This window comes from Dermacentor silvarum, chromosome 1 (genome assembly GCF_013339745.2).
Source record: "Dermacentor silvarum isolate Dsil-2018 chromosome 1, BIME_Dsil_1.4, whole genome shotgun sequence".
Taxonomy (NCBI): domain Eukaryota; kingdom Metazoa; phylum Arthropoda; class Arachnida; order Ixodida; family Ixodidae; genus Dermacentor; species Dermacentor silvarum.
Window position 1 is genome coordinate 150,376,511 of NC_051154.1, and position 288,358 is coordinate 150,664,868.

At 46.8% G+C, this 288,358-nt stretch overlaps 3 protein-coding genes across 3 annotated transcripts in view; 1 reads left to right on the top strand and 2 right to left on the bottom strand.

The window, feature by feature from the left end:
* Positions 1–9,394: 9,394 nt before the first annotated feature.
* LOC125942704 (neprilysin-1-like) lies at positions 9,395–12,453 on the bottom strand. Its single transcript, XM_049660980.1, has one exon. The coding sequence runs from the start codon at positions 12,350–12,352 to the stop codon at positions 9,605–9,607; it is 2,748 nt and encodes a 915-aa protein (XP_049516937.1). The 5' UTR covers positions 12,353–12,453; the 3' UTR covers positions 9,395–9,604.
* Positions 12,454–43,428: 30,975 nt separating this feature from the next.
* On the top strand, positions 43,429–168,346 carry LOC119436232 (neutral ceramidase). Its single transcript, XM_037703026.2, has 18 exons — positions 43,429–43,828; positions 91,333–91,476; positions 117,140–117,319; positions 119,471–119,598; positions 135,932–136,009; positions 136,787–136,904; positions 140,181–140,303; positions 141,881–141,967; positions 144,760–144,864; positions 146,593–146,674; positions 149,246–149,358; positions 150,827–150,921; positions 152,110–152,149; positions 154,341–154,433; positions 155,980–156,219; positions 156,471–156,524; positions 156,724–156,812; positions 161,058–168,346. Exons 1-18 carry the CDS (start codon positions 43,703–43,705, stop codon positions 161,236–161,238), a joined length of 2,076 nt encoding a protein of 691 aa, XP_037558954.1. The 5' UTR covers positions 43,429–43,702; the 3' UTR covers positions 161,239–168,346.
* Positions 168,347–188,530: 20,184 nt separating this feature from the next.
* The window catches only part of LOC119436233 (tyrosine kinase receptor Cad96Ca), a 100,504-nt gene continuing 676 nt past the window's right edge, over positions 188,531–288,358 (bottom strand). Inside the window, exons 2-13 of the mRNA XM_037703027.2 lie at positions 236,998–237,078; positions 210,419–210,570; positions 198,956–199,006; positions 197,559–197,795; positions 196,563–196,766; positions 195,226–195,351; positions 193,903–194,056; positions 193,072–193,182; positions 192,148–192,329; positions 191,184–191,306; positions 190,913–191,024; positions 188,531–190,814 (exon numbers count right to left, since the gene is read on the bottom strand). Coding sequence (XP_037558955.1) covers positions 190,543–190,814; positions 190,913–191,024; positions 191,184–191,306; positions 192,148–192,329; positions 193,072–193,182; positions 193,903–194,056; positions 195,226–195,351; positions 196,563–196,766; positions 197,559–197,795; positions 198,956–199,006; positions 210,419–210,570; positions 236,998–237,078 — 1,805 coding nt within the window. The 3' untranslated portion in view covers positions 188,531–190,542. The remainder of the gene's footprint in view (positions 190,815–190,912; positions 191,025–191,183; positions 191,307–192,147; positions 192,330–193,071; positions 193,183–193,902; positions 194,057–195,225; positions 195,352–196,562; positions 196,767–197,558; positions 197,796–198,955; positions 199,007–210,418; positions 210,571–236,997; positions 237,079–288,358) is intronic.

Below are 288,358 nucleotides of genomic sequence, written 5' to 3' on the forward strand. Positions count from 1 at the left end.
GCCGCTAGCAAAAATGCGCGCGGCGTTGGTGACATGTTTATGAAGAACGTGCCAACCTTTGCCGTACACCCTATGGCGGTGTACCGTAGGGACCATAAGGCCATGGTTCCTGTGGTCACTAAATAAATGAAAACCACCGGATCATATATGTTTCTCATTATTTAATAGTTCAAATAACAAATTACACCATCACATCTTAATAGTCATAATTGGAAATACATAATTCCTACCATAGTACAGCTTCGCTGGGTTTCCATCTCCACCCCAGTGGAAGGGCTAACAGTTTGCTTGCTTGCTTGCTTGCCTTCAAAAGTGGCTCGTACCCACTATGGGGGATTGGCCAAGAATCGGGTGATTGAAAGAAAACAATTATCGGAGTCTAATAAGGATCACTTTTGAAAATTTTTGAATAACGAAAGGAATTTATTCATATAAAATTTAAGAATTTAGCAAGGAAATCGTCCTGATTCAATTATGTACCCCACAACAGCTGCACTAACATCCTTATGACAATGTCCGAGAGAAGAGGCACCAAAAGATAGAATATTGGGTATCGTAATATTTAATCCAGCACTGTCAATTTTTTTTCTAAAGCATGTTTTCTTAATGAGGAAAGACTGGGCATGACAGGAAGAAGTGTTCTATTGTTTCGTCTTCACCACAGTATGAGCACAAGGAGGAGGGCGCCAGACCAGATCGATGCAGATAAAAGTTTAATGTAGGAATGCGACATCTGAATTTGGTAAAGAGGACTTCAAGTTTTCTATTACGGCAGAATTTTCTGTTCCGAGGAAATAGGAGGTGTCGATAATCAGTTCGATTTGTTAATGGCAGGTTCCAGGAGTCTTGCATGACTGCCCGTCTCCTGAACCTATAGCCGCGGTTATGTAAGCTGATACAGGAAGAATCGGAAGGATTGTACCACTAAGGGCAGCTCTCGCTAAGCTGTCAGCTAATTCATTGACAACTAATCCTTTGTGATCAGGCACCCATACCAATCTAATTAGTGTTAAGTCAGAAGATATAAGACATTGAAATGTACGCGAAACTTGTGAGCGACTATTTGCAGTGAGGGCTGAACATAATGACAAAGAATCCGTTACGATTACAACTTCCGAGAAGTTGATGAGTGCACTTTTCGTAGAGCCAATGTAACCGCCAGAAACTCATCTAGAAATAGTGGTATATTTATTTATTTTATTTGAACATACTGCTAGCCTCACATTTGAGGCTGTTGCAGGAAAGGGGCAGGATACATATTCAAGGGAACACGGTTTAGGTAGGCGCGGACGTAGATAAGTTTAAGTGAACAGCGAAGTAAAATATGCACTCAATATTCATTATACAAATGCTATAAAACGAGGGGGGAAAGTAGTAAACGCCGTGTTGGAAGGTTAGTACAAAAAGGAAGAACGAAGAAAGAAAATGTAGTCATGAACAGCAATATATATATATATATATATATATACATACATATACACACTTATACACACACATATATATATACACATACATACCCACATATATATCAGGGCAGAAAACAAGACACTGCGAAGTGATTCAAAATGCCATTGTACGACACAGCGCGCCTACGTGCATATAGTAGCTAGAAAGCATTGTTTGTTAACTTGGTGATAAAGGTTTGCAGTGATGTGCAGGTGACAACGTCATCAGGCAACAGATTCCATTCACGGATTGCCTGTGGAAAAAATGAGTACCTGAATGTGTCGTTGTGAAATCTGTATTCTGTTAAGTGCTTGGTGTGTTTTGTTCGAGAACTACGTGTATCTGTCTGCTGTAAGTAGTCACTCGCATTGATTTTCATGCTACCATTAAGAAGAAGGAAAAGAAACTTAAGACGAAGTAGTCGGGCTCGGTTTTGTATAGTGGGAAGCTCAGCTTGCCTTAATAGTTCTGTAGGGGAGTCAAGATGGCGATACTTATTAAAAATAAATCTAATCGCTTTCCTTTGTACGCTCTCCAATTTTGCTATGTACTGTTTACGGAAGGGAAACCAACATACTATTCCATAATCCAGTATAGAGCGAACTAGTGACAGGTATGCTAAGCGTTTAGTTTCTATGGATGCGGATCTAAGCGACCGTTTTAACGAGTATAGAACTGCCAGTGCTTTATTAACAACATATGTTACCTGCTTGCCCCATTTAAGATCTGATGAAATTATGACGCCTAAATATTTATAGTCTTCTACTTTCTTCAACATCTGTCCTTGTAAATAATACGGGTAGTTCATGGGCGCTCTTTTATTCGTTACTGTCATATAAACTGTTTTTTCTGTGTTGATCACCATCTGCCACGTTTGGCACCATTGCGTTATATTTTCAAGTGCACTGTTTAAAGTTATCTGGTCTTCACGACAGGTTATTTCCTTGTAGATAACGCAGTCATCTGCAAACATTCTTACTGTGGCGTTAGTATTAATGTGTAAATCATTGATAAAAAATAGTCTGGAAGTCTTAAGGAGTAAATATAGTCTGGAAGTCTTAAGGAGAACGACCAGTCGAAAGCGGCAGAGAAAATTCATATTCCAGATTTTTCTTCTGATTGCGAGGCATCTGTCGCTATGACGGCTTCTATTTTTAACTCCAATAAGTGATTTTCTAATATCCCATTTAATATATTGTAAGAAAGGAGTTTTGCGTTGTTTGGATATATTTTTTTAATACTGCGCGCTACCGCGACTTCTTCTTTACTGCGCCTTGATAAAAACGCTCATGCATATTCGCATTGTCCTCTTCTTCATCGGAGTACAGGTGCGGCAATATATATATATAGATTATTGCAATCGTAATTATGGGGACATTCGCTATGAGGTTCTGAATAAAGTCCATAAAAGTGAGAGCACGTCTCCTCTTCTAGCCTGGCCATTGCTGCGCATGGCGCGGCCGTTACTTCAATTGGCAATTACTTCCTATCTTGGAATTAATTTGTGGCGGGTGCAAAGATTCAATAGCCGAGATGGCTGGTGCCTTCACGTGAGCAGCGTTCTCGCGCGCCTAGTGTTGGAGGTCGCGTAATCTCAGGTTTCGGAGAGGCGTTAAGGGCAGTACGAAGCGTTCGCTCGCCGCTGCTGCCGCTCTTCATCACGCCAGCGTTGTGACAGCGAGTGTCCGTTACGTCATCGAGTGAGACCTGTTAATGTTTGCCTGTGCGCGCATGACGGCATGATTGTTAATTTAATTAGTAAGCGAATGTTTACTGCAGTTTATACGGCCGATAAAACTACGACCACTTCGTGTAGTTGTCTAGTACTTTGCTATCACCATCAATGCTTCGCCTTTCGGGCGAAACCTCGGCATCTCCAGCACAGATGCACGGTAGTCGTAACAATTGCGCCCCAGGCGCGCGCCTCGAGAGGGGGATTAGAACATCCTTGAGAATTTACCGCATGCAAGCCTGCGCGTTGAGACGCTTGGCGCTTTTTCCGAACGCTGATAGGTTCCCGTCGATCTCATCTCGGGCGCCACCGAGATGATCATGATCATTATTTAATTGCCTCCCCTTTAACATAGTCACCTAGCCTGCTTGATTAATTCAGGTATGCTATACGTGTTTTTTATCTAGCATTTTTGTATACATTTCATTAATTTTTTCCCCTCAATATCTACATTGTACCTCTACCTATGAATAAAAGATAAAATAAGGTCTTATCAATCTCTTCCCTGCTTTTTTTCCACCAATACATTAAACATCTCTTCTTATCTCGACTGCTGACCGGTTGATGTTTCTGTCCACTTTAAACCCAAGCGCTTCTGGAAGGTGTATGTTGCCTACTGTTCTCACTGGGTGAATCTCTTCACATTCCATTGGGATGTTGAGTGGTTTCCGGATCTTTGCTGCAGCATGCATATGCCTTATCTAATTCCGAATATTTGCTCCGGTATGTTTTGGTCCTTAGGCAACCGGCTGGAGCCTCAAATAGCAAGGCACTGTCCTTTGTGTTATCGTGCAGATTTTCCCTTCTTTCTACTCATTCTTGTAAGTATCCATGGTCCTTCTTTTGCATCCAATTCACTGTCTCTATTTCTCTCACTTTCTTTCTGGTGACTCCTGGTTGCCTATTTACAGTTTGAGTTATCTTGTACTTGGTTGCCAACTTTCTTGACCTCTTCCTCCATTCTGTGCCCAAGTTTTTCAGGTACAGATACTTGTGCATTTTAGCCGCCCATTTATTTTCATCCATGTTCTTAAGTCTTTAAGAAAGACTTAGGAACAGAGCGAAATTAGTTTTTAAGAAAAACTAATTTTGCTCTGTGCTTCTCTGACTTCAAAAGAGGCCCAACCAATGTCACCTTGCACTGCATCATTTGTGGTTTTACCATGGGCTCCCAAAGACAACCGGCCTACCAATCTTTGGTTAACTTCCAACCCCGACGAGATATCCGATTTTAAGCATAGAATGGCATTAGCGAACGTTAGCGCTGGCACCATCACTCCTTTCCAGATTTCACGCACCACCTCATACTTATTGTGGCGGCCCCTGTAGGAGCTGGGAGTCGTGGTCTCGGAGTCCGATATCCCACAAAGGGTCGCTCTCTAGCCTACGCCGCCGGTGCGTCTCGTAACGGGTAGCCAGCCTACGCTACCGGGGCGTCACACGGAGGCTAAGCGGGCCCACGCCGTCGTCCGAGCAGGCTTGAGGAGGGTTATTTCTTTCGTCAAGAGTACGAGGTCGGGCATATCCAAAGGGGTAGCTGGCCCATGCCGTCGTTCGCCTCATCCACGCTGGAGACGTTGTCGAAGGGAGGAACAGGTCCTCATCGAGAACGAAGAGTACTGGGTTTATTTACAATATTTACATGATAAGTGGAGAATGTTACGTCTCATCAGTCTAGCATGACTGGACCGAATCACACCAGAGAGCAGCAAAAGTCCGCTTAAAAGCCTTCTGCCCCCCCCCCCCCCCCCCCTAGATCCCTAGGCCAGGGAAAGCTGCGGCCCCACCTTCCTCCAATCGGAGCGTGGAGAGTCACCGAAGGGTCCGCCTTGAGGGCGAGGGTGTGCATAATCTCCCGGTGCCTTTGTTCCCTGAACACATTCGGAGAAGTGCATGCCCTCGGACACACACTGTTCACTCCCCCACAAAAAGGAGGGGACGCTCGTACACAGGCGGCTTCGCGCTTTCATCTGGCGCGTCTGGGTTCCCGGGATGGGCCAGCCATCGACGGGTTTGTCGGGAGAACGGCCTTGGCGGCTAGCGGGTCTGTCGAGCGGCCGGGAGAAAGCGTCGTAGAAGCGGTCCTTTTCCAAGAGTTTCTTGCTCCTAGCGTCGCGTCGGCGTCCGGGTGACATCTAGTAACCACGTATTCTTTGAAACGTGTCTAGGCATGGTGTCGCCACTGATCTTTTCCGTAGGACATTTTTCAGCTTCCCGAAGCGACTCGTCGCCGGCAAGCAGGAGATGTTTCAAGTTCGCAGCCCCCGCTGGTCGATCGTTAACGTAGCCCCAAAGAAAAAAAGTTGAGCGGAGAAAGATCAGGGGATCTCGGCGGCCAAAACATCGCTCCTGCACGCCCGATCCACTGTCGTGGAAAACGTGTGTCCAACCAGCTCTTTGCCGTTGTGGAGAAATGTCGTGGTGCTCTGTCGTGCTGGAACCACACTTGGCGCAGGTCATTCAGGGAAAGATTGGACACAAAGTCGTCGATGACAACATATATTTTTTCCGTGTACATCTTTCCGTTCAAGTTGTCCTCAAAAAAGGTCGGCGTTTCGCCCGAAAGGCGAAGCATCAATTGCGACAGCAAATTTGTAGAGAGCTATACGGAGTAACGATAGTAGTTTTATCGGCGGTATAAGCTTGGACACATTCGCTTACTAACTGAATTAACAAGCATGGTATCAGCGGGCAGAAGCAAACATGAATAGATCCCACTCGAAGACCGCACCCAGCCGCTGTCAAAACGCTGGCGTGAGCAAGCGCGCCAGCAGCAGCGAGCGAAGGTTCGTGCGGTCTATCGCTTCAACGGAAACTGAGCGGCGAAAGCACAGCGCATACAAAGGTAGGAGTTGTGTTGCAGATCGCTTTCATGATACGGTGCGCGCGACCACCCGCCGACACGTAAAGTACAAGTACGCAGTTGCTCGCAGAACAGAAGCCGCACCCCTCCTTCCCGCGCTGCCTTCCCGCTTTCCTCCTTTCACCTGCGAGATTCCAGTTCCCCTTGCGCCCGGTCGCAAGATGCGCATTTGGTGCTGCAGCACAACGTCGCCCCCCTCCCTCCCTCCTTCCCATCCTCCCACGAACTTTCGCGCAACGGAAGACGTCGCGTTTGTCTCCGCCGTGCGTTCGCTCCCCGTGAAAGCGCGCGTCCCTCGCGTGTTTTTTATTGCGATAGCAATTATATGGACACTTCAACCGGATTTCTGCCGTCGGCGTCGCCGTCGTCGTCGTCGTCGCCGTCGCCGTGAGGTTCCGTATAGATAAAATCTTCACCGCGCGCCGTATGCCTGAGCGGAAGCGTGCTGGGACGCGCGCTATCACGGAGAGCGAACGCACTCAATCTCCCACGCGCAAGCAACGAAGCGGGAAGCCAGCGCCGGAGGGAGCGGGGGGGGGGGGGGGGGGCACTTCTACTGTGCCAACAACCGCGCTCGTCGCTCGACCGCACGGTCTCTTATCTCTCCCACGCGCAAGCAAGGAAGCGGGAAGCCAGCGCCGGAGGGAGCGGGGGGGGGGGGGGGGCGCACTTTTCCTTTGCCAACAACCGCGCTCGTCGCTCGCCGCACCGTCTCTTATCTCCACACGGCTCTGACCGTTATGCACTGTGCGTTCGCCGCTCAGTTTCTGTTGAAGCGATAGACCGCACGTACCTTCGCCCGCTGCTGCGGCGTATATATGTGCTTGCTGCCAGCGTTTTGACAGTCGTTGTCTGCAGTCATTCAGTGTGATCTATTCATGTTTGTTTGTGCGCGCTCACACCACGCTTGTTCATTCAGTTAGTAATAGTCGGGCCACATTTTCCAACGCACGCTACACATGTAATGCTGCCCGGATCGGCAGTGCAGCTCTACAGGTGTGTCCCTTCGCACGCGCGCTGCCCACGGGAAGCGCTTCTCATCAACACCACCGTTTCACACGCGCCTTCTCGTGGTCATCGAGTCTCTCTTCATGTCGGTCTACTTACGCCGCAGCACACCTGCTTACTTAATCAGCTCATGTTTACTACAATTCATATTGCTACCAAAGCCGCTCACCTTACTTCGTATGACATTGCTGTGTTGCTATCGCATTCATTGCTTCGCCCTTAGGGCGAAACTGTGACATTTTTTTCGCGCGCACATACAACATACAGCACACGGCGACGATTTTATCGCCCTTGGACTTTATACGGAACCTCACGGCGACGATGACGACGCCGACGGCAGAAATCCGCTTGGAGTGTCCATCTAATAGCTATCGCAATAAAAAGTAAGGTCCAATGATCATGTCCCCCAATATGCCACACTGCACATTCACACTCCAGCGAACTTGATGCTTGTGCTGCCGCACCCAGTGTGGATCTTCTTGTGACCAATAATGCGCGTTGTGAATATTCACAGTGCCATTGCGGCAAAACCGAGCTTCATGTCTACAAATTATTCTGTGTAAGAAGTCCTTTTCTTCAATTTTGATCAGGACCCAATTGCAGAAGCCAACCCGCCTTTTAAAGTCCGCCTCACTTAGGTTCTGGTGAAGGTAAACATGATAGGGATGGAACTTGTGCTTTCTTAGCAGATTTGCGACTGTTCCAACGCTGCGACCGCACCGATTGACAATCTGTCGGATGATGAGTTATGGCATCTACGTTACATACGCGACAACGTCGATTTCAAAGTCTTCATCGACGAATGTCTTCCTGGTCTGTCTCGGATGATGGACTGACCCTGTTGTGCGAAAGCGCCGAAACACGTTTGTGAAGGTAGACCTAGTTGGAAGGGGACGGTGTGGGTGGCGAGCCGCGTACAGATGCATTGCCAATGAAGCGTTACCATTAATCTCCGCCATTGCAAGTAACACGTCTATTTTTTTCTTCGGTAGAATACCTCGTCCCACCAGAAACAGCCATATTAGCACGAACGGACTCCACGTGGATATTCTTGGTTATCCTTCCGTAAAGAGGCGCCGCTATTCCAGAAGCACTATATATAGTAGACGACAGTGAAGCTAACGCGTTCACCAGATGATGACCCGATGCGATCTCTAGTAATAGAAAAATGTGCCGAAAATGATCTCCTGTTATCGCGTTTACAGGATCATGCATACTGCGTACGGCACACCGCGCTGTCATATCTTGATTTCGCCCGCCGAGAGGAGAAGGGGAACAGTTATCATCTTTGCCTATGCCTCTGCCCTGTTGTCAGACTAAACGCCGCACGCAACAGCAGTGTCACATCAGGGTGGAGCTTTGCGCCGATCCTCAATCTCTTGCATGCGTAATCATGCGTACCACAACTAAAATTTGGAGTCGGATATCTCGGAGCACAGACATGCTAGAAGAATTTTTCCAAGTGAAACTGTGTAGAAAGACGACTGCCTCTAACTTTTGAATACAAACATGCCGGCCCACTTACTGTAGTCAATAAAAAGTTAATTATTCTATTTCAGTTAATTCGGCTGCTGATAGCAATAATTGTAATCTCACTTTGTGTCCCCCTGGCAACATAACTTATTTGCACAGGTGGCCTTCGCGTGCCTCCCAGTGCCTAATTAAAAAAAAACCATAAAACTTAATTTTGAACACCTGGTAATATAATGTTTAGACATGAGGCCCAATAAGTGCTACTATATATATATATATATATATATATATATATATATATATATATATATATATATATGTCTAAAAATGGGGCATAATATGTGCTACTGACTAACTATGTGCTAATGTGCTAACTTTCCACATGTCAGCGGGATCTTGTAGACAACACTTTTGGAACATTTGCGGTATATATATTGCGGTGTGTGCCGTGTTGCATCCAACTTTCTTTCCTGCAGGCACAGAGAAAAACTAGCCTTACACTGCTCTACAATCTTTAGATTGTGTGAAACATCATGCAAATATTGCATGACCTGAACGTTTTTTTGTTTTTGTTCTGTGTGCCTTCTGCCACGCCTGTCCGCTGCCTACGTTCTTTAACCTAATTTCCTCGCCAGAGAGTCTGCCACAATATATATATATATATATATATATATATATATATAGAGAGAGAGAGAGAGAGAGAAGTTCAGATGGTTTGCGAATGTGCGCACGCGTAAAGCCTACAAGTATGAGTACTTATCATGATAGTTTAATTCAGCAACTAACATCACAACATCACAGTGGTCGTGAACATAAAACACTTTATTGAGCGAAAAGAAGTTTCTTAACAAATTGTGCTGATAGAACAGTTCATTGCCCGACTCGTTTTAACATGTTTGCGCCATGTGGTGAAGCGCTGCACCACACACAACAACACACGTGCGCTTCTATCATAGTGTTTTCCACAGCACGAAGCAATCGACTAGCTCTGGCTGCACTAACGTATGTAGCCTTCGTGTAAGAAGCCGCAAACTTTCTGCTTGAAAGATAACGTACATCAACGACAAATTGAAGTCGCATACTCAGGATCTCATGGGAGCACTTTGCTTAGCGGCCGCAACCCAAGCCGTACACTTATCCAACGGACCCATCTTCGACGTGGGTCGGCAGCCATAGACCTCGTGAAACATAAGTGAGCCTCGAAGAGGGATGTTCACAAGGCGTGCCTCGTCTTCGAGCACTTCCTCGCGAAGGCCGCTGGTACAGAAGCAGACAGCGTAGTAAATAAAAAACAGGTGGTCCGCCGTAAAGTCCTCAGCACCTGGCAAACGAACATCACGAACCCCCCCGGATGCCGAGGCTGCGCTAGCGAGGTGAAGGTTGCCTTGGTAGAGTTCTTGGATGATTTTCAGCGCCGTGTGGTCCTCCAGAAGCGACAGAGACATTGATGCTGGAACATGGGCTTGCTCTTGCAGGCATAGCTGTGCGCGACGGAGAGACGTTTTTGCTGAAGAGGACCAGAAGCTGCGGGTCAATATTTCGCGGTTAAAGAATGACGAGACACCTTCGAAAAGCATTCTCAGTAGGCATCGAGCCGTACGGTGACCTTGGCGCGGTAATTGTAAGTAGCCTACTTCGTCAACTCCATAAAGACTCCAGTTGGCTAGTAAGACAGGAATGTACACAGTCTTTAGCTGGAGATCGTACCAACAATCAGTCTCAAAGGGCGAAGCTCGCCAAAATTCTTTTGAGCTACGACGAAGTGTCGAGGTTTGTACCATTTCGTTTACTTCAGAGAGCCACTTTAAGAAACTACCCCGGTTAGTAAACAAGGGGAGCTTTGCCACGTAAGCGGACACTTTTGACATGTCGCTAAGCCAATGAGGTAGGCCTACAAGGAAACGAACGTCAGACAGAATTCTCTTCGCCAACACGCGAGTTTGGCCGTCCAAGAAGATGAGAGATTCCACGTGCGTAATTACTTGCTTAAGCACGTTGTCGAGGACGCCCCGGATCGTGGTGTCTTCTGTTCTCACTACCTGATGACTAGCATACAGGAACAAGTCTGGTAGTGCTTGTGCGGCTGCCCGGACGCAAAGCCTCCATCGCTGCACGTGGCGGACTGGCCGGTTGAAAAGCTGAGCAGACACAGCCCATTCCAAATCGGGGTCAGACATGGAGACGAAAACAGAAGACCTCACGAGCACGTGCACGCAAAGAAAATTGAGGACGACGTGAACGTCTGTCTTGCGTAACAGATCAACCAGTGCTCTTGAAAAATTTGGAGAAAGGAGCATGACATCGCGATCTCCTTCATCAGGAGGGAGCTGCAAGTCACCTAAAACTTCAAGCAGGTACGTCTGGAGTTCGATCTCGTCCTTAAGTTTTACGACCCGATGCAAACGTTCATCTCTGCGCTGCGACTCCCCAGAAGCGATTGCTGCATCAAGCTGTTGTGTAAACGCGACCACTTCCATAGCGTAGGATGAGGGCACAAAGCGCTTGCCGAGAGCGTTCATGGATGCTTGCATAATTCTTCTATAGGCGGTTGCTGTTTTTTCAGGGCCCACGATCAACGGTTCGGGAACTTCCACAGTTATTATGTCTCTATCAGGCTCAAAAGGATGCAAGGCGACTCCAAGTCGAAGTAGTGCAGATGTGCCCGTCAGAAGAAAGACCTTGGCGGCGGTCTTCCATGGCGAAATGCTGCTACGCACAGGTGGAGTAAAAGGAAAGCCTTCGAGGTCAGCGGCCGCTAGTAAATCAAGAACAGGGTCAACATTTGTCCCGTTCGCGCCATCCATACAAGCGGTCATTACTCGCTTCAGCGGCGAAAGGACGTCAGAATCTTGAACGCTGGGAGGCAGCGGTGACGCAAGGACGTGGTAGATGTCACTTTCGAGCTTCACGACCAGCTCGTCATCAGGGCTAGTGGAGCCATTAATGCCTTTCCAGCGACTGCAGACAAACTTGTAGAAGTCGTCGCACGGGTCCATGTCTTTGGAGATCAGAGCGCCTATGTAAGCGCCGTCTTTTTGACATGTCTCTGTAGAACATACGTCATACAGTGGCTCTCGTACTACCTGTTCTGGAGCGTCCATAGGATGCTTTGGCGACGTTACCGTGGACGCCGGCGGCACAGAGACAGGAAACCCATGCTCGATGAGCAAGGGAAATCCAGAGCTTGATTTTACTGCTCCTGGGTAGAAGGCAATCGCCAGTGCGGCAGCTCCGGTGACAGCCACCAGAATGATGGCATGGAAAACGAGCAGTTCTTTCTTAAGTTGTTGAGAGTTGCTGTATCCTCTTGTAAGGTCACCGGAGACTGTCGTTTCAAGAAGGCTGTTGTCACTGACCGTCGACACGGGCGTTTCCTTTGCAGATGAGTCAACGCAAGCTAGTGTGACGATCTTCTCCGCACCTTGCTGTGCGTCTATGTCGTACACCAAATTCTCCACATCGCGTTCTAAGGAATTGCTGGCTTCGGCTGTAGTGCTCCATGAAGGCCCCGCTACCTTGGGAGAAAAAATGTGGCATTGTTCATTTTCCTTCAGCTTGTATTGCGACGACATAAAACCGATGTCTGTGACTCGACAGTCCGAAGACCTGCTCCGTGGTCGCCGAGCGTTGAAAGGTTGTGGCTTGGATGGTTTGCCGTCGGTCGTGCCGTTGCCGGCTGTTGTTGGAATCCGTGGAAGTGAGATTCCGCAATCTGGGTCAGTCAATGGCATGTCGTCCACAGTGCACTGTGCAATGATCCGATTCTTGGCGGGCTTTTTCGCGCTGTTTTCGTCACTACTAACACAAGCGGGCACGATGCCGGCACCCATGCTCTTTATAGTTGTTCTTGTTGGTTCCAATAGCCTGCAATATCAACAGAAGTAAATGGCTCACTTAGTGCTGCGTAGATAACGATTCGCTTCAACTTTACAGATATTTACATGTATTAGCTTGTAACAATTTGCTCTTGCAATTCGTAATTGTAAAGGCAATTCTTAATTACGAATAGCACTCGAGCACATATGAGAGAGCTATACCACAAAAACGCAATGAACCTGTTCAGAATTCTGCCTAGCGGTTATATCTACAACTGTCGCACTGACATACATTCTGCTGAGAGAGCACCTGTTTGAATGCATTTTGTTCGTCCCATTTGGAAGCAGAAAAAAAAGAGCAGCCACTATATCTCATTTTCTTGAAGAATTAAAAAAATTATAGCTGAAAGAGTTCATGTCGCAAAAACGGCTTCAAGTGGATTAAAAAAAGTGAAAAATATATCCGCGCATAGCAATCTCGTATACTTTTCGCTTAGAAACTTATCAGGAAATCTAGTTGCACCTGCGGCTCAACATCTGTAAAAAATAATAAAAACCCATGCTATGAACACGTGGGAAAAGACCGTCGGACGATGAGACATCCTTTTAGTCTTTAATGCGTCATTGTCACTTGATCTCTCCGGCGTTGATCTTGTGGCCGCGGACGGACAAGACCTGATGTTCTGCGTGCTGCCTCTGAATCTGTCACGCTGTGCGAAAAGTCGTGTTTACTTTCCTGAGAAGGAATAAAAATGGAAAAGTGTGTATCGATAAACTTTGTTTGCATTCAATCAAGATTTCTTTCTTGAACGCTTCGTTGTAGGGACAAGGTATGTACTTGTACACATGGAAGGCAAATAGAAGTCCATACGTTCGAAACGTGGCGGTTCATGGACATTAGCCCTATCTTTGTGACTGGAAGAGACTTCCCATGTAACAAAACCTAGTGTGACGTCACGTAAGCAAAAAAAAAAATACACGCGCTGCATGTGTGCTACTAGGGTACCAAGCAGGTAATCAATATATTGGGTCAGTGCATACAACCATGTCGTTTTATTCCTTTTATTGCGATAGCAATTATATGGCCACTCCAAAACAGATTTCTGCCGTCGGCGTCGCCGTCGTCATCGCCGTCGCCGTGAGGTTCCGTATGACGTCAATGGAGATGAAATCGTCGCCGCGCGCCGCCGAACGCTGTATGTGAGAGTGAAAGGGCGCGAGGGACGCGCGCTTTCACGGGGGGTGAGCCCACGGCGGAGAACAAACGCGCGTTCTGCGCCGTGCTCCCTTAAGGGCTGCAGAAGTAGGCGTCTCTTTCCTTCTTTACAATCACCATATATGTAGAGCAAACGCGCCTTCTTCCGACGCGCGAAAGGTCGTGGGGGGGGGGGGGGAGAGGGAAGGGAGGCGACGTTTACCTGCGGCACCAAGTGCCTATTTATATCAGAGGCTCCGGCAACAGTCACCAACGCCGCACGCATTTTGTGCGAACGCGGGCAAAACGCCGACGGCGTCGACAACAGTTCTGCGTGTTGCCGGTACTGCTGCATGTCCAAGTTAATACAGCTGATAACGCTACTATCATTACTCCGCATAGCTCTCTACAAATTTGCTATCGCAATTGATGCTTCGCCTTTCAGGTGAAACTGCGACAACTTTTTTTAGGTTAGCGTTAACAATAGTAATTCCTACATGAAAAATTGACTAATATTCCGTGTATAAGCAAAGTTCAGTTGCCTGGTCGTGACTGATTATTCTCTCTTAGGCTTTGGATCACGCAGTGTCAAATAAACAAGGACAGCACCTACTCTTGTGCAATTGAAGTAAGGGATTCTTAGCGGCACCCGCCGCGACAGCTCAGTATAGTTACGGCGTCGCGCTGCTGAGCACGAGGTCCTGGTTCTATCCCGGCCGTGGTGGCCGCCTTCCAATGAGAGCTAAATGCAAAAGCGCTTGTATACCGCGCTTCGGGTGCACGTTCAAGAACTTCAGGTGGTCAAAATTAATCGTTTAACCCCCCCCCCCTCCACACACACACACACACACACACACTAAGTCGTCACTCATAACCCACTGTGGAGTTTCAGGACGGTCAACCCCACAATTGAAATTGAAATTTTTAGCCGCAATGGCTACAAGGCAACTTTTCAGCGTCCACATAGGCGATGTTATTGCTGAAAGGACAGCCCGCAAACTGGTCGAAAGGTTTCGGTGTGGAACTCCGACATTAATGACTCCCCGCACTGCGGTCGTCCAGTGCACTTTGATGAGTACCGGTTGAAGTCATCACCTGGAACCTCGTCAATGCATTAGAGAATTGGCCGAGGAGATAGACAAGTCGTGGGCGCAGCATATACTTAGCAATTACCAGAAATGGTCAGATTTGTGCCAATTGGGGTTCTCAATGCTCACCGGGCGACTTAGCAGCTTGCCGTTTGCGGACTACGCGTAACAAAATGGAATTTCGTAGAAATAAAGTACGCGTAGGGAGGAACATGATGAAAAAACTAGGTATATGATGCTGCTGGTGCCAAAGCAAATTTATAAAATGTCGTAGGAGCCATTTCTCGCGATCGTTTCGCTGGACTTACCTCTACATTAATCTAGAGACAATTTTGCGAAACTGAGACACCTGCTTTTTGAACTCCGGCAGCCCCTCTTGCAAATTAAATGTTGCAAATACTTCCCAGTTCCACGTTTTATCATGCATGACGATAAAAGTGACAGTACTCGTCCATCTCCAGCGCATCCCGTTTCCCGCAAGCCATTGCTGGCACCGGGATCCGGTCATTAATTACATGGGTCTCGTCTGGACGTGTTTCTCGCAGCGTCGCCTTGATAACAGACGGTGTAGAACGTGTGGGACGTGTTACAATTCTCCGTTTGCGCGTTAAGCTGAGCCTTTCAGCTAAGCAATATCGAAGCGAAAGCCCACACCGGAAGTGCTTGCGGCAAGATACGGCAAGGTTGCTTCGTAAACAATGGTTGTAGTGCGCAGTTCAAACATTACCAAGCGATATTTATTAGCATCAATGCGAAAACGTCGCACCCACTGCACAACGGCGTGTTTAAGGTTAAATTAATGGTAATGAGAATTAGGTTAACTTAGATTGAGCTCCAGGTCTCGCGCAGATTGAGGGTATTCACTTTGCAATATATGCAGATGATGTAACAACCTGGAGTGCTGAAGGTAATATGGGACAAACAGAGACCAAACTCCAGGAAAGCCTTTATGTGGTGGAAACCATACTTGAGGGTATGGGTCTGAACTGCTCTGCTAAAAAATCAGAACTATTGGTACGCATGGTAGCATGGTATTGGTACGCATGGTAGCAGTAAGCATGGGCGCAAGCCGAACGGATATAACCCAGAGGAAGAACCCCGCATTGACATATACGCCAAAAATAGAGAACCAATCAGGCAGGTGGAGACTATTAGACTGCTAGGACTTCTCCTGGAAGCGAATAGATCTAATCGCAGGATGATACAACATATCTCTAAGAAGTCAGAAGAAGTCATTAGGCTTCTGCGTAGAATTACCAACAAGCATAAGGGGCTAGGAGAAGACAGTGCCATAAGATTGCTACATGCATTCGCCTTTTGCCACTTCTCGTACGTGGCAGGCATGCTACAATGGACACAGGCTGATAAGAACAAGCTAAACGCTTTAATCAGACGGCTTATAAAGGTTGCACTAGGACTTCCCATCAACACGGCCAATGATAGATTATTGCGCCTAGGGCTGCATAACACACTAGAAGAGATAGCTGAGGCTGAACAGGTGGCCCACCAGGAGAGACTAATGAGGACACGACCTGGGAGGGCGCTACTTGAAGAAATAGGTGTAGAAAGTAACAACCAAACCAACAAAGGAGAATTATTAACAGAATTGCAAGAGGGACTACGAGAAAAAATTAAGACGACCCCGTTCTCTAGGAACATGCACCCGACACATAACCTCGAGAGACGGAAGGCAAGGGCCAAGGCACCCCTTCAATACATAGATCAACATAAGCAGCAGGCAATGTTCGTTGACGCTGCCTGGGTTAAAAATAAGGAGGCGTATACCTCCGTTGTTGTAGACACTCGGGGTAACATACGGGATGCCATCGCCGTCTATACCAAGGACCCAACAGCAGCAGAACAAGTAGCCATCACCTTAGCCATCCGGGCAAATTGGTGGACACATATTTACAGCGACTCTAGAACAGCCATACGCAACTTTACTAACGGATATATGACACGGATAGCAACCAGGTTACTAGACAAGGTCAACAGTGAGACGATCGAAATCCGCGGGTTTCCTGCACATCTGGGGGTGGTGGACGGAACTCGGAGAAACCTCAATGGGGTGGCAAATGAAGCAGCACGAGGACTTTCTAGCCGTGCTCTTCAAGACCGAGCAACTTACATTTCACCCGGGGGACACAGGGATCGATTATTAACATATAGCGAAATCACGAAGCATTATTATTTAAGCAAACGGGAATACCCAATGCCACACGGTAAGCTTTGCAGAGCTCAAGCGGTCACATTACGTTTGCTACAGACAAGGACATACCCAAGTCCATATTTTATTAACAGGGTCTATCCGGAGAGGGAATTGTAATAAGTGCAATGACATCATTACTCTTGACCACATGCTTTGGCAGTGCCCCCGCGGTCTTCACAGACTGTGACAAGGAACAAGAATGGTGGCGGCAAATGCTACACAGTGAATCACTCTCTGTCCAATTACGGGCAGTCCAGAAAGCCCGAGATGTGGCTGAAGGGCTCGGCCTGACAGTTCCAACGTGGGAGCGGCCCACGGCAACCTATAGGGTTGACCTTCAGGACTCAATAAAGTTCTTCATACCATACCATACCATACCATACCATACCATACTGCACAAGCGGCGTATTTAAGGTTAAATTAATGGTAATGAGAATTAGGTTAACCTAGATTGAGCTATTTCTAGAATTGCAAGTAAGTCAGCGATATACCTTGAGGGCAGCCTTGACAAGGTTAAAACTACCGCACTCGTTTCCAGTGAAGTCACCAATTTATTTTTCCCTCAGCTTTGACATATCGTTGCCGCGCGTTGCTGCGCCTCCATATCACTCCAAATATTTAGATCGCTATGAGAGTCAGTGATCTATTCGCAGCAGACTGGCCATGGGTGCCTGTACCCGCCGCTGCCAGAAATAAAGCAAAAATTAGGCCAACTCTCCGAGTGATTAAAGCGACTACAGCGCAGAAGCAAACGACGAATAATACGGACAGACACAAGCGCTGTCTGTTCCGTCTTGTGTTCACGCTCAGCGCCTGTTTCTGAACTGCAGTCGCTTTCACTATGGATTGCCAACTAGCCCGTTCTTATACCTTTTGCTCAGACTGCTGTTGCGTCGTGTGCACATGCTTTTCCCCGCCTGTATAGGAATGTTGACTTCCCGTCTTATAAAAGAACAACGTTACGATGCTTGTGCCCAGGTCATATCGTGATGCTTCTGTATGCCTGCTATATAGTTCAGAGCTCTGTGAGCGACGTATGCAGTATCCGATGCATTATAGCGTCCTTCTCTTAGCCCCGCAACGTTTCGATAACGAGCATCGTCTACATCTTGGGGTGCAACAAAGACACGGACAAGAACTAAAGAGGTGACGGGACAGGCACTGAACTCCCAGCTCAGAAGTTTATTGAAATGAAAACTCATTTATAAACACAGCATCGTCTAGTTTTTTAACCATACGATGTTAGGATCGTCTTAGGTCGTTTGTGATTGATGTGGGCTGGCATTAACATTATCTTCCTTATGTAGCCATCCATGTGTGACAAAAAGAAACCACCCTGAAGTGTGCACTCGATGAAGTGAAGAACTTCTTACGCTGATAGAGTGAGTCGTTGAGAGCTGGGTTGGGGGGTGACACTGACAGGTTCTGCGGATTTGGCACTAATTCTAATAGGTAAGGTACTACTGGGCTTTAAATTACGATGTAAGTGGAAATTATGCCACGAAAGATCACAATTTGGCGGAGACGGCGCAGAGTGTTTATTCTTTTCCTTGAAATATTAACTACAAGACATGGACCTCTCGATGTACACACCGCCTTGCTGTTGTAAAGTCTGTTACAACAGCAATGAGTAATGTTACGTCTCACCTTTCTGGCAGAGGAACGCATTTGACGGGCAAACTCGACGGGCGAACCTTGCGAGGCTTGACCGCCGTTATCGCTGCACCCTTTGCAGCTGCGTTCACGCCAACGGCAGTGAGTCTTTCAACAGGAAACGCGTAACGGGGCTTGTTCTCAACGCTGCCGAAAGTACCTTCCTTCGCTGGAGAGCCGCAGATGTCCTCGTCTATAACTTGCGCTCGCTCCTCGATTGCACAGAAGTTGCTAGGAGGGGCGTCGTCATGCGAGCCCCACGGTTGGATGACCACAGTGCTGGGATGAGCGTCCATGTGAACCCTCGGCTTGCTACGTCTGTCTCTCGCTGTGGAGGAGGCTTCGCACACATCTTCACTCCTGGCTGCCGGACGGAGCTTTCTCCTTAGCGGCTTCGGTGGCTTCGGTGGCCTGGGCGCAACGATAAAGTTTTAACACGGCACATACCTCTAAAGCAGTGTAATCTAACCACACAGAGCGCACACGACCGTGTATTTCAATAGGCGCCTTAGTAAAAAAAAAAAAAATTGTAGCAATGAAAGGAGAAGGGCCAAAGAGAGAAATATAAGAAAAAAATAAGAAGTGAGTGGTAATGATGTATGTCGATCATGCCTCCGCCCCTTCCTTGTTTGTATAGGCTTGCTCAAGAACATGCAAAATAAGGTTGACGCTATAGTAATGAAGGGGTTATTAGAGCCAGTGTTGTCATTTTAGCGATTTTGTCGCTAGATGTAGACTTTTTCGTCTGCTCAGTGACAAATTTTTTCTATTTAATTCTTTATTAAACCCATGGGTCCTAATGCTGTCGTGCTGCAATTTCGCTAAATACGTTCGATTGGTTGTCGTGCTCAAGCGTAGCAGTAAATTATCAAAACTTGCTGTAAAAATTTTAGAAAGATTTAGATCAACGATAGAAGGGCGTACATATCGGAGTGGCTGGGCTTGTTTACGCGAATTTTAACGTGATAGCGTTAAGGGCCCAGTGTCGCAGAAAATCAGGCGTCGGCGTCGGCACCGGCGTGGATGTCGGTGTCCGTGGCGGAAAAAATTATCCCCAACCACCCCGACCGCGCAGGCCCTCCGCGTGGAGCAAGATGTTAGCGAAGGAGAAAATCCTCCCGAACCAACCCGACCGCGCATGCCCTCCATGTGGTGCAGGGTTTTGGTAAACTAAACTAAATTTCTCACAGTGAAATACGTCAGAAAAACGGTAAAGTACGACTTAACCACATCCTACATACATGGTGGCGTCGGATTGTAATTTGAATGTACGAGAAAACATAATTCTGTTACGAGGAAACTCAAACACAAACCCCTTTTCCAGCATTTCTACCACACGAACACGGAGCGCTCGAGTAATTTACTTGCGAAAATGCTATCCAGATGGCGCTCGCATCCTCGGCAGGTCAAATTGGGACTTCGCTTGCCTAATGCGTTTGGGACATGCGCGCGCGTCGGGGCAATAGCAAACAATTAATAAAATAATAAATAAAGGTGCTAGGGCATTCACATTTGAATATAAGAAGACTTATATTGCCCCTGGAAAAACGTCTTCCAGCAATGCGTTTCTGTTTAAAAGTGAAGCCACTTTAAGGGGATCGGTGTAAGCTTGGTCTTTGTAAGCTGGCTTTCCCACGTTCTCTGTTGCGGTGAAACTCACTGAAACAAAAATGCGATGCGAACGGGGCCTGATAACCCTATCGCGTTCCACTCCTAAAAGCGAAGCTTAAGCGGCCTCTAATTTTTTAAACGCCCCGCTTCCGTTCCTCACTGCTTTTTAATTATGGGGTTTTACGTGCCAAAACCCCGATCTGATTATGAGGCACGCCGTAGTGGGGGACTCCGGAAATTTGAACCACCTGGGGTTCTTTAACATGCACCTAAATTTAAGTACACGGGTGTTTTTCGCATTTAGCCCCCATCGAAATGCGGCCGCCGTGGCCGGGATTCGATTCCGCAACCTCGTGCTCACTCACTGCTTCTGGACGAATCGATAGCGCACAGAGTTTTCAGGAGGACCTAGGCGCGGCGACGTATAGTATCTAACATGTATAAAGGTCACGTAGTTACCATCGTCCCGTTACAATGCGCAAACGCGTGTCGCAGAATTCAGTGTTCCTTTTATCCCAAATCCCTTTTCCAGCATTTCTACCACACCAACACGGAGCGCTCGGGTAATTTACTTGCGAAAATGCTATCCAGATGGCGCTCGCATCCTCGGCAGGTCAAATTGGGACTTCGCCTGCCTAATGCGTTTTGGACACGCGCGCGCGTGTCCAATATATATATATATATATATATATATATATATATATATATACATATGAAAGAGAAGAAAGGGGACCAAGGGGCCCGATTTTTATTAATCATATCATAAGAAGCCAACAAACAATGGCACCAAGGACAACACCAAGGACCACACGCATGTAGCAATATATCACCATAATCATCATCATCAGCCTATATTTATGTCCACTGCAGGACGAAGGCCTCTCCCTGCAGATCGCCAATTACCCCTGTCTTGCGCTAGCTGATTCCAAGTTGCGCCTGCAAATTTCCTAACTTCATCACCCGACCTAGATTTCTGCCATCCTCGACTGCGCTTCCCTTCTCTTGCAATCCATTCTGTAACTCTAATGGTCCACCGGTTATCTATCCTACGCATTACATGTCCTGCGTAGGATGGATAACCGGTGGACCATTAGAGTTCCGGGAAATGCTGGGGATGACTTGGCAGTGCTTAGCCCAGCCTAAATACGTGATCAATACCAATTAATAGCTAATCGATAATCGACCAATAATTAATCACCTCCGGGATATGCTGGCGATGACTTGGTAGTGCTTAGCCTAGCCCAAAAGCCAGGACTAGCTATAGGTGCCCAACAGCTCCGCTGTCTCTTTAGCATTGCGCCTCCAGTGCAAGCTACGCTATTTTTTATTATTTTAAATTTATGGTTTTCTTTTCAAACTTTTCGATCTCATGCTATCCGATTTTGCATTTTGGTATGATCACGCTACTCACGACACGTGTGCTCAGCGTTATAGTTTCTGGGCAACTTTATCTTAGCGTCTTCACAAAGGCGGACTGTTCAATGTAAACAGGTACTATCGTTTTAATCATTGTAGCTATGATGCTTGTTTATGTTTCATTATCGATAACAGAGCCAATATAAGCGGCCTCCCTTGTAACACATTGCTTACTCTGACGAAGGCCTTGCCACGGCCGAAGCGTTAGTGAGGATGCTTTTTCGTACAATGCGAAGCACTCCTTTACTTATAGTAGGTGATAACAAAAGGATTAGAAGGCTATGTGTACGCTGATCATGAGAACGAAATTTACAGAAGAATAAAAATGGGTTGGAGTGCATACGGCAGGCATTGCCAAATCCTGGCTGGGAGCTTACCACTGTCATTGAAAAAAAAAAGTGTGAAAAAAAGTTTTTTTAAACAAGTAAAAAAAAACTTAATTAGTGATTTTTTAATTAGTAGATAATAAATTTTAATTTTTTGGGAAAGTAATGTCCGCCTCTTCGAGTAGACCAGCTCATGGACTAGAATTCTGCTATCTGCCATAGGCAATTTTTAAACATTATTGAAAGTGTTCGCTGAAACACCCGGTATATATATATATATATATATATATATATATATATATATATATATATATTCCAAATCGGATGTCTGAATGCGACTTCCGCGATTACAGGTGCAGAGAGTGTCGGCTACGCGACCGCGGTCACGTTTATTTGCGCACAAAGAGGCGAAGTAGCCTAAGTGTGCTGCTTGTCCAGGCCGCTGACTCTGCAGTTTTGCAAGACTTCATGCAAAACGCTTTCTTTTCTTCGACTTCTTGAATGGCGAATGTGGCTCCTTGCGCATAACCATCGTGCTTTCGGAACGTGTATATCATATTTATCATAGGACTGGACAAGCCAGCTTTTTGTTTTGTGCTCGCTGCTTTTGCATTATGTGGTTCTCACCATGCAGCACGCTAGGGTTGGACATGTGGGGCGCCGCCATGAGCCGGTGACAGACGACGGCCACAAAATGGAAAACGATCAAGGGACACCGGAAGAACGCATTTGCCTCTCGGAAAAGGCTTCTGCACCACAGGGTTTTGGAAAGGGCCTCTGTCCCTAGTCCGACCCAAGCACGTTATCTATGTATTCTGAGAATGATGGTCAGTAGATATTTTCTGTACTTCAAGGAGGTTCGCTTCGCGATGCGACTTGGCCGAGTTTCCTTACATGCTTGCCGAGTGCGAGTTTTGATTGTCTTTGCGTACCTGCGCGGGTAGATCAAGATACACCATAGAAGTGTTGGTAGCAGGGGCGTGTACATGTGAAATGTGCTGTACTGCAGGTGACATGTTAATGTTGATTTTAGGGGCACGCACTCCCGCAGCGTCGTCAGGTTCGTTTTCCATGTCTAGTGGACGATGTGTCCACCATATCGGGTTCCTTATTTGGCTCGACGGATGCAGATTGATTGTGGACCAGGTTCGCGCGAAGGGAGGATCGCGGTGTGCCTGGTCATCGACAGGTAGATCAACTAGTTCCTTGCGTCTTTTTTTTACTTTAGTGCAGAATATGTGTGGGTCGAATTATCCTGGGAGCGAGGCGGACGACATATCTGGTGCAAGCTGGTGAGCCTTCTCATTACAAAGCAAGGTTAAGATGGTTCCAGCAGGTGAAAAAAATCATTAGCCCTTCTCCTGTCGAGATAATGGGGAAGCGAAGCTTGTCGTGTGTTTGACCTTCGTGGTGATTTTCTTTCTTTCTCTCTCTCATTGTTTCTCTTTCTCTCTCTTTATTTATTCCTCTCTCACTATTTTCGTTCTTTTTTTATTTTCTTTCTTTCTTTTTTGCCCCTGGTATGTGCCAGTGAGCTTGGACCTTTTCTGCACTATCGCCAGGACCGGCCCACTTTTCAGCGTGACACAGCCACCACTACCGCCACCGACACTGGTGAACCTATAAAGCTTCGCTTAAGTAAAAGGATGGAGACGGGACAAAGCTAGTCTCACAGCTAAGATTTTAAATGAAAAAATGAGACATCCAACCAGTCGTAGAAATTGCTACAAAGGAAACCCATGCGGGTTCCTCGAAAGAAAAGCCTCGCAGTTGAAGAAAAATTCGTCCTGGTCGGGGACTCGAACCCGGGACCACCGCCTTTCTGGGGCAGCCGCTCTACCATCTGAGCTAACCAGGCGGCTAGTAAACGGCAAAGCGAAGTCGAATTTATCAACAACTCGAAGCAAAGGCAAGTGTTTGACGTAATAGTTCAGCAGAAACCCGCTAGGTGGAGAGAAGTAATTAAATGGCAAAATGAGACATATACCCAATCGTAACAATTGCTACAAAGGAAACACATACTGGTTCCTCGAAAGAAAAGCCTCGCAGTTGAAGACTTTAATATGAAAAACAATCCCACGGATCACTGCCGCGCATACGCAGAAAAAAAAGTACAGAACAAAAACTGGGACATTAAAAATGTCGCAGTTTCGCCCGAAAGGCGAAGCATCGATTGCGATAGCAAATTAGTAGAGTAGGGATAGTGGTTTTATCGGCTGCATAAACTTGGACACATTCGCTTACTAACTGAATTAACAATCGTGGTGTCAGCGCGTACAAGCAAACATGAATATATCACACTAAATGACCGCAGACAACGACAGTCAAAACGCCGCAGCGGGCGAAGGCTCACGCGGTCTATCGCTTCAACGGAAACTGAGCGGCGAATGCACAGCGCATACAAAGGTCAGAGCCGTGCGGAGATAAGAGACGGTGCGGGCGACCGCCAACGCAGGGCAAGTTGTGCAGAGGAGAAGTTGTTGGCAGAGGAGAAGCTGCCCCCCTTCCCCCTCCCCCCCTCCTTCCCGCGCTGCCTTCCCGCTTTGTTGCATTCGCGCGGGAGATTGAGTGGCAAGATACGCCTTTGGTGCCGGAGCACAGCGGCACCCCGCCACCCCGCCTCCCTCCCTCACATACCCCCACGGCCTTTCGCGCGACGGCCGCGTTTGCATTTCCGCCGTGCGTTCGCTCTCCGTGATAGCGCGCGGGGGAGTTCGCCCTCCGTGATAGAACGCGTCCCCCGCGCGCTTTCGCTGGCGCATACGGCGCGCGGCGACGATTTTATCGCCCTTGGAATCTATACGGAACCTCACGGTGACGACGACGGCGACGGCGACGCCTACGGCAGAAATCCGGTTGGAGTGTCCATCTAATTGCTATCGCAATAATAAGTAACGAAGCTAGCACGTGCTTAACTTCGTATCCTTTAGTGTTTCGTTCAAGTATTCCAACTCTTTATCAGTAAGTTGACCGGACGGTTCACTTACGCACAAGTCTGTGTCCAATTTACTAATCTGAAAAGCTTCGCATAACTCGCTTTCCAGTCTAGTTCGCTCCCTACCCACCATCGATACATGCGAAAAGTCAGGGCTGCATCCACACTTCTTGCAATGAAGGGACATGTTTCCTCCTGTACCCGTTGGAAGCAGATTCTGGTGCTTACGCGCAGCCGCTCATTGATACAGCCACCAGTTTGGTGAACATAGCAACGGCCTCATGATAAGCAAATCATATAAACCACCGACGAAGCGCATTTTCTGAAAGCAGTGGCGTGCTTCTTACCAAAACCACTATTCGCTTCTTTCTTTTCCTGTGAAATGCGTTTGTACAACGTGGCTAGCTTATACGGCGCGGAGAGAACCGGTGTTATGCCATTCCTCGTCGCCACGCGCTTTTGGTTGTGAGACAGGCCATGTAAATATGGCATCACCTCAGCCTAATGCTCTGCTTTTGAGTTTAAGTGGTTTCCGCTTCCTTCGCACATTCCTTTTTCTTCATTTTTACGAACAACGTTTCGGCAACAGCCGACAACAGTGAGAACGGGGACCTGGCAAAATATAAGCTGGCTACCTGCGCATCAAAAGTGCCCTGCATGGAGTGGACGCAGCTCTTATTCAAGGCATTCGTGAAGCACAAAGAAACTATATGCCTCGTTTCACAGGCTTCGGATGGGAGCATTCGTAGGGAAGGAGCTCTTTTTTTAGACCTTTGGGAGTAACTCCAGCATACATGCCTATCATCTTGAAATGTTAAAAGCAGATCCAGAAATCTAACAGGCTTATCTTCGCAAGATCCTGCGATGAAGTTTCAAAGCAAGTTAAAATCTTTCCTACAATATTTTTTGTTTATTACTCGGATGGAGCATTAAAAGCCCTAAAATATCATCGACATATTTATAAAAACATGTACAATGCTTTTTCCTGCTACATTTCAAGTACACTGCGGTCAAACTTGGATAAAAAAATATGGCACAATACCGGAGCAACACTATCACCGATACAGCTATCATTCTTCTGAATGAAGAGTCCATTGTTAAGGATACGACAGTGTTTTTCGGTAGTCAAAACGTAGGAAGTCCCCTAAAAGAATCCACTGACAAACAGCAAGATTTGATAAAGAGGAACCTTCCATTTTTCAATGAGCTCGCGGACTGTCACAAACAGGTCTGAAAAAGCCTGTAAAACCAGCTTCAGACTGCCGAGAGCAGTTTTTTTCTCGAAAAGAGCTGAAAAGAGAAATTGGTCTTTTTGGAAGTACAAAGGATCTTTGTTTTCCCAAACTTTGTTTCCCGCGATGTCTGTCGATAGTGAGGACTTTTATTCAATCGCTCATTCAGATCTGTTTGTAGCAGTCCGCGAACTTATTGAAAAGAAGGATGAGGTTGCTTTTATTTATCTTACTGTTTGTCAGTGGACTCTGTTACGGAACTTCCTACGTTCTACCTATCAAAAACTGTCGTATCCTTTATAACCCTTTATTGCCGAGTGTTGCCTACAGGCAACATAACAGAAAAAAATATTTTCTTGCTGAGCTTCGGTATCGAGTAGGAAATTTCTGGCTAAGTGTATGTAGCCAGCACTGAATGACAGGAAGCAAGGGTAATTTGTTAGTTAAGAGCTAAGAACACAGGACGAGGATAAAGAAGTTTCGCACGCGACTTGCCTTCTTTTCAAAGCTCGGTCAGAAGAGACAGACCGATGCAAACCTCCGGCTGCAGTGCTGTCACAGAATTGACGTAAAGTAAATCAAATGTACACCTATGGCTCACATATGATGAGCGCTGTCTGTGAAAATCCCCCCCCCCCCCCCCCAAAAAAAAAAAAAAAACAATACGGATAGGTGGCTTGACGTGAAGCCTACGTCGTTTTCTACCTGGAGTTTCCCCCTAATTGCTGAAAAAGATTCCGCAAAATATTTTTTACTTTTCGTTGAATATTTTCGCTTTGTTTTGAGCTTTTAGATACAAAGTAAAATAAAAGAAGCCCGCAAAACAAAAAAGAGCCGCGTGACTAGTCGAGCGGCACTTTTCGCGGGCTTTCGCGGGCTTTCGCGGGCTTCTCAGGCTTAGAAAAAACTTTTATGCAGCACGTATTGAACGACAGAAAGCTGGACCAGGAATTTTTCAGGATGGTCTACAATTTCCTCGTTGACAATTTTGCTCTGAATATAATATTTGAGAAGTTATTTAATTAATAATAACTAATTACGTAATTACGCGAAATACAAAAAATCTGACTTGCTCCAAGCGACGGCAAACAGCATTACCTTGGTTCTGGTCAGCTACGTGGCCACTCGCATATTTTCAAATTTTTGCACAAGTTACGTGGGGCACCCTGTATACCATGTGTTTCTGCGAAGACTGAGAAGCCTGTGGCAGATAGCACAATTCTAGTCATTGTTCTGGTCTACTCGAAAAGGCAGACATTACTTGCACGAGAAATCCAAACGCATAATCAAATGATGAAAGATTCCGTAATTAACTTTAACTAATTATCTTATGGCACATGGTGCAATGTATAAATTATAGCCGGGATGTTCGCGAGGCAAACTAAATTGGAACCTCGGGATGACTGAAGTATTGAGATATTAATTCCAGAACTTTGGGAAGAAACACATTGGCGGTTCAGCAATTTTTGTGCTTCAGTGCATAAAACGGTGTTTCGTTAAAAAAGTAAGTGGAACGACAGTGCATGCATGTTTACCGCAAGTTTGAGGACGCATATCTCGAAAATGATGCCATCCACAGAATTCATTTTACGTGGATCCGCCTTGCAGTCCCATCGGCTACAATTTCTAATTTGGAATATAAGCCGTAAGGTAACTAGTAAAAGTAATTAATCATTTTTAGTTAGTCAATTATGTATTTCGATTTCTCGTACGTGTAATGTCGGCCTTTTCCAGCAGACCAGCTCAAGGACTAAAATCACGCTATCTGCCATAAGCAATTAGAAACAAAAAATTGAGGTCTTCGCAGAAACACCTCGTACATGCCCATAGTCGGCCGACGTCGGCGCCTGATTAAAGATGCGCTAGAAAGATGATACGTCACGAACTGCTCACGTAAACCCGGTGGCGAGCAACCTTCCGTCTTCGCGTTCAGACGCACCTTGTTGTCGGGGCTACCGTCGGAGCCTCGGTGCCTCCGCGACGCTTCGGGATGGCGGTGGGGGGTTCTTCCTTGATAGAGGCCAAGGCCTTTCGTGCCCTCGGCTCGGGCACCCTTTTCAGCTCGACGTGGATGCCCTGCGACATCTCGGCATGCTCCTCGTCAGTATAGGGCACGTTATCGTCCATGGCTCGGCCCCACTGGTTTGCTGGAAGCCGGCTGCGAGGTTGCTCTGTCGGGACTGCGTCGCGCCACTTCGGCTGGCCTCGCTTTCAACCTTGGACAGCAGTGGCGCGGCAGCCGCAGCCTTGAAACTCAAGAGGTTCTTGGTACAGTGTTATTCGGAGAAATATTCTTCAACTGATGGTTCGCTGTGTTGTAGAACACCAGCCAAAACACTTCAAGGGTTAGAGCTATCCATGGGGGAAGCGCGTGATCCCACGAGGCTTGTGCGAATGCAGTTAATGTTATCTTTTTCTTCCACGCACCAAAGACGAAGAAACACGTCCGTAGTCGCGGGCTTTTTAAATGTTTTCGTGAATCTGTTACTAAACCCGTCGCACGTTTTTTGAGGACGTTCAAAAAATAAAAACATTTCTTTCAGTTCGTTTTAGAACAATACAAGAGTCAGGCATTCGAGAGCCATACTGTTTGCATCCCTTACAAGTGGCACCCTACAGGCGACCTTTGGTGCAGCAGGGAGAGATTCACTCGTATCGCGACGTGTATTAACCAACTAGTTCTACGAGCATTCAGTTATAACGAAAGCGTACGTGAATCAAGGTACTGGCGCTATGCTTGCGTATTAAATGAGCTCCTCTATAGTGTTCCTAAGATGTGTTTAACCGTGCCTACGTGAATGTAGACACAGTTAGGTTAGGCACTCTTGCGATGGGGCGATCGCAATTAGGTTCACTGGGCAATTGAAATCAGGCGAAGAAGTAAATGAAAAAAAATATTTGGGTTAATTTGTAGTTATTCGTTTTCTCAGCTGAAAACACTGCATGCACCAACTACTGCATTTAATTTGACTTGCCTTCAAACTGTTGAGGGGGGAGGGGGGCATGAAACAACGTCTCACACCTTGCGAGACTATACTCGAATCACAAGCATGAATTAACTGTATATAATTTTCCAGGAAACCAGACCAACTTCCCGCGAGAAATGGGCCTGGAGACAAAATTGTTCCGACTATAGTGACTAGTCCTCCCACCTGCCCTTCATAAGGAGATACTGGGCCCGATCTCGGCTAGTACCGACAAGACCATGCCTAAGGATACGAGCCGCGTTCCCATCGGAACAGCCAGGATCGTATTATCTTGTTGGTTCCTGCAAGGCGTTCAATGGCGCCAAACTGTAGTTGAACCTCAGCTAGCGAAAGAGGGTGCTAAGAATCGTGTCCAAATATAAAATAAACAAATAAAGACGTTTCAATCAAAGAATCTAGATGTAGATTTAGATCCTTGAGAAATCAACCCTCCTGTTGTCATCGTGAGTCGCACTTCCTTTTCGTTGTCGAGAACCGAGCATCAGTAGCCTGGACGTCGCCTTCACTCGACGCTCAAATTATCCGCCGTGTGTGCAGCTCGAACTGTGAACACTGCCAAGTGTCTGAGACTCTGCAACATGTGTTGCCACTGCAGAAGACACGGGATTCTACGTTGGCAGGCACTGGAAGGCAACCATTGTCGGAACGTTCTATTCTGGCCGCAATGTGTGACAAAAAGCAGCAGAAACAGCTACAAGGGCTGCTATGGGCTATTTGCAGAGCACAGGACTAGACTCGACATCTTAATGAAACCACTATGCTACGTGGTTATTGTATATACACATCCCCTTCTTCCTGTCCTTATCATCATCTTTCATCACTGTATCTCCCCTTTCCTTTAATTTGCTCCTGTGCAGAGTAGCAGGCTGGAACATACTAGCTCAGGCCGACCACTCAGTTTTTTTTGTTCTTAATCTTAGAATATGCTTGTAGCAAAACGTGCATCAGTAATTATTTTCAGTGTAGCGTTTATTAGCTCTCAATAAAAAAATAAAAAACTGACTAATCGAGCAATTTTTCGTTAATGCGCGGCCGGCTTTCTCGGGGGCTATTAGAGCCAGGACAATGAAACTCGCTTATGACGTAGATGAGTGCTTCTCGATCTGCGGAACGAAATTAATATTCACAGCGAGCGTGGATCTTACAAATCTCAAATAAATAATTATTCCCATCCAAAATATGGGCCCCATGCACGCCATGCATGGTGGTGGTGGTTCTCAACTATGGCAAGTACCCACTGCGGTGGATGGCGAACAATGGGGAGGCCGGAGGAAACTTCCAAGACTAACAAGTAGTCGAGATAGAGAGAGAGAAACCAAAGATGGAAGATGCCAAAAGCAAGAATAATGCCTAATTGAGAAGTCGAACTCAGTCAAAACTAACAATGAATGAGAAGAAGTGGAACCGAGGGTCCCGATCCCTGCCAGTCATATGGTTTAAACTAAGAAGGTTATAAAACTAACTAAGATGTGTTAAATAATGAAAGATAAAGGGTCACTTTATTTGAAAAGTCGAATAATAAATAAATTGAAATGATGTTGCCAGTGAATACAGAAGGAAAAGAAGGAAACAAATAAATAAATAAATTAACAGGGTGACTGGCTGAAATACTTACGGCCCCTGCATTTATTTATTTCCTTTACAGGATGTATCGCGTGTGCGCTGGTTCTTTGCTTTCGCCGTTCCTGCTGTCCGGTCTTATGATAGGTATTACATTCAACGCTCAAGTTGATTATGGATAGGTTGTCACGAACTTAATGTCAAAATCGGAAACGCAACTTACGCCAGCGTCGAAAAAGCCCTGTATCGTGGTGCGCCGTCACCTTAATTATAGTGCAGTCCATAGTTACCCAGAGGTGCCCTAAATATCACAATGAAGCGCCTAGCTTCTGCGTCTTGGAAACTAATTACTTCTACATGTCCTTTACGTATTATATATATATATTGTCGCGGGTATAAACTAATTCCAATATGTATTTGTGCTTCAGATGGGGCCATCGGGAAGGGCATAATAGGGCTTAAGCCGAGAGACGTGTCCGACGTCGGGTGATGTGGAATTGGTTGGCACGACGGATTTCACTGGGATGATCTCATAGGTGACATTGGCCACTTGACGTAGAACGCGGTAAGGACCTTTGTGGCGCGGAAGGAGCTTCTCGGAGAGCTCCACTCGTCGGCAAGGGGACCAAAGTAGTACGAGAGAGCCTGGTGCAAAGTATGTGTCACGATGGCGGCAATTGTAAGCGTGCTTTTGAGTTTCCTGCGATGCCAACAAACGAGTACGGGCAAGCTGGCGCGCATGGTCAGCGTGAGCGATGGCGTCACGGGCATACTCGGTCCGTGAATTCCGTACCAAGGGGAGCGAAGCGTCCAATGGTAATACAGGGTCACGACCGAAGAGCAAGTAAAAGGTGGAATACCCGGCAGTAGCGTGGCGTGACAAATTATAGGCGAACGTGACATAGGTTAGCGCAATATCCCAGTCCTTGTGGTCGGGTGAGACATATTTCGATAGCATATGTCAGTGATGGTCCGATTAAGTCGCTCAGTAAGGCCGTTGGTCTGGGGATGATAGGAGGTAGCGAGTTTGTGCTTGGTAGAACAGGAGCGTAGGATATCGGCGATGACTTGGGAGAGGAAAGTGCGGCCACGGTCGGTAAGGAGCTGTCGCGGGGCGCCATGGACTAAAATGATATCCCGGAGTAGGAAATCGGCGGCGTTAGTCGCGCAGCTCGTGGGAAGCGCTCGGGTGATGGCGTAGCGCGTCGCGTAATCAGAAGCCACAGCGATCCACCTGTTGCCGGAGCTGGACTCAGGGAAAGTGCCAAGGAGATCCAAACCCACGCGGAAGAATGGCTCAGTTGGAATCTCGATCGGCTGTAAGTACCCGGCCGGAAGCATTGCTGGCTTTTTCTATGTTGGCAGGACTTGCAAGCAGCTATGTATCGCCGTACGGAGCGCGCGAGGCCGGGCCTGCAGAAGCGGTGGCGCACGTGGTCGAAAGTGCGAGCAACCCCAAGGTGCCCGGCAGTAGGTTCATCATGAAGCTCCTGAAGTACGGTTAAGTGGAGGTGTTGGGGAACGACAAATAAAAGGGGAGGACCGTCAGGGTGAAAAGTGTGGCGGTATACAATATCCCATCGTTGAGGACGAACCACCGTAATGATGGATCAGTGGGAGCAGATTCCAATCGGTCAATGAGGGTCCTCAAGGTAGCGTCATGGCGTTGCTCATGGGTCATGTCCAAAAGCTGGGAAATGGAAAGAACACTTGCCGAAGCATCCGTGTCGGCGTTGGCGGGCGTGTGTACAGGGTAACGGGACAAGCAGTCAGCGTCATTGTGTATGCGACCAGACTTATACACCACAGAATAAGAATACTCCTGTAGCCACAAAGCCCATTGTCCAAGCCTCCCTGTGGGATCTTTTAAGGAGGAAAGCGAACGGAGGGCGTGGTGGTCCGTTACAATAGAAAAGGGCCTGCCGTATAAATAGGGGCGAATGTTTGGCCCACACAAGTGCCAAACATTCGCGCTCGGTAATAGAGTAATTCCGCTCCGCAGGTGACAAAAGACGGCTAGCGTATGCGATAACACGTTTACGGCCGTGCTCAACTTGTGCCAAGACGGCAGCGATGCCGTGGTCACTGGCATCGGTGCGCACTTCTGTAGGGACTGACGTATCGAAGTGTCTTAGAATCGGCGGGGTGGGGAGTATGGTGGTAAGGCGAGAAAAGGCGGCGGCCTGGGAGTCTCCCCATGAAAACGGCACACTTTTCTTCAGAAGATCTGTCAGAGGGCGTGCTATGGTGGCAAAATCTTTAACAAAGCGATGGAAGTAAGAGCAAAGGCCCACGAAACTTCGAACATCTTTTTCGGTCTGTGGTACAGGAAACTCTTTCACGGCGCGAATTTTCTCCGGGACGGGTCGGATGCCAGAAGCATTGAAGACATGTCCAAGCACTGTAATTTCACGGTGGCCGAAGTTGCATTTCTTCGAGTTGAGCTGAAGACCGGCCTTGCGAAAAACAGCAAGTTCAGCTGAAAGGCGCTCAAGGTGTATGTTGAATGTGGGCGAGAACACAATAACATCATCTAGGCAGCCGAGGCAAGTCGACCACTTGAATCCTTGGAGTAATGAGTCCATCATACGCTCAAAGGTAGCCGGAGGATTGCAGAGCCCAAAAGGCATAACTTTGAAGTGGTAAAGGCCATCAGGCGTTATAAAGGCGGTCTTTTCACGATCGAGATCATCCACAACGATTTGCCAATATCCGGACCGTAGGTCGATGGATGAAAAATACTGTGCCCCGTACAAGCAATCAAGGGCGTCATCATTAAGAGGTAGTGGGTAGACGTCTTTCTTCGTGATACGGTTGAGGTGCCGGTAGTCGACGCAGAATCTCCATGTGCCGTCCTTCTTTTTGACTAGCACAACAGGTGACGCCCAGGGACTTGACGATGGCTCAATGATGTCTTTTGCGAGCATCTTGTCTACTTCCGTTTTGATGACTTGGCGCTCCGAAGCTGAAGCTCGGTAGGGTTACCGATGGATGGGAGGATTATCGCCTGTATGTATACGGTGTTGGACAAATGACGTCTGGCCTAAGGGACGGTTGTTCAGGTCGAATACGAGTATGTCCTTGAACGAAGCAATAAACTGCGGAGCTGTTTGGCTCGACAGGTGTGAGACTCGGGGTGATCATTTTCTTAATGTCGTGGTCAGTACAATTGGTAGACCGGAAAGGTTCACAGGACTTGTCGACGGCAAAAGTTTCAACGCAGTGAACTTCTAAAGCAGTGATCGTAACCAGGGTCATATCTTTAGGCAGAATTTGCTTTGTGAGCCCGAAATTCACCACAGGGAGATAGGTGCGATTGTCTGTGACTCTCAGTATTGTATGCGGCACTGTAACGTTGTGGCTGAGAACGATGGCAGTTATAGGAGCGGAGATGTAATCACCATCGGGAACTGGCATAGATGGCGCCATTTCGATGTATGTCAAGGCCTGTGGTGGAACGGGAACAAAATCAGTCGGTCTCAGGCGAATTTCGTGAGGTGTTGTAGGATCGCCAGCAGAGGCAGGTCAAGACGCACAGTACTTGAGGAACAATCGATGAGCGCTGAATGGGCAGAGAGGAAGTCGAGCCTTAGTATGAGGTCATGGGGGCATTGGTCAAGCACAGTGAAAAGGACGACAGTATGGCGGCCGGAAATACTCACACGTGCAGTACACAGTCCGACCACGGTCACCGTGCTGCCGTCGGCGATTCGTACGACCCGAGTAACGGCAGGCGTAACGATTTTGCTTAAATGACGGCGAAAGCGGCTGGTTATAATCTATATGTGCGCTTCGGTATCTATAAGTGCTGTGACGGGTGTGCCATCAACGTGGGCGTCCAGAAGGTTACGTTTCGTAAACAGCGTCAAAGGAGGATTTTTCGGTGAATTCGACATTGCAGCACTACCCCGAGGTGCCGCATTGCCTAGTTTTCCGGCTGGGATGGTCCTGGGTAGGTCAGCGAGGGCGAGCGGTGAATCTGGGGCGGACGTGGCTGGCGACGTTGGGGCGAGGGCGAGCGAGTGTAGCGGCGAGGAGAGGTAGCGGCGTCGGAAGCGTCGTAGAAGCGACGGGGTGAAGAACTGCGGGGCGAACTTAAATTCCAGAAGTGTTTCGAGGCGGGGACGTACGGCCAACGGCTACGACAGTGACGGGAAACGTGACTGATTCGGCCGCAGCAGAAACAGATCGGCCTGTCATCAGGTGTACGCCAGTCCGGTGGATTCCGGGCACTTTAGGGATAACGGGCACTGTAGGGTGGACTGCGATAGGACCGAGGCATAGGATCAGGGCCGGTGTCAGGACGACTCAAGGAGCAGGCGCTGGGGAGACCCATATTAGCGATTTCCTGGCGAACCACGGACTGGATCAGCGATATCGTCTCAGCAGTGTTGGTCCAAGACGTCAGTTGAGGCGAGACAAGAAACGCTGCTTCGAGTTCGCGGCGCACAATGCGGGTCACGTTTTCACTTGGTGGTGGCAAGCTAGATTGGTCGGTTGGGTCCGTGAAAGAAGAGGTCGCTGCAGTATTTGGAAGCCACGTAAACTTATTATGTATAAGGCGGCTCTTCGCCTGCTCGAAACGGCGGCATTCCTTCATGATGGCGTCGACAGTAGATAGGTTTCTAAAGACCAGAAGGTTGAATGCGTCGTCCGCGATACCTTTGATAATGTGCCCAACCTTGTCCGCCTCTGGCATGGACGTGTCGATTTTATGACAGAGGGCGAGGACGTCCTGAATGTAGGAGACATACGACTCGGTAGCAGTTTGGGCACGCGTGGCGAGTTGTTGCTTGGCGGCTAACTGTCGACCGGTCGGATTGTTAAAAACGTCGGACAGCTTCTCTTTAAACAACTCCCAGCTGGTGAGCTCTTCTTTGTGTGTATAATACCACGTTCGCGGTGTTCCGTCGAGGTAGAACACGACATTGGCCAGCATTATGGTCGGATCCCACCTGCTCACCTTGCTGGCGTCGTTCATACATCTTCAACCATTCTTCTACGTCAACACCATTGAGGCTGTTGAACTTGCCGGGGTCTTGCGGCTGAGGTAGAGCAACGTACTGGGTCTGCGTAGTCGGCGATGTAGCTACAGACGTGGTGCCTGCCACTGGATGCATGTTCCCAGGCTGGGTGAGACGTCCGCTGCGGAGCTCCGTGGCGAAGACGCGTACCCCGCACCTCTCACCAAAATGTCACGGGTATAAACTATTAACAAGATATATTTACAGGAGATAGATAGACAGCAGCTGAGAACACAGAGATATGATGATGATGATGATGTCCTCAACACATGGCTCGTACCCACTTCGGGGGATTGGCCAAGAATTGAACACCTGAACTTTTAGATATGCATTCTGAAACTACAGTTAATGTGCAATTTAGTAATCAGAACAACAGACAGATTAATTTTCCTGAACTGCATAATTTATAAACACAGAGAGGCTGTTGCCACTTCGTCCTCTTCTCCGTCGTCGACATGGTCTGCTTTCCTCACCGTAACAATATATATATATATATATATATATATATACTGTCATCTACATCGTGACGACAGTGAGTGTATATTACTACACGCGGGTTGTATTTGGTCATTTGAACGCGGGCGCCATCACTCCAGCACAGAGGAGGAAGAACGAACTGGGCTCGAGCTGTGAATCCAACCAGGCAGCGCTGGAATCGCTGCTGTAAATATAATTTGTAAATAGTTTCTCGTTTAATTGACTCGTCCTTCGCGTAACATTGCGGTGGAGGTGGAACGTTCTCCGTCCTCGGCACGGAGCTCCGAAGCGGCCGCACCGTCGTCTTCTCAGCCATGACTTCCGATGGAAACACCCCGTCGCCACATTCACCTGCGGCGCCAACCAGAACGTACGTTACGGTTCCCAGTCTCTCTGATACTGGGACATTCTCCGCCCAAAATGGCGATGACGTCGACGACTGGCTCAGCATGTATGAGCGTGTTAGCCAAAGCCATCACTGGCACCCTACCATCATGCTTGCCAATGTGATCTTTTATCTGGACGGGACACCGCGTGTCTGGTTTCACACCCATGAGGCCGAGCTCTCCAGCTGGGACATTTTCAAAGAAAGGCTTTGCGACCTATTTGGCAACCCTTCAGGTCGCCAACAGGCTGCGCGAAAAGAGCTTGCCACCCGTATCCAGGTGTCGACCGAATCGTATGTCTCCTACATACAGGAAGTGCTCGCAATTTGCCGGAAAGTCGACGAGCACATGACCGAGGTTGACAAGGTGGCCCACATACTAAAGGGAATCGCGGACGACGCCTTCCATTTGCTCGTCTATAACGATGTTTCTAGTGTCGTCGCCATCGTCAAAGAATGCCGCCGCTTCGAGGTAGCTAAAAGCCGCCGCGTCGTCCCACAGTTTTCCCGGCTCCCAAACACACCTGCCACGTCCTCTTGCTTCGATCTTACCGCCACACGACCATTTCAAGAGAACGTCACGCATATCGTTCGACGAGAGCTTGAAGTGGCGAATCCGGCCTTACTTTACCCACGACCACTTGACGGTACCTTTCATCAAGCGCCCCCAACCATTTCCGTTATTCAAGCAGAATTGTGCGGCAAGAAATTGCAAACCTTGGTATCCCTACCGCCTGCCCTGTCTCCCGACCTGATTCGGGATCCATTCCCATGGCCACAACCTGCAATGAGCAGTATTTGGCAAACTGAATGGCAAACCCACTTGGAAAGCGGAATGGCAAACCCCAGACGACAAACCGATATGCTTCCGCGGCCACCGAGTTGGTCATGTATCCCGCCACTGCCGCACCCCCTGGATGTCGTCATACTGGAGCTCATTCCCTGCTCCTCGCCCATACGCGCCGACGCTCACCGTTATTCACCTCGCCGTCCGTACCCTACATCTGATGCCCCTGACAGCCGCTCCTCCGTGCGATCGCCGTCGCCTCAACGCCGTCGCTCTCCGTCACCCCAACCTCACCGCTTTTCCTCGCCAACACGCCGGACGGAAAACTAGACCATGCAGCTTTAGGAGGTAGTGCTACATCACGTTCGTCCTGTCCAAATCCTCCGTTGACAGCTCCTCACGAACACGAACCTAATTGAAGTAGACGTAGATGGTGGCCCGTTGACGGCATTAATTGATACTGGAGCCGAAGTGTCCATAATGAGCGCTAACCTATGTCGTCGCCTCAAAAAAGTTCTTACACCAGCCACCACTCGAGCCATGCGCGTCGCCGATGGCGCCACTGTGGCCGTCAGTGTATATTCACTGCTCGAATCGTAATTGCTGGCCGCCAAGTTCCAGTCCTGTTCACCGTGCTAACCAGTTGCTCTCATGACCTAATCTTCGGGCTCGACTTTCTGACGACGCATTTTGCCCTCATCGACTGTTCCGCGGGTACGCTGGCCTCAAGCTTCCTCTTCTTTCAGACATTCGTCCCGAACAACCGAACACCATCTGCACTATGGCGCTTGTTCGCTTACCTCCAAAAGCCCTAACCTTCGTCGAATTGGCCTCAACGGCAACCATGCCTGATGGCGACTATGTCGTCGCACCTATTATCGAAGTCCTCCTGGCGCGCGACATTCCTGTGCCACACTCCGTCGTAACCCTTGCCGCTAATCGGATGTGCCTCCCCGTTATCAGTTTTGTCTTGACGAAGCAAGTGTTACCTGAAGGCATAGCGGTGGCCTCGCTCCGGTCAGTGACAGACGACCACGTCACGGCTTTTCCAGCCACGCGTCTCCAGGTCCTCCTGATTACCCGCAGGGTGCCATGAACCTCGACGGCACATTACGTCCCATGGTCGCTCCGGACCTCGCACCTGCTCAAGCAGCCGCCCTATATCGTCTTTTGCTTGCCTACCGCGCCATATTTGACACTGACAATCGACCACTGGGTCAGACGTCCCTTGTTAAGCATCGGATAAACACTCGTGATGCTGTTCCCATTCACCGCCGACCGTATCGTGTGTCCACGGCAGAGTGGCGTGTTATTCAGCGGGAAGTAAACAAGATGCTCGCCAAAGGCATTATTGAGCCCTCGTCGAGCCCTTGGGCGTCGCCAGTCGTGCTCGTCAAAAAGAAAGATGGCACGTGGCGTTTCTGCGTTGATTACCGCCACCTAAACCGAATCACTAAAAATTACGTTTACCCTTTACCACGAATCGACGACGCTCTTGATTGTCTTCACGGTGCCAAATACTTTTCGTCCATATACCGTCGATCTGGTTATTGGCAGATTTCCATAGATGATCAAGAGCAAGAAAAGACAACTTTCGTCACTCCAGATGTCCTCTACCAATTCAAGGTTAAGCCGTTCGGTCTGAGCATTGCCCCCGCCACGTTCAAACGGATGATGGACTCTCTGCTTCAAGGTTTCAAATGGTAAGCTTGCCTTTGTTACCTCGATGACGTCCTTGTGTTTTCTCCTACATTTGAGACGCACCTTGAGCGCGTCGCAGCTATCCTTGACGTATTCCGCAAGGCTGGGCTCCAATTAAACTAATCGAAGTGCCACTTCGGGCGCCGACAGATTACAGTGCTCGGCCATCTCGTCGATACTTTCGGCGTACAACCCGACCTGAAGAAGGTTCAAGCAGTAACTACTTTTCCTGTACCTCAGTCTGTCAAGGACGTCCGGAGTTTTGTGGGGCTCTGTCCTTATTTCAGACGGTTCGTGAAAGATTTCGCAGCAATCGCTCGACCGCTCACTGAACTTCTGAAGAAATACGTGCTTTTTGCGTGGGATTCCCCTCAGGCTGCCGCGTTTTCACGCCTTTTCACGATTCTCACCAATCCACCTGTCGTGGCCCACTTTGACCCGCCCGCACCTACAGAGGTCCGAACCGATGCCAGTGGTTATGGGAACGGAGCCGTCTTAACGCAACGCAAACATGGACACGACGCTAGCCGGCTCCTGACAACTGCAGAGCGCAACTATTCGATTACCGAGTGCGAATGTCTTGCTCCCGTCTGGGCTGTTTCAAAATTCCGCCCACATTTATATGGCAAGCCCTTCTCAGTAATCACAGACCATCATGCGCTCTGTTGGCTTTCTTCGCTCAAGGAGCCTACTGGCCGTTTCGGTCGTTTGGCCCTCCGACTACAATATACCTACATAGTGACTTACAAGTCGGGACGCCAACACCAGGACGCAGACTGCCTCTCTCGCTACCCAGTCGAAGACCTGACCGCTACGTCTGACACTGATAGCGACGCCTGCGTTCTCACTGTTTTCCCACTGCTCCATGTCGCCGACGAGCAGCGCCGTGACCAGTCCTTGCGTATCATCATTGACCGCCTGGAATCGTCACTTGCTGACAGTTCCCGCGCGTTCGTCGGCGCTGGGGAGGAGGAGAGAAATGTCAGTGGTGGCGTGGGAGGGCGTTGAGGGCAAGCGTGGTGGCGGCGCTGGGGAGAAGGAGAGAAATGTCAGCGGCGGCGCCCGTAGAAGGTTCTGGAAACGGCGGCAGCGCGCTCGCGCGCCTTATATACGTCGCCGCGTGGGCGCAGAGCTTCATTCCACATCTTTATGGGTCCAACTAGGTTTTCGCCTTCACATTCTTAGAAAGCTCTAAGCATCCCCCGTAATTTTTCTCCTGTGTCCAAGCGTTCGTTTCAAGACACTGAAGCCAGCAAAGGCAAATATGCATAAAAAAACGCATAACTACGCTCTTTGATTTACGGGTTTTCTTTTGCTTAAGTCCCCGCGAATGTATATAAAAACCAGAAAGACAAGTTACCGTTCTCCATTTTGAATTTCCCTTCTCTTCTGTCGTAATAATGTGGAGACCTCTGTGTCTTGTGCTAAACAGCTTCAGTCGTCATCGACCTTCACAGAGTTGAATGGCTTATGATTTTTTTTTTTGCTTCACGTGAGTTCTAGCCAGATTTACACCAAGAACTTCATACCATGTTGTTGCGTAATCTATATGCGACATATATATTGTATCGTGCATTTCTACAAAAATGAAGGAACTACCCAGCCCGTACCTCAAATGTGAGACGATTCTTTGTCAATTAAATATAACGAAGCGAGGTCCACTCATTACCTCTCGAATTTGCCCTGCGTGGATCGTCAGCGAACTCAAGGATTGCCAGGAAGCAAACAGTGCTCAAACGCAGCAGTAATTTTTTGTTATACGTTGTTTTATTTCCGTGTTGCTTTCATTATTCGTGATAAACAGTAGTAAAATATTAAACTGTTAAGCTGTGCACTTTTAATTTTTAGGAGTTGAGCGTTGTGTCCGACTTATTCAAAGGAGTAACTCTCCCCGCGCTCTTCCACTCATCAATTCTTGGGGAGGAGTACGCAGCTTTCAGTTTCACAATTGATAAAGTGTTTCCGCAACCAACCTGCTTAATGAAAAAGATATCTCTTGCTGAAGTGTTCATATATAAATAATAACAACTAACAACTAAACTAAGAACTACGCATAGGCAACTTTTATAACTGTACCGCTCATTCAGTAGCGCACCCAGGATCTCTGCCGAGGGGGGGGGGGGGGTTGACAGTTTGCCAATACCATCTAAACAGCACTAATTTCGATTTCTTCACGGGAAATTGTCAAAAAATGCGCGTTTTGCGAATGTGCAGACGATTCCGCGTCTTACATCTATAGTTGCAGTACTCAAATGCGTAAAGAAAGAAAAGGGGTTAAACAAAAAAAAAAAAGGGGGGGGGGGGTTAAGTCGGCCTCAAGGGGGGGGGGGGGTTACAACCCCCGAATCACCCTCCGTCGGTGCGCCATTGCGCTCATTGTGATCACAGTTACACGTTGACAACATACAGTACAAGCGTACCGTTCGTACGCTATAATTTTTGCATTATAACTTAGCACTGTTTTATTGTCGTACAATAAGCATAGGAGGCTCAAACCCACCCGATCAGTTTGAGTGGGCGTTCTCGGGGAGCGGGCGAAGCCTCGAGCCGCAACGGCGCAGTTTGGGAGCGTGACGTAAGCGGCCAACGCCAGCGTGCGTGCCTTACCATCGCGTGGTAAACAAAACTTAAAGAAACGGGAGCAGATGCGCGCCTTGTGTGAAAGGATGATGTCCCGTGGGAAACAAAACATGAAGCAAAATACGCTGGCTCGCGCTCTCGGCTACTACGCCACATTGTTCTTCTTGTAGGTGGCGTCGTGAGTCCTCATACGCAGGTGATTCGCATATCGTAAACAACCAGCGTAGCGGTTGGCGCGTTGGAGCGGAAGCGTTACCCCTCCAAAGCAAACGAAGGTGTCTCAGTCGAACACAAAGAAGCTTCGGAAATCAAGATGTCCCAAAAGAATTTCCAAAACGGACCCGTGCTTACTCACCTATAACGTATCGGCAAGAGATCATCCCAAATTTTATTATCAGAAACAATACAAACTTAGATATATCATCAGGCACAGGCGCCAAGCACATGGCTGGGTTTGGCAACGTCCTCTTCCTATAAGTTCGGAGAAACCGAATACGGCCCCAGCTTCGCTATAGGTGTTGCACTAGCCGTATAAGAGGCGGGTTTATCGTGAACAGAAACGGTGAATTTCGGTAAATAAGAAAGATTACTATCATCATCATCATCATTGACACAAGCTGACCCCCCCCCCCCCCCCGCCCCTTCAGAAAAAACCCGGATCCGCCCCTGATTGCCCGTGGCCGCCTTCTGAACTACCAAGAGAGTCAAAGGCGTTTGTACGACCGGCGACACCAAGACGTGCACTTCCCGCCTGGTTCTTTGGTGCTTCTGTGGTCTCCGTCGCGTCAGGTCGGCCTGTAAGAAAAACTGCTGTCTCGCTACACAGGCCCATACCGAGTGCTTCGTGCCGTGACTCGACTCCCGTCACCTACGAAATCGCCCCTGACGCCTTATCTGCTTCCCAGTCCAGTGATATCGTGCACGTTACACGACTGAAGAAGTATCACCCTCCCAGTGATGACATTTAGACGCTCCGAGACGTCGCTTCTGCCGCCGGGGGATTATTTGGACGTTTGAAGGAGGCGCGCGGGCGCCATCACTCGAGCAAAGAGGAGGAAGAACGAACTGGGCTCGCGCTGTGAATCCAACCGGTCATGTTTTGAGGCAACAACAACAACAACCGGTCAGCGCTGCAACCGCTGCTGTAAATATAATCTGCAAATAGTTTCTCGTTTAATTGACTCGTCCTTCGCGTAACAATATGCTCGCAAGCTCTCTGTTGATCCCATCAGACGCCATTGTACACTTCGACACCAACGACAGAACGCTTCAGGTGCTCAAATTGGCAAAGCTTTTCGTTCGTAAGTGTTCTTTGCCGCTGGACGGGCGCCTTCGTTAATCATATGTTCAGCATTTTCTCTCAGGAACAAGTCTATCGTAAGAGCTTTTTGTGAATACAGCCCCTGTTTTCCAGCCCACCCCAGACTTGCATTGCGCGCAACGCGCGCAATGCTACAAAGTTTAGGGGCATAGGCCTCTGAGCGTGACGTGCTGTAGTGCCAGATGCACGTAGATCGGGGTGTCTCCGTTCAGCCGCACGGCATGTCGAAGCTTCAGACGTGTAATGCTCAACCTCGAAATCTGGACGCTCAATTATCCGCACGAGACATATATTTATGTTATACACTACAGCACTACAGCAATCAATTAGCAGTGAATGTCTGCTGTATAAAACTATTCTCTGTCGCAGTAGCGATCCACGTGAGTCGAAACGCATGACCAGAGAAAAACAAAAGAAATGGATATGACAGGGGACCTACAATGTATGTGTGGCCCAAATGCTTGAAAGGCTTCAGTTGACCCTCTTATCAGAGAGTAAGGCAGCCGTCGGGCGGTCCATTGTTTCCCACGGGCTGATATCGAGGTCCCATGGAGAGGCTTGTCACAAGTCAAGCTGCGCTTTATGACTCCGCCGCCGAGCGCTCGCTCAAAGAAGCCCGGTCGCGGGAGGGATCGCGCGCGCTGCGGCTGTTTGCGTGGCAGCCGCCAGGGGACGCCACAGCCGGCGGCGTCACTCGTATCGTTCCATAAAAATTACCCTTTCCGCGAAACCCGCCTGGCGGGAACGAAGACCTCGTCCGGCGGGCGCGGGAGGGCTGCTCACTTTTAAATTCGTCGTGTAACCTGGATCGCGAGCCTCGCCGCTGCCAGCCGCGCCGCTGCCTCCGCTGGAGCACGCCGTGGGGATCAGACACCGCCATGTGGAACTACGTCTTCCTCTGTCTTCTCTTCCTCGTCCGGATCATCGGAGGCTTGGACCGCGAGGAGTACGAATTCGGCTTTGGCATCGCAGACATCACCGGTCCGGCGGCTGAAATTGGCATGGTAAGCACGCGACGTCGCCGCTTGCTCAAGGCGTCGCGACGCGCAAGAGTCGAGTAGTATACCCAGCGGTTGCGCCCACGGAACCCCGTGCACAGCCAGAAGCGTAGCATGAACTTCGCCTCATAATGGTGTTTTGTTTACGGTCGGACGCGAACCTTCGCCGTGAGCGGCCTCGTCTTCCCTTTCGTTGGAGGTTTCCTGTAAGAGTTCCGTTATGCACTCTGCTCGGAGAGCGCTCAGCTGGCCCGCGCCTTGTAGCACCACATCGATGTGACGACGCTGTTTTGTCCGCTTGCCTTTTATTTCCGTGCTTCCTCTGCGTGACCTTATCCTTTCGCGACAGCGTAAGTGAGCGCTCTGCCTGCAGCCTGGTTGTAGGCCGCTTCCTCCCTTACGCTCTCGCAAGAGTCCAGCAGCGCCTTTGTAGCGTGCGGGACGACGCACGTAGCCACGGGGCACATGTGCGTGTACGGCTCAGGACTTGTGCTTTGACAAAACGTTCGACAAGCCTACACATTGTCTCGGTTATCCGCAATAATCTATCCTACATTAGCAAATGCACTGAGCCCACTGTGTTATTTTGTACTATTATGGGGTTTTACGTGCCAAAACCACGATCTGATTATGAGGCACGCCGTGGTGTCCGGTCTCGGACGGTTATACAACTGACCTGCACGACAGCGAGCTAAACAATCGTTTATTCAAGAAAACACAGTTAAGTCTGCTCTGAAACATGCAGTTCTGCATTCGGTAATTTCCTCAAAATTTGTACGCGAACCTGTTCACTTGTGCATGTGGCACGTTCTGTCGGCCTGGTGAGAAAACAGTTTGTGCATCTCCTGCATTCGACACACAGACTGTTGCGTCGTATACCTCGATCCTCACATTCAGGACAAGTGTGTATACGGCATGGAACAAGCTTCTGGCCAGCCGCCACCCCGCGCATCATTGAGGCCTTTCGGCCTTGTTGGTGAGGGATTGACACTCGCGAAAGAAGCTGGCACGTGCGAGGCGCCTTCGACTCGGCTCTGCTCTTATTTTTTGCGCTATGGCGATCAGAGATTGTGAACGCGGCAGTTGCGTGGACCATTCCAGCACGTGCCGCCCGCTGACTGAACGCTATCGGTTCCAACATCTTTCGATGGCTCCAGGAGCTTGCGGTCCTCTTCTAACCGGCTGGCTTTCAACGAAAGAGGAAATGCCTCGCGTTATATATTTTGAATGGTACAGAGAAGGTTTATTCAAACGGCGCGCGCACTTTCCTTCGCGCCTTAATCTCTGGCCGCGCGGGAGGAAATGGAGCATGCGAACAGGCGCCTAATTCGACGGGGGACCAGCGAAAGGAGTAATGTGGTGCCGGGCCGTAATCACACGCGGCCCGAGTGACGCTCTCAGTTTTGTCGGGCGCGAGGAAGAGGCCGCGCATAATCCGATCCGTCTCGGCGCCGCTGCCGACGACTCCGCGCGCGGCTGAGGCGTAAGCAGGAAAAAAGGCGCCGGCGCAGCAGTTTCATAAACTTGGGACCGCGGCGAAGGGTGCCTATTTTTGGGGGAGGCAAGACTTGCCTAATTCTTGTTTGCTCCTTTAGCGATGATTGCCTTTGTTTGCATGCTTTGCAGCGGCGCCCTTCCTGGAAGGAAGTGCTTCCTATGGCCGCCCGTTACAGGGATCGTGAACGGCCGCGTGATAAAAGACCCCGCGAACGCTGCTCTGCTGTGCCAGCCTCTATAGACGGCGTGTAGTACAGCGGACGGCAGCGGGGGCACGACGCGGAAAAGGAGGCACGCGCAACTTTCGTCCGGGATGCGTACAGGGTTTGAGGGGCGGAGCATCCCCTTGACCAATTTTTGTTGTTGTCTCGGTTTCTCGGCCGCGGCGGCCTTTCCATGCGCGCAACATACAAGCTGAAAGAAGGGTTACTCCCTATATTCTTCGCGGATCATGCAGACCATGAAGAGGCAGCGGTGACAAACCGAGGACACGCGCGAAAAACGTTGCCACTTGTGCAATTTTACTTCGCCTTTCCGAATATATTCTAAACTTGTGTCGAACTTATTATACATCGCCTTCGTGACAGCATTCGAAGGGACGCATATGATACGCGCACCGCACCTTGCTGTTTGGTTGGAGAAAGCGTTTCAAGTGCCAGATTCGAACCAGACGTGACGCGAAGTCCCATGAGAGCTATAAGAGAAGTCCATCTTCGAAGGAAATGGCCGGGCCTGTACTTGTACTCTTTCAGCAAAAAATAAAAATCATAAACTAGATGCGCCATGTATCATATCGCATGGGGAATGCGATGTGATACATGGTGGAAAATACGGGATGGCCTTAGCGGTAAGCACCATGACAGAAGAGACGGGCTAGGCGATCCTGTGTGCAAAACGATGTTGAGGTGATATAGGCACCGTGTTGTCTTGTACCTATCTGCCTCATGTGACCGTTATTTGCATGGACAATCACAAATAAGTTAAATGCAGCTATTGGAGGAAGCGAAATTAATAGCGAACCTAAAGGCGCCCGAATACAGAGGCAGTAGTCCCGTAAATATAATAAAGTATTGTTTGCTTTTCAAACGGATCCTGATAGCAGGCATCGAAAGGGAGAAGAAGGTGCGCCAATTTTTAATTTGGTATATTCTTCCTGAAACCTCGGCAAGCGCTGCGAAGAGCGTCCCGACTTAGTGTCCGTGGGCAACGATGTTACAGCAGGAGGGTTAAAAGCGAATGTTAACACAGTAGTGTTACTACTAAAATGAAATTGTCATTTAGGTTTCACTGTATTTTTCAACTTCAAAATTCAATTAATTCTTGTTAAAATTTTAGTGACCTCCAGTCGATATCCAGCGTGCATAGGCGGCGACAATAAGCCGCCCATGAAGCGCGCGCGCACGCGCGCACGCACGCATATACATACATACATACATACATACATACATACATACATACATACATACATACATACATACATACATACACACATACATACATACATACATACATACACACATACATACATACATACACACATACACACACATACATACATACATACATACATACATACATACTACATACATACATGCATACATACATACATACACACATACATACATACATACACACACACATACACACACACATACACATACATACATACACACATACACACACATACATACATACATACATACATACATACACACATACATACATACATACATACATACATACATACATACATACATACATACATACATACATACATACATACATACATACATACATACATACATACATGGGCCATTCCACGCCAAATTAACCAGCGTTTTTTCGAACATCACAGATATAGCTGAAATAAATTGCACATGTTTGTTGCTCTTCAAAACTCGTTCTCCACGTTTACTTTTTTGAGTGCCAAAATTTTGTACCATTTTGGCGACACCGTATTTTTCCTGCCCAGCTGAGCTAGAAGGCCATCAATCAACATTTTTTTTTCAAATGCACATTGCGCGATTCAGTCATTAAAATGGTGCGTATGGCAAGACAGGGAAGTGATGTGGCTGCCAGAATAGCCAATATTTCAAATATTTGAACACTTCGAGTGCTTTCGGCACCGGCAAAAGCTAGGAAAATTGCAACGTATGAATTTTATTATCGGTACGCAGGAAAATCCAGAACGCACAAATTAAATATATAATGGTAGCCTGGCTGACGTAGTATAGCCGAAAAATATTTGAAGCTTTGGATGTTCAGCCGATCGCTTAAAAAAAAAACTGAATTTATAATTTTCTGTAAAAAGCTTCGTGTTCGAGGTACAAACATTAGCTTTTGTTTGGTCGGCCTGCAAATATACGTGATACATCATTAGATAGCTCTCCATGTATGCTATACATGTGAGAAGTAACAAAAAGGTATTAGTTCTTAAACGCGAGAAAAAAATAATTTTTTTTTTTGAATTTTTGTGTCAGCACCGGCTTTTCTGCGACGTGCGCCCAAGCTTGCCTGCCTGGGATGTAGGCGAAAGAGCTGGATTCGTCTGCAACGCAGCTGACAGACAAACGGTGTCATGGTCAGCGTTTTATTGCCAAGAGACGCACGCTCAAACGCATTGCGGCTTGGGCTTGGTGTGTGCCAGGTGAACCATACAGCTATTGCATATGGAATATCACGACGTGTTAAATTCGTCAGGGATTTCTGCAGAGCAGAGTTAAAGGTTACGTTTCGTGCTTTTTATGAAAAGAAATATTTGCACTTATGCAGCCAGAAAGAACGCTGATATCGTTCACGCAAAGCATTCTAGAATACATGTGCTGAAATACAGTGCGACATATCAACATGCATTGCGACGTGCAGTGCAGTGCGACATAGGGGGAGCAGGACACTCCCTGGAACTCAGATTGTCATAAAACGATGCAAATAGAAAACACCTTCATAAATACAAATGAAAGCCTGCACGAGCGTGAACAAATTCTTGTGGTGTTGCGTGTTAGCGCTGTTCGACATCCTGAACATGCTCGGCTATAAAAATCATACGTGCCCTGTTCAGGCTGATGTGCTCCAGACGTGGTTGACTTCCAACTTCCACATTCACAGAAAGAAAAACAAAATATAAGTTGAGGCTGCGGCGCTTGACGTCGCTTGTCTTCGTATTGATAAAAAAAAAAAGCCAGTCACAATTTCTTGAACAGTTTTTTAGACCCATTTTATTAACAGTCTCTCCTTGCTAGGCGGCAAGGCTTCATATATATTTATGCTGTCAGCGCGATCCACGTGCGAACATAAGAAAAGAATACTATTTCGAGTTTAAAAAAATACCTTTTTTGTAACTTCTCACACACATAGCAGACACGTAGGGCTATGTAATGATATATTACAGATATTTTGTAGGCCGACTACCAAAGCAACTTTTCGGACCTTGAACACGAAGCTTTTTGCAAGAAAGTTGGAACTTTACAGGTTCTTTTTTTTTTAAGGTGATAGGCTCAACCTTCAAAGCTTCAAATATTTTTCGGCTATACTGTCAGCCGGGCTACCATTCTATATTTAATTTGTGCCTTCAGGGTTTTCCTGCTTTGCAAGAAAAAAAAAATTGCAATTTTACTCACTTTTGCCGGTGCCAAAAGCACTCGAAGTGTTCAAATATTTAAAAAAGTGGCTTTTTTGGCAGTCGGACCACTTCATTGTCTTGCCATACACATCATCTGAATGTCTGGATCATACAACATGGCTTTTGAAAAATAAATGTTGATTGGTGCCTTGTAGCTTAGCTGAGAAAGAACAATAAATTTTCCCCAAATGCTAGTTTTGCGAACCGCATACAGACTGACCTTGACGAGTCCAGGTATATCGTATACTGTCGCAGTATTCGAGGTCAGTCTGGCTTGGTTTCTGTGTGTACGAGACAAGCGCGGCGTTTTGACTAGCGTGTGCGAATGCGATAACTCGCGCATTGTATGTAGCCGAGGATAAGACAACTACAGAAGCACAGCGATGATAGCTTTCGCGTATCTGAAACCTTCCATGGCTGAAATTTTCTCACGCGCTAGCGGTGAACATAGTTCGGATGGAAGCTAAAATATATTTATTCATACCAACTTCAGCCATATGCATTGTTAAACGGCCTCCTCCTCCTTCCCCCCTCTCCCCCCCCACCTCCTTTCATTCATGACAGGGGCTATTCTTCACGAGAAAGCAAGAAGTTAATCGAAATAATTATTTCGCTAAACAATGGTCTTGTATTTCTCATGTTACGTAACCTTTGGGCCATTCTTTGAAGCACTTATTTAGCCTGAATTGGGAATTTACTACTTGCATAGAAAATGTGCGTGTAAAGGAAAAAATCGGTTGCGTTTGAGCAGCTGATTTCTATGATGAACATTTCGCCGCGACATTTGTATAACAAAAGAAGGTTTTCTATGAATAAGGCGGACCGAGGAGCCTCGAAATTTTAGTCAAGCAACAACCATATAGAAATCATCATTCCCTGAAGTCAAATAAAATAGGGTAGAATGAACTATTTATTTAAATCAACTGTCTAATCAATTTGAGATGGCAGTTAGGATTTTTTTTTGTTTTTCAAAAAATAATCGCAATGTTAAAAAAAGTTTAATAAAGGCAAAGGGAAATGAAAGAAGGGACAAAATTGCCACCGGAGGGAACCGAAAAGCCTCCTTTAATACACATACTGCGCAGTATACCAAGTGCGCTATATACGGCGACCTGCTGGCCCGCCGTCCGCTTTCTTGGGCATTTATCTACGTGTATAACCTAGCCCTGGGAGTAGTTAGTCAGGGCCACTTGCGGACCGTAGCGGAAGATGTGACACATCCATTAAACCGTGGGTGTAACAGCGTAGAACGTGATCGTAAGAGCAGGCAACGAGCCAACAATGCCTGACATGATACCCGAGGACATCAAGGCTGCTATAGTCGAGACCCTGCTGAGGGGTGTATTAAACCAGTGCTTAGGGGGCTAGATATTTTAGTCAAGTAACAAATGAAATTTGGTAGTCCTAAGCTTTGCACAGCCAAAGTTGGGGGACGCAAACCGCCGGTCGTACGAAAGAACGCCAAAAAGGTATACAAAAGAACGCAAGCAGGGTCGTGGAGCTTAGGGTACTGCAAGGACACTTGGGTGTGCAATTTCTACAACTCCCTATTACCTTTTGCAGATTAACGTTAAAAAGCAACCGACTAGTTACGAGAGACGCCGTAGTTTAGGTCGTCGGACTATAATTTCGGGCACCTTGGATTATTTAATGTGCACCCAAAGCGCAAACATATATCTCTGAGCATTTTCCGGGGACTGCCCGAGAGCGTCCTCGCTATGATGTGCTTCTTGGCGCCACTGTTGGGGGGTCAAGCAGCGCTTCAAAAATATCACACGCAGAAAATATGTTGGGTTCACATCGAGTGAGTTTGCCAGCCATTTTTGAGCATATCGATGAAGTTGCGCGTGCTCGCGCGACACCTCTTCTGGAACGACTTGAGCTGGCGCGGCTGATCTGAACTTCTCGTCGAAGTGGAGTTATGACGAGAAGAGTGGGCAGTACTATAGCGTGGCCAGTGCTTGTGCTTGCGTTGACTACGGTCCCATAAAATAAGGGATTAAAAACGAGGCGACCGCGTCCCACGTCTGCTACCCAAATCCAAACCATGACTGGGGTCAGGTGGGTAGTCCCACGGCATCAACCGAATGGCCGTGTCGGCAAACTGTGACGTCGCAGCAAGTTCACGGCAGTTCTGGGAATGGCAGTGAAGTTGACAAATCAGTTCCGCGGAAGCAGTGACGCTCAGTCGCGAAATTTTTGTTTCTTACGAAGGCTGTATACCCACGTGCTCTCCGCAACAAACAACGGACATTTCTCCCGTCCTGCTTTTTTTTGTGTCCTTGTAAGGCCGTACCTTTTTCTTGGACTTTGTGCGACCTGGCTTTATTTGTGGCGCTATATGTCTGCGGTCGTCGCCGAGCCCTTCAACTCTCATGTAGAGACAAAGAAATTTCCTAACTAATTGGCGCAGTGATGGCAGTGATTACGGAGCACCATGTAATCTCAATACTCCCTCTGGAACCTGCCTCAGTTGAGAAGACGTTTGTGCACTGGTCGTCGGATCCGGAATTGCTAAAGTCACTTTAACGCAATGAATCGCGGATGTATTTTGGTGCGCATGAAGGCACCACCGTGATATGACTGTCGTATGCAACATTCAGAAACTGCATTCCCCCAGCCACTCGTTACAAATTTTATCCAATTTTCATTTTTTGTAGAGTTCCGTAGGGGCCTAATCAGTTTTGCCCCACCCGCACGAGATCGTCGGTTCCATTCCCGGTTGCACTACGGTCGGGTTGGAATCGCAATGTAAAAACGCTGGCGTGCCGAGATTTCTGTGTAAAGAATCCCAGGTGGTCAAAATTATTCTGGAGCTTTCACTATGCCGCCTCTGGCAGCCCCAACGTTCCGTTTGGCCGATAAACCTCCCGAGTCGAATTTTTTTCTGTCGTGGCATCTTTATAATAATAAAGAAGTATTGCACACCTTGAGAGGAAGCTTTAGCTCGGGCCCAACTCCGATGCCGCCTATATTCAAATACACGTAAAACGCAGAAATGCTTTTCTGAGGTATTCACCGGGCCCATTTTAATGAAATGTGTTGCTTTTGAGAGAGAAAGTTAAATTCTAGTGGCTGTTGGAAGCGGAATTTCGATTTACGGCCGGAATATTTTAAAAGGATCTTTCAAAAACTGGTAAAAGTTTGAAAAAAAAAATTGAAGCACGAAGTTTACAAATTCGTAGCTCTCCACCAAGAACAGCTATCGCATGCCTGTAAACTGAAACCGGTAGAGCATGTAACGCGAACAAATTTTATGTGTCAATTTATATCGTACGTGAATTTGTTACATTGTTTACAAGGATTTTGCAAAATGTCTACTCACATATTAGTGGTCTATTTGAGAGCCATGTATTATTTTGTCCGCTCTAGATTTACTGTTTTGTTAGGTGCAGTTTACAGAATTGTGATGTCCTTTTTCATTGCTGAGTTAGAGTTGTCAACTAGATAAATTCTTTTTCTGAAAATTTGCCATTTTTGCCAATTTTTAATAAGAAATGACCATCTAAATCGAAACCAACGGTCACTAGATTTTAACTCTTTTTTTTGTATGCAACACTCCTCATCAAATTTGGTGCACTTGGTTGCCGAGAAAAACGATTTCTCCTTTCCCATGAATTTGGATACAAGCCTCCGAGCTAAAGCTTCCTCTTAATGTCTGCTGAAATGGTGCAACTCTTCTGATTGTTGTACGGAATTACAGCTGCCCAAAGGCGCACTTGGCTCAAACGAACAAATGAAGCATGTGCGCAGGGAAAAAAAAAAAAAAATCCTACATATAGTCCTCAACACATGGCTTAAATCACTTTGCAGGCAAATACGACTCTCATCGACATGAGAATCGGCTCATAAGTGCACACATGACAGGTTCTTCAGCTAGAGATAACATTGCGAGGCTTTAAAATAATGTAAATGAAACTTCATCAGGCACATATGTTTAACCTGCTTTTGCTCTCCGAGCTAGCCGCGTGACTTCACCGGAAGGGTTGTCACGAACACGCACACAAAGCGCCGACGCTATCAGCACGCGGAGAGCCTCACGGCCTGCTGATGCCGACCGCTGGCCTTCGGCAACCGCGACACGCTATCGGACAGCGGAAACAGCTGAGCTGCCGCCCCAGCCAATAATGTCGCGCATACATGTTCCGGAAGTTCGCGGCATGTCTTGTGCTAGCGGGGAACCGGAAGAAACAATTTCTTGTAAGGAGCCCGGTCTGCTAGGCAGGCTCGAGCGTGGCCAGCGTAACTGCCGAGGGCCACTTTGCTCGGGATCGATACGTATGGCTCGTCGTGCCCGAGAAACCGTTATTCGGCCCAGCTCACGTATTGGAAAACGTGTTTGTCCAGTTCGGGAACTGCCAATAGTAGATGATTTGACAGTATATGCAGGTTGCGCGAATTGACTGCCTTTTTCGGCGTTGCACTGTGGGTAAATTTTTCTTTGGGTTTTGTTGAACTTCTCCGGCGTTGCCTGTGGTTCAGGCTAGAATTCAGTTTCTCGGCGTTCTCGCTGTTTAATGGTTATTCAATGCCCGGATGCTCGCGTCTGGGTCCTCTATGAAGAGCGCTTTATTGTTGCTTTAGCTCGGAGAAGTGTGTTACCGGTATAGGGCGAAGGAAAATATGAAAAAAATTTCTGCAGGTGATTTCTTGGCATTAACGTCTTAAGTTTCAATCGCTATCGAACTATTGTAGCGCCGGCTCAATTCCTCGGTCAACATCTGGTGGGGCATCTGTCTGAACGTGGGCGTTCTCTCTCCCGCAGTAAGGTTGGTAATATCGATGAATGATTAATCGACTGATTGTATCCCGCAAAACGATTAATATTCATCGATGTCCACCTTTTATTTAATCGACTTAATCGAGTAGGCCAGTTCGATTAATCGTCTTCGAGAGTTCTATAGGAGTGGCGAAAAATTTTGAAATCGTTCTGGAATGGCGGCGCACGAGAAGTGACTGTGCGGCTGTGGTAGAGCGACTGTCGACAATTTTTTCCGGGTCCCGAGTGATGCCTAGCCGAGCGCTTCCCATCTCGTCTCCCATACCACATACGCTACCTGGCCGCCCGATTTAAGCCAGAGGCTTAAAATGTTCTCGCAATTCAAGGCATACTATGCAACTGAGTCGTTGATCGTCGTGCCACTCCCAGTCCACTAAATGCGTGGCACAGCATGCGCGCGGGGTTCGTGCTGGGTTATTTCCTCATGTCTCATCTTTGGCTCTTGCCCGTGACATGCGAGAGATGCTATGCAACTTATTTAACTTTGAGGGAGTGAACGCCACTATATCTAAATCTTGAAACACGAATGCCATATCTGTGCGTGCTTCATTTTTTAACGAAACCTTGGAGTTAATATACTGTGGTCTGTAACACAGCCTTCGATTATAATTATATAATATTCGCAGTTCATGCAACAACAAATTCCACTTGCGAGAAATATAGGCGTATCTACCGGGGGGGGGGGGGGGGGCAAAGTATGCCATTTGCCCCCCTCCCCCCCACTTTTGAAAGCGGCCACTTTCGGCTACACGCTGGAAAGTCCTACAAAACTACAGCTGAAGCAAAATTTTCTGTCATAATATAGTGACCACCTAAGTAATGCTTTTCTTTACTACGTATCCTCTGCTTGGGCAGCGAGGATTGTCTTTTGTGCCTCCTCGTGACGCGCTGTAGCGGGCGACGCTCGCATTGCGCAGAAATCCTGGCGCTGGACAGTTCCCGCCGTAATAAATTTCCGCTTGCGCTACTTGCATCACGCCCAGTTTTTTGGGACCGCCTAACCATATTTGAAAAAAAAAATAAAAACAATCGGCTTGCTATATTTAACCTGCGGGCGAGGTCTAGATAAAGTATTATGATCAACCGCGCCCAACGATTGGTGTGCCTTACTGCATGAAATCGTTGGATTACCAAATGCTGGAAGTATTGAATCTCCGTCCAAAGATAGTCTACGTAGCGTTCCAGTCTAAATATATTATCACCATCAAAAATGTAATCAACCCGCCGTGGTTGCTCAGTGGCTATGGTGTTGCGCTGCTGAGCACGAGGTCGCGGGATCGGATCCCGGCCACGGCGGCCGCATTTCGATGGGGGCGAAATGCGAAAACACCCGTGTACTTAGATTTAGGTGCACGTTAAAGAACCCCAGGTGGTCCAAATTTCCGGAGTCCCCCACTACGGCGTGCCTCATAATCAGAACTGGTTTTGGCACGTAAAACCCCATAATTTAATTTAAAAATGTAATCAAACCACTTACAGGTATAAGTGCCAAATTTCATTGTGTAATCACGACTTATCATATATATCTTCGTGAAAATGACCTTTGTCGAACGCGCAGAGCCATTTCAATGCCAACAGAACACTGAACTGAATTTTTTCTAAAGCCCTGTGTGACTTCTGATTTTATCGCTTTCATTTTCAGGCCGTTTCTAATTAAAGCTACACTATTACTTGTTTCCTGGCAGGAGCAAGAACAGCAGATATTTCATATTTTGAAGAAATGAAGGCCACCTTTTGGTGACGTGTACCGAAAACTTGAACTGTGTATAGGTTGCTTATGTGCTCGAAAAACAGTTACTGAATACTAGCTTTCTCCCAATTTTTGTGCTTTATACACGGCTTTAGTTGTGATATGGCAGCTTTCAGCTTTGCTTTCCATTGTGCCGACATAGCTGTTGGTTACAGCATATTTACATTTCGTGGAAAGGGGAGAGGTTTCATGGTAAGTGTGATGTGCGACAAAATGTTTACGTTCCTGGTGTAGTTATAAGCGTTCCAAATAATTACTGAGCCGTCGTTTTCTCCCACTATTTTCATGCATCATAAGGCGTACTCCTAGTTGGTTTCAGCGATGTCCTCGGTGAACTGTAAGTTAAGTGTAAGTAAACTTCAAAGACAGAAGTGTAATTATCATATTGCAGTAAATTACTCAAGCAAGCGATGCGGAGCTTTATGAATGTATTTCGCGAACAAACGAGAATTTTTACCGCTGCCATAGGAGAATTTGTGAACTCGACCGATATCAAATCTAGCGGAAATTGCGTGGGAGGGAGAACATCATGAAATTTTCTGGGGAAGTTGTGTGTTGATGAATCACTGGCTTTTAAAAAATTTCCAACAAGAAGTGCTCCAAAGCATTACATGGGGACAAGGTTTCAAACGGAGCAGTCATATACGGGCAACTTTTTAAAGCACGGGATATAATTACAGGAAACTGAAACATTTAGTGCAACTGTTCGAAAAAAAAAAAAAAACACAGCTTTGCTGGGAATCGGGTTGTAATGCTCCAAGGACGCACACATCTGCTGTCTTTTTTTTTTTTTAGTATTGAGAGTAATTTATGTTGATTGTACTTCATTCTGTATAACCTCGACAATACTATTACCTTAAGTAGCGCTACATTTGTGGTGTAGACTTAAACACCAAGTAAAATTCTTTTTTTTTAATTAGTGAAATTGTCTGCAACAAATGTGAATTTTTTTTATGTGCGCTGTGCGCTCCTGCACACTCATTGCCATTTGTCCCTGCATCACATATACAGATTAGAGTGTCAAGAAAAAATGCTAATTCAATAATTTTTCGGGCCCCCATGGTTCACTATGCGGAATTGAGAAATAGCTCCATGTCTGCTAAATATAAAAATGTGTGACAGATGCACGTCCAGGCTTTTTCACTTATTGCAATAGTAATTATATATATATATATATATATATATATATATATATATATATATATATATATAAAGAGAGAGAGAGAGAGATAGTCGTATCGTCTGCCAAGATCGTAGCTGCGAAAAAAAAAATGTCGCACTTTCGCCCGAAAGGCGAAGCATCGATTGCGTTAGCAGAGAGCTATTCGGATTAGGGATGGTAGTTTTATCGGCTGCATAAACTTGGACACATCCGCTTTCTAACTGAATTGACAAGCGTGGTGTCATCGCGCACAAGCAAACATGAATAGATCACACTGAATGACCGCAGACGACCGTCAAAACGCTGGCAGCAAGCGCAGCCGCCGCAGCGTGCGAAGAATCGTGCGGTCTGTCGCTTCAACGGAAACTGAGCGGCGAATGCACAGCGCATATAAAGGTCAGAGCCCTGTGGAGAAACGAGACGGTGCGGGCGACCGCCACCACAGCCAGTGCAAGCGTATTTGTTGGCAGAGTAGAAGCTGCTCCCCGCCCCCCCCCCCCTCCCTCCGCGCTGCCTTCCCGCTTTTTTGCTGTCGCGTGGGAGATTGCGTTGCCAGTTCCCCTTGCGCACGGTTGCAAGATACGCATTTGGTGCCGTAGCACAGCGTCGCCCCGCCTCCCTCCCCCCATACGGTCGCGACGGTCGCGTTTGCTTTCCGCCGTGCGTTCGCTCTCCGTGACAGCGCGCGTCCCCCGCGCGCTTTCACTCGTGCATACGGCGCGCGGCGACGATTTTATCGCCCTTGGAATCTATACGGAACCTCACGGCGACGGCGACGACGACGGCAGAAATCCGGTTGAAGTGTCCATATAATTGCTATCGCAATAATATATTTTACGGCTCAATGTGCTACTGAAACTGCGATAGGTGCGACGTTCAATCTGTACACAGACGCGATGCCGATGAGGCATTTCAACAGGCGTATAGTTGTAGTCTACGAACAGCGGAGACACGCTCTAGTGCATTTTATTTTCGAAGGTATGTATGTAGTACATGCGCTGCGGCTCGCGACGGTGTAATAAGCACTGGCTTTCGCAAATCATGTTCGGCGATGTCGTAAATACTCGAAAGCGTCACGCGATGAAGCACAACAGTGCCGTAGCCTCACCCTGAGCTGGGAGGAAAGGTCTTGCAGAGACCGCCTCGGTGCTAAACAAGGGAACGTGGTTATCGTAACGAACGCGCGACCGGTTTATTCTTAACACCGAGCCAGACGATGCGAATCTTTCCTGGGTCTAGCGTAACAAACGGGTATATAGCTGCAGCGCGCACAGCCGAACCCAGAAACATTCCTAACCAGACGGGCGGTCAGTAATCGGCGTTTCTTTTGTGCATCGACCAAGCACCGTTCGAATCGGGCACAGCGAGAAAATGAAATTCTGCCGGCGCGCGTTTCATCTGTCGAGCGGCGGAAGTGTTTATTACATACCTTTGAACGCGTTGTTGCCTTGCGCAACGAAGGCGTTTAAGTAAGCCTTATTATGTGCCCCGGAACTAGCTCATCGGCAAAATCAGAAAAAAAAGAGAAAGATTGGCTGACTGGCGAGCAGCTCCCGCTCTCTACTGCTTTTCCTTTTTGCACCATTGAACACAAGAGCGCTTGGCCCACGTGGCTTGGACTGATACCCACGCACAATGCCTTCAACTATCGCCTAAAATGGTGAGGGATGTGCAGCTTGCCTCGAAGCATGTTTGCCGAAGTATTTCCGGCAATGCAGAGAGCAAGGTCCTGTCTATACTTCCAACGTATATTGGGACGCCACGTGGTGTCGATATATACGTAGGCAGATTTTTAACCTCAAGCTACTTCTAACACTTCGGACCGAACTCACCTATTTTTAAATTTTTTTTTTTATAAGAGCTGTTTGCCCTTGCCAGGCCAGGCGCATTCGTTGATCGCTATCACGATTGGCCGGGGTTTCCCCTTACGAACCGTTGTAACTCACAGCTTTGCGAATACGTCCCGGAACACCTCTTTTCATAATGTGCCAGGTGGACTTTTATTACCCATACCTCATAATGAGCGCGAACGAAAGGCAGGAAATTGCACATCTCAGCGTTGACGGCGCGCACGGTTTAACAGGATGAGGCCTGTAGAGCTGCAGCTGTGCGCACTTGCGGTGCGTCAAATTTGGTGCGTCAGTTTTCTTTCCAACACGGGCATGCGTGCAAGCACGTACTCGCCATAACCTGTTGAACAGACACGCGTCAGTCGCGTCCGTGTCCACTCGAATGTTGGCACTGCCAAGCCGGCACGGCTTTCAAGCTCCGTGGCGAGTCGTGTAACTCGGGTTAATGGTTACCTGGAGGGGGAGAAAATGAAAGAAAAAACAAGTGGAATAGCGTCGAAACACGCACGAAACGCACGCTATGCTGCTTAGGTCAAGGTGTGAGAGTGGCACGCGGCAGCAACGAGGACGGATTGTTGCACTTGGTTAAGCGCGCTGACAGCGGCCGACGGACGCATGCTTCCGGCGGGACCTCCAACCGAAGAGCTAACAGGCTCCGAATGTCACACAAGAAGATGAAGGAGGCGGGATCGAATCCTGGCCACGGCGGCCGCATTTCGATGGGCGCGAAACGCAGATAACACCCGTGTACTTAGATTTAGGTGCACCTTAAAGAACCCCAGGTAGTCCAAATTCATCCGGAGTCCCCCACTGCGGCGTGCCTCATAATGAGATGGTGGTTTTGGCACGTAAAACCCCATAATTTATTAACATGAAGGAGGTTCCATGAAATGCGAGATCTTTAGTGACACTTTTGTCACCTTATGGCTGTTCGTAGGGGGACATCCGGGCATTTTGATGTTTCGTGATCTCCGAACACAGCTGGCTCTATTGCCCCTTATAATCGCGACTCGAGAACGTCGGCGGATTGCCCCTCACTCGGTTGCGACCAGCCTATTTTGCGTGGAATGCGGTACATTAAGCTCTGCATGTGCGTTAAGCTCTAATGCAGCACAGCTCGTGCCAAGAGGCTGAAAAATTCCGTCCGTGTCCGTTGTGCATTGCGGATATTCTTGGTCATTAGTGAAAAGTACCACGGAATCCTGAGCCGAAAATGGGCCAACGGAGCCAAATTCTCTCTTGAAGACATTAGACGACATAAAGGACTTTCTAAGCGTTAGACACAGACTTACACGTGGCTTCCGCCGGCTTTATCGCGGTGACCATGTCGGAGGACTATTAGCACAGTAAAGAGCTATGCCTTTATCTACGCAGCACACCCATATTAACGCTTCTGCGATTGTATTGCTGAGCACGAGGTCGTGTATCCGCATTCCGAAAGTGGGAACGCCTGTGGACCGGTTGGTACTTTGGTGCAACGCAAAACACCCCGGGGGGCATAGAAACAAAGAAGGAACAAACCGAGCCTTCCTATGCGGTGTTCCTCGTAACCCACAATTCAACGTTGTGGTGCAAAGCCCCACGAATTAATATTACTTTTGCTGCGGATTTTATGAAAGGTGATCTAGCATGTCGTCCGTGGCGGCACGTTGAATGCACTTGTTCCTTGCTTTACTGCACCAAAAATATGTTTAACTGTATTTCAGTTCAGAAAAAAAAAATATGGGTCCGCTTGTCCTTAGATATTACTGAAGGACGGGAATTTGATCCCATTTGATATACCTTACGGACAGAAGCGTCACTGGTCGGAGTGGCATCTCCTAAACAGTTCGCGCATGCTTTGCCCCTCTTGAGGAAACTGCGTGCAACAGTTCGTGCGTTTGAGCGACGCGAAGCAGGCCATGTGGCAAACCCCGCGCCACTTGCGAGCACGGCCAGATAGCGGTCACGAGCGCAAAGCTCGGCCAGGGTTGTAGCGCGGCTGCTCGACGAAGGCGCTCTCGTTAACCGGCGCGCGTGTAATGCAGTATCACGGTGGCAGGGACACAAATGCCGTTCCGAGAGAAAATAGGATTCACACACGAGGCACTAGGCGCATAACAGGCTAAAACGACACACAGAACAGCCTTGGACGCGCGTGCGCTGCCAGTCGTATCATGGCGCTGCGTCATATATGCCAGTGTACGTGATCCCTTGACATGGTTTGAATAGATGACGTCTGCATGCAGCAAAATGCGCTCGACTCGGCGTTTGATTTTATAGGGCACCTTCTGTGTGTACACCTTTTTAAGAGCGCGCCTTGTTATGTAGTCCCGTTTTGGGTCTATACAATCACGTAGCGCAGGAGGTGCATGGAGCATCCCCAAGGAGCGCGAGGAAATCGCTGGCGTTTTGTCTTTGCCCACACAATCGAGGCACGCACTACCCGGCGGTGTCCGAGTGGGCTCGTGTGTGTGTTTGTATTTACTCGCCGGCTACACGGAGGTCAGGACTTATTTTGCGACGAGTTTGCGGCATCCCCGACTGGTTTCGCTAAGTGCACTCGTAGTACGCGTGCATTTGCGTCCCTTCACCAAATAACTCACAGGCTAAGTTGATAATTCACTGCGAATCCTAGGGTCGACCTGAAAGAGTTACCTGAATCTGCGAGCGTACTTTCAGTTTTCTCAGATCTGTATCTGCCAGCAGGAAGCAGAATGCTCCGTGCCAAATCGCAGCGCTTGCGTGCTACAGATTCCAGAAATGGGGCCTGACTTCCGCGGTCTACCTTTCTACAGTTATAGTCATTGTAATGTCGCTGCTGTTGTCGTTCTGGCTGCCTGAGCTCCAATGGAGTGACTCTCAGAACGAGTTCCGTCAGTGACAACGAATGCACGGGCGACGCAAGACGAGGACAGTTTGGCTCCGATACCTACTGAATTTGCAGCGCTTGCGGGTGGCAGCCATCTTTTGCCGGAGACTTTACGAGAGCAGGCGGAACGAACGGCCGCGATAATGCTAAGCCTGTTTATCTGGCAAGCTTGCCGCCGGCGCTCTTGCTTGCCGTTGCTTTGTCGTCAGCTGACCCGCAGACACTGCGCGGACCGCGCCGACGAATGGTCACCGGGGTCGAGATTAAGTGTGCTTGCTCTAAATACGCTTGCGAGAGCAAAAAGAAAAAAAAAAGGATGAGGAACTAATAAGTGGCTTACAGCTACATGCTAAAGTCACACTCGTCTTCAGCATGCGAAAGCGACGGAGATCTCATTTGTGCTTGCGACCAAGTCCGCGTCCTGACGGGGAGCCAAGTAAGGTCAAATAAAATCCCGCCCGTTAAAGTGTATGAAGAAGCAGCTCCAGATCGACCATTCAAGTTCACCATTAGTAATCAACGTGCTCTCGTATGCATATATGTCACCTCGAAGCCGTATGCGTAGCTATATAACAACACGTGGGAACATTCCCGCATTTTTTTTTTTTTTTTTTAGTCCGAGAAGTTTTGCGTAAACTTGTTTTTTCATAGTAAAGGATGAAGTTAGTGTCGCAGTACATAAATGAGTTTATGGACCTTTAGGGGGGTTGTGTGGATAAAAAGAAAATGCTACCGTATGGAAAGAATGTTCTGATTGAAGGTTAGGTTAGCACTCCTAATCCGGATTGACTAAATTTTTATATTTGGCATAAACATTACCCCGCTGGACGTAACTTGCGAAGCCAACGCGGATGCACAGCATCAATGCTAATTTTAGAATAAACATATTTTAACAACGAATACATTAGCTATTTCTCGGCTACGTAATACTGCGAGTGAAGGACGAAAAAAAAAATAAAGTAAGTCCACCCATCTGGGAGGCAAATACGATCTTTTATACCTTTGTAAGGTTCTCTCTCTCTTTCTTTTTTTTTTCTGCTGTCCGGGATCATTGTAGTGTGCATGATTGGAAAGCCGTCGAGCACTACCAGCAAGCAGACCTACAGTGTGTTTCACTTAATTTGAGCCAAACCTTAAATATAGGCGAATGCTACGTAGCTGGACAGAACCAAGGTAATTTTGTTTGCTGTCGCTTGGAGATTGCCGCGCGACTGGCCGCTCGAGGCACTTTGCCTGTATTCGCGGGCTTCTTTCATGCTCGGAAAAACACTTTTATGTACCGCGTGTTGAGCAAAAGAAAGCTGTATCGGGAGTTTTTCATGTTGCTCTACAATTTTCTCATTGACACTTTTCTTGTAATTATAGTAATTGAGAAGTTGATTAATTAAGACTGATTATGTAATTAGTCAAAATGCAAGAACTAATCTGAGTATCTCCAAGCGACAGCAAACAATGACTTTGAACGGTTGCCTCTACGCGCGGTGTACACGTGAGAGTCTGGGTCGGCAGTTCGAGAAGCACCTTTCACCGGCGGCTGTGCGTATCAGCACTCTATACGACGGAAGCAGTCGTTTGTCATGCCACATCGTTCGACCTTACCGACGCAATAAAGGAAAACGCTTGCTGCCCCCACAGTGGCTGCAGTCCTATATCGGCGACAATTCTGCGAAACTCCAATTGTCACATGCCCCGCGCAACCCTGGCAAGCGAAAGCCGTTTTTCACCGCCGGCATTTTTCGACCAACTGTCGAGAAGCATTTTTTTTCTACTGCTGATTCGGTGTTCGCTGGATGAATGAAAGTCAGTCTTCCATAAAGAATATTCGCGGCGAGAGCACGACTTGCGCATCCTGTGCTACGGTGCACAGTCCTATCATGGGCGGGGAGAGGATGTGCAGTGCGGTCTATTGTTAAAGAGAGCACATCAGTGTAGAACACGGGCGAATTTTTCCCTCTGGCACGAGTACAATCGACTGGCTTTGCAGCAGATGACTTGTGGTCGGTGGCGCTGGCACCTTTCTACACACCTGTACAGTGCATTGACACAGCTTCAGCCAGTACTTGGAGCGCCAGCAAAAGTAAAGCCGCACGTTAGTGTGCGCAAAAAAACAACAGACCGCGCGTATATATATATATATATATATATATATATATATATATATATATATATATATATATATATATATATATATATATATATATATTCAAAATTCGCCACCAACCAAGGACTCGTTCTTACTCCGCCCTTTCTTCGTGCATGGATCCGGTGAACCATGTTCAATGGTTGACGTCTGAAACTTGTATTCCGTGAGAATGTTTTGTTCTCGGTTATCATTATAAATTCCGGCTGACGCTCACGAATTGACTATTATACCGTAAATGGGACTGACCTCATTGTTTAGTATAACTGTCTACGTATTTAGTAGATACGTGAAGGCGACTTAGTAAAAAGCATACTTTTAATGATAAACCTGGCTCATGTGGCTCGGCTGAACGCTTTGCTATTTTACCCTCCCGTGGTGGCGTAGTGCATACGGCGTTGAGCTGCTAAGCCCGAGGGCGCGGTATCAAATCCCGGCTACGGCGGCCGCATCTCGATAGGGGTGAAATACAAAAATGCCTGTGTACCGCGCATTGGGTACACGTTGAAGAACCCTGGGTGCGTGCCTCATAATCATATCGTGGTTTTGGCATGTAAAACCTCAGCACTTAATTTTGTAGATATCTATTTTGGCGCGTCTGCTAGCTTTCCCTGACATTCGGTTTCGCCATCAAGATTACTCTGTGCATAGAATTTAGCTGCAACACCGAAAATCGCTGGTCTGCCTCTCCTGTGTCCGACGACGAAAGCCCCGGGTAAAAGTTGCCGTAACTCGGGCTGCGTGACTCAGTGGCAGATTGTAAACGCAGTCTTTGTCTTTGCCAGTGACGTCTCGCTTTCAAGCATGCGGTGTTTACGTACTGTTTCGTAAGCGATCCTACGTCACTTGCCCATGAAAGGCTTTGACATGCAGGCGACAGTACGAGCGTACGCCGCATGTAGCCAGGTGCGCGTGTTAGCACAGACATGCACTGAAAGTATAGCTGCAGTCAAAAAAATTGCAAGCGAATATAGACTGAACGGCGCCCCACGGGGGGACTCTGAATATATTCTGTGAACGTAGCTGCGTATCATTATGTCGCAAGATGGCTGGGATAATAATTAACTGGACTTTTGCGTAGGATGTATATTAAGCTGCGGCTGGTGATAGTGTAGCGAGAGCTTTTCTGCTCAGACCGCCTTCTGCTCCTCACGCGAAAGAAGGTCGGTCTTCGTTGAATATTAACTCCACAATATAACAATGCAGCCATGCGCACGTCCTAGATACCACCGCATAATTAACGCGGACGGAAGTATAGCTCTTCTCAGCATTCCTCGCGAACACAGAGAGAAAGCGTACGCTGCAGCTCGGTCTAATCCCGCAGTGGAGTTGATACTTTATTGGAGCTTTCGGTGCTGCAGGAGGTTCACAAAACCGCGACATATAGGTGTAAGCGAAAGAAACACCGGTGCCGTCACACCACTGCTGTTGCTGTCCACTGAGGCTTTTCCTAAACACGCACGCTTCGAGAGGCGCCTGCCTGGCAGTCAGTCGGCGTTGGAAGGTGTGCAGCCAAGGAGGAAAAGCCGTCTACCTTCCCTTTCGTAACTCGAGGAAAGGCGCCGTGCGAAACTTGCTGGACGGCGGCATGCGGCGACGCTTTCCGAGCTGTTCGCGCCACACAACAGTCTAAAGAAAGAAATGAAAGGGAAATAGAAAGAAAGGCAACACACTGTTGTATATGTGCTTCAAATGACGTAAGTCGTGCGCGTTTTCGTTTCATATTCACTTCTCTCTTTCTCTCTCTCTATTTTTTTCCCTTTTTCTGCGGTGATGCAACCGACGGTGAATCGTGCTTTGGCCTGCTCGCAGGTGGCCAGTGTTATTTTATTTGTATATTTTTTCATCGTTCTGAACCTTAGCTCACTGGTCTAACTGAGGTCACGAAGGCGTTTAGTCAATCCTTTGTAGACGTCTCTTCGATGATTTTCCCTGTTCTTACGAGTCAAGATGACTCAGATAAAATGCGCCTTTGTAGGCCGTGCTGCTTTCAGTGTCTTGAGTAATTTTCTTTGTCGAATTCCTTCTCAGTTCTTTGCTTTTTCCACCGCTTTGGCGAGCACCCGCGCGCCAATGTTCGAGGGTGTGAGGCCCATGGCACGTGTTATGAACCGCACACACAGAATAACAGAAAAAAAAGTTACGCAAGTTCTACTAAGTTGGATTATAACCGAAAAGGGGCCGTTTTCAGCTTTCGGTGACGATATGGTAATTGAAAAGCGAGGGACAAAGCTTGAGATGCACTATAATACGGATATCGCAACTATACAATGTCCAACGTTTATTATCACATTGATAATAGCACCCTTAGTTTCTTTTCTTTTTTCCTTCTTTTCCATTTTTTTTCGCACGAAATTGTCACGTATTTCACGTATAACTAAGCGAAAGCTCGTAAATTAAATTTTCTTCCCCTTTCAGTTGCTTCACGTCTAACGTAACCCTTACTCATGCTTCGTATTGCAGTTGAGTCGTCACTGCTTTGCAGTGCTTGGTCACGTTCAGTCTGTCGCTTCTTACGGTAGGTACACTTGCATATCCTCATGACACTACCAGTACCCAGCCTCATTTGTCGTTTTTCTTACAATTAGATGAATTTCTCACTAATAAAAAAAGTAAAGAAGCCGAGGCAATTAATTAAACGGACTCTAAATGTATTGCAGGCGTTGTGTTACCAACGACGAGCAAGATTGTTACATATATATAGCACAGTGGCGTACCCAGAAATTTTGTTCCCGGGGGGGGGGGGGGGGGGGGTGAGGGAGGCTCAGCTTGCAGCGCGGCCTCATCCTTACAGAATTTGTCGAGGGATCAAATATATGAATAATAACTGCATTGCCATTGCCAATGCCATTGTATATTAGATGCTGCAAACGAATTATTGAACGCTACGCACTGTCATGACAAGTAAAATATGTATTTTTTCATAAAAGAATATATTCCTATGTCCCAAAAATTGTGGCTGAAATAAGTGATATCAATGCTTACGTGTTTTCGTGTATATTTAATCAGTAAAGCACATATCGCGCGAACTTTAAACCTATATCAGTTCGAAACCAGCAAAGCAGTGCATGCAGCTGATATGAAAAGCGTAAAGGCCATGAAATTAACAAGTTGAGGAGAAATACTTTGATGAATCTATGTCATTCATGAACCTTGTTTGTACATATGCAACGGCCAATGATGCTGTCATTCGTTGCAATGGATTGCGCAGGATCAGCTCTTACCGGTCGTGTGTTGGGAGTAATTGCACTGAAATTATAGTCGGAACAGTGAGTACATATAAAAAGCAGGCGTTCTGCAAAATATACATTAGAAATGCGATGATAGAATGCAATATACAAATGCGAAGGTACAACTTGATAAAGGGGAAAGAAAGTGTCGCTGGAAACAAAGTTCACTGCTTGTATACACAAAATCTTGCAACAAGATATTTAAATATACGTATAAGTCACCAATAAATCTACGTATCTAAGCAAACTTCACTGTATATGATGCGTCAAACAAGACAAATAAACATGTTGCGCAGTCACGGATAGTAAACTGAACGCATAGAAAGACAGACGATCCAGGCAAGAACAAAACTATGATCGCAGAAATCGTGATATGTACTTGGACCATCCTGCTCTATATGGGTAGAATAGTAGAGGAAGATGCCGAAATCAGTATTAAAATGTGTATTTTAGCTGCCTGCACAGCGGCAACAATTATTCTGCACCCAAAATTAAAGAAGGTTATTGCTTCGTTTAAAAAAAGAAGTAAAATCAGGCAGCTAAAAAGGAAAGAAAAGGACAAACGAAAGCCACACATGATGCGGCAAGTTGAACTACCCAATATCCGAGTGTGTTTGTTGGGAAACGCTGCGTGAGCCGAGCTTTCAATGAGCAAGGTTGGTAAAAATCGGCTATTAATGTCCTCGTAATTTTCGTATTCGCATGATAATTTTAATCATGATGATAACTATAACAATAAACGGAGAAAATTTCTGCGGTTTTAAAAGCTAATGAACAGTCATCCGTTTTCATAATTACGAGCTTATGGACCTGAAGGAACACAGCTTTTTAGTGACATAGATTTTTGCGGCATCGCTATCCAAAGTACAAACTTCACTCGGCGGAGAAGTTTAGCGAAGCGGTCAATGACTTCGCTCACGTTGATGCCTACGTTTCTGTGGGCGTATAGAAGCGCCAGCCTAACCATGCGTTCCTCAGACATTGTAGAGCGCAAGTAGTTTTTTTAGTAATCTCATGTTTGAAAATATTATCTCTGCGCTGGCAGTGGTCACTGGAAGGGCGACTACAATCTTCAGCAGTTTGTACACATTTACATACAACCTGCTGTCGCAATGAGAGAGGGCATCTATTTCAGTGCTAAAACCTAAAAACATTTCTTCGATGTCATTGGCATCCTTGTTTAGGTACCTTGGACAAACAGTAATCTGCTCGATTCCAGCAATATACGTCGTTTCGTCAGCAAGTACGGAGAAGCAGCCTGCAGTGTTTACTTTTGCATCTAGCATTTCTGTGATAATTTCACCTCCACAAATTTCTATAATTTGGTTTTGTACATCTGGGCTTAAATACGAGGCATTACTGGGGCAACTTTCCAAATGGTTCTTCAGATATGTATCTCCACAATGAGCTTGCATGCGAAGATCGCGCTCTGAAAATACCAGTATTTTCAGCGGGGGCTTTGCTTAAATCCATAGGACCACTGTCGCTATGGCCACGGAGAGCTTGACCTTGTCGCCCCCCAAAAAGAACTGTCTCAATAATAGACCGTTAACTTTCTTCTGTTTTCTCTTATTTTACTTTGCATGCCCTGATCCAGCTGATTGATCACATTGGGCGCGCTTCCCGAAAATGTTTGGAGAAAATTATCAGCTACAAGCTGACAGTCATGGTGATATTTAGTATTTTCCTGTGTGTGGAAGATTGCGAACGCGTGCTTCCATTTCTGGAACGGCTTGAACACGAGGGCTCGCCAGTGCGCGCATGTTGGCCCAAGTTTAAAGGAAAATTAAACTCATAAAGTTCCAGTCTTTTGAAAATCGAAAGCATGCCTTTGGAAATGTCAGTGCACCTTTCGAGTCAAGAGTTTGTGAGAACTTTTTACCCATAAAGTTTCGGAATTAAAATCTATGCGCTCCGTAGATTCCGCGACCGCTGCGAGATGCCGCGACGCGCCCGCTCGCTATCGAAAAGCCCTTGAAACTTTGTGCTCGGATGGGGCTCCTTGCGTTATGTGACTTCAGGCGCATGGGCGTTGCCACGAAATCCAGCCCGAGTTCGCAATGTTCGTTCCGAAATGTCTTTTCGAGCATGAAAATGACATTGTAGATAAAATCCAGAATGGTTCCCGGCGCTGGTGGTTGTTTTGGTCGGTGGTGCATGACAGCACAAAAAAATTTCGGGGGGGGGGGGGGCTGAAGCCCTATCAGCTCCCCCCCCCCCCCTCTCTGGCTACGCCCCTGGTATAGCGGAAGAAAAAAAAATGATGTCACGTAAAAAATTACCACACACACAAAAAAAGAACCTCAAAATTGTTTCTTTTTAAAGATAAGAATTGAAAGCGCATGCCAGAATTTTGAGAAACAGGATCCGACAACGCTGAAGACGCTTTATGGAAGTGGCATGATGCACCGTAGGGCTCGGTTTCGGGGTTTCTGCAGCATGTATCCGCCTCTATGAATCTGAAGAGAGTGACGAACAGTGTCCGCTCTGAAACTCAGAGGCTTTGGAATAGTCGAAAGCTTTACAAGGGCTCGAGTAGGTGGCTCGACAGCAGTTCTGGTTGCGTGCGCAGTGGCTTCGAAACTTTTGATGACGACTCTACGTTGTACACGATCCGAATTGATATAAGTATACGCGCAGTGGATTTGCGCGTGAAATTTTTTCCACCCACTTACAGGCCGCTTAGTTTCCTATCTTGCTGTCTGTAAACGAAATGCCCAAAACGAACGAGAGATACCATAAAGTCAATCTTCGCGTCAAGTTACTGGCTCACTAATTTGCCTTAGAAAAGAAATAAATAAGAAAGAATGAAAAAGTAGGAATTACAAACCACGCACGAATGCCCTCTTTTTTCCCCCGTCATGGTCGTTATAACAGAAGCTGCATTCGTGCTCTCCCGCTCGAGCGAATCGCGTTACCCTTAAGTGTGCATACAAGATATAGGTGAAGCGGTGGTGCTCAAGTGCCAATCCAGCTATCTCAAAGAGTGACCGTTGTGTCGTCCGTTAGTCACCGCGGTCATGACCCAAAATTTTCTCGACAGCCAGGACCGACGTCCGATTCGGGGCATAAATACGCGCGAATCGCTCAGGTTGCGCGGGCATTTTGTTTTGTATAGATTGTTGTTGGCGAGCAGAGGCACGCGCATGGATTGACAGCCTTTTCTATCGCATTCTATACGCATCTCACATCGCTGGCTCACTCGTCTGCATGGCTGCTTGCTTAACCTTACTTCTATTAGGCATTCTTTGACCTCATTTGAAACATGGCCATACCACGTTGGCTGCGCTATTCAACCAAGTTTCAGTAGGCGCGCTGCGCTTTGTCGTCTTCGTCGTCTTAGCTCGCATTCTTTGCAGTGGTGTATTTCAGGGGACCCTTACCCCACAGATGCGTATTGAAGTAGGAAGCGTCGAATTGCGCGTGTTGAACCCTCTTTTCTTTTCCGTAATATTTGCAGAAGAAACCAGTACAGAAAGTCCTGCGAACAAAGGAGAAACCTTGCGCTGTTATACTACTATCTTGCATACCTGCCGCGGTGGCTCAGTCAGCTAAGGCGTTGCGCTCCTGAGTACGAGATCGCGGGATCGAATTCCGGCCGCGGCGGCCGCAGTTTGATGGAGGCGAAATCTGAAAACACCCGCGTGCTTGCGTTGTAGTGCACGTTAAAGAACCCCAGGCGGTCAAAATTAATCCGGAGCCCTCCACTACGGCGTGCCTCATAATCAGAACTGGTTTTGGCACGTAAAACCCCAGAAAGAAGGACGATCTTGCACCCGTGTTTCTGAACTCGGGGTGCACTTCAGGTGGTCAAAAGAATGGGAGGTTAGCCGCGATATAAGGACTCCTATTTTTCAACCTGGCGTTGCATTCGAGCGAAAGCACACGACGGCGTCCCAAACCGCGAACCCGGCGCGCTTGTTTTCTTCGGTGTTCGGGCGGCCTGTCCGTCAGCGCGGCCAGCCGCATGTGAGCGACGCTCCAGGCCCAGCTTATCTGGGACAGCTTGTTCCGAATCACTTTCTTCTTCGTCGTCGCCGCTCAGCGGCGGCTTCCTGCTCCCCGCTGTAGTGCCACGGGACCCTTGTCGCTTCTTTCTCCTCTTCTCTGCTCGGGCGGCTCCTGTGCTCTTGGCATTTGCTTTCCGGGCGCGCTCCGCTGCCCTCTTTCCTCCGGCGCACTGTTGGGAAATGAAACGGCCGTAAAGAGAATAAGAATCGGGCTCGTATATCTGCACTGATCTGACGCCTTGGAATGCACGACGCGAGCGCCCCAGCTGCACGTGCCGACTTGTGCACGGCGCGTGGCGGAAGGGCTCGATGCCACGTTGGCACCGGACACGCCGAGGCGAAGGAAGCGTTATGTACCGCTGCTCTACCGCGCGATGGATGCATTTCTGGCTGCGCGTTTTTGTTTCTCGTTTGAACTAGCACGCTAAATGCGCGTCTGCTGAAATACTGCAGGCCCTGTTTTTTTTTCTAGGTAATTTGATGCTCTGTGCTGCCACTCTTGATGCTGCACGTGAAATCATGGTTGCTCCCTAACTGTTGTAGCCTCTGCTTTAATTACTGTTGGTACTAGTAAGGGGCATAAATGCTGCCGCCAACTATACTGCCAGGTCCGGCGCGGTGCGGGGCGTATATGCCAGACTCACCGTGAAAGGCAAAACGCCTGCCAGTTTCCACGCTGCGCAACATGAAAGTCGCTGCTAAACTCTTAGTGAGATAGGAACCAGTTACGGCATAAGGGTATCGGAATATGATTTGTTCGAGTCATATGAATTCGGCAATCGTCTCGCGTCTTGTTTGGAGATGTGCAAACTTAAGATTTTCAGAAATGCGTAGACGTCACTTCCCAAATCAAACCAACTATCAGCCTTTACTTTCGCTGCATCCATGCGACTCTTGGAAAAGGCGACGTTAGCGACGGTGGACTTCCTAGTGACGCCAGTTTCTGTTGCAAGTTGATCGCGGTCAGCCTAATTTTCAGCGACATATAAAGAAATCAAATACAAATAACCACGGCCTATACATGCACAGGTGACATAAATTTACATTTTCAATGTATGTGTTGTCTGTGCGAAATATTGTCATCGCGAAACGGTGTCAGTAAGAAGTGCGGACAGCTCGACCCTTGCCTGGAAGACTTCCGACTATTATATACGTGCAGAGATGTACAGTTGACAACTCAATTGTGTTTCACGTTAAGAACTTACGAAGTGGCTGCGTTGCGGTCTGCTGCACCGCAGTATACGGCCAGCTTCTAAGGGCATGTCGAGTAGCCTTTGTAAAGTTTGTCTTACACTGTGTAAAAGCATTGATGGGTGTGGCGTGTTCTTGTCGTTTTTTTTTTTTCGGGTCGCCATTACTACGCCTCGCCATTTGGCTCTTCTTTTACCACATGGATCAACGCGAAAGGAAGTCTGTATGAAATGAGATCCTTAACCTCCCCGCCGCGATGCCGATGAAGCGGTGCTTGTGAGCTAACCCGTCGTGTTTACTAAACGCGCCATTCGCAGAAAGTGTTAGGCAAGGTCTTATTGACCATGGCTTCGAGAGTACCCGCTTTGCTCAGTGGCTGGAGTTTTGCATCTTTACGGAGGAAAAAAAATATATGGTGCTACTTGGTGTGTGGCTTCGGGTGTTGTTTTAACATGGTGAACGTCTTGCAATGCGAAAAGACGAGGTACAAGACAGGAAGGCGACGCACACGCCCGTGCGTGTCGCCTTTTTGTCTATAGTCCCTCGTCTCTTCGCGCTGCAAGACGTTTACCATCACACAAAACCAACTAGCCCACAAAAAATCCTAATGAGACTTGTTTTAACACCTTTATACGAGTGAAAGCGTCGCACAGAAGGGCTGCCCCGTTTGGCGTATAGACAGTTTGGTTCAAAGGTACCGAGACGTGCTCCCTATAGGGCTGCAGAAAATAACGCCTCTTCCTCTCCATAATTATTCCATAAGATCGTTGCTGTGAAAGAACATACGAGTAATAAGGCCCGTCCCAGTGCCTTCTTGTTCACATGCGTTCGTTAATTGTTCGTACTTCACGGAAAAGATGCAGAACCAATTAGACCCAACAGCCACGTTGACGAGACGGAGCTTTTGTGTCAATACGTCAGAGAAGTTCCGGACTCATAAGCTTTTATTCCAATAGCAATTATATGGACACTCCAAGCGCATTTCTGCCGTTGTCGTCGCCGTGAGGTTCCGTATAAAGTACAACGGCGATAAAATCGTCGCCGCGCGCAGTATACGCTGTGTGTGCGCGAGTGAAAACGCACTAGGGTGAGCCTGTAATCGCGGCTCAATGTAGCGCAATCGACGGAGGAAGGCAGGCCGGAAGCGCGCTCTTTCGCGCGCGAGGCATAGGGGCGAGGTGACGGAGAGGGAGAGGCAGGGAGGGTGCGTTCTGCTCCGTCGGCTGCTGCTCACAGCGCGGCCGCGCGGGCGGCGTATCTTGAATGCGATCTGCAATGTGGGCGAATTGCGCACCCGCGCGGCCCTCATCTTCACAGCGATCTGCGATGGGGACAAAGTGCATTCGCTGAGTGCCGGCAGCTTCGTATGCGCTGTGCTTTCGACGTTTGGTTCGCGTTGAAGCGAGACGAGATACAGCGCGAAAGTCAATTTGCCCGCTGCTGCTGCATGGCGCGCTTTTTCACTCCGGCGTTTTCACAGCGAGTTGCCGCTGTCATTGAGCGAGATATGTTCATGTTTACCTGTGCGCGCGTGACACCGTGCTTGTCTATTTAGTTAGTAAGCGAATGTTTACAACTTTGTACGGTCCATTAAACTACTCTCCTTGCTTCGTATAGCTCTCTACTAATTTGCTATCGCAATCGATGCTTCGCCTTTCGGACGAAACTGTTTATTTAGGCTGATGTCTAAAACCACGGTGAACTTTTCGGAAAGTAAACACCAGAACAACGCACACATTGTACAATGTGCTCAACAGAGATACTGCATGGTTGACCTGTTGATTACGACTTCCCGTTAGCTTTGACTAAAATGATTTAGAACACGCGCAATGACGTGGAAGTGGAAACGTCATTTTGTGGGCAAATTATTGTTAGACAGGTTTCAACGGATCGTAAACATGATCGTAAACATGTTATTTAAATCACATTAGTTGCGCATTTGATGGAACCGTGTCATAACTACAGGTATCCAAGACATAACACCAGCGCTTCCAGAGGCCGCCAGTGTTGACTGGCGCGGTTACCATCGGGAGAGTGCCATTTTATTCGCAAAACTATACTATACTCACACTGTTAACGAACTGGAAAAGTCCCGATGCACAGAATACGCTCTCCCAGCAGCACAAGATACATAAATGGTTGTATATGCTTTGCTGCTGAGAACCTCTTTGAAGTTGGCCGTGCGAAGTTTGAACTATAGAACCATATCGAAGTCAAAATTTTAACGTGAATAACGATATTCGAATGAACCGCTTTATGAATTGGAACGTTCAAGCAGTTTTATCGAATTCAAACACTCAGCTTCTTGTAACGTGCAGACCCACCGTGGTTGCTTAGTGGATATATGGTGTTGCGTTGCTGAGCACGAGGTCGCGTGATCAAATCCCGGCCATGGCGGCCGCATTTCGATGGGGGCGAAATGCAAAAACACCTGTGTACTTAGATTTAGCTGCGCCTTAAAGAACCCCGGGTGGTCAAAATTAATCTGGAGTCTCCCAACTACGGCGTGCCTCATAATCAGATCGTGGTTTTGGCACGTAAAACCCCATAATTTAATTTTTTTTGTAACGCACATCTGAAAAAAAAAAAATGCCGGCCCCAAATTTTATGACGAATGTTCTAATCGCCTGTCTTTTTTGTCTTTTTTTCATCATTTGTTCGCACGAAGCCGCGCCCTTGCTATCACCGGGATCAGCCATTCGGCGGTGTAGATGTCAAGGAATGAATAGAATGGAAGGATAACACTCATTACGAAGTCCGGCCTCTGTTGTCATAAACTCTACTAGAAGTATTGGTATAAGCCTATTCAAGTTAGTAGAGCTGTGACTCAGCGCTTTTGATAGCAGGAGACAGAATTCTCTCTTAAAATTAACATGAGTTCGTATGTTCTATTCCGGCGCGTGGCGTGTAATGTTTCGCCGTGTCCCTGCTCAGTTCGCCGATTGGTCGCACACTGCGATTCATTCACTGATTGCGTCATAGCGGAATAGGTTTCATATTAATCACGGTCTGTCGTGCTTTGATGAAGTGGTCATGTCTTGAACTTTGGTGTTTGCACGCGAATTCGCTCAAGAGATACGCCATGAGAGCTGAGGGTTGGGAAAGTTGGTGATGTCGCATCTCGGTGTAAACAGCGCAAACGTACCACGCAGCAGAACAGAACGGCACTGCCTCGCAATCGTACAGGATGGCGCAAATGAATTGCACATTGTTCCCCCTGAGAGTATCTTTTCTGTAGGTGATAGCTGTCGCACAATATATTGCTCTGCGTTCGGTTGCGATATAAAGATCGATGTAAATTTACGCTGTTTCCACACATAAAAGATAAGTCGTCAGTTGGACTCGTTGGAGTGCCGCAGCGGGACAGAGGCGCGAATGGAGACTACGCAATCGCTCGACCTTATCTTCGTGTGAATCGTGCAGCCTTAACCCTGATTTTGGCGCTGTCCGGATGCCAAAGTTAGAACGAGCCCTCCGCCGCGAAAAACGGCCTCTCCTCCACTGCTTTCAGCTTGGCCGATAGCGACTGCAAGTAGCGTCGAAGAAAACGGCGACAGCCCAGTAACAAAACAGCATGCACGAAAAATAAACTCATGCTCCGTGACTGTTCGCTCGACTTGACCGCGGCGTGGCGCCGCACGGAGAGAACGTTCGAGTGGCGACCGCCATCGATCAGACGCGAACGCGCGTGGTTGCCTCGGCCTGGCTCAGCCGAGTGTGGGCGGACATGTGTGAAGAGGCGGGGTCGACCTCCAGCCGTTGGCGGTCCCGGTGACTCCGTGCCACCGTTAAGCACCGGTAGTAGAAACGAGGGTGGCTCGCGAGGCTCGGTCGGGCCGAACGACGAGAGTCGTGCGTCTGCCGGCGGCCGTGATTGCCGAGCCGGCCGTCTGTCAGGGCCGGAGTCGCCTCGGAGCGGGAAGGAGTGAACCCGGCGGATTCCGGAAGAGTGCGTGAAGTTGGGGAAAGGCCACTTCCTCGAGATAGGAAGTGTCGCCCAGAGGCGGCCTCCGGGCGCGGAACTGCATGGCGGCCACGAGGAATTGGGAGCGGGTCTCCGCTGCGCTCCTCTCCATGTGGCGAAGCACGGAGACAATTACGCTTCCAACGCCGGAAGCGTTCCACCTTGCCAGGTCGCCTTTCCAAATGCGGGCCCGCCTCGCGACCTCGGTGCCCTTCGATCATTGCGGCCGGTGCACGAACAGCGCAGCTGCCACGCACGACTTCTGGGATTTTTTTTTTTTTTTTTTTTCATCGTCCCTCCACCTTGGCTTCTGCGAGTTTTCTTTTGCAGCCGGCTCCAAACGTCCGCTCCAAATGTTTCGAGAGGACCTTTGGAGCGAACGCAATAAAATTTGGAGGGGATGTTCCGCACGTCAAGGGTGATGGGCGCATAGGATAATTCGGCTGGTTGTGGAAAATTGATAAATTGCTGTTGATTGCGCTGTAGAACTTCGTAGGATTGTCAACAGTGTGCCTTTTTCGAACTGTGCTATACTCACTTGGTAAAAACAATGTTTTTCACGGGAGGTACGTACATGCATGCTGACAAAATTTCAAAGCTGCAGGTGCATCGGGGACGGCGTAGGAAGTTTCCAAAAATTCGTCGAAGCCTTTAAGACGCTCCCTGGAGCAGTCTTAAATCTTGAATTGCTGCTGTAAGCAGACGGCTCAACATAACCGGTTTGAAACTTTGCGCACGTATACGGGATCCCCTCTACGCTTAGCATCAACCGTGGCAATTATCTGTTCAATTGAGTGCTTTAATCGTAAGCCGTCGTGCGTTCAATTAACCTCGCCATTTCCGGCGCAGCAACTGTGACGGCGTGGAGCGCACAGGCGCTGAGGAGTCGGGTGCCCGAGTGCTAGTAGGTACTCTAACGAGAAGAATGCACGAACACTGAAGGATCTCTACTGGAACTTTTTTGGTAAGAAAGCGCGCCTGATGCCGTGACCTCTTTGTTTCGAACTCTGCTTCGTTGGAACTTGTGTTGGGATTGTGCAAAGTCACATGAATCTGCTGGTTTAATAAATAAATAAATAATTCATTCATTCATTAATTAGTATTACCTTCACTCAGGCGCCCCAATCAACTTGGATGAGCTGTGCCTCGTGGAGTCTGTGATTACATTTTATCTGCTGTATGTTCATTTCAGCGTGTATCACTATGGCAGCCAAATGCGGCTCAGAACGGGAAGTCGTGACGTGCGGTCAGTGCATGAAATCATGAGCGGGTGGAAGAAACGAGAACGTACACCCGACACGATAAACGTGCCAGTACGGCTCGTGCGAAACCCGAACTAAAGCGGAACACCACGAGCAAAGCAGCGCCTAAAGCAACCAAAAGTGGAACAACTTGTAACAAGCAGTGCCGAGCCGAGGCATCTGAAATACTGCCGAGACGGGCACACGCAATCTGCCTTCCCTGCAGGCGCAAAAGAGAGAGTGCGTATTCGTGCTCATTTGGAATGCGCGATCGAAACCGTCTGTGATAGCGGCAAGCTACGTTTGACCCTGTCACATTGACGTTTGCTCAAAACACACTCGCCGCCGTGGCTCAGCGGCTATGGCGTTGCGCTGCATGAGCACGAGGTCGCGGGTTCGATGGCCGGTCGCAGCGCCCGCCTTTCAATGGAAGCGACGCGTGTGTACTTTGAAGAACCCCTGGTGGTCAAAATTAAGCCCGAGGCCTCCACTATGGCGTTTCTCACAGCCCAAGTGTTGCTTTGGGACGTTAAACCCCACAAATCAATCAGTCAAACAAGCAAGCATTCGGGCAAATGGTAAACTTGAGAAAGACTTGAATTTTGTGCTCTGAAAACGACAGGTGTATACGACGAATCGTTGGGACCTGCATGGCGTAATATCTGTCCCAATCACGGGAACTTAGATGCAGCGTACTGGTATTTTTACTCGACTGAGATTGTGAAGGAAATCAGTCGCAGTGGTAGAAGAATACCACTTCAGACGGCGAAGTCTAGTCGCCACCTAGAAATTCCGAGCCACCTTGCGCAAATACTGTCCTATTGTTCGGCCACTTGTAGCCGATAACATACTGAATGGCATAATGGGGTGGGAAAAGTAGATTAACAGCCGGGCATTCTTGTTATCTTATGTTCAAACTAACTTCCATTGTTCTCGTGGAATTCAGTATGTATGTGTAATAACCGCATTTAGGTTTAAAACGGTAGTTCTAGCGCCGAAAGGACAATAAACCTCTACAGAAACGATCCTTACGCTTGTCGCGTGTGTGGCGCTGTCAAAAAAGCGCACAAGGTTATCCTTGCTTGGAAATCTTTCGATGTGTCAAATAACAAATCTGCAAACTGTCCGCGGGTTCATGTAAGCGCCCCATGTCACGCGGGGGAGGAGGGAGGAATGACGGAAGGAGAGGAGAGGGCGTTTGCACGCGTTGATAGAAACTGGGAGTACTTTATGCGTACAGTAATATTGCTTGGAAGACTTTTCACGCTCTGGAAGAGCACTGTTGGTAACGAGTTTTTTTTTTTTTTTTTAAATTCATAATGCCTTACGGGTTCATTGAAGGGCATTCAGGTAAGGGGGTAAGAGTTTCTACAGAACAGAAAAATGTTAGCATCAGAGATACTGTATATATATATATATATATATATATATATATATATATATATATATATATACTGATCGCTTACGCGAACCATTACTCCGATGCGCGTCGCAGGACGCGTTTGCTATTCGTGTCTTGGAGGGCGCTCGGTACTAGTATCTCAGATGTCGCTGTTCACGTTATCTATATATATATATATATATATATATATATATATATATATATATATATATATATATATATAGTTCGCGTGAGCGGTCATCCCGCCTTTTTCATGCTTGGAAGTTATTGTACACATTGCCTGTAAATCACGCGTACTCACAAAAAAATCAGGTGTAGCGCACAACCGTCAAGCGTACACTCCGATGACTCCGGGGTCATTAAATGTTGCGTAAAGGTTGCACTGTTCGTCATGAGTAGTGGTTCTCCAGTAGGCACCAATATACGCCAGTGCGATTTAATATGTATTTACGAGTGGCTCGTTTGCCAAACCAGCGCGGCTTTCATTTGATAAAACTTGAGCAATCTCTTACGACAGACTCTGATGGTTCCGGGCATATCGACCTAGTTGAGAGCCCATAAATGATATCGCTGTAAAACTATGATGGACAGAAAGACACACTATGTGTGACAACCAGATCTGCCAAAGCATCTTTAAACTGGTAGGTACGTCGCATAAATTGTGTATATGCTAAATCTGAAGGCTGGACGGTGCCTATATATGCCCATATAAATACTTGCTACCTCACATCACCACAGTGGTCGCTTTGGTTTTCGAATAAAATTTTGCCTAAATGGAACATAAATGCCTTTTCGGCTATTATTTACTGACAAGGTGGGCAAAATTACTCTGTTTCACACGTGACCTTTAAATCCAGGGCAGCTAACACGTACTAAGTTTGAAACGTATGTCACGGCGCTATATATAGGAAAATAGAAGGCATGCAGCCCCGATCCGCATACGTTTATGAATGCTCACTTCTGTCTTTACACAGTTTATACACAGTTGATAACGGAAGTCTTCCGTAGCCTTTCAATGTAAACAGCGAAGGGGCGGATGCATCATTTTGCTGTTTACTTCAATTAAGCTACGAGCAACAAGAGTCTAGCAAGGAGTCGCATGACAACACGACTTCTCTTAGATATCCACAGATACAAGATGGCACTCTATGGGGCCGTAACAATATCACGCAGCAACCTGCCGAAGTGTAGTTGGCAGAGAGCTTGCAAAACTCGCTGCCGTCTCTGATAAACGCAAAGAGATTAACCAACTGGCCGACATAGGTGTAACAAGCCGTGCCTACCATTACGCACTCGAATAAATTTTCACGACTGCTACTTTTTCAGGAGAAGTTCAAAATGCATACGTTGGTGCCCAGTTACATCGCTTGGAAAAACGGGGCAATATGCGCCTTCAGGGACCACGCGCACGTGTTGGCGCCCACGACACGCAACGTTTCCTTTCGCACTCCGCAAATGGCGCTGCACTTGAATGTGTGAGCACCTGCGCGAGGCTACGACTTCTGATTGAGCTCGCTCGAGGAAAACTGTGAAAGTTGCGAGGCACAGTGCTACACTTTCTGACAACTTCCCAGCACCGCAGCAAGAAAAAGGAGATGCGTGTATGAACATTCTAAAATCAGCACTTTTTTCTTTTAGGCGAGGGCACGGCCGGGCTGTCGGCAGCGTCCGTTGTGACCACGCTCACGAACATGTGCTCAAAACAGGGTCAAAACAAGTGCGCAATTGATCAAAACCGGTTCAAAATAAACTGACATGATTCAGAATAATTTAAAAGACAGGAATAATAAAGCATTAAGCGCATTAATTAGCAGAAACTCGTTAAAATTGGTTCCGAAACGACAGACGAGTACCAGCGCAGCGCGAGAGGGCGCCACCACCCCACAAGTCTTCGATTGCTCCTCCCTCCAGCGCTGCTCCTGCACCGGCGCATCACTGCTTCGCACTTCCCCAGGTTTCACGTTAGTGGAGCTGCATGCATTAGCGCTGGATTTGAACTACTACACAAGCGCAGGATTTGAGCAGAATTGGTGCTACATTAAGCGCTTTATATGAGCAGGATTTGAGCTGGATTGGAACTGCATTTGAACTACATTCTGCAAGTGCATGGAGTTGCCACAAATCGTCCGACCACAGCCGAAGCAAACGGTTGCGCGCTGCAACCGTTTCGTGCGAGTTTCGCGCAACGCGCCGTTTCGCTTTTCTCTCGTCCGTCTGCTGAGGACATCGAGCCTAATGTTTTTCTGTGCACCGTTTAGTAACAAGCAGGCGTTCAGAAATAATCCACCCCCCTCATATTTTTGTCCTAACTTGTCATTTCGAGTACTTCTGAGCAGGCGATGGGCGATGGCACGGCAAGCGAAGTTTAATTTTGTCACTCAATTGTGTCGCATCATCAGTCAATCGACCGCATTTTGATGGGGGCGAAATACAAAAACGCTCGTGTGCTTAGATTAAGGTGCACGTAAAACAAACCCCCGGTGGTCAAAATTATTCCGGAATCCCCCACTGCAGTGTGCTTCATAATCATATGGGCGTTTTGGCACATGAAACCCTTGAATTTAATTAATTTAAAATTAATTAGTGTCAAATTAAGGTTAATTGGGATGGTTGGCGAGATTGTCTCAGAGGCCGCGGTTTATCTAAACCAACTGTTGCAATCACCGCCACGTGGCGCTAAAACCCATCGCGCACTCGTGTACAGTCTAGGTGACTATTTATCACTGCCCCGTTTCAAAGGGGATGCCATTAAATCATCATCATACTTATCACGTACTGTCACGCATGGGAGCCAATCTCAAGTCGGCCTGCGCTCCCTGGTGGAGGCAAGCGACAGCCTCGGTCGCTTGTCGCAATTGCTGCCGGTATGCGTACGCAGAAAATGGGATTCACGCGACCTTTATTTGTGATTGCAGGAAATAGGCGCCAAACGACACGGACACAAGGAAGGGTATACAGTACACGCAATGCGCCACTTACAACTGCTCTATTGAAGGACGGCGGAACTTACAGGCAATAGTTCCTTTCGTGCGCTATACTGTGCATTTCCATACAGGAACCGCAATTATTTCAATGAGAATGATATTAATGCCACGCTTACTCATTGCTCTCCAAGAGCTTGGCAAGTCATACGTACAAAAGGAAGTATTGCCTACACAAATAGGTCCTGCTAGTCCTTGCCGTCCTTCAATAAATCAGTTGTAAGTGGCGCATTGTGTGCACTGTATACCATTACTTGTGTCCGTCTAGTGTCGCGTCTATTTCCTGCAATCACGATAAACCAACTTGCTCATGCATATATCTTTATTTGCGCGTTTTCGCGATGGTTGCTGTTCCCCCTTATCGAGGAAAGCATGCGCGCAGTTTTGTTTGGGCGTAAGTTGCTAAAACAGCTCAGTAAGTGCGAACGACGCAGAAAAAAGGCGTGAAATTTTATGGCATGCAAGGCAAGCGGCATGACGAACAGATGAGTGGCGATCACAGCGTTCTGCAGAATCCAGGGCAGTATTTGCTCTCGTATTTGCGATTACGATAGAGTTAATGCACTGTGCCAGAACGTAGTACCCTCTCAGCTGCATGGAACTTTACAAAACTGCAAAGTGGAGCCGTTTACTTAGCTCCCCGCAATATAGTTGAAGCACTATTTCTGCGTCTTATTAGTCAGTCGCATTGGACATGTGCGCTGGAAATCATGCTCTGAAAAAAAAAATATCAGGAACGGCTTCTTTGTATTTGCGTTTACTCTTGAAAGGCGTTTCACACGATTTTCATGTGTATTCTGTTACGTTTGTGGCGGGATGGCATGAGAAGTGACAATCATTTACTATTTTATAAGGGTGACTTCCCTCCTGAGCATTTTAGCACGGCAGCTACAGTTACGATGTATTTGCTTAGAGCGTCGGCCGCTGCATCTTAGTTTTAAGCATGACATGCTTTTAGCTCCCGTTGTTGGCGACCTTCAAGAGACCTTTAGCCAGAATACAGAGCCGTTATCCGGGCACTCAAGACGAGAATGGGGCGAGAACGAAACGAGAACACCCGGGCATCGTTGCGATAGTAAAACGAGATCATCCGGGCAACCAGTCAAAACTTAAGAGAATGCGGTCTCTGGGCCCCATCCCTTTGGAAAGGACCGCATTACATACGCTGGCTACTGAATAAACAAGTTACAAAAAAATTCTGCCTCCATTCCACCCTGTGAAAGCGGATGTACAGCGAAGGTGTTGCCGACGTTACACAAGCGGCACCACCACAAGGCGTCGCACGGTCGATATCAATGTAGCGTCCACGACCGCGTTCGCGCCCTTTCCGTTGGTGCTTCGACGCCGCGGTGCACGTTCGCGGCGTCCATACGCTTGCGCGTAACCCGCAGTCACGAAGTGAACGTCACTGTAATTTTTTTAACAGTCTTGCCCTGATGTCGATTACGGTCGCTGCACACTCTGCGCGACCGATGCAACGGACAGAGCGCCCACTCATCAAGGACAGATGAAAAGAAAAGTTTATTTTCGAGAAACCAAAGCGAACACAGGGGACTCGCACATTGCTGAGAGTCTAACGCTGGTGTTAAGGTAGTACACTGGGAGGACTACTCTGCGTTCCTACAATCAAAACTATTACACACTTATACAACCGGAATAGCTGCACGCAAACAGTTCACAAAGAGACAACGGGTGTTGTTCACACCCACAACAAAAGGTGGCCGCTGTTCGGCCCCTTAGCACAAACAAATTAGAACACTTCCACATCAGGAAAGGCCACAGAAAGTCTAACCTTGCCATCCACCAGAGATACAAATGGGCAGGACCAGTGCCGCAGGAACTCAACTTCGCCGTGTGTAACCAATCTCCAGGAAGCTTAGTAAATCCTCCTAAGTGAGCCAGCAAAGGCCATTGTAGCCGCAGGCGTCGGCGACCGCCAACCGCCCTGCAACAGGTTTCGCCAAAGGACATATTCCCCGGCGGCGAGGACGAGCCATCCGTAGGCGCCTCGGGGACATCAGCCCCTAGTGTAATACTGGGCCACGCCTACACTTGGCATGCATCGATGCACGAGACGCCAGAAGGTTGTGGCTACCACAGAACTTGCGACAGCGTATGGCGCTGTCTGTGTTTCCGCAGTTGGGGCACCTCGCGTGCTGGACCATCCCCCAGCGCTGTAGGCGTTCTAGTGTAGGCAGAATTCTTCATGCCCTTTCCCACTGCATATCCGCTACTTTGTTGGGGAGCCTAGTTGACGTTAACTCCAACCATGGAAACTGTCGGTGGCGGGCTATTCAAGGTGGACCGGGCGGATACGAGCATTTCGCAGAGCCGCGCCGGTGCAACATCTCTTGGCTCTACCTCGGGGTCGATGGCGCTGAGTTCCCGGAAGAGCGAGATGACTGTCCTGTAATACTGTGGCGTGTCTTCAGCACTCGGGTACAGATTACCTAACGCTCGGAGGACTAGTACCCTCCGAAGTGGACCTAGGAAATACATGGCGAGCGGCCTTGCGGCTGCTCCTGTGTCATCTAGGATTGTCATTAGTGCCTTAAGGCCAAGCAGTAGCGCCATTGTTTCGATACAGGGCAGGCTGAAGCTCCCGAGGTGCCTTGGTAATTGTAGGGCGTCCCTCTGCAGACGCACTGTGCCGCCATCCCAGAAGAAAGAGAAAATGGCGTGGCTGAGGGCCTGCAGCACATGGTCTCGGAGGAAGTGCGACACGAGCAACATAAAAGAAATGCGCCAGAAAAATACACTTAACAAGATAGGCTTTCTCTGCAAAAGAGAATTTGCAGAGTCTTGCCTTCTGAGTAGCATTCTTAACCTCTTGGACGAGCGGTTCCCATACATCCGGTGCGACGCCAGATCGATCGAACTCTACTCCCAGAAGCTTAATCTTTCCTACTACTTTAAGGTTGTGTGGCATGCCCGGTCTAAGCTGGTCGCGAAGAGCTCAAGCACAGCTTTTGGCCATGTTCAGTTTCGCCCCCTATATGCTTCCATACTCGTCGAAGCGCCTCAGCACTTGAAGCAAACTGTATGGGTCTCTGATAAACACGGTCACGGCATCGGTATGCGCAGGAACCGTTATTGCCGATTTGCTCGGGAGCGGAAGGCCGCGCACTTTCGGATCAGTGCATATCTATCGAATTAAGGGGTCTATGCACAAGACAAAAAGCATCGGGCTTAATGCGCATTCCTGTCGGACGCCCCTACTTAGTCTTATCGTTCCCTTTGCCACTCCGTTTAAGACCAAGGTGCTCGACATGTCCCGGTATATTTCCCGGAACAAATCGATAACTTCTGGTTCAAAGGCATACATGAGCAGTACCCCAAAAAGGTACTCGTGTCTGACTGTAAAAGGCGAGCTCTTGGTCCAATGACACGCACAAACCTGGCACCTTCGTATGTTCAGTATAAGCTAAAATATCGCGGGTTAGCGAAAACGCACTGAAGACGTTCCTGCCGACAACCGAACCGGTTTGCTCACAGCAAATTACATCGGGCCAGTATTGCTTCAGCCTCTTCACTAATACTGTGGCGAATACTTTGTAATCCGAGTTCAACACCGTGATCGGACGCCAAGAAGCAGGGTGGCGGCGATCTTTACCGTCTTTGGGAAGTAGAATGAGCCTGCCCTGGTGCAAAGGACTTCGGGAGCACTGAAGTTTTCAAAATTTTGTTGAGAGTCGCTACCAAACCTGGGCCTAACTCGCGCCAAAATTCTTTGTAGAATTCGGTTGGTAGACCATCGTGACCGGGAGCCGATCCAACTTTCATCGCTCCTAGCACAGAGTGCACCCGAATGCCCACTTCTGCAAGTGTAGTGGCCATTAGGAGGTCTTCGCTAACAGAAATTGGTAACTGCGGAACCTTCGGACAGAAAGTCTCTAATGTCCTTCCTAGTAAGCCTGGGTCAGGTGTGTGGCTTTCTGAAAAGAGGTTTGAGAAGTAATCGAAGAATACTCTCTCGGGATGTCAGAAGCGTTTTCAGGGACGGAACCATCCGGTAGGAACACGGATGTCACGAATCTACCTGTTTCGTCCTGTGCGTGCCGCGAGCTCAACAACCATGTCAATTCTTGTCCGTCTCGAAGTATGGTGTTCTGCTCGTACGAATTACATTTCTGAGTTGATCTCAGCCGCAGACGATCATACCTAGCCCGCAGTGTATCGCGAAATTCTCTTGTGGTTGGGGTCAAGGGGACACCAGCGTTTACTATGCCGATTCTTCTAAGCGTTTCATTTAGCTCGCATGCAAGCCTTACCTTGATATGCCGGCCTGCTTCTCTAGCCAAATGTTGCCGCACTGAGTCGTCCCACTCCAGAGCGGGGTCGTTACTGTTTGCCAGTGTACTAGAAATCTTTGCTCGAAGGATGACCTTCGCTTCTAGGTACATCAGTACTGCCCGATCTAACCTCCAGTGACGCTTGCCTTGAAACGGGGGTCTCGCAGGCTCATAGAAGCATTATAGGGTAATGATCCGAAATCTGACCCGCGTCCGCGGGAAAGGAACCAACTGTGACCGCTGCTACGGCATGTACACACGTGAGCAAAAGTATACGGACCAGGGATCGCGCGAGAAAGACGATTTTTCCAACTGCCTGCGAATGAAACTTGAATTTGAGGACTACAGTCCAAACTTAGCATTGCGAACTTTCCAGGGTACTCGTAAATTTCAGTTTATGCGTGTTAATTACGAAAAAATTCAGTTTTTTTCGGCGACCCCGTGGTGCGTATACTTTTGCTCACGGGTGTACCTTGCACATTTAAGGTAAGTATATTAGCCATGTCGAAACATGAAAAAAAAAAAAAGCTGGGTGAAAGCCAAAGCAAAGTTTACAACCCCGTCGGCAAACGACGGGACAGAGAACGTCCGCTACGGGGCCGAGGTATCGGACCCAGACGGGCCCGCGGCGCGCGACTGCTTAGTCGCCGGTTGCTTACTAGAAATCGCCGAGTCATCCGCACTCGAAGACGTTGAAAGAAGAGGTCGTTTCAAGTCCGGTTTATCAACTAACATGTCGTCGCTCAGTCCCAGAAGGTCGGAAATCTGGCTCACGGGGTTGCGTAGACTGGGGTCCCGGCATTGCGCAACGAGGGACTTTGGGCTCAGTGGCATCGGGCCCGCCTGCGCGCCAGGCGCTTCGGCGGGGGGCTTTCTTTTCCTAGTATCCAGGGTTTGCATCCTGTGTCCGCGTCCAGCGGGCCCGCGGGTTTGTTTCGCGTCCGGGCCTTCGGGTGGCATAGTAGCTGCTTTCGAGTAGGAAGGCGCCCGCGGCCTGTTCTCGTACTTAGTCGCTGGGACGTCTGTACCTTCCGCATCACCTGAAGTATCCTGGCTCACGCTGGACTGCGACGCCGAATCCGGGGTTGAAATGCTATCCTCCGCTGTGAAACTTGGTGCTGAACCGTCGGGACCAGGGCCGGTATTTTGTAGCGATGCCTTATGACTTATTCTATACTAGTCTTATCATCCACCGCTCACGGCCGGCTGATCCCGTTGTTAACGCGAGCGGACCGTCGCTCTGACCACTGACAAAGCGCGATAAGCGCGAAAAGGCATTAGCACAGGAAAGGCATCGCTACAAAATACCGGCCCTGGGCCGCGATTTTTTCAATTTCCCAAAGTGCATCACAAAATTTGTAAGGTACGACTTACAGACAACCTGCAGACATAATAGCATCGTATTGTCACGTAGTAGTGACGCTGAAGAAAACAGTCGTAAAAGTGTGTACGACGAAACTGGTTGTTTATTGGGCGAACCTGTGCCCACAAAAGCAAGGTACACTCAAAGCACAACGATAGCGGCGAACAGTCGGCGATCGTCGAAAATCTGATCAGCGGCGCGACGCGTCGGCTTTTATACCTGAGTCATCGAAGGTTCCAGATTAATCCCTGATGCCCGCGTGTCTTCCAGAAAGTTCTAGACAATTCGCGTCGGTCACACAATCAGATAACATAAGCGTCGCTGAAAACAGGCAACGAAAAGAAGCATCGATTAACGTTCTAGAAACTTCCGATACAGGCGCGTCCTGCGCCGAGCGATAACGTTTAACATTTGTTAGCCGGTGGAAAGCGGCCACCGGTGAAAGATAAACATGTATACGTGTCAGTATTGTAATTTGAACATACGAGAAAACATAATTCTATTACGCGGAAACGGAAAATTACACTAGCTCTGGAAACGAAAATTTTTCTTTGTTGACGCGACGGTGTACACACACGTACGCATAACATTTGCCGGGGTAGCCATATACAGCTTCGCTGTAAAATATACATACATACAAACACACACACACATATATATATATATATATATATATATATATATATTGCTTTCGGTTTCTTCCTATGTTTGTTCACAATATCACTCAAGCTGTAAAATGCTGTAACTTCTAGTACGCTGAAGTTTAATTGGTCATTTCCAATAGCGACGTTCAAAAGGCACATAAAGTACACTTGATTCGACTTGTATCGACTTTTCAACTTATGGTGATGAGACAAGGTTGGCTGTGCTCTTTTTAACGCCAGCGGTCTGTGAGTTCCGCGGCGCGGGTTTTTGCGCCGCCTCCTTCGCGAGATGGCGCCACACTGCGTGACCAAGCCGGCAGCGTCTGGCGAGCCGCGGATGGTTGTTTGGCCGAGACGAGACTTGCAACGAGGTTCAGTTCAAAACTGGTTCATTTCGGCTCAGTAAGCTTTCAGGCCTGCCTCGCGGCACCAATCTGCTTTGCCGGTAGCCATTTCATGCTCACATCTACTCTCGGTTACGGGAGAGCCAGCATTTTTTTTTTGTTCTGTTACATTGTTGCGTTTCGCTTGGCGTCCCACTCCCCTCGTTTTTCGCCCCTTTCTTTCGGGCGGTTATCAAAGCTACGTAGGAATGACCCCTGTGGGATTTCTTCCAAGGCCGTTATAATGCAATCTTGGCGGTAACGTGGGCGGAGCTCCGCTCGGACCACGTTATAATAACGGCAACACAAGACAGAGAAATGCACAAGACAGGCGCTGTCCTGTTTATTTCTCTGTCTTGTGTTGCCGTTATTTTTGCGCTGCTTTTACCACTACGATTGGTACGTCAAGTTCTAGGAAAAATAAATTATGTTCGCGAAAACGATTCGCCGTCCTCTCTGAACTTTCCGATGGTGAAAGGACGCCAGAGGGCCACTTGCTTCAAGCAAGTGCCCGAAGCAGGCGAAATCGGCAACAACAAATTTGCTGCTAAAGTCACTGTGATCTAAAAACAGCGCGTTGCTTGTGAGCAGGCCTCTACTGTTATATAAGTTGGCTGCTACTTTTCGAGTGCTGGGTCTAATGGTAAAATATTGTTAAGAAAGTGCGTATGTATCCATCAAAACGCTTGTGCTCAGAGCAAGCTTAACGAAAAAAGAAAAAAACAATCCGTGCATATTAGAGGTATCAAGCGTAGGTTACGTGATATGTTTAGCGTTGCCGGGTTAAAGAGGGATGGCAAGATATATGCACGTGCGGTATAGAGAAGCTTCTATAAAAGTCCGTACGTTCAGAACATAGCGGTTAAATGACATTGACTCACTCTGTGGGACGCGATACTTCCGCAGGAACTCACATGTAGAAGAAAAAGAAAAAAAAGTGAACGACACCATACTTATGTGCTGTTTGGTAGAAGCGATGCAATCATATACACATCTGCATACGCACGCATGCTATCATTTTCCGAGAAATCATTTAATTAAATTCTTGGGTTTTGCGTGGCCAAACTGCGATCTGATTATGAGACACACCGTAGTGGGGGACTTCGGATTAACTTTAACCACCTGGGGTTCTTTAACGCGCACCTGATGCACGGTACACGGGCGTTTTCGCATTTTGCCTCCATTGAAATGCGGCCATTGAAATTTGATCCCGCGACCTCTAGCTTAGCAGCGCAACGCCGTAGCCATGCACTAAGCCACGACGGCGGGTATCGAAAAAGAAATGTCTGTCTATAGTAAGCAGGATTGAACCACGAGCCTTTTAATCACGAGACTAACAGTAAACTTGCTAAGTTATGGTAGCGTTTGTGGGTACTTGGTGTCTCACAGAAGCCAACCACCTCGAGTTCGCGCTTAGCGGGCCACAGGGTCGCGTCAGCCGTCGCCTCCAGCACCGCTCGCGCGCGAGCTCAGGCCGCAAGGGGCTACCGAGCGACGCACGCAAAAAAACACAGTAATGCCATCAGATAGCGGAAACCGTTTATTGAATCCGTCGGCACCAGCACTGCACAAACGCCCGCGCGGCGGGGAACCAAAGGGGTTCCGCACCAGGGCGAAAATGCAGAAACGGGCGCCTATAGCACGTCGCTGCGAGAGCGCAGGCTCAAGCTGGGACAAGTCCCGGCGGCTATGCTACTTGCTCTGGCGATAACCAATGGGTCAACTCGCGAGAGCTCGGGCAATCTCCTTCGGCTTGGGCTTTCGGCAAGTGCCGCTCGGCGTGGTACGACCTCGCTCAAGCACTAGGCACCGCTCGTCGGCTTAGCGTCAAGAAAGGATCAGCACAAAGTGCGCGCTCCCCGCACGGGCAAAGGCACCGTGCGCGAGCTCAAGTCCTAGTCACAAAGGTGTCGGCGGACGTGAGGAAAGCATGTAACGTACCTTGCGCCAGTCCCGAAGATAAGAGAGCCACGCTCAGCTACTCGCGACCGAGCGCGGGCCCACAGTGACGTCAGCGCCGCATGTGGAGCGCCTCCGCTGGAACCGGTTGGGAGCGGGCGGGTATGGCGAGGGACGGCAGAACAGGTGAAGCCCGCGCAATGGCGCCGGCGCCTCCTTCAATCCTCACACGTTTCAGTCGCTAAGATAACACTCATCAGGAGCAACAATGTTCATAATCGCTAAATCAACTGATTGTTGCCGCTCACGTATGCAGCCTGTGGCTGTCCCATATTTTAGCCTGTTTCTTTGGCAAAGATTCTCGGAAGGTGCATAATAAATTCGACGCAGTCCCACAAAAATATCCTGCCGAAAAAGACACACGTCACAAGTGCGCGCCTCTTTTCACAATGCCGCAGTGACAGCGCTAACCGTCATGCATGGGAAGAGAATAAAGAGAGCTCTTAGATAGAACGCTAATACATTAACCACAAAAATGGCATGAAAATCGCGCTTACTCGTAGTCTTAGACGAACTTTGCGGTTTTTCTAATGCGCTATGGCGTATAATGTTTATGCTGCAGGCTCCTGCTTGTGCTTGATGTGTGCGCTGACGCAATGTATCGCGTCTAGTGCAGCGATACTTGCTTACATTAATTTCTCACTTTTATACCACGGTATTAATACTCGAGGACACTCTGGGGAAACCTAAACAAGCTGATTGAGCTTTGTTGATTTCCAAACAAGAAATTTTTATGTGAACAAGGGACGTGTGTTTTTTTAATCTCGCCAGAGGATAGGGCATACTGTCTTGGTGTCCCATAGATGTAAATGCATGTACAGGGTCGTCCACTCTTAGTACGAACACGGCGCCGCGTGGTCGCGCTCCGCGGAGCGCCAGCGCACATGGCGCGGCCGCGCATCGAAGCTAAGCGGCGCAGGCGCACAGGGGCTTGGAGGCGGTGCTTCGTGTCGTCTGCTAAACTGCGCGTCTGCTAAAGTGTCTGCTCTAGCAGACAACAGGCGGCACAAACACGGCTCGCTCGCGCGCTTTAGCAGACGACACGAAGCCCCGCCTCCAAGCCCCTGTGCGCTTGCGCCGCTTAGCTTCGATGCGCGGCCACTCGGCGCCGTGTTCGTACTAAGAGTGGACGACCCTGTACATTCACCGATGTAACAAACCTCCGCTTACACGCATTCTATTCTGTCATGTGCTGCTGCAGTTGGGCTACGCCAAAACTGGACAGTCTTCAGCCGGCATCCACTTCCGTGTGTACAGCAGGGCGTTCATCATAAAACATGGCGAGTCCAGGGTAGTCATCGTGAACGTCGACTCCGGCATGATTGGCGACATCGTCAAAATGGAGGTGAGTGCGCACTTGTGGAATTGTTCAATACATTTGTGCCTTGCATGCCAAGTCACTGCGTTCTACTGTTTTTGCTGCAGTGTATTGCTCAAAAACCTGTGCCTAGCTGCAGACGTACACCCCACTTGGTCACGTGATGCTGTCATATTAAAGTGGTTTCCTTACCGCAGTGACCTTCAATACGAAGTTCACTCTTGAAATCACAGTATACATACGCGCAAGCTAAAAACGTTCCACGAGGAGGGCTTGTTAACGGAAGGGGAAGTGAAGATGGCTCGTGTTTTACTGTCGCACACACTGACATAGCGGCGACATCCATGCCGGGCAAACGTTTCTTGTACTTGTCTTAAGCTGTAAAAAAAATATATCACGCGCAGGCTTAACATAATCATACAGCTAATCACACGATTGTTACATTAAGGATAGTTGTACGCGGGCCTGAGTCGACGGTCAGCCAAATAACCACCCACCACTAACCTTCCACCTGCCGTTCGATGCTACCACAATTGCTCATTTTAACACTGACTCGTTCAAGCTGTGTTGAGGTACTGCAACCCTGGGCCGGTATTTTGTAGCGATGCCTTTAATATCATAATGCCTTTTCGCGCTTATCGCGCTTTGTCAGTGGTCAGAGCGTCGGTCCGCTCGCGTTATCAACGTTGATATCGTGAGCGGACCGTCGCTCTGACCACTGACAAGGCGCGATAAGCGCGAAAAGGCATTATTACTTTAAAGGCATCGCTACAAAATAGCGGCCCTGGGCCGCGATTTTGTAGCGATGCCTTATGACTTATTTTACGCTCGTCTTATCATCCACCGCTCACGGCCGGCTGATCCCGTTGATAACGCGAGCGGACCGTCGCTCTGACCACTGACAAAGCGCGATAAGCGCAAAAAGGCATTATTACTGGAAAGGCATCGCTACAAAATACTGGCCCTGAAGTCGGCCAAGAGTGTGACGTGATTCTTCCTGCAAGACAGGACTCTTTGTACCTTAATGCGTGTATCACGTGGCGCGTCCGTGATAACTTTGTTGGTGATAAGGAAACTACAGGAGCATCACACCTTACCACATGAGTGGTAAGGTACTATTATGGCATCTGTCGGATAGTCAACGCTTATTTTGTTGAGTCTACACATACGTGAGCGAACGTACTGGTCCACATGTCTGTCAACGTAAACCTCTTGATCAGTTGGTCATATATGCATCGTGAAGGCTAACAACACTGCCGTTAAGGAATTGCACGGAACGCTCCTCCTGCTTTGTAGCTAAACTATAGTGACTTGGTATCGGCATTGTTACGGAGCCTGTGCGCATTTTTCTTTCCTACCGCACTTTGCATCGTAGTAGGAAGTATTTTTTTTTTTAAGTAAATTAGGTCTGCTTGGGAGTAGGGCGCTCGGTCTAAATGAAGCTAAACTAATTAATTAAATTATGGGGTTTTACGTCTCAGAACCACGATGTGATTATGTGGCACGTCGTCCTGGGGGACTACGTATTAATTTTGACCACCTGGTGTTCTTTAACGTGCCCCTAAAGCTAAGTGCACGGGCGTTGTTGCATTTCGCCCTATGGAATTGCGGTCGCCGGTGCCTAAGCATCGAACCCGCGACCTCGAGCTCAGCAGCGCAACTGCCATAGCCACTGAGCCAGCGCGGCTGGTCTGAACGAACTTTTTGGCGCCTTTAAGGAAAAAAATCCGCAAAGCCGCTGAGGTTTACTCGTGGGTAGCCAAAGCAAAGTATATACGTCACGTAAGTACTCTGGCGTTCATTTTCAGTAATGGCGATATTCAGAAACACCGGCTGCACCAACAAAGTAGTGAGCTGTTGTAAGCGCGTAACTGGGAAGTACTACGCGTCTGGACGGGCCATATGCTGCCACAGAAACGCTTTCATTAGCTTTCGTTATTGCAACTGCTATTAGATGACAGTAACTGTTTTTCGTGGAAGCCTTACGTGCGACTGCAGCGGCACAGAGTAGGCGTACCAGCGGCGCGGGGTGGTTGTGAAACGAGTGCACTTGAGCACGTCGTATGTGCTGCCGGCCTTTAAGTGAAGCGTAAAAATGGTTAGCAGCCAAGGCGGCCGCCGCCTTACTGGCGAGCGCTTTGTTTTTAAGCAGTTGGTAATCCTTTTTCAACACTTGCAAACCCAAGGGGCAGCAGTTCTGCCACCACTTCGTTGTTGGGAGTAAAGTACCTTCGGGATCTTTTTCGTTGGATAGTGGAAATGCTCTTAGACGAACTGCAATGTGACTTTGGCACAAAGGCATCTCGGAGAATGCAGTGTTGCTAGCAAAGACGCTTTTTCTTTAGCAGCTCAAATGTATACGCAGCTCTCAGCTGTGCGAATTGAAGGAGAGCTGGAGATTAAATGAGCGCCAACTTTTATGCAATACGCGCTTGAATAAGTACTCCGCGAATTATAGCTCCTTGATTCCACAATTGTGTCCTCCTTTTGTTATTGCAGGTTGTATTTTGTAATTTCTTAGGCGCAAGAATTCTCGAGCCATTGTCATTTTCACAGATGGTGTTATGCACGTTTTATGCGCACGGCATCATATAACGCCTGCCGCTTCGATTTTTTTTTTTTTTAAGTTGTGGTAGCTGTAAAGCAGCGCTTTACGGAATTTGGTGCTTCTGGCGTGCTGGCTTTGCCAAATTCAAACGTACCGTATCTGTATAATGCTTGTGATTGCCTCCTTCGCGAAGATGTATCCGTCTGTGTGTGTTCATCACGTAGGGGGGGGGGGGGGGGGGGGAATTTGAGCTTGGCATAACTCACGTGAAAATTTCATCTGATGTCACTTTAGCTGATCCTATAGTTATCACCTAATCTATGATTTTTCTTTGATTTTTAGTGCGCTTAAGGAGCCTTTTAATACCCAGTCACACGAGGCCACATTATATCGCGATCCAGCTCGATCCGCATCGAATTTCTCGTTCGCGATTGGCTCCCTTCCTCAGCGTGCGCAAAGGAGCCAATCGTGCTCGGGGAATTTGATCTCGATTTGGCACGATCGCTCCGTGTGACACCGGTACAAAATACGTTCGGCACGCCGGGCATGCAAGCGTGCTACCGCGTAGCGCTCCGCGCCTGGAACGCTGCCTCTCCGCAGCTTTATGGTGCCGATGTATACGGGAAACGTTGGTCGGCTGCAGAAAGAGCTCGACCGGGGGACGATCGGCAGTATGACGCACGCAGGCGTATGACGTCAGTAGCCACGGCCACGTGAGAGCAACCACGGAATTAAGAGAAAACAACCACGGCTACCGATTATCGGGAGAGGCGCCTCTTCGACTCGATCAAGCTCCAAAATTGCGAAATTGGAAAATATATTGCGCAACTGCGAGAAGCTCGAGGCGTACCTATGTGCGACCATTATATATATATATATATATATATATATATATATAGAGAGAGAGAGAGAGAGAGAGAAAGAGTAGGTTTTTCCCTTTGGCTGCGTCCTGCTGCTCAGCAACGAAGGTCAGGCCGTGCAACGGACATCGTGAGAGCAAATTTGTAGCGATTCACAAAACGACACTACGCAGACGCAGCCAGAGGCTCCACTTGTGTTAGCTTACAGCACCCGAACTCACGAGCCTGGTAGCATGATGTATTTTTTACGTCCCGAAACTATAAGTTGAGCTGTTATGCATACCGTATAAAGTGGAGGGCTCTGGATTACCTTCGGCCACTTTGGCTCTTAACGTGTTCTGAAATCTCGGCACGCGGGCGTTATCACGTTCAAACTCATCGCAACGCGGCCTCCACAGCCAGTAATTGAACTCGTGACCTCGTGCTCAGACTAGCTGAATATATTTGCTTCAGAGCTATTGTAAAAGGAAATGAGAGAGCAGGTATCGTGAGGTACGTGAACGTGCGGCTCACCCGGTGCGTCTAACAACTTATCGTCTCGTGCGTATGTTCACACGATACAGCAATGCACGCCAATCGTTTAAAAACTGAATCATGCGAAAAAAAAAGAAATTGGGTCGTTTGCTTATAGCAGCGATTATAAAACTTAATGGAATGCTCCAAGGAAAGTTTTAAAGCCGGCGACGGTAACTTATTAACTTCCTACAGGGTCGACAATAAACGTACAACTGTAACGTTTCTATAGCCTGTTTGTCCTGACGCAGATTTTATTTATATGAGGTTTCGTTTTGACATGCCTACTAGTTCTCAAATGGCAAACAAACGTTTCAGTAACCGGGCGAGCGTCTAAATGAACAGCAATTAGAACAGTTTCAATAATTTCCTACGGCGAACTCAGAGCACCTATAACTTTGACTTTTCTCCTACATGTTTATACCAAGAAAAAATTTATTTCGATCTAGTTTGATAAGCCCAATGTTTTTCAGACGACGTACCTCTGTTGAATACCCGACACAACGTGCCTAATTACGTCACGCACACCAATCACTTTGATGACGCATCATCTATGACATCTCCAACATTCTATCCGAAGTTTCACTGCGCTGTAGCGTCTGTGGTTCCCTCAATGAATTTTCATCAGCTCTAAATCTGAGGCGGGTGAATGGAGCGTACGCTTTTGTACGGATATATTCTTCACTGCATCTGTTATGGGTGTTATGTGTCACGACCATGACTGCAAGAAAGCTAGAATTAAGCGAGGTAGGCTTAAAGTTATCGTGTCGACGAATAGGCCAACTAGAGGCACATCTATCACCAGGGCTGATAAAAGCTCATGATATCGTCCTTCTGGCTGACAATAGAAACGATCTTGGTGAGTATTTGGTGAGTGAGTGATGAGTAGAGTTGGTGAGTATTTGGAGAGAGGAGGCACATCTCATTAGGCTTACGATTTTGTGCGGAGAAGTCCGGTGTTATGGCACAGGTATAATGATGAAAAGCAGCGCAATTATGGCGCAGTGATTGGAATGTACAGCCTCCCGCATTTTTAGCTCTATCGCGAGAGAACACTATAATATGGTCGTCCGTCGTCCTGAAGGGAACATCGCATTAGACGACTCTTGCACAGGAGAGTGCTCAGTGCACTTGAGAGTACTTCTGCCGGTCTCGCTGATTATCGCCGCTTAAAGGCGCTAAAAAGACGCGTGATGGGCCATAGCCTCCTCGATAGTTATCGAGGAGGCTATGGATGGGCGCTCGCGCGAAATAGCTAAAAATGCGGGAGGCTGTACCTGTGATAACGAGGTACAAATACCTTGGTCTCTGGTTAAATGAAAGGAAAGCTACATGCAGGATCAGAGGGAGAAAGGAAAGAGGCAGGAAATGAAAATGCTGCAGTAATGAAGCGTAGGACAATTTGGGGTAACTGTAAATAGGATGTAATTCGCGAAACGTGAGATGGCGCAATGATACACCGGGAATAGCGTCTGCAAAATGCCGTAATTTTGGGATCAGGCACCAATAATATATCCTCGAAATTAAGGATAGGGCTGCTTGAATGACAGCACATGAAAAATGAAGCAATCCAAGGTGAAAGGGGGGGGGGGGGATCAACACATGAAACCTAAGAGGCAAAAATGAAGCTTCAGTATGAATAACAGCTGAGAAAAATGGAGAAGCATTGGCGGCGAGAGTTACTAGCATTGTTGCGGTGCAGATAATAGGGAAGGAGATTAACAGGTGGCTTGCAAGTAAATACAAGGCGGAGCACTAAATAATTTATTTACGCTGAAACAGAATGAGGTTCCCAGAGGGCTTACTGGAGACCTATAGTGCAAGGCAAACAGATATTAGAGCTTTATACAGGACGCCTAAAAATGCCTTTTGACAACTTAAATGGGAGCGCTTCGCTTTTTGAGGCTTGGGGACAAAATTCTAAAATTCTGCTCGAAAAAATTTGACAATGTTGGAAACATTTATCGCTGTTTGGCAGTGTTTTCTTTCCAATGTAATCCATTGCCATCACCCGTAACGTCGAGGCTTAAAGCGGACAGGCCTTCTCTCATTTAAAAGGTTCACAGCGAAACAGCGCTCACTCAAAACGAATGACAGATGCGGCGGCGGTGCGGTTTCGTTGACCCTCGGATAAACACTCACTGGGACTCGCGTTTGCCGACACGTCTTATAATATGCGGCGATAACCAGCGAAGTCGGGCTTTCACCCCTCACCGGAGGAAAATTCCGTCATTCGCCTCGAGACGAGGGTAGCGCGCTTGTTTTTTTGATGAGCCTATACACCTCTTACGACCCAGGATCTCTCAGTGTATAGCTTTCTCCATCCCACCCTCTCCGTTCGCCCCCTTTCCCCGCTTTCTTCGCACGCTCTTCGGCTGCCGCTACGGCCGGCTTGTTTTCACGCAAGGTCAGTCACACGCTTACTTCGGCGGGGCCGCCATAATCGTATACGTGCACCCACGGTAGACGCGAATGCCGCGCAAACCGCGTTCGCAGTTACCGAGTGAATCGTTCCGCGTGTAGTCGTACGTCGACCGCGAACTTCAGGGTAACGTAAACAGCGCTGACTCCGCAAATGGTGCCAACCTTGTGACCTCAATAGCTCGGCTGAGAACGGTTTCAGCAGGGGTTTTTAATTTGCCACGGGTCAACTTCCTTGGCAATTATGTGACCTGACAAGGGCATTATGCGGGCTGCGCGGCGTTGTACTCACTGAATGAGCTTCAATAAAAACGAGCGCTCGTATTGCACTAAATATTATGTGACATTTTTTTCTTCGGTAATGGATGCATCGACATACGCAGCAGTGCTTCATCGAGTGTCATTTATGCTGTTTCTGTTATTTGTTTAGTGTAGTTCGTGAAGCTTAGTAATCAAAGCAGGAAGCTGAAATCATTGAACAAGACATGATAGATTGGCTGTTTCTCTCTCTTAACATCCTGAAACTGTGCCTGTGCTGTTAATTCCACCATACTATGATAAGTAAAGGGGCCCGATTGACGTTTACCACAGTGGCTTCTTTTAAATGAAAAATGTTTATTATTGTAATTGTTGTACATTTCGCAATTTTTCTGGTCGCAGCGTCTTTGAGAAATTGCGCCACCCTTTGAATGCAACCGCCGCGACCGGGAATCAATTTCACAACTGCGTGTTCACCTTCATGACATTGTAGTCACTGAGCTTGCATTCGCAGTCTTATACGGGGCCTTAAAAGTTAAACTATCGGTGATTTTAATAAAGAGGTTGCATGTGCTAGCTACGCAAATGCTGCTTGCACAAATGGTTTATGCGCTTTGCCGAACACAACCTTCGCCAGTCACGTATTGTCAATAAATAGACAAGTAACAAAGATTTGTTTTGTCTTTTTTAATTACGCTAATATGGCATACGCTTATATTAGCTACTAGAAGATGACGCCATGTTGTTTGATACTTCTAGAGCACTTCTGTTGCGAGATATTCATAATTATGCATAATAAAGTTTGATACCTTCTACGCCAATTTCGCATATTCGGAGGCGGCCGTCTCGACACAAAAACGACGTAGCTGATTCCATATAGCACGTCCATCTAGAAGCCGGGCCGAGCTAGTAACAGCTGCGCTCCTGCTCTTGACTGGCAGTTTGACACTAAAATTCCGAAGTTTTAGTCTTATTCATCGTTTTTTTTTTACTTTTTTTTTACACAGCGCTAAAATAATGGAGTTTAACAACACAATCCGCTCCACGTGGATCTGATATGAACATTCCGTGTGTGACATTGCGCGTAACTATATATGCTTCAGTTCAAGGTACCCAGGGCGCAAAACAAGCGGTGCAAAAGGGGGGACGAGGTTGATCAGGGACTTACAGCTAACGTAATCGGTAAGACACGGCGAATATGCGGCCAGTTGTCAAACGCATACCGACATGTCAAAGAAAACGTAAAAAAAAAATTTGGATGACGCTTAAGCTTCGCCTTTAAGAGTGGAACGTGATAGCATTCAAATATCCCTGACTGTTTGTCAGGCTTCCCGGCAATTGCAGCTTTCTTTTTTCTGCACCTTCGCCTCGGCGCGCCGCTGCCGACGCTGCCGAGGAGGTGAGCGCCATCTGGATGATGTTTTTGCAAGGAACACCGACCGGGGCGCGCCGCTGTATGAATGGTAGTAATGCTGGAAACGGGGGTTTGTGTTTTCAGTTTACGCGTTACAGAATAATGTTTTCTCGTATATTCAAATTACAATCCGACGCTATCATACCTGTAGGTTTTGGTTAAGTTGTACTTTACGATTTTCGGACGCATTTCACTCTGAGAAATTGTATTAGTTCACCTGTGCCTCTGCGCCACGCGGAGGGCCTGCGTGGTGGAGGTGGTTCGGTATGATTTTCTTGGCCGCGTACGCCGACACCGAGACCGACGCCGACGTCGACGCCGGATTTTCTGCGACACGGAACCCTTAACGTTATCGCGTTGAAATACACCGTGACAAAACGTTATCGAATCGCAGCAATATCAATAGATTCAAAAACAGAAATAATCCGTCCGTACTGCATTTTTCTTTCAGGCTTTTTAAAATTTTTCTATTATTAATATCATTCTTTAGTAAGGCCCATGAGCCTTATATATATGGCTCATGGGTCGAAAAATCCGACAACCGTCCGGCGTTATTGCACCAAAATTCAAGTGACGTCTCAGACACATTAAATAACATGATAAGTGATTAGAGGTGATACGTTTAAATGTGAATTATGTGTTTTAAGTGTCAAATGTGAATATAAGGTAAATTACAAGAATGTAAAGGTGAATTAAGTGAGGTAATGCAGTTAATGGTATGATAAGTGATTAGAGGCTTCAATTTCAGTTTAATATTCATACAAGATACATTGTTGGTAGTTAGTAGTATACAGGTGAGGGTCCCAAAGTCAAACTACTGCTGAGGTGATATGTTTAAATATGAAGGAAGTATTTTATGTGTTAAATATGAGTCTAAGGTAAATTACGTGAATCAAAATGTGAATTAAGTGAAGTAAAGTGCATTAAGGTGAATCAAATGTGAATTTACGCGAATCTAAGGTGTAAGAAGTGAATCAAATGTGAATTATGTGTCTACCTTGTTTACCGCGACCAGGCATGCGGTGTCTACGTGCATAACCGGTTAGGCGCGTCATGGAAAAATACCCGTGCGATGACATCGAGCCTGAAAACTTGGAGTACGCTTAAGCTTCGTCTTTAAGAGTGGAACACGACAGCGTTCTTAGACGCTGTTGACGCCGACACCGACACTGTATCTTCTGCGACATGGGGCCCCATCAAAATTTAGAAAGGCTCGGTTTTCAAAATTCCCCTCAATGTTGCCTAGAACCAAAGTACAACAAAACACCATCAGAATTGGAGGACGCTTAAGCTTCGCCTTTAAGAGTGGAACGCTGATAGCATTCAAAGATCCCCGACTGCTTATCAGGCTTTTTTCTCGTATATTCAAATTACAATCCGACGCTATCACGTCTGTAGGTTGTGGTTAAGTCGTACTTTGCAATTTTTCTGACAGATTTTACTTTCAGAAATTCATTTTTTTTTTCATTAACGCCTTGCGCCACGCGAAAGGCCCGCCCAGTCGGGGTGGTTCGGAATGATTTGGTTCGGCATGATTATTTCCGCCAGACGCCCATGCTTACGCCGACGACCACACCGATGCCGGATTTTCTGCGACACGAGGCCCTTAACCCTATATCGCGTTAAAACGCGGCGCGGAGGCGCCGCGCTTCAGTCTGTCTTGTCCTACGGAACGCGCTGTGTCGCGTGATGGAAAGTACGTCTTCGGAAGGTGAACTACCTAAACCTACAGCGAAAAAACAAAGAAAAAAAGTAAGGAGAACACAAATGATAGGAAGTAACAACGCAATCGAATCAGAATGTCAAAGTAATTTAATGAATGTCTCGTGAGCGCGCAGGCTTTCGCCTTCATCCTCTTTAGCGCATGCCAAAGTGACTCAACTTTTTACTGGAAGCGTGACAGAAGGATGGGTGCTGGTAGGGACGTGCCTTGCTTCATAAAAAAGATATCCTGGGACCGCATTCTCGTAACGATTCTTTTCCTTGATTTTATTATTTTCTTATCATATGTGTCACGCTATTATTTTCATACCATCTGATCCCGGTGGGTTACATTATTACAGCGAAGCTGTTAAGGGCTCAGTCTCCGATGGTCGTGTCCGCGTGTAGAAAAAAACTCTCATTGGCCGTATGCTGTATGTGCGAATGAAAGCGCGCGAGGGAAGCGAACGCACGGCGGAGAGCAAACGCGACTTCTTCCGTCGCGCGAAAGGCCGTGAGGAGGCGGGAGGTAGGGAGGGAGGGAGGGGAGGCGACGTTTAGCTGCGGCACCAAATGCGTATCTTGCGACCGTACGTTTTCTTTCGCATTTTTAATATTTCAGTCTGAGAAGATTTAATATAAAGGGCATGCGCTGCCGGTGTTTTGTTTCATGACATTTGTTTATGGGCTGTCATTCTCAAAATTCTGAGGAGCTGTATAAACTTGGACACGTAGCAGCACCAGCAACGCGCAGAACTGTTGTCGACGGCGGCTGCGCGTTTTTCCCGCGTTCGCACCGAACACGTGCGGCGTTGGTGACGTATTTATGAAGAACGTGCCAACCTTTGCCCTGCACCCTATGGCGGTGTACCGTAGCGACCATAAGGCCATGGTCCCTGTGGTCAATAAATAAATGAAAACCACCAGATCATATATATTTCTCATTCTTTATTAGTTCAAATGACCAATTACACCATCACATCTTAAGAGTCATATAATAGGAAATAGATAATTCCCACCATAGTACAGCTTCGCTGGTCTTCCGTCTCCACCCCAGTGGAAGGGCTGACAGTTTTTTTTGAGTTAATCAATGTTGCGCAGCTATGATGTATGCTATGAAGTGCATCAACATTATGCCTGTTGACGCACTACTTTTACTATTACTGTGTTATTTTGTTTAGCTTGATATGTTACCCTTTTTTATGTTGTTAATTAACCAATATTATGTGCAATGTAATAGCAATTAACGCCTCGCCAAATGCGCAGTGATTTGTTTCAAAATCTTGTTTTTTGTATCATCGTCAACTGTATTGTAGGAGATCCGATTCCCCGACAGGTTCATCCGCCATTTTTTTAATTATTTATTGTTTAAAATTATATGGGTTCCAATTCGGAACTTTGCGTGAGGAGCAAGGGGGAGGGTTACAGAAGTATTCAGAGTTCGTTTTGGTACACTAAAAACTAAAAATACAACTACAGAACGGGCAAGATAATCATTATACAGTAGTTTGCAATGAAATTTAGTACAAATCACAGTGTTAGAAGAGTTCGCACAACATTAGCAAGTGTGCGCACATAATTTTTGCAGTAGCCAAAATATTAATGACTGTCCGTGAAATAATGCCATCTACGTATAATGTAAGAAGACATGTTATCTAAAAACATAAAGGAACACGACATATTTCATCGCACTTATTGGTGAGAACAATGTTAACAACTAATGCCACTTTTCAGGAATTAGTGTCGTGGGTTCTTAATAGCTACAAGAGAACACTATAGCTAGAGATGCTCCGAAGGTTTCCGGATCGCGAGTGTAACCACGTTTTCTGGGCGGCTTTTCCGCAACTTAATGGCACCAGGCAAGGCTGAAAAGATAAAAGCTTGCGTTTGACCTTCTTTGAAGAAAGAAAATAAACTTGAATAAATTTTGATTTAGTGTACAACCCGCCGCGGTGGTTCAATTTGCTAAGGCGTTGCGCTGCTGAGCACGAGGTCGCGGAATCGAATCCCGGCCCCGGCGGCCGCTTTTCGATGGAGGCGAAATGCAAAAACGCCCGTGTGCTTGCGTTTTAGTGCACGTAAAAAACCCCAGGTGGTCGAAATTAATCCGGTGCCCTCCACTACGGTGTGCCTCATAATCAGAGCTGGTTTTGGCACGTAAAACCCCAGGAAGATTTAGTGTACAGCAAGTCATGTCGCGTTTTTTTTTTTCATAAAAAGATTTCAATTATCGGCTTGAACTATACATGCACAAGTTTATTATTGACGGCAGAAATTACGATGAAGAAACTTCGGCAGGACCTACTTCACAATGACCTACTTCACAACACAAACACACAAAATATTGCCACCGTCGAAACGAGTTACGTATGAGGCGTATACTGCAGCGCGACTCCTCTTTCGCGCTTCCTTAAAGGGACACTAAAGCAAAAGAATAAATCAACTTGGACTGATAAATCATTCTTCGAAAACTCTGCCGTCGTTAATTACGCTGCAATAGGCCAACTATTAGAATAGAAAATGAAGCTCAAAGCTACTTTTTTTAAATTTGTGTCGCTGCCATCTAGTGTCGCTGCCGAGAAGTTCGCGCCAGGCCTCCGAGACGAGAAGCGTGGTGCGCGTGCGAACGCCGAGAATGGTTCCCTCGCTTGCCGCACACCCAGTGGCGCATACACAGTGACCCAATTTGGCGAGAGCTTCATTGAAGAGCGGGACACACCTACTGGCATAATACACAGTAACCTAAGTTGGCGTCTCTGAAGAGCACTCTCATTGAAGAGCAGCATAGACCGATTGAACCAGTGCTTCAAGTCGGTGTCAAAGAGTTTCAATGAACAGCGGTACATACCCAGTCCCGCATCCACAGTGAGCCATGTCGGCGGGAAAGAGGTTCGTTGAAGCGCGGGACATATATGCACATTACCACATGTTGAGTGGCTCAAGTTGGTCTGACGGTTGATTTCGAACCTTGTTCCCTCTGCACAGCAGCCCGATGGTCTAATCATTTGACCATGGACTACACAGTGACCCAAGTTAACGGGAAAACGGTTAGTTACAAACAACCATAGATAGATAGATAGATAGATAGATAGATAGATAGATAGATAGATAGATAGATAGATAGATAGATAGATAGATAGATAGATAGATAGATAGCCCCCGGAAAGTCCGGGAAGTACCCTAGGAATGCTAACGCATTAACAAATATTACTTCACTATTGCTGACGAAGCAAGGCGCATTGAACATCCCGTCAAACATGGTAGTCATTTTAGCAAACTGGCCGTGCAAGCAGAGGGTACCATATTGGGTAAGCAGAGGGTTCAGTTGACACGCAGCACAGTTTTAGTGTCTTTTACTTTTTTGTCGCTGCTATAGGCAGAGCTGGCAAAATAAATTGTCATCATTGAAGGGGTTCAAGTAGGTTGATCATGATGATGAGGCCAATCATTTTTATGCGATGAGCACCAGTTGTAAGCCACCCTCGCTTTTTCACACCTGTCAGTGTTAGGCGGAGTTTCATTCCACGAACAAACACCAGCCCTACCAAATTTCTTTGATGCATAATTCGATCGAGCTCTAATTCTTGAGAAGCGGAGCGTCTACCTTGTCGAGGGGTGACGCTTTGGTCAAGTCGGTGGAGTGGAAGAAGTGCTTCTAGTCGAGGATCGTTTGAGAATACGGGGGATAAGTGTCCCTCTATGCGGCGCTCTAGCATTGATTGTCCTTGGCACAAAAGGAAAACGAGCACGTCTGAGCAGCAGTTCAAAATGAAACACACGAACCAGTTTGACGTTTCTCCTCTCCCCTACCTTCCTGGCACGTTCTCTCCCTCACCATAAAAGAAATACGCAAGGCGGGGGGGGGGGGGGGGAGGAGGCGACGGGAGGCTATTATATATTTGATGCGGTTATTGGACACTCCGCTATGAGTGATGACAAATGCGATGGCAGGCACGTATTATTATTATTATTATTATTATTATTATTATTATTATTATTATTATTATTATTATTATTATTATTATTATTGGTGCTAATTTTGAGGTCGCATACCAGATTATCATAATAATAATATCTTTTCATAACACAGTTCACGTGAAGGACCACAGAACACCATTTCTCAGAAATTATTCGGTGGATGTTACCTTTTGTGCGTCTTCAAAGACATTTTGGCCAGTTAAAGGAAAGATTAAACTAATTGTTTAATTGTTTAAGGCGAGTGTTATCGCGAGCTGGAGATTTGCAAGCTACAGAGGACGCAGACACAAACGATGAGTGGTGAGATCACCTTAAAAATTTCCTAAACAGTTTGCTGTAACGTCAAACATTTTCGCAGCATCTCCTTAATGCACAAATTAGTTGCTTTCTAAAAAGAAGCAAAGATTCCGTAACGAAGACTGAACATCTGCGCACAAAGGGCCAATGGCAGGAACGCGTAAACCCCGATGCATCGTGACGTCAGAGAGACGCCCTCTTTACCAAGGTCGGGGCTTGCCATTCAAATAGGAAAGATTTGCCTTCAGTTTCTCCGTCAGTAGTGAAACCCATTTTCTTTTTAAGAAATGCCAGAGAGAATATTGAATGAATGATCCTCCAGCCTGAACTGATTTAGCGTTGTCTTTAACGTTCCTTTAGGGAGCCCCATCGAGGTCATGCCTAAAACGGAGCCCTCTCCCAAATCGTGTCTCTCAAAGTCTCTGCGAGCTTTGGGCCCGAAAGCCCCGCGGATGTTTAGTGGCGTGTTGTGGTGTCACAGGTGGCTTCGTTGCGTCGTGTGCAGCTTGTAGACAGCTGCACATTGGAATATTGCATAGCGCCTGGAAACCCTCAAGCAGCAAGCACATATGGCACGCATTTCCGGCGTGGCGTCGCCCGGCATCGGCGTGTTCCCTTTTACGCTGCCGCACTTTAATACTGCACAAATGTGTTCTGTGGGGTTGAAGCGTAAACTTCATGTCGCGTGCTTCAGTCGTGATAATAATGATTTGTTATAGCGTGGCGTGAAAAATAGGCGCCAATGCCGATCGACACTATTCTGGAAACATGTGTACGAAATAAATTCTATATGATTTACAGTTTACTCACCGATTGCTAAATTGCGAGAGAAGACGGGGGCAGACGGCCTGAAGCTCCATGGCTATGAGAGACACACTGGCTAAGTCGCGCCTACTCTACTCGCGCGACCAGAGAGAGAGAGAGAGAAAATAACTTGTAGGTAATCAAGTCTTTACTCTCATTTCCAAAACTCATTCGCAGGTTGATTGAAACCAACGTCTGTTATGAATTTCTTTCTTGTCCAGTTTAGATGACCGATTTAGGAAACCTTTAGTGATGAACATATTAATTTAGAAGCGTGAATTGCTGAGCTAGTTGGTTCATGTTCTAATTCTAAAGCTTGGTTATCGCTGGTTTTTTTCGCTTTAGAATAATAATTTGGACCGGGAAAAATACCGCTGAGAAGCAGAAAAGTAATTTTGCGTATTCGAAATAAAACGAGCGATTTTGAGGCCGTAGTGATAAAGATGTTGGCGTTTGGAGTACGGCTGAAAATGGTGCCGCCTGCATCATAGCGCAAGTGTACTTTCGAATCGCTAACCGGCCTCATTAGGGCCAAATATTCTGGCGAATTTCGCTTCTGAATTTGACTCTTAGTTCTTGTAGCCAGATATAAGCCTCGTACTTTAACTACAGTTTACGCAAGAATACGTGTAAACGCCTCGTGCGAAGAAACGATATTTGTTGACGAAGCTCACTCTTTCGGAGCTGATCGTTTAACCGCGAGAAGGGTGGGCTCTTGTAAGCAAATTTGCCGTCGGCCTCTGTAGCGGAAAGGAAGCCAACTGCAAAGGAAGCCTTCCTCTGTGTTCTCGTTCTCGCACGTATCGCCGAGACCTCGGCTAAGTTGCAGGGATGAGTATTCGCGACGCAGCTGTGTGTACCACGCACGTTGTAGGCTGAGGGCGGGCAGGCTGTATACAGCATCGTAAATCCGACGCTGGAAGCATTGTTAGAATGCAGCGACGGTTAACCCTGCACTATTAGAAAAAGGGTCCCGTGAGTTACTAACCAGAGTCTATCTGCTTGTCACAAAGCTAGCTAAGATTCTAGTAAGGGCAGTAACGGCGCCCGTAGCTGCATTTACTACGCAAAGGGGAGTGTGCATACTACTAGCACAGGTGTTTACGAACCATAGAGTGTAAGGGCACCGTTGTATAGCGGCATATGCTACCCAATTAAGTTATATCATAAAAAGCCAACAAACAATGACACCAAGGACAACATAGGGGAAATTACTTGTACTTACTAATTGAATAAAGAAATGATAAATTAATGGAAAATGAAAATGGATGAAAAAACAACTGTCCGCAGGTGGGGAACGATCCCACGTCTTCGCATTACGCGTGCGATGCTCTCACCATTGAGCTACCGCGGAGCGGTTTTCCCATCCACTTTCTGGGGTATTTATGTTTTACAACTAGAACTAACCCTGGGAGTGTTAGCCAGAGCCACCACTCACAAACCTCGGGGCGGATGTGGAACATCCTTTCTGCCGCAGGCGTCACGAGCACGTGATCTTTTTGGGTGATGGCAACTGGTCAATAAACCCACATATGCTACCTGAAGGCATCAATGTTGCCGGATTCGAGACCCTCGTTATGCAATGAACGAGAAGAAAGGGAACCGAGGGGCCCGATTTTTATTCCGGCCCGATTACTTGTACTTACTAATTGAATTAAAGAAATGATAAATTAATGGAAAGGGAAAATGGATGAAAAATAACTGTCCATTTTCATTTTCCATTAATTTATCATTTCTTTAATTCAATCAGTAAGTACAAGCAATTTTCTCTATGTTGTCCTTGGTGTCATTGTTTGTTGGCTTCTTATGATATGATTAATAAAAATCGGGCCCCTCGGTTCCCTTTCTTCTCGTTCATTACATAACGAGGGCTCGAATCCGGCAACATTGACGCCTTCAGGTAGCATATGTGGGTTTATTGACCAGTTGCCACCACCCAAAAAGATCACGTGCTCGTGACGCCTGCGGCAGAAAGGATGTTCCACATCCGCCCCGAGGTTTGTGAGTGGTGGCTCTGGCTAACACTTCCAGGGTTAGTTCTAGTTGTAAAACATAAATACCCCAGAAAGTGGATGGGAAAACCGCTCCGCGGTAGCTCAATGGTGAGAGCATCGCACGCGTAATGCGAAGACGTGGGTTCGTTCCCCACCTGTGGACAGTTGTTTTTTCATCCATTTTCATTTTCCGTTAATTTATCATTTCTTTAATTCAATTAGTAAATACATGTAATTTCCCCAATTAAGTTAGTGATGCATATGTTGTCTACAAGCGGGGCTTCCATTGCCAAATAACAATTAGGTCGCTTCTGTTCTAAACGTGTAATATAACACGTATGCGAAAAAGCGAGGCCCGCATTGACACACAGTCTAGTTATATTTATAACACCATCAAATAATGGAACGTAAGAGTCACGACGGGAACATTGTGTTGTGTGTAATAAACTGCATTGTACAAAAATGAACAAACAACAAAGGGGAACAGCGCATCACACAATGCAGTGATCGGGATGCTATACGCGACATGTTTCTAATAATTACCTTATAAATATATATAGCAGTAACATTTAGCAGCGCAAGTTGTACGCATGGGTACCTACGTATTTAGATAAATAAACAAAATTAGGAACCTATATTTGCATAGCGTACAGTCTGCACATATCTGCGCCCCCCCCCCCCCCCCCCACAACGGAGCACATAACTATTAATCCAACATAATGATAGACACTATAGCTTATCTAAACATCCCATTAAAACCACCACTACACAGCATAATAGACCACGGGAGAGACGAGGTACCTTTTACTACCCGGTCGGTGAAGCCTAGTAATTACTCAGTAGAGTCAGCACTTACTAAGTCTGAATTATTGAAGGCAGTAAACAGCTTGTAAAGAGGTAACGGGTGGTAAATTTAGTAACTGCCCCTGTTACTATCTTTTTAATTAACTTTTTTTTCCTTAAAAGCGTACACGTGGCACATTGCCGCAAATCCGCTTAACAGGTGTATACAGAGTATTGCAAAGCTTATGCAAGCGCTGTGCCATCGAATTGCACTTTTTGCTTCGATTGCACGTGTGCACGCTAGTCTAGACGCTGACGCAATCAACTTATGAATATATAAAAAGCGAGTTCCCATAAGTTCAAACTGACATCATCGCATTTCCAACATGTTAGATTGGTCAGGTCTTCATTTGGACATACGACGGGCCTTCAGAAGAGCGCTTGAAAGGAATAAAGCTACTAGGGAAACAAAAATAATTTCGTATGATTACATAATTCACGCAATTTTCAAATGCTTTAATTGGAAATATGATTGCCCGTATTGTGCACTCAATGAAATATATAATATTATTGTTCATAACAGATAGCGATTGTTTTGCTTTGAACTGTTTAATGCTGACTTGCTTTGTATCTCCTAGGCTAATTGACCTTGAATTGGTCCAGACGCTAGCCACTTATCTCTTGCCCCCTGCAGCTACTTGCGCTGTGGATATTGCTGTAAGCTCAATAAATAAATAAATAAATAAATAAATAAATAAATAAATAAATAAATAAATAAATAAATAAATAAATAAATAAATAAATAAATAAATAAATAAATAAATAAATAAATAAATTCTAAGCTTAATCCTGGACAGTTGCCAACTTGTCGAATTACCATCCTTCAGCGCTGTCGAATGTAGTGACATCCTCTGAGTTACTACTGGTGCGATGATCACAAGAACGCAACATTGATGCGCCGGAATGAGAAGCTGCGCACTTTCTAAAATTATTTTTGAGTTGGTGAAGGGCGAAGGTCATGTCCGTGTTCTCCAGTAGGTAGGCACTTCATCGCACGCGAAGTTGGCCCGTAAATGACAATTTCACCGCAGAAATGAAATCGAAACCAATTCTGAAAGCCTTTTTGCTGGACTGACAACTCGATGACATTACTTGCCCGAGAAATGCTTTCCACATAATGAAATCGGGGATCAACGTTATCGATCACTAGTGACCGATCCAAATAGGCGTTGTAACACATTAATTAAAGAGAACACTCAGCGCGTCACCAGGCCTACATGAACTTTGCAGAGAGAGAACACAACGAGCTAGCAGGGGACATGTGGAGGACGGAAGAGAGTGAAATACAAAGAGAGAATCGTTACCAAAATATTACGTTGTAACGCTAGCATTTGGGCTAACTGGCATGAGTCCATTACGAGTTAAAAGTGGCGTGGCGGACGAGGACGAGCGAAGACAGCATCAGACCCATTCCTGCAACTAAACATGGATTTGAAAGAAATACTTGTTGTATATGCATACAGTATTGATAGCAACCACTAAAACAAAGCCAGAGAGAACTACTCCGCAGTGGTAAATGTCAGCAAAAGAAAACACAAAAGGAAATTCAAGAAAAAAAAATCACTGCACTGCGAGATAATTAATGTCATTGATGCATGTGTCAGTCTATTTTTAAAAATAAAAAATGCTTCTATCGGTTCTTGGTCCTCAATATAATTGTATCGCCAATTGTTCTATCAATAATACAGGTCCACCTTTACAACACTTTCAGTGAACGGCGCAGATGAACCTTAAAATCAGCGCGTAAATTGTTTTCATGCTCTCTTACCCATATGATTAAATAGCGCCCCGTCTCGCCAATGTAAACATATCCGCAACTCGTGGAGAGCTAGCTGGTAGACGATGCGACTTGCACATGACACAACATTTTAAACAATGCTTGAAGGAGCGTTCTTTATTTGAGGAACTCCTAGTTGACAGTTGTCCAGTTTTTACTGCTGAAGCGGTTTTTGTTGAGGCCTTCCTCAGGCTACAGTTGCACGGATGGAACGGAAATTCGTTATCGCCTGACATAGTGGCACCTGCCCTGCCCAGGCCTGTCCGGTTCAGGCCGAATGGGTGGCTGTTTCTACCCCGTTTTTCCTTTCATGGGAAATGAATGATGTGTAGACTTTCGCTACGCTTTGTGTCTGCTTGGCGTCATCTCGGTGGTTTCCTTGAGAAAGGTTCTCGATGTAGGGATGAGGGCGTAGCTTATGGTCACACAGAGGCAGTTCGCCATGTCACTGTAGCTAAAACTGCAATGAAACGTTGGCGCCATCTGTCACTGCTACTGCAAAACACTGCGAAACACGCCGTGCGGTGACAGTTGGCGCTACCGTTCTGTTGCAGAGAAATCGGCATCTTTTGAGCCGTGTCGCCGACATGGCTTCCTTCAGACAGCATACCCTATAGCGTATATGGTCTCCTCGCTTGTGGATCAGCTCTCGAACGCGTCAATTTGGTTTTATTATTATTTTATGACTCCTGAACGCATCCCACATGTCGGAGCTTCTTGTGACTAAACTTCACTTTATGCTTCAGTGGTGTGTGGGACAACCCTGCATGTTCCGTCAGGAGCGATGGCTGCACCGACGGCAGATAATTATTAGAAGATCGCGTAGCTTTTGCGGTAGCCTACTTTGGTTCAGAAATCAAATATGTAGTCCTAATTTTTTTTTTATAATGACAGCAGATAGACATTTTTGTGCAAGCGTGCGTGTGCGCTATAAACCATTTGTACATCGTAACGGAAACCTTATTTTCTACAACACGTGACAATTTGTGAAAATTCTGAATTACTGCGATATTTCTTTTTTTTTTGTTAAGCCCTTTGCGACACTACTTCACTTTTTACAAGCTTCATAAGCCTCTCAGAAGCAGCGCTCAATATGTTAGAATGAAAGCGGGATGCCAACAGGCTATAGAAGAAAGCTTTCTCGAATGGCATGCCTGCAAGTTTTTTAGTTTTTTTTTATTAAGAACAGACCGAACATAAGACAAGGCGACCGCCTTCTTTAGTATTGAGCACGCTGAACTGAAATTCAACAAGTCTTTAATGATTCAGGGCAGCATACCCATTAAATACTACATTAGTCTCGAACATTACTTGCAGCTGGAAAAATTGCAAATGGCCATTTTTTGGCAATTCAAAAATGAAAGAAAAGCCTGAACTGCCTGCCCTAAAAACTTTCAGAATGTCGACTGGATGCCTTCGTGAGTTTAATTAACGGCAAAAACCAAGCAATGATCTACGTATCCAAACATATGCTTCTGCAAGCTATTGAGGTTGTTTTTCTAAGAAAGAGTCAGATTGAATTATGTAAATATCGCACAGAGTGGGCGCAACTTTATACCCGTTAGAGGCACTGCATCGCTCCCATTATCCTATGCAAAAATTGACAAAAAAAAAGGCACGACAACAATTTAAGAAACTCTTCGACGCTAGTATCCGAGCTAGTGTAGAAGCTCATTTCATAATTACATACCCGAATACGAAGCTTCATTAAATGGATTTTCATGCCGCAGAGAATAATACAGGTCTTCCCTGTCGATGGTAAATTCAAAGCTATCTCCTTATTTTTCTGTGGGAGTGAACTAGTTATCGCTTCGACTGACAGGAGAAGGCACGTTTCGCGAGTTGTTCAAACATACTTTAAAATCGACAGCTTTTGTTAGCTCGTTGCTCAGTCTCGTGTTGTTGTCGCCGTCCGCAGACATCCTCTCTCATCTCTCAGACCTCCTCCACTCTCCTCCCTCATTGGCGGAAGCGCACGCGTCATCTTGTGCACTTCCATCCATTAGAGAGGACAGTTCGTTCACATGATGCAATGCTCGGTTTCCTCCGCGAATCAAGGGCGGTGGAACAAACCAATTGCGCCTGCAGTATTGTGGAAGCTTTTTCGCGCCGTAGCCTAGCCTCACCTTTCCCTTCGTGAGGCGGTGGCGGCGCGGACGTTCGCAACCGCGTTGCTGCGGCGAACAGCAGCGCGCCCGGCTTCTGCAGTGTATGCTTAGAAAGCCGGCGAACACGCGAGCATTGGATAGGAGCGTAGTACTAAAGGCTAGAAGGCTATAAAACATCCTTTACACTGAATTGTCTTGCAGGAAGCAGGACCTTCAGAGCCCGAGGCGATCCGGCGAGCTCGAGAACGGGTGCGAAGACGCCTAGCCCGCACCGCAGCTAATGCTTAAACATTCGCGTTGCACACTCGTAACCGTCGTGTAATGTTTTTGCAAGGTGCAAAAACCGCTTTAGCAGAGTTCCTTTCTCTAAGTGCATGCTAGAGCAGAAGCAGAATAAATTTGTGGAGGCGTGGTGCAAGCTCTGAAACTTACGGAAAACAATTACACATTGTTGAAGCTACGATTTACAATGTCCCGTTAATTTACACACTGTTACTGTATAGCATGGCGTTGGCGTGGAGCAGAGGTAGAACACCCGGCTTCTAATCTGGAGGTCGTAAGTTCGAATGCTCCTCCAGTCCACTACATTTTCAAGCATGGAGTGCCGCCTGACACCGGCAAAAAATATATTACCTAGAGCTAGTGGGGTACACTAATCCAGGTGCAACCAAATTAGGAAGGCCCACTAAGCTTCAACAAAGTCACTCCCTCACCAGATCAACAATTGGCCTCCCTGGTGCAGTATTCGGCCGCTACCTCCATAATGACTCCAACAATTTACCCATGACCCTGAGTCCCGAGCGGCTGCGGAGCACCTGACCAAGGCGGCGGTCAGACCTGCTACGCGGCAGAGGGTGCTAAGAATCTCTGGGTCCGGACAGGCCGCAAATGGAAACAGAACCTGGCAACGTTCAACACGGGCACCCTATCGAGTGAGGCTATAGCTTAGCAGCGCTATTTGAAGAATTATCAGGTATTGCCTGGGATATTATTGGTCTTAGTGAGGTGAGTAGAACTGGTGAGGCTTATACAGTGCTGACTAACGGCAACGTCCTCTGCTACAGAGGTCTTCCAGATAGGAGAGAATTCGGAGTAGGATTTCTAGTTCATAAGGACATAGAGGGCAACATTGATGAATTCTACAGCATTAATGAGAGGGTAGCAGTCGTTGTAATAAAGCTGAATAGGAGGTATAGAATGAAGGTAGTACAAACCTACGCCCCAACCTCCAGTGATGATGAAACCTCCGAAGATGAAAAAATAGAACAGTTTTATGAAGATGTTGAATTAGCAATGAGCAAGGTGCAAACTCAGTATACTTTAGTCATGGGCGACTTCAATGCAAAAATGGGGGGAAAAGCAGGCTGGTGAGCAAGCAATCGGAAACTACAGCATCGGTTCCAGGAACACTATAGGAGAGATGTTGGTAGAATTCGCGGAAAGGTATAGGCTCCGAATAATGAATACTTTCTTCAGAAAGCGCAACAACAGGAAGTGGACCTGGAAAAGCCCTAATGGAGAAACAAGGAATGAAATAGATTTCATACTCTCTGCCAATCCCAACATAGTGCAGGATGTGTAAGTGTTAGGTAAAGGGCAGTGACCATAGGTTGGTGCGATCTAGGATTTCTCTCAATTTGAAGAGAGAAAGAATAAAATTAGTCAAGAAGAAACAGGCCAACCTAGACGCAGTAATGGTAAAAGCAGATCAATTCAGGCTGGTGCTCGCAAACAAATATGCAACTTTCGAACAGGAAGATGAAGACAACATAGAGGTAATGAATGAAACCCTGACTAGGTTGATCTCAGAAGCAGCAATTGAAGTGGGAGGTAAGGCACCAAGGCAACCAGTAGGTAAGCTCTCCCAAGAAACAAAGGACCTAATAAAGTAACGGCAAAACATGAAAGTGTCAAACTCGAGAGATCAGATATAATTCACTGAACTGTCGAAACTGATCAACAAAAAGAAAGTAAGGGATATCCGAAATTATAACGTGTAAAAGATTGAGGAAGCAGTAAAATATGGACACAGCATGAAATCAGTGAGAAGAAAACTTGGCATAGGACAAGGCAAAATGTATGCACTTCAGGATAAGCAGGGTAATATCATCAGCAATTTAGATGACATAGTAAAAGCAGCGGAAGCATTATATACTGACCTGTACAGTTCCCGGAGCAGCCAAGCTACTTTCATTCGACGTAGTGATGAACAGGATGCAGAGGCTCCTTCTATAACTAGCGAGGAAGTTAGAAGGGCCTTGAAAGACATGACCAGAGTAAAATCTGCTGGAGAAGATGGAATAACAGTCGATTTAATTAAAAATGGAGGAGATATCATGCTTGAAAAGCTTGCGGCCCTTTATACGCAATGCCTCACGACTTCAAGTGTACAAGAAAACTGGAAGAACGCCAACATTATACATTATACTTCTCTATATGGTTTTCATATATTATGAAAAAGCAATTGATTCAGTAGAGATACCAGCAGTCATAGAGGCATTGCGTAATCAGGGAGTACAAGAGGCATATGTGAATATCTTGCCAAATATCTACTAAGATTGCACAGCAACTTGGTTCTCCACAAGAAAAGTATAAAGTTAGCTATGGAGAAATTGGTCAGGCAAGGAGACACAATCTCTTCAATGCTATTCACTGCATGCTTAGAAGAAGTATTCAAGCTCTTAGACTGGGAAGGCTTAGGAGTGAGGATCAACGGCGAATATCTCAGCAACCTTCGGTTTGCAGATGACATTGTCCTATTCAGCAACAATGGGGACGAATTACAGCAAATAGTTGAGGACCTTAACCGAGAAAGTGTAAGAGTGGGGTTGAAGAACTCAGGATCACCAGTCAGCCTCTAGAGTCTGTAAAGGAGTAGCTTTAGCTAGATCAATTACTCACAGGGGACCCTGATCATGAGAGAAATTTACAGAAGAATAAAATTGGGTTTGAATGCATACGGCAGGCATTACCAAATCCTGAATGGGAGCTTACCCCTGTCGTTGAAAAGAAATTTGTTCAATCATTGCATTCTACCGGTGCTCACATATGGGGCAGAATCTTGGAGGTTAACAAAGAAACTCGAGAACAAGTTAAGAACTGCACAAAGAGCGTTAGAACGAAAAATGTTAGGCCTAACTTTAAGAGACAGGAAGAGAGTGGTGTGGATCAGAGAACAAACGGGGATAGCCGATATTCTGGTTGACGTTAAGCGGAAAAAATGGAGCTGGGCAGGCCATGTAATGCGTAGGATGGATAACCGGTGGATCATTACAATTACAGGATGGATACCAAGAAGGGAAGCGCAGTCGAGGACGGCAGAAAACTAGGTGGTGTGATGAAGTTAGCAAATTTGCAGGCGCAAATCGTACTCAGCTAGCGCAAGACAGGGGTAATTGGAGATCGCTGGCAGAGGCCTTTGTCCTGCAGTGGACATAAATATAGGCTGATGATGACTCTATAGCAAACGTTGTCTATCTGAGCTGTCAAGCGACGACGACACTTCCCTGAACCTACTGTGTGCTCAAGATGGGGTCGTGCTGGAAAACGACTCCAGCATGCAACATACATTCGTGAAACACGCACTCTTTCAAGAGTTTCTAAGCCGTTGCGCGCATGAGCCGACCTGGGTCAGGTTATCTACTGGAACCCTGTAGAATCCGTTGCTTCAAGCCCCTTAATTTTAGAAGAATAAATCTTGACACTCTCCTGAAGTTCGGCATACCAGGCTTACAAAGAATGCGTTTGGCTTCGCAGCTTTTGACAAAAAAAAATTGAAAAAAAAAGAAAAAAGAAAAGAAAAAAAAAGGAACGCTATATTTACAATATCGGTTTAAAAATTTCACGATGTGAGGAGTGAAGGCAGGGACGTTGGCCCTTCAAAATCGTCTGCTCGTATAGCCATCAGAAAACCGCGTTCGTTGCCTTCTACACCCCACCACCCACATGTGGGCCATGCTTAAACGCTCTAGTTGGCAGCCTGGCTATTTCGCTAGCGCTTAAATTTCTTTACATTTATTGAATGAATATTATTCATTAGATCACCGTTGCTTCGCACATGAGTGCCATATGTACATTGTTCACGAAAGCGCGCGCACTAACACACAGCAGTGCAAGTGTATAATCTTTTTCTTGCTGTAGAGTAATAAGCTGAACTGACATCGTCGTCTTGCAGGTGGTGAAGCGTCTGCAGGACAAGTACGGCTCGTCGCTCTATAGCGAGGAGAACATTCTGCTGACGGCCACGCACACGCACGCGTCGGTGGGCGGCTTCATGCAGTACCTGCTCTATAACATCCACACCCAGGGCTTCATCCGCCAGGTGGCTGACGTACAAATCGACGGCATATGCAGGGTGCGTCTCGTACAAACGCTGGAAAACCAGCACAATCTTTTCTATGCATCTTGTATGTTTTCTTGCCTATACATCCTCTATATATTTCTGTATATTCACCTTCCTTCTCTATTAGTGATAAAAACCTTGTCCCTGTGGTAAAACTACGCATTCCAAGGAGATATGATAGTTACCTCGCATTGCGTTCTTCTTCCGAACTGTCGGACCGGACTGATGCGAGGGACATCGCTCAATCAGATGCTTTAATTCAACACAATATAAAAGCATGGACGAGGTGCTTGTACGTGGACGAGGCCGACAGGTTGTTACCTTTATTTCTTTGAAATGTACGACTTGCTGAAAACGTGGCTTATAGCCTAGAAATAATTCAACATGGACAAGATGTCTTTTTTTTTCTTTTTTCTTTTTTTTTATTGGGCATCAACTTTCTCAGCCAGGAGTTGGTGCCGACGAAAAATGTCAGCCTGTCCATCTTCTGGCCAGCCGAGAATACTTTGAGAATTACTATTTTCGGCTGATCCATTTTTCCCCCTGTAGCACGTGCTCACTAATAAGCAATGTATTTGGGTATGCCACAGTAAGACAAAATGGACTTTCATAAAAAAACAAAAAACTTGGAGGACGCTTAAGCTTCCCCTTTAAGAGTTGAACGCAATAGCGTTATCGGGCCCCGTTCGCATCGCATTTTTTTAGTAGGCTTCACTGCAACAGAGAACGTGGGAAAGCCAGCTTACAAAGACCAAGCTTACGCCGATCCCCTATAAGTCGGCTTCACTTTTAAATTGAAATGCATTGCTGGGAAGTCGTTTTTTCAGGGGCAATATAAGTCGTCTTATATTAAAATATGAAGGCCGTAGGACCTTTTTTATTATTTCATTAATTGTTTGCTATTACCCCGATGCGAGCGCGTGTCCAAAACGCATTAGGCAGGCCAAGTCCCAATTTGACCTGCCAAGGATGCGAGCGCCATCTGGATAAGATTTTCGCAAGTAGCCTACCCGAACGCGCCGCTGTTGGTATGGTAGAAATGTTGGAAAAGGGGTTTATGTTTGAGTTTCATCGTAACAGAATTATGGTTTCTCGTACATTCAAATTACAGTCCGACGCCACCATGTCTGTAAGTTGTGGTTAAGTTGTACTTTGACATTTTTCTGACAGATTTCACTGTGAGAAATTGAATTTTTGTTCACTAACACCTGGCACCACGCGGAGGGCCTGCGCGGTCGGGGTGGTTCGGGATGATTTTCCCCTGCGCTAACACCTTACGCCACGCTGAGGGCCTGCGGGGTCGTTGTCGTTCGGGATGATTTTCTCCGCCGCGGACGTCGACATCCACGCCGACGCCGGCGCCGGATTTTCTGCGACACGGGGCCCTTAACGCTATGCGTTAAAAACTAAGGATAAGTGGACCCGTGAACAGAAAGAACTTCATGCGCTAGAGTGGTTCTACTAAGAGGCGCCGGCCGAAAGAAAACCTTCGTGCATTTGGCCCCAATGTTACGCAAACTCCCTACAAATACTGGGTGGGCTACCATGCAGAGAACCTAGGCAGAATGTGCGTGAACCGGCGAGTACTCGCGAGTCGGTAGCGCTGCGACAGAATTGCACTGTGCACTTGCTACTTAGCGTGGAAGCTTGGGCGTGTTGGTGATTCATTGAAAAAAAAAACACAGCGCAAAAAAGACAGGGACACGAGAGAGCAACACGCACACAGCGCTGACTTGCAACAGTTTTGCACTTGCTAGTTTATTCAAAACTTGTCAAATGGAATTTGAACGAAAGTCTACTCAACCTAATGACACTGACACAATGAGAACGAACTCATTTCCGTCAGTGGCCACAGGTCGATGTCGAGAAGAACAGTTGCATGTAGAGGACTAAAGATTAACTAATGACAGCTGCGAGCGCCACAAGCGGCTCCAGACAGGTAATCCTCATTACTTACTCAAGGGCCAGCCAGATAGCTGTGCCCGTCCACCCGCAGCACGAATCAATGTAGGGCGCTCGGGCTCAGGCGGGCATCGTGCTGTAAAGCAAGACAGCGTATAAAGATGCAATATTCAGAAGCTGGTAGCCGAATACTTGACGCATGCAACCTCGCGTATACTGTGACCCCGACCGTACAGCGAACGACATGACACGTCCTCGCAGAGTATCGACCAAGCACACGAGAGCCTTCGGAGGGGCTACATCTACTGGAGCGAAGGCGAGCTCCTGCACGCCAACATCAACCGCAGTCCTCACGCCTACGACGCAAACCCACCCGAGGAGAGGGCCAAGTAAGTAGATGCGTTGTTTTTTGGCACACTCGAGGACTTAGGGCATGTGCAGTGCTTTATTTATTATTATTATTATTATTATTATTATTATTATTATTATTATTATTATTATTATTATTATTATTATTATTATTATTATTATTATTATTATTATTTTAAGTATGTTCTTTTTTTCTGTTTCAATAAAAAGCGCCAGAACGTTAGGTTACCGTGCAAAAGGTTATCGAAATCGTAGAAATTTGGGGCGGTATTGCGCAGGGAAAAGCGATTTGCGAGGAAATTATACGGTGGTCGATTAGAATGTTGGGGATCATAAAAAAATTGAAAAGTAGGGATGTTTGAATCGGGAAAATATTGAATCGAACCCAATATGTATATTTGAGAAAAACGCCCCGCGAATGTCGAATCGACCATCGAATATTTTCTCATTTCTACACTAAAAAAGTGGTTACGTGCTCGCGGAGTCCGATATGGTGAAAAAAAAAGAAAAAAAAAACTCACCGACGATTACGATACTTCCTAATGCGAAATTTGAGCGCAGCTGTATACTTGTTTTCAGTTCGCGATAAATTCGCTGGCGCGGAAAATCTATCTCGTATGGCACGTTTCAAACGGAGCGAAGTGTGGCGCGACTGCCTCGCTAATCGGGAGGACATCGCGAGAGGCGGCGCGTGGGTAACGCGTGGCCGCGATTCACAGCAGCCGCCGCCGACAGACCTCCGCTCATGCAGTGCTTTGTTTCCATATATGGTATCGTTGGACGCGCTCGCCGCATACCACCGGTGAACAGACGATGGCGCGCTACTCTGGCGCCATCTCGTAGCGGTCGTCGCCCATCTTGCGCGGCACTATGCTTTTCTGCTCACGCTTTCGCCATACCCTCTTCCTCCGCTTTCCGCCTTGCGCTCTCTTCGCTCCGCGTTCGCTCTTTCATTCTTCGCTGTGGTCGTTCGCTCCGTTACGACGAGGGACAACGCCGACTCCGACGCTCAACGCAGGAACGGGCGCCTAGGAGCTGCGCTTAAAAAAAAGGTTTTTAGGTTATCTCATTCGCGCATGTAATTCCATTTGCATCGTCACGTCTGATTAACTGACAGTCTTGCAAATTAGAAACAATGAATTTCATTTATCGGTTGTGCCATGACAACAGCAGTGATTAAACAGGGGAACAGAACGTCACCATATGCACGACCAATGGTGTGTTCTTTGAAGGAGAAAAGTCTAATACTACAGCATCCCAAATTGTTTTAAAGAGATGCAAAGATATGGTGAGATTAGTCAAATAACAATTCGATTTGCCCAAATCGAGACAACCCGTATGCTAACTCGTATACGAGGTCTGTTAGAAATGTATCCGACCTTATTTATTTTTTTTTGCAAACACCTGATGGATAAGAAACAAGCGCGCTTGCATCAGCCGACCTTGAACCTTCGTGCGCATGCGCGAATTTTCTCCCGCCTGCCGATAGCGTCAGTCGCTGGGACGCAACGTTTAAGTGAGGTATATATAGTGCGCATTGCTCTCGTCGGTTTGTTTTATTGCAAGTAAAATGACGGAGCGACTGGAGTAGTGCTACTGCATCAAATTTTGCCAGAAACTGGGTGACAGCCAAGTGGAAACCATTCGGAAAATTCAGACGGCTTTCTGTGACGATGCTATGGGCAGCACACAGATTAAGGAGTGGTACAACCGATTTAAAGACGGCCGCACATCGGTGGAGAGCGAGCCACGCTTCGGTCGGCCATCAACATGCCGAAATAAACAGGTCATTGCCGAAGTGAACGCTGTGGTGATGCGGGACCACAGTGTGACTATCCGAGAAATTGCGGGAGAGGTGGGCATCAGCACGTTTTCTGCACATTCCATTATCACCGAAGATTTGGCCATGAAGAAAGTTGCGGCAAAATTCGTGCCGAAGCTGCTCACGGTGGTGCAAAAGCAACTTCGTGTTGAAGTCTCACAGGACATGCTGGATTCCACAAACAGTGACCCCGACTTCATGAACATCATAATCACTGGTGATGAGTCTTGGGTGTACGGGTACGACCCGGAAACCAAATCCCAGTCGTCACAGTGGAATCATTCCACGTCACCAAGACCAAAGAAGGCCCGCCAAGTGCGCAGCAACGTCAAAATGATGCTGACTGCTTTCTTTGACTCCCGCGGTTTGGTACACCACGAGTACGCACCACAGGGTCAAACAATCACCAAAGAGTACTGCAGGGATGTCCTCCGTCGCATACGTGATGCTGTGCGGTGCAAGAGACCGGAATTGTGGTCAACAGGAAATTGGCGCATCCATCACGACAATGCTCCTGCACATTCCTCGCACTTGATTCAGACTTTTTTGGTGAAAAACCAGACTCCTGTAGCTCAACAGGCTCCTTACTCTTCTGATATGGCCCCCTGCGACTTCTCGCATGTTTCCCAAAATCAAGAGGCCATTGAAAGGAGCGCGATTTCAGACAAGAGAGGACATTATGGCTGCAACGACAGCTGAGCTAAACTCCATTCCGAAAGAGGCCTGCACGGAATGCTTCCAACAATGGCAGCACCGCTGGGAGAAGTGTGTGGAGTCCCAAGGAGACTACTTTGAGGGTGATAAGGTTTCCAATGCTCCAGTTATGCCAGCTTTTTTTTCTTCGGCCAAAGGTCGGATACTTTTCTAACAGACCTCGTATAGTGCGCCTAAAGGGAGGCATTCTTATTTTACAAGTGGAAATTATTTAGCACAAGATGTCTGCCCCGTACATCCGCGGCTGTCATACAGCGGAATCCTTCGGAACAGTTTACACTTGCTTCAATTTCTCTCCCTCAAAACTTAATAAGACTTCTTATCTCTTATATTCGAAGAGAAATGAATATCCTGCGGTTTCACTTAGTAAAATATCGAATCCAATACGAATCGAATAGAATCGAATAGCAAGGACTATTCGATTCGTATGCGAAATTTTTGAATTTTCGCACACCCCTATTCGGAAGCTTCTTGTTCAGCTGTTCGCCACAGCGAGTCTCGAGGCGACTAAAAAAAGTTGTCACTCAGTTTAAAAATAGAAAGTTTTATATTTGCGTGATACGGGATACGTTACCGTGATACGTGATACGTTAGACCCGGCCATTATGCCGTGCATGATACATTCTTCTTCTTTCTGGGGTTTTACGTGCCAAAACCAGTTCTGATTATGAGGCACGCCGCAGTGGAGGGCTCCGGAATAATTTTGACCACCTGGGGTTCTTTAACGTGCACTACAACGCAAGCACACGGGCGTTTTTGCATTTCGCCTCCATCGAAATGCGGCCGCCGCGGCCGGGATTCGATCCCGCGATCTCGTGCTCAGCAGCGCAACGCCTTAGCTGACTGAGCCACCTCGGCGGGTGTGCATGATACATGGCCCCAGGCTTATATCTATATGTTTGCGTGTAATACTTGACTGTTACGTGCTTACACACCTGTATCACCGGCTTTTTAAATACAAAACGCCTCTAATATTTGCCTCTCAACCTAGCACATGGGTCTTAATACATAAAAGTGTTCTTATATGGAAGATAACGTGCGTTATGGCTTAACACGAACAGTGTTTTGATTTTTAAAAAAGTTCGACGTGTCTTCTTTATGTCTGGGTTTTACGCATATCGCATGAGGTGAAGTTTAGCCTTTGTGCGGCGTGCTTCGTTCTCGTCATGCACCTTTTTAGCGCTAGTTGAAAATATCTCAATCCTAGAACTGGTATTTCTCCGCAGCAACCGCGGCTTGCCTGCAGCAGAATCATTCAGAGCCATCGCCATGTGTATCGGGCGTTCTCCCTGTAGTGCTGCAATTCCTTATATTCGAACAGAAATGAATATTCGACAACTTCGAACAGTGAATTCTAGAATCCAATACGAATCAAACAGCAAATTATGTTCGAACCGTATTCTAAATCTTGAATATTGGCACACCGCTGTAGCAAGTGAGCACTGCATTTTGTTTACCAGTGCAAGATGACCAGTAAATGTTGCTTTATCTAACTGACGCGACAGCAGTTCCGGCAGGGCCTTAAGCCGAACTCGCAGAAAAAGCAACAAACACGTGCGAAAACACAAGCTGTGTGGCTTATGGCGCATTCCATCGGCAGAACATGAGCGGAGGCAGCAGAGTATAGTACCGCAGTGAGAGTGCGACTGCTTGCTTCCCCATTTCAAGCGTCCCATGGGCACCGAGAGCATGTGCGAGGGCGAAGGTGTGTCACGTGACCAGATTTTTTATGTTCCCAGCATCCTCTGCGGCCACGCGAACTTCGCTTCTCAGCCGCCATTGCTGCCGCACACTGAACCAAAATGACGGAAACACAACAAACATAAAAAGGATATCACGCGTTTGGCGTCACTGCACTTAATTCCTCCACACTCCACTTTCGCGCGGGAGTAGCCCGAACTGCTCTCGACTGCTCTCGGGGCCAACAAACTGCTCCTGTTCTGCCATCGGATCACAGCGCTTCTGATCCTGTTCGCTCATTGGAACGCAACTTATCGTGAGAAGCACTTGGGGACGCTTTTGGGTGCTCCTGTTCGCCCAATGGAATCCGCCATTAGATGTGCGATTACTCTGTTGCCTGTGCCTCCTTGCGTCTTTCACGTAGTATATAGGAAGGCTTTGCGCTATTCGTGCGAAATACAACGTTGCGGGAAAGCATATTTCCATGTCACTGCAATCAGCGCATTTCATTACTAGAAAGTCGGTCCAAACCACTCATACAGTAAAGGCGCCGCTATACACAATTTGAATACGAATATCTGACCTTCCTCGTTGAAAACTTCTATAGCGGATTTTTTGCGGATTTGAATTTTTACAGAAATATAGCTGGTATAATGAAGTATTTCGCTCTAACGCAATTTCAACAGTGTTTTGCAGTGCTTGTATTTGACATGTGCATTGTGTTCAGGTGACTGTTAGTAACAATATCTATTGTAAAACAAGTTTGCATTTTTCAGAAGCTAGTCAATTAGCTCTTTGCCGTCGACATAAACGAGTGTGTCCGCCTTTCTTACATTTTCGGCGTCGTTGCGATGATTATTTATGCTTGCGGGCATCCAACAATGCCTGCTTGCTCTATCTGGTCTTCATCTTCTTTGAAAATCTTCATTACTAATTATCAGTGACCAAAAAAAAGGCTTAAAATAATTTTGAACATTGTTTAGCAATGTGGTAAGAATGCGTTGTAGTGTCTGTCTTGGCTGTATGTGTTGCGATGAAATGACTTCATGCACCTTTTCTGGGGCAGTATCAATTGTAAAACAGGGTGCATTATACAAAAAACTAATTAACAAGCGCTTGTATTTGTGGCGTCAACATTTACTCTTACAAGCCTTAAGCATGCCTATTTACTTTATCTGACTTTCCTCGTTGAATGCTGTTTTGAATGCTGTTTTGGCGGAATTTTAGAGCACTGTCTTGCAGGCCATTTCACATAACAGTAAAACTAACAACAAAAAAACAAGTCACAAAGCCACATGGAAAGATCACCGGTAGCTTAAGGAAGGTTCAAAATAAAAAAAAATATTTGAAACACACGAATAAACGTACTTCTCGCGAGCTCTATACCGCGGCACTCCGTACGACGAACATCTTGCTGTCTACACCGGCACCTTAGGTAATACCATGGACCTAAGGTGCCTAAGCTGGTAAAGGTGGCGATTGTTTCCATTTATCGCATCCGCAGAAAATACGGATGTCAATAGCAACTTATAAACGTCTAACTACGTGTGCCAGTAAGAGAGATTAGCTTCTGCTTGGTGCCGGCGATTTATGTAGATGTTGCAGCGATGCGCCACACACACGCACATACACACACGCGTATATATATATATATATATATATATATATATATATATATATATATATATGGCGTGTTTTTTTAGACAATGCAGCATTTTTTATATCGATTATGGCAGATAGCATAATTCTAGCCCTCAAGCTGGATGACTAAAAAAGGCGAACATTATTTGCACGAAAAATCGAAATGCATAATCGACTTATCTATAAGAATTCACGAATTAACTTGGAAATTAAATACATTATGGCACATGTCGCAATTTACGAATTGTAGCCGGTGAGTTCGCAAGGCGTGCACACTTGAACGAATTTTCAAGATGACACCAGTTTCAAGATATTCATTCCCAAAGTGTTCGACGAAATACATGAACCTTGCAGTTACTTTTGCGCTTCAATGAATAAAACGTCGCTTTGTTAAAAAAAAGTAAGTCGAAGAAGAGTGCGTCTTTACCGCAACTTCGATGGTGCATATCTCGAAACCCGTTGCATCCTCAGAATTCGTTCCAAGGGCATATGCCTTGTAAGCTCACCGGCTACAATTAGCAAATTGCAATGTGCCGTAAGGTAATTAGTTAGAAACGTAATTAGCGATTTTTTGTTAATTAGTCGATCAGCCATTTCAATTTATTATGCAAGTAATGTCGGCCGCTTCGAGCAATCTAGCTGAAGGACTACAAGCGATTATTAAGAATTCTGCATAGTTAAAAAAAGAAAAACTCCCCGTATATCCCGTCGTACAGACGCCGTCTGGAAGTTGTGCTGTGCAGGATTGTCTCGGATGTTGTAGTGCCAGTTGCGTATTCTTTCTCTCAAGCTGATTGGCCGTTGTGCTAGATTTGGCTGCCGCCAGTGTTTTCCTTAAGCCAGATCGCTTAGGCGAATGACGCGGTATAGTTTCCTGCAATCAGCGTCTCTAAAAGCAAGACCAGCAACAATATCATCTTGCTCCTCCTTCACTGGGCCGCCATTTTCATCGGCAGGCACCGTTTGGGTTCGGACTGCGCATATACGTGACGCCACGCTTTTGTTTCCCCATGCGGGCCTTTTGTTGCTTCGAAACATGTTGTTCGTGCTTGCATTTACAGCTGCAAATACGACACGCGCAAGTGCTTGAAGACAACTTCTGTGCCACTTTCTAAAATAGCGGCGAGATTTCTGACCGGATATCATGCACCACGGACAAAGCCAGTAGATGTATTATGCCACTCGGAAGTACAGCTGCAGCGAAAAAAGATTAGCACAAGCGACCGATGACCGGAGCAGGGACATTGCGGTACGCGGCGCTCTTGTTCCCGTGCACATTGGTATCTAAAGTGCCACATGATTCATGTTTCAATGTAGCACGCCTTGCACTCTTGTTTTAGGCGTGCTATAGAGAACAACAGCGTCGCGTACCGCAATTTATCTGCTCGAGTGATCGATCACTTGTGCTAATCTTTTTCCGCTGCAGCTGCAGCGGAAAAATTCACGCCTATGTACTCGTTATCAAAACATGGCACCGTGCTGTACTCTTTCAGGTGGGCGTTCTGCTGATCAGCTTACAAACTGATATTACGTGCGTACATACTTACGTACTGATATCTACATTCCAGCTGTCCGGCGTTCCATCCTGAATGTCATCAAGCTGTCTGACTGTTGCACTTTTCCTAGAAGCGCGCAAGCTTTCTCATCAAGGTCAATTCACTTTGATCTCATCAGCTGCGTATCTTTAGCAGTTGCTTATTGGTGAGGACGGGTGATGTGGCGAAATGTGATATGTGGCTGGCCATTGTGTTACAAACTGAAACAATAGGTGATTGCTGGGAGCAACAACCGAAACCTCAGTGGAACTTGAGGTTTCGGTTGGCTTCAACTTTTTGGAAAGAAAAAAAATTAATAATCACCGGACAAGGTACAGTTATAAGACCTATGGTGTTCAGTCATCAGAGGTCTGACGACCAAACACTGTAGCTCTTAACATTGTATCTTTCATTGCGTTTTGTAAATGTTTTTTTTCTTTGAACAGCTTGGCTAACGTTAGCTGAGACACCCTATTTATTTATTTATTTATTTATTTATTTATTTATTTATTTATTTATTTATTTATTTATTTATTTATTTATTTATTTATTTATTTATTTATTTTGGTGCGCGAGAGCCAGTGAATTCACTCTCGCTCTTTCAATAATTCCAACTGGTCTGCTTAAACATGTGAACCAGCCCGAAGGCGCGGAATCGCACCCCAGCCGCAGCGGCCGCATTTCGATGGGGGTGAAATGCAGAAACCCGAGTGTGCCGTGCACTGGGTGCACATTAAAGAACCCCAGGTGGTCGAAACTAACACGGAGTCCCCCAATATACGGCGTGCCTCATAATCAAATTGTGGTTCTGACACGTAAAATCCCAGAATTTAATTTTTTTAACTCGTGAACCAAGGTCGATTCACATAGGTCGCGAAGTTTCGAGCGAAAAGCGGTTCAGAACGAATTGTCACCGACATCAGCAAGGGTGGTTATGGGAGCAGCGATTGAGGCGTGACTATGTTTGGAGGGAATAAACATTGGGAAAGAAAAACGCGTTTTATAAATGAAGAGAGACACAGTTAGATTCATTCAACGAAAATAAGTTCCTAATCAATTGTATATACGGAGGACGAGAAAAGAAGATACAATTCTGTTTTACTTGATCACTATCAATAAATACCTTCTTTCAGCGCCCACCGTAAGAGCGCCCACCGACAGCAGCGGGCGTTGAAGCCGCTATCACTTGCAATGCAATGCAGCTCTTGAAGTGCAGAAAGGCGCGTTTGAAAGTTCACCTGTTATAATACGTCCCCCTCACATGTTATGTTGTTTTGCTTGTCGAAGTTTTTCTTAATTTGGTGGCGCAGGTAGTTTCATTGTTTCTCAACCTGTTCAGTCAAAAGAAGCGAGTTGCGACTGCCAGACAAGGTCGATCTAAATGGTCGCGAAGCTTCGGACGAAAAGCGGTTCAGAACGAATTGTCACCGACGTCAGCAAGTGTGGTTATGGGAGCAGCGATTGAAGCGCGACTATGTTGGGAGGTAACAAACATCGGGAAAGAAAAAAGCGTTTTTTAATTAAAGCGAGACTAGTTAGATTCATTCGACGAAAATAAAATTCCTAATCAATTTTATATACGCACGGCGAGTAAAGAAGACAACTCTATTTTACTTGATCATCATCAATAAATAGCTTTTTTCAGCGCCCACCGTAAGAGCGCCCATCGATAGCGGCGGGCGTTGACGCCGCTATCACTTGCAATGCAATGCAGCTCTTGGAAGTGGACAGAAAGGCGCGCTCGTAAAGTTCACGCCCCCCTCACATGTTGTGTTGCTTTGCTTGTCGACGTTTGTCTCAATTTGGTGACGCGGGTAGTTTCATTGTTTCTTAACCTGTTCAGTCAAAAGTAGTGAGTTGCGACCGCCAGATAATTGTTTAATTTAGTTGTTTTCGTGCGACAGCGCTGGCCGACAGACTTGGCGTCCGACGAAAGAACGAGCACTCTACGCGCAAAGCGTTCGTCGGCCTCCAAAGAAAGTTTGTTCTGTGCTGGGATACGATTTCGACACCCGTACGGCTGACCTTTTCCTGCATCGCTTTCCGCGCTGAAAGCTCGCAACGCCCATCAAGTTGTATGGCGGGGCATTTGAATATACAGCTGTTGTGGCAGACCTCAGAAACAAATTTCTTGCCTTTGAGAACGAAATGTCGTCACTTCTGTTTTTGACGGATATGACGTCATACTATTTTTTTTCCACCGGAAGTGTTCCGTCCTCACACAAATGGCACTAAGCCCCATGAACCGCCAATGAACTGCCATGTTTTGAACGTATGGACTTCTATGGAAGCTTCGCTACCAGGTATATCTACCTTGCGTGAACCGCGTTTTCTCGTTCTTTTTTTTTTTTTCTTTTCTTGAGAGCAAAAAAAGCAGTAAAGTAAGGTCTGCGCTTTCAGTGAGATGCGCTGTATCGGTCTCTGGACGCTGCCGCCAAAAGCATGCACGTCCAAACGCAGTGACCGACAACGGTAGATCGACAAAGCATTGACCGCACCTTCCAGCGCGAATATTAGCCTCTGGTAGCGCGAGGGCTATTCGAGTGGCGAAGCTCCGCTCCGTTCTTTTATTCACTTAGTTTTTGCCCTTTTTTTCCTCGCTTAACGTCTGCAGAGCTCCTTTACCTAGTAATCACGAATGAGATCAAGGCACGCAAGGAGAAAGAAGGTTAATGAAAGTTGTCGCGGAACCGTTGGCCTACTTTTTATCTATTCGCGTAACTAAAGATAAATGGTCGACGGGCATGCATGCATGTATGTATGTATGTATGTATGTATGTATGTATGTATGTATGTATGTATGTATGTATGTATGTATGTATGTATGTATGTATGTATGTATGCATGTATATATGTATGCATGTATGTATGTATGCATGCATGTATGTATGTATGTATGTATGCATGTATGTATGTATGTGTGTGTGTGTGTACGTGTGTGTGTGTGTGTGTACGTGTGTGCGTGCGTGCGTGCGTGCGTGTGTGTGTGTGTGTGTGTGTGTGTGTGTGTGTGGGTGGGTGGGTGCGTGGGTGCGTGCGTGCGTGCGTGCGTGTGTGTGTGTGTGTGTGTGTGTGTGTGTGTGTGTGTGTGTGCGTGCGTGGCGTGCGTGTGTGCGTGTGTGTGTGTGTGTGTGTGTGTGTGTGTGTGTGTGTGTGTGTGTGTGTGTGTGTGTGTGTGTGTGGGTGTGTGTGTGTGTGTGTGTGGTGTGTGTGTGTGTGTGTGTGTGTGTGTGTGTGTGGTGTGTGTGTGTGTGTGTGTGTGTGTGTGGTGTGTGTGTGTGTGTGTGTGTGTGTGTGGTGTGTGTGGTGTGTGTGTGGTGTGTGTGTGTGTGTGTGTGTGTGTGTGTGTGTGTGTGTGTGTGTGTGTGTGTGTGTGTGTGTGTGTGTGTGTGTGTGTGTGTGTGTGTGTGTGTGTGTGTGTGTGTGTGTGTGTGGTGTGTGTGTGTGTGTGTGTGTGTGTGTGGTGTGTGGTGTGTAAGGCCGAAACGTCGAAATAGGAAGACGTTTTCGTATGTGGGGGCGCTGTCCTTTTCTAGAGCTTCGTTCCAGAAGGGTGTTGTTCTCTAGAACACAGAGGAATACCAAGTATTATAAGGGGAAATCTGCGTGTACCATTAGGGCCGGTATAAGGATTTCTTTCGCTCGATTTCTATTGCTTTCTGACAACCGGCTTTTCTCGGTGATAAAGTCGGCGGAATTGCGCTCGGACCACTTATAGGAATAGTATTGGAATAGAATCGTTACAATATTCCGGCCCAATGTGGCTCGAGAGTGTTACAACTCCGCGACGCACGTGCTCTAAAGTGTCGAGATCGATTCATGCGCAGAAAATTACTTCAGAAATTTACATCATTGTGAACGTTAAACGCCTAGAAGCGCCAAAGAAACGTTACAATGCTAGCATGCAACAAAATAGAACAAGCTTGGTACATTAAAAGAAGCAGTAATGTGATTTATTTGTGACGCCGTTCCAAATTGTAGTAAAATTCGTGTAATAATAATTCCTACCGTCTCTGAATAACTGTAGCGCTACATTTCAGTGTAGTTTTCTTAGTACTAAACTGAAAGGCAAAATATTGCCATCCACTCGACTGTCATCCACTCGACAAAAAAAAATGCCTTTGTGTGCTTTTTTCAGGCTCGGAATAAACTTTTATGTAGCACGTATAGAGAAACAGAAAGATGGATCGGTAATTTTTCATGATGGCCTACAATTTTCTGATTGACAATCTTGCTCTGAGTATAATATTTCGGAAGTTAATTATTTATAACAAATAATTATGTAATTAGGCGAAATACAACAAATAGTCTGACTTGCTCCAACCTACGGCAAACAGTATTACCTTGGTTCTGTCCAGCTACGTGGCACTCATATATTTTTAAATCCTGGCACCAGTTACGGGGGGCACCCTGTATATGAAGGAAACTAAAACTGAAGGTGAAGAAAGACTTGTGGAAAGGAACTGTTATTCTTTCTTTTTTTATTTTTTTAAAGTTGACATTTGAAGCTGACGGTATCGAAATCCATAGTCTCCGCATAATGCGTGCGGTGCCCCACCTACGAAGCTGCGGCGACGGCCGTCCTTCTGCCCGCTACATTATTCGCTACTTTATGCATACATGTATGTATATATCTTGTCTTGGGAGTGTTTTCACACCACCGGTGGCGATAATGATTGCGAAGGGCGAGTATTCATGCAAAGACATGGATACTTCGATTGTAGACTGAAAATGTAACTGTATAAATTGAGTAATTGACTAATAGGGGGCTTAAAAGGGCAACCCTTGCGTGTTTTTTAGAACTATGGATGTTAACAAAATTTCTATTACGTGTTCTCTTTGGCACTATGATCATGTCTAGCAAACGGCTCGACTGCAAATTGCTTAGTTTCACTTAAAATAAGCTGGGAAGGTTGTCATGTCATACGTGCTTCCGACTCTTGCAAGCTAATGTGTGAGTTTTTTCCTGATTGTGTTTTCTGAAGTCAGCCCCTGCTATAGCAGACGATGGGGACCGAGTTGCTGGAGCTTCACAAGTAGTCGTTTTGCGCTAATGCTTGTCGTGACAAGGACCATTCTTCGGCCTGTATAGGCATTAAAGTGCACATACCTTTTAATGGAATAGCGCATGATATTGAGAGACCTCTTTGATTCTCCTAAATTTCATATATTTGAACTTTATGGAAGCTTTTGTGCTCGCAAAGCTAAACTATGGCATTTGAAGGAGGACGTTGTGCCGACGCTCTTCGCGTTCGGCCAGGGTAGTCTCTGACGTCATAACAAGGTGGCTGTACCCAAGCTATCCAGTTCAGTTTTGGTCTCGATACTTTTTTTTTATTGTTATCTTAATTTTTTTCCAAGTTTGCAAGCGAATCGACCCACCGTATAGGTGACACAAAAATATATGTAATTAGAAAAAAAAAACATTTGTTTTAACATGATAAAAATACGCCGGAGTTGCCCTTTAACGCCAAAACAACACAGGGGCCGTGAGAGCTATTGCAGCTTTTAGAAATAATTTTGACCCCTTAGAAATGTTTAATTCGCATCTTAATATAAGCAAACGAGCGTGACTGCTATTCCAGTCCTACAGAAATGCGGTCACCATTTCCGGGGATCGAAACCACGACCTCGTGCTAAGCGGCCAACCGCTAGTCACTGAGCCACTGCGGCGAGCCGCTTTGCAAATGCACCGGAGAACTGAATAAACAGTGTGGGCAAAAATAAACAAGTACCAGGGGCGGAAAAAAAACGCCCGCAAACAAAAGTTACGAGCACCGGGGTTGCCATCTACAAGGCGCGGCAAAAGCGTCTAATTTTACCATCCGAGACCTGCTGTAAACATGTCTGCTGCTGGCTCTGCTGGCTGTTGCTATGCAGTCGCAAAAGCCTGGAGCATGCGTGAGGGACCGGTACGCACGTGGTGCTGCTCCACCAATATCCTTAATTAGGTCCAGCGTGTGAACCAGTGCGTATAAAGAGCGCATCTTCTGTTGAGACTTTCAAATACGTTTCTTTTTTGTTATCGCATATGGCAGCGTGACCACGTTTCCTTCGGCGAGACGCGGGATCGTCTCACGTACACGCTGCAATCCAGCAGTACTCGGCAAGAGTACTCGGCGCGCTCACGAGGGCGCGGGCTAAAATGGACCCACGTGTCTGTCCGAGTTACGGCAGCTCCGAAACGCCCGTGTTCACCGCCGTTTTCCTCGTGTAACTTTTGTGAAGTTTTCGTTTTGTTGCGGCAAAATGTATTCTTTTACGTCATTAAAAACTCCCACCATCACCGATTTCCTCGTTACAGGCAGAGCGCGTTCGGGAGAGCACCGGCAAAAGTGAGATAAGAAAGGGGCGCTGTAACCCGTCATACGCCGAGCATTACCATGAATGCCGGGCCAGTCCTGCAAGGCATTGGAGGCGCTGCATGTGCTGCACCAATAAATTCGGGGGTTTTGCGCGCCGAAACCACGATGTGATTATCAGGCACGTCGTAGTGGGGGCACTCCTAATTTATTCTGACCAGCTGGGGTTATTTAACGTGCATCGAATGCACGGTAGACGCAAGCTCGATCCAAATAGGTCGCGAAGCTTCGGGCGAAAAGTGGTTCAGAACAAATTGTCACCGACATCAGCAAGGGTGGTTATGGGAGCAGTGATTGAAGCGCGACTATGGTTGGAGAGAACAAACATTAGAAAAGAACAAAGCGTTTTTTTAATTAAAGCGAGACACAGTTAGATAAATTCAACGAAAATAAAATTCCTAATCAATTTTATATATGCACGGCGAGTAAAGAAGAGAACTTTATTTTACTTGATCATTATCAATAAATACCTTTTTTTAAGCGCCCACCGTTGACGCCCGCTTATCGGTGGGCGTCAACGCCCACCGATAGCGGCGGGCGTTGACGCCGCTATCACTTGCAATGCAATGCAGATCTTGAAGTGTGCAGAAAGGCGCTTTTGAAAGTTCACCTGTTACAATACGCCCCCCTCACATGTTATGTTGTTTTGCTTGTCGAAGTTTGTCTGAATTTAGTGACGCAGGTAGTTTCATTGTTTCTTAACCTGTTCAGTCAAAAGAAGCGAGTTGCGACCGCCAGATACTTGTTTACTGTAGTTGTTTTCGTGCGATGCGATAGCGCTGGCCTACGGGCTTGGCCTCCGAAGAAAGGACACGAGCCCTCTACGCCCAAAGGGTTCGTCGGCCTCCAAAGAAAGTATGTTCTGTGCAAGAATGCTATTTCGACACCCGTACGGCTGACCTTTTCCTGCATCGCTTTGCGCGCTGAAAGCTCGGAACGCCCATCAAGTCGAATGGTGGGGCATCTGAATATACAGCTCTAATGGCAGGCCTCCGAAAACAAATTTCGCGCCTTTGAGAACAAAATGACGTCACTTCTGTTTTCAACGGATATGACGTCACATTATTTTTTCTTCCGCCGGAAGACTTCCCTCCCCACACAGATGGTGCTAAGCCCCACGAACCGGCGATGACCCGCCATGTTTTGAACGTGTGGGCTTCTATGGAAGCTTCGCTACCAGGTATATTTACCTTGGTAGACGGGCGTGTTTGTGTATTTCTGAAATGCGGAAGCCTTGGCCGGGATTTCATCTCGCGACCTCGTGCTCAGCAGCGCAACGTCACAGCCACTAAGCCACCACGGTGCGCCATACAGGCTTCCTACAATGACTAGAAGAAATCCCTCTCATCATTGGCAGGTTTCTGTGGTCTGCCAACCTGGCTTCGTACGGCGACTTTAATTTTTACAGGCCATTTTAACGATGCATGAACGCACTAATTAAGAGGCGTCGAGCGAGGCTGCGAAGAAGCTGAACAGCCAAACATTTCCAAGATGCCCGTATCTATGAACTGAGACCAACCAAGTGTTTTTGCTTAAACATTAAGAACTTTCTACGAACGGCGAGTATTATTCTTACGGCACTTTCACACTTGAAGAGGAGTGACGACGACGAATGAGTGCGCTCGAAATGCGCGAACCTTGTAAAGCATATCGCTGTCACTTCTTCACGCACTGAGGTCGAGAAGTCTGAATATCTTCTCTTCATGATTACAGCGCGCCAATTGTGCCGGAACTCAGACCGCTGCTATTTTTTCCGTCGAAAGAAATAGGCTGAAATGTTAGTTGGATATATAGCGTCTTAAAGTTTTTTTTAAGCCCGTTTCGCGCGGCACATCAAGAGCCGTGCTGCGCATGCGCAAGGATCAGTGATGTCACACGGCTTGCGCACCGGAGCCGGCACCTCTCGCGCACTCCGCCGCCGCCGCGCGCGACTCACCGCCGCCGGTCTGCGCATTCCAGAGGATGTGACGTCGTAGCCGTGGTAGACGCACTGGCGCCGGCGCGCGCTCGCTGTGCAGTCGCCGTCTGACACTGCGCTGGAGCCGCTGCGCTTCTGACTGGCGTTTGCCAGTGTGGTATAGCCATGGAGAAGGAGAGCGCAAATGCTGCTCAACAGCGCAGAAGAACGGAGAAGCTTGACTCATCGGATCCCGAAGTAGTTGCCTGACAATTAGCGGTTGAGCGTAGGAGGAATGAACAGAAGAAGGCTATATACATGTGCCACATAATACGTATACCGCGTGTGTGTCATTGGAGCAGCAGTAAGCATGACAATCAAGCTAATCCTTGACAATCTAGACAACCAGGAAAGCTGAACCATTGCTAACGCTACGTATATCCTGGCATAGCCAAACTAAGCCACTGCAACTTTTTTTTGTTTTTTTTTGTCAAGCGATCTTGTTTACTATAGCATAAAAATATTTGCATGAAATGACTGCTTGCAACTCGCAAGCGTAGATTTTAGCTTCGCGTATAATTTGACATCGCTAAACGCGTGGTTGCAGAAGTAAGTTGCATAGATGTTTTCTCTCTGCCTCTCTAGCGCAGTCTTTTTGGCATAGATGACATCAGCCGCATCACAATGCTTCTTGCGTCGCAGGTACAAGAACAACACGGACACGAAGATGCTGCTTCTCAAGTTCACAGATCTCCAGAACAACCCAGTAGCGATGATAAAGTAAGGAGTTACCATGTTTGCGTCAGTTGCTTTTGTCGCTGTATTAGGGGGCGCCGACTGAAAAATAAGAAAATCAGGCACTAAACCTACTTGTGCAACTTCGGTCAAATAATTTGTAGTCATATTTTTTAATCGAGTGTTTTCTAGGTACGTCACAAATTTTGTTGGAGGAAGAGAAAGCCTATCCTTCTTAGCGTGCTTTCTTAAAAAAACTAAACAAAAGTTGAAGCAGCGTAGCAGCACAAGAAAACAGGTACGTTGGTAAACGTGCAGTTGTAATTCCGAAGCCAGCATGTTACTTAATGCAATAACTGCAGCAATGTTAATCCTTCGTGTTTGGCGATATATTTCGCTCGCTTTTATCGGTTCCTGCTGTACTGGGAATCGCGCCGGATAAGGAAAATAAACTGGGAAAATAAGTTGTTACACTCATTGTAAATTAAGCCTTCAGAAAAAGCATTAGTGTCGCCAATTAACCCGTGTGTAGGCTTTGAGGATTGCGTGGTCTGACATCACTGCGGATGGCATAACATCTGGAAGCAAATCAGTGACTATCTAAGACATCTAGGTCAAAACGTGGGATCACGAAACACTATCTTGCGCGTAATTTTAGCGTAGATATCAAACAAGGAACAATGCTGCAGTTGGGGCTAGTTGGTCTTGCGTCGTTGACAATCTATATCTTGAGTTGTAAGGTTTCGTTAGGATATTTTTTGACACGGCTTGTCAAAATTCCAGGGCTATTGCAAATGTCTTACAGGGCACGATTTGTTTCAGTTGGTTCGCCGTTCACCCTACCAGCATGAACAACAGTAACCTACTTATCAGCGGTGACAACAAGGGATACGCTGAGCTCATGTTCGAATACACGATGAACAAGAATCTTCCCGGAAAGGTAGGTTGTGAAGAAATAGCCTGTCATTAACTGTAGCTCGAAACTCAGGCGCTTTTTGGTTCGCAGAGGACAACTCATGAAATGGTTGAGAAAAAAAACTCACATTATTCAGTTGTTGTCAAATGCTTATTTAAAAAAAATGCAGTCACGTATTTCTTGTCGGTTTAGCAGCACTCACGAAAATTATATGTATGTGACGCCTGCGGTAGCGAAATGCGAAAACACCCGTTTACTTAGATTTAGGTGCACGTTAAAGAACCCCAGGTGGTCCAAATTATTCCGGAGTCCCTCACTACCTGCGTGCCTCAAGATCAGATCGTGGTTTTGGCACTTCAAATCCATGTTTTTGTTTGTCGATAGGATGTTCAACATGTACTGCCATGGCCGTGAGTGGTGGCGCTGGCTAGCACTCCCAGGGTTATTTCTAGTCATCATCATCATCATCAGCCTATATTTATGTCCACTGCAGGACGAAGGTATCTCCCTGCGATCTCCAAGTACCCCTGTCTTGCGCTAGCTGATTATAATTTGCGCCTGCAAATTTCCTAACTTCATCACCCCACCTAGTTTTCTGCCGTCCTCGACTGCGCTTCCCTTCTCTTGGTATCCATTTTGTAACTCTAATGGTCCACCGGTTATCCATCCTATACGCATTAAATGGCCCGCCCAGCTCCATTTTTCCCGCTTAATGTCAACTAAAATATCGGCTATCCCCGGTTGTTCTCTGAACCACACCGCTCTTTTCCCGTCTCTTAACGTTAGGCCTAACATTTTTCGGTCCATCGCTCTTTCTGCCGTCCTTAACTTGTTCTTGAGCTTCTTTGTTAACCTCCAAGTTTCTGCCCCATATGCTAGCACCGGTATAATGCAATGATTGTACAGTTTTCTTTTCAACGACAGTGGTAATTAGGCCAGTCAGGATTTGGCAATACCTGCTGTATGCATTCCAACCCAATTTTATTCTTCTGTAAATTTCTTTCTCATGATCAGGGTCCCTGTGAGTAATTGACCTAGATAAACGTACTCCTTTACATACTCTAGAGGCTGGCTGGCGATCCCGAATTCTTGTTCCCTTGCCAGGCTATTGAATATTACCTTTCTTTTCTGTATACTAATCTTCAACCCCACGCTTACACTTTCTCGGTTAAGGTCCTCAATCATTTGCTGCAATTCGTCCCCATTGTTGCTGAGTAGGACAATATGTCATCTGCAAACCGAAGGTTGCTGAGATATTCGCCGTTGATCCTCACTCCTAAGCCTTCCCAGTCTAAGAGGTTGAACACTTCTTCTAAGCATGCAGTGAATAGCATTGGAGAGATTGTGTCTTCTTGCCTGACCCCTTTCTTGATAGGCAACTTTTGACTTTTCTTGTGGAGAACCAAGGTTGCTGTGCAATTCTTGTAGATATTTGCCAATACATTCACGTATGCATCCTGTACTCCTTGGTTACGTAATGCCTCTATGACTGCTGGTATCTCTACTGAATCAAATGCTTTTTCATAATCTATGAAAGCCATATATAGAGGTTCGAGCAGCTGGCAAAGTCGCGAGATCGATTCCCGGATGCAGTGGCTGCTTTCCGAATAGGGACGGTATTCAAAAGCGCTCGTGTACCGTGCATTGGGTCCACTTCAAATAACACCAGGTGTTCAGAATGAATGCACATCCTTCCTCTACTGCGTCCCTCAAATCCCACTGTTCAGTTTTGGGGCATTAAACGTCATGATTTTTTAAAACTCTGAGCATCGGTTATCAAGCTAGTGGGCGCGCGGGAGTGGCACGTGTGATCATAAATAGATATTGCTCTGACAAGTCGAGCGCAACGATTTGTAGGCAAAACGCACTTGACAAAAGGAAGCCCGCAGGTTTTTCAGCGAAGGCGATCTATGTTTATTAAAATTTAAAAAATTAACTTCTGTGGTTTTATGTACCAAAACCACAATTTTATTATGAGGCACGCTGTAGTCGGGGACTCCGGAATAATTTAGACCACCTGGGGTTCTTTGACGTGCGCCAAAACATAAGTACACGAGCGCTTTCGCATTCCGCCCCTCTCGGAACGCGGCCGCCGCGGCCGGGATCGCAATCGCGACGTCGAGCTGAGCAGCGCAACGCCATAGCCAATATGCTACCGCGGCGGCTTATGTTCATCCATGTTGTAAAGAGATTGAAGGAATAAACCTGAGGCTATGATATTTATGAGGCTTCAGATTTGACGCATGGGTGTCCGAAATATTGCATTTTTATTTTTTTGTACAGTGGACTTCGTGATTACTGGTCCGCGAGTGTCTCATCAAAACTTGCGCGAAATTCGTGGCTGAAAAGTTTATAGCGAACATGACCGGAATGAGTTATTCTGTGACTTACAGCATCTGGTGGTACCATTACGCTCTTTTAACAGTCGCGTCGCAATCGTGAGAGAAAGTTTGGGTCACAGTCAAGTGGAGGCACAGAGTAACGGACATCGACCACGGAAATGAAAGTTTAAGAGAAAGAAACGATGTTTCGGCTCCCGTACCGAAACGTCGTTTCTTTCTTTTAAACGTTAATTTTTGTGCTCGGTATCCGTTACTCTGTGCCGTGATCATTCTCGACCAGACGAGTTTTTGGGAAACCCTCGATTTCACCGTCACGGATGGGATGAACGTTTTGTCACAACCATTCGAGAAAATGTTTCGCACTTGCTGCTATGGTTAAGCTGCTGCTCCTAGAAAAAAAAAAAAAAACCGCGGCTCCAGTGACTCTTTAATTCTCTTAACTCAGTTACTGCGAGCTGACACACGCACGCGCGCACGCACACACACACATACGCACGCGCGCGCACGCTAAGCAGCATTACTTGTGCAGAAAATGTGAGCGCACAGTCACCCGCCCGTACTTGAAAGCCCCTTAACTCTCCAAGCTGCAAGAAACTCTTGCAATGATTAAGAAAGTCGTCCCGTCGGCCACATTCAGCCAATTTCCTATAGCTTTAACTGCCATTCCAGAGTCACATGTTCGAGGGTAGCGTGGTTTTTCGTACTTTGTTTTAGTTTTTTCTCTTTTTTTGTTCAGGAGCAATCCATGGCCGATCCTAGCTTTAGCGTTTCTCACCCTTTCATGAGCCGCGCTGCCCACCGTAAGCCCAGTGCTTCGCTAGTTGCCCTTTTGGAACCGAAATGCGTTTTTAAAGTGCTTTCGATGTCCTGGAAGTTTTTATTTAGGCGTTGGATGGGGTTAGGCCAAGTATTCACTTGTATATGTGTGCACTGTGAACGACGGGTGCTGGGTTCGCAGGGTCCGTTCATCGCTGCATTTGCCCAATCCAACGAGGGCGACGTGTCCCCGAACCTGAAAGGGCCACGTTGCATCGACACGGGCCTGCCCTGCGATTTCGAGAAATCTACTTGCAACGGCCGGGTGAGGCTTGACGCCTTTTTTCCCTGTTCTAGCTAGAACGCATCATGGGTAGTCAAAATTTGAACGTGCAATACTGAAAAGAAATAATTAGATAATGCTTACTAAGAAACAAACAAACAGAATTGGTACATTTGTGCCAGCGTATTGACTAAGTAACTTCAGGTAGGAACGATAGTGCTAGTAATTCAACTAGATCAAAATCCTAGTGTAACTGTTGCTATGAGAACCACAGCCCAATGAACACGCCGGTTAAGATGCGAGCAAGACGGTTCAGCTGTGGGGGACTAAATAAAAGTAAAAATTAAGAACAATCAACTTGATATAATGAGCTAGCATTTCGCGCTCAGATTGAACACATGTGCGTCAAAAGTGTTATGCGAACACGCCATCACTTAATTTTCACTAGTGCAAAGAACGTGTTTATACGATCACAATATAGCCATGCTACGTAGATGGAGGGACTCGCAACAAGCAACAAGCAACAAGAAGGCGACGAGTGGCACAAGACACAGCTCGTCTAACGGGACATCACGACACTGTCGGTGTCTTTGTAATAATCATAGTTGGCGGCCGGAGCTCCGATCGGAACGGTTAACACTTAAGTGCTCTGCTCTAATGGCCGGACCATCCGTACAAAGTGGTCTATTATGCTGCAAACACTTGTGCCAGCTGGCAAGCGACACCTTAGTGTTAATTTAGCATCGTTGATAGTTATAGGCTGGTATAAATAAAGCAGCAGCGTGTCTAACATCATGCGGCACGATTCAGCTGTTTGTCACATCCGTCAATACTGTCCCTATGCCCTCTAGTGTCGTTGCTTCTCTCCACAGCAACGAAGAGTAATGATGTGAATCACTCCCTGCCGGTCTCGTGTGGTAATAATCACTCAGAAGTTTAGCAACCAAAAGAGTTTGTAAATATATGCACTCACTAGCAACCATGAAACTTATCTTCAAGGCGTTTCTGTTAACAGAAAAAGGTGGTTCTAGCATAGCGAAAATTACCCGAAGCCCGGTGACGTAATGTAACTTCTGATCATTTGTGCGCACACGAAGGGGTCGTAACCTTTATTTATCGTAGACATTATTGGTGTCATTGAGCTACAGCGTTCGTGACACAGGTGGCCTCATTTTGAGCCGATAGAACAAGACAACATTTAATTATGACATATACGTGCAGGCTGTTTCACATGTGCTTGTGTTGAAGTCTTACATTTTAGAGAAGACATTTTTAAATGTTGACAACGGGCGCTTTGATGGTTCGTTAAACGGCGCCGTGACATCGTGTGCACAATGAATTTAACTTGTCGATCACAGTAGGCATACAGTCCTAATCGTGTTTCTCCATAAGCCTGCGATGCTTCGCGTACTGAAGCGCGTGAGCAACTTGTTCTTGTATAGCACAAGTCTAACTAACTTTCATTGCTGGCCCCTTCTCACTGTTACTTTAAGCAATAGGTACTGATGTCGACCAAAGAAAGCAACGTTTCTGGACATTGCATTTTTCTTGGCCATGTGCCGCTGCAGGCACATTTTATCTAATTATGCATATCTTTTCTTCTTCTTTTTAAATTTCAGACTGAGAAATGCATCGCTTTTGGTCCCGGTAAAGACATGTTTGAAAGCACAAAGATTCTGGGTGAACGGCAGCTCCAAAAGGCATTGGTAAGTCGCAGCGACGAAATCATGTCGTTCTCGGTGTACTCGTTCGTTGCCGTTGCAGTGGCAAAACGATGTTGGCTTCTCAAACAACTTTTCACTCTATCGTGCGTAGGGGATAAGGCTAAACTTCAGTAATAAGGCTTCAGTAATAATAATAATAATGAGGCTTCAGTAATAATAAGGCTTCAGTAATAAACTGAAGTCCTCTTCTGCGTTGCCACTAACATGCTTTCGCTGCATTTTCTCATATTTAACAACAGAAACGTGACCTTGTCAGCCCTATGTTCTGATTTAATAGTCTATCAGTATTTCGAAACTCAGTATTCTGTCACCTAGCCCACAAAAAAAAAAAAAAAAAACACAATGAGCGTCATTTAGGTATCAAAACTAAATGACGCTCATTTATGAGTCATTTTCTGAGCGCTCCATTTACCCTTCTGGACTTTGACAACGAACATGCAAAGCAAGATGGTTTGCATGTTCTAGCGAGCAGAACCTCACCGTTCGTAATACTGGCGACCATGCAGGGTTTCCGTTATTTTGTACGTTACTCCGATCTTGGAGAAATATTTCCTTTTTACGCAACAACCTGTTGTGAGTGGCGAGCTCTGTTTAGATGTTTAGTTTCCATATCCCCACCCCGCACTTAAGCCTGTCATGATAATTTGGTATTTTGCTATTTGACTGGTGTGTTGCATGTGCACGTCATGAAATTTACTTGCACGGGCTCTCGGTGCTGTACATTGTAACGCATGCAGCCAGGCATCACAGCTCACTATTAGGAAGTTCGAAATTTATTCCATTCTTTTTACAAGAAAAAGAAAGAAGCCTTGTGAAAAAAAGCGGACTTATATTGACTTGACTGGTATTTGAGCTCACTAAGTAAGGTTGACTAGCAGTGCGATGTATATATAACATAGCATAAATAGTTGCATGAAATGCATACAAAACGCCCACGTATAAGCGTTATTGGATTCTCACAAAAACAAGAAAACGAAGTGTGTGCGCATACTTAAGCTCTCACTTGCACAAAATAAGCACAAAACATTCACATAATCTGCTTTACTATTTGTTGACAAAGTGCCATCGGTTCGACACCATTTCCCCGCTTCCTCATCGCCAGCCTAATTATGTCCCCTGAAGGGCAAAAGCCATCTCAGATATTTCGAATTATTCGTCTTGCGTCAAGCAACCTAACTAATCGCCACAAGTATGCGGTCAGCAACCCTAGCCAAATCTTAGCCGTACTTCACTTTATGCTACAGCATGAATTGGAGTGATTCTTAATACAAGAAGTTCTAGCGAGCCTCAATATTTGGAATGTTTTTTGCACACGCACATCGTCTTAGGCAGCGCCTTCCTAGAAGAAGCTTAAGTTGTAGCGTAACCGTAATCGCCGTTCGTCATCATGCTACGTCATCATCGCTGATCTCCTCGCGTGGCTCAGAGCGCGACCGACGAAAGAAGACTAGCTGAACTCTCACTGATTGGGCTAGACGCCGCAGCCGCCCCCCGGCTCGGTCGTTCCTTACATGCCCCTTAACTAACATAGGTGCTGCTATGATGCGACACAATGTGCTCTATTTTTCTATCGTGCGGCTGATAGGAAACGCATATGGACGTCATGGACGCAGACACCCACATTGGTGCTTACAGTCTACGAGAAAATGAACCTTTCTTGATTCTTAAATGCTTGGAGGAAACGAAAGAGACACGAAGCTTCTGTACTGCAGCAGTCTCATGCGCAATATTCTCGCGCCCCAACTCACAGTACTTCTACCCGCGCGTGCCTTTCGCAGTACAGTGTTAGCAATGACACCGACCGTCGAGCTCACATTGAAAGGCCGTCGATATCGAACTTAACCTGCTTTCGCGCAAAAGATCTGTCAGTTGTGCCCAGCAGGCGTTCACTATGTCGCGCGCAGATCATCCGGGGCAGCGCTAAGCTAGGGCATAGAAGTCTTCCAGTTTGAAGCTTTTCGTTAACGTAAACTGCAAGAAATACGGGGCGAACAGATTAGGCGGAAGGCACCAGAACTGATGTCGTCTGTCTTGCCTTTTCGTTCCGTATCTCGCACTGTTAATTCATTTCCGTGGTCACGAAATTAGCTAGCCTAAAATGATGCTAGATCAAAGAACGAGACTAGTTCGTGTGACATCATGAAACACACACTAAGAGGAAGGAGAGTTTGTGTGTACTTCCTCTTATTGTGTTTTTGACGGCCTATTTATGACGATAGTCTACCTGTAAGCACACCCTGCCTAGTGTATCTTCTTGTGATAGTCTAGTACTGTTTTCATCGCACCGATAAAACCATACATTCCAATTAGCGCTTCGCTAGTGCACACGAGGAAAACTTGCTCACCAGGGGCGAAATTCACAAACCTTTTTGTTCGCAAGTGCTTTTTGCCATTGGCTGACCGGCTTCGCTAAAAATATATCATCGCAATGGACTAGCAGCTGCTCTTACGAATTGTTATAGCGTTGGAACGTTTTTATGGCCAGGCACAGTATCTTTCAACTTTCACTCCAACTACCTTTCGTCCCCCCCCCCCCTCCACACACACAAGTACACCGCAGCTTCTTTTCATGGAGACTGCCTCTGGCAGCCGTGGAGTGCGTACACTGCGCCGACTTGGCGCCGTCGTCGGCGCCGACTTCCTGGCGCCGCGTTGTGGGCGCGCGCAGCACCGGTCAGCGCGCCCGCCTCGTTCTGTCGGCTACGCGCTGGTGTCGGGCGAAGTGCGGCCGAAATTGACGGCCGCCTGACAGCGCGACGTTTCCCGATTTGCAGGACCTGTTCCACTCGGCCTCACGAAAGCTCTCCGGCACGGTTGGATTCGCGTACCAGAGGGCGAACATGGGGAAGTACGAAGTCGGCGACAACGAAGCGGATCCGGTAAACGCAAACGCCCTGCCCTCTTTCTTTGATTTCCTTTTTATGCGTCTTTCTTATCATGTTATAAGCGTCCACGAGAGCAGAACGATCGAGTTCGAATATATTGTGATTTTATTTTCTGTTTGTGTCTGTGCTTATCTGCAGCAAATATTTTCAACAGAGCAGGAAAAAGTTATGTTGAAGCTCGCGTCATGTCCAACTATGTACGTTTATAAGAAATCGTACTCTATCGGAGCCCCTTAGAAGTGGTTGTGACGTTCGTAATGAAGAAAAAATGCCATTCAGGGCCCGAATTCACAAAAGCTTCTTACGTTAGAATTGTTCGTAAGATAGAATTTCAACCAATCCGGATGCAAGACATTATCTACGGCAGCCGGCCAATGGCAAAGAGCACTTACAAAAGAAAAACTTTGTTAATCTGGCCCCAGGTTCAACAAAAAGTCAGGATCAGAATGATTAGCAGTGCGACCTTCATACGAAAACGAAGCTGTTGGAGCTCGTTGCAATACAGCTCGGGTGGACCTTTGACATGAAGGTTGAAGATGACATTTTTTCCGCCCGCTAGATTAAAAAAAAAATCTTTGCATGTATTACGCAAATGGTGCTAACATTCAATGTTTACAGATCAAAATAAATGCCGAGTTATGTGCACTACTTATATACGGCTCTTCGCACTTTGCCCCAGCATAGGAAGGGCAAAACTGCCTGGTTTTCGTTGAGTATATTTTGATCGCATCCATACATGCAGATACCTTTAGAGGAGACTTGGATATTGTTGCAGATGCTATGTCCTGTCCAACCCTATTTGGCGCATAAAACGCTTATATTTTTTCTTGAAGCGTTTTTCGCGCACACGAAGCCTACACATTGTAAAAGTAAGGGAGAAAAGAGAACCCTTAATGGACAGCAAGCATTGCAAGCTGTCTTTAAATTGCTTATAAGTTGCCAAAGAATAATGCTTTCTACTTCGAGGATCACCAGAAGAAAATTTAGTCACTGGCAACTATTAAAGTTCAGGGGCCGAATTCACAAAGTTCTTAAGGGCCCTTTGCCATTGGCCAACCGCCTTCGCTAATAATATGTGCAGCATTCGGATTGGCTGGAATTTGCTCTTGCGGACAATTCTAGCGTAATATCTTTTTTTAGGAATACGGGCCCAGTTCTGTCTGTCCTTCGAACAATGAATATTGAGATTGTGAGGCTCTTAACCACTAACCCTTTCGGAAGCACTACGGTAAAAAAAACCATGTTCATTTCATTATCGAGTTTTGTTTTTTCGCAGGTTGCTTCCAAGTTAAAATATTGTATGAATTACTCCCGGCGACAGCTTCACTTGAATGTGGATAACCCCTGCTAATGAAACTCCAGTACGCTTCAGGTGATGTGTTCTAGTGCAATACATCACACCCAGATCATTTTCCGATCCCGTATGCGCTAGTACGGTTTGGAACGGTCGTTCGCCATATCGAGGTACGCCCCTTACTACGTTGTATGATTTCGTTAATTCTCAAGAAGGCTTGCTGCAGATTTCAAGACTTTGAAACCGGTATGCACTTCTTTTGAGTGTAAGCCTGCACTTATCAAGTTAATCTGCTGGGTGGCGGTGCTACAATGTAGCGCCTGCAGCAGTGAGCGATAATTAGTCAGTATTTAAACTCAACTGTCAAAGCCTAGAATGTTAGTGAAGTTCTCAATGCGTGCAGCCGGTCATTTATTGGACGCTTTCAGATCACAACATGTACTGCAGCGTTGGGCTACAGCTTTGCAGCAGGAACGACTGACGGACCGGGCCAGTTTGACTTCACGCAGTGTGAGTAAGGTTTTTCGTGGTTTTTAATCGAGTATATAGTCGACACTGCTGCCAGGAGCGCTCCAGCTCCTGGCATGAAGAAAGAGCGATATTGTAGCATCCGCGTTGTTCAAGGTACCGGGATGAATGCTATGTGGCTGCCCGGTGAATGTGACTGCTGCTGCTGCTGCTGCTGCTGCTACTGCTGCTGCTCTCAAGCACTCCCCCCACCCCCTCGCACTCTCTCTCCCCCTTTTACTCTCACCGAGCAGCGACGCAAAACATTTCGTGCGCTGTTCGAGTGATATAGGCAATAGTTTAGTAGACGTCAGTTGGCGTGGCACTTCGTGGTGTGCTTTCTGAGACACGCAGGAAAAATTTCTGATGATACGTTGAACAGAAGTAATGTGGCTTATGGTATGCGTACGGCGTATTCTTTTACAGTGTTCGGAAATTCGCTAGTTTTACGGCTTACTACTATACGGCGCCTTACACTATTAAACGAAAAAGAAGAGCAGAAATCGTGCCTAAATACTAATACGGAGAAACGAATTCAATGCAGCGACATCTTTATGGTGCAGCAGGCATCTACACTTACTATTTCGGTGACCATGCCATGCTGCCAAGAAGGTTCAAGGTATATGTATGGCGGCGTACAGGTTACCAATGTTACGGAATAGCTTCAGGTAAAATAGAGGAAGAGAGAATAGTCACGCGGTTGGGGTTGTAAGGAACGCTTCATTTGCAGTTTTTGGCATGAATTGGTATGTGCATGATTTTCTCTATTGAATGCTTTTGGGATTTCATCGGATTTATGCGAAAACGCACAACCCTGCTTATGACGTATAGGCCTAAGAGTGTGATGTGACTGTTTGTGACGTTGTGATTATTAGTTTCAAATTTGTTACCGCCGCTATACTTTCTCTACGAGGGACATCACAGATTTAATTAGGACGTGAATGTCAAGGCGACAAAATTGTACAATGTCTTAACTCGTTTAGCAAGCGGAGTGGTCAGGCGAAAATTAAATTAAGTTATTTCAGAGCTAATACGTGTACATAGGACATGTGAGGGCCACTTGCATGTCCTATATGCACATAACGTTAATTGGAGATGGCGTGACCAGCAGCTTACGCGCGCACGATCAAGCGATTGCACTTATTCGTGGCTTCGACTTTTGACGACCTATAGGATATGGCTCAAGCGAAAGGGCAAGGAGCGATCCAGCAGTGTAGATGTGAAATTTAGTGTCAAAGACCGGGGCGCTTAAGAAATCCCATGCTTGTGGTGTCCTGCATGCAGACACCTATTAGCAGCTGCAGTCGGGCTGAACTTGTTGCTTTCTTCACTTGCCCCATGCACTACGCCGCCCTGGTGCATAGGCGTCAGTGCTTGTTTGACTCCGGAAGTCTGCAACCATTCAGACATTTCCTGCTTCCGCGGACGACCAATGGCGGAAAGCGAGATAACGTCGGGTCAAGAAGGGTCCGCACCCAAACTCTCCGAAACGTTTTCCCCGTCCGTGGCTGGCCTCTTATAGACCCCTATCGCTGTGTCGTCGAGTGCTAACTCCAGCATAGATGCATCCGGGTACGCGAAAGAATCGCCCTTTGGCAGCATGCCACACAAATTCGTGCTGGCGTGCTGAACCGCTCTAGAGAGTCCGGTAGTTCTGACTGAGATGATCTTAACACCTTTCAAATTCATTTTTATTTGTGTTTCAAAGTTTGCTGCAATATCTTGTGGTGTATCTAAAGGCAATCAACTTGCCTCACGACAACACTCATGGGTATGTATACATTGCTGCCGCAACGCGACATGGGAGCAAACCTTTTCCAAAGTATGTTGTCTTGGATGCCGTCTGACCCATGGCAGCATTAGCAGATACTGAAGGAGAACCAGAAATAGCACAAGTTTTAGTAGTATAAATATATTTTTTATATTACCACACAATATAATCACGTCATCGCATATAATTTCATTCGTATTTGCAAATTGTACGCTTAGATGAACAAGAAAGTGGCTAGATAAAGAAAAAAAACGAAGGCTTTACTTCTCTGAATGACAAATATTTGTTTCCTTGAGATGCTAATGTGGCCCGTTGTAGAGGTTATTTAATAAATTAGGTATTTGTTTTCTAGCACCAGCAATTGTATCACGCGTTATTGAGCATCATACATATATTTGAAATCAGGATCAAGGAATAGAAAAATCTAACAATCGAGGCTTGCTTACAGTGTTTCAGCTCGCAGTAGTGTTGTGGGCATGTGCAGACATGCCCCTAAGCGTAAGGAAGTGTGACAACGTTTAGCCATTGGGATGCCGGGTCAATTTGATTGAAAACCGTAATGACTTTCACAATTCCTCTGTATCCTTTGGTTATAATTTTTGAAAATGAAAATTAGGAGGAAACAACGCTTGTTTACAGGGAGTAGACGATATCGTCGCAAATAAAACGTGCAGTCGAAAAAATAAGGAACTTCTTCGACCACATGGTCCAGATCTCATGATGGCGAACCTTGAACCACACGATTATTTTTTATAGTGAGCATAAACTGCTTGCCCTATGAGTGATTCGGGACTCTAATGCAGCAACGACGAAATCCACGCCGTTCTGGAATTTCGTTCGTGACTTCATCGCGGCGCCGTCGAAGGAGGCCATCAAATGCCATCATCCGAAGCCCATCTTGCTCCCCGTTGGCGAGGTAAGTGCGTGAGCTTCTTACAGCCGTCTGCTGTCGTGTTACCGTAAGAGCTTACGTTGTATTTTCCGTGAATGTTGTGCCGTTCGTAGAGGTATTAGGTTGTCTCAAGACCAGTACACAAGCAGCGCCAGCGCGGTAGCCGTTCAGTACCCTGATTGCGAGAGTATACCTGCCACTTGCATCAGAAATAGTGCGCTATGTTCACCAATGGCTTCGAAACGCTGCTCCCGTGGTGCTAATTTTATGCCGTAGGTGTATAAAGTGTTTCAGGTAGGCAGTGCATCTAATAAAAAGAGAAAATACATTTGCTCTTTGAAGCGTAGCCACTGTATTGTATTTGTATTTCTTGTGTATTGTATTTCTTGTACTTCATGAAGTGCAAATGTCTTTTTAGCGTCCAACGCACTTGAGCAGAGTTGCTTGCACCCTTCTTTATCAACGTTTAGGATAACTGTCGTAGTGGCAACTGTTATCTAAGTTTTGCTAACGTGTGAAAGCTTTTAGCTTCGCTCGACATTCTTTAAACTGGTGGGGCATGTACACGTTTAGTACTGCGTGTAATATGATCGCATGGACAGACTGCTAGTGACCTCAATGCGGAAGCCATTATGATACACCACTCGCAGTATTGCGAAAGCATTATATACCCTATGACGCGGAAAATCCGGCGAGTGTCCGGCGTTAACATCCGATGGTACCGAAACCCACGTTACCAACTGTTGACGTCACGTTCCCGGCGCTGGACCTGCTGCGGCTCGTACTGTGAAGTCCCACGGTGAACCGCCATGGCGTCGGACGGACGCCGTGGTCCCCAACCAAAAAATTGCTTTGCCCATTTCGAAAATTGAGTTGACCTACGTTCAAAACCAACCGGGCCCACTCCCAAATTGACTTGGCCCACCCCCCAAATTGCCTTTACCCAATTCGAAAATTTAGTTGACCTACGTTCAAAACCGACCTGGCTCACTCCCAAAATTGACTTTCCCACCCCCAAAATTTGGGTACCCCACCCTCAGAATTGACTTTGGCCAATTCGAGTACATGACCAAGTGAAACGCATCGCGCGGAAGAGTCAGATTGCTTTCGCATTCAATGCACGTAAGGAGACTTAAGTTCCTCTGCAACTTTTACGGTTCTGGCCAAACAGCTACACCGCTAATCTTTATGAAGTATAGTATTCGTAAAATTTCGCTCTACTCACGTAATACGCCAAATAATGTCCACCACACTAGTCTAACAATTGAGGGATCAGCCTGTATCGGCACAACAAACTTAAGATTTTTTCAGTTGTCTTTAAGAACTTGCCTTGAGGTGGATGGCGGCAGATAATTTGCTGTTGCAGTTTACTGGTATTTTGTAATGAGACCGAATCAATACATCTAATCTTCAACAACACTTTCACGTAGAAAGTGATTTGGTTCAAATTCGTCTCATCTCAACTATCTATTTGTTTCTCTTCCATCTTCAGATGAACTTTCCATACCCTTGGGTTGCCAGCATCGTTCCTACTCAAATTCTGAAAGTCGGCCAGCTGTATATTATTGCGGCTCCTGGAGAGTTCACGTAAGTATTTCTCAAGTACGCCCAAAACGTTGTTTTCTTTAACTGGGCTGCATGCGTGCACAGAAAAGCAAATGTGGTGTCTTAGTTACGTTTGTATTTTTAAACGCGTGAGTTTCGGTAGTACTTAGGACGCTAACTGAAGATTTCGTTCGAAATGTCACTTTTACGAGCTTTCTGAAAGTTTGAATTTGTCTTTAGTAATTCTGAATACATTAGCCATCATCGCGAAAGTGCCTTCTAAACCATTGAAAATCACACTAATTGTCGGCATGTGGCTCTACGATCGGCTTGGCAAAAGCTATCCGTGATAACACCCTATATTCCAGCGCGTGAGAACTTTCCACAAAACTGCTTATATATCATTGCTGTGTAGCAAGTGTAGTGTTTAAAGTGTTATTCCTGTACTTGTTAAATGTCATTGAAGCAAGTAGCATGGGACATGTACTAACATGTGCTAATGTCCTTTCAAGTTATCATACCCAAGAGAAGTAACGGAAGTAGAATTTTCAATATAAGGCATGTTTTCTTATGGAAGATTTCTCCCATTTATTTTCCTCTAATTGTTTTGAGCCCTTTACCCCATGTTCAGCACAACGATAACTGCTCAGAGAAAGGGGTCTCTATTAACGAAAAATATGAAGAGCCAAACCTGATTGCTATCCAAGAATTCGCTTAGCATGCTTTGGGGGGTGGTTATTTGTGGCACTATGCTGCACTGTGTGTTATGGGTGGCGCTCTCCTTACAACCGTGTCTTATCTGTACGCGGGAGCCAAGCACTACTGCGAGCGCCACTTCCTCAAGGAGCCGTTCGGTACCCGCGCAGCATCTCAAACGACAGCGTCTGCGTCTTCGACCAGAGAGGCAGCGTCTCAACGACAGCATCTCAAAATGCTAGCTGTCATGAGTGAAGAATGCGAGAACGCTCCCCTTGCAACCGGTACCACGGCACGGTGGTACCGCACCACCGCGCGGAATTTACCGCTGTGTTAGCTGCACTATCTTCGGGATCTGCCCACGAAAACGGTTAGACAGTCACTCGAAATCGCGGTTAGTTCCCAAAGAATGCAAGACGCATTAAAAAGCTCAAAACAGGGAAACCCGTTAGCCTTTATATATACGTTTGTTGGCTAGCATGCGTTCACAAACTTTTGTGCCGACTATTCATGATAATTTTTTTTTACATGCAGCACCATGTCTGGCAGACGACTTCGCGCTACTGTCGAAAGGGTAAGCGGTTGTTTGCACGCCATTGTTTTTCGCGTGGTACGTCCTTCATTTGTTGTTGCAACGACTGAAACAAACTAAGCATTTGTTGCGGTGAGAAAGGCGGCTTTGCGTGCCTCCCTTCCAAAACCGTAAGCAGAATGGACAACACCCCAGTTCGTCCTTCACAGTGTTTCAGTCCGTCAAGATATTTCGGCCTCGCCGTGGCATCAGCATGCGCGTTATCCCGTGATTGAAAGTGAAAGCCAACAATGATGGGCCTGTTTGAAAGGTAGAACGGGGCATGTTCACTGGCTGTCCGTTTGAAAGAAAATCAACGAGACGAAGCACGGCTGCTCATCACTAACTGGCTATCGCGGACTCGCAGGCTTCTTATATGTACTGCACGGAGCCTGGTCGAGCGTGTTGACAATTGACGAAGGGAGGGGCATGTCGACGTTCGGCAAAAGAGCCTATTTAGCATCTAGCTGAGCGATCACACGACTCGTTTGGTATTGTGTAAATTTACGATGACTATAGAAAACACAACTATCCATGCATCCCATCCCAAGCGGTGACTCAGTGGCTATACAACGTTCATCTACTGAGCACGAGTTCGCGGGTTTCAGTCCCGGCCGCAGCGGCGGCATTCTTATTGGGGCGCAATGCAAAACTGCTCGTGGACTGACCTTGGGTTCACGCTAAAAAACCCCATGCGGTCAAAATTATTCCGGCAGTCTCACCGCTCTCCCTCTCTTTTCCTCCTGCTACTGCGTGTCTCGTAGCCATAGTGTGGCTCTGAGACGTAAAACTCTCTATATGCATTTTTTACCATGCATGCAGCTTACCTGAGAAGTTCGAATTCATGAATCATAAATTAGGAGTAAAGTAATCTATTATTATTATTATTATTATTATTATTATTATTATTATTATTATTATTATTATTATTATTATTATTATTATTATTATTATTATTATTATTATTATTATTATTTCATTTTAAACCGGGACGCCGAGGTTGCGGATGTATAAGCACAATCTGGTTTTGCGATGGTGTATGTAGTGCACACACAAACCTCCAGAACATTGATTAGTTAGCCTTCGATAGAGTCCTTGCATGTTCATGTTCCTTTTTATTTATTTGCATGTCTGTGTCACGGTAAATATGTCTTCCGCATGTAAGCAGCCTGCTTAACGTGATCAGCTGTTGTTTTGTGCATAAGAAAGCAGAAAGCTCATGCATATTTGTCCTTGTTCCGCGCAAGACTGCGCTCGTGACGGAAACATCGTGCTGGAGTACTTGTTTGGGAATCTGGAAGATAGCTACTGAAAATACTCAGTTGACTTCTAAGTAACCGACACCGTAGGCGGGGGCAACCATGTCTGATTGGTTAATGTGTAGCGTGCAGCCCTATACCGTCGTGTGGTCACGGGTTGGGATGAGGGAAGTGTGTACGGTACAAGGGGAGTGGTCAACGAGACCTGCTCCGTCACGAAGCCGGAGCAGGTCTCGTTCTTTGAAGACTCTGGTGTGGTTGGAGACACGGACGCGTGCAGCACCTGCTCGCCTTGTTTAAGTACATACTGCACAGTGATGACCGGGCTCCGATCCGTCTGAATGTGCAGTCTGCAGTCCTAGTATTTTGACACTGTTGGGCTGGGGTCATGTCGGTGCACCGCCGCTATCCCCGCAGTCTGACAAGCACGCCGGCTGCAGTTTAAAACGATAGCACAAACACACGTGCGTGCCCACTCTGACGGCGCGTATAAAAGCTGGCGGTTTTAAAATTACTTCTCGACTTCGACAAACACTGTCTCTGCGGCGGCACAGCCCGCAACGCAGTACAAGCAGGTATGCTCAATGGAGACAAGCGCGGAGAGAATGACCACGTAAAAACACAGACGCTTTTCTCTCGCGGCGAGGGCGTGTGAAGAAACCTGCGATAGAACCGAACGTTGGACTGGTGAAGTAATAAAATACGTCCTTGGTGTTTGCAGTTGAATCGCGTAATATATGTTTTAATGCCAACCATGTTTAATTATTAAACTATTTAGTGATATAATAACGTGTTGCCGACACGCAGAGATGGGCAACATGTGTGACTGCATTCGGCTCCGTAGCTTTCGCAGCATTGCCAAGAAAAGTTGCCGCTGAGCATTATATGGTTCCCCCATCTGGTTTTCTAAAATGCATTTTCGCATGCTTACATAGGTCGTGAAGATGAAGGACCCCGATGCCATGGTCGTCCTGGCCGGTCTCTCCAACACGTACACGCATTACGTGGCCACGTACGAGGAGTACCAGGTGCGTTGTCATGTCTGGAGACCGAACTCTACAACAACAGCGTGCGGACTTAACCTGGAAGGACCGACAAAAATGCAGATTGTTTTTAAAACCACTGTCCTCAATGTTTCGTCAAGGTGTCGTCACTGCTTTAGATGGACCTGCTCTCAGCTGTACTTCTCTTCTTCATTAGATATTAGTCAGAAGAATTGAGACTTGAAATACGCTTGGCGCTTTCAAAATAATAGATACATACTAAGATACCTTTGATAATCAAAGACTGTCTTGCTTTGTTTGTTGTTGTTGTTTCGGTCACTATCAGCTTGGAATAAGAATCTCCCCATAGATGTTTGGATGACGACGTTGTTGCACTAGACGTCCAGCTCTTGCGGTCAGGCGACGATAACGTCCCTCGAAAACCACCCTCTGCTCCGATAGTGATAATAGAATAATAATAAATGTAGTGTGAAATTGAGAAAGCAAGCTGTTTTTTTTTCACCGGTAACTGTAGGTTGCTTTTCCTCTTGTCACTAATGTTTGCAATGAAGACTTGCTTTAATTTTATAGAAAATAGGGGCTCTTCAACCGCCGGCGTGGGCGCGCCGACAGCTCAACAAAGCGGTAGCAGTGTTCATAACATTGCCTCTAGAAGTAGCAGCGCAATTCACGTACAAACACAAAAACTACAATTTTCAAGGTGCGTATAGGTTGGTCCAATATGAAAGAATGCACCCCTGTCCAGTACCTATACTCCTTATTTAGGTTTCTTGTTGAAGTATGTTTCTCAATGTATACTTTCTTAATTTTAGGCCAAATATACGACAACTGGCGGTTTTAAATGCAAATCAGGGCCTGTATTCACAAAAGTTCTTATGCTAGAACTGTTCGTAAGAGCAGATTCCAACCGATCGTGATGTCGGACATATTATTAGCGAAAGCGGCAGACGAATGTAAAACGGCACATACTAACGAAAAGCTTTGTCTATTCGACCCCAGGTCCTTGCTTTAATACTGTAGTTCGCTGTGCATCATTAAGGGTGCCAAGACTCGATTAATTGCATTAATGAACTCTACGAGGGAGGAGACTTCGCTATGAGACTGTCTATACATAAGACAAATAATACCTTGTTTCCCAGTTGCCGTCCGTGGCTATAACTGTCCATGACTCTCCATTAGGTTTCAGCTTTTCCACGATCAGGTGTCGGCTACACCAGTGTGAAGCCGACACCTCGATTGTAGCAAATGGAGGCATATGGGCCATATTTTGGGGGCTGTGTTGCTCAACTTTATCGATGAAGAAGGCACGTAATGCTGCGCTTGAGTCTTGATGGTAGCTACAGGCGTACAAGAAAAGACAGCCAGTGTTGTGGAACTTGCTGCTCTGTACAATGCAGAAGATGGTTCTTCCAAAGCGTGGCCGTAGCTATAGTCGGACCGGTCTCTAAACTGAAGTTACAACGTTTCTTTGGATGTCAAAAGTTTTCGTAATGGCACTTTTTTTGCACCTGTTGTTGGTGATGCGTTTGTTATGACAGTCATCTCTTACACAGTGACGTACTTATTGCAGGTACAGCGCTACGAGGGAGCGTCCACGCTATACGGGCCGCATACTTTGCTGGCCTACCAAAAGCAATTCGAAGGTCTGGCTGTGAGCCTGACGACCAACACGAGCCGACCTATTGGGCCTCCTCTGCCTAACCTGCTCTCTAAGCAGGTGTCTTTCAAGACAGGCGTCGTCTTCGACGGTGCCCCGCTGGGAAAAGTGTTTGGCCAGGTGCTGTCCGACGCCAAGGCTGCTTACAACAGGGTCAGTTCTCGCGCACTAGTTCTTGCACAAACCTCCACTACACCGTCATTCATACCCATGCGTAGCTTTAAGTCGGTAAGATGAAGACTTAGAACTTAGTGCCTGTTGTCATTTCGATCACTTGTGTAAACATTATTAAATAAAATGCTTAACAACAGTGAAAAGAAAAAAAAACACTTTTGTGTGGTGATGCTTTAGCGTCACTAATAGTAGAAAAGTCGGCCTTGAACAACTCTTTTAACTGCTTTCAGGGAGAACGAGTCTTTGTGACGTTTGTGTCTGGTCATCCAAGAAACAACTTGATGGTGAGAACAATCTTCTTACGTTACGACTGTGTGGCTACGATTTAACGACTTTCCACTTTCACTGTAAATATTAAACGTCTAAGTATGCACACAATTGACGTGAATTGCAATATAGTTGCGTGCAGTTTTCACTTTGATGTTTCTTGAAAACTAGGTGTCTACTGCCTAGACAAACACGCCATTGTAATAATTCTTCCAGCTGGAGAGCACGTACCTGACCGTGGAAAAGCTGAACCCTGATGGAGAGTCATGGACAGTTATAGCCACGGACGGCAACTGGGAAACAAGGTATTATTTGATTGATTATTTAATTCAAAGCCTTCTTCGCCTGACATTTTGCGTTAGGTCGGCGGGTATATAGTGTGGGGACTCACACATGCTCTTGGGACAAAGGAACGACAACACAGTATAGTGCAAACAATCAAAATGGCATTTATTGCACCTTTCATACACTAATACATACTAGCCGAATTGCTACCAATAGAACATTCACATGGGCGCGCGACAAATCAAGTAAGTCCGACTCACCGCGACCCGATAGCGAGCGAATACGTTCGCCCCATGCTATGACACCATCGCCTAGTCGTTCACGTGTACGGTCACGCGAACGGTGGCGCGCTCGAACGATCCGTGTTCGTCCATGCATACCGGTGTCCTGCTCTTAGCCTCGCGCGACGGTCGCGCGAAGCGGGCCGGCGCACGCGCAGGCGTTCGTGCGTGTTGGCCGCCGATCCCCAGCCAAAGAGAGAGCGCATTCGAGCTTTTTCTCCCAAGTTACCCCGCCGTTCGGTGGCGTTAGCATCGCGACACTCGCGCCATCTCTCGCAATGCGCCGCAACCACCACGACCGCCGTCGGCACTTAGCTACGCGGTGAAGCCGGATTACAGGAGACGCGCGAGAGTCGCGCATCCCCACATCCCTCCAACCTTAAATCACTATACATACTTTGGCGAAACATGTCACACGGTCTATCAACGCGCGCGTCGCGAACAAAAGTTAGTACAGGCGACAGTGGCCGCGCCGAGGAAATGTCCACACGTTTTCCACAACATGCGAGCCGACATTGTCTCTGGGGTGCACCGCTGGCGTCCGTTGGTCACAGCATCAGCTCTGCAGATTCGATGGCACGACTCCAGCACAGTACTCCGGAAACGGCGACGCAGAAGTCGGCACGAGCAAGCGTCGCTTGCGCCGACGCGCCCTGATGGCGAGAGCCGCTGGTGATTGCCGGCTCTTTTCCCAGCCGCCGAGGGTAGCGAGCCGGACACAGGCGGCCGCTGAAATCGCTGCGCCGAACTGGCCACAGGCATCTGCATTGCCAGGGGTGGCTCGTCTCGTTCGTAGGCCGGGGCAGCAGCGCAGACGATGTGCAGGTGACAGCAAACCAGGGGTGACTCCGCTCACGCTGCGTACACTCAACGCACTCGACAAGCACTAAAGTAGTGCAAGGGAGAGGAATTCTGCATACGCATCGCCCACGTGGTACGATGTTCAATTCGGCTAGCGAAATTTCGGACGGCATTTCAGATGCTAAGTTCACGTGAACAAAGCTTGCTCTCTTGAGTCGAACGAGTAATTTCAATTCGTGCGAGGCGAACTAATGAGGGAAGCAATCTGCGACACCTCAACACCACGGTCCACCAGGTTCTGTCCTTCAACGTGCGACAGGCGGCTTTGTAAAGCCTTAGGCCTAATGCGTCGCTACAATGACAACAACCGGCATCCCCCCCCCCCCAAAAAAAAAAAAACATCACCCAAAATGGGCACAACTGGCAGCCGCGAGGAGACGTTAGCTATGTGAGGTGGTCCTACCCCGCTCGGTGCACACAGCATCCGAGTTGACGGCGCCCACCGTCCCAGACGGTGTCGGAGCGCCCGGTGCCAGGCCGCAATACCAGTCAGCCCGTAGCGGCACCCGTGGCCCGCGGCCACCCGGCTCCCTGAGCCTCGACTTCCGAAGTCAAAGATATAGAAGAAGCTATTTACATAAGAAATTCGGACCACCCACGAGGCTTCCGTACTCACTCGCTTCAGGCTTGCCAATGTTCCGCGGGCGCTAGGCCTCGCTCTCCCAGGATGCAGACCACGTGGCTCTCGTGTTGACGAGTGTACTTCAAAACACTCGCGAAAAGGCTTAGCATGTTGAAAAGTTCAAACACGCTACAGCAACCGTCGCCTCGCTCAAAAAAGCACACCGCCGACACTAGCGATCAAAATCCACGCTAGGACTACGCTTCGGTTGACACATCTCGAACCGAGCAAAACTGTTAAATTATCGTCCGATGCCCCAAGAGGCCCCACGTTGGGCGCCAGATGTGTGGACTCACACATGCTCTTGGGACAAAGGAACGACAACACAGTATAGTGCAGACAATCAAAAGGGCATTTATTGCACCTTTCATACACTAATACATACTAGCCGAATTGCTACCTATAGAGCATTCACATGGGCGCGCGACAAATCAAGTAAGTCCGACTCACCGCGACCCGATAGCGAGCGAATACGTTCGCCCCATGCTATGACACCATCGCCTAGTCGTTCACGTGTACGGTCACGCGAACGGTGGCGCGCTCTAACGATCCGTGTTCGTCCATACCGGTGTCCTGCTCTTAGCCTCGCGCGACGGTCGCGCGAAGCGGGCCGGCGCACGCGCGAAGCGTTCGTGCGTGTTGGCCGCCGATCCCCAGCCAAAGAGAGAGCGCATTCGACCTTTTTTTTCCCAAGTTACCCCGCCGTTCGGTGGCGTTAGCATCGCGACACTCGCGCTATCTCTCGCAATGCGCCGCAACCACCACGACCGCCGTCGGCACTTAGCTACGCGGTGAAGCCGGATTACAGGAGACGCGCGAGAGTCGCGCATCCCCACAATAGGTTCCTGTCTTGCCTTGTTTGGGGCATCGTCACAGCAGAAATCAAGTGTGTGATGGTGGTATTGAACCAGGGTCATCCAGTGCAGCAACCATAGGTTATATTAACTCTATGAGACTATCTACTCATTGGGCAACATACGCTCCCCCCCCCCCCCCCCATCCGTGTCTTGAGAGAATAATAACCTTACCACTCTCCTTCCCTCGTTTCAAGCTAGCGCTTTGAGGCGATAGTCGCATAGAAATTATTTCCTTGTAAAAGCGAGAGCGTGCCAGTTTCGCCAATTTTTGCAGTGCTGACGTGGTCCCCGGGACCCGTACTTCAGTCCTTAATACAAAAATAGCCAAAATATAGCCATGAAGCCAACTTGGAATTTTCGACGCCAAGCCGCGTAAAAAGTAGCCCAATTTGGCTATTAATAGCCCAATCTGGCAACCCTACCTTTTTCTCCCAAGTTACCCCGCCCCTCGTGGCAGTTCAGCTCGCGCCCTTAAAATGATTTGTGACATCGGCCCAATTCGTATCGGAACAAGTTGCAACGTTCCTTGCCGTTGTCATCGCTCACGCGCTCGCATCACAGTCATAACTGCTCGCATTAGGCGGATACGTTGCGCCATCTGGTAACACTTTGCCGAACTCCAGACGTAACCGGCCTAGATAGCCAGCTATATGCAAAATAATACGCATAACATTAATTGCCACAGTGCGCGGAATCTGCATAATTTTTGTTTTTGACAGTTAAATACTGGGGAATTAAGGCAGTGTTGCTATATACTTAGCATAAAGAAGATAACAAATCGATTGATTTACACATTTGTGTTTGCACAATACTAAATGCACAATACCAGTAGCGCACCCAGAATCTCTGCCAGGGGGGGTTGACAGTTTGCCAATACCATCTAAACAGCACTAATTTCGATTTCTTCACGGGAAATTGTCAAAAAATGCGCTTTTTGCGAGTGTGCAGACGATTGCGCGTCTTACATCTTAGTTGCAGCACTCAAATGCCTAAGGAAAGAAAAGGGGTTAAACAAAAGGGGGGGTTAAGTCGGCCTCAGGGGGGGGGGGTTACAACCCCCGAATCCCCCCCCCCCCCCCGTCGGTGCGCCACTGCACAATACTAAATACTTCATACATCACATCATCACATTCAACCTTTGATGTGGGTACTTGAATTAAAATCTTTCCCATGCTATAGCTGGAACGTTGCTTTTGGAAAGCGACCTTTCCAGCGCTAATTGATAGGACAATGAAACCGCGCATATGACGTCAACAGGCGCCAGCTCCCAAGTGAAGCGGTTTGAAGTCGGCGTTTGTGTACGTCGTATATGTGGGCCTCTGTCGCGCTCATTTTTCATGCTGCAACTCGATTTTCAAAAACTTCATGAAGGTTGAGCAGACAAGCTCTTCACAAGTGAAATGTATTGTTCTTAAGTATAATGATTTTTTTTCGTGACTGCTTTGAGTGCCGAAGCTTATCTTTAAAGTCAGCGCATGACATTTTTGTGATATATTTTGGCAGTGCAGAACCCCGCAGAAACGATCTGCGTGTGTAAAAAATGAAAAACCGTTGGTTCCTTAGGACACCAGGAAAAAACCTGCTTACGTATATATCAATGCGCGCAGAAACATTACTGACATTGTACTGTCTCTGCAACTGCAGGTTCTACTGGCGCCGCACTTCGGCCATCCTGGGGCACAGCGAGGCGACAGTTATGTGGGAAATCCCGCAAGATGCGGCACCTGGTGTTTACAGGATCCGGCACTTCGGTCACAGCAAGAACATTTTGCAGGTGGTTACCCCTTACGAGGGCAGCAGTAGTCGTTTCAAAGTGAACCCCTAGCATCCGGCCAGGAAGAAGCGGAAAAACAGTTGCGCAGGAAGTCGTCGCGGTGCCGCTCCTTGTACACAAAATTGCTCAATTGAAGCGCGACGCCGCCGACTGTCCCGGTCCCTGCGCAACTCTTTCTGCTCAGCGCCTTCGGAGCGCATTCCTGCCCGCCTACTGAATATCAAATGCTGCAAGCATTACTTGTCATCCTTCGACGTCGGTGGCCCACGGTCTTCGACATCGAACCACAGACGGAAGCCGCCGGAGTTCACTGGTGTGAGCAGCGCTCATTCGTCGTCGTGGGATCAAGCACTCATCGAGCCTACGGCTGCAAAAACTGAGGAGAAGCAACTTGACTCCGCCTCGCGCAAAGGATCGCAATATGCTCGCAATGCTGCTCAAATGAACTCATCTGACAGTGTCATCCATCACACGTACCATCACTCGCCAAGTGACAATAATGGTGGGCAATTATCATCGTCTTCCGATCACTTTCCACATCATTCATCGCAGAAGAATAGTCATCGCAAGGTTGCCTCGCCGTCTATGAATAATGGGAATAATTATGGTAATGGTGGCACTGCGGGAGGCCGCGCACCAAGTGTCAGCGGCAAAAAGCAAAAGTACACTTTCACGTCCGGGGAAGCACCTGCTACAGTACCTTGGGGCGTGTCAAGCGGCTACCACACGCGTCCCTCTATTCGGTTCAGTGCTCGGCACCAGCTTCCCTCACCTGCGGAGCGTCGCCAAGTCTTGTCCGCTCTGATTAAGCACCCGCTTCACATATTCAGCTATCGCGATCGGAAGCTGCCGTTTCATCTGCGAAACCGCCACCGTGTTGCCTCAAACATCCAAGACACTCTTCGCGCCTTGTCCTCGACCCGTCACCATTGGACAGATCGGGACGACGTGAGGCTGGACTTCTCCGCTTCAGAGCGCAGACGCTCCATCGTCCGACTTCCCGCCTCTCAAAGAGCAGTGGCCATGGGACGAGAAGTGCTGGCACGGCGTCTAGCGCATGGGCGTTTGCCAGCAACGCTTGACAAACTCCGAATGTTTCATAGGATTCAGGGTATATCACTTTCTCTCGCAGACGGCCAGCGCCCATGAACCACGGTAAAAAGTAATGGACCGCGGTTTTTCGAAGCTACGGCCGGGAAGCTTCGAAAACGTCAAAGCGGCTGTATTGCATGTGATTTTTTTTCTGAGCCACCTTGCATCGCTAGTTATCTGGTCACGGTACAAAGGCTGGAACGAGATGATCTATAGTATGCTGCCAAATATATTATTTTTATTTTTGCCATTTTCTTCCGCAAATAGAGTTTAGCTCTTACCTAAGGTGTGAGGATTACCATGGCTCGTGTAAGGTCGCCTTGAAGCCCCATCGTTATTCTTGATTTAGAGAGTAACTTCGAGCGGAATGAGAGAGAGGGTAAGAAACGTGTTAGAGCTAGCGAGAGCTCTCTGTCCACGAGAGTGATCTAATGAGCGCTCTCCGTTCGCTTGTATGTATTTTTTTCCGTGCAGGTAGCTCAAGCTTACCTCACCTTACCGTATACTGACATTTTCATGTAAGAAGCCGCTTGATGCTTTGCTTTTCACCACAGCCTCAATTTTAGGTTGATCTCGCTTTTGGACAAATGCAACTTTTCTGGCATTATTATTTCACTTGTATAGTAGCAGGTAGAATAATTCAAAGCGGGATGTTTCCATGCACGCTCACGCTTTTGGCTTTTTTTTTCTGTACAACTTAAAGCGAACTGAAGTTAAGTATTCTGCATGACACCCCTGACAACTAAAGTCCTTTGAAGTAAACCACTTTACGTTAAACCACTTTCCACTTTCCTTGTGAAAATGAGTTCCGCCGCTGACGCGCGGTACAGCGCAGCAAAACGCATGGCGCTACTTTTTAAACTGAAACTGACAAAACGTTAAAAAAATTGTGTATCTAGTCAGTGCAAAGTAAATAGAAAAATGGGTTAACTAATTTTAGTCTTCTCACAGCATTATGACAGTTTTAAGGTTAGCCTCGCCTACGGCCCGGAACTGCCAATGCAACCATACGAATCATGCTCCCCCATGTATGCCGAATGCGGACGAAGCCTATAGCGTGACGAAGCTGCCAACGTCCAATATGACTCGACGGTGGCGATAATAATTGTGGCAACAGCTATGACTGTTTGAGAGCATCACTGTAGTAAAAATTCACTGCTAGACGAATTGCTTCACTGATAAGCATAAAATGTTTTTTTTTTTTCAAGCACTAAAACAATAAATAAGGCACCATTTCTCACGACGTTACACCCTTAAGCCCATAAATGAGTTCGTATATCTCCCTTTCCGCAAGGGGCCTTTACAAAGAAGGACATACTCATTTGTAGTGTGTCACCCTGCGTTAACGCCTGTCCAGTAGATGTTCCCTAGTTCAAAGGCCTTTGGCGGGCTCTTGTGTCAGGAGTATGAGTTGTCATTCGGTTCTGACTTCCTACTGACTTACTTTTGTTTATAATGTGACGGAGAAGTACTGGCTCCTATTGTGAAAGGTGGTCGTGAAGTTTATTCGCTAAATCATGGTAGAGTTTTACTTAATCATCTGAATGTTGCTAAACTTTAACAAGAATTAGCAGTTAATATCTAATCTTTTACATGACAAGCTCAGTACTTAACAAAGGCAGTTCTTGGCATGGAAGACGAGTGAATAAATTGTGAGTTGTGCTTATACCGTTCTCTTCCTGACGCCATGCTATGATTCCTGCTTTAACGATGGGTCGACTACCGTTTGCATTCCTACTTGCCATTATAATGTGCCATTGGTTGCACTGCCATCTAACGCCACGTAGCTTTTTTTTTTTTTCGTGACTTGATGAACTGACGCCGATATTGATACGTTTGCAATAGGCATTGATCACGTGTTAGCGGAAAATCTAACGGCTTTAAATTTAACGTTATTTTAAAACTCGCAGCTTACAGCAGGGTGACTCGGGATTATGAGAAAGATATGGCTAAGATTCCACGCTTCTCCGGCGTATGCAATCATTGCCGTTCGTTATATAAAACATGCGTTGTATGTGTAATCATATGCAGACCTGTATGGTCTCGATATGAGACTGGCAGTATTGTAAATAAATAAATAAAAATTCCACTTGGTACGACCATTGGTAATCCTTAAATTACTTCACGTGAGTCAAAGTATAAACAGATATCTTCGAAAATTATAGATATGATTAATTCATTTTTATACTATGATACCTGAAAAGATGTCACCGAATATTTTTTGCTTCAGTGTCACGTATATAGAAGCGGAGAAAAGTAAAATTTACTTTTAGTCGAAAGTCCTTGTAGTGTGTGACAAAAGCGTTGTGTGCCAAAGGCACATTGTTGTCCCCCGCACCCCGTGTTCTTATTATCCTTAAAGATTACTTGCAACACGGGTTTTGTCAGCAATTGTCGTTACGGCTATTTTAAGGGTGAAAAATAAACTTACGTACGCGCTAGCCCTAACTTAACCAGGTGCACCGGGGTCATAACGGTGGTATACCACCGATATGAACACGTATACGTGGTGGTTATTGCAAAACTGATGTGGGGAAACCCACTGGGCTCGAAACCCACTATGTCTGTGATTGTGTTTGTGTGCAATCTTCGTTGCCGATCTGCTTCTATCAGCCCAAGAAAACATTAGTAAGGATCGAATATCTTTGGGAAACAAAAAAAGTTATTTCTAATCGGTTTATTTTTTGTTTAAACGCTCTGCGTCCTTACTATTAATTGTGCATACGCGCTAACGTATACAATGCGCAATAGGCGTTCGGAAAAGGACCTTGAAACATTTATCTCCTCTGGGGTAACGTGCAAAATGATGTTAACATGCCGGCAGTGAGCAATAGTACATTGGGTCTAGTGCTTATTCTGCGAACACGAAAGAAGCGGAGCGAACGATGTCCGCCTGCCATTTAATTTGGCATGGACACTATGGGTATACAATGGCAAACAGACGCATGCTACTGTGATTCTCGTAAGATTAATCTCCAACGCTTGTTTGAAACAGGTGGACGCAAGCGGTACAAACGTATGTATGCATACGCGCAGTTGGGCATTTATATGATAGTGTATCATGATCTGGCAAAAAACAGCAACAAAAGACGTACCTTTATTACTGAAAGCGCGATGATGATGGCAGAAGCGAAGTTTCCTATGTCGGGTCATAAGTATACAGGGTGTGTTATGCGAGAGGTGTTTTATAGCCCACTGCAACAGCACGATATATCATCGCTAACGACGACATTGTAAAAAGTTAAAGTTGGTGTCTGTTGTTTTAGAAATGCAAGCGATTGCTGGAGGTCGTGCTGGCATAAAAAAGAAGAAAAAAACGAAATAACGCGCGCGCCGACGGGGCCTACTTAGGCAACAATCGAAGCTCCTGCAAAGTGCTTCCTTGTGTTGTTTTTTTGTTCGCTTCGCCAGTGATAGGCTTGCAAGGACTGCTTTCATTATGTTCGGTTGACAAGGGATAAAGCTCACTTCATAAAATGTCGTAATGCAGCTAGGTAACAAAGCTAATAACACCTCTTTCAACATCGCTGTGGTCCTTTCTTCTCGGACCTGTGATGCAGACGGTTCCTTGGCTCCCGCCTCAGGTCAGTGATGAATGGACGGACCTTCCAGTTCAGTAAAATTCTCTGCGGGAGCGTATCGTGTTTCTTATACAGAACCCTTTACTTTATCTTTATTTCTCTCAGTGCATTACGATTTAATTTATAACAAGAAACGAATTACTGTCAATGAGATCTCGCGAAATCTTATCCGAAACTGTCGCATAGATGCAACTAATTAGTCTTTTGTAAAATACAGCCGAGATTTGTTTTATATATATATATATATACTGTAAGTACCTTTGTTGTACTCGCTAGGCGAATTTCGCCTTTGCAACGCTCCATTCTTGTAATGTCGACGTTCAAGGCAGTGCTGCATTTAGGATTCTAAGTATTCATCCAGCAGTTTCTCTAATGGATAACCCAATAACTAGGATGAGTCAGCTAAAGCTTTATTGCCAAACTTACGTCAAATGTTGGGATTGAAGAGTTTGGGCAATCATTATCCAAGACCAGCGCTATTGCAACATAAAAGAAGGAGCCCGTGTTCCTAGGCCTTGAATGCCAAAACCCATTCGAGTTCCCCTGACAATGCAATTTAGAGGACATAGTTCACTATGCGACTTTCGCCCTACCACCCCCCCCCCCTCCCCTATTTAACGTGACCGCTGCTGCGTTTGTGTCATCGTACTCCTAATGGTACCCTGAGTTCACATTGCACATGTGCATGGAAAGGCCGCAGCGACCTCTGTTTACATGATGCTGAGCAAGTGCTTATGTAACAACGGTGACAGATATGCGTGAAGTTTAACATCTGGCTGATCTTCACTATATGTGCACCGTACTTAAACCTTGCGGGCAGCCCGCCGGTACATTGTAATCAGTTCAGGTGCTCGGGATGGTACGGCGTCGCGCGCCAGTATTCACACGTCGGCATTTCCTTGTCGCATCGATGCTGAAACATTTCTGCACCATATGTTTTAGTGATATTGGTCGATAGGCGATATTGAAGTGTGTTCTCTGTATGACAATTTTGTGAAATGGGCTCGTTTCCTAACTACGGCCTTGAACACTGTAATAGACGCATATGATGCAAAGCAAGCGAGAGAAAGTTGACGCATTCAAGCTAATTATCACACTTGCACTGTACTTAATGTTTATTACTAATGTCCGCCTAACCAATAACAGTTCCACTGCGGTGACGATGAAATTTTCGCAGCCGCTAAGTATTCAAGAATGTATCTGCATTTGCTAAATGTTCACCTTTACGAAAGCTTCAAAATGAGTGAGAGCGCGGCTAGAAAGCTTTGTTTCCTGAGACAGTTGGGTCTCGAGAATAAACTGAGCATCGACCGATGCGTTGACAAAAGAAGCTTCAAGGATAAGTGTATAATTAGGTTCAAGTATTGTCTGTGTACACATACTCTGAACAATAGTTACTTGTAAATATATGTGCATCGAAGCTTCCTTCTTGAAAGTCTAAAGTAATCATTGCAAGAACAAAGTATAGGACTAGTTTCAGTTGTTTCTGTGTTGCCGTATGTATAACCAAAGCATATGTGCTAACTGCTTTCGCAGTAAACACTGTGAGCTAAGTCTAGCTCTTCTGGGTATGCTGGCGCTACTGTGCTGATGGTTCAGTAGTGTGCTTGTATATTTTTGATGAATTGTGCATATATTTCTGACCGTGCAAGGGTGCCGGCTTTTACATTCGAGCAGTTTATATTTTCTTGGCTTTGTAATCTGTGCTGTGCGCAGGAAAAGGAAAAAGCCACTGTTATTTTTGTTTTCAAATAAAAGAACAAAAAAAGGAAACATGCCTGCTACAATCTGGTCATCAGTGGGCGTGTTTTTCCTTGATGTGTGTCGTTTTTTTTTTTCTTTGAGCGGCCGTATTCAGTATCCGGATCTTCCTGGTGCGTGAGCTCGCTTCCTGGTCCGGTTAATGCCACGAAGAGTTTTTCTGCACGGTACAGCAAACACTTTCAGGTGACATGTGTCGCCTCTGAGTACTTACAACGTCCTAGTTGAGCTTCGAGCGTAGCACCCATCCTTTGTCACCGGCCGTGAAGAAACGGCAGAACATTCAGCGCTACACTTGTTGTGCCTGTGTATCTCTTATGAGGAGTTTTACTTTCGTGCAAGAAAGCGTTGATTTCGCATATCTGAACGTGTGTACGTGTATAAGTATCTGCTATGCAAGTTAACATTGCGGGGCGTATACTGTTGCTCATTACTCGGAAAGCAACACTTGTACCTGCTTATTATATTGTGTCGATGCACTGTGAATCAATTGCTATGTTTCTGTCGCGAATTACCGCTCTGTTATGGCTGTTCATGAGGTGTGACCCACGCATGTTAGCGTAAACATGTGGACCCTGTGATCCCTAATGAGTGAACTGAAGTGTATATGTTCAATTGTTAGAGGCGGATATTGCGTGTGTGTTTAACCGACCGCTTATTTCTATCGAATTTTTTAAAGGGAGCCTGGTATCAATAAAGCATATATTTTGTTTTTGTTATAACTGTGTTGCGTTGCATGCTTGTATTATTATAACTTGTCGAAATCGTATACCGACGCCGCTTAGGGCGAGAACGATTTCAACAACCGCATCAAGCGTGAAGTGCTCCAATAGACGTGTGTCTCAGTGTGTTATTTTGCATCAAGGTGAAAGCAAGAAGCTCCTCGTTTCGCAACGGGCGTCATTGTTGAAGATCGTAGGCATAGGTTCAACACGAACCAAGACGACGCAGCCTCTGCGACAGCTAACTATCCGTGCACTTTCGGAACAACTATATATACGAGTGGTCTGAATGACGTCAAATGGGTTACTTTTGGAAATTCTGAAGCCATCGTAAGCATAAAATGCCTCGTTTGTTGCGTCGCGAGCACGCGTACAGCTGACCGCACAAGTTTTCGACGCACGAAATTGGCGACCAAGTTACATTTTCTTGCGACTTCGTCGCACAGCCTGAAGTTTATAGGTAAGCAGTGTGGTAGTTGAGCGAGGAAGTATCCACTACATCTTTCGAGTTGCGAATGGGTGCATTGGTTGCGAAGAAATTTCGCTTTTTCTTGAATACCATGCTCCGAAAAAGTTTACAGTTGAGTGTATCTATACTTCCCATTATCCGCAGCATGTTCAACAGCACTCGGATAGGTGTGGGTGCAGAACTTGTCGCAAACAGAAATCCCGCAGATGATCGCTTCCCACGTCGCTATATTGAGCTTCAGCGTAACCTACTCCTTGACTCGCCATGCTGCGCCGCATGAGTGTCACGACCGTGCCGTGTAGATCAAAGTCCCAGCAGCGCTGTGCAAACGCTGTGTTCTTATAGTGCACTGTCGTATTAAAAGTAGTTTCCAGTGAACCAAACATAAAGGTACCCAAGTAGCTTACGTTTTGTTCAAGATTACACGTACACAAAGCAGTTCAGTTCAGTTTTTAATTCCTTTAGGGACATATTTCTAAGGGTATTACGTAGGGGGTCTATCTGGGCTTCACATGCAGTCTTTATGGAGAGTCCTGGTTAGCTTGTCAGACACAGATATCGCTAACACATTTAGTGAAAATGTCCCAGGCAGCACACCAGCAATGGTCCAATGCATGGTCCAATTCTCGCAGAAATTGGTACCAGTCTTTAACCAATGCTGGCATATTGGCAAAGTGCAACCCAATCCAAGGCTGGCCCTGAGTTGAAACCAAGATAGGCCGAATAATATGCCAATGCAGCAGCCATTGTTTTCCTAGCGTAGTACCAGCGATGAGCCATTTCGTTGCCATTATTAATGCCAGCTTTCGGCCACTCCCCCTTGCATGACGAATCTCGTAAATATGCTGGCTGTAGACATTGCAGCCATTACCGCGAGCGTTTTGCTAGTGGCATTTTTTAGAGCAATTGTCCCCATATTGGCTATATCAATTGTCGCTAGGAAAACGCTATATAAATATATTAGGTCAAGAATCAGAAGTCCTCTACACATGCAAATAATCATAAAAGAATACTGAAAGACAATTTTATAACTGTTTATTTACAAATAAATAAGCACAAACAGGCATTTTCCGTCGACCTAAATGGGTGACGCTGGGTTGTGTTAAAACAGTTTATTTGCAAACAAGTGCCAAATAGCCATCTCTCGTGAAGCTAGGTGGATGACGGTGGATTAGGCAGAGCCCTGAGGATAGGAATTAGGCAAGGTGCCGTGGACGGTGAGCTGGCCAGGGCTTTCAGGGCAGGGAGCTGACGTGGGTAGGCTGGTTGGCCAGCGCTCGGAATACGGCGGGCTGGTCAGGCCCCTGAGAACCGCAATAATGCAGTGGTCTCATTGCATTTGCTGCCACCTCCCACAAGGACTTCCCCCTTATTTGGAGAGATGCTTGCGCTGGAAAATAAAAACATATTATCAGAGATTACGGAATGACAAATGTATGTGGCAATGTTTTCTTGTGGGCAAATCACCATACTGCAAGAATAGAATTGAAGCTAAGCATTTCGACACAATTACCTGTCTGGTTAGGAAAATAATTAGGACTTTGAGAGTGACTCCAACCAAATAAGATAATTTATTATCATGATGTTTCGGGGTCCATTCGGCTCCTTCTTCAGGGGGTATTCTTCGGAGCTGGCTGTGTGTAGCTTTTAAAAAATATCCTTTGTAAAAAAAGGAGGGGGGGGGGGGAGAGAGCGGACGGTGGGGAGACACTTGATAGGGCACCTTTTCTTGACAGACGGGTGGGGTGGCGTCGGAGTTGCTGGCGGGGATGACTGATGCGGGGGGCGCTTGACCCCCGGGAATGCCGTAGAAGGGGGGTAACTGAAGTTTGAGCAGAGAGTTCGAAGGAGTTAGTAAATTTTACGGCAAAAAATTGAGGCAACATTATTTAATATTCCAACATATATGACATCTTTCGTAGAAGATGTTAGGAGAAAAGCTTTACAACAAACAAAATACTCAGGATCCGTCCGTCTTGTTTACACCCCACACATAGTCAACGTAGCACTTCAAAATTAAAGAAGTGCAACAAAACTTATTACAGCATAAAATGCCTAGTTTCTAATAGTTTAGATACAATGCGGCCTTCGTGCAAAATTTTACATGTGAAATTCGACAAGTTACGTCAGGAAGCACTACCTAAAATAGGAATTTATAGCACGGAAAGAAAAAAAAAATACTGCCGCGTTCGCTTGCGGGAAATGACACTTACCGAGAACAGTGAGAACAAGCCCAGTTCCTCGGATTGACTAGCAGGATCAGGCAGCAGCCGTAGCATGATAAAATCAAAGTCCTGGAATTTGGGTGAAATTTACGAACAGGGATTAACACATGTTCTACGCTGGGCACTGTTCAAAGGCTGTTAATAAAATAAGTTAGGCAATTACAGGCACTCTACATTAGTGAGGGCTGTTTCAGTAGAATATATATCGCGTGATAATGCTTCGGTTGGCAGCAGTTTATAGCATTCATCGTAATACAGTATAAAAGAATTATCAATCTAGCTCACAGCGCTTCTGTTCAGTAAACGTTGATTGATATACACTATAAATGTATCATCGCCTAAATTCACGTGGGAAAAAAATAAATAAAACAAGATAGCACATTTAAATTATTCTTATGGCTCTGCGCTCACTTACTGCGATAGCAGCATTTTGTAGCAGTGAGGACCACCATTTTATATATATATATATATATATATATATATATATATATATATATATATAGATGTAGAGCCTTGGAGTTACTGGCACACCACCATTTTACTTTCAATTGTCAGCTTTTTCCTGAAATAATTGCGTTCCCCCACTACGGGGAGCTCGACAACGGTCTAACAGTTTAATGAAAATGTATTCGTGTAAATAAATGGCATTGGAAAATATATAATCACATGTGAAATGTAATCATTACACATAAATAGCTGTTTTAAATTTTTAGTCAACCTAAATTTATAATCCACACATCACTGCCCCAAGATTATAGCAGGCAAACGCAACATAACATTGTAATCGCCATGACACACCGTGCTCCAAGGCCAGTCCCAAATCGACAAATCGATGCAGTGCAGAGCAACGTTAAGGAAGCAACAAAGCTATAATAAATGGTAAAACTTCAACAGTAATATGCACACAAATCGTGGAATTAAAGTGCCAAGAAAAAGCGCTTAGGTAGCCGGACATAATTTTTAAGGCAACATGTAGTATCCTGAAATTTACTTCATTGAAACAATCTGGCTTGTAAAACACACAACTCAATGCGCCATTTCCTAATTTACTCCATCTAGCACCTTATAAAATTAGCAGCATGCGCAAAATAAATGCACTCACCGCTGTAAGATCCACGTTCCTGCGTTTCCGAGTTCATTCCAAATCGAAGACTGTTGCCGCCAGCGTCGACTTTTTTTTCTTGTTTCATTAGTTGTAATACTCGCAAAACTCCGCTTCAACTTTGCTGCATATTTTAAGATGTAGGCCTTGCAGTAGGAATGACGACCGCAAGCGAGCATTTTTTCATGATACCAGTGCGCTGACAAGTACGGGCAAGTCTGCAAGCAGTCACGCCACCCGTCAGTATGCGAGCTATGCATAGAAGGAAAGGGTACGAGGAAAGTTGTCGCAGTTTCACCTGAAAGGTGAAGCATCAATTGCGATAGCAAATTTGTAGAGAGCTATACAGAGTAATGATGTTAGCTTTATCAGCTGTATAAACTTGGACATGCAGCAGCACCGGCAACGCGCAGAACTGTTGTCGACGCCGTCGGCGTTTTGCCCGCGTTCGCTCAAAATGCGTGCGGCGTTGGTGACTGTTGCCGGAGCCTCTGATATAAATAGGCACTTGGTGCCGCAGCTAAACGTCGCCTCCCTTCCCTCCCCCTAACCCCCCTTCCCACGGCCTCTCGCGCATCGGAAGAAGGCGCGTTTGCTCTACATATATGGTGATTGTAAAGGAGGAAAGAGACGCCTACTTTTGCAGCCCTTAAGGAAGCACGGCGCAGAACGCGCGTTTGTTCTCCGCCGTGCGTTCACTCCCCGTGAAAGAGCGCGTCCCTCGCGCCCTTTCACTCGCACATACAGCGTTCAGCGGCGCGCGGTCACGATTTCATCTCCATTGACGTCATACGGAACCTCACGGCGACGGCGACGGCGACGCCGACGGCAGAAATCTGCTTTTGAGTGTCCATATAATTGCTATCGCAATAAAAGGGTGAATGAAGAAAGCGCCGTAAACACCACACTATCCCCCTCATGACGTAGACACACCACGAACTTCGGGCGGCAGCGACGGAGGGAGACAAGGGGGACAATAGGTCCAATAATTCCAGCCTCAATGAACGGCAGTGCTAATATTGTTTACTGCATGTGCAAAGAGGGCCAGCGTTGGATCCCTAAAAGAATAGTCCAGCCAATATTCGATCCACGCTGTTAATCTTAGGCCATGATTCGGCCAGGAATCAGAACGGCACAGCCCATATTGGAACCACGCTGTTAACCTTAGGCCATCATTCGGCCAGGAAGTGCCAATAGGTATCGAACGTTGGTCCGAGCTGACGTGCCGCCTGGGGTGTTAACTAGTCTTCTAGTCTTGGTAAAGCAATTTTCCTAATTGATTTCTTCCATCACGTTGTAATCTCGTTCAAGTTTCTATGTATCACTCATTGTGTGCAATCCTGTCAAAGACACTTGAAGGCATACATTAACAGTGAGAGAAGTGGTAATTGCGGAAAGTCGAGGACCTCCGGCCGAGCCGCACAACGGCGAAGGGGTGGGGAGGCCGTCAGTGGTTTATACAAACACCCCCTCCCAGAGGGCGTCTTCACTCTTGGTGCCTGAAAACACCCCAACACCACTACCTCAAGAAATTTTTTTTTCCACATCGACACCCCCTATACCCCCAAGCTCTTGTCCTCCGAAATCGTGAATACCATCCCATTAAAGGCAACGAAGTAGTTAATCTCCAACATTTTCGCTTTTAAGTTTATTAACGGCACTTATACGTAATCTGAACACAGAAACTACGTCAGGTATTGCAGATACACCCGCTGGTGCTACAAAACTATTGCTTTGTACGGTCTGAGGTAAAGATTGCCAATGATTTTCTTTAAGGGTCTTGTAAAAAACTGCGCCTGCAGCGAGCCTGCATCTGCCTCCTTCTGTGAGAGGGACTGCCTACATTAAAGCCGAGAATTCATATGGTGATTGCTACAAAGGCCCCCCTAAAGACGAAATTCCGGCACGTCCCGAGCTGTACTCCCGAGCACTTGACTAGGAAGAGCAGCATCTGCTTCTGGACCCGCATCCTGCTCCCAGCCACCGCGGCAGGCACCGCTTCCTGCGACTTCGCAGACATCAGAGGTGGCACCCACTGCAGATCACCAAATCATGTCTATTCTACTTTACCAAACGTGTTCTGCTGAGCAGTATGAATGCTCCGTAGGGTAGGGGACACAAAGTGCATCGCAAGTAGTCGAGAGCCGTTCACTCTATTACAGGCGTTTTATGAGTAGGACAAATTATTGCACCAATGTAACGCGGCGAAAGCGGCTGAAAATTAGAACAAAAGCCCGTGCCCTCCTCTTCCAGGAGGTGCCATTAGTCCCGCCAACGATCTGACGTCACAAACGTGGTGCTTCAGCGTCACACACAGGGCGTCTGCAGCGCAGAAATAGCCGGAGAAAAATATAAAGTCACGTAGGATTATCCGATAACTCATAACTACTGCTTGCAGTTATGTTTTTATTGAACAATGTAATTACTTATAGATGCGGGTTCGATTTGCCATAAACTTCGTTTCTTTAAAACAGTGCTTATTGCAGTTTTAGCCCTTATTCATAATTAATTATACAATTAACAATAAAAAACAGAAAACCGTTAACTCCCTCTGTGCTTTCCTTGGATTCATTACCTGCTTATTTCCTACAGCCGTTGCTAAAAATTGAGAGCCTCGGATCCCCCAGGTCTCCTGGCTCAAGATGACAACAAATGAAATGTGGCTTCTTTTTATGCATGATCGCTTCATGTATAACCAAACTATGATGGACACATTATTATTTCGTTGAACGGGCAACTTCGTTGTAAATCTTTCGTTGTATTGGCGCTCAAAGTACATGCAAAGGAGTGTCGCGAGGCCAAGCTTATCTATTTGTTATGCGGGTCACTTCGAAATAATGATGTGCGTCGAAAAGGTAGTCCACAGCGTGCACTAGCATCACGGCAATCGTGCGTGCGTGTCCTCGCTAAAAAGCGTTCGACAAAGCTGGCTTCTCCACAATAAGATTACTTATGGGGTGAAGCCGCGATGTAAGTGAAGCATATCCATACCCAGCGTGTTACATCTTTTTTCACCAGCAGTACCTACGTCTGATTGTAATCGAGACCGTGACCATGAAAACAGCAAGTTACACTATAGGTGAATAATAAACAAACAAAAGATCAACATCTGGAATGAGTTCTGCAAATACTAGCAATACATTGGCCTACCTGGGCGTAAAAAGATGGATGGAAAGATGGATGAAAAAAGCTGTATTATTGAAGTTTATAGCACGCTGGCCTATTATGTAAGGGAAAAGGCAAATCACACTCAGGAGTATCATTGGCCTTAGTTCGTGATGACTTGTGAATATGAGCTCTCTGAAGGCGTCATGGCGCAAAATGCAATCATATCGCAGGCATCCTGCTGTGTAAACTACACCTGCCTACACAAATTTCCCCGCATATATTTAAAGTACTAAAGTGAAGCCAAATGACAGTTCTTATCGGAATCTTTAGACAGCCTACCAATATTTGGAGAGACAGTAAAAAAAAAACTATTTCTGCGAAGGATCCGATCGTATGCGATAATCCTATATTCTTGAGTATGTATACGTTGCCGGCTCGTAACACAGGAGCTGCACGCAGTATTTTAATTTACGTTTTGCCTGGACCATATATGTATACAGCAGAAGACTGTTAGAATTTGTGGGTGATCTCACCAGAAATTATGTAAGTACCTACTAATCTAGAACTTGCAGGCAATCTTGATTTACCATTAAACATTTTTCTTCAATTCTCAAGTGCAGTCGGATTTGTGAAATCATACTGTGTATCTGGGGGGGGTTATCAAATGAATTAAGGGGTGGTTGTTGTCTAGCGTCAGCGCTAGGCGGCAGACTTGATTTTCAAGAGGTAAAAACGGGTTGCTCTTAGCTCGGACGCAAAAACGCCGCTAGCAAACTTTGCATCAGTGTCGCTGCGCCAACGTTTACGCTGCGGTGAATCAGGACCCGTATTCACAAAGCTATTCAGTCGTGAGTCCTCTTTGCCCTGGGTCGTACGCCTTCGGACAACCCACGATGAAGATTGGCTAGAACATTCCCTTGCGAACAATTCTAGCATAAGAGGTTTTCGTGAATACTGATCTTGTTTTCTTAAAACTGGGCAAGGCGTAAGTATAAACTCACTCAAATATCTCTGTGTTCATTTCGACGCGTTAATTTTGGTAGAAAATTTGAAATCTAACAGTTACTAAAACTTTGTTAATCACAAATGTGCACTCATTTAGCGGCGCTTATCTCGAAACCGGCGCGTTTTTCTTGATTTCGTGGAAACTGATGTGACCTTGCCACAGAGTGGCTTCATTTTCGCAATAGGAACTTGTTCTCGAGTGACATAGTGAAAAGTTAATGCATTCAGTCGCATTTCGATGGGGGCGAAATGCGAAAACACCCGTGTACTTAGATTTAGGTGCACGTTAAAGAACCCCAGGTGGTCCAAATTTCCGGAGTCCCCCACTACGGCGTGCCTCATAATCAGAACTGGTTTTGGCACGTAAAACCCCATAATTTAATTTTTTTTAATCCATGCATTCAGATTAAGTGTTATCCAGTTAAACACTCTGGCTTCCCGAGCAAGCAATGTCTGGCGCATCAATTAATTGAGTTAAGGAACACCACCGCTTGTCTGAAGTTATTAAAAAAAAATATGGGGGGTTTTACGGGCCAAAACCACGATCCGATTATCTGGCACGCTGTAGTCGAGGACTCCGGAATAATTTGAACCGCCTGTGGTTCTTTAACGTGAACCTAAGTCTAAGTACACGCGCGTTTTCGCATTTCCCCTCCATCGAAATGCGGCCGCCGTGGCCGGGATATCAAGTTATTTTGTCAAAAACGAAATTCGTATGTTTGCCTTTTTTAACAATAACCGTAGTGCGAATAAATTGACTCGCTTTCCCGGCCATGCGAAAGTGGGTGTTCAGCGATGCTGTTGAAAACCACCAGTACAACTGTTTAGAGGGGTGTGCCATGCTTTATGGCTTTAGAGTAATGGTAATAATGCTATTTCAGAGTAATGGTGGTTATGGAAGTAATGGTAATTTTGACAGCACGCCACCGCCTATAGTGCTGCAACAACATTGAAATCAGTTGCTTGGCTGATTACTTTATATACGAAAAACTAGAAACGTCACTCCCCACGTCGCAAGCTGCCGTCGCCGCGGCAGCTTGCGCAACTATAATCTTTACCGGGAAAAGTATGCGGGGAGCGCTACGTGCTTCGCATTGTTACCAGGAGCGCCTTATCATCAATTATCTGGTTCGCATGCATGTTTCGAGTTTGTTTTTTTATTGAAACGTATGTTGCTCGGTATGTTGTATGCGTGATTCCAAATAATGCATGCACTGTTCACTTCACTTTGCTGAGTGCTTGTAGCCTCTACCTTACGGGGATAAGAGCCATTGCTCTGCCCTGCACAGCCACCGGGATCGGCCCACCATTATTTTTTGTCGACGTTATGCCACGAAGAAATCCCGGGATCCTAGCCATAGACAGCTTCGCTGTAAAAAAAAATGCAGGTCCGACGTACTATGGGGTCAATGTTCTGCGAAAGATATTGCAGGCAGCTAGCTATCCAGCATTGTTTGGGGTCCTCCAAAGCGTTACCAGATGCCCCAATGTTCTTACAGCGAAGCTGTATATGGCTAGTATCCTGGCGATTTTTTTTTTTTTTCACTTTTCGCGTCCGTCGACAGAAAACTATCATCCTTAAAGACTCATACCCCCGTAAGCAAGAAAAAAATCTAATGGCTCATAGCGCCGTAAGGTAGAGGCTACAAGCACTCAGCAAAGTGAAGCGAACGGTGCATGCATTCTTTGGAATCACGCATACAACATACAGAACAGCATGGGGAAAACTATCATCATCAATGGCTCACACCCCCTTAAGTGGTGGCTCATACCCCGTAAGACAGAGGCTACAATCACTCAGCAAAGTGAATCGAACAGTGCATACATTCGGAATAACGCATACAATATAAAACACAGCATACGTTTGAACAAAGAACAAGCGCAAAACAAGCATCCGAACCACATAATTGATGATAAGGCTCTCGTGATAGTAATGCGAAGCACGTATCGCTCCCCGCATACACTTCCCGGTAAAGATTACTGTTGCGCAAGCGGCCGCGGCGACGCCAGCTTGCGACGTGAGTTGTGACGTCCCTAGCTTTTCGTATATGAAAATATCCAGCCTAGCAACTAACTTCAACGTTGTTGCAGCACCGCTATGGGTGGCGGCGTGCAGTCAAAATTACCATTGCTCCCATTCCGGTCATTATACTCTGAAATAGCACTACTACCATTACTCGAAAGCCATGAAGCATTTTGCCTGCACCCCTCAGCAGTTGTAGTGGTGGTTTTCAACAGCTCCGCAGGACATACACTTTCGCAGGGCCGGGATGGCGAATACGCCATGCAGTTGTGTGACGCGAGCATGTGCGCGACGACAGTAGAAAGAAGACGACGACGACAAAGTTAGTATGGCGGCGATAGCATCCACCACCTGCGGTTATCGTTTCTCGTATTCCTATATAGCATAGGGGACGTTGATTGGTATGTTTACTATTTCAAGGAACCATACCAATTAACTTCCCCTGCGCTTTCTCTGGCTTCATCGTCTGTTTCTTCATATTGTTGTGGACCGATACTTGTCAGCAAATGTAGGAAAAGCTTTGTGGCACATTATGCTAGTTGTTGCAGTTGTTGCATTAGTTACTAAAATAAGACTATAAGAAATTTCCTATGTCAGTGTGGTGATGTTCTTAATTATTTCGCCGAATTCACACTCCGATTGGCGTCTAGGTAGCGTCGAGTTCTACGTCTGGTGTTTCTATGGTAGCAGACAGCAACAACGAAGGAGGGTTCTTGAAAGAAGTATGGTATTTTACTGGCCAGAACCACGATCTGATTATGCGGCACGCTGTAGTGGGGGACTCCGGAGTAATTTGTACCACCTGGGGTTCTTTAACGTGCACCTAAATCTAAGTACACGGGTGTTTTCGCAGTTTGCCCCCATCAAAATGCGGCCGCCGTGGCCGTGATTCGATCCCGCGACCTCGTGCTTAGCAGCCCAACACCATGCATATATGGTGTTGAGCAAGAACCCTCCTGACCCGCCTTGGTTGCTTAGTGGCTATAGCCACAATGCAACCACGGCCGGTAAGGAGGGTCTTTTCTTTCGGTCCCCTTCTGAATATTTTGCTTAATTTTCCCACGTTTTTCGTCAGCTCTACTAAATAAATTTAATAAAAATCTAGCAGCATATGTGACAAACTTTTACCCACGTTCAAGTAACAATCAAGAACTCTTTTATGGTGTATAATTTTTCCACCAGCTTTCAAAAAGCTGCGACGGAACTTTATGCGTCATTGGCAGACATTTGAGCTCAGGGTGGTACAATGAAGCACACTACAGTTAGCTCTTTCTTGACCTCGCACCATTTTATCTGACAGACTATACTGTCATTGTTCAAAAAGCCATAGCGTTTTTTTTTTTTTTTTACAGCTCCTACCAGCCTCCTTTCAGAAGCCTTGAAAACAATAACCTCACTGTTAGCGCCGCAGAATCCCCGATCTTAAATAGGCCCATCAATACGCTCATCATTGATCTTGAATACGTTTCACTGCATCTAATCCTGAAATTAAATGATACCCCGTCCTTGCGTCCCATTCGCTAACATTCACGCTCGCTTTATAAAGCTTGCCAAGTTTGTGCTAGTTCACACTCACCCCCTCCTCACAACACTGCTTGCTCAAGGAATTAAAAAAGAAGAAACTCGGCGTGGAAGGAGTGGGCAGGGGTGAATCTCTCGCGCAATGGGTAGCCATCCATTTGCCACAGCGCGTATAACGACGGCGCCACCGCATCTTCGCGACGTCACGCACCGCCGCAGGGCCCTGGGAGCCACGCTCTCTTCTCACGAGGCACGCCCGCGGCGTCAACATGTCTTCTACCCAAATCGATGCGCGCAAGACCAGCGCGATAAACAAGAGAACCCGCGATGTGTATGCAATGCACTGTTTAAAGGTGAAGGTGCCCCCGCATTGCTAATAATAAAAAAAAAAGGGGGGGGGGGGGGGGTTCAGGTAATGGAAATCAGGCGCCACTCGAAGATTTATTCCCTACTGGAATTCTAAAGCCTGTGCAATTTTGTTGGTTGAATACTTATCGTACACAGGAATGTCCTTACGCTACGTTCTTCACCGAATAGCAGCGACCCTCCAGGCAATGTGCAGCTGTCTCGCGCCAATTACAAATCTGCTAGTTCCGGCACCGCTTTCTGTACAACCTTTCTGCAGACGAAAATACTTTTTAAAAAAGCAACACAGAATAACTTCGCCTTTAGAACTCAATATCTGATTCGAGTAAAGGTGCTGCCGGCTTTCGCTAAGTGCTTATACTGAACCTAGTCTAGTAACGTTGGTATATAAGAACCTAAAGGTGCTCCATGACACCTCTCGCCAGCGCAAGCTTCCTCTATGCTTCATCCGGATCGTCAAATAACCGCGCGTAAAAAAAAAAGACAAGGGACAAACGTAGTAGAGACACAGCGTCGTGTATGTCTCTTCCATGTTCGTCCCTTGTTTTTTTTTACACGCATTAATTTGATGATCATGAATAACCAACTAGCCCGCATTTCAGCTCTAGTGAAGTTCCTCATCCCGCATTGTCTTCCTCTTGTCGCGCGGCATCGACCAAACTCTTACGAACATATCCAATGCCAGCGAAATTGGACTTCCCACGCTTAAACGTGATACGTTCTATAGAAATCGAAGCTTTGTCTGCCCTCTATAATTTTGGAGTCTGCAGGCTACTTCAGCTGATTTTAGAAATCGCCAGATGGTTGTTCCCACACACACGTAGAGAGTACCGCACCTTAGAAACTGGCTGCGCGGATCGCTTTTAGTAATGGTATACTCTGCAGATTTATTTTCTCTTCGACATATTATGAAAGGGTATGTCTAAGGCTGTGCGTGTCTCGCACTTGTATTTAGAATACGGCAGCATATGAGTTTCATTTAGTGCGTGGAAGTACTTATAAATAAGCGCGAATGTTCTTGTAGTCTTGAACGCGTAATTTGCGCATTAATTTGTGCGTTAATAACGGATGTATAGAATACGAACAGACAGTTCATGGCGTTTGTGCCGCATATGATATTTCAATGACCATTTATTTAGGGTCATCCTGAAGTTGGAGGATTATAGCGTTGTAAACCTAGACGTATAATGTTTTGTTCGGTTTTTTTTTTTAGTATAGTAAGCTGAAGGTCGTAAGTCCGAATCCTCCTCCAGTCTACTACATTTTCAGGCATAGAATGGTGCCTGACACCGGCAAAAAAAATCGCCTAGAGCTAGTGGGGCTATACTAGTCAAGGTGCAACCAAATTAGGAAGGCCCACTACGCTTCAAATAAAGTCACTCCCTCACCAGAACAGGAAATGACCTCCCTGGTACAGTATTCGGCCGCTACCTCCATAATGACTCCGACAATTTACCCATGGCCCTCAGTCCCGAGCGGCTGCGGAGCACCTGACCAAGGCGGCGGTCAGACCTGCTACGCGGCAGAGGGTGCTGAGAATCTCTGGGTCCGGGCAGGCCGCCAATGGAAACTGAACCTGGCAACGTTGAGCACGCGCACCCTATCAAGTGAGGCTAGCTTAGCAGGGCTATTTGAAGAATTATCAGGTATTGCCTGGGATATTATTGGTCTTAGTGAGATGAGTAGAACTGGTGAGGCTTATACAGTGCTGACTAACGGCAACTTCCTCTGCTACAGAGGTCTTCCAGATAGGAGAGAATTCGGAGTAGGATTTGTAGTCCATAAGGACATAGAGGGCAACATTGATGAATTCTACAGCATTAATGAGAGGGTAGCAGTCGTCGTAATAAAGCTGAATAGGAGGTATAGAATAAAGGTTGTACAAGCATACGCCCCAACCTCCAGTCAGGAGGATGAAGAAATAGAACAGTATTGTTAAGATGTTGAATTCGCACTGAGAAAGGTGCAAACTCAGTATACTGTAGTCATGGGCGACTTCAATGCAAAAGTGGGGAAAAAGCAGGCTGGCGAGCAAGCAATTCGCAACTACAGCATCGATTCTAGGAATGCTAGAGGAGAGATGTTGGTAGAATTCGCGGAAAGGAGTAGGCTCCGAATAATGAATACCTTCTTCAGGAAGCGCAGCAACAGGAAGTGGACCTGGAAAATCCCTAATGGAGAAACAAGGAATGAAATAGATTTCATGCTCTCTGCCGAACCCAGCATAGTGCCGGATATAGAAGTGTTAGGTAGGGTAAAGTGCAGTGACCATAGGTTAGTGAGGTCTAGGACTTCTCTTAATTTGAAGAGAGAAAGAATAAAGTTAGTCATGAAGAAACAGACCAACCTAGACGCAGTAAGGATTTATAGGGCCTTTTTCTGACGCTGATAGCAAGCGCTTGCGTGGCTCAGTGGTAAAGTATCCGACTCCCACGCAGCGGGCCTGGTCTCGATCCCGGCGGAGAGTGGGTACTTTTTTTCGCATTTCCGGCGATAGCGGTTACGGGGCGGCGGCGACATCATCGCGACCAGAAACGGCTATTGGAATGAGACCATAACAGTTACGCTGTAAAATAAAATTAGTCAAGAAGGAACAGGCCAACCTAGACCCCGTAAGGGTAAAAGCAGACCAATTCAGGCTGGTGCTCGCCAACAAATATGCAGCTTTAGAACAGAAAGATAAAGATAGGATAGAGGTAATGAATGAAACCGTAACTAGGTTGATCTCAGAAGCAGCAATTGAAGTGGGAGGTAAAGCACCAAGACAACCAGTAGGTTAGCTCTCCCAAGGAGCAAAGGACCTAATAAATTAGAAACGGCAAAACATGAAAGTATCAAACTCGAGAGGTCAGATATAATTCGCTGAACTGTTGAAACTGATCAACAAAAAGAAAGTAAGTGATTTCCGAAATTATAACGTGGAAAAGGTTGAGGAGCAGTAAAATATGGACGCAGCATGAAATCAGTGAGAAGAGAACTTGGCATAGGACAAGGCAAGATGTATGCACTGAAAGATAAGCATGGTCATATCATCAGCAATTTCGATGACATAGTAAAAGCAGCGGAAGAATTCTATACTGACCTATACAGTACCGAGAGCAGCCAAGCTTCTTGCATTTGAAATAGTGATGAACGGGATACAAAGGGCTCCTTCTTAACTAGCGATGAAGTTAGAATGGCCTTGAAAGACATGACCAGGGGAAAAGCTGCTGGAGAAGATGGAATAACAGTAGATTTAATCAAGGATGGAGGAGATATCATACTTAAAAAGCTTGCGGCGCTTTATACGCAATGCTTCACGACTTCAAGTATACCCGAAAGCTGGAAGAACGCCAACATTATATTAATCCATAAGAAGTGAGACGTTAAAGAAATGAAGAATTATAGACCCATTAGCTTGCTCACAGTAATGTATAAAATATTCACCAAGGTAATTTCAAATAGAATCAGGACAACACTTGACTTAAGCCAACCAATTGAACAGGCTGGCTTCAGGAAGGGATATTATACGATGCATCATATTCATGTCAACAATCAGGTAATAGAAAAATCGGCGGAGTACAATCAACTTCTCTACATGGCTTTCATAGATTATGAAAAAGCATTTGATTCAGTAGAGATACCAGCAGTCATAGAGGCATTACGTAACCAAGGAGTGCAGGATTCATACGTGAATATCTTGGCAAATATCTACAAGGATTGCACAGCAACATTGGTTCTCCACAAGAAAAGTCGAAAGTTGCCTATCAAGAAAGGGGTCAGGCAAGGAGACGCAATCTCTCCAATGCTATTCACTCCATGCTTAGAAGAAGTATTCAAGCTCTTAGACTGGGAAGGCTTAGGAGTGAGGATCAACGGCGAATATCTCAGCAACCTTCGGTTTGCAGATGACATTGTCCTATTCAGCAATAATGGGGACGAATTACACCAAATGATTGAGGACCTTAACCGAGAAATTGTAAGCGTAGGGTTGAAGATTAATATGCAGAATAAAAAGGTAATATTCAATAGCCTGGCAAGGGAACAAGAATTCATGATCGCCAGTCAGCCTCTAGAGTATGTAAAGGAGTACGTTTATCTAGGTCAATTACTCACAGGGGACCCTGATCATGAGAAAGAAATTTACAGAAGAATAAAATTGGGTTGGAGTGCCTACGGCAGGCATTGCCAAATCCTGACTGGGAGCTTACCACTGTCGTTGAAAAGAAAAGTGTACAATCATTGCATTCTACCGGCCCTAACATATGGGGCAGAAACTTGGAGTTTAACAAAGAAGCTCGAGAACAAGTTAAGGACCGAACAAAGAGGGATGGAACGAGAAATGTTAGGCCTAACGTCAATAGACAGGGAGAGAGCGGTGTGGATCAGAGAACAAACAGGGAATAGCCGATATTCTAGTTGACATTAAGCGAAAAAAGTGGAGCTGGGCAGGCCATCTAATGCGTAGGATGGATAACCGGTGGACCATTAGAGTTACAGAATGGATACCAAGAGAAGGGAAGCGCAGTTGAGGACGGCAGAAAACTACGTGGAGTGATGAAGTTAGGAAATTCGCAGGTGCAAGTTGGAATAAGCTAGCGCAAGACAGGGGTAAATGGAGATCGCAGGGAGAGGCCTTCGTCCTGCAGTGGACATAAATATAGGCTGATGATGATGATGATTATAATTTTGGACCTGCATAACTCTTATTGTTTTCTTTTTCACCGATCAGCCTGTGAAAGTGCTCTTCTCTCCTTTTCAAATGTCTCGCAATGTCGGTTTTTCAAACTGAATGAAATGCACATCATACCACACAAGTGGCTATAGTAGCGAAACACAGGAAGGTATGAGCTGCGATAAACTCATTGGTTTCATGAGCACTGCACATATTAAACGATAGAGCACCATATGAGTTATGTATTATAATGCATTAAAAAAAGACAACCGAAGGCTGCAAACGTCATCAATTTTCTTCTGGCTCCCACACGTCATGACCTAAGATACGTAGTTGTCGATATTGCTTGCAAGAGTTGCCAGCGAAAATGATCCGTAACTCGGACGCGATTCTTACATTCGGGTGCTTTTGCGAAACCACGGCCACGAAACGCGTAACGACTGGCCTTCGAAGTTTCCTCGAGAGTGCTCTATGCCTCAAAGGCTGCGCTAGGCAGGATCTGCGGTTTATTCATGCGTTTCCTAACGACGCGTGCGGACGAAACGAATGAGATTCTCGTCTCGTGGTTTCATGTCTTACCACATCCAAGTGTGCCATATTTTTCTACTCATCCTCCTGTCACATGTCTCCGCACACCACCTAGAAGCCCCCCGTGCTGTATAGAAAAGCGCGGTTGCCGAACTAGGCAGCTGATCACAAGATTCAATACTCCAACTCAAAAGCAAAAACACGCACTTCGTTTCCGTGTGAACCCTGTTCTGAAGGTTGGGGTTACAGGACGCCTCGACGTCTTTATGCCAAGCGGTCTTTCGGAGGTCGCCGTTTCTTCGTGACGATGCAGCGCAAGCAACTGAAGGGACGCTTTAAGCTGATAAACTTGCGGGGGGCAAAAGCTGGTGAACGTTTATTCACATGTTACGGCAGGATATTACATAATATCCTGCCGTAACATGTGAATGACCCTATCATAATCTGCCATACTATGTGATCCTTTATATGTGCCCTTGTCCCCCCAACCTTCCCCCCTTCGATTTCAAAGTTTTGGAAGTTTTCTGGATCGTTTGCGGCCAATCAGGAAGTTCGATGCAAGATGTGGCTTCGCGATGAGTGGCGTTGGGAAAAGAAGGATGCGCAAGAGTTCGCACCCTTCCTCGAACTTGGACCTTCATCGAACTTGCCGCCAGATTCTCTTGGTAAAATGTAAAATGAGTTCGACTGTACTCCGATTCGCAGTTACCGTGTATGTTTCCGATTTCTTGTTTGTTTGGCGCACTGCGAAACTTTGGTAACGCAGCATCCCAACTTGTCCAAAGCTCAAATTTGGTGAACCACAGGGTAGGATGAAAGTAGGAAAAATTCTACACTTGCACTGGAAGGAGGAATACGACACAAGACCGAAATTTAGCCCTGATGCAAAATCTTACGCATTTTTCGTTTACACTAAGTCATTGTGCTCGATTGATTGATTTACTTATTATTATATTAGAAATGTAAGCAACAAATGTGGTGCCGGCTTTTCCGCAACGTTGACTCGTTAACGTGATTAGGTGAAGTGAATCCTTACAGCTGTTTAGCAGTTCGCCACCACGCCAGGGAGACTGAGGAAAATTAAATAATTTGTAAATTTGTAAATGCTTATATAGTTGTATGCATTGCAGTGTATATGAGGTTATCAATTTAACGTTTTATTGCGATAGCAGTTATATGGACATTTCAAGCGCATTTCTGCCGTCGCCGTGATGTTGCGTATAAAGTCCAAGGGCGATATCGCGCGCCGTATGCTGTATGTGCGAGTGAAAGCGCGAGAGGGGAGCCGATGATTGCGGCGCAATCTGGCGCCCGCAAGAGCGGGAAACTGAAAGGAAACGCGCCGTCTTCCGTTGCGCGAAAGGCCGTGGAGGGATGGGACAGGGGGAGGTGGGAGGGGGGGGGGGGGCGTTGTTCTCCGACAGCAACTGCGTACTTCGCGCATGGGGAACCGACCATCGCGGCTCCATCTCGCGCGCGCAGGGAGGGAAGCGGGAAGCCAGCACTGAAGGGAGGGGGGCTGCGTTTACTCGGGCACCAACTGCGTACTTTGCACGGCCGCGCGCGGTCGCACGCGCATTACCTTGAAAGTGATCTGCAGGCGGCTCATGACTTTGGGCGCGCGGTCTTCTCGTCACTCAGTTCGCGTTGAAGCGATACACAGCACGTGTATCCTGACGCCAGCGTTTTGACAGCGATTGTCCGCGGTCATCGAGTGGGATGTGTTCATGTTTGCCTGTGCGCGCTGACACCATGCTTGTTTAGTTAGTAAGCGAACACTTCCACGTTTACACGGCCGATAAAACTACTTACTTTGTATAGCTGTCTACTAATTTGTTGTCGCAATCGATGATTCGCCTTTCAGACGAAACTGCGGCTTTTTTCAGACTGCAAACGTTGCTACAAATGACAGTGAAATACTCAAATATTCTGGGTTGTATATATCAGATACCAAGGATGGAAAATTATATCGCTGCACAAGATTTACATATCCTCCTCGCCCTCTTGCACCCCAAGCTGCTCAATTGGGGTGTTCAAACCAATTGAGCACCACTGGTGCTACTCAAACCTGAACGTTGAAATTCGAGGTTTCGAAGTTTGCAGTAGTTACAATGTATTATCTCTATGTGTTGTACGAGTTCCTCTCAGACGGCGCCAGAGAAATCTTTTGCGGCAACCATCTGCTGTAAGACAGACAACCCTTGCATCCTTGCATAGCCTCCCATGTTAATTTAGATGCAACCTCGTAGCTGTTCAGCTGGTGCCAGGGAAAAGATCGAACGACGACTCCTATGCTGATGCTGAGAGGCCGAGAGTTGACATCCGGGCTTGTGTACTGACGGAACTACCCTATGTGCGCTAGATGACTGCTCACACGCTGACACTCACGTGCAGATGTCCTTCGCATAAGTTCCCGTTCTCACAGGCGTTAGGCTGCAACCAAGTACTTGTGGGATATTCTCTTCACAAAAGAGTACCTCCGAGCTGAGCTCGAACAATCCAGTGTCTTGAGAATCCAAGAACGAAATGTAGAACGTGCCCGGCCGTGTCCAAGCCGTGCAGCTAGTTGATAATATCTGCCTGTTGTATAACGCCAGCGTACGCATTAGAAATATTGTAAAACAGCAAATGTCCAGACACCGTCTTTTCTGTGGTGCCCGATGGAGATATAAAGAAATAGGAGATGGAAAACAGAAGCTAACCAGAATAACTGTCCGGTTGGATACGCTGTATCGCGGCAAGGGGCAAAGGGTAGAAATGATGAAGGCAAAACGACTATGTGAAAAAAGGAACTGTTCGCGTGCACGCATTAAGGTGCTTTACAACGTTTGCAGTGTATTACGCTGGCCCAATGCTCTCCAAGAATACAGGACTTGATTGCCCTGGGAGTCCATATTGACATTTGTGCCGCCAACGACAGGTAGATATCTGAAAAAAGAGCAAACATACATGGCGCAGTGGAGATGGTACAGTGCAGAGATGGCGCAGTTCTGTTCTTGGCAGTTGCACTTTTCACAATCCAGTTCACCTCCCAATGGGAAAGCCCCTTATGTGGCATTTCCGTTGGCGCCTGTTAGGTAAGAAATTTAATTTCATTTTACAATTTGTCACAACAACATGCCAGCTAAACTTCTGCTTACAGAAAAATGAATAGTCGTGAAGAGGCAAAGCGAGCATAAAAATGAATTGATTTCTTGTACATAGTAATTTATTTGCGATTTGTGTTGACAAATAATTAATCATTTTTGTAATACATTCAACACATCACTACAATATAAGTAGAGCGCATATGTAAGAGCATATAATCTCGTTACTACTGTACAAAAGATGAAATGGAGTCATTCCAGCATGCAATCTATATTTCGCATCTCTCATAAATATGTGCAAAATTCAATGCTTTCTTTTGTTTCAGTGCTGTCCTAAGACCTAAATTCATATTAATTTATCTCTCTGAACACAAACAAAAACTAAGCGAAACAACGAACCCGTTTATTCAGTGCCCTCGAATAAAGGTATCGATTTACTCTGCCAAACTAGCTTTCTTTCAAGCGCGCTTGTAAGTGAGGCGTTTAATGTACACTGAAATTTGCTGACGTTTTTTTTTTTTTTTGTGTGTGTGTGTGTGTGTGTGTGTGTGTGTGTTCGTAGAATGTACGCTGTTTTACAACTCTCTCGTGATGTTTGAAAAAGGAAAGAAAGAGGATTTCGAAAGTAAATTTTGATAGCATATCTTTCGCAATGTGTACATGTATGTGAATAGACAGTAAAGTATGCGTTCGCGCGTGTCTGTGTATGTGCGTGTTTCAGATAATCAGAGCATGCTTGTAGAACAATCTTAGGAGCTAAGTCATGAATCAGGGATGTTCTATGAGTTTTTCGAGGAGCTCTACAGAAATTTTGACTCAAGATAAGTTTTTACATCTCTCTCAAGTTCTGGACGATAAGAGTCGCAGATAAGAGTGGCCTCCAGCAGGAGGATGTAGGCAGTGAAACGCGGAGTGCTACATGTCTACGCGCAATTACGTTATCCTTTACCAGCTTTTCGCGTATAGGGAACACGTTCTTCTAATTACTAACCTAGCGAGTTGTACTGACTCATGACTGGAATAGCTCAAAACATATATCTTGGGCTGTGTTGTCGAGCCGTTGCAATCATGACTTACTCCAAACCATGAACTTTTCTTTCCTTGCGAGGCTGAAGTGGCCATTGACCCGGTTTTAACTGATGTGCCACGTTCGTGCGATAAACTCGCTTGACGTGACAGCTAGCTTTATTTTAATAGAACAGTGTCAGTGAGATAAGACACTAAAGCTGCAAGTGGAGAACGTGCTTGCATAAACAAAATAAAAAATAACTTTCTCTTATGATACATTAAAATACAAGTGCACTGCAGCTGCTTCAAGTCCCAGGCATATCCAACAAAAGCAACGAGAATTTGCGCCTCGTGCCTGAACAACAAACGGAGCGCAAGCCTCTCAAGCTTTCATTGAAGGCTACCGGTACCTGAAAAGCGCATTCTTTATGACCCCCAAGGCACGGCAAGCGCAGCAGTGCATCCCCTGAGATGAGTGATGAGCAAGGGCATGCATAACCCTCATGCACACATATGGTTCGTAATTTCAGGCTGGTCCCTGTCAACGCCACAAGTTACTGCAAGCCACCTGGCCCCGCGGTGGCTCGTGTTTTGTATTGTCTCTGCACAGAGTTCTTTGGCGGTCAATCCAGGACATTCGCATCGTACCAGACCCACACCGGAGTATCATCCAAGATCACTCTGGTGGTACAGTTCTACGGATGATCGAGCTGGCCATCGTAACGCACCAAAGATCTTCATTTCACAGCGCACTTCTCAGTTGACGCCACTGACGGTTCCAGGCGCTTGAAAACAATCGACCATTCCGGACGCACAGAAAAAAAAATCCACACGCATTATACAAATGTTCTGGCTGGAAGTGCTGAGCCGTGTCTTCTCGTGAGTGAAGCTGCCGCCCTCCGGCACGGCAACGCAGATACCACAGTCCAAGTATCAGGAAGCAGTTACAGCGTGATGAACACAGAGAACGTAATCGGCAGGGCGAGCGCCGATTTTCATCATCATTGCTATCATCTGCTTTTTTCTTCCCTCTCTGTCCACTCCGCCAACGGCGCACGTCCTCGGACGACCAGTGAGCCGCCCCGTCGGCTTGCAATGACACGATTAAAGCTTTTCGCCGGAGAGGTTCGTGATGTTGTAGTACGAGTGATCGGGGAAACGATCCAGTTCAATGTAGTCGTTCTCGCTAACGAGGAGCTTGTCAAGGAGGCAAGTCAGTTCGCTGAACGAAGGTCGCTCGTTGGGATCCGGGTCCCAGCAGTAGTACATTATGTTGTACATCTCTCGCTTGCAGTGCTCAGGCTTTTCAAGGCGGTAGCCATCGCGGACGCGTCGCATCACCTCGGCAGCCGCCAGTCCAGGGTATGGTGTGGAGCCTGGCAAAAAGCGAAGTGTGGAACTACTTTAGGACACAGCATCAGCAAAGCGCTCGCATTACATAACTCAGGAAGGGCAGGGAATAACGTTTTCTTACCGAGTGTGACGATCTCCCACATGAGTATTCCGAAAGACCAGACGTCAGTCTTTGTGGTGAAGATGTTGTCATAAAGCGACTCCGGTGCCATCCACCGAATTGGCAAGCGCCCCTGCAACAACACAGGTGTTGTATCAGAAAAATGTCATACGTACAAAATGGCAGCAAGACAGAAATAATTCGGCTTGTGAATGACACACCTAGTAATGCAATAAGCAGTGAGCGTCTTAACGCCAAACTAATTGTTCCTACATAGGAGAAGTGCACATACCTCTGATTTTCTTTCATAAACATGGCTAGTGATGACGTCCCTAGCAAAACCAAAATCAGCAACTTTGCAGGTTTTGTTTTCTCCGACGAGGATGTTTCTCGCGGCCAGATCTCTGTGTATAATCTAAGCAAAAGACAAAAGAGCAAAAGACATTTCATTGAAAAATGAGAATAATGCGAAGGCAAAGCGAAAACAGATGATAAAAAAATTATGGGGTTTTACGTGCCAAAACCACGATCTGATTCTGAGGCACACCGTAGTGGGGGACTCCGGAAATTTGGACCACCTGGGGTTCTTTAACGTGCACCTAAATCTAAGTAGACGGGTGTTCTCGCTTTTCGCCCCCATCGAAATGCGGCCGCCATGGCCGGGATTCGATCCCGCGACCTCGTGCTCAGCAGCCCAACACCATAGCCACTGAGCAACCACGGCGGGTGAAAACAGATGATGTTATGTCTACTCTAAAGCTACTTTTTATGTCTATATTTGTAATCAAGTGAAAATACTTTATATATATATATATATATATATATATATATATATATATATTAATAAGCGTTTTTTTTCTCTGCTTCTTCTTTCTGGGTGAGATTGCGGATTTTCTCGTATTCTGCAAGGCCTCCATACCGGAGCATAAACTTTGGTATGAATGCTTGAGCGTGTATTTATTTATTTCTTTTGTTTGTTTTCTGCGGGTGATGAGACACCGCCCGTCTAACTTGAAGGACAAATATAAAACGTTAAGAATGATTATTACTCATTCTTTCATAAGTCTACGTTGAAAATTTTCTGAGGTAGCATATAATAGTTTAGATTCAAATAGGTTAAAGGTTATAACGGCAAAGTTGTCCGTGTCACACCATACCTAACCTTCGAAAGACTTCTCGTACAACTTTAATTGGCCTGCCCGAATATAGTCAGATAGAGCAAGCAGTAGCTGAATTATATCATGCGGCGTGCTTACCCCTTTGGATGAAAGGTATTCCATGCCCTTGGCCACTTGGTATGCGAAAGATGTCAGATCCCGTGACGTGAGGTGCTTACTACTTCCGTGCAGATTACCATACGACCTTTCAACTCTGCTCTCACGAAGGTACGTTTGCAGTTTGCCGAAAGGTACAAACTCCATGATGACGAATAAGGGGTCTGGAACAGAGTAATTGCTAAATTAGAACAGAAAGCGTTTGGGTTTGCTTTGTGGCGAAGTTATGAAGATATAGTTTCTCAGCAACGTGATCTGCGTATACATCTTTCACACGTCATTTTTATCTGTTTCATGTGCAAGAAAATCTCAGCTTGTCTCAATAACGCATGTAGGAAAATGCGCCTACAAAAGTATCTCACAGGGCGCCAGACTGCGAAGGAACAAGGGTTTATTTTCATCACTTAGCCAACCGTCAACAACTGTAGTCTGAAACAACTGCAGGAAACAATTCTCTCATTTATTTTTCCTGTGCATTACAAGAAACACAACGTCAACGCGAGGTAAAATAAACATGCGCAACGTTATCATTCTTATCAAGCATAACGTCTAAAATGAGAGCAACTGTGTGCACTGGACAAGTCTCGCCGCACAAAATATAAAGCTTTAAAAACTCCTGAGCAAGATATATGCGAGAACATCGTCACAGCACAATAGTTCAAAAACAAACACAATAAGTTTACGGGTTTAACGTCGTGAAGCAATATGTGGGATATGAAAGATACAATTGCAGAAGGCTGCAGATTAAAGCTTGCCACCTGCTCTTCATTGCCGTGTGTCTCCGCGTAAGCATGTAGGCATTCTTGCAATCTGAGATCTGGGAATGCCGCCGCAAGGCAAGCGCCGTTGAGTGACGGCGAAAGGTCACACGAATGAGTTTGTAGAAATGCTATAAGGCATATTTACCTCGGTCAGTGCAGCTTCCCAGCAAGGTGACGACGTTGGGATGAGGATTTATCAGTTTCATCACACCTAGTTCACTGAGAAGTTCCTTCTTTTCCTTTTCGGTGGCATTTTCTGCAAGTACATAGGCACAGGTATTCTTTTTTTAGTCATTCCAATAGGGAAAACGCGCCGTGGCAAAGATCTAATGTACCGAAGTGCGTAATTCGTACTTGCGTAAGCTTAGCCCGAAACTGTCCACGCCTTGGAATACCTTTTGTCTATACAAGCAAGGCAAAACCAGTGGGCGAAGCATGGAGTCAGCGTTTCGACAAGGGGTCTTGTTTCTGTCAGGGCGAAGACAAGTCCCCTTTTCGAAACGCTGGCTGAAGGCTTCCCATGCTCGTCTACGGTTGATACGTTTTGTGTATGCAGCCTCCTTGTATGTGAATCTTTCTCTCTCTTCATGTCATTCCGGATGCGTTCTATGGACAAAAGGCCTGGCGCAGAGCGTCAAACCTCTGCGATGCTCGTCTCACTTTGCGTAATCACGTTGTGCCATTACATCTTCGTTGTGCGCTCCATACCGTTGCTTTATTTTTGCGAGAAGGAAACAACGAATACTGGCTTTCACCCCCGCTGACACAATAGAAGGGTTTCTGCAGTAGTACGAGCACGAAAGGGTCTGATTGATTGATATAAATGGCGCCGTGAATAAAATGTTCAAGGGCTTATTTAACTAGTGTGGGTAAAATAGCCTCTCTCTCTCTCTCTCTCTCTCTTTCTTTGTTTTTTCCCCTTCTATAAACTTTTTGCTCTGGAATTATTAGAACGTGAAAAGTGAATGATAGTTGCCTTTTAGCGTCTTCACTGCCACAATGACCGGTTCCTCTGATCCAGTGATGTTCATGGCTTCACATTTCCAGACTTGCCCAAAGCAGCCCTCGCCAAGGATGCCAATAAACCGCAGATGGTGCCTCGGAAATTCCCATTTGCTGTGCTCTGACAACTGCAAGAAATAAAATAGAGCTTTAAAAATAAAACCGACCTAATTATCACGGCATGGTCGATGGCAAACAATTCCTCTATGAATCTTACCAAAAATCACCCTAGTACATCCTCAATACCTTTTGCCGTTCCGTGACTCAGCTTAAGCTTATTTAGCATAGAATAAAAAGTCACAAAATCACAAAGAAGTGAGTTTGGTATTTACGCCAAAGGGAAACGTGTACATGGCGGCAGGTTGTTTTGTAATTCACATTTTAAAAATGAAGCAGGGTTCACCATTTCGGGCTTGTTAAACTAGATAAAATTTCAACAGCAATCGTAATTTAATACATTGCGCGCAACATCAAACACATTATGCATAAGTAAAGACTGCGATGGGCATAAACCGAGTGCAAGGTAAGTGGTAACTTATGAAATTAAAATATCTCTAAGCGATTTCATTTGGTATTTAGCCTTGACGTATTCAACTTAATTTGTGTACAAGTGTAAACGTGTAATCTTGTCACTCGATAAATTATTAAAGTATACGAGGCCACGATACACGATGACAAAGAACGATGTTCAAGATTCGCTCGGCTTCATTATGATATTACAAAAAATAATAATAGTAAAATGCAATAAACATAACATAGAACTAGCCTGAATCAGAGATAACTACACGCCTGACAGAGCGTCGAAACCAGCAAAAAAAATTTTTTTTCCACGGAACAGCGTTTTTTGAATGTGTCTTACCGGCATGTCGTCCAAAACTTCGATGGACGGCACGCCGGTAAGGTGTGCAGTTTAATCAGTCGTAAAGATTCAAGAGACCAAAGACTAACCAATGGTTCTTCTGAGACGCGTAACAATTTCTAAGCCAACTGCCAGTGTCGTATACCTCTCTACATAAAAACATATTTTGTCTGTCTCCCATCAACATTTTTCAAAAGCCGTTAACTTGATCTCCTGCACATAGTTGAACCGTACTGATCGATCATTTTGGCGCATTTTATTTTCTGCAAGGCGTCCTCAGTAGTCTCGTCCAGCACACATGTTTTGTCCTACCTGAATTCATTATGAAATTGTATTTGCATCAATCACTTCGCCAATCTCTGCCTTTATTTTTATTCTTTAGTTTTGTGGTGATTGAGAAGGTTCTGCTGTATCCGATTAAAGAAATCATAGACTTACGGAGCTCAAGAAGTCGGGTTCATATCTGTTGGACAGAGCCCTCCGAGCTCTAGGATTGTATAGTGTGGCAGGGGAAAGGTCAAAGTTGTGCGAAAAGTTGCTATCCAGACGGTCGGTGGACTTTTTCTGAAAGAAGATACAATGTGAAAAAAAGAAAAAATAGTCATCTTATATGCACATATCAAAGGGACACATAACTTTATCTCTGAAGAAAAGCTAAGGGTAACTTGACAGGGAGCGCAAGGTACAATATCTTTACTTCACGCTTTTTGCATCTACGCCGCCAAGGTTATCTGGAGCTCAAGCGTGGCCTACGGCAACAGCCCATGTGACAAGCGTTCATCGTTCGTTCATCTAATGATGACGTCACACAAAGGATATACGGTCCTCAGGTACGATGCTCATTATTTATCTACGCTTATCAATTTGATCAACAACTTGTAGTTAAGGGAGCGATTGTAACAATAAGTAAACCGACATTCTCCAACTCAATTTTCTTTCGAATATGCGTCGTCCCTTAACCAATACTCACTGACCAATCTGACATTTCCGCCGGCACGCATTGAATTAATGTACCTATAGTTGAATAAGGATAGATTCTAAGATTCATCGTCTAGAACTCTCTGTGTGCTCGTTCAACGGAGCAAGGCGACTTATTGCGCAACAAAATCGTTATTACAGACATCAATTCGCTTTTCTTATTTTCAATTTATCTCGCAGCCAAACAGAGGCAGTAATCTTGCCATTACGGGCCATCTCGTCTTTCTGTAAGTTTCCTCTGTATCTCGGGCTAGTCTCGGGTGAATGCCCAATTTTCCCTTTCAGATCTCGTGTTCCTTACTCTTTTTGAAGGTTTGGGCCAAACTACTTCGGGGGAATCTTATAGAAGATACAGATTAATCGCACATGTGAAAACGCTGCAAATCACAGCTACATAATACGACAAGAAAAGGTCAACTCTAACCCTTGAGCCAGAGCTGGTCTTATATTGCGATGAGAACCCACCAACACTTAAGTTTTCCGCGTTTGTGAGCAGCGCAAGTCAGATTGCGTTTTATTTCGCTATAAAAGGTATGTCTTTCTTGTTATTAGTCAACAGTTTAATAGCCCCGGCTGTCAGCTACCACTCTGAGACATTATTCTGACTTTGTTGGGAACTTCTGGGATGCATAGAAAAAAAACCATTCTTGGTAAAAGCAACCTCCTTGCTATCGGAAATGTGTGATCTACAGTTCCCTAGACATTTTTATTTAGGGATCTTTTAATACAGCACCATCGGCGTTACTTTCAGAATTTACCAAAAGATCTTGTGCAACGCTGAGCGCGGCCTGACTTACGGGCTTCAGCTTGTCGTCCCTGTGGCACCGGCGATGCATGAGCCAGAAGAAGAGAGCCACGAGCGGCGCAAAGCCCACCACGGCCACGATCGGCAGCACCGTCGAGGTCATGTCAATGCCGCCCGAAGTTCCCTGTGAGCCGCCATGAGGGCCCCCTTTCTCCTCTGTGTCTGCTGGATCCTCCACTCCAGCGTCTGGTCGTACCTGCAACCCCCGTCACGTTCCAGATGTTGGCAACGCAGTCTTCACAAGTCTGTTCGGAGTAATCCCCGAGACCTCGCCTAGCCTTGTGCGACCGCCACACTTTTGCAGCGTTATCACTTTCATCAATAACTAAACTACACTCCGTATATCTCGCTCATGCTAGGGTCGTTTGCGAGCAGTACAGTGAAAGCTCACGCGAAAGCAGTGGTTTGCTCCTACAGCAGTGCATTATTGTATTTGTAATACCATAAATGATATGATGCTGTTTTTCTTGAAGTTCAATATATGACCTTTATGTTTGTAATTAACCCCCCTACGATAATGCCCAACTCGGGCGCTGTAGGTATTTGTAATTAAATAAATAAATAAAAAATAAATACAGCAGAAGAGCAGCGTAACTCAATGCACCACCACCGGCTGCTTCAACTTACGCGAGGGAGAGGGCGAAATCTAAAGTTCATGGAGAAAAGACGGCGGAGGAGCCACCATGCGTGCATTGCAACACAGTGCACAAAGTCTCGATTTAGACAACAGCTCTGCACCAGCGCCTTCGAAAGAATAACCTATAGATGGGAAAGCGCTCACGGTTTCAACTTGTAATCCAAGTCGAGCGAGCAACTGTTATTTTCATAATTTCAGCCATTTTACAGGTTCACTGGTAGGAAAGAGAATACTAGCGGTTTTCTTTAATTATTTGGCTAAACATGATGTAAAGCACAGGCTGAACGCTTGGACGTGGTGCCATAAGTGGTGCGGTCGTGATGAATATAGGAAAAAACCGCGGCAGCGCACCTGGCCCGTGCCGATGGGTCCGGCCGGAGGTCTGGGAGGCTGAGGCGGCGGGGGCTCCTTGGAGGGACGTTTCCTGCCGGAGCCCAGCGAGGGCGGAGGGGCGGGAGGGGCAAAGTGGCCGGAGGGGGACCCACCTGGGCCCCCTCCCGGAAAGGGCCGCGGTGGAGGCTCAAGCAGGTCGATCCCGTCAAGCCCGCTGCTGGGCTTCACCACCTTCACGTACACCTCGATCTTGGCCTGCGCACGGCATCAGGGGCAAGAGCTCGAGAATCCGCGCAAACCCAGCAGTGTCCCTACTGGGCCTGCCATTAAAACGACAAGCGCCACGGTTGTTTGGCATGAGCCGTGGCTGCGTTCGGCTCAAACTGACGGACATGTACATCGCCCAATGCAAGATAGCGCTAAGCGACCACTAAAAGCATGAAACTTAACTGCTTTGGTGATACGTACAGGTTAGAGGAACTAGATGCTTGGAAAAAATGGAGAGAGAAGAAAGGAAACTAGACTTTGACGAGTTAGTTAACTTACCTGAATGGGAGAGCGAAACAGAGAGAGAAGACACACACACAGATACTTCAGAATGTGCCCACCTACGCCGCATGTTTCCACAGAGCAATCTGATTCGAGCGCCAGAGGTACAATATTAGTGATCTCTTGTTGTCGTCAATGTATGCTTCTTTCTCGAAAGTTTCTTTTGTATTGGTTAGAGTTAGGACATAAGGGGAAAAAAAATGTGCACAATTTTGCACATTTGCTCCTAAGACCTCCGCTTATATGTCCGCCCTAAAGAATAGCTGGGAGGACTTAAGACAAGTGAGGGCTTGAAAGAAAAAAAAAAAAAAAACGAGGGTAAATTTTTTTCTTCCACTCCACAAGTTATGTTTTAAGAGGATAACGACAGCAACTACTCCCAAGCCAAGCATTCTTTTTATCGGATATCTCTCTAAACAAAACCTGACGCAAATGAGATGTTCTTTTTCGTAGTTTCCTTGGTTCTTTTGTTTGTTTGTTTGTTTGTTTGTTTGTTTGTTTGTTTGTTTGTTTGTTTGTTTGTTTGTTTGTTTGTTTGTTTGTTTGTTTGTTTGTTTGTTTGTTTGTTTGTTTGTTTGTTTGTTTGTTTGTTTGTAGTACCCTACCTGTGTGCATATTAATGTGACATCAGCTTGTGCTATTACCGCGGTCTGTAATTTTCTTCTATACTAAAAAATGTCGTGATCCCCTATTATTCTTTCTAGAGATCCCTATTTGTAAATACGGGGAACTGGTCCAAGAAAATTGCAGTTTTCTTCACACATCGAAGAGCATATACGACGCTTCAAGTTATAAACGTATTTTCTGTTTTTTTTTTTTTCATGGCCATTTCAAATGGCGAATGAGTGAGCCAATTTTGTACTTACCGTTTGATGACCGTCATAGGCCGTGATGAAGAGGTAGTAGTCAGAGCCAGCCTGGAAGTCAAAAAAAAAAGAAGGTTAAAACGTATCAATTGCAGGCCATAGCACGTGTACAACGCGCCCTGCAAACATGATTTTTCTTTCCTTTTCGAAAGGGAGGAAACAAACAAAAACTATAGGCTTAGTTGAAAGCGGGAATCTTGAGCAGCAATCAACCAATATCCTTTACGAGTACAGGTTAAATAACAGTATCATTATTTCTTTGTTGTTTACATTTTAGCACAATGTATTATTGTTTAAATACTAGTTTTAATGTGATAAGTGCGATTATCGCCCGCTGAAGGAGATTGTCACAAACGGCAAGCAGACACAAGCCAACGATACACTTCAATAAGGCCTCTTAAGTACGCAAGGCAATTTATACCAGCAGGAACAAGTGCATGGCACTAAAGGTATATTTTACACATACAGTTAACAATGTATGTCATGTGCGCCCTCTCAATAGTCCCTGAAAGCGATCGCCGCCGAAGGTGTTTAGTGTCTCTGCTCAAATAACATGGACGCACTGCAGAAGGAAGTAGGTCGCAGGCCCTGAGAAAGACCGGAACATTTCGCATCTGGGGCCTTATTTTCTAAGTATAATGTCCATCCGATTCAATTAATTCCATATCATATCCACTTCGCTGACTGGCTGATCTTCGTGACAGGGAAGGTTGTGGTTTCCTCATAGTTCTTCTTCAAGAGCAAAAATGATAAAACTTAAAGGAATTGTCATAAAATACGGTCCCGTATTCGCCTGCGAGCACGATAAGTTCGACTACGGTACATTAGCGCTTCATGTCCATTGAGCCTGCATGTGTGGCACACGTAGTGAACATCGGCGTTAAGTAACGCAGGAGCTCCCCCCCCCCCCCCCCCCCCGCCTCCTCCCTAAAGGCGTCATCATCCTCATCATCATCCTATCGTAAGTCCAGTGCAGAATGTGGGCCTCCACCACTCTTCTCCAATATTACCCGTCTTGCGTCAATCAACTTGATCCTTGTTCATGCAGAATATCGAATCTCATCACACCACGTAGTCCTCACCCTTCCGCGACTGCAATTCTCTATCCTTGTCACCCATTGTGTTACTCTAACAGACCACTACTTATCTGCTCTACGCATTACGTATGCTGGTTTACTCTACTCCTCCCTATATCTCAACTATAGAGTATCAACTACACCGCTTGCTCTCCAGTCTACAATACCATCATGCTTTCTCTTAAGGTTACACCAGTAATTTTTCAGGCCACGAGGTAGTGTTACAAGATATTTTATGTGTGCCTTTCGGACCACGTATTCCTTCATACGCACTTATGCATTCTACTCTGTGTGCTCTCCCTAGTCATCTCTCGCTGAGCTTCCTACTGACCCTTTTCCTTTCGCTCTGCTTTAAGATCCTACGATGGCTCGAATGTCATTCGGAGAAATTGCCCATGTGACGTAGCAACGCAATACTTTCTTGTTTGCATGAGTGTTGCAATGCGTTAGTCGCACCCCTACCACTACACAAACTCCTCGCTATCAGTGAAACCATACCGCATGAGATACACGCGTCCTGCGAATTCCCCGCCACTGGAGGCGCTAGAAACACGATTTTGTCATGAGCTCCGCCTTAAATATGGCACGGTATAGATCACGATCCTCACGCTACCTTTCAAAAGAAACCAAAAGCGAACCTGTGCACAAAAATGCGATTCTGTGGAGAGCCAGAATGCGCGATTTTCGCCCAGCGGGCACCACCCGGTCCAGGCCGGACGCTCAGCTTTCGCTCTCGTCTGGCCTAAGATGCAGCGCTGGCACGCTTCCGAAAGAGGAAAGCTGGTCGGAGCGTGAGCGACGCATCGGTCTTTCGGCACCCTTGCATTTTCGAGAATACTTTGGGGGACACGACTTGGTCGTGGGCCAAGGCGGCATTGTTTGCCCAAACGCGCGCCCACGACTGAGAGCATCCTCCCACGGCCGGACCGGCCTCGAAGGCTCCGTGTCCATCATGCAATGCGCGGCAACCGCGAGCGCCATCATTGACACCTCGGACGACAGGACAGTGTCCCCAACGCGAGGCCGTTTGCGCCTCTCTCCAGGGACACTGAGGGGCCCAGTGCGCAAGGGCGCTCGCAGAGCCCTGTAATTAGGCCCCGCGCGCAGGGCCGCGGCGGAGTGCGCCACCCCCCTCCCGTGACGACGCGTGGCAGTCCGGGTGCGCGCGGCCCACCGCTGGCCCGACGGCGCACGCCGCCATTGTGGCGTCGTCCAAGGGGCGCCGCGCCCAGGGAAAGCATGGGGGCTCTCACATCCGGAATGCCCCTCCCAGCTCCGCCTACGGGCCGCCCGTAATGAACTGCCATAACGGGCCAAGATAAAGCGGCCGTACGACCCGGGATGCGATCTGGAGCGCTCGCCAGCCCCGGGACGCCTTGATGCGCGTCTGTTGTGCCGGGCCTTCTTCTTCTGCGAGTGTAGGTGTCGCGGCGGCCGGATCGTGGGCGGCCGCCGTCTGCGCCTGGGAGGCCGAGGGGAGAGGACGGCGGGCTTACGCGGCACGTGCCGTGTGCACGGCACGCGACCGAACCTGCATGCGGTCCCGGATGAAAGGAAGCTCCAAGGGGCACCTACCGAAGGGGCCACACAGTATCCGCCTTGCTTGCGCAAGGCACCGAAACCCCTCCGCGTCCAGGCGCGGCAGAAACAAACACGCGTTCACCCCAGCTTCTGCCAGATTCTGTAGGCTCTGTTTTGTTACCGTTCAGCTCAATATAGACAACTGTGTTCACAGCCGGAATCATGTACGTAGGCTAGTTCGTCCCTGCCAAAAAGTCTGTACTATAGCAAGGTGCCTGTCGTCGACAAGTCGATGCTCACCTGCAATTTATTCGTGCACACCCCCCTGTTTCGATGGCTCATGGTGTTAGTAATTCCCCATATCCACGCGGCATTGTGTTCCCTTAGTTACTCACAGAATGAAACGCACACAGAACATTACGTCCTTATTTTTAAAAATTTTTACCACTCCCTTCGAGTTTTAAGTGGGCACGTAGAGCTTTTAGACCTGTTTTGTTCCACCGGAAATGGCTATATAGATGTCTTCGCACGGCATTAAATACATCGTTCTTTTGTCTGCTTTGTGAACTTCTTCCATGCACGACCTCGCTGTACATATACTTCACTTCTCTGTGCTGATAATGAGACACAATGTATGAGTTACATTTTGTTGATGTCTCAATGATAAGCAATCTAAGAAAGCCTTGCACTTAGAATGTCTAATATTATTGTGGTGAGCTTGCAGGTTTCATATAATATGGAACTGCTCCAACGACACACATAATGTTCTTCGCTGGTGCCACCGATGAACTGCATTGGAACTTATACGCTTAGTGCATAATACTGGTGCTGGCGGCAGTCCCACGACGCACGTGCGTGCTTTCCCGCCACTGCAGGCTCTAGATTTCAAAAAAGAAATGGAGCTTGTACTTGCAGGCTTCCATTCACCCCAAACATCACGTGGCAAGATATATGCAGTCCATATGACGTCTGTGGGTCATAGCCTCAGTGTATTAAGCGTTGCTAGCGGCCGCAGTGGCTGATATCATTTCAAATTCCTGGCAGACAGCGCTGTGAGAGCGAAGGCGCAAGTCACCGGCAAACTGAGGGTAGTGCTTTTGACGCCAACGGTTTCACGGTGTCGGAAGCCTCTCTCTCTTAGCTCTGGTCGTTACAATTATCGCGTTACCTCCTCCCCCCTCCCTTGATGCTATCAATCGTACCATTACAAGGCCCGTACTGCCTGGCCTCATCCAGTCACGTGCATTTGCACTTGGTTGTCGTACATACAACTTCCTAAACTATATCCATTAATATTTTGCGCGTGGTTCAAGATATCAAAATGAAACAGCCTGTACAGCTTTTCAGAAGGAAGGCAAGATAAACGCTATATGGCTGAAGCCGGTTAGACTAAGTTAATGTATAGTACCTTGTATCTTTTGCATACGTTACCCGCATCTGAGCACCTTTTTCGTGTCTTAAGAATGAACTTAGAAGGAAGGTTTGAAATATCGAATCACAATGGCAGTCGTTAATGCCTACGGTAAATGCGCGATGCCTAAGCAGTGCAAATGAGCGACATGCGCCTGTGGTTCTGCTGCGCCAGCATATTTACCATGTCTTTCCCAGATTTACGCCGCAATAGTTTTCAAACTCAGGGTAGATGTAACATTACAAACATCTCATCCGTGCAGTCCACGTAACTATGTCCAATATTTATTCTTCGGCGAGAGGTCCCATGGGTAACATTCGTATATCCACGAATACAAAAAAGAGCAAAGAACGGGAACGTCTATCTCGCGGTCAGCCAGCGCGTCAAAGGGAGCGCGGTGATTAAAGGTGCGTCTGTCGGGGGACGGTGCCTGTCTCGCGCAGCCATCGAGAAGCCCCGCTTGGCGCTCCCATCTTCGTCGTCTCGAGGAAATTGCACGCTTTAGCTCAGGGGACGGCCCGGACTGGACGGCCGCCTATTATCTTCTTTCTTCGTCCTTCATCTGTCGCACGCGCACGCATTTGGCCAGTCTTATGTGCGCTCTTTTTTCTTCTGCACCCCCCTCCTCCCCCCTTCATTTTTAGTTTTTTTGTGTGCTCATACGAGACAGTGGATCCTGTTTTATGCTCGCTCTTTGCAGTCGCGGCACTCGCCATTAGCTCACACGAAAGCGCGACCGCGTGCAGCGCAGCGTGCATGATGGCCCGCATCTACCGGGCTACTCCTCCCTCGCTCAGGGAGGCTCCGGTGTTCTGCGGGATAGCGTGCGTCTCGTTCTTTTTTTTTTTTTTTTTTTTTTTTTTTTTGCACGAGAGAAGGCGTGAATAAACGTTTCGAAATGCGCGCGCGCGACATTCCTTTCAGAATACACCGGGAATGCAATCTCAATAGATCAATTTTTGGCGACAATTTAGTGTCACTTAGCGCCCTGTGCGACGCCTCACTGTGCCGACGAGCGTTCGCTGAATGACGTCACGACGTTCTTTGCTTCGCATCTCAACAACGACGTGAATCTAAAGTAATTATTGGCAGCGTTCCCACTCAATCACACATTGTGTTTTTTAATGCGATTAGCATTCCTTGAAAATTTCGCCCAGTTTGCGGTGTGTGTGTGTGTGTGTGTGTGTGTGTGTGTGTGTGTGTGTGTGTGTGTGTGTGTGTGTGTGTGTGTGTGTGTGTGTGTGTGTGTGTGTGTGTGTGTGTGTGTGTGTGTGTGTGTGTGTGTGTGTGTGTGTGTGTGTGTGTGTGTGTGTGTGTGTGTGTGTGTGTGTGTGTGTGTGTGTTGTGTGTGTGTGTGCGGGGGGGGGGGGGGTGCGCGTGTGCGTGCTTATCGAGCGGCTTATTTTCAACGACAAAAAATAAATCCTTTATAATTGATCCGGTGCAGGGCGGACTTCAACCCGCGTCATGCATCGATGTTCCGACACGTGCCACGCGCGCAGGTCGCAGCGCCCCCGCTAGATGGTGCAGCGCCTTCAGAGGGACGCGCGAGAGAGCTAGGAGCCCGGCTCCTGCAAAGGCCTCATACGTGACGCGGTTTTTGCGGTGGCATGTCCACATTGCGTCAATGCGAATCCTATTAACTTTGACGGTCATCCTGATTTCCTGGCGGAATTTTTTTTTATTTTGCAGCGCTATAGCTTCCGCTGATCTAATTTCAGTGAACAGTGACAGTTCCCTCCTCCAAAGCGACCATTGCATGTACTGACGGCCCCTGCACTCTCTCGTCGCCACAGGGTAGTTACAGGTTTGAGTGAACTTTGTGAAAGTGAAAGAAGTATATTTCACAGTTTCTCCCAGCGTAAGCCTATCGGCGCGGATACAGCAAACTTTTTCAGGTGCAGTGAGCTTGTTAGCTGAATGAAGACTTCAGGCTCGACGAAACACGCTATGGCTCATTCTGAGGCAGCATGAACGTTCGCCGCTATCACCATCCACATACCAGCCCTGAGTTCACGGCAATCTGGGTGTATTTCTTCTTTTTTTTTTTTGAACAATTCATTTTTTATTAAACGATAAAACAGCATCAAGGCTTCCGTTACACACCAAATTAACCACTGCCACCATGCATACCTTGCAGTGGAGGCAGTGGCACGAGAGAGAAAAGAAGCAGGTGGCAACCCACATGTGTAACATCTGCGCATTTTTTTTTTTTTTTTAGGCGCAAACATTCCAGTTACCATGCGATGCCTTGACACGGGGATGTAGTTGTTAGCCGCAACTATCGAAGCGACATGTGGCGGTGTGTTCGTTCAAAACATGTTAGAAATATAATATCGTATTGCGTGAATCTTCTTGGTAAAAAGATAAGCTGAAATAGTTGATTAGGATTGCATTCCTGCCAGTACATTCACGCCAGAATGCAACAAGAAGGCAGAAAAAATAAAACATGGTGCACCATGCCCGCCACAGCCGGCTGACCTCTCTTCTCGGTCCTTCAGCTTACATAAGGTCCTCAAAGCGAGTGCACATCGCAATATGCTCTGCATACATTTTGAAAACAGTTTCAACTGACGTAGCTAATGAGACTGTGGCTTCAGACGCTATATTATATGGTCTGTGGAAACCCTGCAAAGGCTCCACACATGGAAAACCTCTATGCCTCTACCGGAAACGTCTCCGTTTGACGACGGCATAAGTGCACGTGCACCGGCAAGCTAAAGCTTTATTCCGAACATGAATAACTTGAAAATCATTCCCTGCTAGAGTGCAGTTTACCTTTCTTCGGAAAGTCCTTCATTCAATTTATGAAATGCGACCTCGACAATGCCCGCAAGCGCGTTTTTGTCCGAGGCCCTTCCTTCTCTACTGGCTCGCCATATCCGCCATCTGGCGTTTCGCCAAGAGGCACCTGTTTGGCATGTCCACCCTTCCAGCCTTCGCGGCAATCGAAAATACATATTTAAGGTATCCGGCCAGGTTGCTTCTCGCCAGCTTTAGACCTACGTAGAAAAGTGAAAATAACAGCGAACACCACCGCTGGCAGCTGCACACACTGGAAAGGGGTAATGTTTGCCTCAAGCACAGATCTTTATGAGCCTCTCGACGTCGCTCACGCTTCGGAGAGAAACCTGCCTGCTTCCTTCGTCTTGAAAAGGAGCCGGCTGCTCCCCGCAAACGACTCACTGCATAACCTCGCATCATGCGCCGTCGAGGCCCTCAAAATCTGCAGCATCGTCGCACGCCATCGCGCGATGCAGTGGAGTCTTTAGGACAGTATGCGACATTAGTGACCTTAAGCGAAGATTCGAAGCTCTCAGCACGTGGGCCTACAAAGGCGGGGGCGAAGAAGTTACGATACAGGATAGAAAAAAAAAAGCAAAAACGAAAACAATGACGAAAGGTGAAAGAGGACAAAAGGGACCTCGCCGCGCTGATGTATGCTGCGACGCTGGGTTGCCGTATCGAGCCTTCAGCGAGACGGCGCGGGAGTTGAGGAGCTGTAAAGGAGGAGAGCTCAAGGGGTGCTGGGGGAGGGGGCAACGCAGCGCGAACGGTGGAGACCGGCCCGTTTCCGGCTCGGCTGCCCCGCAATCCGAACAGTCCGCACTAACCAGTCATTTTCCATAATGGCAGCTGCAGATACGCGCCGGCATGTGCTGGCTGCCGCCGCTGCTGGCAGCAGCGCGCGAACAGCTCGCACTGACAGGACGCGCTCGCGTTGAGGAACTCATGAAAGACGGAGCGAAGAGGTTATGCCGGTTGCGGCCGCATGCTGCGCCATGTGTTTCTTTTTTTTTTTTTTTTTTGCTGCTTTTATTTCCTCTCGTTGCTTTGACGCTTTGCTCGCGTGCGAGGTTCTTTGCCAAGCGGAAGCATAGACAGACGCCTTTCAGCGGAAAACAGTTATGTCTTTCTCTCTCTTTCCTTCTGAAGCTGCCCTGATATAGAACATCGACACTGCGCTTAGATTTAAGAACTTCACCAATACATTGCCGAGCTTATAGCAAGTAAACACATATTTGCGCATTTTTTAGTCATTTTTTTTATCACCTCATAAAAGTTTCCGTGCTGGCTTCGTTGGTCAAACGGTATACGTTCAGTTCCAGCAGCATTAACTAGTTCAGATCCATAGAGCGCGTGGCGCTTAACACGGAACACGAAAATGTAGCGCCATTAATACAGCCGAGCAACAGCACTTGCCTTTCAGTCTGTCTTTTATTCCTTTTTTTTTTTTTTGGTATGGCAAAAAGAACAATCATAATAACAAGTGTAGGGGCATGGAAGACGCAGCGTATACACAAATACACGCCCTGGTTATTGCGCTAAAAGAAAGGCAAGAAGGTCGCACTTCCTGCAGAAGCGATGCGCTAGGGGAAAAAAGAGACAACAAATAAAAGAAAGAACTCGCGAAAGATGACCGCCCAAGTTCACGGTGAATAGGCAGGGCGCTTGCATATTCAGCGCCGCAAAGTGGGGCGCTGCTTTGTCGGGGCCCCTGCGCGGATCAAATGTCACGACTCGCTGACTGCGTAAGGCCTCCACTCGCGGAAGCGGGTCGCGCACGCATTCATCTCGTCCGGCCGTCAGTCCAAATCAAAATAGAAGAGAGGCTGCTGCCACCGGACTTGGTGGCTGCGTATGGAGTGGCGCATTGTTCAATGGCTGTGGCACGCGCGCCCATCCGTTGCTCGCTTTGTGCCTTGCGTCGAAGGAAGCGTAGGCCTGTGTTTGTTTGCGATGACAGGCGAGGCACTCGCGGTGTCTGGTTGCGACCTACCAGGCTTCTTCGTTTTCGCAAAATTTGTTCTAAACCAAGCAGAGCGGCCAGACGAGAAGGCGACCTGCGTGATCTACACCCCCTTGAACGCGCGTCGAGTATTTGACCTTACTAGGTGCAGAAGCACAGCCTATATGAATATTGGTTCTGGCATGCCGATGGGCCTCCAGAGCAGCAGAAGCGAAGTACACGCGCGGAGACGTTGTGACATGCGAGTGGTTGAGCCAGCGAGACGTTTAGGCCCTGCGTGTTTTCTTTTTTTTTTTATCCTATAATTTATGTGTTCCCGGGTGTATATTTTTTCTTAGAACCTTGCCGCAACCACTCCGCCGGTGAAATAAGGGCTTCGAGAACGCCAAGTTATTTCTTGCGTCCGATAGATACAGTGCGTGTAGTGTCCCTTGCTTTACGGAAGATGTTTGCACTGAACGCCCTGTAGCGATATGCTTCTAAATATGGCTTGTATTTTCCAGAAGAAGCCAGCACGCATATATTTCACTCACCTCAGCTGACACAGCTCCTCGAGTAGGCAGGCTAGAACTCTGATCCCGCTTTAAAAAAGTACTTCGTAGTTCGTACACTAGAGCGGTCCGTAAAAACAGGCGGCGGCCAATCACAATGGAAATATTGCATTAGCAAAAGCGATCAGACAATGGCAAGCAGTACTTATACGAAAGAAAAGATTTGTGAGTTTGGGCCGTCTTACGTAACGGCCGTCTGGTATTGGTTTGGCCATTGCCCGGAAGCGATGACGTTGTGATCCTACCCCGGCTGATTGAGCGCGCTCGATTTCTGGCCAATGTGAGAACGCTTTTAGGTATGACGGGCCGAATTAACAAAGATTCTTCTATTACCATCGCCTGGCACCTGCTCTCCAAAAAGAGTTATAGCGTAAAAATATTTTTCGCCCAGGGACCCTATCACGTAAGGATTCTTTTAGTCCAATTCTAACATTTATTTTAATTTGTCCCGCTGAGTGGCCGATCTCTGCGATAGTGCGGGCTTGGCTTTGTGCGAAGCAACGACGAAGCGCAAGAAAAGGACAGAAAATTGAGAGATTCGCTATACATAAAACGGGCCCTGATCTTTTTAGTTTGCTTTCTCTCTCTTTGACTATCGTACGATATCCTGCGCAGGCCAAAACAGTTCCACAGTGCTTACGTGGACAACAACGATAAGGCACGTCCTGTAAAACAGTTGCGACTTGAAAAACGTAAAATGTCTGTGAAGATCGTTGCATTTACCCTTAGCCTTAAGGCGCCTTTCCTCCATCTACCGCGGTTGCTGAGCTGCTACAAAGTTCTGCTGATCAGCACGATCGGGGGTTATATTTCCGGTGGCGGCATTGCGATAGGGGGGGAATGCAAAAACACCCGTACATCGTACATCGCGCTTTGGGTGCACTTTAAAGAACCTTTAAAGTGGTCACAACCTTTAAAGTGGCACTTTAAAGTGGTCAAAATTGAGCCCACTCTGCAGGTACACGGCAAGTTTAAGCCCATTATATTTAAGGTCTCCTTTCTGCATAAAGGTCGGGTACTAATTTTCAAAAAAAAAAATTTTGCTTGATATCATCGTAAAATAACTGTCAATATTATCGATAGATTTCTTGTGTGACCCTGCTGCCTATCTACATGCCATCCTGTGATCCACGCAAACCTTATGGACAAATCTACTGACGCACACCAGCCGCAACGTTATATCTGTTCACTTTAAGACGCGGGAGCGTCTAGTGTTGACATACTTGAAACGCGATCCGAAGCCCGCCTTATTCACGTCCTGTACAGGTTTTGGCGATGACGTCATGACGCTTTGCCAAGGCACGAAAGATTTTTAAACGCAAATCCGGCGCACCTGTGGGCACGTATTGGCAATGACGCCATGGCACTCATCTGTATTTTGCGCGCCTTTCTTTCATCGCTCCTTCATTATCTAGGTGACGCATCGCGCACGCGCCTTCTCCGCTACTGCACCAGCCATTTCCTACTCTAGTCTTCTACTTTCCTGCTCCATACATCCTATTACCCTCTCCGTCTATAGAGCGAGAAATACCAACAATCCAAAGTTGGTGAAGTATAGGTAAAAGAAAAAGCTTAAAAATATGTTTTAGTGGCAACAAACACATCATGTAGCTGCTCCGCTCACACGTGAAAAGCGGAAGTAATCTCTTTATATTATTATTATTATTATTATTATTATTATTATTATTATTATTATTATTATTATTATTATTATTATTATTATTATTATTATTATTATTATTATTATTATGGTGTTGTTGTTGTTGTTGTGAATTTAAAGGAGACACCTTCAAGTGGCTCCGAGTACTACTTGTCACATTACATTATACAGAAAAATAAGAACAAAATTGTGGTCACGATCTTTTCACGAACCTGCAATTTTAGGGGCTATTGATGGCCCTTCAGTGTATCCTACCTTATGTCCGTCACCGTAGCAAACGTGGCATATTCAACGAAGCACAAAAGTATTGCCAACCTCAAGCATACGAAGTACCAAACCAAACGAAGAAACGTTTGAGTGAAATTGCTTCCTTCGCCAAGGCTACAAGTTTGACTTGACAGCAGCAGTTTGTGGAGGCTCCTTCGAAGACTTGCAGATTTTCCTATAGTGAACATTGAAAACGCCAAAGAATGGAAGGGGAAAAAAATGCCCACCTGGCCAACGAGTGACCTCGTGAGGAAGACTTCTCCAGAACGTTTATTGATGCGAAAGTAGCTGGATCCGTCCAGGAAGACTGCGGGCTCGATGCCGTACTCGATCACGTCATGGTCTTCGTCTCGTGTCCGCACCGTCATCACTCGACTTCCTGCGCGAACAGAAATGAACCCGCTGTATAGGCTGAATTCGATCAATTCTAGCATAGCAGAACTGCTATGAGCACCGTTTTCGTAGAAGCACGAAGATTCGGCTTATCCCATAGGTGTAAAACCGTGTTTAAGATACATGTATTCATGCGCACGCCCAAGATCTGACCGGCCGGGCGACCATGTTCAGAATGGACGACGCACCACAGGAGGGGACATCAAGGCAGCAGCGTCACGACCCGCCTTTCGTTTAGTGTCTTTTCTGGCTTAACAAGCTTCTCCTCACGGTAAGAGCGGCTGTTCGGTATTTGCAGAAGGGTGATCGACTAGTACAAGTAAAATGATTTTTCTCTTCAGTGCCCCCTTAAGAATCAGCTGTCCCCAAGCCACGTAATAGGGCGTCACCACATCGAAACACTTGTGGAGACGCATTTATCAAATATTACGTGGGGCTTCCCTCAAGCTGTCACCTTCAGATCTCACTCGTTCTGCCTAACATACTTTTCTTTACGAACTGGTGAACAAACGGCCATGTATAGTTGCATAAGTATCGCATGAAGGCAAATGCTACTACTACTTTATTATACATAGCTCTAATTGGTGTACAAGGTTTTTTTTAGTTTCATTGTCAACTCATTTAGTTGCTGATAAGACAACATTCATGGCGGAAAATATGTTTTGCATTACTTTCATTTACAGCGTTACTTCTTTAGTTAAACATTTTTTATGAAGGCAATTCAATGGCAAATAATAAGATGTTATGTTTACACTTTGTGTAACCTTTGCAGAAGCTTCTATAGCTGTCGCTGCAGTCTTTGGCGGTTTCTTTTCGCCACAGGATGCAACGGTAGCATCACTGGTAGTTATACTGCGAAAACAGTATACGAGGGCGAAATGCCACCGAAACGTTACAAGCGATACAGGCCTCCGGCATTTCAGGCGGTATGGGTGTTTGTAACATACGTCAGTACACGGCACAGGCAGTCGCACGTAGGAATTATCGTATATGCTCCCGTTGGGGAGCACAGTTGCGTGTGCCTTTGCACGCGCCACTCGCACCCCTATTCACCGAAACGTGAACACGTGCGTTAAAAGCATTCATCCTTGCAATAAAGCCAGCTTCACGGCTGCGCTGCCAATGGTCGCGACACGGCCGTTGCTGCGCCCAGCGCCGCAAGTTGCCGCTCCCCGTCCCGCACCGCCAGTCTGTTGGTTTGCGTGTGGCGTCTGTTGGTGCAGTTTTGCAGAAGATTTGTTTTATGACGATAGCAATTATATGGACACTCCAAGCGGATTTCTGCCGTCGGTGTCACCGTCATCGTTGCCGTCGCCGTGAGAGAGACAGAGAGAGAGACAGAAGAAAGGGGAAAGGCAGGGAGGTTAACCAGATGGGAAGATCCGGTTTGCTACGCTACGCTGGGGAGAGAGGGGAGGGGGAGGTAAAGTGACAGGAAGGTAGAGATAAAGAAAGGAGCACAGATACACAATCACAATCGGTCACAGGTGGCACAGCACAGTTGCACTTGCAGCACTATAAACATCTGTCCGGGCTACAGCCGCTTGGCCAAGTCTGTTGCCCTTAAAAACTGCAGCAGTGCCCTCGTCACCCTCCGCTGCGATGGCTTGTGATGTCGGCATTCTAAAATAATTTCCTCTGTTAGAGGTCTTTCCGTCGCCGTGAGGTTATGTATAAAGTCCAAGGGCGATAAAATCGTCCCCGCGCGCTGTATGCTGTATGTGCGAGTGAAAGCGCGCGAGGGACGCGCGCTTTCACGGAGAGCGAACGCACGGCGGATAGCAAACGCGACGTATTCCGTCGTGCGAAGGACCGTGGGAGGGAGGGGAGGGAGGGAGGGGAGGCGACGTTTAGCTGCGGCACCAAATGCGTAACTTGCGACCGGGCGCAAGGGGAACTGGCGACTCAATCTCCCACGCGAAAGGAGGAAAGCGGGAAGGCAGCGCGGGAGGGAGGGGGGGCAGCTTCTACTCTGCTAACAGCTGCTCACTTGTACTCGACGTCGGTACGGGCTGTCGCGCGCACCGTATCTTGAAAACGATCTCCACACGGCTCTGACCTTTGTGTGCGCTGTGCTTTCACCGCTCAGTTTCCGTTGAAGCGATAGACCGCAGGAACCTTCGCTCGCTGCTTCCGCCGCGCTTGCTCACACCAGCGTTTTTATAGTGGTTGACTGCGGTCATCGAGTGTGATCTATTCATGTTTGCTTGTGCGCGCTGACACCATGCTTGTTAATTCAGTTAGTAAGCGAATGTGTTCGAGTTTATGCAGCCGATAAAACTACTATCCCTGCTGCGTATAGCTCTCACTAATCTGCTACCGCAATTGATGCTTCGCCTTTCGGGCGAAACTGCGACTTTTTTGTTTCAGCCCGCAGTATCACGATTATTAGCTTCATTTGAAAGTTCGGGCGACGCAGAGAGGAGCAAGAACGATATAAACGGTTCGGTAGACTCGAATGGCATCGAGCTGCTTACATGTGGTACGAGTCTTGAGTCAGCGTATGATGGACAATGATTCATGTTTCCATATGATTTTCACATGAACCGATGCCGTTACTTATTTTTTTTTATTTCACATGCTATTAGCGCGCGCGAACAGTGGCTTGTACAGGCACGTTCTTATATGAAACGCCAAATCGGGTAGATCATGGAGCAATTCACATTATAAATGTTGCGGTGCAGATGTCAGCGCTTGGACACCTCGACACCTGGTGACACACCCCTGAACACAACTCCTAGGAGGCTCAGGCGGAACAACTGTCGGCTATGTATGCCAGACTAACTCCGCCTGCTGCAACACCACCACCACCATGCTTGGACACAGAGCACTGCACGTATTGCGACCATGCTTGAATCTATGTTGCAAAATTTAGTCATCGGCTGCTTTGTCTAATTACACTGCCCCTGGCACGCTGTTGACGGTGAAGAACAAGGAACGGCCAAAACTGTAAGTTAAGAATCTAACTATTTATTGGGCGAACTTGCGCCCAGAAAAAAGAAAAGTGACACTCAAAGCACAACTATAGCGGCGAGCACAGTCGTCGGTCGTCGAAATCTGATCTACGGGTCGAATGCGTCGTCTACTTATGCATGACTCACGTACACTCCAGTGGAATTATGCGTTCCAGAATGTTATTATCGTCGTGCACGCAATCTGGTTCGACAAGATTAGGGAGTTTTAGTATAGCGGAAGACAGCAAACGCAAGGATTAGGTGTTAGCGTTAGCGTTGCGTGCTGCAAACTGCGCATGCGCATAACGTAAACGTAGCCAGAACTCTTACGTACGTACGCTATTTCCGGAATATAGCGTCCAACGCCAACGCACGCAAGGTATTCCGTACGTAGGGAAAGATGGCGGCGCCTGTTGAAGCGAGAGCCGTCCACTTCGGATCTATCGAGTCGTCGGCCTGCACTGTTCGGCTCAGTCGTTCCCCACTAATGCTCGTGTTTGCTTTATATTTGTGCGAAGATGCTTCGACAGCAGCGTACAGGTGACAAATGGACGTTGTTTTCGATATACGTTCCCGATTAGCGGCGGAGTAGGCCTAACGAGAGGGTTTGCTCATGTTTGCTCACGCTGTATCCGCCTCGAGATGGCGCCCAAGACTATTTGCTTTAGCGTTAGCGTTTTGCTCCGTTCCGCTATTCTAAAACACTACCTTGTACCGCGCCGTGCAGCCTTTCTTTGCGTTAGCGTTGCGTCGCACGCTAACACTAACGTAAGCGTTTTACGCTATACTAAAACTCCCTATTCTCTCTATATATGTAGAATTAGCGACAACATTCACGAGAGCTTCTATACATGTTGGCGCCTCTTGCGCCGAGAGATGAATGGTTAACCGGTGAAATACGGTCACGAGGAAAAGATAAAAAATATGCACGTGTCAATACGTAGGACTTCATCCAACACATCTAACAGTGCAACATAATATATAGTTAGTCAAATTGCGCAGTACCACAGTTCGCAACTGTCTCCAGCGTCTATTGCGCACTGCGCAAAACACCTCAAGGTACATCAAGGCTACGTTAAAACACCCTGATAAATAATCCAAACTGCAAAAGTACTGAAAGTTGGGCGAGTTGGTAGCTATTCATCTCGAAACTGCAGCGCGCACACAAGAAACGCTTGTGTGCGCGCTGCTGTCACCTTCGCCGTATTGTCCGCGTTTCTTGTGTGCGCGCTGCAGTTTCAAGATAAATCTAAACTGCGCCTATAAGTATTTATACAGCATCTAAAGATCGCCTCAACTCGGAAAAACATTTTACAGAGACCTTCATTCTTCAAACTCCAGACACTTAAGCACAGCGTCATAGTTAACCCACAAGACAACTTTGAAATATCTTTACCAGTTTATTTTGTCTAGCTAACACATCCCGCTTAAAAAGCCCTTGCGATGGTGGCTTAGTGGCCAAAGAGAGATGATGGTACGTATTTCTAGCTGCGGTGACTTTAAGTCAGTTTATGGCAACCAAGCGTGCGAACGGTACCAATTAAAATATTTTGCTCAGGTAAGTGGCACTAATGGCCGTACATTAAAAATCAAAAGGGTGTCAGCAGTTATCTTGCTTGTAATACATGTTACACTGAACATTGTAATCGTAAACAATTTTGTTATCATCCATGTTTAGTTAATCAGTTAAATAGAAGCAGCGCAAACTTTCAGTATTCTCTGTTAGTGTACAAAATGTAATGTAGACCTATATTTTTAAGGACTGCTTCGCTGATTCCGTGCTAATTTCTTCAGGTCACCTTGCACAAGACATGTTGTTAGGGCTGCATATACTGTCAAATGCCATACAGTAACATGATCTGAAAATGATAAGCTAAACTCTGTAATGGGACTTCAAGTGGTGTTGTTCTGTTGCCCTTTTTGCTTTAAGTAGCTGTTAAGTGTTCTCGTAAAATGGCTGATTCCTATAACCGATATTTTTTCCTGGCAAATAAGTCACCAGGTAAACCTTGCTGTCTCTGAAAATCAACTGAATGCAGCTCTGTTAAGATAAAATCTGATGGTCCGGTCGTTTACTGCGGAATCTAAACACATACCGACACTTTTAAGCTACACCCGAAATTAGTCTCGCGAAACACTAACACAATAACCCGGATGTTGTCTCAGCGATACGCTCTCAGGATCGCTGGGCAGCTTTCAAAGAGCTAGATGCCAGCATCATTAGTCCCACTTGGAGAATGCCTGCTCTAAGCAGACAACACCTTCCTTTGTGACGCCGTTCCTACAGACTGGGGGGAAATTCGGGCGCTACCGTATTTGGCACGGGCGTTGTCTTAATCATTCACATCATCGAAAGTGTTGATTACACGTGGTTCTCGCGAACGAGGGTCTTTACGCCAATGTGCCGTTTTGCAAGACTCCTTCATGCATTGCAGGAATTTGTGCTCTAGTCGACGAACCGCAGCTATGAAGGCTCTGGCTATTTCCCATTCTCAAGACAGGCGTGTGCTGGGTTGGCGTGGCATTACAAGAAATGACCTGCACATTTAAAAGCACAAATGGGCGATGAAGTAAACATTCAGGCGCCGCGGATGAGCCATCTTTGCTTCATGGTTCTGTAAAATGGAAGGAATTAGATTTGAAAATTGAATGAGCCTCCCGGAAGTCACAGAACTGCAAAATAATGATGTTAGATCTTTATTGCAATTCAAGGCCCGGAATAGATTCAACTTTTACAAGACTGCAAGAGAAAAGTTCACCTTTCCGAACTTGACCGCAGCAATAGTTTCTCTCTAAAATGGCGATGGCGGTCACTTGTGCGCGAGGTTAAAAGATAGTATAGGTGGCGTATATCAATGAAAGGAGAAAACTACAGAGGATTGAAAAGCTGAATGTATACCCGAAAACGCTACACACCTGCAGGTAAGATATTAAACCAGAAATGCAGTCACGAAATCATCATGACAATTGCCATGAGCGCGATTTGCAGCGTTCTTGAAAAAGAAAAACACATTATGGCACGATTGGGGTATGCTGAACATGTTACCATAACATGTTTCAGAATACAAGGCTGCAGAACACTTTCTGTAGCTGCTGGAATCGTGCGGGTTTTTTTTTTTTTCTTTCACGCGTTCTGCCTTTGTTCAGGTGCAGAACGCGTCAAACACAAGACTCATTATGAGTGTTTTCGGACAAAGTGATCGGAGTGACATTTAAGTTGAATAAATAATGTTGTTTTGTGCCACTTTCGTTGAGAGAAAGTAATGAGTGAAACACTAACACCACGCCTGCATTTGCGCGATGTATCTCCAGTTGTTCAACGCCAACAGTGAACTGCGTGTGTTGCCAACCATATACAGTGTATAGTTACACAAGTACTGTCCAGGTCGGCCTTATCTTGTATTTGCTCGGTATATGTGCCGTTTATGAACCATACCAGTGTATTCAAAGAAATTATTTGGGCGGAATAATGTTTTGTTCGGCTTTCTTATATAAATTTATGAACTTTTCTCATGTGCAACATTTCCATTCGAATAAATCGCAGAAAATTACCACCAAGTACAGCATCACTTCTCGAAAATTATACATCGGCTAAACTTCGCTGTGCAGTATATCTTGAGATTTTAGTCGTGAATAGTAGAAACTCATCCTGTTAAAGAGCGGATGTGCCAGGAAAGTAAACACAAAGCCACAACAATGCTCCCGATCTATAGAAACCAGATGTGTCTGTGCCTGCTTGTTGGTGGCATATGAACTTCCACACTTGTATGGCGCTATTCTCATATGTAAAAGATTATTGAACTGATAATTCTGAGGTTTCACGGCACTGCATATAGGGCCCCACGCAATCTGAAATTCCTCTGAAGTTAGACATAAAAACAGGATTTGAAGTGCTCACGTAGACTCATGCAGCCACAAATGCAAGTACCAGAAAAGCCAACTGCTGAGTCGGTGCCCAACTGCTGAAGACCGTGCTTTGTAAATGAAGAGTAGCAAGTTGGCAAATACAAAATGCGCGCGTTCCTGCCGTCGGAGGTCTTAATACCTGTGGGCAAATAACCAACGCGGGAAACAGATTGAATGTCGTAAATTGAAATTGTCTGATGAGAATTGTTACTTGCACGCATCTGAACCTATAAAGAACACTATAAAGTCCGCATAATGCGTACGGATTACTTCTTCATTGTACGAACTGCTGTTCTCACACTGCACATATGGCGCCGCCTTCACCAGTCGTTACTGCTACGATATGCCATAAAAAAGCGCATGGAATACCCTAGTCGACATTGGAATCTTCAAGGCATAACGTGACCCTCAGTAAGCACACCGTCGAGCTCGTTGCATTGTCGACAGTGGTCGCCGCTCCATGAATATCGCCGACACAAAATGAGGAAATCGCTTTCCCAATCTTATTTGCGAAAGGTGTACCTACTGACGCGTTGGGGTCGGGCTCTGCACAAAATGATCGGCGTTTAGAGTATACGTGAGCAGGACAGCTGCGTGCATAGCCAATGAAGCTGCATAGCCGTAGAACAAAGCAGCCTCAGCTGAAGCCGCCATTCTGCACCATGCATGGTGCGGAGAATCGTCCATTTTTTCCCTTCTTCAATGTATCAAACAATGTTGACATTAGGCACATTAATAATCAAGTGGATGCAGTAATGCAAGTCTTCTTTGTCTTCTGTCTTCTTTGCACTGCATTCCAACTACGAACCAACTCGCCCAAATCAAACTCCTGCATGATTTCAAAAAGCACGTCATCTTGTGTTGTTGAAACAGCACGTCTTGTTTTGCTAATATTTGGGACAAATTATCACCGATATGCCAGTCTTCGCAAAACGCTTCAATAAATAGACCATGCACAAAAACATTTTAGACTGAAGTTCAAGTATATTTTCGCCCTAGAAGGTACAGCTGAACGCGAGGAAGAAATACTATAGTTACGGACGAGCAAGTGAGCGCCGGCATGCCCGACCTGACACAGTAATTTGCACCGATATGAATCGATCTTTCATGGCTCAGTTGTTCGCGGTATCTTTGCACCGACGTTCCTGTTCTTGCGCAAGCGGGGATCCCCTTGCACGGCCGTAAGTGCCGATTCAGGAAACTCCCTCATCCCTTTTATCTCGCCTGGACGGAGTGGCACCGGGTCGTAAAATATTCTCGTACTTCTGGCGCTCCGCCCAAAATGGCTCAGGAGACTGTTGAACTTGCCCGCTTTGGCCTGGATACCAGCCTTTGCAAGAAGGCGCTGAAGGTGAGGCTCATTGGTACTTAATTCATCAGGCTATCGGGAAGTGCGTAGGTTAGCGTGTTCTGCCGTCAGCGGCGCTTTGTTCTTTGCAGGCCTCTCTTGTAATGCGATTAGCATTCTTCGGGCACCTTACACACGTTCGGGGGCTAAGATAGATCTATCTATCTAGCAATTTATCTACGTCTCTAACCGTTTTTTCGCTAACCTGGGTTTCTGGGTAGTCCATGGTCGAATGGGTAGCGCGTCGGGTTAGTGTCCTGAGGGAACAGGGTTCTAAAGCAACCTCGCACCAACTTAGATCACTGGGTATCTGGCACTGTGTACCTTTGTGCAACTCTTCAACGAACCTCTTTGACGCCGACATGAAAGACAGAGAAAACATTTATTAAAATAAAGGGAAACCGCAAGGGTCAGTGTGGATTCGGGACTGGGTATTAATGCTCTTCAATTGCTTTCTTTCATGCTTACTTGGAGCACTGTGTATGTGCCACTTGGTCTGTGCGGCTCTTCAATGACACTCTTTGATACCAACTTGGGTCACTGGGTAAGTGCCAGTAAGTGTGTGTCGCTCTTCAATGAACGTCTTTGACACCAACTTCGGTAACTAGGTAATTACCACTGAGAATGTGACACTCTATAATGGCAAAAGAAGATCCTTTTAATTTCTCCGATGCTCGACAGAATCGAACTCTCACCGAGCGCGGACTTTACTGCAGCGGCGATAGACGGCGCAGCGTGAGCAGTGGGAATAGAGTAACTGTATATGCTCCTCTTGGGGAGCAGAGTTGCGCATCTGATTTAACGCGCCGCTCGCCCCCCCCCCCCCCCCCCCTTATTCGCTATATCTGGTCACATGCGCAAAAAGCATCTTTTTGAGGCTTTTTGAGGCACCATAGAGTTTCTATGGCCTGCACTGCCACCCGCCGCGCCCAACAAGTATATCTATAAACGTTGGCCGCGCCACCGTCGTCGCGAGCCACTGTGCGCTGCCGCCCGCCGCGCCACCTGGCCTTCGCGGAATGAAGGAGCAAGCACACTCGGCAGCTGAGCCGCGCCGTATCCTGCATTCAAGAGGAGCGGTTATTCTGCTTAACACGGATGCGTCGGTGGGCAAGATGGCGGACCTATGCGCAACTCTGCTCCCGTAGGGGGCATAGAGTTTCTACAGCTAACCCTTTTCGCAGGATGCTTTTTGCGCATGTGACCAATTGGAAAACAGCGTGCAGTAGCTGAGGTGCAGCGAGGAACCCCACTGCATTTTGACCAGCTGAACGTACCATTAGAAAATCATTGAAATTTATCGCGTGTTTGGCAGAATCGAGCGCACTTCACATAGATTACTCAAGGACAACAGCCAGATGCTTTAGCAAGCTGCGCCACAAAGGCATTGGATGTGTGCCGCTTTTCAATGAACGTGTCTTTCACGCGAACGCTTTAGCGAGCTACGCAATGAATCCACTGGGTATGTACCGCCCTTCAATGAACCTCTCGCCAACCTTGGTCGCCGAGTATGTGCCACTTGGTGTGCGGCCAGAGAGGGAACAATTCCCATCGTTCACGCAGTTACCAGCGTCTCGGAGGCCACGCGCGAACTTGTCGGCAGCGCCACTGGATGGCGCAGCGTGTCGAGAAAAAAAAAAGCGCGAGAGAGGAGCCCAGCTGCCCCATGATGTGCTTCTCAGCGCCATGCACTGGCGCCCCATGCATTTTGGAGGCCACGTGCAGGCTAGATGGCGCACAGTTGTCATAAGCCCGAGAGAAGCCCGCTGCAGTACACGCCTTATACTTAAGGCGTTTCGATGGCGGCAATACGTTGTGTCGCTATATTGGTTCAATGCTAAGCGCATTACCATCGACAGTCATCGTGAGATGGGTTCTGCCGAATTTTTTTTTTCTTCAGCTTGCTTGTCTTAATTGATTTCTTGAAAATACTTGCGTAACCTGACACTCTGGGGCCTCAAGCCGTACACGGGAGTCGTAGTGCCTTAGGACATATGCCGTTTTGGTTGTGGTAACCACGCTTATTATTTCCCCCAACAGATGTGGCAGGATGCGTGAAGGGGCGAGTAGAGAATGGCTGCGGCATGACTGAATCGAATTTCCAGACATTATCATTCGCGTGGTGCAGACATTAGATAGAACAAAGAAGAAGTAATGCAAAGACTATAGCAAAGCGTAGTGAACGGAATTTCAGATGCGGTGATAAAACGCGAGAGGCATCGTTGTTCGAATGAAAGAGCGTAAGTATACAGTGCGAGAAAGTGAAGGCGGCAGGGATAACTTATTTGCACAAAGGCACCAGAGGTCTGCGTGCACCGTCGAGTGCACTCCGCCCAGTAAGAGTGAAAAGTGTGAATGAAACGAACGATCACGGATTACGATGAAAAAAAAAAGAAGTCACGCACACATACAGTAGCACTAAACATCCAGCATTCGGAAGTCATGAGAGTAGTCCGATGTCATGCAACCGCAACGAATATAATAATAACAAATTAGCAAGAAAGAAAGAAAGAAAGAAAGAAAGAAAGAAAGAAAGAAAGAAAGAAAGAAAGAAAGAAAGAAAGAAAGAAAGTGCACTTTCAATGATTATACAAACCAGACAAAGATAAATGGAGATTTGAATTGATCAACAATAGGTGAAGAAGGGAAGTCTCAGTCCAGAGTCAACGTTTCGAGAAGGGGACAAGTGCCATTGTTGAAATGTTGGTTCTGCGCTAAGGCTTTTCATGTTCAGAAACTGCTGATCCTTCCAGGTACTGTTAAATAGTTTAAGACCCTCCGTAGTTTTGATGAAGCCAAGAATAAATAGTGGCCTGGCGCTCTTTTGCCAAACTTGGCCCTTGCGCCACAAAACATTACATTCATCATCAAGAATAAATAGAATGGAATCCTGTGAAAAAGGTCAGCTGTGATGCGAGCTAAGGAAGATGTGCCTGTCTACCATTCTCGCGCGCATACATGCGCGTACAATGGCCAAGCTATAGTATTCGATTTATTCGCACGTTTAGCTCACGTTGTGTGCTATTGAACAGCGTGACTGGAAATCTGTTCAAGGGGCTTCGGCAAGTTTTAAGGTGGGATGCGGGTAAACGTTTTCTTTATAAAATCAATTTTTAGATTTCGAGTGCAACATTCTAATTTGGTGTGTAAAATACCGACGCGTTCCTTCAATCAGAGTACTGCGAAAAATGATTCTAATCAAGTCTTCATTTGATCATTCATGCTCCGCTGGTGAGGCTTCCAACCACAAGTTCTGTCTAGGTGGTGAGATTTCGTGGTGTAACAACCAGCGAGCGCTAGCCCTGGCTTAGTCGGCACCAGCTCATTCTCCGCTTTTCACCAGCGCTCAGGCGAAGGCTATGTTTCCTACATATGAGAGGCTGAAGCTGTTGTCTCGCTGTATTCAGGGCCAATACAAAACGCGGCCGAGTCTGTCTACAGCAAGGTTTGATTGCTGTGCCCCCCCCCCCCCCAAAAAAAAAAAAAAGAATAAGATTTGCTTGACGCACTGTTGCAAAGATGGTCACTTGTATAGCAAAACTTTGGTTCAACAAATACCACAAAGGCTTCCAATTTGGAAGCTGATCGCTGTGAGCAACCAGAGACCAGAGAGGACCAGAGAAGAATCAAAATAATATCTGAAGCACAGACGGCTGAAAATTAAATCTCTTCATTGAAGAGTCTCAAAGAAAGCCCGAGTGGAAGAGAACCTCGCAAGGGTTCCGAGAGTACCACCTACGCGGCAGGGTCCGAATTCACAAAGATCTTCGTTCGTAAGTGTTCTTTGCCCTTGCCCGGTCGCCTCCGCTAATGGCATGTCCAGCATAAGCACTGGCTGGAATCTGCTCTTGTGGAAAATTCTAGCGTAAGGGGATTTTTGTGAATACGAGCCCAGGAGAACTTTGAAGTTTTACAATACTTCCGCAGAGACTGGTCTGCAATGTGGCCAAATTTTACGCAAATTCATGATCTGGAATGATAAGAAGCGTCTTTAATGCCTTGAACTTCATTTTCTCTGTTTTCTTTTTCATACTCTGCTTTTAATACTTCTGCACCAAAATTATCGTACTTAATGTGATTCAAATTCGGCCAAATTTTGCACGCGCAGGCGCACAAATATGTATGATAGCACGTCTAATAGCACGTATTCTAATAGCACGTCACATGCTGGTGCGCCTATTCGCTCGCAATAATAAGGACATTCTAACCGGTTTTGTTTTATGCCACCACGTACTTTATAGCATATGAGGCAGCTGGAAGAGTTCGCAATTCCGGAATTCGTACGGCAGGTGAAATGTGCATATGTGACGGGCAACCGGATGTCAAAATTCCTGTATCTGCGCTAGACATTACGGCGCGCACAATTTTGCGCCAAAGTCGTATTTACGCACGCCCCTGTATTTCTTGCTCATCAGCTCCTCCGCTTTATTGGTGTTTCATTGCTTACCAGGCCTGAAATGAGATATCGGGCTGCTTCTCTTAGAAAAGTCGACAACCCCTATAGTTTTTCGAGCCAAAGTGAAATATGGGCCATGTTTCAAGACGTATCCGAGAACTTACACCGGAGGCTTTACACCGTAGAATGCTGTCCATATATATATATATATATATATATATATATATATATATATATATATATATATATATACAGGGTGTTTCAGCGAACACTTTCCAAAACTCTTAAAGGTTGCCTGTGGCAGATAGCAGGATTCTAGTTCATACGCTGGTCTACTCGAAGAGGCGGACATTACTTGCACAAGAAATTGAAATGCATAATGGAATAATTAACCAAAATTTACTGATTAGGTTTTTAACTAATTACCTGATGGCCCATATTGCAATTTACAAATTGTGGCCGTGGAGTTCGCAAGGCGGATCCACTTGGAACGAATTCTCGGGATGACACCAGTTTCGAGATACTAATTCCCGAACTTTGCGGAGAAATGCATTGGCGTTGCAGTTAGTTTCTTAACAAAACGTCGCTTTATGCATTGAAGCACAAAATTAACTGGGTCATCAATATGCAATATGGGCCATCAGGTAATTAGTTAAAAACCTAATTAGTAAATTTTTGTTAATTATTCGATTATGCATTTCAATTTCTTGAGCAAGTGATGTCCCCCTCTTCGAGTAGACGAGCACATGAACTCAGGAAGAATAAAGGCTATCTGCCACAGGCAACCTTTAAGAATTTTTGAAAGTGTTCGCTGAAACACCCTGTATATATATATATATATATATATAAAGCGGCTACACGGAAAGAAAACTAACTGGGGCTATCAGTGCAGAAATTTCTCCGAAGCTGTTATTGCTGATAGAAGGTCCAGACTGAAACGCTAATTCGCCAAGTGGTGAGTGCTGACAAGGAAAGGATAAACCAGACGTTGAGGAGATGAGAGAGCCGTCGGAATTACGCGTACTGTACATCAGAGATGCGAGCAGGAGTTGCTTGAGACGATGTGGTAGAATACTTGTTTTTTTCACACTCGAATCTGCGGGAAGAGCCTAGGCAGAAGCCACGAAGATTTCTAGAGACACCGCCGAGGTGAGTGTATGGCTCGTGCTCCAGTGGTGCGATGTGGAACTAAAGAATTGCTGTCATGGCGGGCCTCTGCCATGTCAACAGGTCAATAGGCAAAGTTCAGAGATGCTCACGGGACATATAAATGTCCTGTGGGCCTCTAATAAGTATGATTAATTCACTGCTTGACGTTCCACGCGGCAAGACTAAGGCGCAATGCTGGATATTGAAACCTTTCCAATTATACATGCAAGCAGCAAAAAACAGTGGCATGCAGCCGTGGCAAGTGAACGTTAGGGATGCATGAAAAAAAAAGAAAACGAAAAACATCGATCACATTATTGATCGATGCTGCTTTCACTTTTTTTTTCTTTTTCTTCTGAGCGCACGGGCAATGTGAAAGCAAGGTTTTCTTTTATCGTTGCCCTTGCCAACGCAGTCCTTATTTACCCCCCCCCCCCTTAGTATTTCTCATGGTTTTCTTTTAATTCCTGAAGTTATGGCTCTCGATGTGCCGGTTGAACAAAAAAAAAAGGGGGGGGGGGGGGGGGAGGATTTCGAAGCCAGCGCACACGTTCGCTTTTACATTCCTTGTCTGTTCACGTGCGTTTCTCATTATTGATGTTTTAACCGAACGGCTTTCAAGATATCAGCAGGAGAAAGCGCTTCACGGTGCATGGATAATCGTAAAGGTGAATAAATGCGTCCCTTCGAAAAATCTCGGAAAAAAATGGCGACGCTCAGCTGCAGGCAACAGCTAACCCTCCATGTTAGGGAAGAAATAATACTCCCAGCCAATAGCCGACTAAATAAAAGTAATAACTTCGGGACATTCGTTAACAGAAGAAGCATGGCATTATTATTATAAATAAATGAAGTGCAAAACATCAGGGAGCCGGGAACAGGCTCCCAAATTCCTTCGGAAGGAGCACCGCGCGCTCATTGGGGGGGAAATAGAGAACAGAAATCCGACCGCAAAAAAAAATTAAATAAACTGAGCATAACTACGTGCCCCCCGTGAGGTTTAGTGTTTCGGGTTGCTAACTTCCGCTAACTGGGCATTTTTCAGCGTTTATCTGGCCAGCGATCGGTGTTTTAGTTTAATCGTAGTTTTGTTCTCGCGATTGTGTATTTGCGTAGTTGTTCTCCCCTTTTTTTTTTCTTTTTTTTTTTTGGCGATGTCTGCGGCCTATCCATGGTTGCTATCCTCTTTATGCTATTTCTCTACGCCGAATGTATAAAAGCATGACCCTTACAACACTGACTGCAATGGCAATGCTGGCACTACAAAATGCGCCTTGAGCATCTGACAACAAAGTAACTGATCGTATAGAAACTGTTGACAGGATTAGTACTACAAATTTTATGTCTTTATCTCAGAAGAACCTGCTAAAAGAGAGAGAAGGAATGAAGAAATCAGACACGCTGAACGCTGAGAAGACCGAGCTTAGCAACGAGAAGCAATAAGTGCCACTTAACAGTCAGTCTGATAGCAGCGACTAAATTACCTGGATTGAACGAGTGAACATTGTATTTTGAAGCTCTGATTGTTGTTCAACATAGAGCGAATTCTTTCATTACTTTCTGTTCAAGTTCCGTCGCACAGTAGCGCACCCAGGATCTCTGCCGAGGGGGGGGGGGGGGGGGGGGGGGGGGGGGGGGTCACGCATGCACTTTGCATAATATGCAAGTTCCTTGCTTTAGCTAGAGGAATCCAACAGCAAATAAACTGCCTAATAAGTATAATAATATAGTGACACCAAGCATGATGACGATGCTTATTTCGTCAGCGTTTTACTCAAAGTAATTTAAGAGTGAATGAATAAACACAAGACAGTGATAGAGTGTTTTTGTTAATCCGGAAAATTCGACCTCAAGCCACCTCCTGGATTGTAATGACAATGCGAACATAGCACTGAAGGTACACGTTGGACTGGTGGGGCTGGACGCGTGGGGGGGGGGGGGGGGGGGGGTTAACTCGGCCTCAGAGGGGGGGCGGGGGTACAACACACGAACACCCCCCCCCCCCCCAAACGTCGGTGCGCCACTGGCGTCGCATATTCTTGTCTTTACCGTAGGCGCTGAAAAATTCATACAAAGTCCTGTGACCAAAAACTTTATTTATTTATACACTGATTTGCTATAAGCGTACTTAATTATGATATTTTCCGTGTCTTAGCTCTGCAACTATGGTTACAAGTAATTAATCACTCCTACAAAAGCGCAGAAGTTATCATGACAAGTGCTACGTTTGTACAGAAATGAAAACCACGGATAAAATGATGAGAAGCAGAAAGTTGGGTGTCAAACCATTCGCTATTCTACATTAAAATGCACATATACGCTTTAGTTTTAACGAGCTTCATAATCTCTATTAGAGCACAGTATAATGAAATTATAAGACCGCATGTAACTACATATCACATATATCGATCAGCTTACTTTCCAAATAGACTTTTCCATTAACTCCGTGCCGCAACAAACTGCATCTAGCGATGCACTTACCATAGCATGCCCAATACTGCGAAGTCCTGCTTTCGAAAAAGTTGTTTTTCAGATAAACATGGACTCGATGAAATAAAACAGCAAAGTTCCGCTAAGTGAACAAGGCTGATGTGGGCTGAAACATTCGCGCAGAGCAATCAAGCTGCGCTCCGCATATTTACGAGCGACTTATTCCAGTCCAAAGGACAGCTATCAGCGCACGGGTGATCAGCGCACCACTATGTGGTCGTCGAACCTCACCTACCGCAAACCAAGCACAAATTTCGAATTTCATTAGCCTGCAGAAAGCCTAGTACACCTTGTTACGTTGTTCTTGTTCTTGTTCCTTAAAGAAATGGCGTAACCCACTCTAGGGGATGAATCGGGCGGTGAGAAACTGTTATTATCAATTGTCTCTTTGAGGAAAATAAGACGAAATGAAATAAGTATCTTGTAAATGTGAATTAAAATGTCTACTATTACAGATATGAATGATCACATATCTAAGTAGTGAGCATAAGAAGTAAAAAGAACAATTGTAGCATGAGATTCTTTTTGTCTCGCGCAGAAAGTTGCAGAGGGCTTCACAAACGTTCCTGTGGCTGTAGCCCAGTACGGTAGCCCCAAAGGAAACAATTACCGGAAGAGTCAAATTCAAGACAAGGTGTTCGAAGGGTCCTTCTAAAATATTTCCCCTTGAATAATGAATGTGGTTCTTGTTGCTGTTATTGTCGTCATCGTCACTGTAGTAGTTATTGTTGTTTTTGTTGTTGTTCAAAAGCTGATATCAAGGCAATTTAATTCTCAGTTTAGTTCCCACTGCGCACTTTCTTCAACAATAAGAGAAAGGTTCAGCACATATACTGAATAGCACTGAATCGTCTTAGTAGGTCAGTTCTTTTGACGTTGCACCATATCAAGACTGCGAAAATGCAGGGAAGCGCAAAGCGCAGGGGACCGCATTAATATTCCAGAGCGGCAGATTTGAGGCCAGTCCAGATGCAACGAGTGGTTTTACCTACAGGGTTTGCGAGTTTCGTAGTTATCATCTTATACCATGAGCGGATTGCACTGTATCTTCTTAGACTCAGATCTTTTGCCTGGCCAGTGTTCCTTTTTGCTAAACGTGTAGGATCGTAACATCTCGAAACACGAATCAGTAAACCCTGGTTAACTCGAACTCTGATATCTCGAATTATCGGATATAAGTCCAATTTCTTCCCTCGCACGGTGTCAACTCCATGGGTTTTTCACTCCTTATCTCGAAACGCCACTGCGCCGAATTCTGGATATCTCGAAACCTAGACTACGAAAATGCTGAAAAAAAGACAGTACCGAAACGTTTTTTTTTTTTTTTTTGTACTTTTTTGCGCAGCTGTGGAATCGCCAAAAAGTGAAACCAGGGTCGGTATTTTGTAGCGGTGCCTTTTCCGATGCTAATGCCTTTTCGTGTTTTTCGCACTTGGTCAGCGGTCAGAGCGACGGTCTGCTCGCGTTATCAACGGCATCAGCTGGCCGTGAGCGGTGGCTGATAAAACTAGCATATAATAAAGCATAACGCATCGCTACAAAATACCGGCCCAGGCCTGCAATTTTGTCCCAATGCCTTTTGCTTGATTCTACTTCACCCTCATCTACAGTTCTTGACCGGCTGATCCAATTAAGCGGGCGGAGCGTCGCTACGACCGCTGACGCGCGCACGGAGTGCGAGAAAGAGTAGCGTCCGCCAGAGGCGAGCGCGCCGCCACTCGTAAACACGCCAGCCACGCACGGCCTCGATGCCCGGTGCTCGGAGGCAGCTGTTGTGCGTGGCTGCACTGACGGTGGTCACGTTACTAAGCAGGGCGGTGGCGAGCGCTTTCCCGCGGCGTTTGCTTGGCATGGGGCTTTCAAGAGATACAGTTCTTGAGGCCATTGTTCAGCTGACTGATTTTTAGTGTGACCCGGTTTCGAACACGGTGTCAGCATGCATCTGCGTTTGCGCTCATACGACCGACGTGTCGGTTGCTGGGTCACACATAATATCGCAAAAGTGATCTACTAAAAGTACCGCTCCTGGTACATTGAACTTTTGTGAGGAAGTCGGCGGTTACCGGCGCCATATTGAAAAGGCGTCATGTTGGCGTCACGTGGTGGCTATGCTTATATTTTCGTGAATTTGGCTCGTGAATTTTCGTGAACTCCGCTTATCTCGAATTTTTTTTCCAGTTTCTACTACTTCAAGTTAACGTGGTATTACTGTATTTGGCGCACGCAGATTTTCAGCCAGGATGAATGATAAACAGACCGGAAAAGAATTTACAACAGGGCGGATGTCAAAGTCCGCTGGAGGAGAAGGGAACTGGCTTGCTACCCCCCGGTGTAATAAAGGGAAAAGCGACGGACAGGAAAATGCAAAGGCTGAATGAGGGATAATGGGGTGCCAACAGGGAAGCAAACTATAGGATCAGATTTAGCTTGCAAGCATGTTACCATATAATAAAGAAGGAATGAGTATTCAGCATCACCAGCTTGGTAAGGTGAAATCTGAATTCATGAACATCATTGGCAGGCGTTTGCTAACTTGCGGATATAGACGCCATTTACCATCCCTTTATGCATATTCTATAAATTTAGATAATACATTCCTTAGCTCAGTTATCTCTATTCTGCACACTCAGCGACTAAAGGACCGCACACCGAGGTAGTCAGCCAACGACAGCGCTGCTGAGTTCTATACCGCACGAAGTCAATACTGAGCCGCCTGCGCAGTCCCAGTGAAACGGTGTCGAGCGCAGAGCTTTTGGGTCGTCGATAGCCGTGCTTCGGGGTCAGCAGGTCAGCAGTGATGCGACCGGCGGCCCTGTTCGCCTCCGTGCGCCAAATGCGTAACCGAACAAACTGGACGCGGTAAACATTAGCGGCCCGAAAGACCCCGCGACGACCCAGAGCGCGGGGAGAGAAGTGAACGCGCCCGGCCGAAGAAAGTGGCCCCCGAGCAGCGGCGGCCCTCTTTGTCCCGCGCCGCCGCCATTGGAGGCGCGTCGTCCGGCCGGCGGGCTACCTGAGCAGCAGCCCTAAACGGCAGCGCCGCCGTGCTCACCGGGCGGTTTCTTTCTCCCCCCTGGACGCCCGGGTCGTGACCGGCTCCTACGCTACGGCAGATTTGGGGCTGCCGGTGGTGCTGCCGTCCAGCGCACGCGGAAACGGCTCGCTCGCGTGCACGGCGTGTACGCCAGCACGCGCCGCCAAGCAGCGCTTGAGGAACCGTGCAAGATTCGGTCATCGCGGTGTCCTGGTTGATGCCGCGCCGCCGCTGCCGCTTGGGGGCCTTGGCCGCCGCCGTGTCCGGCAACGTGACGGGCCGCGTGACGGCGGCAGCGCGTGACGGCCCTTGCCAAGTCGGCGCCGCTGGCTCCTGCGCCACAGCGACGCGCGCGCGCCGCATTAACGGCTCTCGGCACGCTGAACGTCGCCTGGCAGCAGTTTCAGCAGGAAGGGTCCAGGCAGCCGGCCGAAAGACTCTGTCCGTTGCTCTTGAGTTTACGATAGCGCATCGGCGACCGTCGCAACTAGCGGTAGCGAAGAAAGCGGATTGGGTGCCGTTTGTTTCAAGCGCCTTTCTTAACGTCGTATGCATTCTGTTACTGACGTCGCAAACCCTCTTTCGCAAAGCATTGTTGGCAGACCATCGTCCGTGTATTCGGGCTGGCATATTCCGGAGCTACATGCCCAGCAAATGCACAGGACGTGTTCTGGCAAATGTTTCTAAGTGATACGAAATTATAGAAGAGAGGAGGAAATTAAAGATAAGTCGCTCAAATACACTGATTACAATCTAAGAGCACTAATACGAGAAATTCCTCACAGCAGTTAAGGAAGCTACAGAAGAGTTTACAAGAATACGTGCAAGCACGCACAGTTCCGTGAAAATGCGAAAGTGCCGGAAAGAGTCCAATGTGGCCAATCGAAATCCCAATCGAGACCGCGGTCTCGTGCTGAACATCTGAATGCCATAGCCATTGAATACATACATACATACATACATACATACATACATACATACATACATACATACATACATACATACATACATACATACATACATACATACATACATACATACATACATACATACATACATACATACATACATACATACATACATACATACATACATACATACATACATACATACATACATACATACATACATACATACATACATACATACATACATACATACATGCCTATACATAACCATAGTTCCGTGATCAGAAATTACCTGTTACGTGATATCTTTATCGCGAGCTGGGACACACTTATTTCATTGCTAACGGTACGCGCACCTCAATCGGACTGCTCTGTGGAGCCGTTTTGTTTCGCTCCCATGATTTGCTTTGCCGTATGAGAATGGTGAGCTATGAGTCTCCGCTGATGCGAGCAGGTTCGGAGGTATATATTGCGCGCATCTGGCGACACGCATATTGCATACCTTACGTAGAGAAGGAATCACGTCACTCTGCTCTGCTTCCGCCATCAACAGTATACGATCTGAGGACATGAATAGCAAGACGCAGCATCGGCCACCACCAATCATTAAATGTTAGTTTGGAAGCGATGCAAACGAAGCAACGTGTACAAAAACATTCTCGGGCGTCGTTGGAATTCCTCAACGCAGCAGCTTTCCCGTCGGCTGACAATTACTTCAAATTTTCCCGTTTCTTACTTTACAACACGTTGACTATATGGGCTATTTAAGTAGTATTTACGTAATATTTACGCCCGCGAAGAACTGCTCAGTCAAAATATCTGACATGCACGCGCATGAACATTTTTTCAAGAGTATTTCGGTGGATGCATTTGGGTCAGTCATTTCATGCCGTTAGTGCAGCTTCTGTTAGTTGCTTCCTCCCCATCAGCGCCTATAGGTAGTTACACCAGATGTTTTCCTATGTGTTTTTGCGACCACGTTTACCGAACACACCAATGTGTTCGGTAAGTCATTGTGAAACGGGCATTGGAGGCTCCTTCGGCGCTTCAAATGTGTCGACGCTTACGCAATTCAGATAAACTGCTTTGAAATTACCTTATAATTTGCGTTTTATTTCTTTCTTTGATTTTTAAGAATGTTGAATGTCCACTTCTACGAATAATTCAGCTCAGAACAAGAATTATGCTATCTGCCACAGGCGACTTTTAAACATTACATAAAACTGAAAAATGATCACCCCGTGTATGCCTAGATTTATAAGAAGGAAAGCGGTCCAATTCCCAAGGTTTCCTTTCGTGTAGTGCTTGTAATTAGCTGGCTATCTTCGCTATGACGTGCTCGCTATCGCAAGAGACCAGCGCCTATTCCCGCGAACAGCTCTGGTGCGCGAAGCGCCTTCTGAAAACGGACCCAGAAAACACAAAAGTATCACGAAGTTGGGTGTTTCGCTATGCCATCCACCAAGCGCACTCTCGCCTAGCATCCCTTGGAAGGCTGCAAAATTGGGTCACGCTTTTGGGCAGCCCCGAACTCAACGACCAAACCCTGGCCGTCCAGAGTGCCCGCGATCAGGGCCGTCAAGCTCTGCTTGGCGGTCCCTACGTGGGACTAGCCGGGTGACACGGGGTCTCCCCTGCGTCTTCTCTGGACCTAAATAAAGTTATTTCACTCACTCACTCACAGTTCGTCGATTGCGACCCTTGTGAGTGCTGGCTATTGAGTCAGCGCTTCCGTTATAGCTGCCTATATACGAACTTTGGCAACTCGATTAGCTTCCCGCGGTGTAGCCGAATCCCTCCAGCGCCGCCAACTCGTTTCCTGCGTTATTGCGCACTCTATGCCACTTGAAACACGGGACAAATAGCCGAAGTGTGCTGTCGGTGTTCACTGGTCGGTGTTCACTGGCGATAATGGAACAGGGAAGAAATTTAGAGACACATGTCTTGCTTTCTACCAATCATGGACTCTTGTTCTGTCGCCATGCTTTTGAACAGTATACCTTACTCTCCGTCATAGTCATCCTCAGACCTACCTTTAGACTTTGCTGGTTAATGTTTTCAATCATGTGCTTTAAGTCATCTCCCGCGTTTCCGCACAGGGCAATGTCATGTGCAAACTGCATGTTGCTGACATGTTCTCCCTTGATCCTCGCACACACACACACACACACACACACACACACACACACACACACACACACACACACACACACATATATATATATATATATATATATATATATATATATATATAATTCTTCTCAATCGAATAGCTTAACATTTGTTCCAAGATGCACTGAATAGCATTGGAGAGGTTGTGTCTCTTTGCCTGAAACCGTCCTTAACCGGTTGCACACTTGTAGGAAACCCGGCATGCGGTTCAAGCAAGGGAAAAAGCAAGAAGACCGCGCTTCGTCTTGTTTCTTCCTACTGTGCGCGTTTCTTGCACTGGTTCCTGTTCCCACACCAACTCGCATATATGTCCTTACTTTTGCAGAAAATATGATCATCTTCTCTCTTTATCTGACAATGTTCTAAGTTGCGTAGATTTTCGCTCGTGAAGGTCATTGGAGGAATTCAAATTTGTCACACACACACACACACACACACACACACACACACACACACACACACACACACACACACACACACACACACACACACACACACACACACACACACACACACACACACACACACACACACACACACACGGGCGCGCGCGTATTTTTCTTTTAGCACGATAATCTTTCAATAACTCGCACCAACACATTTCAACGTCGCCTACTGATTATCACCCTGACCAGTCACTTCGCACGCATGCGCATGCGGTGCAATAGTTTTCCAAGATATCATACCAACCAGCCCGCATTACAACACTAGTTGTACTTCATTTCTTGTTAGCGCCATTTCTATGTCTTTCATGTGACTTCTTCGCGTCCTCGTGTGTATGCACTGCAATAGCTTTCTGCGTCTGATCGTTCAATATTAAGCGTCGAGTCGCTTCAAGGTATATCTTATGGAAATCCTTTGGAGTGCAATAAAACGCGTGTGAGATATAGCGCACTGCGCCCAGGGCACCATTCACGAATGCTCTAGCTGCCATTTCACACTTTATTACGTAACATTCATACTTCGTTTCAGTTGATGCCGAATCTCTACAGGAAGAGAAGTTTTTGTAAAGTCAGAGTTTGATCATTCTGTAAGATTTGCGACAATAACCCTATCGCTGTATTCTGTTTGCGTTCGCATGAGGTCAATGCGCAAGTTGTCCACAGTTGCAAGGCCGGAAAGCTGCACGCTGTCTAAATAAAAGAAAATGCTTCAGTAACCCACCGACTTCCCGTCTTCATAGACCTCACGACCTTGTAGATATTCAAAGAAAGCAAACCCTCGCCTTGGAAAGACCACACTCATTCGGAACGTGAATCCCTCTGTCTTATCCTCAAGGAGGGAACCATGCACTGTGCAACACAACATTTAACACGGAAAAAAAAAAAAAAAACGTGCTCCTCAAACGTGACTTTCGTCGTTCCTTGCGCCGCGTCCTTGTTCTACATGTAAGCCAAAACAATCATAACTGTTGTCGTGCAGTCGCAGCATAGGCTGCCTGTAGCGTGGGGTAAAGACAAAGCCGCGGCAGTAGTTCGGACGCGAAGTTGTGTTTACAGTCTCGCCAGCATACCTGTCCCCATCGACCTTTAGCGAAAACGCGCCGTAGGAGGATCGAGGTCGAGTTCCTGGGTAGAGTTCCCGTTCTCTAAGTGTCCACCTAGTGGACATGTCAATTTCGTCTGCTGCTGATGTGCTGATTGGCTGGGGCCGCCTATGTCCTACTGACGCGTACCCCAGCCCAGCCATTCAGAACTTCAGCAGCAGATGGAATGGATATGTCCCCTAGGTGGACACTTACGGAACCCCCCCGCCCCCTCCTGGACACTCAAGGCACCTTGTTTTAAAGACTCGCCACCTTTTCGTACCTAACTCGGCCAGCTCTCACAATTTGCGTTTAACTTCAAACGCGTTTTGAAACTATCCCATCAGTGATCAACAACAAATAACAAATTTAAAAAAAAAACTGCGCGTTCAGAATTATTCTATATCCTCCTTAGCCTGGTTTAGGTGGTCCGATTCGGCGCCCGTCATTTTTTTTGTTTCATTTCACTTTTTTAGAAGGCTTAATTTCTTCATTTCAGTCATCTTATTTAATTATAGAGCCTTAGTGATCACATTCGTATTGTTTCAGCATGTGTTCCCACTGGTTAGACACTGTAGTCCCGTGTCCACTCCGCTTCCGACAACTCCAGCTGATTCCCCTGTTTAAGCCAACCTTGATGTACCGTAGTTCCTGATAACTACTGCTTTCAAGCACTTCCTACCAAGAAGTTGCCTGCGCTACCAGAAAAGTCTGCAGCCGATGCGTTGGTTATGTGGCTGCTAGAGGTCAGTAAACAGCTAAAAGTCAGCCTTCATATCAATGTACTTGGTTCCTATAGTGGGAGCATGTAGGTGTGTGTTGTTTACATTAACGTTTCACCGTGAAGACATAATACAGCTGGCACTCAGGAATTCATGCTTCTTCCTTATTGTAAGCTTTTATTATAACAGAAAGCGACGAAGGGTAACGCAATTTCCAACGCATACACAGTATAGTACCAGACATTCAAGCAACCATTGTGTTGATATGGGAAACCACAACCCCCCCCCCCCCCCCAAAAAAAAAAAAAAAAAAAAGAAAACGAAAAGAAACGAAAAACGGGCACCTTCGTCCCGGTTACTCTTAGTCCTCGTGTAACAGTAACGGCACGCAGATATATATTTTTTATTTTTCTCACTATTTTTTTGACAAGCACATGTGCTATTTCCTTGTTAGTTTCGTAGCGGAGCTTCGCCGCATCTGATCGTTGAGAGGAGTTCGTGCGGTCGGAGGGGGGAGCGGGGGGGGGGGGGGGGGGCAGGTTCGCATTTGCGCGCCGCGACACACGTCGCGCAAAGCCCCGTTGGACGGCGCCGTGAAGAGCCTACCGTTTCGCCAGTCGCAGGGCTCCCCTATCCTCGAAAGGGGGTCGTCGGGCGGCAGCGCCGCACACCGGCCGTTCCGGGCGGCGCGCTCCCGGAACCCCGTTCGTGACGCCGCGCGCACGTTTCAACAATACGGCCATTAGCAGGAGGATCCCTTGGCGCTGCCATCAATACGGGTAGCAGGCAACGTTTTATTAGTCCGCCTTATTTTCGTCAGTCACGTTGTAACGTGACGTTTCGGGCTTCTGCTTTCTACCAGCTCTGACCTCGGCGAGGGAGGAGAGATGGATGGCTGGTGCGCCAGGAGGGACAGCGCGCCCCTCGCGGTGGACCAATGGCAAGCCGCCCCAGGGCCTGACGTCATCAGATAGTCCTGATCGTGATCCGAGCGCATCGTGTCGGCCACGAGACCGGTCCGCACGATTTTGGCGGTGGCGCCGGCTACGCTCGCTGGGCGCCATACCCCTCGGGAACCGGAACTCGCGCTCATGCCGCTGCGCCGCCGCGGCCTTCGTTGCGACGCACCGGTAATGGCACTGATATCTAAATTAATGCCAACCTGTCATATGAGCTACATAGTCTGTGGGAGCGCTCCGTTATGTTGATCCGCTGGAGCGTCGTATCTCTAGCGACCTTCCCCGCGCTTTGTTCACCCATGGCTTCTGAGCAACATAGTCAGCGCTCGAAGATCGCAGATAGGTTCCGAAGTGAGCGCGCGGATACGACTTCGCCTGCGAGAGCGCTGTCCTCCTCTCCACGGGACGCACCAGCAGCGGACGCGTGCGAGGGTGCCCCCGTGCATGCCTTCTTGGTGCAAGACTAGATTTTACTCCCCTTGACCGCTCCACTATTTTACTACCAGGGCCGTACGCGGCTGAAACGATTAGGCTACCGGACAGCGTGTCAATAAGATTAGGCGCTAATCGCGCACTTATCATGCATGAGGTGTAATTCGCATAGTCCTCCTCTTTTTATCTAGGCGAGTTGCCCGCTCGTAGATTCTGTGTTCGTGTGGAATGTTACGTTCCCGCACGAACGCAAACTCTAAACATGCAGCACCTCAGAGATGAAGCAACGTTTTCTGGTTGCATTCCGTCGTGAGTGCCGCGATGCCGACCAGAGGTTAGTATCGAGGCACTCAAGATGGGCGTATGTGCCCGCGATAGCTCGTAGCACACATAATGAACAACGGCGACTTCAACTTACCGACTTCCTCGTCTTCGCTGATAATCCACTCTCGTTTGAAATCGAATACAGGCGGTGTATTTTGGCCAGGAAAGCCAGTGCCTGCAAGAAAAAGAAAAAACGTCATTAGAATTCGCTTACATGTGAAGCAATCAAGGCGTACATTTGCGAGTTTAGTCATGTTTGTGCTTCACGGCCACGGCAAGCCGCGTGCACGGACCTACACACTGCACAACAGTTCTGCTGGCGGCGCATAGCAATACACATGAAGGTGCTGCATGTTGACGCGCGAGAACGAAATTTTCCCACGGTATACCACTCTTCGGGGAGGATGCGCTGGTTGGTGGGCTTGCGATTGCTACGGGCTAGTACTAAAAGCTGCCATCGGCAGCTGCGCGGATTGCGAAAGAAATGCGATCGCAGACTTTGCGACCATAACCTTGCTAATAGGTTGAGCGCCTGCCAAGTGGTTTAGTGAACCCAGAGCGGTACAGACCTCCTTCACACCACCATAACACAACGTGGCTGCGACAAGAACTTCTTTAGCAGTGTTTACAGACGCCCACCAGGGGACACTCAAAATCAGGGGTGCTAAGGATTTTCGACGGAATAAAGACCACTCTATGATAGCAATACATCACTGCGGGAAGGAACACAGCATAGGCCACTGGAATGAACGCCACACGCAGCGCCAAGTGGAGCCATGACCATTTCTGCCGACGCAGGAAGGTGCTGGTGGCGTCGATCTGGCGTCTTTGTTTGCAAATATGGAGGAAGTCTAATTCCCTTTGAATGACCTCCGCAGTGCTATCTGTCCTGCCGAAAATTACATTTACGAAGAGTGAACTAGCCCAAGCAGCCCATAGTAACTGCGGAACTGGCTGGCGTCATTTTGTGTCATCAAATATACCCGAACCCACGACCCGCGCGCCAACAATAAGGCTACGTAGTGGCCGAGTTTAGCTGTCGCTAAGTGCGAACGCCATTGAAGTTCTACCGTAGCTCCGGTTCGACTCATCCCGTTCTTCGAGTGAAGGGACAAGGGAGATAAAAATGATGGAGAGGCGAAGTGCCTGACTTGATGTCAGACCAGGGGTGATTTGACCCTTCTCTGTCAGGGGCGGCGAGGAAACAACTGCGCGGACGAATTTTCAATAGCACTGATGTGCAAGACCCATGTCAGTTCCCAATCCAGAATAACTCCGAGAAATCAAGTCCTGCATTAACACAAATGTTCTTACGTTAGAAATGTTCATAAAAGCCAATACCAGCCAATCGGGATGTCGGACATGTTAACAGAGACGGCTAGCGAATGGCTGACAGCGCTTACGAATTAACAATAGTCTTGTGAATTCGGGCCTGGGCCGGAATAATGTCACTATTCTAATTTATTTTGATTCCTTTTCATGCTTCTCCAGTGGTCTGAACAGCGGCTCGGCTACGTCATCACCAGGATCGGCCAGGTCATGGCAGCCAATGAGAAGAAAGAAGTAAAATTGAGCAAAAGGAATCGCATTATACCGGCCGTGTGTTGCTTCGCAGTCAAAGCTTTCCCTTAAAGAATGGGATGAAACTTCTTTAGCTGTTATTCTAGACAGTGTCATGTCCCTTTCTTTCAAGACGTTGTTGATGACATTGAGGTCTTCGTGCAAATTTCGATTTTAACAATAACCACACACGAAAGAGAGGTTATCTGATGTCATCTGCGTAGAATGAATACTGGAGATCAGACGGCAGTTGTCACGGTAAACCTGCCAATATGCGATTGGGAATAAAAGACAAGCACACTGCTCACCAGGGCGCCCTGCGTGATAATGTCAGAGCTAATCTGCCCTTCATTGGCTTGTATAAAAATTTTCCTGTAACTTAAGGATCTATGGGAGGAATTGGCCACGCCGACCAAGCTCAAACGTACTGACAAGCATATCAATCCAACTTCCGGGTTCGAATGTTCTCTTAATATCTAGAAAGACTGCTATTGTTAAATTGAAAAAAAAAAACTGCCGCCGGGTTTGACGCACGTGAAATAGATCCAGCAATGTATCCTTAGTGCAGCACCGCTATCGAAACACCGTCATGTAATCTGACAGCCCTATCATTTTTCACAGAGTTAATGGAGCCAGTTGTCCACTATGTTCTGCATTATGATTGCGATAACACGAGCGACTTTCCATGATTCCGGAAGAGTTGGCATAATCAGATATTGTGAATGAACTCCAATAGTGTCATTCTACATGCCTGTACGAGTTTTCCAACATCACATACGTAACTATCTCTCAGTTTGCACCTGCTTTTGTACAGCATGACTTAAATGCTCATTTCAGTTCAGTTAAAGTAAATTTATAGTCAAGTTGTGAATTCTGGGGCGAAAAACATGCAAGGGCGTTCTGGTTTATTCTTGCTCTTGTTTATTAGCTGTTATCAAATAAGAATACAGGTTACATTGGAGCCGACCAAACCAAGACACAGTTAGGAAATTTAGGCGACCTCTTTTCCTATATAACACGCACGCATACTACAGAGGCACCAATTAAGTCTACACGAAAAGCGGAAATAGAAACAAACAAAAAACAGCTAAGCAGAGAGCTGTCTCATAGGACGCGTGTTAAGAGATAGAAGTTCACTATACAGTGCAAGAACACACTAGAATACTGAATGTCATATCGTTCAAGTAGACCTGGAGCAAGCACTCAGTGTAAGTAAAGTGTGCATCTACATACAAATAAAATAAAATTTGTTAGCTTTATGTTCACAAGGAAATCCCATAAGGCAGTCAAAGCACATCTCTATTTAAAGCGGCATGATCTTGGGCCAAGGACGGTTACAGGAAAAAGTACATCCATGCAAGTTGTTCAACTCGCGTAAATGTGCTTGCTGTTCATCACATTTCGGACAACCCATGAGAAAGTGCACCCCAAAAGTGTCTGGGGTGTAACACTAAAGGAAGTTGGAGGTTGGCCTGTAAGTGATTTGTTCTGATCAAATTGGAAATCTTGGCAACTGTTGTGTCACCGGCTTCTCCACAAACAATTGATCATCCAATGACCAAAAGATGATACCATGAGGTGACATAAAAAAAAAAACGTTCCGACAATAAAGCACATTTCGCCACCGTCGTCATGGAGTCGTCGTTACGCCATCCTCGATATACACTCGCCTCATCCCATTGTTCGCATGCCCTCGTCGTCACGATCTTTCCCAATAAGCGGTGAAAAACGCGAGTTGTGTAGGCCACATCCGGTCGTAACCGGTGCAGAAGGGTGCATTTTTCTGCCAATGTTCATCTTTACTGAAAATAGCCGAGCGTAGGGCCTAGTCTTACTTACTGCGCAGCTTACGGAAAATGTTTTGGCGGCAAATAGCGCGAATTCAAAATGGATAATCAGGCCCAAAGTGTCAGCAGCAGTCGCTAGTCGGTCGGCTACCTCATTTCCAGTTATAACAATATAACTAGGAAACCACTGAAATTGAAATCCATGGCCGGGTGGTGAAGCGTTGGTCAATGTCTTTGCCAACCGCACGTGACAGCGAGTAGTAATCAGCATAAAAAGAATATTGAGTTAATGACTCTAGTGCTACTTTCGAGTGAGAATATATTGCACAGTTAGCAGCAATGTATCTTGCAGCCCGGAGAGTTCCAAACAGTTCTGCCGAAGTAGATGACATATTGTGCGACGAACGCTAATTTCTGCTTTTATTGTGTGCCGGAACGTGAAAACCAGTCATGAAACTAGTCTCTGTAGATCCATGAGTAAACATGAACGTGCTACTATGTTGCACTCGACTAACGTGCAAGAGCGTCACGAATTTGGCTGCTATTGGATGCTATGATTTTTTTTTATTCAATCCCAGGAATCGTCAGAGCCACAGAAGGTACGATCAACCGCCAAGGCGGGAAGTCTGGGCAAGGTGAGTGACGTTGTTGAGAAATAATGAACTGTCGATGAGACCGCAATGCGTCGCATATTCGTTGAGGTCATTGAAGGAGATTCACTTGCAACTTATTATCATCATGATGTGCTGTTTGTCTGATGATATGTCAAAAACTTTTTTGAACGCGTAGAGCTTGAACAGGGGGTTCTCCGGCCTCAGCTATAATAAGGCTGATCAATGTTGGACGAGGCAATTCAAGGCATGTTCTGAGAGTCCCAGCAGTTAGGTTAGCTTTCCGTCATAGGACTCACACAGGCCGTGTAGTATGAGGAAATCAGTAGGAATTGACCCGCTGAACAACAGCAATATGTATTTTGAACAGCGAATGTGCTACCAGTTTAGTGGCTGCAACGCAACGTAGCACGCTGATAATTGATGCGCTCCGCAAAATAAGATATACGGTCACTCCAAGGAAAGTTACCGTCCCAGACAATTCCCCGAAATAGGTTAATCCATACAATACGGAAATCTATCTGTCTTACTGTAAAACACACGTTAGCTAGGCACTTTCTTGTGAAGGGCAATACAACTGACTTATTCACTTTTTGTATTCCGCATAACTGAGCTTTTTGTATTTAGGTACGTTGTGAGACAGATATCATGCGAGCGCTACATAACATTCTAATTACTTACAGGTGATTGAAATGCCCAACTATTTATTGATGGCAGTTTTCTCCAGCACCTGCTGCGTCTGCTGCTTCTGCTGCCACTGACCTATATATGGTATGGGCACTGAAAGGATGGATGTGCGTAACTGGGTCCCTTAAGGACAGGAAAAGCTGCCAAATTTGAATAACTGGTCCGGAAAGGAATAGCGTTAAGTTAAATTCATGCCGACGGTTTTTGCTTCATTTCTGTGGGTGCCAAAGTGTGGGGGAGTGAACATTTTTGAGCAATCTTGTACGCCTCGAGTGTTCTGCTCGAGTGGTACGCGCGCTCTGCTTGTCTTATAATCACGCTTAGGCATGTGTGCGGCCCACAAGCTGCAGCATAATGACCTCGAATAGGAATCTGCTTCGTATAAATATTTCAAACTGTCACTCAAGATGTCCATCAAACTTTCGGCGTCTGGATTTTCGCGCATGTGCTTTATGGACGACGAAGTTTGTAAATTTAGAGTAGCGCTATGCCTCCGCGCTGCACAGCATTCGATGTTTTACCAGAACAGAAAAACTATCAATGACTGTGTGCTTCAATATTTCTTGCCGACTCCGTACCGTCAAGAAAGCCATGTGAGCAGAGAGTAACGTCGATATAGCTGGAGTAATACCCACGCAGGAGTGTCAGAGAGCAGTCATTTAACGCTGTGAGACTGCATGCACTCCGACATGGTAAAAAAGACATTTCTCGACTGTTGAGCGCGCAGCCGAGTAATACGCTCCTTGTTACATAGCCTCGGAGTGTTTTTCCAGCAAAGAAACGTTTCCGGTCTCTGTGGAAATGTTCCGCAGTCCTCGTGCACCCTCTTCACGGCTGAGCCACAGCTCCAGCGCCGACGACGGCGGCGTTGAAGGAGCGAGAGCTAGAAATGAATTAACGTGTAATATTTCTATATTGTCAACGGCTGATTCTAAGAGAAGATTTCCGGTATGTACATACAAAGTCACCGTACATAGGTCACCGTTTAAATGAGTGTCTTAAAGTTTTCGACGGCACTTTATTGTTTCCTACTGCGCCCTTAGTAGGCCGATAATTTTGAAATTTCTAAGAATGTTCCGCCCTGCGCAAGCGCTAATCCTACAAAGTATAGTCGCGTTAAACCTAGTAGTTAGCAAACGGCAACCACTTTGGTTCTCTGAAAAATATCAAGAGCTCAAATTTAGCGCAAATTTGATCATTTCTACGGCACCCCCAAATAACTTGTAACAATGGCATTAATGAAAGTTCGGCACCCGCCGCGGTGGCTGAGTCAGCTAAAGCGTTGCGCTACTGAGCACGAGGTCGCGGGATCGAATCCCGGCCGCGGCGGCCGCATTTCGATGGAGGCAAAATGGAAAAACGCCCGTGTGCTTGCGTTTTAGTGCAAGTTTAGTGCAGAACCCCAGGTAGTTAAAATTGATCCGGAGCCCTCGACTACGGCGTGCCTCATAATCAGAACTGGTTTTGGCAGTTCCCGGAAAGAAGAATAAAAGTTTGGTAATTTCTCAAGATGTGCTTTAATCGGCAGACCTCAAATTGAGTCACATCACATTCTTAAACACCCCCCCCCCCCAAAAAAAAAAATCAAAAAATCACTTCACTACCTCCACTGGTTCAATGACGCTCCATCGACATTTTGTGCAGATATTTTGCGCCGACGTTTTGAGTTGACGCTTGGAGTGGACGTTCGACGCCTCATCTAGTCGCCATAACAGCTTCGCTGTAACATTACTTTGCTTTCACAATTGACTGGCGCGTGTTCTTACGAGCAGTCCTATCGTATACAATAACATTTTGTAATTATGCCCTAGCATTAAAATTCTAAGAAGTTAAAGTTGAGGCGTGTGACATGATGACATAATACCAAACCTACACGTCTTGCTTGCGCTTAGCTATTCCTCCCGACTGTTAGTACGCCTTTCGCTACCCTCCCTCCCCCCCCCCTCCCCGTTTTTTTTTTTTTAACCACATGACATCGTAGCCCTCTTAACCTTTAACCTTTGATAACCCTTCCCTTGAAGAGTTGCTTCTCTCTGTTACTTCAGGCAGATTATTGCTGGAAGCTTAAGCCATTTATTTATTTATTTATTTATTTATTTATTTATTTATTTATTTATTTATTTATTTATTTATTTATTTATTTATTTATTTATTTATTTATTTATTTATTTATTTATTTTTGACTGCGCAGGTCGTTTCATAATACGCATTCGAACACATCCGTTCATAAAAGGCCGCGTTCAATATCAAGCCTGCGGATATCAGAATAGAGATGTGTTTTCTGCCAGAGTAAACAGGTGGCATTTTTTTATTGATATGAAAATAAAAGAAAGAGCTGTAGTTACCATATAACTGTGACGTCTACTCTTTTTCACATAACAATAATAATAAGAAGAAGAAATATTGTAAGATAACAATAAAGAACGTTATAGGGTCAAAAAAAAAGAAAAACACCACACACATTCCTATAACCACCAGAACATATAGATAAAACGCGAAGACAAGTTGCACCACACTGAGTCCCTCATTGGCCTGTAGGCTGGGTACGCATTCACAAAGCAAATCTTACGTTAGAGCGATTCGCAAGAAAAGTCCTTGCGTACGAAATATTGTCTGAATTGAGCTCCTAAATCTACGTAGATCCAGGCCCATACTCGCAAATCTTCTCTCGCGTAAGTGTCCTTCGCTTTTGGCTACCGCCGAACCGGTTGTCCAGTTATCACCCCGATCGCTATATCATGAGTCGCGGGCCAAATCAGGAAATGCTCTTACGTAAGACAAGTTTTGTGAACCCGGGCTACCGGGTTGGGGGTGAGGACCTTTGCGCGGGGCGTTCCACGCAGCTTTCCCGCTTGAGAAACGAGTTCGTCTTTCACAACACTTCCTTGACCTGTGAGATGTCACAGAAACCACAACTTCGGCGCGAACTTCCTTGGGCGTTTATAAGCAAATACTATTTGTCTATAACGATTCAATTACAAGGCTTTTTTTTAACCTCCCGTTTCGTCTGTAAAGGACCACCAGATTTACAAAGCAATAAAACTCGCATGTGTGGTGGAAATAAGTACAATGCCACGCGAAGGTCACAGCCGGGTGAAATACGACACGCTTTAGAAAATGACATGTTTGTAAAAGTGCAATGCGAAGAGTAGGCGAGACGAGTTCGCCTTTTATGCCACGGTCACCACTAACACGGTCTAGCGAGCCGGTGCTTTAGCTCCGGGCCGGCGGGCTTTCGCTTCTTTGGAAATATCATTAGAAATAACTCGAGCTCACGCCATTGAGTAATACGGTCAAGCAGCCGAGCGTTTTCCGCTTTGATGACGGTAGGCTAACTCGCATAGTCTAAAACCTTGCTGCAGTGCATAAGCGGCACACAAAGCACTGATGGTAAAGATTTGGCGGCGTCTTCGCCGAACGCAAAACAATCGGTACCGATCTTCACCGAACGCAAAACAATCGGTACCGATAGCGAGCCGCAGGGCATTGTTCGCGGGACCACATGGCCGTGCCAGTGGTGATTGTGGCACCGTTACGAAAGGCGAGGTCGGCCGAGATCAAGGTCTTGCGCTTTTTCCGAGTCAGTTTAGAAGATGAAATAAGGGTTCGCGTAGGTCCTAGAAAAAGTATGTCATTTAAAACATCAACACACAGCCAGACAATGCCGAGAACGGGGCCGCCAACTGCTCCAATGCATCAGCCGCGTAAGATGGATAATTAAAAGGTTAATTAAGGTAACACTTAACAATATAGCTGCGCAAATTACACCTTATCAAGAGGCCACATATCTGGACACTCAAATGTAAGTGTAAGGTAGCAGTTATTTATATTGGTAGCAGTTATTTATATAAGCTAGCAGCTATATACATATATGCAGGGTGTTCCAGCTAAAAGTAACAATGTGTTAAAAACGACGCAGTGTGCTAAGAGGCTTAAATCAACTCAGTGGTGTTGAGGATCGCGTGTCCTAGTCTGCGGTATTTTTTTCGTTTTTCAAAGTCAATTAATTAGTATGAACTAATTGCTTAACTTTTTAAATATTGGCTTCACCAAGAACGTGCCAATACGAAAGTTGTAGGTCACATTTAAAAATGACCGACTGAATTGTTTACCATTGATGCAGCTTCTTGTAATTGCCTTTAAAGGAAACAAGGAAATTCTTTCTCTGTTATGAATTTAATACCACTGTTTGTTAACATTTACAGATTTAAACTGATACGAAAACATTGGCGCATTACAAGCCGGAATAATCACTTTAGCGCTCTCGCAAACTGCAAGATCTTCCTAAACATTGGCTCGTATTAATATCAACACCAGCGAAAACTGCCATTCTCGTGAACTAGATACTGAAGAGAATAAAATTTAATTTAATTTAAGAGATTAAATTTCCAAGCGCACTTGAGAGCTTTAAACGTCAAGGTTCCAAGTTCGAACACCTAATAACGACACTGGTTGTTTCTGCGAACCTCTAAAACAAGGCTACATTTCTTATATATTTAGACATATGCATTTTCGTTGATTTCATCTTTCCTGCTTATGTTGGGCATTCATTACTATACTGACATTTGCTTTACTTCACTGTTATTATTGTCGTTTTCTGTGGATTGTGCCCTGTGAAGCCGCTCTATTTGGATTTATCGCTAACCCTTGTTTTATTAGCAATGTAAAATGTCTGGTGACAATCGAATTCTATTGGTTAATTTATATATATATTCCAACCAGTCACTCAATTAATGATTGATTTGTGGATTGGTTGAGCAAAGAAATGAGTGAATCATAAACAAGTGGGCTGCCGCATTTTCATGACGTGAAGACCATTTATCTATCGACATCCAGATTGCCTCATTTAGAGACGGCTGGGGTAGAACAGCAGCAGAGCAATCTTAACTTTTCAGGTTGACTGAAACTTTTTTCCCTCTCTTTTTGCGGCTTTTACTCCACCACAGAAAGTCAGGGACTATGAAACGTGCCAGCAAATTTATAGTTTCGCTCCTGCTAAGAGTTTGCCTGGTGCTGCACTGCACGGCACCAAAGACATGCACGGTGCACTAGGAGGTGCGTGGACATTCTATGTTTAGCCTTTCTCAAAATATGGCCACGGCACCTGGAATTGAAAATGTATCCTGAAAGTCAGAAGATTATTCTGCTTCTGCATGTTCCGGCATCACAGAACCTACCCTTCGTCCACGTTTTCGATATGCGCCAACAACAGCACATCTACCAAAAGAAATATAGCACCTCTGAGTTTCTTTGAAAAATGAATCTCAAGTGTATGTCTCCGGTGGGAATTACTTGCGACGCTAAGGTATTTCCGCGCAAGGTATCTTCAATACAGAAGCTCGTTTCGCCTAAGAGAACGAAAACAGGATTACAATTTAGAGCTATATAAAAATGATCGTCAATAAATCGGTGAGCAGGTATCCAAGACAGGAGGTCTTCTCGGTAGCGTTTCTTAAAGTAGGGCCGTTACACTTCAGGGTTTTGATGCAGAACCTCTGTGCGCAAACCCATGAGTTGGGAAGGGCGACTGAGTTGTGCGTGCCTAGGTCGCCAGTCCGTGGGCCCGCTAGTTGCCAAATATTCCAGTATGGCCTGGCACACACTTGATGGCACTTTATGACCTGTCTCTTTTAAAATGCGCCCACATGCAACCTAAGCGTGATAGGCGATGGTGTTGCATATTCAGGTCCCGTACGCCATTCCGTGTTGCTGGCTGAGTAAAGGACAATGTCTCTCGGTTGACCGGGCACTTGGCCCACTTTCTTCCTATAGAGGTGCATCTCTTTAGGGGGTACATGTTCTTGCAGCCAAGGTCAGAGGAGTACACGCCTTGACAGAAGAAAGCGTCGCCTTATGGCAGTGCCGACGGCAACGCAACTACCCGGGCCACCCGCAATCACGGCCGCAAGGGAAATGCTAGGCGTGCAATAGAGAGTTGACTCTAAGCGTGCATCGCCTCGTGTGGCAATGCGCAGGACTGAGGGTCGACATTCCCGGCCAAGTACTGGCCTAAGACGGTGATGTCCTCCGAAGGTTGGGACCGACCATGGGCAAGCGAGCCATACCTTAGCCCGATCTGCCTTCTCATTACCCGCTCGAGCCATAATTTAAATATATTGTCCTCTCTCTGCGCACTAAACTGGCGCAAGAAATGGCATATCCAATAAATACAGAAAACTTGCCCATCAATATTTACTCTCAGGACGTACAAGCGTCCTCACAAACACTTCAGAGTACATGCATGCTGTCAATTACTTCCGGATCTCTCTAATACTTCTCGAATGGTATACTTCTTTGATGCCTGAATAGATTTCGGAAGTTATGGAATATTAAGGTGAAAGGCCTTGAACTTTCGTTAGCTGCACGGGTACGGGCCGCAGATGTCTTGCTCGTTTTGTTTGGGAAGAGGCACGGTTACGACTGGCGAAACAAGGCGCGCTGTGGTGACCAACCGGAGAGTCACCATTATTATCTGTAATTGTTGCTCCCTTAAAAGCTTACTCCTGCCTTATCCAGCCGCGTGCAAATGACTCATACTTAAGGCTGAATCATCGTAATCATAGTCGAAAACATAGCATACGGACTTCAGGTGCAGGAAGGCCACGTAAAATAATTGCCTACGTGGAATTTTGTTGGTTTTAACTTAACACGTATACTTCTCTAAAACATGTAAATGCTTAACTGCTGGCGAGAGTGAAAAATTCTTTTCTGTAAAGTTCATAAATTCATGCCCAGAAACGCGGATTCTTGAGAAGGAAAGCGTGGTTCGAACGGTTGGAAAAATGCGAGATCTCGGTGCGGACCCATTAGAGTGCGTTTGCTTATAACGGATACTTTCGCTGCAGAATTCAAGGAAAAAGTCACGCGCCGGTAGAACAGCAAGAAGGGAACATAAATTTGAACTCTCCTTACGCGCGGGGGCGCATTTCCTCCGAAGCTCTTCACATCCTAAGGAAAGCTGGTCGACAGCACTTCGATAGTACTGCGATCATGTGGTTCCCAGCGAACGTCGCCACCCCCACCGACGAGGGCCCCCCTAACTTGAATGAGGTGGCACACCGCTCTGCGCGAGCACTGACCCGCCACTCTTTGCAAGTTACCCGAGTGCTCTTTGCAAGTCATGTCAGGCTACTAGAGCGACACTGTCGCACATGTTGTGGAAGTGTCCTGTTATAGCAACGAATATGGCAGTAGCTCCGGAGGCTTTGCGTCGAAATGGGCCGCCGCTCTGCGCAGCTCCAACCTGAAGACACAAGAGTGGGCAGTCCAGCGGACCCGGCCGGCGGCGACGAGGCAAGGTCTCGAAGTCCCCACCTGAGCCCGGGTCGTTAAACTTCTCCGGAATTTTAATCCGGAGAAGGATCCATCCATGTTAGTGAGGGCCAAACAAGTGCGTGGATGTGTGTATAGCGCTCTCAAAATTGGATTTTCATAAAGAACTATTTCATCAAAGAACACTTGGCAATGAAGCGCGCACCATTCCTGCCGGATAATGGCAGCGTGGAACAACGGCAGCTGGAGCAACACTAACACTTGCCTAACGCGTGAGAGAGATTACGGGCACACATACATGGTGGTAATAAAGCTTCTGTTTGTCAGTTTCAGGGCGTAGTGTACGCAAAGAGATGTTTTCAGTAACTGTTACTTCCTTGTCAGTTGCAGTAGTGTCATTTATCGCAAGCGGGACTGAATTCTGGCGTTGTATTGTCATTATGCAGCAGTTGAGATGCTCATCAAGTAACGCTCGTGCTCCTGCCACCGTTAAGCGTTAGTGCCTGAGCGCCCCCAAGCCACAAATAGCGAGTCGAGTCTCTCATTCTTGTTCAACGTCCTTTCTTCGGACTTGCAAGCTCCTCCTTGTAAAGTAGTACTCCGGCGTATGCGGCTGTCACAAGCGCCGGCCCCTGGCCGCGAACGCGGTCCGCAAGGTGAACAAGACGAAAGCTCGTGTGCCGGGGCTCTGAGCCCCTGGGCCTGTAGCGCGGCAGCCGGCGTCAGGTGCCGGCCACCATCTGTTCGCCGGGCGAGGCCGGCCTCGGAGGGGCTCTTCTCCGAATCACCCGGATGCGCGGTCGAGAGGGAAACCTGCCCGCGCTGGGCTCGGTCCAAAGCAAACTGGAGCGTACGCAACTCCAGGGGTCACTCAACCTGGCTCCCAAACTAGTTCCCCCCCAACTCCCTCTGCCCGCTCCTAGTGTTGGCTTCGCCTCTCGAGAGGCTCCTCCGCTCTTCTTTTTTGTCTTTGGGCTCGGCTCGTTTTCGTGGCCAGGTTCGTGCCGGGTCGGTCCGCGCCCATCTCCGGCGGCAATCAACTTTTGGCGCGAGCGTTTCCCGCTCTTCCGAGGCGGATGCACCGTTATGCAAAAGCAGCAACCGCCCGCCCGCGCGCGCGCGCGCGCTCTTCCTATTTATCAGCGCGCGCACTGCGTCAGCAGCTGCCCCGAGAGTGGCGCCGAAACGCGCGGCGCGCCACTGCGAGCGCGCACGCGCCCCTGTCCGATGGCGCGTGCATAGCACCGGCGCTTGCGACCGACTTTGGTGGGCTCCACATTCGCCGGCCGAGAGCTGCCTTGCGACCAACTTCCCCCGTTTAGTTTCAGCCGATGCAAAGTCGAGAAGACGCCGAAAGATGGCTTCGTTCAGTGGCATTTGTTCTTGGCTGATGGTGCCACAAAGCTAGTCGGGGTTTCACACCACGCATTCAGGAATGTACAATGTCAGCTATTGGCTGAGAAGAGCGCGCGCACGAAAACAATGCATTTTAGACCCGTTATCTAATTGCTAGCACTTGCGTCCCTCGAGGGTGTAGCTAGCGGTGCAACAATTAAGCTTATTATAGATTCCTCCTTGAGTTTTGTAAGCTGCTCTGAATTGGCACCCTGTTTTCTAATGGAACTGGATGGCTCGGAAATGGCTTTATACCTTTCAGATGGCTGCATCACCCCAGGTTATCGTGTATCTTATCAGGAAAGCCTCACTATAACTGAAGCGGTCACAATGTGCCAACATTTACTGCGTTTTCTGAAGAGCAACATGCTTTACACATATCGTTATGCGCTCGACAAGGCGGGAATCAGGAAAAGGGGAGGGTGGGGAACTCTTATAGCTGACCTCAACTAAAGGCAGCCTGTATTTTAAACTAATTGCGGGAAGAGTTCGGGCAAGACCAAATCACATTTACCGTGTCGCGAAAACTATATACCTGCACGCTCATGTGTATGAATAGCTGGGCCTCCACAGTTGCAGCTTATTGCAAACCACACGAAGAAAAAAATCACGCAAAGCGTGCTCTCTGATTTACAGGAACAGCCTAAACTTTACAACATAAATATTCCAATGCCTTATGGAGCATCTGTCGCTAATAGCTTGGTAAAGTAAGAGGCCCACGAGCTACACTGAACCCCGGGCTTCGTTTTATTTTCTTTGCCCCTGGCATTACGCAGGACATTGCACTCGCGCCAACCTCTCACACGGCGGCTGCCACAGAGGGGGTGAAGCTGCACATAGTGAGATTCTCAATACATTCGCAACAGCGAGGGTCTGAGTACGGGAGATGTGAAATATTTCAAAAACTTCAGCCAAAACAACCATGACACGGTTCCTGTTGCCGCTGTGAATGCCGCCAGATAAGTGTTTTGTCTGCTTTTTCTTTGTCTCTTTCTCTTTCACGTTACTATTTTTCGCTGTTCGCGTCCCTGCGCTTCTCATGCAGAGGGCGTCACGCTCTGTCGCATGTCGCATACTCAGATAGAACGAGGGTGAGAGAGAAATCTTGTTCCTGCGGCCTGCCAAAGAGACCGATCAAAACGTGGGGGGTCTTCTTCGTGCTCAACCGCAGCAAAAGCAAACGCGCGGCGGTCATGAGTGCGTGTGCTGCTTGTCGGGATCGGAGGGACACCTGCTTCGACTGCTCACGACCGACGGTATCGAACCAAAAAGCTAAGCCGAACGGTAGCGCGACAAATATTGCAAGCGACACAAACAAAAAAAAAAAAAAAAAAAAAAAGAAGAAGGAGAAGGAGAAGAGAACGCAGGCGGCAGGACGTGGGCCATCCGATCCTTGTCGCGAAAGCAACTGGCACCGTTGTCAAGATGCCCTGATTTGACAGAGACAGAGACGTCTTTAACCAGAGATAAAATATGCATCTCTCGAACCGGTTTGTGAACTGATCGCGTAAATATTTTCCTTCGTCTTAGTTGTATGCATCTGCTTCATTGGCGCAGCAGCGGCATCGCGCCACACACACGTTGCACAGGGAAATGCGACGACGTGACGTGTTGTGGCAGTTCGCATGGCTCATCCACGACATTGAACTATGCGCTAGTGCGGCAACGTCGTATAAATATTGTAGAAACAAGCGAAGCACGTGACTTTAACTGTATATAGAGAGTATTTGTTCAAGGGGAGGCGAGGAAAGCGTTATTTTGATTGCGAGGCCATGTTCATTTGTTGTTGTTTTTGTTTTTTTTCGTTTTCCAAGCAGTAGGGAAGTCAAAAGTAATAAAATGTTTCCATACAACTTCATTTTAGCCTCTCTTCCTTTCAGTGAACACTTATGGAACTCAAACAAACAGCTGCCACCAATGGCTGCCGTTTAAAAATGTAACGTACGACTCTAATAGCTCATTGCAACACACTCAACGATGTATTTAACCATCATAAGTATTTGCCCTTCAAAGTCGGTGAAGTCACAAAGAAATGGGCGCGATTATGGACTTCTGGGAAAACAATATACCCTCGCTATAACATAATCGCTTTATCCGAAATATCGCTTTATTCTAAGTATATATCAGGATGCCGACCGCGGTGCACGAATATTGGACGGGATTATTTGTAATGCAGTGGCGCCAAACACTGTAAGAAGTACGAAGCGGGAAATCTGCACGGGCGAGCATGGTTTCGCATACGCAGTGAGCCTTTGCGTTTCTTCGTATAAAACTGGTGAGGCAACTTGCCTTACCAGTGAGGTGAGGCAGTTGGCGCGTGAGGTGAGGAAATGGCGCCCGTGAGGCAACTGTCTCAGGGGCGCCAGCAGAATTTCTCCATTGTCATGTCCCCACTATAGGGCGTGCTTGTGTTTCAGCATAGGCTGCTGCATCATCGGAGTGCTCATCCCGGACTACAATGGCTCTTCTAGAACCTCTCAGCTTTTAACAAAACGCCTCCTATAACGAAGTACGTTCCATTTCGGTTCATTCGTTATAACGAGAGTTCACTGTACACACATACATTGGAGAGAGCTACCATATAGTTAGAAACTTCCTACAGCGTAGCTCAGGAGAGAAGCATAAAGAGCTTGCTGAAAGAATTTCACAGCTTATGAGACACCGCACAGTATACGAGCTATAACTTGCTCTGCGAAAGGGCTTATACGATATGCAACGTGTCTGCCACACTTATAGTGACGCTGAAAGCGTCTTGATGCCAGTCACTGCCGAATGACCCTGCTTTCCCGAAACGCTACCGACAGCTCTCAAATGTTAAAGTGGTTGCTTGATCTTTAATTGTTTATACCCGTTTCCGAGTACAGCTAAATGGCTCGTGAACAAAGGAATTGACGAAGACAATTCACCTTGGCCAAAAGATTGCACTGAACTCAGACTAAGCAGATGCTTTGATCTCGCCCCCCCCCCCCCCACCCCCTCCCCTTTCCCAGCTTCTATAGCTCCTTTCTACAAACTAAATCAAGGATTCTTGGCTATATCTATGGCAATGTAGACGTCAACGGCTAAAAATTTAAAAAAGAGAGAAAAAACGAAATGGCAACTTCCTTGCTAACTTTAGTGTCAAAGCGTATATAATATGCGCAAAAGACATGAACTTCCCAAGTGGATAACATACTGCCCTACAAGTCGAACCTACGAGCAGAACCATTTTCGAAACGTACAAATCTCAGTCTCAGCAACGAGCCTTTAAATAATGATGCTCAGAGCTATAAACAAATTCTTTCACATCCCATAGTGTAAAGAAATCCAAAACGAATGGAAACAGACTCATATCGTATCAGTAATTTTTATTCTTTTTTTTTTTTTTTTACTTTGAGTGCCAATTAACACAAATTGTTTAGGACAACACACGTAGCGTCACCTGCAGTTTTATGAAAATGTATCGAATCATAGCCGCTGAGAACAGCAAAGAAAATTACTTCCTCACTGGTGGCATATCCTGTCCAATCTCGAGAACACGCGCATGTTTCTAGAAAAAAATGCACGAAGACCGCTCTTCCAGTCTGTCGAAAATTTCTGAGAATTTAGCGTTTTCAAAACTTGCCCGCTAATTCAGCAATAGTTAAAAATTAAGCTTGTGTTTCTTATTAGGTTAATATAAGAAAAAAGAACTGAACCGGTCGCTTCAGTTAATAACTGATAATCCAGTGTATAAACATATTGAATCGCAGCTATCCACAAGAAGGTGACGCAGACAAACGTATTGATCTGCTTCGAGGTAAATTCGGTTTCCCTATAAAAACAGCCCTTTAACAAGATCTGGCTAGGAATTTATATTAAAATACTTTTTGTTATGTTTTTTTATTTTATTATTTTTCAGAATTATCGAAGACAGACGCGCTCTATCGACGACAGTCGAGGCTCATACTTAAAAAAAAAAAAAAAAAGAAAGACGCTATGCTTTGTGAGAACAGGTGAGTGTTTCATTACGATGGCCGCACCAGTCACGACACCTATTTGCGAGATATTCGGTGAGCCAGCGAGCAGGAGAACGTGGAGAGCAGTAATTAAAGATTAAACGAGCTACTCGATTGCCATGCTCCTAAATGGGGGAGGAGGGTAAGCGAGAAAAGAAGTCTGCATGAAAACTTCTTCACCGTTTTCGCGATGATACGTTAAAGGTTAATAGAGAGGAAAAAAAAGAAAGCATAAGTATAGAACGCAAAAGGAGTGGCCGTCTCGCTTTCCAGGTCCACCGCAAGGGTGGTCAAGGTTTATTAGGGAGTGGCACACGTGGAAACACATTTTATGTTCGTACGCATACAGGCTAGCCGTGAAAACATGGACAAAAAAAGCTTCTTACGAGACTGCAACCTATACTGCAACCACGTTGGCCTCCGTAACTCAAACAACTCCGCAGAAAAGTCTCGGTCGCCTCAAACTCGTTACGCCCTGCAGCCTCGTTTCGGAGCTGATGCACTAGCGCGAAGCGAGAGTCAATCTGCCCCACATCTCCTATCGCATGAAGTCGTCATTGTAATTTTGGTGCGACGAATGAGGCACACATCTAGATCAAGGTTCTTGCTGACCTAGTTGGTTAATGCAGCTTTCTGGGGAGAGCAAAAAAAGAACTGAAACTGCTTTCTGAGAAGATTTGCATGTGAATACCCTACCAATAAAAGGAGGAAAGATGCCTTGAAACGAATGTCGTTGTTCTTGGTCTTTCGATTATCTGAGTTTTTACCGCTATTCTCGAAACGAGCACCGTTAAGACGTCAGCAGACGCTGAGACGGATTAGATAAAGGCCAAAAGTACTCCTTGGTGCGTTTAACAGGCCCCTAATTTCCCCATTCTCCTCCGTTTATAGGTACAAACAGGGCACACTGAACATCGAATCCTTACACCTCGTTCTGGCTTTTCGCACTAGTATTAAGACTTGACCTATCCTTGCTTGGCCACACATTATGCAAAATGCTTCGACGCGTGTTGGCCATGTATTTTACCACAGACCCGCCGTGGTTGCTTAGTGGCTATGGTGTTGGGCTGCTAAGCACGAGGTCGCGGGATCGGATCCCGGCCACTGCGGCCGCATTTCGATGGGGGCGAAATGCGAAAATACGGGTGTACTTGGATATAGGTGCATGTTAAAGAACCCCAGGTGGTCCAAGTTATTCCGGAGTCCCCCACTACGCCGTGCCTCATAATCAGATCGTGGTTTTGTCACATCATCATCAGCAGCAGCAGCAGCCTATATTTATGTCCACTGCAGGACGAAGGCCTCTCCCTGTGATCTCCAATTACCCCAGTCTTGCGCCAGCTGATTCCAACTTGCGCCTGCAAATATTGTAACCTCATCACCCCACCTATTTTTTCTGCCGTCCTCGACTACGCTTCCCTTCTCTTGGTATCCATTCTGTAACTCTAATGGTCCACCTCTTATCCATCCTACGCATTACATGGCCAGCCCAGCTCCATTTTTTCCTCTTAATGTCAACTATATATAGAATATCGGCTATCCGCGTTTGTTCTGTGATCCGCACCGCTCTCTTCTTGCCCCTAACGTTAGGCCTAACATTTTTCGCTCCATCGCTCTTTGTGCGGTCCTTAACTTGTTCTCGAGCTTCTCTGTTGACCTCCAAGTTTCTGCCCCATATGGTAGCACCGGTAGAATGCAATGATTGTGCTTTTCTTTTCAACGACAGTGGTAGGCTCCCAGTCAGGATTTGGCAATGCCTGCCGTATGCATTCCAACCCAATTTTATTCTTCTGTAAATTTGTTTCTCGTGATGGTTTTGGCACATAAAACCCCCAATTGTTTTTAATTTTACCACACACAAATCCCCCGTCGTTAGTTATTAAATGATGAGACCGTGGGAAAATAGGTCAACGAAGTGGCCAGCTATAGCAATAATAATAAAAAAAATAAACTCCAGTGAATACGGAACGCAAGTGAAAAAACAAAAACAAACGAAAGAAAAATAAGGCAGAAAGGAAAACGTAGTTGAGGAATAGAGCATCAAAAAACATTCGTGTGCTTTTCGTGGCCGCACTGGTGTTTAAAATCAATCCGGGGCCCTCCACTGCGGTACCCTTCGTACAGCCGACTCTGTGGGCTTAAACGTATACATATGTGCACCTCATCAATCATGGACACTTCGCAAAAAATGTATATCACCTGGTTATGTTGATGATCCAGTCCTCTGCAATTAAAGTATGTTATCATCGATATAAGTATGTTATTGCTGTTTTACTCTTTGAGTTACTTATACCTTGAGAAACGGTTTACAAAACCATCTGGTGCATGCTTCATCTAAGTTTGACGCAACGCCACGCGCCGAGGTTTGCTAAACGGTGAACGCGCGCGCCACAGCAAAGGAAACTGAAGGTCTCCCGATATTACTAAGCAGGCTAGGCACGGCGGACGTCTGACAGGTTTGCTAGCCAAGGGATACATCGACAGCGCGAAACGCGCGCGCAAGGCCGCTCGATTCCGTCTCGGCGCGAGTAACCGTTGCACGTGCTGTTTTGCACGACGCCGTTCGGAACAGCAAATCTCAGCTTAGGACGTTCGATCGATCGAGACGCACACGCTTTCATTGTCCAGCGAAGTGTCTCGAGCTGCTCAGCTGCATGCGCGAGCTACAAAACACCAGTGTGAGGCAATCGCTCCACGGTCGACGTTGCCTGCGAGGCATCGCCTGCAGTGGCGGTCTTGCAATGCGCACGCGAACCACTCAAGGGCGTCGCGCGCGCTCCGGCTTTTGTTTCCCGCCTCTCATTTCCGTCTGCGCAGCAGTGCGCCTGCTTTTCCTCCATCGTCGCTGCCGTCGTCGTCGTCATAGACGCGGCCGTCCTTCGGGCGCCCGCCGGCGCCCTCGTGCAGCCACGCGCTGCCGTCTCTGCGCGGACACGTAACCTGTCTGGTCGCCGCACTATTGATAGGCCGTGCGCCGCAAACCCGCCTTGGCCGTCAGACATGCCAAATGATTGCCGCATTCGCTTGCCTTTGCTGCAGCTGTGCGCAGGGGACCCTCGGCTTGTACGCGCAGCGGCCTGCTCCTTCGGCCGCGGGACGCAAATGACGGCGCCGGCGCGTCTGAAGGCTGTTCGCAAGCAGCAGCAGCTCGCTCGACGGTTTCGGTTCTTCGCTTCTGAGCAAGCAGTCGAAAGGAGCGTTTGAAGTGTTCATTAACAAATTGAAGTTGATTTAGGTAAAGCACCGATAATCCCTGGTATTCTGGTGTCCTGGATCCAATGCGTTGCGTCTACCAACTTGTGTATTAAGAGTCCCGTAACAGACGTGGCCATGCATGAGCGGCATTGAAAAAAATTTAGGCATCCTGTCCCCACCTTGGCACGAAAAAGTTCGCAACATGCGTCCTACAAAGAGCAGTCCAACATGCATGTTTGCTGTATAGGTCGGTGCTTTGAGTAAAACGAATGAAGAACCTGAAATTTTATACATAGCCAATCAGTACTCAGGCGCCTACATGAATATTAAACACTAGGTATATCTTGGGAGATAAAATACAACAACCTCAGAATGCTCAAGGAATCTTTCAAGCCTTCACCATCACTGAAAGACTACCACAGCTTGCTCGATCAAACCGTTATAGATGTTCTGAACATCACTCGCAGTGACGCGAAGAGTATTAAGAAACAACAAAATTGTAACAGGCGCGGTCAGCAACGCTTATTAAGCCAATAACTACATGGGCCGTTACATCAGCCTCGAAACAATATAAAGGAAAGGAAGCGCAAGACCAACGTATACGATAGCGCGTTTCTTATTCCCCCCGTCTTTATTTGGAACCATCGCTGGCTCTGTGCAAGCTCCTCCTGCATATCAAACTGCATTACCTGCCATCCCACTGCCATTTAACCGACCGCGGCCAGGGGCAATCAAGGAATCCGAAGGCGCTTCAATGTCTTGCGGATAGCTCGGATACAAAAAACACGACGCGAGCTTCCCGGTTCCCTCTCACGCGGCGCTTGGAGCCACGTGCTGCCGCGTGGTCTGCAATCAGGCCGAGATCGAGCGGTCGAGATGGCGCTCCGTCCCTGTAATCGCTGCGCGTGCACCATCATCAAACAGCCGCGCAAGCTGACAGCGCGCGGCCAGTCCGCCGCGACGACCCATGCGAAGACGCGGCGTCGCCATGCGACCGCGCCCACGCGTCCTCCTCGAGCGAGAAGCGATGCGGAGCCGCCCGCGCGCGCGGCGATACGAGCGAAGTCAGCCGCGGGCGCGCCCCTTTCGACGCGAATGTGTGGGAGCGCTTCTTGAGCGCCGTCTTCAGTTTCAGCGGTGGCGCCGTGGCAGAGGTCGCACGCGCGTCCCGAAGCCGGCCCACCCAGGGAGGCCCGCGGCGGCGCCCGCCGTGACTGACCGCTGCAGCGGCTCCCGTCTTCGGGCCGATTGCCGCCCGCGCAACGGTAGTTCCGGCCGAGGAGACAGCTTTCTCGCCGCGACGACTGAGGAGTCGGCGCTGCACGCGCCCGCCATCAGTCGCGAAGATTGACGAGCGCTCTCGACGAGGCGAAAGTGGCGCCATTTTAAGCGCACCACTGTAAGCAGCACCCGCTGAGAAAGAAAGAAAGGTATTAAGAAATCCGTTCGAAGCTGATGGCCGGAGACATCAGCCGGAAAGCGGGGAGGAGGTGGGGACAAAAGGATACAGCCAGCAGCCACGATAGGATGCATCAACTCAACGCCATCCTGCAGCATGATGTTTTCACGCGTTTACTTATACTCGCAGATGGCGCGCTGACAAACGACCGCGCAGATGGGAGCAACGTGACGCCACGTGGTGTGCAGTCAGAGATCGGTCGTAACGTAAGCTTCAATTCGTTGGGGATACTATCTACGCTCAGTCCCCCACTTTTCCGTTTCCACCGAAAGACCGCTTGAGCCAATAAAAAAAATAATAACTATGAGAATAAAACAGGAGCTTGCGAATTCGCATGGAACCAGAGACTGCTCACGCTGCTTCTGGCAGGCAGAAAACACCACAGTGAGGCCATTGACAAGTGCGTCACAGAAGTCTGCGGCTAATGCTGTGAATGACTTTGTTTGTTTGCTTGTTTGTTTTAGTAAAATACCGAGGTCGCGGAGGCGTGTTGGGCTCATATGTGTGTTCTCTGTGACCCTGTTATTGTTTACATCGTGTCCGAGAAGAAACGAAATTTCTTCGCAGGCAATGGATCAGTCCTCGAATGGAAATGTTCCATGAATACATCCCCGTACGACCATCACATATTTCACCTAAATTTCAGGATATGTGACGAAGCCACTTCAAAATGTAGCCTTATCACGAATTTGGTGCTTGGAAGATATTTGCAGTCGACTGGGCTGCCTGCATTCAATCTACACGTCCAGGCGTATGCAAACTTCTGTGAACTCGTTCTCAGATGTCGCGTTGCGTGCGTGTGATGAGCTGGAATGCGCAGTTATCGAAAGCTGTGCCAAATTGTGCGTGTGTACGTTCCAATAAGTATGTTCTCTTATTTAAGAGCAGCAAACGTGATCCAGCTGTCTTATGCTCAAAACGCACGTGCGATTTATGTCGGGGTAATCAACAAAGGAATTAAGTCGGCATGGCGCATGATGTGAAATCATCATCTGTACATTACAGCTATATGAGCAACATAACGATAAACCGACGCGACATGACCACATGCGATAGGAATCAACGCATATATAAAATTGTCTTGACTGCAATGTCATAGTATTTCCGAGTATTAAGGTGGCGGTCCCACTCCGGCGGCCCGAGTCCCCCGTTTTCAGTACTTTTGGAGCGACCGTGGCGGCTCTTCTACTTAGGATATAAAGTTGTCGTATATACCATAAAAAAGCTTAATTCTTGTAGATTCCAACTATATATAATATAAAGAAATTGATTAATGTGATTTATAAATGAATGTTCATGAACAAGCATGAGATACATGGTTTTTGCAAATTGTGTCTCAGTTGCAACCATATTTAGAAGAAACTACTGCACCTACTGCATTGCGGCTTGCTCTGTAGCTTTGGGACCGATTTATCTATTTCCTAGACGCAGCAAAATTATGTTGAATTTTTACTTTTTGGATAACTTTCTTTTGAAGATTGCCAAAATATCGCAACTTCAGTTGCGATAACTACACGCTCGGCAACTACACGCCCGGCAACTACGCGCTCAAGGAAACTAAATTTTGGATAAATTAGAGTTCAAAGAATTTCCATTTAGGACGTAAAATTTCATTTATGCACCTTTATTCGTTTTAAACCACAGCTTCGTAGCTTTAATACCTTCCCGCAAAAGTGGGCAAAAGTAGGACCAGAATTCTAAATATTGCTTAATTTCGGTCGCATTATTAGGAAACCCAAGAAAGGTACATAAATGAAATTTTGCATGCCAATTAGAAATTGCTTGAACTCTAATTTATTCAAAATTTAGCTTCCTTGAGCGTGCAGTTGCCGGGCTGTTTACAACAGAAGAGTGCGATATTTTGGCAATCTTCAAAAGCAAATTATCCAAAAAGTAAAAATTCAACATTATTTTGCTGCGTATAGGAACTATATAAATATATGTCCCAAAGCTACAGAGCAAGCCGCAATGCAGTAAATGCGGTAGTTTCTTCTAAATATGGTCACAACTGAGACACAGTTCGCAAAAACCATGTATCTCATGCTTGCTCTTGAGCATTTATTTCTAAATGACATTAATCAATTTCTTTATATTATATACAGTTGGAATCTACAAAAATTTAGTTCTTTATGGTATATACGACAACTTTATATCCTAAGTAGAAGAGCCGTCACGGTTGCTCCAAAAGTACTGAAAACGGGGGAGCTTGGGCCGCCGTCGTGGGACCGCCACCTTAAGCAAGAGAGAGAGAGAAACGAGAAGGGAAAGGTAGGGAGGTTAACCAAGGACGTGCCCGGTTGGCTACCCTACGCTTGGGGAGAGGGAAAGGGGAAGAATAGATAAGGAGCGAGAATACGAAAAAAAAAACACATAAAGAGTCAGTTATTCACACAGTCAGTCGCAGAGGAAGGTCCACTGTCACAAGCGCTCATATAGTCCAGTCTCCTTCAAGAACTGAAGAAGAGCTTTTGTGGCCTTTCGCATGCAGGAATGCGTAGGCCATGGTCCTAGAATCTTTTCCTCTGACAGCACTCTGCTATCTAACATGCTGAGTTGAGTTTGAAGAATCCGTCGTTGAGCGTCAAAAGCTGGGCAATGACACAGAAGGTGCTCTAGAGTCTCATCGCAGCCGCACAAATTGCATGCCGCACTGTTAGCCATTCCTATTAGGAATGAATAGGAATTTGTAAATGCGACGCCCAACCACACGCGACACAGTAAAGTTGCTTCACCACGGGAGAGTCCAGGTGGCAGGCGAAGTCGCAATTTAGGGTCGAGAGAATGCAAGCGTGAGTTGCTGAAACCTGGTGAATTCCATCTTTGAAGTGTGATGTGGCGAGCAAGTGATTGAAGTTGCCGCGCAGCGTCCGTTCTTGAGAGTGGTATAGGCACTCGCTGATGTTTTTGATGAGCCGAGCGAGCAGCTTCATCGGCGCTGTCGTTGCCAACAATTCCACAGTGGCTCGGCAACCACTGAAATACGATGTCGTGTCCTTTCTCAATCGCATGGTGATGAGCTTGTCTTATTTCGTACACTAGCTGTTCGTGTAACCCGTGACGTAGGGCAAACTGCAGAGTTTGTAGGGCTGCTTTCGAATCGCAGAAAATGGCCCAGCGATTTGGTGGTTGCTGGAGCACGTAATGGATTGCACCTTGAAGAGCCGCAAGTTCTGCTGCTGTCGACGTGGTGTTGTGAGAGTACTTAAATTGCAAAGAGACGGCGTCCGATGGAACCACCACTGCTCCGGTTGAACTGTTGGAATTAGTGGAACCGTCCGTGTAAATATGTATTCGGTCAAGATAAGACTCGTGTAGGCAAAGCAGGGACAACTGCTTCAGGGCTAAGGGTGACAGGTCTGATTTCTTAGCAATCCCAGGAACTGAGAGGCACACGCGAATTTGACGGAGACACCACAATGCCGATGTTGGGCGTTTTGCAGGCTTGAAGCCAGAAGGTATCGACTCGTGTTGTCTCGTCACAATACTACAGTATGTAGCCTGTGGTCGTCGCGCTGGCAAACTGGCTAAATGGTGGGATGGTAGTCGTGAAAGGTGTCGAATGTGCGCTCTTAGCGTCTCTGCGACGATATGGGTGGTGATCGGATGCTCCTGTGCAATGACAATCGTCGCAGCTGTCGAAGAACATCTCGGGAGGCCAAGACATGTCCGAAGTGCTTGGGCTTGTACGCTCTGTAGTGCAAGGAGATTAGTCTTGCATGTGTTCGACAAGACTGGAAGACTGTAGCGAAGAAATCCGAGAAATAGTGCCGTGTAGAGCTGTAACATAGAGCGCACGGATGGTCCCCACGATTTTCCAGCTATGAACTTAAACATATTCTCAATACAAATGAGTTTTTTCTTCATGTTGGAGACATGGGGACTCCAGGTGAGGTCTCGATCCACAATAACGCCTAAAAACCTGTGAGATTTCTTATATGCAATTGATTGGCCCTCGATGCGCACTGGGTAGAAATACATCGGTTTTCGTGTAAATGCCACTAGTGCACATTTTTCCGTAGATATTGTCAGACCTTGTCGTCGAAGGTATGCCACTGTCAGGGTTGCTGCTTTCTGTATTCTAGCGCGCACTTGTGGCCGTGTCACGCCGGACGCCCAGATGCAAATATCATCTGCGTAGAGCGAGACATTGGTGGTCTGTGGTAGCGCTTCGGTAAGCCCCACTATAACGAGGTTGAAAAGAGTCGGACTCAACACTCCGCCTTGTGGGACACCACGACTGGAAATATATCTATTTGTCGGGCCATCTTCTGTAAGAACAAACACTGATCTCCTTGAGAGATAGCTCCTAATCCATCTAAAAACGTGGCCTCCAAGTTCTGCAGCCTCAAGAGCTTGGAGAATGACTTCGTGGGTTACGTTGTCGTAGGCACCTTTTACGTCTAAGAAGAGTGCCACAGAGAGACGCTTCATAGCTTTTTGTTGCTGCACGGAGGTAACAAGATCAACGACGTTGTCTATTGAAGACCGTCCACGTCGAAAACCAGCCATAGCATCAGGGTAGATGTTATAGTATTCAAGGTACCACTCCAGACGTGTCAGCAACATCCTCTCCATGACCTTACCGATGCAACTCGCAAGTGCAATCGGTCGGTACGATGTAAGGTCCAGCGGAGACTTTCCAGGCTTCAGTAGAGGCACCAATCGGCTGCACTTCCACTCATCGAGGACTATGCCGTCATGCCAAGACTTATTGAAGATATCCAGCAAACAGCATTGCGCTGTTGAACCCAAGTGTCTTAAGGCAGCGTAGGTCACCCCATCGGGACCGGGTGATGACGACCGCCTGCACATAGCCAAAGCCGCTTGCATTTCTTCCATAGTAAAAGGCACTTCCATACTTTGATCTCTCGCGACAGGGACGTCATGTAGCGAGAGGTCCATCAGTGGAACGATGTCACCAGTAACCTTTGCACAAAAATCACCAGCGACTTCAAGCTCTGGTCGGCTTTGATGTAGAGCGAGTGCTGTGAAGGGACGACGTTGTTGTGGAAGTGATCGAAGACCCTGAAGAGTTCTCCACACGGGGGATAACGGCTTGCGAGGATCCAGGGAATCGCAGAAGCTCTTCCATCGTCGGTCCTGAAGTTTGTTCATCTCACGCTGAATTTTCTTCTGAATGCGTCGGGCTTCCCTCAAGTCATAAATAGACTTAGTACGCCTATATCGTCTCTCGGTCCGCCGGCGTATCGCACGAAGCCTCTCCAGTTCTTTGTCAAAATCTGTGCGTCTTGTCGATGGTGTATACGTCCGCGTAGAAGCCTGCAGCGCTTGTATGATAATGTCTTCAAGGGGCTCGGGATGTTCCTGTCTGCACTTGTCCTCGATCGAAAGTTGGTATGCTTGCCAGTCAGTCTGTCTTGACAGCATAGGCGAACTAGAACTGTCAAAGCCTCTGACATTAATGTAGGTAGGCATATGGTCACTGCCATGAGTTTCAATGTCTGTGAACCATTGAACTTTAGAATGTAAACTATGAGACACTAATGTCAAGTCCAAACAGCTACTGTAAGTCGCCCCTCGGAGATAAGTCGGACTGCCATCGTTCAAAACACTCAGTCCGTGCTCGGCAGCGAGATCAACTAGACTCGTGCCTCGTTGATTAGTCCTGAAGCTTCCCCAAAGTGGATGATGGGCGTTAAAGTCACCCATGATTATCCAAGGACCTGGAGTTTTCATGAGTATGTCGTTTAGTCTTTGACGATCAAGTCGACGTGATGGTGATAGGTAGGCGCCTATTAGTGTGAAGGAAACCTTCTTCTTTTTGACATGGAGACATACGTAATGATTGTCGTCGTGAGGCTGCACTTTTTGTTGAACATATGTGAGCTCCTTGCGAATATACACAACAACTTGACTTCGTTCAACACATGATGAAGAAACAAATGACTCGTAACCCGACAGTCGAATTGTTCTTGAAAAATGGGGTTCACAAATGATGATAATCGGGAACTTGTTCTCAAAAACATAGTGCCGAAATTCAGACATCCGTGACTGCAGACCTCTGGCATTCCATTGAAGTATGGAAGCGCACTTGACTTGTTCCCGGAAAGGTCGCAGTGGTTGTGGATGGCAAGCCATCTTGTTACTGTAGACCTGCAAGTACTGGTGCAAGGGAGTCCAGGACTTGCAGTGCGCATTTAGCGGATGGTGTTTGCATGGTATTCAGAAGGGAGCGGATAACACTCACCAGGGACCTCAGAACAGCAACGACTTGGACATCTTGGGCAGCTTGATTATCTGCTGCCGAATTAGCGCTCGGCGGTAGTCGATGCTGTCGATCCTCTGAGAAGTGTGCCTGGGGTAGAGCAGGCCAAGCAGCTTCAGATTTTTGCTGAGTTTCGGTATTGTTATGACCATGTAGGTGTAGGGTGCTTGGCGGTGGCGGCGGTGGCGGTGGCGTGAAGGAGCGCTCTGGGGGCAAAACAGTACTTTTTTCTTAAGCACCTTAAGCAAGCCTTTAAATAGTTTCTATGAGTGTGGGGCAAGGTATTTTCCAGCTTAGTTTGAATTATTACAAATCATTCCCAAGTTTACTTAGTTGCGATAAAGGCTGAGGTCCAGGAAAAAGAAGCTAATAAATAAATAAATAAAGCTAGATGGAAAATCTTTACTTTTCTGAAACTTCCTGGCGATGATCGGTTCCTTTTATCGGTGCCTTCAAAATACTCAAAGCTTCTTTTTTATAATTATTCGTACGTGAGCGTCAGAAGTTGTAGGCGTGCAATATTAAGAGTCGATATATAGCTCATAAGAGTCGATAAGATTGAGGTTCTTCTGACAAGGTTTTGCTAAGCAGTGTCCTTGAAACGCGCATCGGCGCCCTTAAGCCGCAGATTGTGATCTCGTCATGGTATCGTGTCGCGCATTATACCAGTCGATCAACGTATTTTACTTCGTTAAATAGGTAAAAAGGGAGAGAGAGAGAGAGAGCAGAGAGAATACTGGGACTGCCTTAACAAAGTTCTCATAGGGTTAGAGCTGTCTGTCATTAGCCAGCGCAAAAGACTATCATCTCGATGGCTGTCATGATTGGCCGGCTCCCATATCTGCAAAGATATTCGTGGGTACGAAACGTATCGCATAACCATGCAGACCTTTTTCGTGGCGGCCGTATTCCGAAAACTTCTGAGAGTGACTGCGCACACAGCCTTCTGTAGTCATCACCAACGCCCTCATCAGAATACTCGGGCGCCATCGCCTCGTCCGAAGCCGAGGGATAACGCTGCGGCATGGCGCTTGAGTTGTCAGAGTACAGTCTATTCGCTGTTACCAAGCTTAGCGTACCGCGCGCGCTGTGATAAGGCGAATCTATTTCCGCACTTCCGCGTCGTCGCCTGGGCGCACACAGCTCGGAGCCGGTTCCCGCGCCTTTATTGTCCCCGCTGAGACCACGGCAAGCGTGAGCCACCTTCCGTGTCACATCCATCGGGAAGAGGACGATCGATTGTGCTGGGTTCCGCGGCCCGAAAACGCGTCTTCATCACGCATATAGTTGCCGTAGATCCGCTTCATATACCAGCGACGCCCCAGACAACCATCTGTGTTTTCTCCAAGCGTGTACAACAATAAAAGAGAGGAACGATCGCAGTCACATTCACATTGCTGATAGACGTTGACGGTAATTAGCACAATTCTTAGTTGTACATGACGTGAACAAGCGGCAGACGAATCAGTGGTGGTCAAGGATGGCAAAATGAAGCTGTAGCTTTGTTTAACGCGGGCCGAAGCCACGATTCTTGTTACAGCCACTTGCAAAGTATCGTTAGAACATGTCTATGCGACATTTCCTTGCACAACAGCAACTAGCTGCGAGATATGCCAGGCCACTTCTGATCCATAACAGGAATTATAGGCTCTATTCTGGACCCGCATGGCGGCTGCAGGCTCGCCATTATCCGCCATGTTGACTCGAGCACCCATTTGGCTGTCGAGAGGTCACGCGTTTTAAAGTTTGTGCCGGGAAGCGGAAGTTTTGCAAAATGCAATTTTGCGTTTTCATCACGATGACGGAAGCTGACGTGCACTGAAAATTTTATCGACTAACACTTTTTTTCTAATTCTTGACAGCTATATTGCGACGTTAGTGCTTTAAAAAGAAAGTGAGTGGTAGCGTGCAGAAGGCCGTGCAATGCATCTGCAATTTCGCGAATATGTGGTGGCCGTCCAAGATAGCCACCATGTCAGCTTGCTGAGTGGCTGAAGGAATGTGCCGTGAGGAGCGTCACAGGAAGGGTCGTTTCGTAAACGTCAATATGACGTTGCGTGACGTTGCGCTGGGCCGCCATTGCCAAGATATTCCACCATAATTTGTGGTGCGACGAGCCGCCCTAATTATGCTTAATTAAACAGACGACACCTTGTGCGCAGCAAACGACTGAGTCGAGAAGCATTTTCGACGGAATAATCGTACGCTTTGAGCGAGCTGCTTTATTTTTACTGAGGAGGAAGACTGTTTTGCGTTATCAAGAACGTTCAGTGCCTTCATTTCAGTTTCTTAGGCAAAACGTCAAGCTTGCGTCACGTTACGAAGCAAAACGGGGTTATCAGCGCCATTTCGTACGCGTCGCGCGTATACATACGTCACACCTCGAAGAAAATGGCGGAATGTACAGAATAGAGCCCTATGTTGCACTCTTAAGCCTGCCAACTGCGGCAAGATAAGGTGAATACCTGTATGTCCTCCATTGTCAACGGTGGCCACTGCCGGCCGTTCCAGTACAGGCATAAATGTATTCGCGCACATCTCTGCCAAGAAAGAAAGAAAGATTTCTTTATTTTTTGCGGAGGCGGTACGTTAACGAGTGCAAAGCTAAACAAGCAATGTAGTACGCTCGCTCTATGCTCCGTAAAAGAGATATCCGATGAGAGCGTGCAGCAAAGCTTAGCGCACTCTGCTGTGCGCGAAATTTCGTGACAATCGTCGCCGCGTCACGAACCGGCCTGAGAAGGCGGGGGGCTTACGTGAGTGATAGAATAATAGCTGCGATTAAAAATGCCTCGTCCGTGCACGTGCATCTTCCCGGACTTCCTCGTAGTCCTGCATTCCTCGCAGGCGTTGCACCGCGGAAACGGACGATCACTCGGCGATAAGGCACGCGTCGGCGCATGACCAGCGGCCCGCATTGTGTTCCTGTCACGCAAGCGGCGGAGTCTCTGCGCACGCAAGCACCCGTCGCCTCGGCCGTGCCGGTGCCTCTCCGAACCGGCAGGTATCAATGCATGTGGACGGCGCGCTGATGGCGGCGGACACGCGAGACACGCCGACTGACGACTGAGTTCAGGCGACACTCTGCGTAGAAGAGCGACCTTGGAATAAGATGCGAGTGTTCGTCAGAATGGTTGACTAAAGGTTCTAATAGAGAACAACTTAAGTGTGTAAGGGAAATTGAGAAGGAAATTATCAGCCGCCAGAGCGTATAGGCACGATGCACTTACACTGGTGCGTCACGAAAACGCTGCCGAAGCTAACGCTGGCGTCATGTTGTCGGAGCTTTACAAAATTTCCGCAACGGACGAATTAGCAGCTCGAAATTGTTCGGCGCCTCAGCTGTTGTCTTGGTCTGTCTCCTTCTATGCATCTTCGAGTAAGATAGGCATAGTACCTTAACTGCTGACTAATAGCGCAAGAGTACCTATCATCAGGAGCCCCTTTCCAATGAGGAAATGTTGTAAATTTCGTTCCTGCTTAGCTGATAGCAGCTCAAATTTGCAAAATGGGATGTGCAGTATGGTCAGGTACAACATATCCGGTCAGGTACAACATATCCAACCACCCCCCTGCAACGCCACCACCGCCAACCTAAGCACGTGCCCTTGGACTTTGTGTACAAGCATGCCACTTCCATCAAATAGAAATGTGTACTGAGACCTTTGGTGCTTAGACCGAGCAATTAACCTAACCTGCAGCTATTTTTCGTCGTTGAGTTAAAAGTGACCAGTTGGTCAAAAACATGCAAAAATACTGTCCTCTGTTACCACCTGGGAGCTTTCTCAAATCTCCGTGCTTCCTGCAGCGTTAGCAGTGACGCCTCCGGCATCATCATCAACTCTATACGCTATGCATCAATCAGCAAAAGAATGACCCCGCTATAAGACTGAGGGAAATTCCCGAGTGGCTAACTAACAACCAGAGTGCCCAGCGTTCATCCTGTCCACTTCTTTTCTGTATGCGGGTTTTCATTGGTTTTCCAGTTCGATTTACAAGTATACGTACCAACTGACCCAGCAAGAAATTGTGCTGAACGCTGTGGTATTCTTCGGCAGGGGACAGATCTCTGTAGACGAGGAACCACGCACAGTCGATTAATCCACAATATACGAAGCAGAGCCAAAAAAAAAAGAAACGGGGAAAAAGAAATAGGGACAAAATGTCTCTTAAGAGTATTCCCTCTTGGCCAGCGTTCGGGTTCCCACCCCTCACAGTCTGTAGAGTATTTTAGCATAGCATTACCGTTCTGCCGTTACCGCTACGCTTAAATATGATAAGTTAAAACTACTCTAATAACGATTGAGAAGAAACGCTCACCGGAAGACGGAGACTTAAACTGATCAACCATGGGCGAACAGGACAAGTCCCTTTATCGAAACATGGGCTCCAGCCTGAGGCTTCGCTTGTTGGCCAATTTCTGATCACTTCTAATAAAGATCGGCGTGATAACGAGACTACCTCTTCGTAGATGGTCAATGGCAGGCGGCATAAGAGGAGCCTTGTATAAACACGGGCTCGGGTTTCCCAGAAGGACCTTGTGGTGACTGTACCAAAAATAAGTGAACGCCGAAGAGACAGAACAACGACCGGCAGCTAGTCTGGAACGGTGTTTAACCTCCGACAGAACCACCTGCCTGACAAAGAAATAAAGACAACAACATCGATGGAGAGTGCCAAAAATAAGCGATCATGCAGGTGAGCCAGCATGTCCCCGAAGTTGCTATTTGTGCGGTTCAGCAAGACCATATATAGTAACAATGCGGCCGTAACAACCCACCCCGCCTTCTCCTTTCTCACGTCACCTGAAGCTGAAGAACGAGATGGAGTACGGGGACAGGAAGCGCTGCTAGGAACGCAAGCATAAAAATGCGCGTCCCTTGAATGCTGGGTGCGTGCTGTGTCCCTTGAATAAGGCCTAATTGCAGTCGACAAATGGGCGTTGCAAGGCGCGAGATATATGTATGTGCAGCGTGGCGTCTCTGCAAGGTCCGGCTGCGGAAACGTGGAGAGACGAAGGCACGACGGCGCTCCACAAGCCGGGAGCGTGAGGAGGAAAAGCGACTGGGGCGTCGAATATGCATGCATGCCCGTCCACTTACGCACCTTCGTCTCCGTGTCGTCGATTTTGTATTTGTCGTGGTCGTCGCTTGCGGAGTCGACGGCGGTGTAGGCTGTCTTTCTCGGATGTCCCTACCTTTGTAAGAGCAGTTCCAGGTGTGAAACGAGCTTAGGCAAATCACTGATCGTACGGGCTGGCTAATTTGGCAACACGGTCAGAAAAAAGAAAAGGAAAGATTTGTGGAAGACGGACATGCAGAAAACTAAATACCAGCACAGGCGTCACTTCGCAAGTTGCGGTGTCCTTTGAAGAAGAGACTTAGCCTACTGGTGTAACACATGCAGACGATCGAGGTCGATAGAAGGCATATGAGCACACACTGCAGACACAGCATTAACCTCCATCTTTTATTTCCAGGTACCGCGCCTTACTTATACCTTCTGCCTCGCGCGTCAGAGAACACGTACATTAGCGAAATCACTCGTACAACAGCAAAAGCAACAGTTGCATAGTATTTCAAGTTGACATGCCAACATGCCCGTATTGCAACTCTACAGAAGGAGAGACGTTCTGCCAAGAAGAATCATTTTACACTAGTATATGCCTCCAACAACGAAGTGAGCCAACGCAGAAGCCAATATTAAAATACCATGTACCTCGGGTAACCATCACACAATTTGATTACATATCTAGATTTCATTTCAACTTATTGATCAGCTGTTGGAATAAGTCTCGCCCCCTTCTCAGCTGTTTCTCTCTCTTTCCTTCTTTCCCGGCGTGCTGCTAATGGAATTCATTAGAGAGAGAGAAATAAGAGATGAAAGGCAGAGAGGTTAGCCAGAGTAACCGTCCGTTTGGCTATACTCTACACTGGGGGAAGAGGTAGAAAAGATGAAGAGAAATTAAGAGAACATATGAAATGAATATGTCCGCACAAGCACGAGGAAGGCAATTGACAACGACTACAATCTTTCATACAGTCCCGATGCTTTCAAAGAATACACTAGTGCTTTAATTTAGAGAAACTCTGGCTGTCACCGGCTGGGACAAGTGTTCAAGAATTCTATATATATTCTGTAAGTGGACGGCTGTCAAGCTTGTCGAGCGTGGTGCAGAGCGCTTCTCCTTGTACGCTGAAACGAAAATCACACAGAAGGTGCGCAATCGTCGTTGCATATAGCGCGCCTCATTTCTTAAGAACCCATATCTTATTTCAAACGATTTCATATCATCAACGTGGTTGCCTTGCCGTGAACACGGCAGTCATTTCTTTGCAACTACAAACTTCCCATTCATGATGTACTTATGCAGGAGGGACCAAATTTGCTGTCCAAGCTCGAAACCAGTAGATTATCGGATGCGCGGAATAACACCAACATATACAGGGCATAGCGCAGGTGGCTTGTGTGATGAAATTGCCGTCCGACTGGCCGCTCGAGGCACTTTGCGTGTATTCACGGGCTTCTTTCACGCTCGGAAAAACACTTTCATGTGGCACCTTTTGAGCAACAGGAAGCTGTATCGGGGGTTTTTCATGTTGCTCTACAATTTTCTCATTTACACTTTTCATCTAATTATAATACTTGAGAAGTCGATTAATTAATTAAGACTAATTATGTAATTAGGCAGAATACAAAAATAATCTGAGTATCTGCAAATGACGGCAAACAACATTACCTTGGTTCTGTCCAGCTGCGAGGCATTTGCATATTTTTAAAGTTTGGCTAAAGTTACGTGGGACGTAATTGAGTTACGTGTGTGTGTCCACTTTCATTTCCATTTATTTATCATTTCGTTAACTTTAAGGCAAGAACTACATATAATGTCCTCTATGCTGCCCTTAGTGTCATTGTTTGTTGGCTTCTTATGACACGACTAATATGAGTCGCGCCCGGCCCTCAGTTTCCTTTCTTTTCGTTCATATATATATATATATATATATATATATATATATATATATATATATCTGGGACAAATATATCCAGGACATTAAAGTGGTGTGACGTAATGCTAACGCATTTACCGCGAAATCGCTGCTGAATTTTTTTTAGTACGTCTTGATCTTTGTTTATTACTATTTGGCGAGGAATTATATGAAGCGACAAGATTAGGAAGTTTGTAGGCAATCGCGCTGACGCAGAGCACCTCTGGGTGAGGCCTTTGTCCACTCTGCAGTTATCCTACAGGCTTATGATGATAATGATAATGCAGTGTGACAATAGTCCTTGTCGGGCTGATGAATTACAGATCAACTTTCTATATAATTGGGCTATATATAGGTGTATACGTACACATATGTGGCTATAGTATACATTGTAGTTTAAAACAGCGGCTCAATTTGCACATCTCTTCGCAGGCTGGCGCAATGCTTAGCACATCCCTCAGTACCTCGTATTGACCGAAGCAATTCTTAAGAACATTCTTTATTTGTCCATAAATGACTTTGTGAATACCAGCTGGGCACAAACTCATAAAGCCTTTATTAAGCAAGAACGTTCAATAGCCGTTCAGCCGCACTAAAGAACGACGTAGAGTTTTAGCGCTCCATGGCTCCGAGAGCGGTCGGCCCGCGAGTCTTACCTAAGCTTACGCCACCCAATTTCGGAGGCCATGTCAAACTTCTCTCGTTAAACCTATCGCTCTAAGAATTCAGAAAGAAACCAGCGGCCAGCTGTCGCCAATACTTGGCTGCGGAAACATCCTAAGACAAATAAAAGCAAATATAAGCATCAGATGGGAACTAATGAGCCGAACAGCGCAGGACGACGACTTGATACGTCCGAAGCGGGTGGTCCTCCCTTCGACGCAAAAAAAAATTCTTTTTTCGCTCTAAATAATGTTTACTACTACTTCTACTATTCGACGGGCGCCGCTATATGTTCCCCTGCGTGGCTGCATTTGGCATTGAATGCAAAATCCCAAAGTTGGCATAAACGCGCAAGAGCCGCAGCGCCGCTCATGGATTGCAGTGTGAAGCACGCAACTCTAACGCGACGTTCTTGCTTTTGGTGCATATACGCTATACTAAAACTCTCTAGTAGCTCAGGTACGCACATCTGAATGAATTATGAATTATGCACATCTTTACGCGCGAGGAGCTTTGCAAATGCCACATTACACCAAAAGCGTCTGGTCGGGGTGCCTTTATATAGAGACTTCAGCTTTCCATGCCCTTTCGCTTCAGCCCTAAATTGACGCAGTGCGAGGCACAGCGCACACAAAGGACGCGCAAGCTGCCGTCGATGCTGTGCTGCCGTGACCGAAGATGTGTCACAGCTACGGCGCCGCCCCGAGCAGCGCTCTGCTCCCACACAGGCTCCCAAGTTGCCAGAGACACCTGGGGAGGGCGGCGCCCGGACCGAGAAGAGCGGGGCCGCCATCCCGAGCTGCTCACAGTCCAAAAACCAGTCTCGCTGAGTGTCGTCGTCTGGCCTGGCGTTCAATTATCTCCAAGGCTGCCTCTCCAGACGCGCCGAGGTTACTAGGCGCGAGCTGGCCCAGGTCGGCGCCGCTCCTCTCACTGCGCTTCGCGCTCCTTGTCCCTCCTCGGCTCTTCTTATTTTTCGACGCGCCTCATTTATTCCCTTCTTGCGAGCTGCCGAAGATGTCACACCCACCGTCCGCCCTCTCGCCAGAGCTCTGCCGGCGGGCGGCGTTCCTGAGGCGCGCTCTTTGTGGAGCCACAGGCGAGCTGTTCCCTCTCTTTTCCCGCGCTCTCCTTTCTCTCTCTCTCTCCGTGTTACAATGCGGGAGTGTGCGCGCTCCTTCCCGCGCTTTTGAGCGCCCCTAGCTGCTCTCTTCGGCGCCGGTAGCACTTGCCCAGCGGCCATTTTTATTATTGTTTCTTCTTCATTCCACGTCAGCGCGGTCACTGAGGCCGTCGCTCCAGGGGGGCGTGGCGCTCCGGTAGCACCTGTCCTTCCTGCCTTCTTATTTTTTTTTTTTTTTTTTTTTTTCTCCTAACGACAGCCTTCGTTCTGCAGAGAGAGCGACACTTCGGCGAAAGCGTTGCTTGCCGAGCCCCGTCAACCGTGGCTTCATTGCTGGGCGCGGCCTGGAGCCGCTCTCGGCTCCTCGGTCTCTTCGCACGCTCCTCCGGGATTTTTATCATCAACAGTTGGAGCGGAGCAAGCGGATGTTTCTTCGGAGGGGGGCCAAATTGGTTTCGCTCTTTGACAGCCGGGTTGTGTCGCCCGCGGGCGCTGGGGACCATCGTGTCGCTTGCGAAGCTAAAGCTGGTTAATTTTCCGGGTTTTCTTTTTTCCCTGCCTCGATCGTCAATTAAGTTTGGCATCTTACAGTGCCTTCGGAAGACTCGTACCAAATGACTAGCTACAGACTCTGACCGGGGAGACAATTTTGAGGGGTCCTTGCTCGCGTCCAAGGTAAGCATGTGCACACCGAGGTCCTCTTCTAGAGGCCTCTTGCTAAGACGGAACCATGGGCGACATCTGCCCACGCCGATAGGCCTAAATGGGCACGGCATAGCTACACACAACTAGTCTAGGTCGCTCAATTGTTCTTTGGAAAACTCTATTGTGATTCATTTGGTGAAAGAAGGTGATGGAGAAAATAATGTCCAAACTCGCCGTTTTTATTAATTTCGCGCAGAAACCTCAGCTTCGGGACGTCAATGTGACGTCACCAATTTGAAAGTCTGCCTGTCGTAATTGTGCGACTTTGGCACGGGAAAAGTTAGCAAAGTTGGTGTTTTGAGAAGTTGATTCCTTTGGAATGCAACGTAGTCCTTCTTTCCAGTCCTTCTTGCCAGTCTAGTGTCAAAATACGACTGCGTTGCGGCAGCACTGAAGATTGCGCGGAAATTTTCGAAAACAACATGCGCGACTAGAGCTGTCGCAGGAAAGGGCCACTGGGCACTGTTATATTCGTTTCTATGTATTTTCCAGAATTTATCAAGTGGGTATTAAATAAACAAGGGAGTACTGCATGTAAATTTATATAATTTCTCCATTTTCTTAAGTTTCAAAGCGTAAATAGTGTTGGCCCGCCAAAGTAAGCTTAAATGACTTTTTATTTCTCTCTCTTTTACTGACTGCAAGACAGCGACGACAGGCTGCACATAGATACTGTCGTTGAAATTCGCAGGGATGCATACTGGACCCGCCAGCCGAACCAGTGACAGGGAGTATGGGTCACCTTTCAACGCTGCACTGCTGAAACAAAACATGCCCTAATAATGCAACGAGTCTGTCCTGCTTCTACCGCGAAACGATTCTTCTCTGCATCCCACTGACTCCACCGGCATTCCAACCGCGTTATTCATCTGGATCATTTGGCGCAGCGGATGATAAGAATTCATTAAAAACCAGGTAAAAGAGAGGCCGTAATATCTCTTGTACGGTTCTATATGGCTTTCAATTTTATATATGTCGTCTTCCAACTCCACGTGCGCCGATGGCGGTAGTGTTGGACTGGACTGGGCAAACTTTATTTGGGTCCTGCAGGACGCGCTTAGGGCGTAGCGGGCGTCTCCCACGTAGGGACCGACAGGGAATACCTGGCGGCCGCTTCGTGGGCCTGCTGGACGGCCCATTGCTGGTCGGCGAGAAGCGAGCTTCTGAGGGACTTCTCCCACTTGTCCGGGGTAGAGTCGGGTTGGAGCGTTTCTACACTCCCAGAGCATGTGTGCGAGTGTCGCCGTGTATCCGCACGAGGGGCACGTCTCACTGAGGTACGCGTCAGGATAGAGACCGTGGAGTTTGGCGGGGTTTGGGTACGTGTCTGTTTGTAATAAGCGTAGGGTTAGCGCCTGCGGCTTGTTAACCTTGGGGTGTGGGGGCAGAAAGATGCGGCGTCCAAGCTAGAAGTGTTTTGTGATTTCGTTGTACGTAATGGGTGCATCCCGGTTGGTCTCTATCTCGACGACATGGGGTTGCCCCATGGGACGGCGCGGTCAGTAAGCGCACGCGCTGCGTCGTGGGCGATCTCGTTGAGGTTTGGCGCGGCACCCGGCACCCGTCCGAGATGGACGGGGAACCAGATGACGGTGTGGTGCTTGAGGGTACTCTGATCCGCGCTGCGGAGGATGCGTAACGCCTGGTCCGAGACGACGCCGCGTTCGAAGGCTTTGATGGCCGGTCTGGAGTCGCTGTAGATGACATCCCGTTTGCTGTCGAGCACAGCTAGGGCTATGGCTACTTGCTCCGCTACTTCGGGCTCTCGAGTGAGGATCGTGGCGGAGTTGAGGATCCGCTGCGAGGATGAGACCGCGACCGCGGCGAAGGCTCGGTTGTTGCGATAGCCAGCGGTAGTGTTGTCTTGTGTAGTGTTGGCAGCGGTAGGCGGTAGTGTTGTCTTGTGCATAAACCAGCTACGCCATTGAACTCTCGCTGTTCGTCTGAGTCCACACTAGCCTCTTCGTCTTCCTTCCGCGGTGCCAGCCTGCTATGTGACATTCTCCTCAGCGAGTTCTGCGACACTAGACATGAAAGACGTGTGCAAATGCATTTTGCTATTTGCCAATTAACGATACGCACCATGCACGGCGTTTATATCCAGTGGAACGCTTTGTAAAAACAACATTGTGTATGTGTGTGTCTAAGAGTGTACTGAAGCGTATGATCGACCGAAGGGGTGATGGGAGCTTTATACTGCCATCACCTCAGGCCCGTTTGCTCGGAGGCACATGCTTGGTTAACTGAAATGACCTTTTTGACCAAGGCTGTTCACATCGATTAAAGCGTTGAAAACGAGAATACCGAGATTACAAGCCGAGGCACTTCGGACACGCTTTAATTGGCCTCTCGAGAAGTTCTTCGACGGGTACAACGATTTCAGTTGCACAGGAGCACCCGGTCACCACATATACCGCTGTTGAGATTCTCAAAGCATGACACCTGTCACGGCTACCATCACGCTTCTTCTATTAATAGGCACCGCAGAGGCCACAAACCTCATTATTCAGTCTTGGTCACCATGACTCAGTAGCAGAGGAGGAGGATGTTGTTGGCTGCAGGCGAATATTGTTGGGATTGCCGGAAATTACACCGCCCCCGCGCCACCTTTCATCAGAGTTGAGGAAGCCTAGTATCTATAGGTACGTCGTTGAGTGCGTCCTCCTTGAAAGCGTATCGCTAGACTGGCGAACAAGGCGGCGCGCACAGTGATGCGGAACAGAATGCAAGCCGTAGCTTGTGAGCCACCCAGCGCATGATGCCGCGCCGGCCCGTCCAACCCCGCGACACAATGCCCCGAAATCGGTGTGCCAAAGGGTGACAATCTTAGCCCACATCAACTTCAGTAGGAGCCGGAACACCTCCCACCGACTTGAAGTCAGAGTCCAGTGTACTCTGACTTCAAGCCCGCAAAGCGTCCAAGCTCTTCGTCTGTCACATTTGAAGATATGTAGCATTTCTCTTTGCGCAATCATTATGCTTACGTTTCACGTGCCTGAAAAATCATCTAACCAGCCCTGGCGAGCGACAGATCTCAGTTCCAATAACGCACTAAGAGTTAATTGAGCTGATCTTGCGAATTGGAGAATGTCACCTTTCCTTTATTTTACATTACTACGAAGATGGAAGCAAAGAAAAATAATTCAGAAGGAACACGTGGACTAACGGGTGAAGGTCTGTCAAAAGACTGCAGCAGCGCAAAGGCGAGCAACACACCGAAAGATAGAGGCGTTAACGCCGTACACTTTCCTTTTTGCGCTCGTGTGATGTTTATCCTGATAAGATGACTCAAATTGAATACAAGAGGCGCAAAGCTGGCGCGACGCACAAACAGCCGCTATTTCTCGCGTTCAAATGCAAAGAGTATCGAACCCGGCGTTTGCGCAGCGTTATAAATGAGTCGTTACAGGATGCAGCTGCCCTCGTTTCGACAGGCTCGTTAAGCAGCGGACAGGGCAACGAAAGAGCCAGTGACATGTGAACGTATAATGCACCACGAGAACCGCTCTACCAATTGGGGGTGTATTCTAGATTTTGTACTTGGCACCGCTGAGATCCGGGATCTTTGAACTCCTCTCTCCCTCCCTCTCTGGGTCGAGCGATGCCTGCACGGGCATTTCCAAATCATGGGTGAGGCGAGGCCGTCCGTTTTTAGTCCTCTGCGTGCGCTTCGACGGCCCCCCATTTCCTGGACCGCAAACCACACTCGCGGCTCAAGATATCTGCGCGACTGCGTTACAGGTGGCCGCTACCGTTGTTTTCCCTCCGCCTTATAATGCACATCGCGTGCCCGCCTGCCGAACGCGAATCGCTTCGCGCATGGGCGCTGCATCTGGGGCGCACAGTGTATAACGGCCGGCGGCTCCCGTTCCCAGGGGGCAATTTAAACCTGACCAACCGCGCTAACTACCCGAGCAGGCGCTTCACGCCAGGCCCCCGGCGGCCCACATCCACACGGCGAACGAGGTCAACACCGACGGAGGAGCTGGGAAGACCCGCGCGCGCGCATTGCCGCGCCAAGGAGTCGCTGTGCCGACGGCGGCAGCGGCAACCAGTCAGGAGGAATCGAGAAACAAACAAAAGGAAGCCCCCCAAGAAAAAAAAAAAAAAGGCAAAGCAAGCGGCGGTCGGCAGCGCGTGCGAGATATGGCCCATATTTGCGTCCCCGATATGCGCGCGGCCAGCGGGCACTGCACATTCTGGATGCACAGGCCGCCCACGTCGCCCAGTGCAGCGCGAGGAGCGCGGGAAGTCCCCCTCCTCCCCTCGGGAATCACCGACGCGGACAGTGCTCGGCAGCGTCGAGCGGACTTTCCGCCTGTCTCTCTCACAGATCGGGTTTTCGTGCACTTACGCCCTTTATACGCCATGGTCGCCGCCTGGCCATATCTGCCGTGGCACAGCTATATATCGCTCGCTGGCAATATGTTATTTGTTATGCGGAGCGTCCAGGAGAGGGCAGAGGCGGAGAAATAGGGCTGGTGCAAATACTTTCTGGTGTGGTATCCACGCGGTCAACCACCACATCGAAGTGCACGGTTCGCACTGTTTGCATGCCGATAGCACTTATTCGAGAAGAAAGTGCTGTCTAATACATTCCTCCCTCGTCTGTTCCCTGTGCCTTGTGTCAAAACGTTAAGCGCCACGTTTTCCAGTCAACATTGTTTCCTTTTCGCCGGGGACATTAATTTTGAAACTGTTCCCTAAGCGCCGACCTTGTTCTTGGCAGTTACTTTTTTTTTTCCTCCTACCTGAACGTATACTTCAACTAGGATATATACTGAAATTGCCTGTGCGTTGCTTTGAGCCGGCGCTATGCGCGCCTCGACGCACATGTTACAAGTTCTGATTGCGGCCTTTCCCATATGCCTGAGGCTGACAGAACACATTTAGTGCACGTCCTACATATTTGCGAGAGCGTCAGCTGCTGCATTACATCATCTCCGGTACGCATCGGGAACCAACCACTATCTAAAAACTTCATTTCGTACCCTCCACCGCATAGTGTTACTCATTTTGGCCCCAACCAAAACTGCGCAACAATGACGTAAGAGCTGTGAACTGCCTTTTTTTTTTTTACGTGTCACTTTAAGGTCGCGATTTTAGCAGTACCGCAAATTTCCTCACCATGTCATCGTAATTCCTAATTTTTCCTTTTCTTTCCCTTTTGGGACTCTTTCGGCGTCGAGGAGCAAGCTAGAGCATGCATGCTAAGTCGATATAACCTTTGCCCGCCAGTAAACAAATTATCTTTTTTTAACGTAAATGGTTAAGCGAGTTGTTTACTGTATATGACAACGGTCGCCTACGCGCTCTCTGCTGCTGTCTGTGCTCTCTCTCACCCCTACGCGCTGTCAAATGTGCGCTCTTATAAGACGCCATAGCTTCTTTTATTCCATACATCCGGTTTCGCCGAAAAGCCGCTTGCAAAGAACATCGCATTGAATATACGGCACCACGCAACAGCGGCTTCAGACGGGTAATTCAGTCGACCGCTCGCAAGCGACTGCCAAAGATACCTTTCGTCAGGACGCGCCACGTGTGTAGCTTACACCCACAAAGGCGCGACGTGTCGCGGCGAGCTCCATGCCATGCGTGCCTGCCGTCTCGCAGTATACAACCCCCACGTCGCCGCTTCAATCGCGGTGTAATTAATTCCGCTCTTATCGGAACAAAGCTGTCCCGCCCTGGGCGCGGGGCGTTATATACCCGCCGACACACCGTCGCGCTAAAGTCAGGGCCGCGTGACCGTGGCGGCCACTTTGTTCCTGAAAAAGCAAAACTGCCGGGTGGAAAAACCGTTCGCCACTCTCGGAAGGTGGGTCGCTGCACACTTATGCAGGTCTATATACGAGCCCGGCCGCCCCTTGGGACAACGGACGAGACGACGATGGCACGGCGGAAATCTGGGTGACCCCGATGCAGCGCGCTGCGACTGCGACGCCCCACTGGGCGCAAGACGAGACGGTTCCACCGCCTGCGCACGCGGCCAACTCGCGAATCGGACCAAGAGCAGGGGTGACTTCCGCTGCGTACACGCCTTGCTCGAGCTTTGTCTATTGGGGTTCGTTTCTTCGCTTAGCGTCGTTTTCAAGCGGTGCACCGCGGGTATACAGCATGCAGGCTGACATTTAGCCGCGTTTTCTGCTATCGTGCCAAAGTGCCGTCCATGGAAGCACGTTCTGCTTGCGCGTGAGTAATGCATAATGTATAGACCTTGCTTACATATCTTTCTTCATGGCGAAAACAGCCGCTGCATTTTAGACAACGGTTTAACCAGCGTCTTCTTTTTCCCCCTCTCTCCATCTCTGTCTACTTCTTCCAGATGTCCCAAGGACAACCTTGAAAGTGGAAAACTGGCTACAGTTTTTCGTGGACGACGGCATGGTTAGGAGCTATAGATATGCATGTACCAATGCTTTTTCTTCTACCGTTTTGTTTCTCTCAAACTACATATTTAAACATCGTCTGTCGCAGATGGTACAGTTCCACTCATTGAGCTGTATTACTCCTAGAGGCAGACATAGCTTGCACGAGAACTCGAGTTGTACAAGTTAAGAACTTACTAATTAACTTTTAATCAGTTCTCAAGGAACGTTCACTTAGAACGAGTTGTGAATCTAACACCAGTTTTGCGATAAGCGCCGTCAAACTTGCGGCAAAATGCACTATTGTTCCACCTACTACATTCTTTTAAAAAGACGTCTCCCGAGGCATTGTGGGACATATTTATTTGGAGCACCAAAGCACTTCGTTGCAAAATTTCGGAACTCACATTTCGAAGTAGCGTGTTGATTTGGAATAATTGCTACATTACGGAACTTGAACGCACCAGCGCTTAAACACACACACACACACACACACACACACACACACACACACACACACACACACACACACACACACACACACACACACACACACACACACACACGACGAGAGAGAGAGAGAGAGAAAGATGACGAGAGGAGACAAACACGTCGGTGTTTGTCTCCACTCGTCATCGTCCTGTTTTTTTAGCGCTGTTGCATTCAAGTTAGACATTTCGAAACTTGTTCCAGCCTTAAGTTCCATAAAAGGACGTGCCTTGCGAGCTCTCCTGCTTCAATTCGTAAATTGCAATATGTGTCCCAAAATTATTAGTCAAATATATAATTATAGTGGACTTTTGTTGATTAGTTAACAGTGCATATCAATTTCTTGTGCAAGTAACGTCTGCCTCTTTCAGCGTTGCAATGAGCAGAATTGTGCAATCTACCACCCGCATCTTTGCCGCTATACTATGCCTCGCTCTCGAACCCCACTGGCCAGCGCGCTGCCTTACAAGACATTTTCTGCCCATTCTAAGAGTTTTATTAATCCGGGCCCTGAGCCCAAAGTATATAATTCTTGCTTTCATTTCTGTTGCGAAGTCAACTACGTCTGAAGGATGTGCTAATTATATGCACGTTCTCTCTTCGCGAATGCCTTTCTTTGAGGCTATAGCTGGCAGTCGTCCCAATTTTCTTGACATCATGCAATGCTGAATTGCTCATCAGTTTTCGTTTCATAGGGCCTACCGGACGGTCAAAAACACTATGCACATTCGATTACACTGTCATTTACGCTTGCTTTTCTGTCTTTCTGTCTCCATTTAAGTCCTCCCCGCTATAAGGTAACAAACCGGATGGTTCTCTACACCGGGTAACCTCCTTGCGTTTCCCATCACCTTTATCTTTCTCTCTCTCTTTTAAAGGAATAATTATTAGTGCGGCTTCTTCAGCATGTCACCGTGACGGTTACGAAAAAGGAAGAAGTCCCGACAACCGTCTTCTAAGCATTACTTTGAAAAAAAAAAAAAAATTCACCACATCCATGACGACGTCTCAATAATGGTGCTTGATATAGCGAAAGGAAAATCAAGGGATGCAGTGCCGAAAGACATGTAAATGCTCATCCACGGCAGTACATTTGGAGGATAACTATGACGTAACGAGACAACGAAACACAAACGAAATGGACGTTATTACTATAGTAGCGCTTATAGCGATACTCGGCAAGCCGCAAAACAGAGGAAACAAGAAAACAAGTCTGCGTCGTTAACTAAGTCCCTTCTCTGGAGTCCAAAACGTATTTCAGCGACGTTCTTGCACACGGGACAGCCATCACCGGCCAAAGTCATCGCGAGAACTCAGGAAGCAATTCACTTCAAGGACTCGCTGACGCCGTTCGCATGATATTTGCCTCGGGAAAGACGTAAAAGCCGGCGTTCGTGGAAGATGAGTGCTGTCTTTCTTTCTTCCTTTCTTTCTTTCTGTCTGTCTTTCTTTCTTTCAGTAACCGCCGTGCTTCCACGCTGGAACTACTGAGTGGAAACGGAGGCTGTGAACTGACAGAAACGGCGGGAGGCGAGGCACAACAGTCTACTTTTTGCATACAATTGATCTCGTGCTATGTATAGTTTGTGAGCTCACCACGACTGCTTTCGAGTGCGCGTTGGTAGAGGAGATTAAATCTCGCTTACGTGTAGCTACGGACGACGACTGCGATGACATAAAAAGCAGCCCGAATGCGCAATCGAGTTCATTTCCCGTCATTCAAATGCATGTCACCGAACGTGTCGGGATAACTGCTGCAAAGATCAGCTTTTCATAAAGTGCACGGTTCACGTATTCAAACTCGCGTGTCACGAGCACGCGGTAACACGCGCGCACGATCTCTCTCTCTCTCTCTCTCTCTTTCACTCTCTCAGGACCATCTCTAGTAGCCCGCGTTACTCAATTGCTCCAAAGTGATTCGTGTCTTTTTAACGGGTTTTCCCCCCCTATGTCTTCGGCACTTAAGTCGCAACTTTTCAAAGAAAGAAAAATAAAGGTATACAGAAAAAAAAGAATTTCTTATTTTTTATTTTCACTTCTCTTGTATTCGAAGAGAGAGGCTTAAGCGACATCTTTGGTGACTTAAGCGGTCCGAGATTATCATCGCCGGTACCAAGGTGTAAATTTCAATTGATGCCTCAAAATCCTGCTGTTTTACACTGTCGTGCGCTTGAAATTCTGCATTATTCGCAACTGCTCCTACCATCTCCACTCCAACATCAATGCGTCAAAGCAACGTCGAAAGTTTCTATCGTCTACTTATGAATCTTTCTAATTCCCTGCAGACATTATTCGAGGCCACTTATTTCGCGATCACCATGTACAGCTTCTCACTGGGCACAGCGTGCGCTCTGTAGCAGCAGCGTGCAACTATACGGTGAAAAGAGCACGACGCAATCGAAACGCGAGTGTACAGAACACATTTTAAAATAATTGATGTCGTTTGAGATAAAGCGTGCGCAGCACGCGTAAGTGAAAGAAAATCTGATTGATCGTGCGATCACGAGAGTTCCATACTGTACACATTAGTGCAAACGTTACATAAAAACACATACCTCCCCCAATACACTACCGTGCAGCAACGCAACAATATACTATTGCACAAAATCTCCCTTTGCGCCATACAACCCCATATCATCCTCATCATTCTTATCATCATCATGATCATCATCAGTTTGCCCAATAACTGCAAATTTCTACAAAACAAAAAAGAAAAGAAAAGAGGGAACATCTCGTATTTTTAGGTGCCAAATAAAAGCACGCAATTCGATGGATAACATTCTTGTAAAAATATATACATATTAGGCCCCAAACAGGCACGACTTGCTCTAAATTCCTGTTGCGTTCGAGGTATAGTGGTATAGTCTACATTTATCTATGGGTTGACCTTGTCTATCGTAAGTACTTCTGCCAGTGACTGCTCCCTGGTGGCTGTTCATACTTCGCTATGGGGTAAAAGACGCTCTTTCCTGTCTGCCACAGAAATAGCACAGCTCCACCGGCTGCTAGGCTTTACGCAAACAGGTCTGATGCACGCGCCCATCGACCCGCTGAACACGATTCCATTTATCGAGTGGCTTCGCAGATACCCATCAGTGCGCCTACACGACGACGAAGGTCGCAGAACGGTATGGAGAAACGACACAGGCGCTGCAGAGACGACCGTTTTCGAATGCCGCTATTTTTTCGTCCGTCGCCGACGTTCGGCAGCAGCCGTGCATGCAAATCACGAGAGGCGCGCGGGGCACTTGCATCACGCGCTGGCGCTTGACGCCGCTTTTCTTTCTGCCTTGGGTGATCATCGGTGGCGCGCATCCAGGAGATGGCGCACTGCCGCACGTGACGCCAGCGGACGCAGCGCCGGGTCGAAAGGTCGCCGCCGCTCTTGTATCTCTGGGCCCCGCCCCCCTTCCTCGTTGTCGGTGGTGTGCCGCAGCGGCAGCCGGCGACAGGCGCGACCAACGCAAGCGACCAGTTTTCCTGGAACGAGCGGCGCTCCGCTGCAGCGACACCGGCACTTCGCCGCGCTGCCGTCAAGAACGAACCTAATCAAAAGGGAGCAACGACAACTCGAGTTGGAGAAACGCGAAGCCTTGAAGCGGAAACAGGGTTTCGACCGATTCCTCAGAACGACTATCCACGCAGTTTTTGTGCCAACGCTGCGCGGATTAGGAGATCATGGGGAGCTGTTGTGGCTTAGGAGAACGGCGGCTTCTGAGTATACTGCGTAACATCCATACATTCCTCTACTCATTCTCATGCAGGCGGCACCTTGTTTCGTTCTTTTTTTTTTTCTTAACAACGATGGATAAACGTTAAAGAAAGAGTTTTCCGATTCCAAGAGGAGGCCTGCAGGCGTATGACTGCACCCATGGACTACGAGAGATAACATGGACTGGTTTTGCCGGTAGGCGCCAGAGATTATGCGCTATACGCCTTTTTTTTCCTCCGTGTCTGTAGTTCGCCGGTTTTCATCCCCCCCCCCCCCCCCCTAGATGACTGGTAAGTCAAGTCAATCTCATCAAACATTCAAAAGTATACTGCCGCTATATATAGCAGGACCAGGCTGGCACTTCCTCGTTCTCAATGCACGCTATCCGGTTCGCCATTACGAGGACGAACTTGTCTCTAATCGTTTCGTGCCTGGCGCCTTGAGAATTTCTTCTGATAAGAAACTTCGCAGATCACCGTTAAGGTGACTGGCAGAGGACGGTGTCGACGCGCGACTGTGGTCGTGCAAGTCATGAGGCATCCAGACAGATTTCTTTTTGTTATGTACTGCGAATTGCTTATGAAATGCGCGTGCTGTGGTCTGGCATAATCTCATTGCTGATTTTATAATACACGTAAATGAAGCACCCGTCCGATGCGGCGCAGTTAGGACTTATTCTAATCCTGTCCTAATAATCATGCCTATTTGAAAGGCACTAATACCTGACAACCAAGCCTACGCACGCGCTGTATCACTCTGTCAAAACTTTCATTGACTGGCCACCTTTTAAATCGTTCTACTGCTGCTCCTATTTTTATGTTTTACTGTTCTGTAGCTATTTTCTAGTTGACATAGTTGTCTGAGCACAAAGGCACGTGCCGCGACGAAGAGGGATTGGCCAGGATCTGTCAAGAAAAACTTCCTTTAATGTAAACAGAAGAACGGGTATATGAAGCAAGGACAACTTCGTCTTCTACGTCAGGGTCTACTTCGTTTCTCGAGTTTATTATTAATATGAAAAAAAAACTAGGTAAGCACGGAAGATTCTGGGAAATATAACGGCGACAAAGAATAATCGGAAGCTGAGGCTTGAAAGGACTATTTGGCGACCTAATCGCTGCTGGTCGGTAGTTGCTTCTCCAATCTGTTCCGCCGGTTCATATTCGAGACGGATCGTTTGCCGTAAGAAAAATGACCTAGTCTGACATCTTTGCAATGAAAACTTTGGTATTAATGTCGATAGAAAAGGGCCTCCCCAAGAATTGCTGTAAAACTATCGCCGCGCAACTGTCATCTAACAAGGGAGGTTGCTGGCGCCACTGTTTCAACAAGGGGATTTGCCTTCGTTGCTACCATGACGAAGACTACTCCCCTTGTAAAACGTTGGCTCCAGCGACATCTCTTGGTAACCACTGTTAATCACTTCAGGACTGAATCTTCCAGTGAACATGTCTTGTTTGAATCGTTGTACATGGTTCCATCTTTGTAGGCATAGTATGCAGTTTGCAACTGTTTACCTTTCTTAACTGGCAAAACTAAAATTGCTCTTGAAGTCGGGTCGTGAGACCTTCTCGAAAAGGCACAAACATACTCGCGCCCAAAACAGTCATACATATGCTATGTAAAGTGTATTTTGACGTACCCAGCATCTGAGTCCGTCACAAAGATTGTGGTGGCCTCAGATCTCGAGCCACAGCTAGCAGAAATTCTTCGTAGACAGTGATGAACTCATTGAATCTTGAACAAAACCGAGATGTTATTTGCGCAACACCGTCGCCGGTGCAGCGCAAGCACAACTAGTACAACATTCAGGCTTTGATGATTTCCCGCACACATATGTCATAACGCATATTGCACCTGCCTGTGCGGTGATCGGGGGAGCATGTATAAACAAGCAGAAGGAAACGTAGGAATAGAAAAATTTATTAATGTAAAGACCACGGTGATCGTAATCGTCTCACCTTGCGGTGAACATCTGAGATCTTTCTCGCAAAAAAAATGTCATTATTTACATGAGTAGCCTCGCTGATCTCGGAATAGCATATCATGTATTCATGTTGAGCATGTTCAACCTCACGCGCTTTATTGCATGAAATCACCAGCTCGGAAGATTGTGCCAGGAGGGTTTTTTTCTCGCCAGACATTGTGAAAAAGGAACTGCATGTACGTATCGAAAGGCATTCAGCTTGAGTTCCGTGAAAACTGGTTTCCTCGACCCGTGTATGTAGCACAGGGCCAAAATGAAACCACTATTTACATGAAACATAACGCCCGCCTTCTCGCGTTTGGTAACATTCCCCTATGCGCATAGCTTACTTGATTCGTGATTCCGCCCTATCGGTCATGCATAACGCTGCTTCAAGAACTAGTCCCGTGGAGATGACACATCACCAGCTGCAGTGTGCGCGCGCATCATTCCGTCTGTTGAAGTTTCATTCGGCACCGATAACACAGAATGACACTTTAATGAAGTTAGGGCCAAACAATTCCTGAGAATTATCGGTTGTAGGCACGCGGCTTAATGAGACGATCGACATTGCTTCGGGTTAATAACGACCGCCATAGATGATAGAGTAGGAATTACACAGAAATATTACACCTTAAAATTTGCTATTATTATGTTCTGCAACACTTCTGCTAAGCAAACTTGCTTTTGAGATAAAAATGTCGGTGATTCGTTTAGAGTTAAGCAGTAATTAATAATCCATGAACCATACACTGTTGGTATCTGGAAATTATTGGTTTTTATATTTCGCCACATGATAAACGGACCATTCTGGACGGCTTCTAAAGCTTCGAGTGGTCAGACTGCACGTCCACAATGGTGAGCTTTGCGCTGTAGCGAAGCAGAAAAAAGACTACGAAGTACGAATGCAGACGGCATTGCCTTGAACACACATTTATGATATGCATAAATAGCCAGTAAATAAATAAACTTAAGCTTGCTGATTTAAGTAAGTTTCACGCCTGCAATTACGTGCGAAACTTCCAAGCAGGCCACATGCCCTTCTAGACAAAACGGTTTGCCGGCCCCAAAGGTATCTTTAGTAATCAGTGGCTGAATTCACAAATCTCGGCGCCCGTAATATACCGGCTGGCACTTTTACCATCATTTCGTTTGCTATCACACAGTCGGCCGGCGCCCCTTCTTGCGAACCGTATATGAATCGAACGGCTTTGTGAGCCTACGTTCACAATTGAAGTTGTACAACTTTCTATCAATAGCGGTAAAGAGGTGGT

Coding starts and splice junctions, on each gene's coding strand:
- LOC125942704 (XM_049660980.1), bottom strand. CDS start 12,352: ATGGGTGCCGGCATCGTGCCCGCTTGTGTTAGTAGTGACGAAAACAGC.
- LOC119436232 (XM_037703026.2), top strand. CDS start 43,703: ATGTGGAACTACGTCTTCCTCTGTCTTCTCTTCCTCGTCCGGATCATC. Junction 43,829..91,332: donor CGGCGGCTGAAATTGGCATG/GTAAGCACGCGA, acceptor GTGCTGCTGCAG/TTGGGCTACGCCAAAACTGG. Junction 154,434..155,979: donor CCACGTACGAGGAGTACCAG/GTGCGTTGTCAT, acceptor TACTTATTGCAG/GTACAGCGCTACGAGGGAGC.